Source organism: Oncorhynchus tshawytscha, linkage group LG34 (genome assembly GCF_018296145.1).
Source record: "Oncorhynchus tshawytscha isolate Ot180627B linkage group LG34, Otsh_v2.0, whole genome shotgun sequence".
NCBI classification, from domain to species: Eukaryota; Metazoa; Chordata; class Actinopteri; order Salmoniformes; family Salmonidae; genus Oncorhynchus; species Oncorhynchus tshawytscha.
Genome location: NC_056462.1, coordinates 7,202,605 through 7,458,857, shown reverse-complemented (window position 1 = coordinate 7,458,857; position 256,253 = coordinate 7,202,605). Strand labels below are relative to the sequence as shown.

General features: G+C 43.2%; 7 protein-coding genes and 1 long non-coding RNA gene across 26 annotated transcripts; 3 read left to right on the top strand and 5 right to left on the bottom strand.

The window, feature by feature from the left end:
- The first annotated feature begins 23,798 nt into the window (after positions 1-23,798).
- LOC112231554 (neuropeptide Y receptor type 2-like) lies at positions 23,799-33,212 on the top strand. The gene is made up of 2 exons (XM_024398254.2): positions 23,799-24,113; positions 31,595-33,212. Exon 2 carries the CDS (start codon positions 31,626-31,628, stop codon positions 32,724-32,726), a length of 1,101 nt encoding a protein of 366 aa, XP_024254022.1. The 5' UTR covers positions 23,799-24,113; positions 31,595-31,625; the 3' UTR covers positions 32,727-33,212.
- A 771-nt stretch (positions 33,213-33,983) lies between these two features.
- Positions 33,984-39,058, bottom strand: si:dkey-256e7.8 (coiled-coil domain-containing protein 110). Its single transcript, XM_024398253.2, has 4 exons — positions 38,915-39,058; positions 38,485-38,588; positions 36,730-38,230; positions 33,984-36,616 (listed from the first exon to the last, which is right to left on the bottom strand). The coding sequence occupies exons 3-4, from the start codon at positions 38,198-38,200 to the stop codon at positions 36,525-36,527; spliced, it is 1,563 nt and encodes a 520-aa protein (XP_024254021.1). The 5' UTR covers positions 38,201-38,230; positions 38,485-38,588; positions 38,915-39,058; the 3' UTR covers positions 33,984-36,524.
- A 1,351-nt stretch (positions 39,059-40,409) lies between these two features.
- On the bottom strand, positions 40,410-51,122 carry LOC112231592 (PDZ and LIM domain protein 3). Its single transcript, XM_042312016.1, has 7 exons — positions 50,914-51,122; positions 46,980-47,131; positions 46,224-46,308; positions 45,752-45,939; positions 43,785-43,912; positions 42,252-42,363; positions 40,410-40,800 (listed from the first exon to the last, which is right to left on the bottom strand). The coding sequence occupies exons 1-7, from the start codon at positions 51,004-51,006 to the stop codon at positions 40,611-40,613; spliced, it is 948 nt and encodes a 315-aa protein (XP_042167950.1). The 5' UTR covers positions 51,007-51,122; the 3' UTR covers positions 40,410-40,610.
- A 2,087-nt stretch (positions 51,123-53,209) lies between these two features.
- On the bottom strand, positions 53,210-158,660 carry sorbs2a (sorbin and SH3 domain containing 2a). Of its 19 annotated transcripts, none has more exons than XM_042312010.1 (27): positions 157,990-158,591; positions 140,896-141,025; positions 106,778-106,833; positions 102,073-102,162; positions 96,040-96,066; positions 95,771-95,892; positions 93,578-94,015; positions 92,591-92,720; positions 91,246-91,406; positions 90,027-90,093; positions 87,238-87,291; positions 86,723-86,933; positions 86,375-86,489; positions 77,196-77,279; positions 75,488-75,544; positions 73,678-73,730; positions 72,407-72,564; positions 71,608-71,649; positions 67,373-67,455; positions 65,503-65,600; positions 64,556-64,670; positions 64,050-64,178; positions 63,719-63,919; positions 60,265-60,819; positions 57,578-57,615; positions 57,010-57,116; positions 53,210-55,726 (listed from the first exon to the last, which is right to left on the bottom strand). In XM_042312010.1, the coding sequence occupies exons 3-27, from the start codon at positions 106,785-106,787 to the stop codon at positions 55,665-55,667; spliced, it is 3,207 nt and encodes a 1,068-aa protein (XP_042167944.1). In that variant the 5' UTR covers positions 106,788-106,833; positions 140,896-141,025; positions 157,990-158,591; the 3' UTR covers positions 53,210-55,664. The 19 variants fall into 19 exon arrangements, with proteins under 19 accessions (XP_042167944.1, XP_042167946.1, XP_042167945.1 ...); XM_042312012.1 differs by having other exon boundaries at positions 65,503-65,549; positions 157,990-158,590; XM_042312011.1 differs by lacking the exon at positions 71,608-71,649 and having other exon boundaries at positions 157,990-158,589.
- Positions 158,661-185,064: 26,404 nt separating this feature from the next.
- LOC112231552 lies at positions 185,065-192,442 on the bottom strand. The gene is made up of 3 exons (XR_002950490.1): positions 192,248-192,442; positions 186,148-186,326; positions 185,065-185,870 (listed from the first exon to the last, which is right to left on the bottom strand). It is a non-coding gene; the product is annotated as an uncharacterized LOC112231552 (long non-coding RNA).
- An 8,506-nt stretch (positions 192,443-200,948) lies between these two features.
- On the top strand, positions 200,949-208,073 carry tlr3 (toll-like receptor 3). Its single transcript, XM_024398587.2, has 5 exons — positions 200,949-201,225; positions 201,583-202,078; positions 202,372-202,569; positions 203,108-204,960; positions 206,003-208,073. Exons 2-5 carry the CDS (start codon positions 201,617-201,619, stop codon positions 206,229-206,231), a joined length of 2,742 nt encoding a protein of 913 aa, XP_024254355.1. The 5' UTR covers positions 200,949-201,225; positions 201,583-201,616; the 3' UTR covers positions 206,232-208,073.
- A 2,820-nt stretch (positions 208,074-210,893) lies between these two features.
- LOC112231806 (cytochrome P450 4V2) lies at positions 210,894-220,831 on the top strand. Its single transcript, XM_042312115.1, has 11 exons — positions 210,894-211,138; positions 214,932-215,044; positions 215,786-215,871; positions 216,254-216,444; positions 216,606-216,675; positions 216,986-217,112; positions 217,377-217,550; positions 217,640-217,742; positions 219,485-219,619; positions 219,923-220,102; positions 220,460-220,831. The coding sequence occupies exons 1-11, from the start codon at positions 210,946-210,948 to the stop codon at positions 220,627-220,629; spliced, it is 1,542 nt and encodes a 513-aa protein (XP_042168049.1). The 5' UTR covers positions 210,894-210,945; the 3' UTR covers positions 220,630-220,831.
- A 3,153-nt stretch (positions 220,832-223,984) lies between these two features.
- On the bottom strand, positions 223,985-248,898 carry LOC112231805 (NACHT, LRR and PYD domains-containing protein 3-like). The gene is given in 15 exon segments (XM_042311851.1): positions 223,985-224,616; positions 225,737-225,783; positions 225,898-226,071; positions 226,238-226,411; positions 237,677-237,850; positions 237,967-238,140; positions 238,286-238,447; positions 238,647-239,892; positions 239,895-240,416; positions 240,595-240,811; positions 241,246-241,669; positions 243,320-243,433; positions 244,513-244,662; positions 247,859-247,898; positions 248,413-248,898. Coding segments are annotated over 13 exon segments (4,077 nt in total). The 5' UTR covers positions 244,635-244,662; positions 247,859-247,898; positions 248,413-248,898; the 3' UTR covers positions 223,985-224,089.
- Positions 248,899-256,253: the final 7,355 nt, after the last annotated feature.

The following is a 256,253-nucleotide window of genomic DNA, read 5'->3' as shown; positions in this document are numbered from 1 at the left end:
CTGTCCTGCGCCTGACTCATCTACACCAGCCACACACAGACGCATTACAAAAGAAGAGTAAACATCCTACACATCTGGTATATACATCTGGTATATACATATACATCTGTGTATAACAGTTTATAAATGGACAGCAATATTATTATTATTTTTTAAATTGTTGTTCCTGATAAAGGCATTGTTTTGATAGTATATAATGGACATCATGGCCTTGATGCTCAAAATTATACAGACAATAATGTCATTGTGACAGGATGGACAAGGTGCAATTTTTTGACACTGTTAATACCATACTCTGACAGGGTGAATGTACTGACCTATGCCTTTCAACTCAATTCATATGCCTACTCTTCCTTGTGCAACTTTTCAATTAGCCTATTGTATTTGTCTTTAATACTATATTGTGCTAATTTACTCCTCCTGTTGTTGCCCTTACCTACACTCCCAGTAGATAGCACTGTAAGTAACATTGCCATGCTTCTGAATGAAATGCATTATTTTGGGATACATGGAGAGTTAAGTCTATGGGGATTCTCAGGCTCTGAATATAGAAGTCCCAGAAATATCCTCAGTTGTGCTCAATTCTTGTCCAGTATTGTTTGTGGTGGTTTCAGCATGGTTCAAGCATGGTTGGAAGTGTCCCTACTACTGTAGCGATAAGAAGCAGTGTTTTCTCAGTCGGCGATATCCTTTCCATCCAATTCAGTCTCCCACTGGCCTATTTAGAACTAATAACAAACCATTAAATAATTCACTGTAAAAATGTAATTTCAGAAGTAATCTGATGCCAACAGTGCTGGCATTTCTTTTCCTAATATGGCATATTGGACGGTAAATTGAACTAATGACTGCAGCAAACATAACGTGCATGTAAACATTCAATTTTAAGGATGATTAAACATACAATTATGAAAGTATTTGCGGAATCGGAGGAGACAAAACATTGAGATTGCATTACATGGGTTTGTGGGTAAATTTCTTCTGCTGTTACCGAGGACACTAGACATTCACGCTTAACTGTGTAATACATGCATTGTTAAGACAGTACTGGGACACACCATGTGCCCAGAAACATTCATTTAAAGGAGCATTTAACCAACAAATATATTCATCATATATTTCAAATTTAAAACGCTTTCTATTCAGTCCACCTGAATGTTCTCAAATTCAAATGATTTTGCACATACAAGCCCCATAGCTATACTAACAGTGGGCCTGTGATTACTTCCTGCCAAAACACCATTTTGATGACCCACCATTCGGTGAGCTCTGCAACATGTATGTGCAAAATAATGACGTGTAAGAACATAATAATGGTGAACTGATGAGAAATATCTAGAACATTTGGGAAACACACCATTTTAAAGATGCAATATAAAGAAATTGCTCCACCATTGCCTGCTTGCTAAAATACTAATAGTTTGCCTAATTTCAGTTTGTACCATCTAAACCACAGTTTTATTTTCAATAACCAAAAAGATTGTATTTTCAGCTGTTTGAAGCTGGTGTAAAAAAACTAAAGTAAAAGATGCTAAAACTAAAGAATGGGAAGCATAGAATTCGGGAACAGATCTACAGCGTCTTAGACTTGCTTTCAATTAGAATGACAGATCTATAACTCACATTTCTATGTGAATTTGTTCAGGTCGCCCAAAACGTTACATATTGCAGCTTTAAATTTCAGATATTTTAAGTCAAATGCTCCTTTAACACTTCCTCTCAAAGATAGAAAAATGACATGAATCATCAACGAAAAAGTGTCTTTCCTTTTACCTCACTGGGAATAGCAATACTGTCTTGTTTTTACAGTGCTCAATCATCGAGGTATAATGAAAGAAAAAATGCAGGTGGCTGGTAGTTGACTCTCGGTGGTAGTTGGGTGGCCACCTCACCAAGTTCTCATTGAAGAAGCCAATGTAATTTCATTTCTGTGGAAGATTCTGGCCACATGTAATGGACCCAAATCTCTCTCCCTTATTCCCCTGTCTCTCCCCCATATTCTCTCCCCATCTCTTGCTTCAGTCTTTCACGCTCCCTCCCTCTCACTCACCCTGTATTACAACCCAGGCAGATGTACACTGACTGCAAAGTAGAACATTGCATTTGGAATAATCAACCTTCTTTCCCAGTGGGTCTGTGTGGGACAAACAGTGAGGGGTGATATAGCCTACTGGTAGTAGTGCGCAACCGAGTGGTCTCGTGGTTCAATAACCAAGCAGCTCATTCAATATGTGGATCATCTGGGGAATTTTTCATGACAGCTGGATCCAGAGTTCTGAGTTAGTCTGTTGTTATTTTTAACCATGAATCCTACAGGTACAGTTGAAGTCGGAAGTTCACATACACTTAGGTTGGAGTCATTAAAACTCGTTTTTCAACCACTCCACAAATTTCTTGTTAACAAACTATAGTTTTGGAAAAGTCGCTTAGTACATCTACTTTGTGCATGACACAAGTAATTCTTCCAACAATTGTTTACAGACAGATTATTTCACTTATAATTTAATGTATCACAATTCCAGTGGGCCAGAAGTTTACATACACTAAGTTGACTGTGCCTTTAAACAGCTTGGAAAATTCCAAAAAAATGATGTCATGGCTTTAGAAACTTCTGATGGGCTAACTGACATAATTTGAGTCAATTAGAGGTGTACCTGTGGATGTATTTCAAGGCCTATGTTCAAACTCGGTGCCTCTTTGCTTGACATCATGGGAAAATCAAAAGAAATCAGCCAAGAACTCAGAAAAAAAATTGCAGACCTTCACAAGTCTGGTTCATACATGGGAGCAATTTTCAAACGCATGTTGGTACCACGTTAATCTGTACAAACAATAGTACGCAAGTAAAATAACACCATGGGACCACGCAGTTGTCATATCGCTCAGGAGGGAGACACGTTCTGTTTCCTAGAGATGAACGTACTTTGGTGTGAAAAGTGCAAATCAATCCCAGAACAGCAGTAACGGACCTTGTGAAGATGGAGGAAACAGGTACAAAAGTATCTATATCCACAGTAAAACGAGTCCTATATCGACATAACCTGAAAGGCCGCTCAGAAAGAAAGAAGTCACTGCTCCAAAACCGCCATAAAAAAGCCAGACTAAGGTTTGCAACTGCACATGGGGACAAAGATTGTGCTTTTTGGAGAAATGTCCTCTGGTCTGATGAAACAAAAATATAACTGTTTGACCATAATGACCATCATTATGTTTGGAGGAAAAAGGGGGAGGCTTGCAAGCCGAAGGACACCATCCCAACTGTGAAACACGGGGGTGGCAGCATCATGTTGTGGGGGTGCTCTGCTGCAGGAGGGACTTGTGCGCTTCACAAAATAGATGGCATCACGAGGCAGGAAAATTATGTGGATATATTGAAGCAACATCTCAAGACATCAGTCAGGAAGTTAAAACTTGGCAAGCATACTTCCAAAGTTGTGGCAAAATGGCTTAAGGACAACAAAGTCAAGGTATTGGAGTGACCATCACAAAGCCCTGACCTCAATTCTATCGAGAATTTGTGGGCAGAACTGAAAAAGCGTGTGCGAGCAAGGAGGCCTACAAACCTGACTCAGTTACACCAGCTATGTCAGAAGGAATGGGCCAAGATTTACCCAACTTATTGTGGGAAGCTTGTGGAAGGCTACCCGAAACGTTTGACCCAAGTTAAACAATTTAACGGCAATGCTACCAAATACTAATTGAGTGTATGTAAACTTCTGACCCACTGGGAATGTGATAAAAGCTTAAATAAATCATTCTCTCTACTATTATTCTGACATTTCACATTCTTAAAATAAAGTGGTGATCCTAACTGACCTAAAACAGGGATTTTATTTTGAGGATTAAATGTCAGGAATTGTGAAACTAAGTTAAAACAACTTAGCCAAATATATATGTAAACTTCCGACTTCAACTGTAACTGCCAAAATAAAAGAAACACTTACATAAAGTGTCTTAAGAGGGCATTGGGCCACCACAAGTCAGAACAGCTTCAATTCGCCTTGGCATAGAGGATTGATGTGACACCTTTCTTGCCTGAGAACTTCCATCATATGGTGTTTTGTTGATGGTGGTTGAAAACCCTTAACAGACGGCTATGGTTTACATGATTTTCATGCTCATCAAAGCCATTCAGTCACCACTCACTCATGGACGGGGGAATTGTCATCCTATGGGAGCATAGCCACGGTAGCCAAAATAATGGCCTGCCCCAGCATTTTTTATACATGACCCTAAGCATGATGGGATGTTAATTGCTTAATTAACTCAGTAAGCACGTGTGTGGAAGCACCTGCTTTCAATATACTTTGTATCCTTCATCTACTCAAGTGTTTCCCTTCCCCATGGCAGTCAATTGTGATGCCAGTATTATACGCAACATCGTTCAATTCTCCCTTGGATAAGAGAAGCGAGGCTAATTCAATCTACCTTCTAATTAGTTTGTTGTGAAATCGGTTTCATTCCTTAAAGCTGGACTCCGTAGAGGTTCAAACAACAAACAATCTTTTTTTCCCCCTCATTGCACATCACTGCATGACACTGTACTACTATTATTCATTTTCTTTGTATGATGCGGGATGCTCATTTCCTCAAAACAAAAACAATAGCAAATGCGCCTCGGGCGGCCGGCGGCCAAGGTCTTACCGTATCAATCTGAGTTTGTTGAAGGTCTTCAAAAGTAACCTCCCTGCAGTGTGAACGAGGGGGATTTTTGTTAGATCCTGCTATTTTGATTGGTTGGATTAAGTGTGATATCCCCATCAAATATCTCATCTATTTAAGCCGTCACGTTTCAGAACTCCAGGTGCAATTCAGGACACACAAATCGATTCTCTTTGGCAAAGGAAAACCTAGTTATCACAGTGCAAATGCCTGCTATTTACATTTGGCTGCTAGGCCAGTAAAAGGGTATGCATGACATAACCGCATCTCCATATCAGCTACAAGCCTACAATATATTGTGATTTATAATTTGGTATAATACCATCACGTTATAAACGTCTCCTCCTCCCCTAGGTCCAGAAAATCGAGCAGACTTTCCTGCTTCCTATGGTCTTATTTACCCTACCGAGCAGACTGTTAAAGAGCACCGCGGTGCTGATAAAACCTGCCAGATGTATGCCCCCCCCCGCCCCCACAGACCTTTGGTGGAGGCAGCCAGGTAGAGAGCACCGATAATAAGATATCATTACCTCCCCACATCAAGGCACGAATCCGGGAGAGAGGCACACATACTATTGATTTAGTGGTTCTGTGGATTGCGCCTACACTTTACTGGAACCATTTGGAGCGAGGGCAGTGCGGAAACAACCTCTTGAGTTGGAGTGGAAATCCTGGGGCCTTGCCACGAGCACACTACCCTTCTTGTTATGTAACCTAGATACTGTGTGTCTTCCATTCATTAGAGCCACTGTGGGGAGAGTGGAGGCTGGAGTCTCTTCTGGAATACAAGGCTTTGAAACTGTTTCCTGTTCTTGTTTGTCTTCTTCTTCAATGGTCATTGGGCACGATGAGATTCTTCTGTTTCTCTTATCTGACTGCAAACTCTATGGCAGCTTTAAGGAAGAAAGCTAGGTTATATTTAAGAGTTGATTCTTGGGAGCTGTCCTCAAGCAGCCTTCTGAACCATTACAGATGAATTTAGGTGTCAGGCCCCATGCTGTGTATCCGGGTGAGGACCGAGGAGAAGGTAATGAAAGGAATCCTATCACGGTATCACTCCTAATTAAATAGACGCTATTGTGGAAAGGTGATTTCTGTTCCGTATCACAGTTGCGTGTTGTGCTGTCGACCATATGCCTCTGGTGATCTCAATGCTCTTGGCACATCATTTTAAACCAAACCCAAAGCCAAGGTAAGATTAAGTTTAAAACACACTGACCTGCTTTGAACTGTCTATCTGGCCAATGACATTCTAATAAATGTCTGTCAGAGATGTTATATTCACCTAAAATCATACACAAGACAGTATGGCTTCCATCTAACATGGACGAGTACATGATAAACACCCATCTGGCAACAATGGAGTCAAACATCTGTTTGTAAAAGTCAACATTTTACAAGCAGGAATGTGGTTAAAATATGCAAAGTAGTCAGGTCGCAGGTCGCCTAATGCAAAGCTGCTAGTAAATTAAACGTGAAAATTGATTTGAAGTGCAAACATTTTCTTCGCATTAGGCTAAAAAGGATGTCCCATGAAAAAAAATACACATAGATACATAGCTCAAATGTATGTAATGCCTGACAATATTCCAGAAATAAATGGCTATGACATTTAGACTGCAGGGTGGCCAATGGTTCCTTGTTCGGCTTCTTAAATGACAATTTATGTATTGTTCAATGGAGACACGTTTTTTTTTGCCATCAAGCCAAATATTTGGCAATGATATAATTGAAATTGTGATGGTGAGTAAAAACCCTAACCTTTAAGATTCTGTCATGAAGAGCACATGTTCAACTTGACAAAAGAATCACAAGAAGTTAAGAAACTAAATGACAATAGTAAGTGCCTCTCTTCAGCTTAATTAAATAGAAAACAAATCGAGATCGGGAACTAGGACGGTTATCATTTATTTGAGTTTGTATCGATTTAAACCAGAACTATACATCGTACAACACTCCACAATATGTCAAAGTGTAGATCTAGGTCTTGTGCTTCCAATGAGGGGTTAGCGGTGTTATAGTGCGTTGTGGGAAGTTAAAATTTAACACATCTGAGAAAAATCCACTCAAACGGCTCTTTGAGCTGGTGACAATAAAATAACTAGGGCTTTACAATGACGGTAAAACCTTGGGAGTATTTTGGGGGGTTAGTGGGGTTAAAAGTCACAGAGGGTGTATGGAGGGACATTCATATTGTCTTTATTCATGTTGAAAATCAGATTTATTGAATTCACCATGTGGTATATATTAAAGGGCACTTAAATGACATGTAACAGGTTTTTAAAAATGCAATATTGGTGCACAACTTCTACTTAACATACCAAAGGGATGCAAAAGACACTAACGGTACACTGAACGGTGACTGAACTAGCCTGGTCCTATGTCGCTAGTGCTATTAGTGCGTTGTTTTTATATCATTGCATTTGAAATGTGTGTGACTGTCCTTGTCTGTCAGTGTAAAAGAGTTTTTTTTACTTGTCATGTTTTTGTGCGTTTTGGGTGACCTCAGGAAGAGTTGCGGCTGCTTCTGCAATGGGGATCCAAATAAATGAACAAATAAGCAAATAAATAGCATATTGAGGAGGGCACCTGGCCCTGCGCCAGCCAGCGTGGGATACATCCTGCTCCCACTCCCTTCCATCTGTACCGCATTCAGGAAATCCATCAAGCCCAACGAGCCCCTTCCTGCTTCCCCTCATGACACACACACACACAGTCTTGTATAACTAACCTTGACACACAATTCAGTCCCATTCAAAATCCTATTTTCCCTAACCCCTAAACTTAACCCTAACTCCTAACCCAACACTATTTCTAACCATAAGGGCATATTTCAAGGTTTTACTGCTAACCTACAAAGCATTACATGGGCTTGCCGTACATACCTACACGTACGCTACGGTCACAAGACGCAGGCCTCCTAACTGTCCCTAGAATTTCTAGCTGGAGGCAGGGCTTTCTCCTATAGAGCTCCATTTTTATGGAATGATCTGCCTACCCATGAGAGAGATGCAGACTTGGTCTCAACCTTTAAGTCTTTATTGAAGACTCATCTCTTCAGTAGGTCCTATGATTGAGTGTAGTCTGTCCCAGGAGTGTGAAGGTGAACGGAAAAGCACTGGAGCAACGAACCGCCCTTGCTGTCTCTGCCTGGCCGGTTCCCCTCTCTCCACTGGGATTCTCTGCCTCTAACCCTATTACAGGAGCTGAGTCACTGGCTTACTGATGCACTTCCATGCAGTCCCTAGGAGGGATGCGTCACTGACGTGGTCTTCCTGTCTGGATTGGCGCCCCCACAGCCCCCCATACTCGGCCTTGTCTCAGGATGGTAAGTTGGTGGCTCCCTCCCTCCCTCCCTCCCTCCCCCTCCCTCCCTCCCTCCCTCCCTCCCTCCCTCCCTCCCTCCCTCCCTCCCTCCCTCCCTCCCTCCCTCCCTCCCTCCCTCTCTCTCTCTCTCTCTCCTCTCTCTCTCTCTCCCTCCCTCCCTCCCTCCCTCCCTCCCTCCCTCCCCCTCCCTCCCTCCCTCCCTCCCTCTCTCTCTCTCTCTCTCTCTCCTCTCCCTCCCTCCTCCCTCTCTCTCTCTCTCTCTCCCTCCCTCCCTCCCTCCCTCTCTCTCTCTCTCTCTCCCTCTCTCCCTCTCTCTCTCCCTCTCTCTCTCCCTCTCCCTCCCCCCCTCTCTCTCTCTCTCTCTCTCCCTCTTTCTCTCCCTCTCTCTCTCTCTCTCCCTCCCTCCCTCCCCCTGAGCCCTAGGACCATGCCTCAGGACTACCTGGCCTGATGACTCCTTGCTGTCCCCAGTCCACCTGGCCGTTTCAACTTTTCTGCCTGCAGCTATGGAACCCTGACCTGTTCACCGGATGTGCTACCTGTCCTAGACCTGCTGTTTTCAACTCTCTAGAGACAGCAGGAGCGGTAGAGATACTCTGAATGATCGGCTATGAAAAGCCAACTGACATTTACTCCTGAGGTGCTGACCTGTTGCACCCTCGACAACCACTGTGATTATTATTATTATTTGACCCTGCTGGTCATCTATGAACATTTGAACATCATGGCCATGTTCTGTTATAATCTCCACCTGGCACAGCCAGAAGAGGACTGGCCACCCCTCATAGCCTGGTTCCTCTCTAGGTTTCTCCCTAGGTGTTTTTTTCTAGCCATTGTGCTTCTACACCTGCATTGCTTGCTGTTTGGGGTTTTAGGCTGGGTTTCTGTACAGCACTTTGCGATATCAGCTGAAGTAAAAAGGGCTTTATAAATATAATTGATTTGATTGTCTTGGCTGTGTGCTTAGGGTTGTTGTCCTGTTGGAAGGTGAACCTTCGCCCCAGTCTGAGTTCCTGAGTGCTCTGGACCATGTTTTCATCAAGGATCTCTCTGTACTTTGCTCCTTTAATCTTTTCCTCGATCCTGATTAGTCTCCAAGTCCCTGCCTCTGAAAAACATCCCCACAGCATGATGCTGCCACCACCATGCTTCATACCCACCGCATTCAGGCCAAAGGGTTCAATCATGTTTTCATCAGACCAGAGAATCTTGTTTCTCATGGTCTGAGAGTTCTTTAGGTGCAGGCTGTCATGTCCCTTTTAACGAGGAGTGGCTTCCGTCTGGTCACTTAACCATAAAGGACTGATTGGTGGAGTGCTGCAGAGATGGTTGTCCTTCTGGAATGTTTTCCCATCTCCAGAGCTGAACTCTGGAGCTCTGTCAGAGTGGCCATCGGGTTCTTGGTCACCTCCCTGACCAAGGCCCTTCTCCCCCAGTTTGCTTAGTTTGGCCAGGCAGACAGCTCTAGGAAGAGTCTAGATGGTTCCAAACTTCTTCCATTATAGAATGATGGAGGCCACTCTTTTCTTGGGGACCTTCAATGCTGCAGACATGTTTTGGTACCCTACCCCAGATCTTTGCCTTGACACAATCCTGTCTCGGAGCTCAACGGACAATTCCTTCAACCTCATGGCTTGATTTTTGCTCTCACATTCACTGTCAACTGTGGGACTTTATATTGACAGGTCGGCGGCTTTCCAAGTCATGTCCAATCAATTAAATTTTCCACAGGTGGATTCCAATCAAGTTGTGGAAACATCTCAAGGATCGTCAATGGAAACAGGATGCACCTGAACTAAATTACGAGTCTCATAGCAAAGGCTTTGAATACTTATATAAATAAGGTATTTGTGATGATTTTTAATACATTAGCAAATATTTACAAAAAACTGTTTTTGCTTTGTCATTATGGGGTATTGTGTGTAGATTAATCAGGATGCATTTTTTTTATTTAATCCGTTTTAGAATAAGGCTGTATACTTTCTGAACGCACTGGGTATGACCAAAATATATTTTTTTCTATTTTCACAACCACAATTATCTGCACAGTTGCTGGCGTTGAGGAGAAGGGCCTAGGTTTTGATGAATAAACAAGTTGTGAGTGTGTTGGGGCTTGTCCCCTCACTGGCCAATCAGAACGTGCTACATGGCTAAATATATTGTTGCTTCAATTTGAGTATTTTCGGTCTTTTATGTATTGCCTTGGAATCAACTCCAATTCCAATGTTAGTCCGTTATAGTTTGTTAAGCAGCTTACAGAAACAAAATAACAAAATGTAGACCTGTCCTATCTTCGCTAAATATGTTAACTTGAACCTGTTTGCAGACCACATTGTTCGAAGTAATTGCATAGCTTCAATAGCATTCACACTGATGTTTGGGCTAGGCCTACTGTAAATTACATTATGGATGAGCATGGACATGCCAAACGTTGTCAATATGCAAAGGTTACATTCACCAAAAAGAGAGCAAATAATTCGAATAAAATTTGAAACAAAATTAAACAACTTGTTTTATATAGGCTATGACTAAAAACACTTACATCATAATTGCTTTCTGTGGGCATATAATATTAAAACAACGCAGACTATGGAAGGTTTTATGCACATCCAAACTTTTCACAATAGCTGGACAAAGATCCAATATAAAGAGAAAGAGATAATGTCCACTCACCCTTATACTGCTCCCAAATATAATATTCCATGTACATATTGGAACCATCTAACAGATTGCATTCGAGCCTCTCCAGAAGTGGATATGCATGCATGCCACAGACGTTCTCACAATAAACAAGGACAGTGAATCATTCTAATAAGTTTGGTTTTGATGGGTTCGGATTTCTAAACTTGAAATATTGTTAATTATCAGTTCTACTAGAGACATGAGGAATGCCATAGTCTGGTTTATACACCAGAAGTAATGGGCATCTGTAGGAGGAAAGTATGTCGTGGGGTCAATGAAGGTTGGATAGGACCCAGGGGGCTTTGGAATGTACTGTGTAGAGGAGAGGCAATCACATGATTGCAGCCACTGATAATGGTGGAGAGATGGGGTTTAGTGAGGAAGGGGGCCGAGGTCAGGTCAGGTCACGTTAACCTTTATAGGGCAGGCATTCCGCTAGTAGAACCCCTCGACAACATTCTGCTGAAAAGGCAGCGTGCGAAATTCAAAAATATTTTTTTGAAATATGTACCTTTCACACATTAACAAGTCCAATACAGCAAATGAAAGATAAACATCTTGTTAATCTACCCATCGTGGATGGGATAGATTCATATCGATAAATATAAATAAATAAATATAAATAATCCTCATTCAAGTTTCTAAAGACAGTTGACATCTTGTGGAAGCCGTAGGAAGTGCAACTTTATCCATATCCCACTGCGTATTCGGTCGGCCAAGCTTTGAAAAACTACAAACCTCAGATGTCCCACTTCCTGGTGGGTTTTTCTCAGGTTTTCGCCTGCCATATGAGTTCTATTATACTCACAGACATCATTCAAACAGTTTTAGAAACTTCAGAGTGTATTCTAACCAATATGAATAATAATATGCATATATTAGCATCTGAGACAGAGTAGGAGGCAGTTCACTCTGGGCACGCTATTCATCCAAAAGTGAAAATGCTGCCCCCTATCCCAAAAGAGTTATTAAGGGAGAAGGAACAGTTTATTGCATGCATCACTGAATTTCCTGCCTAGTGACAACGTCATGTTTAGAGAGAAGGAGGAGATTCCAGCCCAAATTGGGGTATATATACTACCACTGGAGGAACCATGTCTTTGTCTTATGCAGCTGTATTGACCCAATGGGTGAGTAAACTTGGTTTAAGCTTTACTAATCGTCCGGGAAATCTTAGAACCTTCATTTACAAACTAACAGTTTTGATACAATTCAATGAAAGACAAGCCATCAGTTCCATTTTTTTCATAAACAATAAATACATGTAAAATGTAATGATGTCCTAAAATCCGCAGCATATAAAAAGACAACGCATTGCTGTTGAACCAGCCTTCGTTGTAGCAGATTATGAAATGTAAAAATAACTTCTAAATAAGAGGTTCACCGGTATTCACAGAGGTTCTCATCTCTCATTTCATGGTGTGCATGGACACGTCACCTACATCAGGGAGGGGGTTTTACACGCCTCCAAAGGATGGCTAAAATAATGTGGGCATGCCTACAATACACAGATAAAAAGCTCACTGATTTACTCCCCTCAAACTTGATATTTGAATAAAGCTTTGGTGATTAAGATGTATTTCTCAGCGGTCTCACAAGCCAAAAAACTTTATCGTCGGTCTTGAATAGCCTACTTGATTACGTTGGGCAGGACGAAAAGAAAACAGCCTTCATTGAGCGGATGGGAGGCTATGCTTCGTTTTAAATCAAATAAAACAAAATAGGAAAAAATCATTTGTGTTTTTTATGTTTCTAAGTACGAAGTATACAGGCACCAAATCGCATTTTGTTCCATGAGCATATGGGCAGTGTGGGTCACGGCTGGATAGGCTGTGTTTCCACTGTCAAAATGAATTCCATTACCAACCGCATTTAGAAATTGTGTTCCCCATTTATTTATCATTAGTCCCACATTAATAAACCATTTACTAAACATTAGTCAAATACTTTGGCAATTCCTAATCAAAAGTGAGTGCTATTTTTCCTTCATAAATGTTTTGCGTTACCAGTGTAATTTCTCACATAAAGATGGGCATGCCATTGGTAGACATTCCTGCTGTACCTGGTAAAAGAACAAACACACAACACAGGATGTTTAAGGAAATGTATATATGTGTGAATAACTACCTTACTAAAATATACAACTGGTGAGTTAAGGGTTTGTAAATGCCTTTAAAATAAAGTGTTACACTAGAGGGTTGTTGGGCCCAGCACAGAAAGTGTGGTCCCCTGGTACTGCAGCAGTCAAGTGTAGTGGACGTAGGGAGAAAACACAGACACACAGAGAGAGAAAGAGTGATAGAGAGAGTGAGACACATTTTGTTTATATTTTGGCTCTACATTATATATGACCTATATGTAATACTAATGAACCATTATGTATGACAGCCAGACACTTATATTTGCAATATAAGTAGTTTGGCTTTCATGAGCCAATGGTCATCTATTAGGTATTCATTCAGTAGTCTTTCTTCTTTATCTAATTAATGTGCTTATTCATTCACAACTAGGATGTAGCTGGGCCCAGCACAGGCAGTGTGGTCCCCTGGTCTTCGGGTGCCAGTGATGTGGAAAGGATGCTAGGCTTAGCAGACACCGCTCAGAGGTGAATGCATAGGAGGTAGGAAGAAGAGACACAGATGTACTGCCAGTTCCTTAATATGTTGGCTCTAAACAGTGGGGCAAAAAAGTATTTAGTCAGCCACCAATTGTGCAAGTTCTCCCACTTAAAAAGACGAGAGAGGCCTGTAATTTTCATCATAGGTACACTTCAACTATGACAGACCAAATGAGAAGAAAAAAATCCAGAAAATTTCATTGTAGGATTTTTAATGAATTTAGTTGCAAATTATGGTGGAAAATAAGTATTTGGTCACCTACAAACAAGCAAGATTTCTGGCTCTCACAGACCTGTAACTTCTTCTTTAAGAGGCTCCTCTGTCCTCCACTCGTTACCTGTATTAATGGCACCTGTTTGAACTTGTTATCAGTATAAAAGACACCTGTCCACAACCTCAAACAGTCAAACTCCAAACTCCACTATGGCCAAGACCAAAGAGCTGTCAAAGGAAACCAGAAACAAAATTGTAGACCTGCACCAGGCTGGGAAGAGTGAATCTGCAATAGGTAAGCAGCTTGGTTTGAAGAAATCAACTTGCTCCCACAGTGGAGTGACCTTTGGAGGGAGCTGAAAGTCCGTATTGCCCAGCGACAGCCCCGAAACCTGAAGGATCTGGAGAAGGTCTGTATGGAGGAGTGGGCCAAAATCCCTGCTGCAGTGTGTGCAAACCTGGTCAAGAACTACAGGAAACATATGATCTCTGTAATTAAAAACAGAGGTTTCTGTACCAAATATTAAGTTCTGCTTTTCTGATATATCAAATACTTATGTCATGCAATAAAATGCAAATTAATTACTTAAAAATCAATGTGATTTTCTGGATTTTTGTTTTAGATTCCGTCTCTCACAGTTGAAGTGTACCTATGATAAAAAATTACAGACCTCTACATGCTTTTTAAGTAGGAAAACCTGCAAAATCGGCAGTGTATCAAATACTTGTTCTCCCCACTGTATTCATTTTGAACAGTCTGTGCGGGGTAAGATAAGATCTTCATCACGGTTGTAGTCCTTGCTTTTGGTATGCTTTTTTTGACAAAATATATTGTAGCAGCAGGAGCCTATTGGAAAGACTTGGAGGTGTGGCTTGTTGGGGCTTTTTGGCCTCCCATGAGATGGATTCTTTTGTGTTATGTTGTGGTCTGTGATACGTATTTTAAATCATAAATGTTTCCCTATGGGTTCTTTGTTTGGTTGATTTGCGTGGTTAAGCATTATTAGGTGAGCTTGTTCAAAGAGCGGGAATCTGCAAGACTTTGAGCAGGTAATACCAGTTAGTGTTGACGGTTTAATCTGAAGTATATCAAGACGCAGTATTCACAAAGCCCTTAGCGAAGCTTTTGAAGCTTTGGTTCCCCCACTACAGAGGCTTCTAGTTGTAACTTCACCTCCCTGAACAGCATTAATACAAACTCCTAGTTTCCTCCATGACTGCCATTTAAGAGCGTTCACATTAAAACATTGAAGATGGAGTGCTAATTCAGACAGTTTCTAAAAAATAAAATTTAGAACCCCTATACTACTGTAGGCTACCTGATTTAAGCCTGTCACACTCTTCATTCACTAGGCATTTCACACACTTCATTCCCTAGGAATTTTACACACTTCATTCACTAGGAATTTCACACACTTCATTCACTAGGAATTTTACACACTTCATTCCCTAGGAATACCACACACTTCATTCACTAGGAATTTCACACACTTCATTCCCTAGGAATTTCACACACTTCATTCACAAGGAATTTCACATACTTCATTCACTAGGAATGTCACACACTTCATTCACTAGGAATGTCACACACTTCATTCACTAGGAATGTCACACACTTCATTCACTAGGAATGTCACACACTTCATTCACTAGGAATTTCACACACTTCATTCCCTAGGAATTTCACACACTTCATTCACAAGGAATTTCACATACTTCATTCACTAGGAATGTCACACACTTCATTCACTAGGAATGTCACACACTTCATTCACTAGGAATGTCACACACTTCATTCCCTAGGAATTTCACTCACTTCATTCCCTAGGAATTTCACACACTTCATTTACTAGGAATGTCACACACTTCATTCACAAGGGATTTCACACACTTCATTCACAAGGAATTTCACACACTTCCTTCACAAGGAATTTCACACACTTCCTCCACTAGGAATTTCACACACTTCCTTCACAAGGAATTTCACACACTTCCTTCACTAGCAATTTCACACACTTCATTCACTAGGAATGTCACACACTTCATTCACTAGGAATGTCACACACTTCATTCACTAGGAATGTCACACACTTCCTTCACAAGGAATTTCACTCACTTCATTCACAAGGAATTTCACACACTTCATTCACTAGGAATGTCACACACTTCATTCACAAGGAATTTCACACTTCATTCACTAGGAATTTCACACACTTCATTCACAAGGAATTTCACACTTCATTCACTAGGAATTTCACTCACTTCATTCACTAGGAATTTCACACTTCATTCACTAGGAATTTCACTCACTTCATTCACTAGGAATTTCACACACTTCATTCACTAGGAATTTAATATTTCATTCACTAGGAATTTAATACATGTAGGACACCCCGATGTTTTGAAATTCGGGACATGTTTTAAATTATATTGGGGGCACAATTTCAATAATCTGTGGGATCCCATCAGTTGTAAAACCTAACGATTCAATACATCCAAACATCCTTGACATTCTTCACTGTCCTTGATATACGCATTCCATAAATACCCAACTGTTTAAGGTGAAGTCGATGTGAACGCCCACATCTGGCGAATCAGATATTCGAACTCTCTCAAGTGCCTTGTGATGTGAAAGGTAATGCAACCATAAATCGTGTTATGCAGCTCTGGATGAGTCATAAAATGTCTACCTTGGTGATCTTCTACGGAGGCCATCTTTCTAACTGACAATTTACCTGCCCAATTTACCTGCTCTTAAAAGGAAACCGAGCGTGGTGGATTGCCTACATTTCACCTTGACGCAGACAACCAGAAAGTGGCACAAAAGGTGAGAGATTTGTCGCGGCAACCTTAGTTATAATCTGATTCCCGCCCTCGTGTTCCCTGCAGTCCCGCATGATGGACTGGTCCGACTGCCTGAAATCCTTTCAAATGAAGGCAGTGCAGCTTTGTGCCGTGGCTTTATTAAAAGCGACGGGTAAACGCTGCACGGCCGCAGTGGCAGTAATTGTAATGCAGTTTGTGCCTGAGATAAGGTCGGCCAGACAGCGCATAGCCCATTAGCCCCGGCCATGAGAAACCATGTGTATGGTAACACCAGGCTAAACTGATTATACACAACCTGGAAACACGGTAGAGTCGCTAGCGATGGACCCCGTTCATCATGTTATGGATGCAAATTTGCCAGTTATTTTTCCCCTGATGAAGATGATGGAACTTCTATCGTCGGGATGACTCAATTTAGATTCACAGAGTAGAGCCTTGGAAATTGGAGGTGATGGAACTAAAGTGGATTAACACGACGTAAACCTCAAAAACCTGCCTAAATGTCCACACTGCTGTATGAAAAGGCAACACCTTGAATTGTTCATTACGCTTGAGCTCAGAAAACTGTCAATCGATATCGCTTGAGAGGTCTCGGCCAAAGTTGTCATCAGAGAACAGCTGTCAAACTGACATGAAGTGTTGGTGGTATTGTGTAAGATCCTATCATGTTTGCCCCAAGAGCATTAGGTGTACCTGCTGATGTCATAGGCCTCTTGAGCAATCTCTAGAAGAAAAACCCAACGCATTGGAAATGCAATGAAAGCCGTCAGAGCAATGTGTAACACATAAAACACAACATCCATCTTGAACTGTAGCGACCTTCACCATTCATAGCAGTTAGTCTGACGGATGAGAATAAAAATGAATACTGCCCTGTACATCTTATTGTTCAGGCCGTGTGTCACATCTGTTCATTTAGATAGACTATAGGCCTTCTGAGAATCGATTTAACTGTTTTACTGTACATCCCTTGTGCTTACGTCCTGTTCTCTTACATTTGAGCCCATTGATACCAATCCATTTTTCCCCCATTCATTTTCTTGACACAAATTACAATCTATATCGTCATACTGCTGCCTACGAGGACAATATATTATAGAACTCGCGGAAGATAACAGGCTAAACCAGGCTGACTTGCAATCTGCTAAAATTGTACCGGCAGTTCTCAGTGAGTCCAGTGGAGCTTTAACCTGGTTCCAGATCTGTTTGTGCTCGAGTTGGCATCAAAGCACAAACAGACTGACACGGGAGGGGATACAACCTTTTCCCCATTCCACTTGTTCACCAAACATTAGCGTGGAGACCATAATTGAAAGCTTCATTAATGACAGTGGACAGAGGGAGGCGGCGTTATAAATAACAGGTGATATTACAGAATTGTGATATTTAATGGACTAGGTGATGATTAAGAGCCCCTGACACCAGGGCTACCGCGGTGTTAGGAATATTGATGCTTGGTAGTGCTTAGACAAATGATGAATTTAGTGCCAGGAAGGCAGCCTCAAATGCCATTGAGGGCATTTACTGCAGCTATGCTTCAGCCATGGATGGAACTTAATTACCGTCTAGATGGGAGGCAAATCAATAATGGATTTCTATTCTGTGTCCGAGGGACAGACATGGTATATTGTGGTATATTGCTGATGGATGGCTAATGGCTATACCTCCAAGAAGTAAGATGACACACAGACACTTGAACAATGATGTTGTTTCACCTGCTTTTCAGGCCTATGATTAAGAAATATTGGGCATAGCTAAGTTCTATAAGTTATTTTTCACATCTACAGGACGCTAGCTCTCCAGGGACAGGGTTGGAGAGCCCTGGATTAGTCAGATTTACAAAATTGTGGCTAAATCACATGGAAACATAGTTGCTGAAACTTGTTTGTAGCCAGTGGCTAGCAGGTTTGCAGCATCTGCCTGGCTGGCCTGCCCTAAATGGGCAGAAGAGCACTCCTTGTAGAGACTGTGGCCATATCTGTAATCTGAGAGGTGCTTTAGAATCCCATTTACATTACAATACATTGCAATATGTTTAGGGGGATTTCACACCCTCTTCCGGCTACGACTTGTAAGCCTTTTGGGATTCCTTCGATTTAAAATGAGAAAATGGGGCTTCTTGCTCGCGAGTTGACGTTCACTTTAAAACAAGGTCAACAACCATGTGCATTTGTTTGAGTGGTTTGCAAGCCAGTCAGAGGATTTGCCAAAGCCTATGGGCTCTAATGCATGTTATAATTGCCTTGGGAAGTGCTGAAGCTCTTGAAAAAATAAGGAAAGTTCTAAGTATGCCCCATGTATTCATAATTTCACGGTTTGTTTCATTATTTAACCATCTGCGTATTAGCACCAAGGGCTTTGGCTATAAGGAGGCTGGCAGACACTAAGTTAATTTGAGAGGCCACGTGAGGTCTTGAACCATAATGGTGGCAACGGAATTAGAGGCGCAATTACCTGCGGCACGGTCTGATATGGATCAACTCCATGGTTTCCCTTCGTTAGATAAACTCTCATTGTCTTCCTGATTATTGCATTTCCTGTCAGTAGTCTACAAAGGAATCGTGCAGACTCAGCAGTGGCTTTCACATCAGTACCGGTCCATAGAGGCACATTTAGAGCAGAATGGGAAATTAGAAAAATGGGAAACTGTAAAGTGGCTTTCAGTGTGAAATAAAACCGAGACAGCCATGGAAACAGAGAATATTCTATATTATTTGACTTTTGAAACTTTACATACTTCTACTATATTGTAGGCTATTTAGATTACAAATGCCTAATGTGAACTTTAAGATCTTAAATTGCAGGGCTTGCAAACTATCCCAGATTACAAAGGGAAACCCAGCTGCGAGCTGCTCAGTTACACAAGCCTACTAGATGTGAGCTGCTACATCCGTAACAAAAAGTTATACATTGAGAGCATTTTGACTGGCTAAATCACTGATTGGTATTCTTGGCATCCATTCACAAAGCACTACAGAGGGTAGTGCGTACAGCCCAGTACATTACTGGGGCCAAGCTCCCTGTCATCCAGGACCTCTATACCAGGAGGTGTCAGAGGAAGGCCCTAAAAATTGTCAAAGACTTCAGCCAACCAAGTTATAGACTGTTCTCTCTGCTACCGCACGGCAAGCGGTACGGATACACCAAGTCTAGAACCAACAGGACCATGAACAGCTTCTACCCCCAAGCCTAAAAAACTGCTGAATAGCTACCCGGACTATCTGCATTGACCCCTTTTGCACAAATGTTTTAACTGATCACATACACTGCTGCTACTGTTGACTCTCTGTCACTTTATTCCCAATTATATGTACATACAGTGCATTCGGAAAGTATTTAGACCCCTTGGCTTTTTCCACATTTTGTTAGGGGTCTGAATACTTTCTTAAGGCACTGTATCTACCTCAATTACCTCATCCCCCTGCACATCAGCTCTGTACCCATTGTACATCACCATAGTCATTGTGTATATAGTATTACTTGTATTATTACATGTTTTACTTTTCTATTATTTCTCTTTTTTCTTTCTCTCTGCATTGTTGGGAAGGGCCGGTAAGTAAGTATTTCCCTGTTAGTCCACACCTGTTACTGGCAAAGCATGTGACGAATACAATTTGATTTGAATTAGATGAAGGTTTGCATCAACACAGCCCCTAGGTGCTTAAAAAAAGGAAATCATATATGCTTGCTGCATGCTGATAACTTGCAACAGGTAGTTTACCTCAGGCATATATTTTGGATGATATTAGCCATGACATTGTCATACTAAGAGCCTGAGTTTCAGGCACCTCACGTCATCGGACGAAACAGTAAAACGATCAGTAATCTGCCCTCACATCTGGAGAGCTACTGGGTGTGCAGGCTTTTGATCAAGCATTGCTCAAAAACATCAGCGAGTTTATCAAGGTCCGGTTGAGCAGCTCATTACTAAAATGTGGTTTGTTAGAGGGGGACTGGAATAAAAACCTGCACGCCCATTAACTCTCCTGGAGGATGGTTGATTATCCTTGATGTAAAACATTGTAACATTACAATCAAATACGTTTCATGCCTTTTGAAATAATTTGGCTCATTCAATATATCAAAGATCAAATGGCTATGGCAGGCTACAATCATTTTTATTCAGCTGAAGCAAGCACACACCTTTTCCCGAAGCCACTCCTGCATTGTCTTGGCTGTGTGCTTAGGGTCGTTGTCCTGTTGGAAGGTGGACCTTCACCCCAGTCTCATGTCGTGAGCACTCTAGTACAGGTTTTCATCAAGGATCTCTCTGTACTTTGCTCCGTTCATCTGCCTCGATCCTGACTAGTCCCTGCCGCTGAAAAACATCCCCACAGCGTAATGCTGCCACCACACTTCACCGTAGGGATGGTCCCAGGTTTCCTCCAGACGTGATGATTGGCATTCAAGCCAAAGAGTTCAATCTTGGTTTCATCAAACCAGAGAATCTTGTTTCTCATGGTCTGAGAGTCTTTAGGTACCTTTTGGCAAACTCCAAGCGGGCTGTCACATGCTTTTTACTGAGGAGTGGCTTCTGTCTGGCCACTCTACCATAAAGGTCTGATTGGTGGAGTGCTGCAGAGATGGTTGTCCTTCTGGAAGTTTCTCCCTTATCCACAAAGGAACTCTAGAGCTCTGTCAGAGTGACCATCAGATTCTTGGTCACCTCCCTGACCAAGGCCCTTCTAACCCGATTGCTCAGTTTGGCCAGATGGCCAACTCTAGGGACAAACTTGGTGGTTCCAAACTTCTTCCATTTAATAATAACTGTGTTCTTGGGGACCTTCAATGCTGCAGTCATTTTTTGGTACCCTTCCCCAGATCTGTGCCAAAACACAATCCTGTCTCTGAGCTCTACACACAATTCCTTCGACCTCGTGGTCGTAAAGTGACATTTAATTTATTTTTATATACATACAGTTGAAATCAGAAGTTAACATACACCTTAGCCAAATACATTATAGCTTTAACTTCCTGACTGATGTCTTGAGATGCTGCTTCAATATGTCCACATAATTTTCCTCCCACATGATGCCATCTATTTTGTGAAATGCATCAGTCCCTCCTGCAGCAAAGCACCCCCACAACATGATGCTGCCACCCCGTGCTTCACGGTTGGGATGGTTTTCTTCGGCTTGCAAGCCTCCCCTTATTCCTCAAAACATAACGACGGTCATTATGGCCAAACAGTTCTATTTTTGACCAGACCAGAGGACATTTCTCCAAAAAGTAAAATCTTTGTCCCCATGTGCAGTTGCAAACCGTAGTCTGGCTTTTTATGGCGGTTTTGGAGCAGTGGCTTCTTCCTTGCTGAGCGGCCTCTCAGGTTGTCGATAGTACCATGGTACAATAGTATGATGACTACATGGTGCCATGGTGTTTATACTTGCGTACTATTGTTTGTACAGATTAACATGGTACCTTCAGGCATTTGGAAATTGCTCCCAAGGATGAACCAGACTTGTGGAGGTCTACAATTTTGTTTTCTGAGGTCTTGGCTGATTTCTTTTGATTTCCCCATGATGTCAATCAAAGAGGCACTGAGTTTGAAGGTAGGCATTGAAATACATCCACAGGTACACCTCCAATTGACTCAAATGATGTCAAATGGCTTATCAGAAGCTTCTAAAGCCATAACATCATATTCTGGAATTTTCCTAGCTTTTTAAAGGCACAGTCAACTTAGTATATGTAAACGTCTGACCCACTGGAATTGTGATACAGTGAAATAATCTGTATGTAAACAATTGTTGGAAAAACGACTTGTGTCATGCACAAAGTAGATGTCCTAACCAACTTGCCAAAACTATAGTTTGTTCACAATAAATTTGTGGAATTGTTGAAAAACGAGTTTTAATGACTCCAACCTAAGTGTATGTAAACTTCTGACTTCAACTGTATGTACATGTGCAGCAATTTCTAGAAACCTGTTAACGCTTCATCATTATGGGGTATTGTGTGTAGATTGCTGAGGATTTTTATTTATTTAATACATTTTAGAATAAGGCTGTAACTTAACAAAGTGTGGGAAAAGTCAAGGGGTCTGAATACTTTCCGAAGGCACTGTACAAAACAAGTTTTGAAGGCCCATATTCCACAAGAAATGCTACATCTAATATTTTCCCTAAAATGAATGTTCACCGCGATTGAACCGAAACCCAACTAATACAATGGCGAAGTGAATACTTCGTTTTGTCAAAATTAATCGTTTAAATAAATCGTTAAAAAATAGGTAAACAGTTAACTAGAATGTACAATATATCGTTTGAATTAGCTACTTAATCTGTTCTCTCATATTTTATAGGCTAGTCCTACCTGCTGCTACAAAGTCCGACTCGCTCAGTAGTCTGGCACTATGCACGTGATGCGCTCAAATAGATGCACTAGTGTTATTCTGATCCTGGCTGATATGTTGATTTTTATTTGATTGATTAAATATTTTAAAACTGTGCCTAAATAAATTACATTAAGAGAAATGATTGAATTCATTCCCATTACGTTTCCAAAACTTTTCAGATTTGAACATTTTCCAAAAACTTTTCCAGGCCTGGAAACCACCATTTTTATATTCCATGACTTTTCCAGGATTTTCATGATGTAAGAACCCTGCATCAGACAGAGCTGGGCTCCTGGCTCATACCCAGAATGCAATCAATGTTCACACCTACATGGGCGCACAGGCGAGATTAATGGAAACCCCCCCACCCTCATGTTTATATCTGTCATGCCTCCCTGTCATTAATGCGCTTCATATAATCTCCTCCTTCTCTGTCTCCCTCTTGAAACTGGCCACAGAATATGCGCGCCTTCAAAGGAGTCCACCGCGTGCGCAGTGAGCTCGTCTTGTTGCGCGCATACCTCTGTAGAAAAAAAAGCCATGCAATTTTACCAAAATATATCTCCAGTCAGTTAGTTAGCGGCTTGTTGTGTAGTTTCCTAAATATGTTTCCTAAATATGTACAATACAATAAAAATGTATTTTAAATCACAGACATGGGGTGATTTAAAAAATGCTGCAACTTCAAAAAGTCAATTATGTAATGTTCAATTAATGTTAAAAGACTGATAAATTGCTCATAACCTATCAAAATAACTGTAAATGGTATTATTGCAAGTACAACCAAATTCCCATGTGGTCTATATTAAATGGTACTTAATTTTAATAGAATATAAATTCAATATTAGAACACAATTTCTACATAAAATATCAAAGGGACGTAAAATGGACTGATTTCGTGGAATGACCCAGGCAGTTAACCCCAGGCATATCTGTTGGTGTCTTGTTTGTTTGAACTAGAAATGGATCCGAAATAATTTATAAGGCGTAGACTTTCTCCCTTGAGGCAATGTTTATTTCTGTCAGGGTAAAACGCCCCCTCGTCATTTAGCGCGCTTCATCATCTCCCCCTCCCCCTGGCGCACACTCTCGAAGCTGGCCACACATAATATGCGCTCCTTTCAAGACAGGAGTCCACAGCGTGCGCAGTGCGCTTGTCTTGTTGAGCACATACCTCGTAGAAAAAAAGCCGTGGAGTTTTGCCAATATATATCACCGTTCAGTTAGTCAGTTGCTTGTTGTCTAGATTCCTAGATATGTCTACTACTTGATGTGCGATACAATAAAATGGCTTGATACCTAGGACATGTGGTGATAAAAAAAACATGCTGCAACTTGAATATAGGGTATTATTTCATGTTAACTTGAAAATACTAATGCGCTGCTGAGAATCTTGACAAAAAGGGTTATCATCGGAAGTATAACGAATGCGTCTGTTACAGATCAAGGTGAGTCGGTTATTCTATAGCAGTTACTTGCCAACGGGAAAATATGCTGATCATTTGTTTAGTTAAGAATTTATCGAATGTATTGCCTATTTAATCCTGTGTTTTTTTGTAGGCTACAACTGTAATCTTGATATCAGCATCCCCAAGATGTAATCCAAGATACACAAACGAACATTTCTGAATACAATTTTTTCTTCTTCTAGAAATCAGTATCATGAAAGATTTCTTATGTCATATTTTCTAACCTTCTATAGGTTGTAGACAAATGCAATTCATTTAGGAACGCCAAAAATGTCTATGACGTGAGAAATACATTTCTGATAATAATTTGAAGAAAAATCGTATAGAATGCACTAAGGTATTGTGAATGATTTCCAAAGTAGACAGTATATTTCTTGGTGTATCACACAGGATGCCAGTTAATCAACTCTTATCATCGCTCTTCATTATGATCCAGTTGCCACAGGAAGCAATAGGAATTGTTGGTATGAGTTCCAAGTCATGTTATCATGAATTGCCAAAGTTTGTCAGCCAAGAAGTATTAATGCAGGACTGTTTGAAATCCCAAGTTCACTCCTAAAAATACTGCATTTAGAAAAGCAGCTAGACATATACAGTTTGAGAGCAAAATTAAATTGACTGATTTTAATTTAAACAGGCAGGTCAGGAGATCCTAAGAATAGGTCATAAGAACAAATTCTTATTTACAGACACTAGGACATGCTGCTCATTAATACCCCTTACACTCTGGAAATTGGCCTATAGGGACAACATGTAAATGTTTCTAACAAAATAACTATAAAAAGTATATACATGACCAAGGTAGCAATTGAAAGATAACACTTTGGGAGATTATGGCGAAGTTATCAGACCAAAAGGTGAGGTCACAACAGCTCACCTGACACAAGACTGAATCCAAACATTACACTTTTGATTTTATGTGCATTTAACATTTACTGCACTTTTCACAGCATTTGTCAATAGCAAAATCTGAAAGTACTCTGGATACATTCAGTAACATAATAAGAACATCCAGTGCATTTTTTTGGAGCGCAAGATAAGAAAAAACTATTACAAGGGTTAGAGTGAGAACTGGTGTCTCCAAGAGGACACACACCACTCCAAACTGTGCACAGTACTTCGTTTTTTGAGTACTCCTAGCTTTGCCATTGAGGAACTGAAGCAAGCACACTAGTAGTTTTTGGTTTGGAACACAGACCCATGTCCCCACCATCAGGTGTGGCATCATTTGAAAGCTTGTCCTTCACAATACGACAAACACAGGCTCTTTCTCTTCAGGACAACCCCCGGGTATTACGCATTTCATCCTTGTAACTGTGGATCGAACATAGCTATCAGAAATCTTTGCTACTGTAAATGACATGAGTTTTCAAATATGGAAATGTGAACTGCACATATGGACTCATGGGTGTGGTTTGCATGTGTGACATCATGGGAATTGATTATAATCCTTAAAGTCTCATCTTTCAGAACACATCGACTCCTCTCAATTAACAGCATTTCCCTCACTCAGACGATAACAAATGTGCAAAAGTAGCCCAGGGACGGGGAATCTTCCCCCCTTTGCTGCTATAACAGCCTCCATTCTTCTGGGAAGGCTTTCCACTAGATGCTGAAACATTGCTGCGGAGACTTGTTTCCATTCAGCTACAAGAGTATTCGTGAAGTCGGGCACTGATGTTGGGCGATTAGGCCTGGCTCGCAGTCTGCGTTCCAATTTATCCCAAAGGTGTATGATGTGGTTGAGATCAGGGCTCTATGCAGGCCAGTCAACTTCTTCCACACCGATCTCAACAAACCATTTCTGTATGGACCTCGCTTTGTGCACAGGGGCATTGCAAAGCCAAGGCTAGCTTTTTCAAGCAGAAAATTGTTTCCTGCAACACAAACTCAAAAAAGTTCTGGGACACTGTAAAGACCTTGGAGAATAAGAACACCTCCTCCCAGCTGCCCACTGCACTGAGGATAGGAAACTGTCACCACCGATAAATCCACTATAATTGAACATTTCAATAAGCATTTTTCTACGGCTGGCCATGCTTTCCACCTGGCTACTCCTACCCCGGTCAACTGCACTGTACCCCCCACAGCAACTCGCCCAAGCCTTCCCCATTTCTTCTTCTCCCAAATCCAGTGAGCTGATGTTCGGAAAGAGCTGCAAAATCTGGACCCTTTCTTTTTAAAATTATCTGCCGAAATTGTTGCAACCCCTATTACTAGCCTGTTCAACCTCTCGTTCGTGTCATCTGAGATTCCCAAAGATTGGAATCCCCCTCTTCAAAGGGGGGGGGGGGCACTCTAGATCCAAACTGCTACAGACCTATATCTATCCTACCTTGCCTTTCTGAGGTCTTCAAAAGCAAAGTTAACAAACAGATTACCGACCATTTCGAATCCCACCGCACCTTCTCCGCTATGCAATCTGTTTTCAGAGCTGGTCATGGGTGCACCTCAGCCACGCTCAAGGTCCTAAATGATATCTTAACCGCCATCAATAAGAAACAATACTGTGCAGCCGTATTCATTGATCTGGCCAAGGCTTTCGACTCTGTCAATCACCACATCCTCATCGGCAGACTCGATAGCCTTGGTTTCTCAAATGATTGCCTCGCCTGGTTCACCAACTACTTTCCTGATAGAGTTCAGTGTGTCAAATTGGAGGGTCTGTTGTACGGGCCTCTGGCAGTCTCTATAGGGGTGCCACAGGGTTCAATTCTTGGGCCGACTCTCTTCTCTGTATACATCAATGATGTCGCTCTTGCTGCTGGTGAGTCTCTGATCCACCTCTACGCAGACGACACCATTCTGTATACTTCTGGCCCTTCTTTGGACACGGTGTTAACAACCCTCCAGACGAGCTTCAATGCCATACAACTCTCCTTCCGTGGCCTCCAACTGCTCTTAAATACAAGTCAAACTAAATGCATGCTCTTCAACGGATCGCTGCCTGCACCTGCCCGCCCGCCCAGCATCACTACTCTGGACGGTTCTGACTTAGAATATATGGACAACTACAAATACCTAGGTGTCTGGTTAGATTGTAAACTCTCCTTCCAGACTCACATCAAACATCTCCAATCCAAAGTTAAATCTAGAATTGGCTTCCTATTTCGCAACAAAGCATCCTTCACTCATGCTGCCCAACATACCCTCGTAAAACTGACCATCCTACCGATCCTCGACGATGTCATTTAGAAAATATCCTCCAATACCATACATTACCATACAATAAATTGGATGCAGTCTATCACAGTGCCATCCGTTTTGTCACCAAAGCCCCATATACTTCCCACCACTGCGACCTGAACGCTCTCGTTGGCTGGCCCTTGCTTCATACTCATCGCCACTGGCTCCAGGTCATCTACAAGACCCTGCTAGGTGAAGTCCCCCCTTATTTCAGCTTGCTGGTCACCATAGCAGCACCCACCTGTAGCACACGCTCCAGCAGGTATATCTCTCTGGTCACCCCCAAAACCAATTCTTCCTTTGGCCGCCTCTCCTTCCAGTTCTCTGCTGCCAATGACTGGAACGAACTAGAAAAATCTCTGAAACTGGAGACACTTATCTCCCTCACTAGCTTTAAGCACCAGCTGTCAGAGCAGCTCACAGATTACTGCACCTGTATATAGCCCATCTACAATTTAGCCCAAACAACTACCTCTTTCCCTACTGTATTTATTTATTTTGCTCCTTTGCACCCCATTATTTATTTCTCTAGTTTGCACATTCTTCCACTGCAAATTAACCATTCCAGTGTTTTACTTGCTATATTGTATTTACTTCGCCACCATGGCCTTTTTTTTGCCTTTACCTCCCTTATCTCACCTCATTTGCTCACATCGTATATAGACTTATTTTTCTACTGTATTATTGACTGTATGTTTGTTTTACTCCATGTGTAACTCTGTGTTGTTGTATGTGTCGAACTGCTTTGCTTTATCTTGGCCAGGTCGCAATTGTAAATGAGAACTTGATCTCAACTTGCCTACCTGGTTAAATAAAGGTGAAATAAAATTAAAATAAAATAGTCAAGGCTGAAACAGGAAAGGGCCTTCCCCAAACTGTTGCCACAAAGCTGGAAGCACAGAATCGTCGAGAATGTCACTGTATGATGTAGTGTTAAGATTTCCCTTCACTGGAACTAAGGGGCCTAGCACAAAGCATGAAAAACAGCCACAGACAATTATTCCTGCTCCACCGAACTTTACAGTTGGCACTATGCATTGGGGCAGGTAGTGTTCTCCTGGCATCCGCCAAAACCAGATTAGTCCGTCAGACTGACTGATGGTGACGCATGATTCATCACTCCAGAGAACACGTTTCCACTGCTACAAAGTCCAATGGCGGCGAGCTTTATACCACTCCAGACGACTATTGGCATTGCGAATGGTGATCTTAGGCTTGTGTGCGGCTGCTCCCGATGAACAATTATTGTGCTAGCGTTGCTTCCAGAGGCAGTTTGGAACTCGATAGTGAGTGTTGTAACCGTGGACTGACGATTTTTACACGCTTCAGCATTCGGCGGTCCCATTCTGTGAGCTTGTGTTGTCGCCAACCACTTTGTGGCTGAGCCGTTGCTGGTCCTAGAGACGTTTCCACTTCACAATAACAGCACTTACAGTTGATCGGGGTAGGTCTAGCAGGGCAGATATTGTTGCAAACTGAAAGCTGGCATCCTATGACGGTGCCCGTTGAAAGTCACTGAGCTCTTCAGTAAGGCCATTCTACTGCCAATGTTTGTCTATGGAGATTGCAAAGCAGTTTGCTTGATTTTATACACGTCAGCAATGGGTGTGGCTGAAATAGCCGAATCTCATAATTGGAAGGGGTGTCCACATGTTTTTGTGTGTGTGTAATATATATATATATACACACACACACACTGCTCCAAAATATAAAGGGAACACTTAAACAACACAATGTAACTCTATAACTTCTGTAAAATCAAACTGTCCACTTAGGAAGCAACACTGATTTCACATGCTGTTGTGCAAATGGAATAGACAACAGGTGGAAATTATAGGCAATTAGCAAGACACCCCCAATAAAGGAGTGGTTCTGCAGGTGGTAACCACAGACCACTTCTCAGTTCCTATGCTTCCTGGCTGATGTTTTGGTCACTTTTGAATGCTGGCGGTGCTTTCACTCTAGTGGTAGCATGAGACGGAGTCTACAACCCACGCTGTGGAGAACGTTCTGCTGCCTGCAACATCCTCCAGCATGACCGGTTTGGCGGTGGGTCAGTCATGGTGTGGGGTGGCATTTCTTTGGGGGGCCGCACAGCCCTCCATGTGCTCGCCAGAGGTAGCCTGACTGCCATTAGGTACCGAGGTGAGATCCTCAGACCCCTTGTGAGACCATATGCTGGTGCGGTTGGCCCTGGGTTCCTCCTAATGCAAGATAATGCTAGACCTCATGTGGCTGGAGTGTGTCAGCAGTTTCTGCAAGAGGAAGGCATTGATGCTATGGACTGTCCCACCCGTTCCCCAGACCTGAATCCAATTGAGCACATCTGGGACATTATGTCTCGCTCCATCCACCAACGCCACGTTGCACCACAGACTGTCCAGGAGTTGGCGGATGCTTTAGTCCAGGTCTGGGAGGAGATCCCTCAGGAGACCATCCGCCACCTCATCAGGAGCATGCCCAGGCGTTGTAGGGAGGCCATACAGGCACGTGGAGGCCACACACACTAATGAGCCTAATTTTGACTTGTTTTAAGGACATTACATCAAAGTTGGATCAGCCTGTAGTGTGGTTTTCCACTTTAATTTTGAGTGTCACTCCAAATCCAGACCTCCATGGGTTGATAAATTTGATTTCCATTGATAATTTTTGTGTGATTTTGTTGTCAGCACATTCAACTATGTAAAGAAAAAAGTATTTAATAAGAATATTTCATTCATTCAGATCTAGGATGTGTTATTTTAGTGTTCCCTTTATTTTTTGGAGCAGTGTATATATATATATATATACACACTGTATTTAATATATATATATATATATATATATATATATATATATATATATATATATATATACATACACACACACACACTAATATATATATATACTGTTTTTAATATATATATATATATATATACATACATATATATATACATACATATATATATATATATATATATATATATATATATATATATATATATATATATTAGTGTATTTAAACCTATAGTGGTAAGTAAGATGACCCTTGGTTATTTGATCATCAAAGGGCAACAGTATGATACAGGATGAGAAATCCCCTGCAGCAATGTAGGTAATCGCATAGCTGATTTATAGCTATATCGCCTACACTCACATGACTGTGTTTTGTTGACAGTGTTAAGGCCTGTACAAAGCTAGGTAAAACAAATAAAAAAAATAAGTGTTTCAGTTCTCATGCCCCTTCCACTTGGAACAAGCTATAAAAAGGATATGAAATTGCAGGATCTTTGCAGGATAAACTCTTTGAATGAGTTTAAAGCTAAGGTAAAAACTATGGTGGACAGTTGGGGGGCTATCAATGTTTTCACCCCTAAATGCACCACACCTTCCCAAACCATCTTTCATGCTCAATGTGTAACTTCATTATTTTTTAAATGTAGTCATTTGTGTTTTGTTGTAAATGTATCTGACATTTTGTCAGATATTACTGCTATTTCTTCCAGCTGTCTCTTGTAGAATAGATATTTAATCTTACCTGGTCAAATATAAAATCTATAAATAAATACAGTACTGAGACTAACAGGTTGTGTCAGGTGATCCTTAATACAATGTGCTGTGAAACAACTGAAAGAGAACACAAGTCATATTTTATTCAGTGGCTTGGGGGTGAGAGGAAAACTAGAAAAAGGTTGTTGGCATGATATTTATTTATATGCTGCAAAATTCAACTAGTCTAAATTTGCGAAATTCAACTAGTCTCCGGAGTTCAAAGAGTCACTGTGATAGGGCGACCTCATGTTTTTGCCCTGCCCTCGATGTTGCAGGAGATCTTGTATGCACACCCCCATTCAAAAGTTTGAGGTCACTTAGAAATGTCCTTGTTTTTAAAAGCATTTTTTTCATCCATTAAAATAACATCAAATTGATCAGAGATACAGTGTAGACATTGTTAATGTTGTAAATGACTATTGGATTTCTTATGGAATATCTACGTAGGCGTACAGAGGCCATTTAGTGGACAAAAAATGTGCCTTTCTTTCAAAAACAAGGAAACTTCTAAGTGACGCCAAACTTTTGAACGGTAGTGTATATGTCACACCCAAGACTATGACTCACACTTGATGCTAGTGGCTTATACAATGGGCTTTAAGCCCAACAATTACATCATTCTCTGCAGTCTAAAATATGAGCAGGCAAGGAGCTTTTCAAATGTTTTGTAACCCAAGACTATGTTCATAGATGTAAACAAGTTTATGTCCTCTGTCAAAATGATCTCCCTCCTCTTATTGCAGAATTTGTGAGGCCCGGAGGGGAACGATACCAATGGATAATGTAAGTCAAGTAAGCATAACTCCAATGGAGGACTGTGCGAATTCTTCTAGACTTGCTGGTGAATTCTCAAACTGCTACAACACCTTTCCAGACCTGGAGGACAGCACCAAGCTGGTGGGAGTGCAAGTGATCCTCATCCTGGCTTACAGCACCATCATACTGTTCGGAGTCATCGGAAACTCCCTGGTGATATACGTGGTGTACAAGTTCAAAACTCTGCACACCGTCACCAATTTTTTCATTGTGAACCTGGCTGTGGCCGATCTGCTGGTGAATACTCTATGTCTGCCATTTACTTTGATCAACACTCTCCATGGAGAGTGGAGGTTTGGCCAGGCCTTGTGCTTCATACTGCCCTTCTCCCAAGGCATGTCCGTGCACGTTTCCACCATCACGCTCAACATCATCGCCCTGGACCGCCACCGGAGCATCGTCTACCACCTGGAGACCAAGATGTCCAAGGAAATGTGTGCCGCCGTCATCGTCATGACGTGGGCCATAAGCGCGGTCCTGGCCAGCCCGCTCGCCGTCTTCCGGGAGTACGGGACGTTTGACCTTTCGCCCGAGCAGTCCATTCAGGTTTGCACAGAAAAGTGGCCAGGGAGCGGCATGGACGGGACCATCTATAGTATCTCCATGCTCCTGCTCCAGTACTGCCTGCCGCTGGCCATCAACTCCTTCGCCTACATCCGAATCTGGAGTAAGCTGAAGAACCACGTGAGTCCGACAGGGAGGAACAACCGCCACCAGCGCAAGAGGAAGACCACTAAGATGCTGGTGATCGTGGTGGTGGTGTTTGCAGTGAGCTGGCTGCCTCTCCACGCCTTCCAGCTGGCCATTGACATTGACAACAGTGTCTTGGACATGAAAGACTTCAAGCTGCTTTTCACCATGTTCCACATCGTGGCCATGTGCTCGACCTTTGTCAACCCCATCCTCTATGGGTGGATGAACAACAACTACCGGACTGCGTTTCTGTCCGTGTGTAAGTGCAGCCAACCTGTCAATTCTGGGTCGAGGAGCATCATGAGCAGAAAGACACTGAGGGAAAAGGACATGAGCGATACAGATTTCCAAGCGACTAAAGTCTGAATTCATAATACAAACTGAAATGTGAAATTGCTGTTCTGTGCAACCTACTGTAAGGGTGAATTATGGGTAAAACATTCTGCTTTTTTTTCTTACATTAGTTTATTGTCAAAAGGTTCAGTGAAGAACCAAGTGTGTTCAAAATGTGTAAATGATTTCATGCAAGTGCCAAATGCATTGCTGAATTGTGCCATTGATAATCAAGAGCTTATGAAACGGCTGTTTAAAACTTGCTGCTTCTTACAACGGGCTACTTAGGCCACATGCAAATGTTGATATTTAAATATAGATTGTGGGACAAAAAATGTTGACATTGCCTTCGTGAATGCTACCATAGTAAACCATGTGGATCATGCTTTTTCTTTAGAAATGGATTCCGAGGCCTTGTTTTGATAGATGTGCTTTAATTAAAAGCTGAGGTGGAAAACAACACATTAGTTCAGAACGCAGGTTGTAATTTATTGACACCTAATAGCTGCAAATTCAGCATGTAATGATAGAAACTGACTCATCCATTTAATCAAGCTGCGTGTCAGTGCTGACATTTCCAAATTCAAATCAAATCACATTGTATTTGTCACATGTGCCGAATACAACAGGTGTAGACCTTACTGTGAAATGCTTACTTTACAAGCCATTAACCAACAATGCAGTTCTAGAAATAGAGTTAGAAAATATTCACTAAATAAACAAAGTTAAAAAAACCACAATAATATTACATAACAATAGCAGTGTAAAAACAAGGGGGGTCAAAGTAAATAGTCCGGTGGCCATTTGATTAATTGTTCAGCAGTCTTATTGCTTGGGGGTAGAAGCTGTTAAAGAGCCTTTTGGACCTAGACTCTGCGCTCCGGTACCGCTTGCTGTGCGGTATCAGAGAGAACAGCCTATGTGACTAGAGTCTTTGACAATTTTCCATGCATGGTGGATTTTGGATAGATGGACCTAACTAGAGCTATGGCTACTGTAGAGCATGTTATGTACACTTAGTGTACAAAACTTTAGGAACACCTGCTCTTTCCATGACAGACTGACCAGGTGAATCCAGGTGAAAGCTACAGTATAATCCCTCATTGATGTCACTTGTTAAATCCACTTCAAATCAGTGTGGATGAAGGGGAAGAGAGAGGTTAAAAAAGGATTTTTAAGCCTTGGGACAATTGAGAGATGGATTGTGTATGTGTGCCATTCAGAGGATGAATTGGAGTCAACATGGGCCAGCATCCCTGTGGAATGCTTTCGACACCCTGTAGAGTCCATGCCCCGACAAATTGAGACTGTTCTAAGGGCAAAAGGGGGTGCAACGTAATACTAGGATGTTCCTAATGTTTTGTACACTCTGTATATTGCAACTCTGGCACAATTATATATACGCTATATTATTAGACAGTCCACGACAGATCCGGAACCCCTCCCTCGCCTTTGGTTGCAGCAAACAGTCTCATTACCGCTAGAGTATGTCCTCACTATATTTCTGGATCATTTAAGAGGCTGTCCTTTCTTCCTGTTTCTTAGCCCATCACTGCGGTTGTGTGGCGGGGATTGGTTCAATGCCTCTGTTTTTAGTAACTCATTCATGGACCATTCAGCACGTAAGCCAATAATGGTTTATCAGGCTGTCGAAAGTTATTGACCTGCGGCTTACAGAGAGCGGAGCCCGTGGGGGGGGGGCTAGACCGGGCTGCCCCCGGTCTAAATCAAGTCTGAAGGACATGAGCAATGTGGTTTAAAACGCATGTCATTTTCCCTTTGATACTGTCTGTGTTCACTACGGAATCACATTAGGATGCAAGCAGTGGCTTTCCATCCATCTAGCATTTTGAAGTCAAAGTCTATGAATCCATTGACAGAATGGGAGTTATAGGCTCGTATGAGTATTTGTGAAACAGAATCAATATCAAATGCCCATATAATATTTTCTTACGACAGATAGACATTAAAGAATTATTTAATGACTCACATGCTGACTGTAGCATGAAATGACTGCAGCAGTTACATCAGTGAGGTATCAGTGAGAGAATGTCATGAGGTCAAAAATATGTTTCCCGGGACACATAACAAAAAAGTATTGATTCTGTCAAACGATGGAGTTTTTACTTTGTGAAATTACTCAATAGACTAAAGTTGCTCAGGATAAGTGGCCTGATGACAATGCAATACATCTTTCTTTCTGCCAGACAAATGGGTATCGGACAAGTCAGAAAGTAAAACATGTTTTCGGGGGGAGACAAAGAAATATGTATTGATTCTGTCAAAGAATGGGGTTCTTTCTTCCTGAAATGACTAAATAGACTAAAGTTGGCAGGAGTAGCTAAGCATAAGTGGCCTGATGACAACAATGCAACACAACAACTCTTACTGCCAGACAGATGGGTAACGGACAAGAATGAAAGCCTCAAGACACGCTGAGATGTGAGTCATATAGTCCCACAAAAGCCATCCAATGATTAGCATGGCTAGCGGGGTATACAGAATCCTAATGTGCTCATCTGCCATAAGGAGTCAAAAGGGGTCACACCTTATTAGGATAATACAGATAGTCCATCTGTAGAATCTCTGCAGATCGTTATACTATCTGTTGATAAGCAACTGCTTGCCACGGTAAGGGTTGTTTCGGTTAGTGTAAGGGTTACGGTTAGGGTTAGTAGATAGTCTATAGAGCATCTACAGATGGATTATCCAAATGAAGTGTTAACTCAAAATGGTGGGTTTCCATCTGACTTATTGGGTCTTTGGGTGCAAAATAGCAAACACTATAATACTAGGCCTGCCTATAAACAAGGGAATCAAATATAACACCTCACCAACTGGATTGTAATGCCCAGTGGATGTTGATTAGACATGTTAGAATGAATGATGCATACAGCAGACTACATACTACCAACATAAACTGTGATGACCCCTTTTGGTTAAACCTTTTGGCTGTTGAGGTCTAATAGATCCTAATAGAGAGGTGTCTCATGAATGATACAACAGCTCCCCCTACTGTCCAAAAATATCCAGACCTTCTCCAAATGAAACTACATGGGGCATGTGATGACAAATAGGGCCGGGATGATTTTTAAAATTTAACTCGGCAAGTCAGTTAAGAACAAATTCTTATTTACAATGACTGCCTACCCCGGTCAAACCCAGACGACGCTGGGCCAATTGTGCACCGCCCTACGGGACTCCCAATCACGGCCGGATGTGATTCGGCCTGGATTTGAACCAGGGACTGTAGTGACGCCTCTTGCACCGAGATGCAGTGCCTTTGACCGCTATCACAATATTTTTTCCCCATGACAGAAATGAAAACACGAAGCAGACCAAACTCTTTGGTCCTTTAAAAAATGTTATATATAACAGGTTTATGTGCTATAGCTTGGAAAATAAATACATGTGACTCTGGATGACAACATAATGTTTGTTTCCAACATCAAAGCGGTTTTCCTAAAGAAGTGAAATCCACTTCATGTTTTGTTTCCTTGCAACATTACTAACGAGTATGGTAATACTGGCATCGTCCCAAGCCTTGATATGCCAGTTATCTACAGTAGCTCCAATTCTCAAGTAAATAACATCAGAAATGATAACACTGACAAAATCATTTGAAAAGCATAATATAATCAGGGAATTCAAATCTATACAGTGCATATGGTACATGACTGTGACGGGCATATTGTTGGTAAAGTGGTGCAGAGCGCTCTACGGTAAGCTACAGTATGTTTGACTCCTCCGGACTCCTCTGTCACACAGGTCGTGGTACGGGAGGTAGAGGTCAACACCCAGTCTGCCTGGCTGACTGATCCAGCTACAGCCTCATTCATTCTGATTGATGATGTTTTTGTACCTCTGGGCTCTCTGCTCCTCCTCCTCGAAACGCTTCCTTATATGGTCAATTGCCTCTCCGCCTACACAGTCCAAAGAAAAAGAAAGAAAGTCATTCAAATTATGAGCTCCAGGACGACTAGTGGTGATGTCTCTACTTTTAAAATGTTCATCTTCTGTTAGCTTTTAACCTTACCTACAGGCCAATCCAGCATTTCTCTGGTAATAGGGCTACTGTTCAGAGGCTGCCTTGGACTCTCTTGCTGCCTGGCTCCATCATCAATCACCTCTTGTGACCCTGCTAATATCCTGGCAGTGGTGACGGGGCTCCTCTCTCTCAGCTGCAGCGAGATGCTACTGCTGAGATCAATGTACTCCTGGTGGAGCTGCCGCACCTCCAGCGTTAGCAGGTCTTTCTCCTGCTGCACCGTGAGCAGGCAGCTTTCTAATATGGCCTGCAATTCCCTCAGCTGCTTGGCTCCGCCCTCTGCCTCCTCACCCCTCTTGACGCTCTGCTTGAGGTTCTCTCGAAGTGTCTTGTTCTCCTCTTTGAGATGGGCCACGGAGCCCGACAGGGCATTGCGCTCTTTCCCCACACTGTCTAGGATGCGTTCGGCCAGGTGTTTGTTGCCCGACGAGGCCAGAGGGCTGCCGTCCCTAGTCGTGCTCCCCTCAAGGGAGCTTCTACACCTGGCCCCTAGCCGATGGAGTTCGGCCCAGCTCATATCCAGCTCGTTCGTGAGCCGGCTGACCTCCCTTGCCAGCGAGGCCATTCGGTCTTCCAACTGCCCCTTCTCCTGGGTGAGCTGGGTGCAGCGATCGTTGGCCCTCTCCAGTTGAACCCACACCCGGTTGTCACCATCCCCTTCTTTGGGCTCCCGAGCCAGGCTGGGATCCCTGGATCTCTCTCTTGCCTGGCTCTCGGCCTCAAGAGCGTTGACAAGTCTGCGGTTCTCTGCGGCCTGCTGCTTGTTGCACTTATCCAGGGTTTTATTCAAGGCTTTGAGGTCCTCGTACTTTGGAAGGATCCTCTTGAGCTCGCAGACGCACTCCTTGCAGTAGTCCTCCGTCTTCCGCAGCTTCCTCCGCAAGTCCTGTTTCTCCTTCTCCAAGTAAACGCACCTGTCCTCCAAGGATAGGCTCTCCATTTTGAGCATCGCTCTCATCCTAGTCTCCTCTATCTTGGATGGTGCATCTTGCCTCTGACTTTCTGGGTATGTTTTGGCAATCTTGAAAGTGACAGTGTGAGTATTGAGTTTGGAGGTGGGACTGTGATCACCAGCCATTTCCTGTGAATTGTTGCCACTTGTTGAGCTTAAGACATTGTGATTGGCCAAAGATGGGCAGTCTTCCGCCTTGTTTTCTCTTATCTTCTTGTTGAGGCTCAGGTTGTCCTCCCCCAGTGACACCAGAGCGTTTTTCAGTCTGTCCACCGTATTCTCCAAATCGACTATCATCTCAGATTTATAGTTTGTCACGAGAGCCCGGTCTCCTGAGCCACTGCGTCTTGGGGAGCAGGCAGAGTCGAACGCCGTCGGTGAATGCCTGTAGGATGCTCTACGCGTCTCTGATTCATTTGTTTCTTTCATCAATGAAACATTGTTCAACTTTTCTGAAGATATCCCTGATTTGCTGTTACAATTATGAAGAGGCCGTGTTATCTCCATGTGCTGTGAAACCAGTGTGCGCCACTCAACCTGAAATGAGTGCAAGGAATGAGTGAGGTCAATAATACAATTTTATCGTGGGTTTTAATGCAGATTTGTACATAGATATTCAGCAGCCAATTAGCCTACTCTCCAACAAGTAGACTTAGCATATGGAACACTTGACGTATTTCATAATGAAAGCCTAGGCTATATTCTTTGTAACTATCATCAAACAACGTCATAACATAAAAATGCCTAGCTTAAATGCAGGACATGGTATGTCTTCATTATTAACATTCAACCTTGTTGCCTTCTCTTGGAGACAGAGGGGCCTCAGGTGTGCAGGAGCCTTCTCAAGCTGCTGATGCTCTCTGGGGTGATGGCTAGATGACAACACGTTTGGTCCCTGAACAGGAATGGGGCTAATATTAGTCATTGACAGTAACCTAAAACATGAATGAGCAGGGATTACATGCCATTTAATTTAGGATAGTTTAGCTAATGTTCCAGCTAGACCTCTCATGTTAAGACTCAAGGCTATCAACATTAATGGGTTAAAAAGCCAGCTACAAGGTGACTGTAGCTAGCTAACGTAGCTAAAGTTAGCTAACTAAATAACTCACTTAGCTAGCTACTGTAGCTAGTCAAAGACAGGCGTTGTTTGCTAGGTAATTAGTTATAGTAAAACGTTATAGTAAAACGTCGTCAAAAAGTAAACAAATAATAACTTACCCTCTGCAGAAACTCTGTTTGCTTGAACATGACACGTTCAAACTACTAATTAATAATCGTAGCTCATTAGTTAAGACTTGCTAAACTTCGTGCTCCCCAATAAATCATAGCGTAGTGTTACCATGGTAACCAGCGTTCTGGTTCCAATCAGAGTGCGGATAGAATTGGAGGGAAATTAGAATTCCGATTAACATGGTAACATTACGCAATGATTTACTAGGGAGCACGAAGTTTAGCATCAAGTTATTTCACACCCCTCAATTTTGGGGGGGTTTGTGAGCCTTTTGAGACTGAACCTTTTGCAATTTTAACAAGTCATGTCTAATCTATACATATGCTTAGTCTCTTCTTAAGAAATATCTGTATGCTTCAAATGAGATATTGTTCTATCGTAGGCCTATTATAGGCCTGTTTACAACGTTTCATGGATAACTGGGCTGTTGTATCTTGTGCCAACACTTCTCACCCTTATGCCATGTTGTTTTACAGACTCATGCCAAGGTACCCTTTTACGGTTATAGCCAACGGGATCAACTTACCTGTGATCTCACCCTGTCAAATGTCTGTGATGTTTTGCCCCATCTAGAAAAAAAGGGACGTGACACTTGAGCCCATCGAAATGTGTGGGAACTGAAAAGTGACCTACAAAAGTCACACAAGACACAGTATTCAGAGAAAGAAAATGTATCCGTGTCTGATTCACTGGGCCGATGGTACATTATTTAGCTGGGGTCTTTGGGTTATTATTGGAGCCAGGGCCGGTTTTATAGGCCTCTCACAACTGGTGGAGGGATACAGGCTACATCACTGTCGACTTACCTCATAACACCTCTCTTAGTTAACTTTTTTGAAAAGAGCACGCAAAACAAAATGTCATTGACTGTTATTGTGACTTAAGATATGTTAGTCCTGGATGTGTACATTTTCAGACTACTACTTCATATCCATTCATTTCTTCACCCACACAGCTGTTGGGATGGCTACTGAACACTAGGGGAAAGTATAGTCTCTTCGGGATAAAGGTTGAAATAATGCAAGCTAGCGACATTAATTAGGTTCACTTCAGTGACACGACTCCTCACATTCTCATAATGATCCGCTCATGCACATAGTAGGTGTATGACAAGCTCAACCAACAGAAGACATGTAACTTAATTTTTTTTTTTTTTTTAATTCGTTTTGGTCTAATCACAGTTGTCCGTCCTCGCGTTCATCCCTTTCAGCTGTCTCCCAAACACTTGCTGACCTTACAACACATTCACTGGGGCTCACCGTCTGGCTGGACGCCAAATCCCAGATCGTAAACAGTCAGTACCCTTTATGCCCACCGTGACACCCCGTGAGGAAGCGCAACTGACCTGGGGAAGGTGACACATTCACAGCCCCCCTTGAGGGGCTCTCAGTGCCCTCTGTGCCACTGTGACGTGCCAGCACTTCATCTAGTGTGTCTGCCTGTCAGTCAGACAGAAAGAACATATGAGGCATTTCCACAACATGGAGTCAAAACCCCCTTTATTTGAAGGAAGAGAGTAGTATACATGTAAGTGTATTCACAAACAAATGCACTCTCAGGATTTGTGCAAAACAGAGCATACAGACAATTGAGAACACAGACACAAACAGTTACAATCAAAAGGTGCCTCACTGGCAGACAGAGTTTTTAGGCTGGTGCGTGGGTGTGTGCGTGAGAAGGGTCCTATGCTGAGGGGAAAGTGGTGATAAGGTCATGGCCCTCCGGGGGTCTTGTCCGGGCACGAGCGTGGGTCTCGCAGTACAGTTGGCCCTCCACGAAGAAGTAGCCCTTCTGTTTAAGGTTGACGTCACAGTCGGTGCACACGAAGCAGCCAGGGTGACGGAACTTGTCCCTCGCTTTCACCACTGTGCCCCTATAGGAGAACAACAGAGTTAACAACAGGAGCAGGCTGAAGTTACCGCTGAAGCTGACCCCCTCCCTCCCCCAAGTTTGCTGGATGTTCTTTGGGTGCTTGACCATCCATGATACACACGGGAAACTGTTGAGTGAAAATCCCAGCAGCGTTGCAGTTCTTGACACACTCAAACCGGTGCACCTGGCACCTACTACCATACCCCGTTCAAAGGCACCTAAATCTGTTGTCTTGCCCATTCACCCTCTGAATGGCAAACATTCAGAATCCATGTCTCAATTGTTTCAAGGCTTAAAAATCTTTCTTTAATCTGTCTCCTCCCCTTCGTCTACACCGATTGAAGTGAATTTAACAAGTGACATCAATGAGGGATTATAGCTTTCACCTGGATTCACCTGGTCAGCCTGTCACAGAAAGAGCAGGTGTTCTCAGTGTACATTGTTGTCAGCTACGTTGCTTCTCACCTGATAACATGTTTTCTCATACATATTTCTCATATGCCAGTCTTTAGTCTAAAGATCTGGTAGAAACATGTTAGAAATATTCAAAAGTATAACCTCAAATTCCAACTTCCCCTTTAAAGGCCCAGTGCAGTTAAAATGTGATTTTTCTGTGTTTTACATACATTTCTATACTAAGAGATTGGAACAATACTGTCAAATTGTGTGAACATTATGATATTGCCCTTTCAATGTAAGAGCTGTTTAAAAAAAGACTGCCTGACATTTTCAGCCTGTTTCAGTGGGATGGAGTTTTGGCTGGGTTTTTCCAAACCTCTCTGCCAATAACAGCTAGTTCTCAGTTTGCCCCTCCCAATCAGACCACTCCCAGACAGTCCTAACAAAATGATTGCTTGAGAAATTCTTTACTAATAGTTTATTATGACTATTTCAATCGATAACAAATCACAGTAAGGTACTTAATTGTTGCCCAGAAATGTTTTGATAACGAGCTGAAAAACAGCCTGCAATGGACCTTCAAGAGGCGACTAGTTTCTGGCAGAACTTTTTAGGTGTAACTCTTCTGGCCTGGGTAGCAGTTTGTTTCTGCTATATCATTAAACTCCTTGCCACTCTTTGTCTGACCAAACACAGATGGTTAACCCAACTAAGCAAACTCTCTGTAGAAGAAAGATACTGTTTGGTAACACAGGAGGTTGATGGCACCTTAATTGGAGAGGACTGGCTCGTGGTAACGGCCGGAGCGGATTTGGTGGAATGGTATCAAAGACATCAAACGTTCCGACCGTTATTACGAGCCATCCTCCCCTCAGCAGCCTCCTGTCCTTGGCAATGACACAGAATAAAAGGAGTGTAATGTTATCTCCAAACAGGTTCTGGATTTTCAGGCTGTAGCTCTTCTTTTAATAAGTACTGAAAGAAATGGGTGCAACTCAATACCAACTTTTTATATGACATTCTCAGAGCAGCTTTGTCTCGCGAAGTACTCACACAATGCCGTTTCCACACTTGTCACACATGGGCAGTTTCTGCAGGTTTCCTGTGGGCGGCGGTGGCTTAGTCATGGGCGCTCTCACTGTCCTCGTCACCATGGGGCGAGTGCCTGGACAACACATGGGACACACACTATTGGTACCCTATTCCCTATATAGTGCACTACTTCGAGCAGGTCAATACATAGGGAATAGGTTACCACTTGTGACAAAGAATACAAGTCACAAACTAATTATACAAATTAGGAGCATACTGTACATGGAGTATATTCAATTATTTTAATATTGAAATACAAAAGGGAGCCGAGCATTAGAGACATATATGATGTCACAAATATGATGACACCATAGCACAGTATATTGATGATGACACCTTAGCACAGTATATTGATGATGACACCTTAGCACAGTATATTGATGATGACACCATAGCACAGTATATTGATGATGTCACCATAGCACAGTATATTGATGATGACACCATAGCACAGTATATTGATGATGACACCTTAGCACAGTATATTGATGATGACACCATAGCACAGTATATTGATGATGACACCTTAGCACAGTATATTGATGATGACACCTTAGCACAGAATTTGAGAGACATACGTTTTTTGTGCGTATGGAAAGTGTCTGGGATCTTTTATTTCAGCTCATGAAACATGGGACCAACACCTTACACCTTGCGTTTATATTTTTGTTCATAGGCCTTATATAGCACATTTTTAAAACCCAAAGCAACACAAGTAAAGCAACACAAGTAAAGATATCAAGCCTGGGTCATCAGTACCACTCAAGCTGACCATGTTAGCCTGCTGAACCAAAGCCTAGACATGTAATCTGTTCCCCTACTAATTCATTTGTATATAGAGTTTACTCCTTATATACCCACTTTCCAAGATCAGAACAAAGTGCATTCTATACGAGCTCCTTCTGCTTTGCCTTATAAAATTAATGGACAACAAAATACTAATTTCAAATCATATCTTCCATTTGGTTGTGGCTCTTTCCAATAGTTTTTTCTTGGGGTCAAAATGTATGCCATGTTGATAGCTAGAGGTTTTAATTCAACTATAGGTCCTGAAGTGTGTGAGTGGGAGAGATGGGTGTTTCATTGTGGTATGGGTGTTTCATTATGGTATGGGTGTTTCATTATGGTATGGGTGTTTCATTATGGTATGGGTGTTTCATTATGGTATGGGTGTTTCATTGTGGTATGGGTGTTTCATTATGGTATGGGTGTTTCATTATGGTATGGGCGTTTCATTATGGTATGGGCGTTTCATCAGTCACACTGATGACGGCTTCAACACCAACAGGTTAGTCCTTGATATGTCTCATTAAGAAATAATACATTATTTTATGCAACCGTGAAGCTCTTCTTGAGTGCGGGACTGCAGCATTATAGCCTGGAATCGACACTGAATGATGATATCATTACCCACCCATACCATAATGAAACACCCATACCATAATGAAACACCCATACCATAATGAAAGAGAAGATACTTAGTGGAGAACTGACCGTCGCTGTCGACGAAGTCCTGCAGGGCCTTGAAGGAACCGGATTGCCGGGGCTCCTGGGGCTCCTCCTGGTCTTTCAGGAGCATGCGGTACACATCAGACTCCTCGATGGAGCTCAGCGTCTTGCTACTACAGAGACGGAAACACACACACACACGAGCAAAAATACAGACAGAGGTGAGTATTAATAACAGATGCGGCACACACTCAAACACACACACAAATATCCCACATTTTGTGGAGATGAAAAAAAGGGGGAAACCTAGTCAGTTGTACAACGGAATGCATTGAACTGAAATGTGTCTTCCACTTTTAACCCAACCCGTCTGAATCAGAGAGGTGCAAGGGGGCTGCCTTAATTGACATCGACTGCACCTATTCCATCCGAGATCTGCGGCTACCATGGAAAGCACTGTTCATCGAGCCCAGCAGACACCAGTGTAGTCATAACAACACTATCCTCCATGTCAGATTTAACATCAGAGTCGTAATTGAGGCCTGGGGGTCCGGACCCCCCCAGCTCCAGGTTTAGGGACGGGCTGTAAGTCACGGAGGGAAATGATGCCTGCCAGCTGGGGCACTCTCACTACAGGGCCCTGAGGCTTTTGGCTATCGTAGGCCGCATCAGGCAAAAGGAGGCTCGCCAGACATTACAGAGACCAGACCTGGGGTCAAATACTACTTAAAATAATTTCCAAATACATTATCAGTGCTTTATTGAGCTTGCCTGGCTTAATGGACCAATAAAGTAGTCCCAAAATGGCAAAACCCTACCCATGTGGTACTCCAGGCAGGCTAGAGCAAGCTCTCAAAGTATTTGAAATATTTCAAATAGTATTTGAACCCAGGTCCGACAGAGACACACATAACACAGGCAACCAGCAGACATCCGTAAAAGGAAGTGAAGAGAGGGAAAAACAGAGCGGAAGAATGGACGGGAGGAGAATGGAGAGAGGAGGTTAGAGGTGATGAAGCGTGAGTGTGCAGACGCCTTTCGTATACACAACTCTTTTTATAGTCACCGTCCATACCCAGAACACCAAGTCATCTAATCAGAGTTTTCTGAAACAGATCAACAGGCCTATGATACTAAACATGGATTGAATATGCTATATTTAAGCAATAAGGCACCTCAGGGATTTGTGGTATATGGCCAATATACCACGGCCAGGGCTGTTCTTAAGAATGACGCAACGCAAACCCCGAGGTGCCTTATTGTTACTATAAACTGGGGGGGATAGCCTCAATTCATCGGGCATGGACTCTACAAGGTGTTCAAAGCGTTCCACAGGGATGCTGGCCCATGTTGACACCAATGCTTCCCACAGTTGTGTCAAGTTGGCCAGATGTCCTTTGGATGGTGGACCTTTTTTTTTTTTTACACATACACTATCGTTCAAAAGTTTGGGGTCACTTAGAAATGTCCTTGTTTTTGAAAGAAAAGCACATTTTTTTGTCCATTAAAATAACATCAAATTGATCAGAAATACAGTGTAGATTTTGTTAATGTTGTAAATGACTATTATAGCTGGAAATGGCTGATTCTTAATGGAATATCTACATAGGCGTACAGAGGCCCATTATCAGCAACCATCACTTATGTGTTCCAATGGCACGTTGTGTTAGCTAATCCCAGTTTATCATTTTAAAGGCTAATTGATCATTAGACAACACTTTCGCAATTATGTTAGCACAGCTGAAAACTGTTGTGTTGATTAAAGTCAAAGGGGTCTGAATACTTTCCGAATGCACTGTATGTGTTTCGGAATAGCGCTAGCTACAGTAACCAAACTCTGGCAGAAACAAACGAACAGAGGCTTTCATAGAAGACGACAGCGGAAGCTTATATAGCTTACTGATATCACCATGACGACAGATTGAAAGCAAGCAAGCAGGAAGGCAGGCAGACAGACACCCAACCACCCATCAACCCACCGACTATCTCACCCACCCAGCCAGCCAACTCACCCCTCTGGCTTGTCCTGGACCAGGCCCCTCATCTGTCCGTGCATGGCGTCCTGGATGTTGCCTGAGGAGTAGAGGCCTATGGGGGTGTTGTAGGCTGTGCTCACCACCTGACGATGGTCGTCGATGTTAGCGGCAGCTATAAAGGGCTGGGCCTTGCGATTGTGACCCGTACCAATGGGTTTGAACTCCTGAAAGGAGAGCGAGAGCGAGAGAGAGAGAGAGAGAGAGAGAGAGAGAGAGAGAGAGAGAGAGAGAGAGAGAGAGAGAGAGAGAGAGAGAGAGATAAAAAGACAAGGAGGCCTTATGTGATGTTGTCTGACTTTGTTTTCTAGTTGGAAATGTGTAATTACACACACAAACACCAACAGGCGTAGACACAAATATATATAGACAACTAAAACAAACAAATACATACAAGCTATACAGGTACACACACATATACTCACGCACACACAGTCTTTCTCTCTCTCACCTGCTGCTCAGCCTCCAAGTTGATTTTAAACGGGTTGGCTTTCCCATCTTCCGTGACTTGAGGCGACCATAGCCTGGTTTCTGGTCTGGGAACAAGAATCGGGTCACAATCAAACAAGAGCTCACGGTCAACTCCCTCGGGCCGCAGGTGAAAGGATTCTGACCACAGTCAAAACACCAGTTTACATGGCGGCTGGGCCACGGTGCGCTGAGCACTCATAAATCAAACCCAACTTTATAGACTTCCTGTGTGTGAACAGTATAAAAGTGTGTGTGTGTGTATGAGAGAGTATTTGTGTGAGTATGTGCGTGGGCGTGTACATGTGTGTCTGTATTAGAGAGTGGGTGTGTGTAGCTCCTTTCTTGGCGTTGGTGGGTATGAAATCAAAGAACAGGAATGCGAGAGCTCGTCTTTTGCCAGCTCTGGAACATTCTACATAAGACGGAACGTTCTACGTGTGTGTTAAAAGATATCTTGGGGATTCATCAAGTAAGTTCTGTAGTTAGTCCAACATGAATGTGTGTTTGACTAGCTATGTGTGTCATAGGATACACCGAACCAGTGACAGTTTGTTTACTTCATTGGTAGTCACTTGTGTCAGTGATGTTTGTACACCTGTCTCAATTGAATGGTGTGTGCTTTTATGTGAGAGGCGTGTGTGTTTTGGCGTACGTGTATGTATGTGTGTGTATGTGTTTATGTGAGATGACTAATATCCATGTGTGCATTCCTGTGTGTGCATGTGAGTAGTGTGACCTCTGGACGGTGAGGACGAGCTGGTAGATGGCGTCTTTGATCTTGTTCTGAGCCTCACAGTGCATCATGTCCTCCGCCAGGACGCCCTCGATGGCCAGGATGACATCACCAGGACACAGGTTGGCCACCGCCGCCTTACTGCCCGGAGTGATCTGCCCAGAGAGAGAGAGAACGAGAGTGGTGACACATAAGATTGATCATTATCAATTCCATTATCACAAATATTTATAATATAACAGTTGCTGTTATTATAATGGTTGCTGTTATTATAATGGTTGCTGTTATTATAATGGTTGCTGTTATTAGTGTTGTCTTCGTTTACTTTTGTGAAGTAAGCCAATGTCTTCACTTTTCCTACTTAGAAAGTGAACTGAACTGAGAGAATGAGGGAGAGGGAGATGGAAAGAAAGAAAGAAAGAAAGAAGGAAAGAAGGAAAGAAGGAAAGAAGGAAAGAAGGAAAGAAAGAAGGAAAGAAAGAAAGGAGAGAGCTTGAAGTGAGAACCCTGGCTGCTGCCAAGGTATGGTTTTACGATGCTCTCCCGTATGTAACTCTGTATGACTTATAAAACCCGATCATTCAGACGGAGAGAGAGATGGAGACAGAGAGAGGAGAGGGAGAGAGAGATGGAGACAGAGAGAGGAGAGGGAGAGAGAGATCAGTAAGGAGCAGGTGCATGCTGCTGTTAAGAATCTACTAATAGCCAGGCAGAAATGTGTGCCATATTTGTCTGGTTCCGTAGTCACACAAACAACATGGGGATATCCTTCTTACCTCACCACACAAGCATGCCATCTCCATCTCACCCCCTTCCTCCCTTGTCCCCTCCCTCCCTCATCTCTCTCCCTATTTCTGTCTCACACTCCACCTCTCTTATTCTCTAACACTCCCTTCTTCTCCCTCCATCTTGCACTCTTTCTTCATCATAATCAAATGGCACTTCAAAAGGCATGTGCTGTCCTATGTATACATAATGAATGAACACAAGTTAGGTTGGTCTGCTGTATATCAGTGCCACCTCGTCATCTGTCTGTAGTTAGGTTGGTGTGCTGTATATCAGTGCCACATCATCATCGGTCTGTAGTTAGGTTGGTCTGCTGTATATCAGCACCACCTCATCATCTGTCTGTAGTTAGGTTGGCCTGCTCTATATCAGCACCACCTCATCATCTATGTGACTGACTGTAGTTGAACAAATCTCTTTGGGCCTAATTGTTACGTTAGGTTAACTGTAGGCCCACTTCTAGTGAGGTAGACCACTTTTAACCACTTCTGGTCGATAGAACCTCTAATAAAAGCATAGATTTGCATGATTCTATTTCCTCCTAACACACCTTTGCATATAGATTGGGAGAAGGTTGTTCATGAAATGACCATATGGCAATGTTTTGACGACCCAATTTTGTTGATAGGGTTGCTGCATTTTGTGCACAACAACCCACAACAATATGCTCTGTATGTTCATACAAATGAAAAGCAATATCAAAACTCCAACTCAAAAGTAGATTTTGTTGCAGAGTTTGCAGTTTGTTTTAGGAGCCTGTCTACTTGACAGTGTCCTGGCCTCCAAAGTACACTGTCGAAACCTCTCTGTGTATAAAGTCAGGAGGTAAACCTCTCTCTCTGTATAAAGTGCCTTGCCCTCGCTGGTATTTGAGCTCGTGCTCCCTCTCTCTCTCTCGTGCGCTCTCTCGCTCTTAACTCATAGGCCTAGAAATAACCCAGGATGAACATTTGAAACTTTGGCTTTTTCCAAATCAACCATCTGCATCTCCCTGTGATGTGCATCCTTTTTACTACTCTCCTATCCATTCCAACAGTCAGTCACAAATCGCTCCCTAACCCTTATATGGCGGAAGCTCCTCCACTACACTGGAACCTACCCCCCTCTTCAGATCAGCAAACATTGAAGGGTTAGCGCCAGAAGTTTCCTGCATGGATGGACACTTGGGTTGTGTTCAGGAGGGAGAAAGCAACGATTTGAAACAGGGAGCTACTACCATGACTCATTTCAATTTTGCTATGCTGTACACACACTACTGAACACTAGCCCAAAGTTTCTTCCCTACTCAGCTTCCGGTCCCAGCCAAAAATGCACGGCCGCAGCCAATTTAAACACCACTCGTCTGTGTCCGTCTAATTTAAAACGCCACTTGTCGTCCGTCCTGGAGATTGTTGTTTTGAAGAAGGGGAGGTTTTTTGACCCAAAATGGCCCGGGAAGACGAGGTTGAGACAAGGTCGAAGGTCAGGGTTCAAGCTCTGCGAGGGAGCGGAAATGTGGCAGGGGCTAAATCTCAGTACAAGTGAGCAGCCCTTCGAAGGAGAGCTGATAAAACCACGTAGAGAGGTTTAATTAAAAAGCTTTGATCAACGGCTGCTCTGTGAGAGGTTGGGAGTAAAGTGATGCGAGCGTGTCTAGTGGGTGGATTGTGAAGGGACACGTGACACACGGACAGGGTCAAGGGTATGTGAGGAGATTGAAATCAATCAGCGGGAGGGGGGAAAAGTGACTGAAACTGACTCAGACTGTACTTCATCCCCCTGATGGTCAAGGTTACGCTTGGGGATCGGGTAATCTGACCCTAGATCTGTAGTTAGGGGCATCATCTACCTGCAGTGCCTTTGAAACGTTGTTTGATAATAAACACTTGTCTGACATCATGGCAGAGACCCCAGTGTTTGTCCCTCCCTCCCTCCTCTCCTTCAGCTTGCGGTTCTCTGCTCACACAACAGGTGTGTAGTGGCCCCCAAGGGTCGGTGATTCACAGACCTCCCCAGTAACTTTTAGCCTCCGTCCCTGGTGTCAGCCCTAAACTTAGACACACGCCAGGGATTACTGATACTCCTATGGTTACACACGCGCACACACATACACAAACACACACACCGTGCCAACGTTAAAAACTCCAACGTATACGCACGCACAGAGACAAACAGACACACATACAAACAAACACACAATGCTAACACAAACACGTGACGATGCTGCTGACCACACACACACACACAGTTTAATGTCTTGACTTGAGCTAAATGGAGGGCGTTCTCTGAATAACTCAACCTAGATGCCAGGAGACTGCTCTTTGATCACCAGCTCATAATCCATTCCCAGCCGTCTGTGTTCATTCAGCTGCTGTGTGTGTGTGTGTCAGTAGATGATGCAAACAGCTATTTCAAACTAAGCTGCAGATATTTACTGGAACGCGGGTGTGTGCGTGTACGCGCGCGCGTGTGTGTGTGTGTCAGAGAGAGGATGCTCCCCCAGCCTTCCACCCCATGGAAAGACCCCTGCTGTATCACGCTTTAACACACACATCCCCAGAACACACATTCACAATCCAATGATCTTTCCCTGTAAGTATCTGGGCTGTTCTATGTTAGGGAACGACCGTGTCCAAATTGCTTCCTATTCCCTCTATAGTGCACTACTTTTTTTTCTTCTTTTTTTTTTTACCAGATTCCTATGGGCCTTAGTCACTATATAGGGAATATGTTTTCATTTGGGATGCAGCCTTTTTGGCAATATTACTGCATAGTCAGTCAGGTTTAATACACTGAGCTCTTCCATGCTGTTTCTCATCCTAGCGCAGCTACTTAACTGAGACAAGAGGGTAAAGGGAAGGTGAGCCAAGAATGCTGGCAGTGAGAGAGAGAAAGGGGCGAGGGGGGAGAGAGACACACACACACCATAGAGAGAGCGGATCAACATAACCCTCTACACACAGAACACAATGGTGGAACGCTTGAGTACTGTATATCTGACTGTGTGCGTTCACTGTAGGACACACACACACCTCCCTACGACTGCCTCCTCACCCACACAAACACCTAGCACCAGGCCCGGTCAAAGATGCTCGAGCACACAACACATACTGTAAACACACAATCACCCACCCATTGTCAGTCTGAAAGTATCAGGTACACATGCTCTTACCCTGGAGATGGTGAGGGGCTGGTTGAAGTCCTTGCCCCCGGTCAGTCGGAAGCCCCACGGGGCCGGTCCGTTCAGGACAACATCCAGTGGCATGTCCCCCTCTCTGTCCCTTGTCCCTGTAGCTGGAAGTACACTGGTGTGTGTGTGTGTGTTTGTGTCCCAAACACAGCAGGGTTCTCATAAACAGAGCAGTGGGACAACTTAGTCATGTACCCTTTTATACTAGCAGAGGGGTGGGGGGGAAACCCCACCCCCTGAGTGAAGTCATTGGCCCGACTCAGGACCAGAGGCAGCTCTCCCTCGCTCTCTGTTCTTTTTCTCTTTTGGCTGGCAACTCTTTCTCCTGTTTTCCTTTACTTCTGTTTGGACTCGCTCTCTCTCTCTCTCTCTCCCCCTCTCTTTCCACCTCCTTCTCGGACATAGTAGCCCTTTCGCTGTGTCTGAACATGATACTCGTTACACTCATCCAACTCATGTAGCGTCATTCTTCTCCAGCAGTGTCTCGTCCTCTTGCTCCACCTGTATGCCTATGAACATCCAGAGGAAGAGCAGCGATAGGCCAGTGTCTGTGAGCAGGCGGCCCACTTGTCTCTCCTTGTCCCTGGGTTGCCTTGGAGCCCGAACCCCCTCCACACTCTGGCTCTCCAGCTGCTCCTGCCCTTATTTGGTCTGCCGGCGCAGCTCCTTGCTCAGGCCCTGGAGGTCCCCCAGGCGCAGCAGCATTCCAGGCCCTATTGATCTGGAGCGGCACTTCGCTCTCTTCATTTAATTCGAGATCTCTCGTTCTTCTTCTGTATGTCTGATCTGGACACGAACCAATCTCCACTCTGTTCTGAACGTTTCGCTTTCTCTATTTTTCTTTCTCTCGCTCACGCCTAGCTGAAACCGTTACAAAAACATCTAATGCAACTAACTCATCCGTCAAAAACACAAGCAGTTCTTATGTGTATATGTGCATAACAACGTTAACGCACAGTAAGCAAGACAGCCTAATCTATTCAAGTTGTCAGCCCTCTGTGCATTAAGTCTGTTTCCATAATGTCTACGGGGATGAAGAAAGCCAACGAAAACAATGGATGGCCAATTATGTTGACATTAAAAGTTGTTTGTTCTCCCCTGTGTCGATCTCCTGAAACGGCTAACATACACCTCCTTCAAGACCGATCAGTCCGGGTTTGTTTGTACAGTTGCCATGGGGACAGGTTTAGGGAGGAGCTGACTCCTACACAAATAAAGGATGTCTGGGATGGTGTGTGGATGTAGAAGGAGCGTACGCACACACACACGTCTCCAAATACGTACCTACTTCACATAGAACAATTCAAATCGTCTTGATCCAACAATACAGTCCAATACATATTGGGCAGAGTGAACTTTAACCTTTCAGTTTACCAATAGAAAAGACGTATACCCAAACGCTACAGCTCAGTTTAAACAGAAGGCTCTGATGGAGACGATTTATGCCGAAACATAAGCTTTTTGTTTGTTAGTCCAATCAATAAATCTATCAGATTTACCCAGCAACAAAGGGCTCCTTCGTCTTTATTCTGATAGCCACCAGTTGAAGTATCCCGGGCAAATTATGTTTTTTTGGATAAATAGTTTAATTACATACAGTATCAAATGTACAGTAATTCCTACGTTGACAACAGCACTAGTTATAACTACCGTAATAACCATGTTTTTGTCACACCAGTGAGAAAAGTTTGCCTGCTTTCAGACTTTCCAAAGAGAGAAATATTGAAATGATCAGGCAGAATTTATTACGAATACAGTCCCCAAAAATCGTAAATGAAAGCAGAAAGACTTGTAATAAGAATGTCATTGGAATGCATCCACTTGAGTTTACATTTGGACAAAGCTAAGAATCTGCACTTCTAGGCCCCCTTTCAGATTCAATATAAACAACTCCAATGGGAGCCGGGGATCCTCCATGTCTTCAGTCCAAATCCTTTAAAGTCCCCCGAAAGTGGTAGCAAAGGCAGACTATAACTATTTTAAACGTTAGTCTATCCTTAAGTTGTGGGTAAAGTACATTCCCTTATACTCAATTTTGTTCTCCAGAGCAGTTATCCCTGTTAACACTACAAGGTACCACTTTACATTAAGGTACCCTTCATAAAAGAGAACCTTAAAGTAGTGTAACCCACTACAAAAGTGTTCTGTTTTTGCATAAATGTTATTTTTGCACCATAGGGATAATGGCGGCATGGCTGTTTGAGGCAAATGAGGTGGATGAAGGAAGAGGTGGTGTGAAAAAAATGACAAGCAGAAAGAAAGGCAACTCAAACTGACGGTGGGTGAGAAAAATAAGAGTTTATAAAGCAGTGGATCGGTGTCGTCGATTTACAGCTCCATACAAAAGACGTACAAAAAAAAAAAAAAACGGCAACAGACACGCAGTGCTCTCACATGCCAGGGTCGTGTTCATTGGGGATAGCAACGGGAAACGTTTGCAACAGAACATGAAAATGTGCATTTCTTATTGGACATGTCCAGGGAGTCCGTTTTCTTTTGGTGCATAAATGAACACGACCCAGGGAAGAGTGAATGAAAAGGGGAAAAATAAACTAGAACAAAACCAACCAGAAACCAAAAAATAAAGTAATTACATATTAAGGTGCTTAAACAATTGTTCTGCGGGCAGTGTCCTTCCTATATGAATACATACTCATTTACACACGAAAAAGGCAAAAACAAAATGTCATAAATCATATTCATGGAACACAAAAAGTATGCCTAACCAATGTTATTCAAATACATTGTTATAAAAGCTATTGCAGTGACACTCTCTCTAATCGTTTCATTCATCCCGGACAGTAAAAAAGGTCGCCGTCAGAATTACCTATATAGAGAAAAAACTACTCCAGGAACTTAACTGTATAATTCAATCAAATTCATTTACACCGCTTATCTGATTATATTAGAGTGAAGTAAAACATCCCATTTGGACAAAAGGCAACGAATGTGGCAACATTCCTAATACGGTATTCAACAGCAATCGTAAAAAGAAAACCTCGTCATCGAATAAAATAAACACCATTTCAAAAAAGGAGGGTTGTTTTATTGTTGAGACCTGAACGTTTGTTGTATATTGACAAATGTAAAATGTCAGACTTGACTGGGAACAAAAATTGGCCTATCGTCTCGTTATCTTAGACATGACAAGGGGATTTGCTGCGGTTGAAATTAGCCAAAAGTACACGTTAACTTTAGGCCACTTCAACTAAAAGAAAGTACACAAAGTAAGCTGAGAAACTGATGCTGCTCCATCCATTCCATGAGTTATATCTATGGACGGAGACGTCTAAATGACGTTTCATCAATATTCAATACTTTATCCCCATTATAAACATCTACACATACAGAAAAAAGTGGGGAAAACGAGTTGCTTTTGCATATGTATCAAACTCACAAAGCCCTATGGACAATCCAATCTAGCATTCACTAGTAAAATCCGTAGTGTAACGCAGACATGTTAACATGAGAGAGAAAGGATAAAACGCCAAGTCAACCAATCAATAAAATCACAGATCTAGAAATATTACTTCCATCAAAAGTACAAAATGTACTGTACTTGTTCAAGCAGAAGGGTTCAAAGGGAAATAGCAACGATTGCCACTTCCACATTTGAAATAACTCATCCATATAAGAGTTTGCAAACACTAAAATTGAAAAACTGGAATTGACTGTAGACCCAAAGCGGGCAGATATCCAGAACCTTCCGGTGCGAATAAAAGGCTCTGGATATACATATATGCATTCAATATTAATGCATTTGCCTCCAAACATGTCATACCCTATCCTGTGGTATCCACCAACACTTTTGGGTATCATGGATTACACAGCATCATCATTTTCACTGGGGAAAACAGGTGTGTTCCTGTGTTGGGGTATGAACATGTAACATCGGATGAAGATTTTTGTACTGATAACGCTGTGGTTGCTTCGTGTTGCTTATTGAAAGTCGGTGTGGATAAGAGCATTTGCCAAATGACTAAACATTGAAAATGTGTTGCAATGTCCTATGGCAATACTGCTCTGAAAATACCATGCCCTCCTATTACAGATAATACGCTTAGGGGGGTCTCTGTACTCATTTAACACTGAGGAAAAAGGGAAAAGAAACATGGCTGACATGATGATGTCAAGGCAATCCTGAGTGGCAGTTTACTTGGCATCTTTAACTCGCTCTTTACCACATTTGACCTCTCTGAATGTTACACAATCAACTTATCAATGCAAGTTATTACATTACTGGGTCAAAATAGATCTAATGAATCAAATAACAGCAGATGTCAACACTAAAAAAGGTGGCCATCTTGTTTGGCTACCCTTCCTTCAGTATCTGAGGTGACAGGAATACAAAAGTATGGATCTTCTTCAACCTCTACTCCATCATTTAGAAAATAACCGTTTAGTTAGTGGAATAGTCTCCTGTAGAGTTGGCTAGTTAGAGCTAAAACAAAATACTTGCTGTGACGTCACACACGCTTGGGAAAGGCTTCTTGGATGTCCCGACAGTGGGGGCGTGTTGTTCCGGGGTGAGGCTTCCCCTAGGTACAGATCTAGGGTCAGCTCCACCTCCCCCAATCCTAACCATAACCATTGGTGGGGAAAGTGCAAAACTGACCCAAATCAGTGTCTAGGAGCAACTTCATTTTACTCCGGGTTGGTTGTGTCCAATATGGGTTGTGCTAGAGATGGAAGGGTCCAAGTAAGGAGGGTGCGGGGGTGGACGGGATTCATCATTATAGTTTCTTGACGTAGTTTCCTGGGAAGGTTCCAAACTGCTTGCTCCGTCGAGAAGTCCCTTTGCAAAAACACAAAAAACAGAGATGACATTCTCCACTGTATGTGGACACTCAACGGTGACACAACGAAATGTCGTTGTAGGTCGTAAATGTAAAAGAGACCGTGTTTAATGAAGGCTAATAATAATAATCAACAATCGAATGTGTCCGTTTACACAGCTCACTAGAAGTGATTCAGTGGTTCTTATACGCAGAGAGAACTAGCCAGATAATTGCTGTATTAAATACCGTATTCAAATATTGCAAAAAAACACAACTGATTCCGTGCACCTTTAAAATAGATTCAAAGTTTAGTTTTTCAGCAGCTGTGCCTGTCTAGATGGCAGCATTCCTACCACACTGCAATGTACGTACTCAATATCCAGATCAGGAAACTAATGATCTCGTCCAGCTAAACATCCCATTGCAACATGGCTGAATGTTTAGGAAGGAAGGAAATACAAGGACCTAGAAGAGGGGGTGGAAATGTATTCTCAGTGCCACCAGTCTTTAGTGGATAATACTGCCGTTTGGTATCCAGCTGAGCTGTCAAAATGGATTAAGTGGACATTTCAGAGTGGGAGAGGAAGTCCCTGTTCTGAAACAACTCCTAGCCTCTAGGCACTCCCCCTAGCTCCTAAGCACTCCCCCTAGCTCCTAGGCATTTGTAAATCTGAGAGGACTGAATAGATTAAAGTGGCAGAAATTCCAGCTTGCCTATCAGAGGGCAAAGTGGGATTATAACCACATTTCTTATCCTTATCAAAGTCTTTTAGATGTACGCCCTAAGTGCCTACAGGCTAGGGGTTGTTTCAGGATGGGGCTGAAGTGTGTTGTACTCAGGGCACAGGCAGTAGAACTAAAGGTAGTAGATCGCACAAGGAACTCGAGCACCACCAACTGGTGAGAGTGGGGTACAAGTTGAACATAAATGCCATTACAGTATCCACTGCTGCAAATCTACTAACTGCAGGGCTCTCCAACCCTGTTCCTACCGTCTTGTAAGTTTCACTCCAACCCAAATCAAGCACACCGGATTCTAATAATCAGCTGGTTGATGAGATGAATCAGGTTAGTTACAATTGGGGTTGGAGCAAAAACCTACAGGAGGATAGCTCTCCAGGAACAGGATTGGAGAACCCTCTACTACAGCCTACCAGAGCGCTGCACCTGTCGAACCTCCTTAACAATGAAACTATTTCCGATCTTTTGTCATAACTGGATAGAGAACAGCTTAGCTTTTCAACAATCAAGTACGGTGATTCTGTGAGGAAAGGTTGACGCCTTTATTCTCCTCTCTTACCGACAAACCAGCCGTCGTCACACTTCTCCATGACGTCCACGACGTCCCCCTCCTTCAGCTCCAGCTCATCCTCGTTACGGGGCAGATAGTTGTACAGGGCCTGGAACCTGGAACCAGGGATGTGTGAGAAACATGGCCCACGCCGCTATGGCTTTGTGATGAGATCATTATTAATGGTGGATGTTGATGTAGGCAGGTAGCCTAGCGGCTAAGAGCATTGGGCCAGTAACCGAAAGGTTGCTGGTTCGAATCCCAGAGCGGACTAGGTGAAAGATCTGCCGCGTTGCCCTTGAGCAAGGCACTTAGCCCTAATTGCTCTGAAACAGTGAAAATAACTTGAACATGTATGTTGATGATAATGCTGATTGTAAAAGTATTTAGGAGGTTATGCTGACAGATAATGTCAGACTCCAAATGAAATGCATGTAAATGTAGGACATCTGTGATGATATTGCTGATTACTAGAACAGATGGGGCCACAACCATGGAATTATAACCCACATAGCTATAATAAGCTTATTATTGTTGTGTCAATGATGACGATGATTGAGATTCTACTGTTACTTACGGGTCTCCGCCACCATGGAGCAAATCCTGCACAAACCTCTGAGGGAGAGACACACAGAGAGAGAGAGAGAGAGACAGAGAGAGAGATAAGTAGTTTGACAAACAGTTGATATGGTGATATAAATCCACTGCTTTGAGAGTTACACTTATCCGAATTCAATACACCCCCAAATCCACTAACAAAAACACACCAAATCTCAAAGCTCAATCCCCTACAAAGAAAAAAAATGCAAACAATATCATGCACTGAAATCCAGGGGTAACTAACAGGGTATTATTAGAGAACAAGAATTACGTTCCCCACAATGCACAGCTGCTAGTGTCACGCCCCTACCCTTTGACCTCTAACAGGTGACATACAGGACCTTTCTGGTCGTGACGGGGCTACGGGAGGGTTTACCATCGACTGCGAGGAGGTCGTGCTTAAAAGGAGGCTGAGAACCAGAAATGCGACACAACAACAAGACAGACGGCCGTCAGCCTCCATTTTCAGAAAGAACAAGAGCAGCCATTTTGACCACAGAGAATCACTGGTATTTTCCCAAAGGACACCCTATTCCCTATATAATGCACAATTAGTTTTACAAAGTTAAAGGTTAGTGCATTATATAGGGAATACATTGTAATTAGATACAAAAACACTTCAGTTGCAAACTCCTGAGCACTCATGCTGTATGCAAGGGCTGTCTTCCCATGTATACAAAGGCATACAGTTGAAGTCGTAAGTTTACATACACCTTAGCCAAATGCATTTAAACTCAGTGATTCACAATTCCTGAAATTGAATCATAGTAAAAAAGCCCCGTCTTAGGTCAGTATAGGATCACCACTTTATTTTAAGAATGTGAAATGGCAGAATAATATTTGAGAGAATTACTTATTTCAGCTGTGATGAAAGAAATACAAATCCCAGTGGGTCAGAAGTTTACATACACTCAATTAGTATTTGGTAGCATTGCCTTTAAAATTGTTTAACTTGGGTCAAACATTTCAGGTAGCCTTCCACAAGCTTCCCACAATAAGTTGGGTAAATTTTGGCTCATTACTCCTGACAGGGCTGGTGTAACGGAGTCAGGTTTGCCCTACCTCCTTGCTCGCACACGCTTTTTCAGTTCTGCCCACAAATTTTCTATGGGATTGAGGTCAGGGCTTTGTGATGGCCACTCCAATACCTTGACTTTGACTTACCTTGACTCCAAACATAACAATGGTCATTATGGTCAAACAGTTATATTTTTGTTTCATCAGACCAGAGGACATTTCTCCATTGTCCCCATGTGCAGTTGCAAACTGTAGTCTGGCTTTTTTATGGCGGTTTTGGAGCAGTGGCTTCTTCCTTGCTGAGAGGCCTTTCTGGTTATGTCGATATAGGATTTGTTTTTACTGAGGATATAGATACTTTTGTACCTATTTCCTCCAGCATCTTCACAAGGTCCTTTGCTGTTGTTCTGGGATTGATATGCACTTTTTGCACCAAAGTGCGTTCATCTCTAGGAGACTGAATGTGTCTCCTTCCTGAGCGGTGTGACGGCTGCGTGGTCCCATGGTGTTTATACTTGCATACAATTGTTTGTACAGATGAACATGGTACCGTCATGGGTAACGCTGCTTCGAGGGTGGCGGTTGTCGTTGTGTTCCTGGTTCGAGCCCAGGGAGGAGCGAGGAGACGTACGGAAGCTATACTGTTACACTGGCAATACTAAAGTGCCTATAAGAACATCCAATAGTCAAAGGTATATAAAATACAAATGGTAAAGAGAGAAATAGTCCTATAATAACTACAACCTAAAACTTCTTACCTGGGAATATTGAAGACTCATGTTAAAAGGAGCCACCAGCTTTCATATATTCTCATGTTCTGAGCAAGGAACTTACACGTTAGCTTTTTTACATGGCACATATTGCACTTTTACTTTCTTCTCCAACACTTTGTTTTTGCATTATTTAAACCAAATTGAACATGTTTCATTATTTATTTGAGGCTAAATTGATTTTTATTGATGTATTATATTAAGTTAAAATAAGTGTTCATTCAGTATTGTTGTAATTGTCATTATTAGAAATACAAATACAAAAATACATGTAAAAAAATACAAAAATTGGCCGATTAATTGGTATCGGCTTTTTTTGTCCTCCAATAATCGGTATCGGTATCGAAAAATCATAATCGGTCGACCTCTAATTATAAGTGAAATAATCTGTCTGTAAACAATTGTTGGAAAAATTACTTGTGTCATGCACAAAGTAGATGTCCTGACAGACTTTCCAAAACTATAGTTTGTTAACAAGAAATTTATGGAGTGGTTGAAAATCGAGTTTTAATGACTCCAACCTAAGTGTATGTAAACGTCCGACATCAACTGTACATAGTTTATACTGTATAGGTGATTTATACACCTCTTATAGGCTACACACAATACATCTAAAAGAAGCTAGCCTGGGTACACACACTGGTGCTCTCTCATTAACACTGGCAGACTGAGCATATGGGCATCTGCAACCAGGCGTCCAACATGCTGCTAATTCACGCATTGTCATCACACAGCCGCACAACACACTTCACTGGTCCAACAGGTGATTAATACAGATTAATTAGGGCACAACACACACAGTCCGTCAGGGTTAATTTTAGTTAGCTTTTCTTATAATTTTGCATAACGCAATAAGAGCACCTGCAGTGTCTTTTACCTTGATCTTAGGAGACCTAGGTTCTGGAAAGGGTACAAGTGGAGGGGAGAGAGGGAGAGGAGGAGAAGAGGGTGGAGGGGAGGATGGGAGCGAGTGTTGTGTGTCAGGGATGGGGGAGGTTGGAGAAGAGGGTTGGAGAGGAGGAGGGGAGACCAGGGCTTGACGTGAGGCCAAAAGGGAGGAAGAGGGAGGGGTGGGGGGAGGAAGAGTAGAGGATGGGCGGGAGGTAGGGAGGGGTGAGGTCGTGAGAGGCGGAGAGGTGAGAAGGGGAGAAGAGGGTGAAGGAGAAGAGAGGAAGGAGGTAGAGATGAGGGAAGTGGGGGGAGGAGAGCAGGGTGGCACAATCTGTTGCGAGGAGGAGAGGGGAATTGGGGGAGGAAGATGGGACAGTGGAGAGGAAGAAGGCATAGCCAGGGCTTCAGCTGGTTGTGAGGCAGAGTAAAAAGCGGGGGATGGTGAGGAGGGAGGAGAGACAGGGGGAGGGAGGAGGGTGATGGGTTCCAACTGTGCCGGGTTGCACAAAGTGCTGTGACAGCGGGACGGATAGACATCAGCCTGGGAAGGGAAGGAAAATGTGACACCAATCACACCCAGCGTCAAACCTCGAGCTGAATCAACATTCCAAAATGTAGGTTCAGTATCGAAGCATTACTCTGCATAATCAAGTAAAACGAGCCAGAAAAGGCATGATGTGAAACTACGGGGGTTAGGGTCAATTCCATTTCAATTCATGACTGAAAAGCCTCCATATATCCAAATGTACCAAAGCCCTGGTTAATCTTGCATTTTTCATTATAATAAGTATATCTTAGTTTATTATCAAACTCTGTAAAACTGTTTGGAATTGGCTCGGGTTAGGTGTTAGCAAGCATGTGTGTATGCTTCAACTGAGTCTGAAACCTGGTCCACACATCATGCGCTACCTCTGTTTTCAGCCCCTCTCTGTGGACAGTTACAGTACCACAGTCTACATCAATGTTCCTTTCTTCTTCCTTCTCTTCTTCCCCTCCTATAGCTTCCTCCTCTTCCTCAATGTACAATGTCATCGGCCTCTGAGACCCTGCCGTCCACCTATTCACCCTTTTTGATTGGCTGTCCTGCGTGATGGACAGGGGCTGCGTAGTCACAGGCCTATGAAACTCCGCCTCTAGCCTAACCCTGCTCTGTGATTCGTTGGTCAGTGCCACGGCCGGCCTGAGAACCCCCCCCCCATCTTCGTCACACATGGGCTGATCCAGGATCATAGACAACAACTGATCATAGGGATCTTCCACTTGCTGCTGAAGAGGGGGGGGTTCCGTTTCTAGTTCTAAGGATCCTGGCGGAACACTTGGCCTGTACCACAGCAACAAATCCGCGGGCGTGTCCCCCGGCTCGGGTTCAGTGCAGAAGAACCCCCCTCTGCCTGCTAGGGACAGTGGTTTGTTCTGTTCACTGTCTCTTAGGCCCCTCTCTTCGAGGTATCCCAGGAAGTCGGGCACGGGGGAGGCGGAGGGAGAGGAGGAGTCAGGAGGAGGGGGTGGAGAGAAAGGAGGGGCTGAGGGGGAGGAGTCTAAGTCAAACAGCCACTGCTTGACAGCCGGGCGGTAGGAGGCGAGACAACTGGATGCATTTCGTGGCGGAGGGGTGAGCCCTCGTTTGGGTGGTGCGGGAGGGGTGGCCCGCCGTTCTTGATCTTCCAGGAAAGGGAGGAGGATTGGGGGAAGGGGGCGGCGTGGGTGGTATGGGAGTATCGGAGGAGGGGGGCTGAGGGTGAGGGAGAGCCACTCGCTGGTGACGGCCTGCAGACAGAGGGTCTTCACGGGAGGAGGAGGGGTGTGGGGGAGGGGGCGTGGAGCGAGGAGGATGGTGGTGATGGAGGGAAGGGGGTGGGAGTGCTGTTGAATGGCTCCGGAGGGAGAGAGAAAGAGAGAGGAGGGGGGGATAAAAAAAGCAGAGACTTACACACCAGGAGTGGAGAGGTGTGAGGGAATGAGGGAAAGAGGAGATGCACACAAACCCATCCACACTCATTCTCCCCTGCCATCCAAACCCAACAGTACCCTCTCTCCATCTCATTTCATTCTCTCGCACGAACACACAGACACTTACTTCACCAGGCTCAAATGTTCTAAATGCATCTGGGTCCAGTTGTGTGAAGCCTCTCCGTTAAAGGGATAGTACAGAGATTTGACATATTTTGTTTCCTCCCTCTCAAAGCAGTCTATGGACAAGGAGAGACTGTCTTCCACGCTCAAAACCTCTACTAGCATTGAAATGCTATCTCTCTGCGTGGACAGGACTTCCTCTTTAAGCCATAGCATGTCGACAGCCACTTGAGACAGCATGGTACACATGTAGGTTTCTTAAAGGGGAGGTAGTAGGATCCCTAAGGCATTTACAGCACTTAGGAAAAGCTTTACACAACGTCCAGAAAGAGGAAACTGTGCAAGTGAAAAGACTTGAGTTTTAGGCTGGATATCTTTAAAGCACTGTGACAACTGCTGATGTAAAAATATATATTTATATATATTTTTTATTTGGGGGGTTGATTGATTAAGGGTGGGTTCACCAACATGGTTTAAATTCACCTAGGATTAGAGCTAATCTAGGCTTTGTTCAGAGAACGTGTTGCACCACTTCATTTTTAATCTGGATCAGTAAATCTATCATTAAAAGGTTTTAAACTATGATTAGTGACGTGTTACACCAATATACAAGGTATTTTGTGAGTTGAAAACGAAGTAGCTAGCCACAAATGAGGCCACAAAGTTGCTGTTCCCTGATAAAATAAACAATGTAACGTTAGAACTGCTGTAGCTCCATCACTGAAGAAAGGTTCTCACGGGTTGGCTGATTTGAAATAAAATCTGTTATTTGCCAGTACTAGACAGAAAACTAATTTGTTAGCTACTGCAGCTAGCCAGTTTATGAACCAAGCTAGCTAGCGTACAATATCATGTGTATTATTGTCATTACTTAACGTTATTTAGCATTTTATTATTTGCCCGCTAGTCACCTGATCATGGCACGTCAAAGAAGTTCACATTTCTCCTCTTATGAAAAAAAACCTCTTGTCGGAGCTGATGGAGGAATTTAGTAACGTAGGATAAAAAGACTAGACAACACCACTGTCAAAAAGAAGGAAGACACCTGGGCCATTTTAATCTAGGTTTAAAGTGAAAACTACATTTAGATTAGAGGAAGGATTTCATTCACCTAGGATTCATTTAAAAACTAGGTTTAAAATGTGGTGTAACAAGATGAATAGATAAACCTTGATTTAACCCAGATAATCCACGTTGGTGCAACTCACCCTAAGACTTAACGGTAGTTTCAGTGAAATGACATTATACACAGCGGGGAAACTTGCTGCTCACTGACATAAAAAACAACAGACTGTCACTATTGGATAATCCAGTTTGGACTAAGTCTTGTGTGGACTAATACAATATTCTTCTTCTTCTGTCCCTACCTTGGTGGGCGTGGAGCCCTGTGTCCTGTTGCTGGGGTAGCCCTGTGGGTCTGGCTGGTGGGAGGGGGCGGGGCTCTTGGAGGGTGAGCGTTTGACGATGTCTATGTAGGCCACAGGGAAGATGCCCTGCTTGGTGGTGTCTGGGATGTTCCCCTCGTACCAGTTCTGGTCCACCTGTCTCAGCAAGACTACCCTCTCACCCTGCAGATTATATACACAGACAGGCAGACACACACACACGGAAATGAAGACACGTCAGTGAACAGACATGCGCATTGACTCATTCACACCAACACACACGCACAAATTCGTGCACACACACACACCTTACCTTGCGGAGGGACAGCTCCACGTTTGTGTCAGCGTTGAAATTGTAACGGGCCACCCCCTCCCCGATCTCTCTGACGTGTGCTGGTGGAGGAGGCCTAATCGGCTGCTGCTTATCTGGCAACGGCATCTTCTGTGTGAGTGTGTGGAGAGAGTGGGGAGAGTATAGGTCCAAGATGTAATCAATTAAACTACACACAAAGCTGGGTGGTGACAACACACACACACACACCGAGACATTCACACAACATAAACATTATCTGAAAAACACACACACACACACACACGGCAGGTAGCCTAGCTGTTAAGAGTGTTGGGCCAGTAACCGAAAGGTCACTGGTTCAAATCCCCTGGGACGGCAAGGCCGTTAACCCCCAACAACTCCTCTCCGGGGCGGATTCAGAGGGGTTGGATTAAATGCGGAAGACATTTCGGTTGAAAGCATTCAGTTGTGCAACTGACTAGGTATCCCCCTTTCCTTTCACCTCATACACACTCAATGTGCTCTACCTCTATGTAGGAGATGGGGAAGATACCCAGTCGTCCGCGGTGCTCCCCCTCGTACCAGTTGCTGTCAATCTGTCTGATGATGTTCACCGCGTCGCCCTTCTTGAACGTCAGCTCTCTGAAACAACGGTCACAAGATGCTTCTTATAACCCTCAAACACCTGTCTCTATGGGCCCGTTTCCCAGATGGAGCAGTCCTGAACTACAAAGGCACGCTCAATGGAGAATCTCTATTGAAATTGCTTTTCAGTCCAGGACTGGGCTTGGTCTGTGTTTGGAAAACCGGCTACCAATGACATGTATTGACTATATGTGGCCCATGCAGGGATCAAACACAAAACCCTGGTGTTGGCAGCACTGTGTTCAAAGGGTACAAACATTAAGTCCCTGGAATCATCCATGTGACATTGTTAACCAGCCAGGCACTAGTCTCAAGACCAGACTCTAGGCGGGTTAAGCCGGAACATTGGAACATTGTGGGAGGCAACCTCAATGTCTAGAGAGACTAGCCAAGCACCATTTCAGTATGAAGAGCAATGGGGGCAACAATCGTCCATGCACGCCTTTCAAGGTAGGGAAATGATTAAGCAGGCGGATGTGAAGGTAAGCAAGCCACTGCTTTTTAAACCATAGTATGGGAACAAAGCCATTTTCTACGTTCCCTAGTAAAAAAAAAACATGAGGAAGAGTCCTTGAAAACTGATTAATCTTTTTGATAAAACATCAAATCACAGTTTTCACCTGTAGACACTGGAATGGGCTGGAGATAATGAATGAGGTTATTGCCCATAACTGAGGTTAACCTTGGCCCCCTCAAAGAAAAGCGGGCTGTCTGTTTCAAGCATTGTGCATGCCCAGCCTACTTGCTTGCAAACCAGTGCAGCACATACCGAGGTCCCTGTATCTCCCCTCCACACACGCATTTCATTGCATTCAGTCACTTTACTCACTTAGCGGTCTGTGCCTTAAAGTCATATATAGCTCTGGCAGGCTGTTTCTGATGGAGGAGAGAGAAGAGAATGAGTTGGGTCATCTGCTTATGGGAGACCTATGAAGATGAGTGAGAGAGTGATGTATAAAGAGAGAGCGATAGATAAAGAGATATAAAGAGAGATAAAGAGCGAGAGATAAAGAGATATAAAGAGAGATATAAAGAGAGAGATAAAGAGCGAGAGATAGAGAGCGAGAGATATAAAGAGAGCGAGAGAGAGCAAGAGAGAGAGCGAGCGAGAGAGAGCAAGAGAGAGCGAGCGAGAGAGAGCAAGAGAGAGAGCGAGCGAGAGAGAGCAAGAGAGAGAGCGAGCGAGATAGAGAGAGCGCAAGAGAGCGCAAGAGAGCGCAAGAGAGCGCAAGAGAGCGCAAGAGAGCGAGAGAGAGCAAGAGAGAGAGCGAGCGAGAGAGAGCAAGAGAGAGAGCGAGCGAGAGAGAGCAAGAGAGAGAGCGAGCGAGAGAGAGCAAGAGAGAGAGCGAGCGAGAGAGAGCAAGAGAGAGAGCGAGCGAGAGAGAGCAAGAGAGAGAGCGAGCGAGAGAGAGCAAGAGAGAGAGCGAGCGAGAGAGAGCAAGAGAGAGAGCGAGCGAGAGAGAGCAAGAGAGAGAGCGCGCGAGATAGAGAGAGCGCAAGAGAGCGCAAGAGAGCGCAAGAGAGAGCAAGAGAGAGCAAGAGAGAGCAAGAGAGAGAGAGAGCAAGAGAGAGAGCAAGAGAGAGCGAGCGAGAGAGAGCAAGAGAGAGAGCAAGAGCGAGAGCAAGAGCGAGCAAGAGAGAGCAAGAGAGAGAGCGAGCGAGAGAGAGCAAGAGAGCGCAAGAGAGCGCAAGAGAGCGCAAGAGAGCGCAAGAGAGCGCAAGAGAGCGCAAGAGAGAGCAAGAGAGAGCAAGAGAGAGCAAGAGAGAGCAAGAGAGAGCAAGAGAGAGCAAGAGAGAGCAAGAGAGAGCAAGAGAGAGCAAAGAGAGAGCAAGAGAGAGCAAGCAAGAGAGCAAGAAGCAAGAGAGCAAAGAGAGCAGAGAGAGCAAGAGAGAGCAAGAGAGAGCGAGCAAGAGAGATAAAGAGAGAGAGCAAGAGAGAGCAAGAGAGAGAGCAAGAGAGAGCAAGAGAGAGCAAGAGAGAGAGCAAGAGAGATAAAGAGAGAGAGCAAGAGAGATAAAGAGAGAGAGCAAGAGAGATAAAGAGAGAGAGCAAGAGAGAGAGAGCAAGAGAGAGAGAGCAAGAGAGATAAAGAGCGAGATATGGAGAGAGATATATATACAGAGAGCGAGAGATATAAAGAGAGAGCGAGAGATATAAAGAGAGAGCGAGAGATATAAAGAGAGAGCGAGAGAGAGAGAAAGAAAGAGATAAAAAGAGAGATAGAGAAAGAGAGCAAGAAAGAGCAAGAGGGAGAGAGAGAAAGCGAGAGGTAAAGAGAGAGAGGGAGAGAGAGCGAGCGAGGTAAAGAGAAAGAGAGCAGCCATGTGTTACTAGATATGATACAATTATGTTGAAATGTAAAGCTTATCAGGACAGTGAAATTATTCTATTTGAATCAATCAAGTACTAGGTAGAGAAGAAAACCATTAGTACTTTGTAATAGCCTGCTAAAAATAAAATACATCTTCTAAATAGGAGTACCAGTGTTTCCCTTTGCATTGAATAGACGGGGTGTCTAGCTCTTTGGACCCCACCTAAAAGAATGTGGCTTCAATTGATTTCATTTGAAAATGTTGCGGATTTAATGCGCCCCGCCTGCAAAATAAGTCAACTATGGGAAACACTGGGATGTCCTGGTTTAGCTAGTATCATTCATCATCAAAGTTAGTCAGGAAAATCAAAGTTCTGGTTTGGCTACCTCTCTGTCCGGGGTGGCTCGTCTGGTCTGCCCCCCTCCCCCGTCGCTGGTGGTTGTGTTGTACCCCCTGGAGGCATCCTGCTCTGTGAGGGGGAACAGCACAGGGGTCAAGGGTTATCAGAAGGGTCAACAAAACAGTGTTGCCATGGCGATGGGACGACACGTGCACAGCGACGCCAGGAGGCATGTTCAGAAGGGCGAAACCGTTACAGCATGCTCAGATAGAAATGCATTGTGCAGAAACTGACATGATCGTCTTTTATGCAGAATATCATGTTGGCTTTATCTGTTACATTTCCCATGGGAGGATTCAGAAGGGTGAAATGTGCAGAACGTTGCAGGTGGAAATGCAATATAATAGAGCTGACACAATTGTCTATTCTCCATGATCAAAAGAGGAATGTCTGTTCTAGTCAATATATTCTGTGTCTTAGCGTTCTGTAGAGTTGCGCCTCCCTGAGTAAACCAAGTTGGTTTACGCAATGGGTGATGATGTCATTCAGGGTAGTGATGTCATCCAGGAAATGAGTGTCGGCAGGAAATGACCAAATAAAATTATAATAAATTAAAATGCATTTTATTTCCATTTCAGGGAAAACACATGGTTCGGATAGTGTAACACAGTATGAGTAAAAGGAAAAGCATGCCCACGTCACAAAACGAGAACAGAACATTTGAACAGAAGAGCACAGAAGGAGAAGTCATTCATACCAGCAAGCGCATAACAGTGAGCTCCAAAAGTATTGGGACAGTGACAATTGTTGTTGTTGTTTTGTCCCAATAATTTGAGCTCACCGTATTCCAAAAAAATAACAAATCCAATTGATAAACCGTCCATATGGGGATGTCTCATGGTCTGACAAACACCGCTGTAGCTCGGCCACCTTCCACTGCAGAAGGCCACCGTAGGAGGATGCGGTGGATGGAGACGCAGCCCGTGCAATATCGCTAGCTTAAGACGACGGATTTCGACTGGGATTCTTTTATTATGTTACTTAGATTGACGAACGGGTGACTTTTGAGACTCTTAAGGATTAAACTCATAGTCATTGTATCATTTCAAATGCAAAGTGTACACTTGCTGGAGTACAGAGCCAAAACAACAATGGTGTCACTGCCCCAACACTTTGAGCTCGCTGTACATTCCAAAAATATATTCATCCAATTGATAAACCATCCCTGACAAAATCATAAATGCAAGTGGTTCAACATAACAAGGTACGTACTAAAGGGGAGTGAAATAATACACCAAAAATAACTGGGAAACAAGCAGCAAAAAGAGAAATGCCGACAATAACACAACATGCATCTCAGTAAACAACACAATCCTTTAACCATATAAGGGAATGAAGAGGAAGCATGCGGTCCCTGGGTGTCTTGAGGATGAGCCAATAGGAACAGGGCTTCTTTAACCTCAGCTCTGTTCATTGGCCCGTTGCTGAAGCACAGTGACTGGTAGAAGGGGAGGTGGTCACAGGCAGGCAGTGCTGGGGAGAGTCGAGGAGGGAGATGATGGACTGAGGGCTGGTGTGTGTGCTTGTAGTACAAGTGTGTGTATATATAAATGTGTGTGCATGCTCCACCTGCGTTGCCTGGCTCCTCTCCAAAGTCGTTGTTATTGGAGGCATCTGTATGGAGACTGTAAGAGATACTTAGCGGCGACTGTAGCCGCGGTGACGAGCTGTACCCCGTGGGACTCCCGTCGGGGTACGAGGAGCTCGAGGAGGGACCCCCCTTCAGGCTCCCCCTCTGTCCCCGCAACGAGGAGCTCCTCTCGGGCACATCCGGGAGGATCTCAGCCAGTAGCCTCCGGAGGATGCTGTCGTCTGGTAGCCTAGCGCCGCTCCGGCCTCGCTCCGCTTGGATGTGTTCGTAGATATCCCTCAAGGCCGCATCCAAAGCTTCATAGACTGCTTCTTTAGACTTGGGCCTGGTACTTCGACCTCCACTACTCCTTCTCGAAGTGGGTGGAGAATCACCCTTTTTCCTTCGGAAAGGCACGGGACTGATGAGGAAGGCCAGTTTGGACATCCCCTGCTGGGTTTGGGCTGCTTGGGACGAGGGGGGTAGAGCATGGTGGTCCCCTCCGCTCCCTCCCCTTCCCCCATGTCTGGTTTGCTGTGTCTGGGGGGGTTTCTGCCGGAGCTCCTGGCGGGCCTGCTCCCGCTCGTGGCGCAGCATAGTGGTAAAGCGGGTGTTGGAGGCCGGGCAGCGTCCTTTACACGAGCTGATGAGGTGACGGTGCTGGTAGCCCTGACCCTGACCGAGAGACTGATGACTGGGGTTGTGGTGGCTGTGGCTGTGGTGGTGTCGAAGGTGGTGGTGGGAGGAGGGGCCGTAGAAGCTCTCGACTGACGAGGTGAGTGAGCAGTGGTCGAAGTCGCTCTCGCTGCAGAAGGAGGATCCTTCGACTTGGACAAAGTCACTGAGGTCCGAGGCGGCTGCATCCTGCTCTGACCCAGAGTACTCGGCCCCCGGGACAGTGGCGCGTCGATAAACGAGGGGATCGGGGAAATCGCGGTGGTGGGGGTCCAGAGCGAGGCGGGGCTGACCCTCGGGCGGGTTCCTTGCCCCCTGGTGAGCGTGATGGTGGTCAAAAGTGTGATGGGACGTCCCATTACCATTCCCATTGTTAATGTCTTCTTCTAGCAGAGACTCAATGGAGAAACGGCGTTTGGGGTACCCGGGTGTCTCCCTGCCCCCGCCGCCTCCTCCCCCGCTACTACTGGCGCGGGACGATGACCCGCCGGGCGTGGTTGTGCCAGATGGGACCTCGCTATCTCCCAAGTCGGGCATGGACTTGGACTTCTGGATGAGTTGCTCGTACGTGGAGATGCGCATTGGCACCGTATCGCGAGGGACCTCCAGGCCCCACGATGGCCCCCAGGGGGAGAGTTTTCGGGGGAAGAGGTGCGGCTGACGCTCCAGTTCCAGGATGCGGGCACGGACCGAGCGGATGACGTCAGAGGGTAGCAGCTGGGCGCGGTCGATGTGGTGCATCTTGCGGTAGAGCTTCAGGAAGCCTGGCGCGTCGTGGGCACGTCGCCGGTGCGGGCGAGGCAAGGAGCGAGTAGAGGACGATGCGGTTTGCCCCAATGGGTTGTCGAATACCAGTGACCCGGCGCTCTCCGAACGGGTAGCCTTGTGCCCGCCGGTGCCCACTGGGTGCCCGTCGTTGAGCAGGTTGTCACAGCTACGCGACTTCAGCTTTGCGGGCGAGGGCGGCGCGTCTTCTGTGCTGCTCCATGTTTCCGCGTCCTGCCGCCGGGTCTGCCAGCCGTTCTTGAAGCAGATGGCGCGCTTGAGGGGCGAGGAGGGCGAAGAGGCTCCCCCCGGGTTGGCATCGTCATCGTAGCGACGGTGGGCGAGGTTGGAGGGCATGGGGGAGAGAGGGGAGCGGAGGTACGGGCCCGGGGAAGAGCTCAAACGGGGGGAGTAGGTCATTTCGCACGTGTCCCCACCTTTCAGACGATCCCATAAACCAGAGCAGCGTGGTAGAGAGGAAAAGAGGAGGAGGATATTAACCACGCAGAGAGAGGAATACAGAGATAAAGAAATACAGAAGGAGAAATAGAGGCTATAACAGAACACTTGAACATACTGTAGCCTTTATCATGCAATGGTGGAGAGAGGGTGAGAACGAGAGTGAAGCTAAAATGGAGCACTTGAACATCAGTACCATTGTGTCAAACACAGAGGACAATGGTGGAGAGATTCACATTTACACATCTCTCATCCTTTTCACAATATACTATACACAGTGTACAAAACATTAAGAACACCTGCTCTTTCCATGACAGACTGACCAGGTGAAAACTATGATCACTTACTGATGTCACTCATTAAATCCACTTCAGGGTAGTGCTTTTGAAAGAGGTATGGTAGTAGGTGCCAGGAGCATCGGTTTGTTTCAAGAACTGCCACGCTGCTGGGTTTTTCACACTCAACAGTTTCCCTGTGTGTATCAAGAATGGTCCACCGCCCAAAGGACATTCAGTCAACTTGACACAACTGTGGGAAGCATTGGCGTCAACATGGGCCAGCATCCCTGTGGAACACTTTCAACACCTTGTAGAGTCCGTGCCCCCGACCATTTGAGGCTGTTCTAAGGACAAAAAGGGGGGCTGCAACTCAATGTTAGGAAGGTGTTCTTAAATGTTTTGTCAGTGTACATGCAACAGGGACAGATGTACAACTGACAAAGGCAGACAAAAGAAAAGATGACAAAACAGTACCGCTAATCTTTTCTGTGGTCACCCCACTATGAGAGAGGAAACCTGTGGACATAATGAGCGTAATTAGACAACACTACACAACAGACTTTGTTTCCCAATCCATTCCTGGGGGAATCCCAATGGGGTTTTTGCTCCAGCCCAGTACTAACACACCTCATTCGACTAATCAACAGCGTAGTTACATGTTGATTTGCCGATTTGTTCGGGACAAGTGTTAGCGCTCGCCTGGAATCCTAGCGGATTTGCTCTGTTGGTTATGTTAGCGCTGGGCTAGGACAAAAATGTGCAACCCCTGAATTGTAGTGAGAAACACTGAGTTAGAACGTTCCCATTAGCTCGTGGAACATGGCTGTTTGTTTACAGTGTCAACACAAGGCTATTTAGACTGGGTTGGATGCTCCTTGACCTGGAAGAGGCCCTCAGCATAGCGTGAGAAGAGGAAATTAGTCTCTCAGTGGGCTTGTGTACTGTCTGATTGCTGTCGGGTATAGAGTGGGGGAGCGCAGAGAATGTGTGTGTGTGTTTATGAACACTTGTACATCTGCAAGAGAGAGGTTGTTAAGATTGAGATTGTGTGCGTGTGTGTTTTTATGTGGGTTTGCGCGTTTGAGAATGCTTATACATTGGAAGAGAGAGAGGTTGATTGTGTGTGTGTGTGTGTGTGTGTTTATGGATTTTTCATTCATGGCCAGTTTCCTCAGGGTGCAGGCTCTATAGGGATCCAGTGTGTGTATATGCCTATGATTGTGTGAGTGTGCGTGTGTACATACGTCTCTCTGTTTGCATTGTGTGTGTGTACCTTTGACTCTGGAGGGGGAGGAGGGGGAGGAGCGGATGGCAGGTTTCCTCAGTGTGCTGCTGCCTTTGTAAGGGTCCGGTGGTTTTGGGGAGACCTGGTTCTTGCCCTGGTCACCTGACGGCTCCGACTTCCTCCTCTTCCTGTAGTCACTGGCAGCACTGGAACACAGAGTGATAGAACACACGGTTTTAAAGCCACCTTCCACAGTCTGTCACCTGTTCATCCATCATTTCTAAATCAGTCATTACTTTAAGGAAGTACGTTTTCAAATGATTCGAACAGGGCCTGTGTTTCAGCCCAACGACGGCCCCACCACTTGGTTTGGAACAGAATGAGATACATCGATGGGAAATGTATGCCAAATACTCTCACACTTAATTCACATTTCAATTCAAGGAAATATTACAGATTGTTCCTTTGACCCAGTTCATTTAATATCCTGGGTTAAAATTCCCTCTGGTATAATAGCGTTCACCGCCTTTTCGTGGTTCAACAAAGAGACCCTTAAGGAACAAAAGAAAGCAGTAATATAGAGCTTTAAAAGAACAAAGCTCATTTGTTGAACATTACCAACTCAGGAAAAAAAAAAACGTTATCATCGCCATCAATTCAATTCACACTAGGATGATGTAGCATGACCGCTATTGTTCCTTAAAAAACGCCCTAGACCTGCGCCAGAGTCCCGACTCCGGACTACACATGACCGCTGGGGACGAAAGAGTCGAACCCAGGGTCGGCCGACTGGCTGTGCCTTTCCTGTATGTAAACCTCTCCCAATCTAGTTCTTAACTGCCCCGTCAAAAAAAAAAAAATCAAGACTTCTAGTGTGGGTTAACCAGGCTACTAGACTTTCAACTATACTGAATACAATCCCAGTCAGCCTTCCATGAATAACATGGGTTATTCATGACATCCTCTTTTCGACCATCCCATTCACTCCGAGCAAATTGAACCGATTAAGCCTAGCATCTGTGAAAAGGGAATGGGAGGAGGAGGGAAGGAGAAGAGAAGGGCAGAATCAATAGGCTGAGTGGATAATGTATGCAGGGTTGGGGAGGAGGAGGGGGGGGTATGTGTGGAGAGTCACCGTCACACAGAGTTTGGGACACCGCGCCGCAACATGACATGGCCTACTGCTGGTGTGAAAGAAAGAGAGCGAGAGGGAGGAGGGGGAGAGAGCGAGAGGGAGGGAGGAGGGGGAGAGAGCGAGAGGGAGGGAGGAGGGGGAGAGAGCGATGCAGAGAATAAAAGAAAGAGAATTGAAGACTCACCTCGCCGGCCTCTCTGGAACCCGGTCAGCAGTGGGAGTGAAGTACAGCGACGTCTGAAAGAGGGCAGACAACAAAAGGGAGGGAGAGGAAGAGTGAGCACCGCACGAACAAAGACTGGTGGAGGTGGCGGCGGCGGGAGACACAATGCTCAGCTCGCACGCCGCCGCGCCTTCACGCTCAAAACGCTCCCCCGGCTTATGGCGTGACGGAGGTAGCTTCCACATGGCGTGTGTATGGAATCTCGAATGGGCCTACCGGTTGGCGCTGGGAGCTGCGACCGCTGACTCTGTTGATCTCTGACCGTGGTCTGTTTGAGGGGTTCGTTCAGGAGGGAGAAAGGGCATGAGTGAAGTGATGCACTATAAAGGGTAGCGTGAGGGAGGGGCTCTATCACGCTTTCCGTCTTGGAGATGAAGACGCGCCCCTGGAAGACCCAAAACGGACTCTTTGGATCATAGGATTGGCTCCATATGGTAACAAAGCATAAAGCACAGCCGTTTCTACCCTATGATACAGACCTGAGCCCTTTGCTGATCTAGGATCAGGTCCTCCTTGTCCATATCATCTTATTCTTTTTGATTCCAACAGGAAAACTGATCCTAGATCAGCAGATACATATTAAATCCCAAAGCTTACCTACTCAAAAATGAGCTTCACATCTGACATGATATACATGGGTTGATAGCAATTTATACAGTCCTGAGATTCACGTCAATAATAAGCTGCCAATAGATCAACTAGATAGACAGAGAGTGAGATAGCGAGAGCGAGATACATTGATAGACATAATTGATAAGAGCGAGATCATGATTAGAGCTAGATTCTTGTGTAACGGTCATCCATATTGGAAATACACAAGAGCAGTACTGTCTATGCTGTTATATTTAAGAAATAAGGCCAGAGCAGGTGTGCTACTTACTGTACATGGCCAATATACCACGGCTAGGGGCTGTGCTTCTGTACAACACAACGTGAAGTGCCTGGATACAGCCCTTCGCCGCGGTATATTGCCCCCCCCCCTTATAGCTATGATAAACCGGTTACAAATTTAACTAGAACTGCCAATCAGCATTTAGGCCTCGAACCACCCGGTTTACATCTAGTAATAACACACTGAATTGAGTCACTAGCAGAGAGGCCGTTGTAGATGCAGATACACTAAAGAGATGACTGACTGATAAATGACATAGGACTGATACGGATGCTGAAAGATGAGGCCATATGAAAAAGGTCCTGCTATGGTGTACTACACATGGCGACAACCGTCCCCAATCAGTCGTCTAGTTACACGGTTACATTCGGTACTGTGTAATTATGGTGTAGGTACACATTGTGCCTGTGTTGACGTACGGTAGCCTAATAAAATGCATAGTCACAGTACTTCTGGTAGTTTGCATCCAAATCACACAGAGTTTAGTAATAAAGCAATCTAAGACCACAATTGTTTAGCGAGGTTTGCGTTCAACTCTTGCCAGTCCGTTTGTACTCTCTTGCCAACTCCTTATGGAGTTGCCGTGTCTAGGGTTGCAAGATTCCGGGTCTCTTTCCCAAAATCCACTAGTTTCCAGAGATCCTGGTTAAAGGATTCCCGGATTTCCTGCTTATTCCCTCGATATTCCAGGAATCTTCCAACAAAAAATGTTGAATTTTTGGGAAAGTTACCAGGATTTTGCAACCTTAGTCATGCCTAACATGTTTGGCGTGACAAGGAGTTGGCAAAACAGCACAAAACTATCTGGAACCAGGCTATTCAGGCTAACTCCCACCCAATCCTCCCATTCCCACAATGCTCATGAATGCCAACGTTTACCTCCGTGAGTCGGCGAGGGCAGATGTCTGGATTATAATCCAGACGTTTTTTAGGAGGCTTGAGCCCCAAGCAGCGGTGAGGAGGAAGAGGAGGAGGAAGAGGAGGTGGTGAAGATGGAGTGGTGGTGGAGGAGGAGAGGAAGTGGCGTCATGGGGAGAAAAAACAACAAAAAACAAGAGGAAAGTAACATCTGTTAGAGCACACAGAGGAACTGAAGAGTTTGACGCGCTGCACACGCACACACACACACACACACACACATATTGCAGTAATGATTAAGCCAATTTGAACACACATCTAGTACATTATGTTAGCTCCAACACACACTCACTACTGCTAGGCACATCTACACACCCATCACCACAAAGCAACACACACACACACAGATTGTGGGAGCAAGCGGCAGAAAGCAGAACTAAGGACATAAGGCACTAGAGAGCAGTGATTCGGTTGTGGAGACGGACTAGCTAAAACATGACATTGGTGGAACCATCCGTCTCGAAACTAACCTCCAGCCACGTGCATTAAGCAACCTTTTCTATCTTTCTCAGAGTATGTTGTCTTGGGTTTATTCAAGTGGTGGGGTCAGGGTGCAACAGAAAGAATATTACAGCTAGAAATGTGATATATAAAATCGGATCATTCCTTATTCTGCATGACATCAGTGTCGTGTCTTTTCTAGACTGCATATTTCTAGCTGAACATTCGGAATAAGTCCATTTCCTCAACCTAACAACAGACCGACAAAACAGAGTGTTTCTCGCACTTCTCCCCCAAAGTGTGCACTTGTGCACTTCCTCTCGTGGATTTCAAAGGAATGGGACTGGTGCAAGGAATATGGTGGAAAACAGGAACTCAATCCAGCCCAAGTTTACACCAATCCAATACCTTTAATGCCTTAGGTTGCCTAAAGTTGAGGAGGAGTGAATGTCTAAACTGGCTAACAGAAACAAACGACACAAGCTGTAACATACACGAGGAGCATGAAGAACGGTGCAGAACGAGATGCTCTGACCAGATGCTGCGGATTCATTTTGTCGATTTTAATTAGCATGTTATTTCGATTGATTTCTGTTCTGCTCGGTTCTACCGGCTGCTCCACTAGCTTATCAACAGCGGTAAGCACAAACTGCAAAACTGGTGAAAAATAGGAAATTATACAATGTAGGAAGAGAGGTATCCCTTAGTAGGAGGATTTTTGTGGTAAAAGGACCAATCCATGTTAACGTGGGACTTTGTTTTGTTTTGCAGTGTTGAGCTTTCAACGTGTCGCGAGGCCAGCTGATAACAAGACAGCCACACTATACTAAACCAACTCACCAAGATGCAGAGACAGAAGAAGACCAGTCACAAGGAGCTACACAACAGGCGACCACCAGTGTGACCACCACAGCACCCAGCAGCATGCCAAAGCAACTACAACAGGAAGGGCCCCAGACTCCGCTCCTGGTGCGCATGCCTTTGTTCCAACTCAGCACTAACACACCGGATTCGACCAATCTCTGTCCAGACTGAAGACCGTTGACTCATTATGCGTTAGTGTCGGGTTGCGAAACAAAACAAACAGCCTTTCGTTGAATCAGGTGTGTTACTGCTGGGCTGGAAGAAAAGCCTGTACACCCACTAGCTCTCCAGTCCGAGAGTAGAGGGGAGTGGGGTGTACCTAAGGCTGGGGGTGCCTAGGTGGGAGTTACGGACCCTCACTTACCGGACGGCCGAACTCCAGCTCGGAAAAGAACTTATACCAAGGCTCGTTCTCTAAATCTATGTCATCTGGGTTTAGCTTATACGTCTGGAGAGAGCGGAGAGTGACAAAGAAAGAGGGAGGGAGAGAGAGGAGGAAGAGAAAGCACAGAGCGATATGGATCTCGTGGTTAGGATAGGGGTGTGCAGCGCACGGCTGCAGGGGTTGATGGGTAAAGAAGAGTGGGTCCAGATGGAGAGTTTAACACCAGGGCAAAGAGACAAAAACAGTGTTGTTACTGGGGCGCACACATCATTTTTGGGGGATAACTATGGCCCTCGTCATAGAAAGCATTGTTGTGCAATTCATTTTACCTAGCTACTTGTCACATTTCTCATTCAGATACTGGAAAAAGGGATAAAAAAGATGAATGGGTTGTAGGAGAACGGTAAAACTGAGCGATAACGATAGAACATTGGCTCATAAGGTGTCCTGAGGTGAAGAGACTAAACTGCATCACCATCTGTTGAACAGTCCTGTAGGATGAGTCTTTGCTGGCCTTTAGCTTGTGACGCCACAGTCATTCACTATAAAGTGCCAAAGCAGAGCAGAAAGTGTTGTGTAATGTGCAAACTAATCCAGCAGAGGGCAACATCTCCCTGTCATAAAGCCCTGTACAACTCTGGTTCATTTCAGCACACCTGGGCCACGTTCAAGTAGCCAAACACGATCAAACGTTGCAGATAGAAATTCCACGAACAGAGCCAACGCGATTCCTTATTCTACATGTCAGAGAGTCATGTTTGTTCTCCAAAGTACATTTCTATCTGGATGTTTCAAAACGTTAGGAACTGCCGAAACGCGCCCCACAGTTGAGCGCCAAACGGTCTTTCGAGGTTCGTTTGCTCTCGTTTGGTGGGTGTGACCTGATCAATATGGTCGTGACCATTTTGTAATTGTGCAGCACACCATCAGAAATCACCCTCTTGGCAATTACAATCACACCATTCAACTGAATGTTCAGATCAGCACCATATCCGCTGAATTAAACGTCCCACACCACTGCATCCTGCTGAACGTGGTCCTGAGTAAGTAAGTGAGGTAAAAAAGGAACATTGCTTTAACTGTCAATACACTGCTCAAAAAAATAAAGGGAACACTAAAATAACACATCCTAGATCTGAATGAATGAAATATTCTTATTAAATACTTTTTTCTTTACATAGTTGAATGTGTTGACAACGAAATCACACAAATTTATCAATGGAAATCAAATTTCTGGATTTGGAGTCACACTCAAAATTAAAGTGGAAAACCACACTACAGGCTGATCCAACTTTGATGTAATGTCCTTAAAACAAGTCAAAATTAGGCTCAGTAGTGTGTGTGGCCGCCACGTGCCTGTATGACCACCCAACAACGCCTGGGCATGCTCCTGATGAGGTGGCGGATTGTCTCCTGAGGGATCTCCTCCCAGACCTAGACTAAAGGATCCGCCAACTCCTGGACAGTCTGTGGTGCAACTGGCCATGGGTTCCTCCTAATGCAAGACAATGCTAGACCTCATGTGGCTGGAGTGTGTCAGCAGTTCCTCTTGCAGGAACTGCTGACACACTCCAGCCACATGAGGTCTAGCATTGTCTTGCATTAGGAGGAACCCATGGCCAACCGCACCAGCATATGGTCTCACAAGGGGTCTGAGGATCTCATCTCGGTACCTAATGGCAGTCAGTCTACCTCTGGCGAGCACATGGAGGGCTGTGCGGCCCCCCAAAGAAATGCCACCCCACACCATGACTGACCCACCGCCAAACCGGTCATGCTGGAGGATGTTGCAGGCAGCAGAACGTTCTCCACGGCGTCTCCAGACTCTGTCATGTGCTTAGTGTGAACCTGCTTTCATCTGTGAAGAGCACAGGGCACCAGTGGCGAATTTGCCAATCTTGGTGTTCTCTGGCAAATACCAAACGTCCTGCACGGTGTTGGGCTGTAAGCACAACCCTCACCTGTGGACGTCGGGCCCTCATACCACCCTCATGGAGTCTGTTTCTGACCGTTTGAGCAGACACATGCACATTTGTGGCCTGCTGGAGGTCATTTTGCAGGGCTCTGGCAGTGCTCCTCCTTGCACAAAGGCGGAGGTAGCGGTTCTGCTGCTGGGTTGTTGCCCTCCTAAGGCCTCCTCCACGTCTCCTGATGTACTGGCCTGTCTCCTGGTAGTGCCTCCATGCTCTGGACACTACGCTGACAGACACAGCAAACCTTCTTGCCACAGCTCGCATTGATGTGCCATCCTGGATGAGCTGCACTACCTGAGCCACTTGTGTGGGTTGTAGACTCCGTCTCATGCTACCACTAGAGTGAAAGCACCGCCAGCATTCAAAAGTGACCAAAACATCAGCCAGGAAACATAGGAACTGAGAAGTGGTCTGTGGTCACCACCTGCAAAACCACTTCTTTATTGGGGGTGTCTTGCTAATTGCCTATAATTTCAACCTGTTGTCTATTCCATTTGCACAACAGCATGTGAAATTTATTGTCAATCAGTGTTGCTTCCTAAGTGGACAGTTTGATTTCACAGAAGTGTGATTGACTTGGAGTTACATTGTGTTGTTTAAGTGTTCCCTTTATTTTTTGAGCAGTGTAGATTATTTTGCTGGATTCTTTCTTAGTCTCATTTAAACCTTCAACATTTACTCTGCCCAATACTCTGTACTATGAGCTTAATATTAAAAGTTCACTTTGACACCTGGAGCAAAACTCACCATAACTGAACATACAGGAACTCTCGCTCTCCCACCTCCTCTCCCAAAGGACTACAGAGTGCTAGAATGACTCCTACGCACCAGCCCTGGGGCTTATTCCTCAGTCACTTTCCATGAGGTTTACTGTGGAGCGGAGGAGTGATTCACTGCAGTGCCCGGCACACTGCAGACTGGCAGTGACATTTACCACCCGTGTCTACTGGGAAATGTAGTATATGAGCTGCTGGGGGGAAAGGCTTTTTGTATTGGACTTGCAAAACAGCTACTTCAGCTCAGGAAGAGGTGAATTGCACTGTGGAGGGGAGTGTACTCTCATTGCCATCTCTATGTCTAATTGGAGTACGTCTGACCTCCTTAGGCGGTCGATAAAATTAATAGGAAGGAGCTGAACGGGAGGCGCCTCTATGTGGGCCGTGCCCATAAAAAAGTAGAGCGCCTGACGTAGCTGAAGAAAAGGTTTATAGAGGTCAACCAACCACCCCCCTTCCCCTCTGGCTACTTCATGCCACAAGGCTGGCTCAGCTGAGCCCCAGCTCTCGCTGGGTGACCCATGTCCAGGAGCTATTTAAAGAGATACTTTGGGATTTTGGCAATGAGTCAGACGAACACGTGTGATACCATTTTTATGTCTCCGTGTCCAGTATGACGGAAGTTAAGAGGTAGTTTCGCGAGTCAATGGTAACTACCGTTAGCGCACTGACTGGAAGTCTATGGGTACAGTGTCTGCTAGCATGCTAGTAGCTACCCATAGACTTCCAGTCATTGCAGTGATCAGACTACAATCCAAGAAGTGGACCACAAGATGTTAATAATAGCCTTCTTTGTGGAAGGCCATATCCAGGAGGCGTAGATGTGTGTGAACTAGTTTCTCCATCAGCAGCGGAGAGACCCACACCGCGACCAGAAACACACACAAAGGTGATGTGACGAAGGCTAGAAACAGGGTTTAATCGTGGCTTTCTTTAAGAGAAACGGGGAGAGAGACAGCATAGTTGGGATGCATGAGGAAGCCTATAGCTCACCCTGCATTACAGACATCCCTGACTCATTGATATTCCCCACGCCTGCTCCTCTCCCTGTGCTCTACGTGGATTGATTCCCACATTAGGGTGTGCGTCAAATAGCTCCCTATTCCCTACACTATAGGGCAGTTGACCCTGACTTTGAATACCATCGCTATAGGGAATAGGGTGCCCTTTGAGAGGAAGCCATGTTGTTCTGGAGAACTTGTCTAAAGACATTGAAAAAGGTCCAATGCAACCATTTTTTTCTTAATATCAAATCATTTCTGGGTAAGAATGAAGTACGTTACTGTGATTGTTTTCAATTAAAATGATCAAAAATAAACAAAAATAGCTCCTGAGCAAAGAGCAATTTCTCAAGCAAGAATTTAGCTAGTTGTCTGGGAGTGTTCTGAGTGGGGAGGGGAAAACTGAACACTAGCTGTTATAGACAGAGGTTTGGAACTACCTTTCTTATTGGTTTATTAACTCATTTGTCACCAGGCAGGACAAAACTCCATCCCACCAAAACAGGCAGACATTTTCAGGCAGACATTTCAAACAGCTCTTACACTAAAAGAGCGTTATCATCATTTCCACAATTTTACAGTTTTATTCTATAGTGTGGAAATATATATAAAACATAGGAAAATCATGTATACGTTTGCAGAAACTAAACACGCTTTTAAGCTAAACAACGTCCTTAACTTCAGAAGAGTTCTCTTTCACCCCCCTCCTCCTTTACCTCCCTCTCTCTCTCCTAAACGATCACCCTCAAGTCCATGGAGCAGACAGACTAGCACGTGGATGGCCGACCCTCCTCCTGCAAGATGTCGCTCCAACAGGGTTGGAGCAAAACCCTGCATTGCGACAGGCTCTCCAGGAGGATGGTTGACCAGTCCAATACAGGTGATATAATACACAACTATCCCCTCACGTCACCTCTTGCCCTCAATTCCATGGAGCAAATAACCCCAGCCTCACCAATACAATGGGTAACACACAGATAGGAAGTGAAAAGAAGATTCCAACCTTTTGCCTTTGTGGTCCATTACATTTTGTTAAAAAGGTCACTGAAATGCTTTACAACGGGTTGGTCAAAACAAGCATTGTGATTGGTTGAGACGCATTCTAAGCCATACAAAAAAACAAAAACAGTTTAGCATTGGTAAGCATTTGACGCAAAAACGGGCATTTTGTTTTCTGTTCCATCTGAGAAATCCCTACGCATTCACTGTCCCATCAGCCCAGCCAGCCAATTCATTAACCTGATCTCCACTGTAAATGCATCTAGACATTATTTCCCCCTACTTCTAGCCCACACAATTGCTATAATTGGGCACAACACCACAACACAAAACCTCCGCTTCAGTTTTGACGCCCTCCGGAAGGTGATTGCGTGAAAAGGAAACCATTTAAAAAAGGAGTGAACACTGTCCGTTGAATACATTTAAATGGGTACACTTTATGGAAATCCAAATATAAGCTTGCTTCTAGGCCTACAGAGCATTGGGAAAGTATTCAGACCCCTTGACTTTTTCCACATTTTGTTACGTTACAACTTTATTCTAAAATGAATTAAATGGTTAGTTTTTCCCTAATCAATCTACACACAATACCCCGTAATGACAAATCAAATACATTTTATTTTATTTTAAACATGACATTTACATAACTATTCAGACTCTTTACTCGGGACGTTGTTGAAGCACCTTTGGCAGCAAATAAAGCCTCAAGTCTTCTTGGGTATGAGGCTACAAGCTTGGCACACCTGCCTTTGGGGAGTTTCTCCCATTCTCTGCAAATCCTCTCAAGCGCCGTCAGTTTGGATGGGGAGCGTCGTCGCTGCACAGCCATTTTCAGGTCTCTCCAGAGATGCTTGATTGGGTTCAAGTCCGGGCTCTGGTTGGGCAACTCAAGGACATTCAAGAGACTTGTCTCGAAGTCACTCCTGCGTTGTCTTGGCTGTGTGCTTAGGGTTGCTGTCCTGTTGGAAGGTGAACCTACGCCCAAGTCTGAGGTCCTGAGGGCTCTGGAGCAGGTTTTCCATCAAGGACCTCTGTACTTTGCTCCATTCATCTTTCCCTCAATCCTGATTAGTCACCGTAGGTATGGTGCCAGGTTTTCTCCAGACATGCTTGGCATTCAGGCCGAGTTCAATCTATGGTTCATCAGACCAGAGATTCTTGTTTATCATGGTCTGAGATTCCTTTAGGTGCCTTTTGGCAAACTCAAAAGGGGCTGTCATGTGCGGACAGATCTAGATAGAGTCTTTGTGGTTCAAAACTTCTCCCATTTAAGAATGATGGAGGCCACTGTGTTCTAGGGGACCTTCAATCCTGCAGTTATTTTTTGGTACCCTTCCCCAGATCTGTGCCTCGACACAATCTTGTCTCAGAGCTCTACGGACAATTCCTACGACCTCATGGCTTGGTTTTCAACTGTGGGAACGTATATGGACATGATTTGGAAAGGCACACACCTGTCCAATCAAATGCATATACCACAGGTGGACTTCAAGTTCTAGAAACATCTCAAGGATGATCAATAGAAACAGCAAAAAACTAAATAAATAATGACTTGTTTTTGCTTTGTTATCATGGGGTATTGTCTATAGATTGATGAGGGAAAAAAAGTAATTTTATCAATGTTAAAATACAGTGGCTTACGAAAGTATTCACCCCCCTTGGCATTTTTCCTATTTTCTTGCATTACAACCTAGAATTAAAATAGATCATTTGATTTAGACAACATGCCTACCACTGAGGATGCAACATTTTTCTATTGTGAAACAAACAAAACAAAAACAACAGAAAACTTGAGCGTGCATAACTATTCACCCCACAAAGTCAATACTTTGTAGAGCCACCTTTTACAGCAATTACATCTGCAAGTCTCTTGGGGTATGTCTCTATAAGCTTGGCACATCTTGCCACTGGGATTTTTGCCCATTCTTCAAGGCAAAACTGCTTCAGCACCTTCAAGTTGGATGGGTTCCGCTGGTGTACAACAATCTTTAAGTCATACCACAGATTCTCAATTAGATTGAGGTCTTTAAATGTTCCCTTAAACCACTCAAGTGTTGCTTTAGCAGTATGCTTAGGGTCATTGTCCTGCTGGAAGGTGAACTTCTGCCCCAGTCTCAAATCTCTGGAAGACAAACAGGTTTCCTTCAAGAAATTCCCTGTATTTAGCGCCATCATCATTCCTTCAATTCTGACCAGTTTCCCAATCCCTGCTGATGAAAACATCCCCACAGCATGATGCTGCTGCCACCACCATGCTTCACTGTGGGGATAGGGTTCTCGGGGGGATGAAAGGTGTTGGGTTTGCGCCAGACACAGCGCTTTCCTTGATGGCCAAAAAGCTACATTTTAGTCTCATCAAACCAGAGTACCATCTCCTATGTGTTTGGGGAGTCTCCCATATGCCTTTTGGAGAACACCAAACGTGTTTGCTTATTTTCATCTTTAAGCAATGGCCACTCTTCCGTAAAGCCCAGCTCTGTGGAGTGTACAGCTTAAAGTGGTCCTTTGGACAGATACTCCAATCTCCGCTGTGGAGCTTTGCAGATTAATGCCCTCCTTGCCTGGTCTGTGAGTTTGTGGGTGGCCCTCTTGGCAGGTTTGTTGTGGTGCCATATTCTTTACATTTTTTAATAATTGATTTAATGGTGCGCCGTGGGATGTTCAAAGTTTCGGATACTTTTTTATAACCCAACCCTGATCTGTACTCCTTTGGTCGTCATGGTGCCGCTTGCTTAGTGGTGTTGCAGGCTCTGAGACTTTCATTTTACTTCACCAATTTGGACTATTTTGTGTATGTCCACTACATGAAAAACAAATAAGAACCTATTTAAATTACAGGTTGTAATGCAACAAAATAAGAATAACGCCAAGGGGGATGAATACTTTTGCAAAGCACTGTAAGGCTGTAACAAAATGTGTAAAATGTCAAGGGGTCTGAATACTTTCCGGATGCACTGTATATACACTGCTCAAAAAAATAAAGGGAACACTAAAATAACACATCCTAGATCTGAATGAATGAAATATTCTTATTAAATACTTTTTTCTTTACATAGTTGAGTGTGCTGACAACAAAATAACACAAAAATCATCAATGGAAATCAAATTTATCAACCCATGGAGGTTTGGATTTGGAGTCACACTCAAAATTAAAAGTGGAATACCACACTACAGGCTGATCCAACTTTGATGTAATGTCAGTAGTGTGTAATGCTCAGTAGTGTGTGGCCTCCACGTGCCTGTATAACCTCCCTACCATGCCTGGGCATGCTCCTGATGAGGTGGCGGATGGTCTCCTGAGGGATCTCCTCCCAGACCTGGACTAAAGCATTCGCCAACTCCTGGACAGTCTGTGGTGCATGGAGCGAGACATGATGTCCCAGATGTGCTCAATTGGATTCAGGTCTGGGGAATAGGCGGGCCAGTCCATAGCATCAATGCCTTCCTCTTGCAGGAACTGCTGACACACTCCAGCCACATGAGGTCTAGCCTCATGTGATTGACTTGGGAGTTACATTGTGTTGTTGAAGTGTTCCCTTTATTTTTTTGAGCAGTGTACATAAAGGTGCATATAAAGCACATGGGACATTAATACATCTTAAATTAGTTTCATGACTAATTTCAGAATTGACATTATTACGAAACTTAAGTTCACTAACAGAACATCTATATTATTAACACTCAAAGGCCATTACCTTTCTAAAAATACACATTCAAGGATCAGTACCCCCTCAGGCTTAAAAATACCACTATTATATAATTGCTTTCCTACTCAACCTTAACAAGCATATCAGCCCAAAATAGCAGTCAGACAGTTCGACCACTTCAGGACACGTAATAGAAATGCCTTTATCCCCCTAATGGTTGAGGTACAGCACCTCTAAAGGCTTCTTCCTAGAGCATAGGTCAGGGGTCTCCAACTCTGTTCCTGTAGACAGAGCCTTGGTGTTTACAGGGTTTTGTTCCAACCCAGCTCCAAAAACACACCTCTTATTCACTCTGGATCTTAATATCTGGAATCGGGTGTATTCGTGCTGGGTAGGAACAAAAGCCTACACCTAGCTCTCCAGGACCGAGAGTTGGAGATCACTCGCTTATTAGGAAACAAGGACGCTGTAGATTAGAGGGTGATTACGGGGAGTTTTAAATGGCTTAGATAATGACAATGTAGGCCAGGGGTGTCAAACTAAATTCCTGAAGGGCTAAGTGTCAGCGGGTTTTCTCTCCTCCCTTGGATTAGTTAGGAACTCTCCTCACCTGGTTGTTGGGTTCATTTATGGCAGTCTAATTGGACACCAATTGAAAGGGAATAACAAAAACCAGGAAACACATGGCCCTCCGGGAATTGAGTTTGACACCCTGATGTAGGCTAATACAAAAAGTGACAAGACGTGCTTTTGGGCACTCACCGGCCTCTCCTGCTCCAGAATGGATGATTTCCCTGGCTCGTACTCGAATATACTCCTGGGTTCAGCGCGGTACTTTCTAGTGTCCACTTTCCTATCGGGAGGGCCCCACTGATTCCTGGTGAGAAAATAAATGAAAAACATCAGTGTGATCTTGGACCTAGTTTAAGATGAGACCTAGACCTAGGATCTAGGTCTAAGGTATCACCTACAGTGAGGGTCTCAAGTGACTAGGCCTAGGTAAGGACAAAGCCTATGTCTAGGCCTACATTGCAGACTAGGCCTAAGATGTAGACTAACAGGCCATTGGTCTAGGACCAAGTGAAAGAAAACCAGATCGCAGTGTCTTACATGGTGTCGGGAGAGTCTCGCTCCCGGTCGCTGTCTCTGGACCTCAGCTGTAGGAGGGAGGGCTTGGGCGGGGGTGGCGGTGGCACGGGGGAGGGCTCCCTGAAGGTCCCGGGGCCTCCATTGTCCGACGGGCTCTTGGCCAGGGGCCGGTACGTTTGTGTCCTGGGGGGAGGGTAGGCCACGGTGGGGTTGGAGGACTGACCATATGTGTCTATAGATAGATAGGAGAGAGAGATATAGATAGAAAGAGAAATATAGATAGAGATAGAAAGAGAGAGGAGAGAAGAGAGAAAATAGAGAAAGAGGTGGAGGAAGAATAGAGAGAGAGATATATGGTGGGGCGGAAAAAATAGAAAGAGAGCGATAGACAAAGAGTGGAAGGAAAGGAGAAGAAGGGGCTGGTAAACTAAGCATTCTTGTGAGTCAGGTGTTTTCATTGTCCTTGAACACAGGACAACGTGATGAACCAGCGGCATACATTTGAATCTTCAATAAGAGATCTTTGAGACGCTTACCACTGTCACCGCTGACAGTGTATGTGGCGTTGTACGAGTCGGCATAGTCGTCATCTGTAAAAACACGGAAGAAGGTGAGCAGAACACACACACCCTGCCGAGACCACCCTTTTCCCTGCCTCCATTTGTGCGCACACACACACAGATTCCCTACCTCCATTACTGCAGAAATATTCTGCCCATCTCAGGGAAAACATCAGTGGGCACACTAAGGCACCCTAGGTAGCTTATCAGCAGGGTGAATACTGAAGATCAAAGTATAAGGACCCAGGATAATGAAGGGCTGACTATTGACATTATCCTTTGAGAACTACAATATACTTTGTGTGTGTGTGTGTGTGTGTGTTGTTAAGAACAAATATGCCTTGTATTGACTATGTGATTTGGTGACGCACACACAACGGAGCAGCGATCGCGGCAGTGCATCTGTAGGTTTGATTAGACGCCGCTTCTCCCACTCAGTCCCTCCCTCTTCTTTCTCTTTCTATTGCCCTCCCTGTATCCGTCTCAGTCCCTCCCTCTTCTTTCTCTTTCTATTGCCCTCCCTGTATCCGTCTCAGTCCCTCCCTCTTCTTTCTCTTTCTATTGCCCTCCCTGTATCCGTCTCAGTCCCTCCCTCTTCTTTCTCTTTCTATTGCCCTCCCTGTATCCGTCTCAGTCCCTCCCTCTTCTTTCTCTTTCTATTGCCCTCCCTGTATCCGTCTCAGTCCCTCCCTCTTCTTTCTCTTTCTATTGCCCTCCCTGTATCCGTCTCAGTCCCTCCCTCTTCTTTCTCTTTCTATTGCCCTCCCTGTATCCGTCTCAGTCCCTCCCTCTTCTTTCTCTTTCTATTGCCCTCCCTGTATCCGTCTCAGTCTCTCCCTCTTCTTTCTCTTTCTATTGCCCTCCCTGTATCCGTCTCAGTCCCTCCCTCTTCTTTCTCTTTCTATTGCCCTCCCTGTATCCGTCTCAGTCCCTCCCTCTTCTTTCTCTTTCTATTGCCCTCCCTGTATCTGTCTCAGTCCCTCCCTCTTCTTTCTTTCTATTGCCCTCCCTGTATCCATCTCAGTCTCTCCCCCCTTCTCCCACTCAGTCCCTCCCTCTTCTTTCTTTCTATTGCCCTCCCTGTATCCGTCTCAGTCTCTCCCCTTCTTTCTCTTTCTATTGCCCTCCCTGTATCCATCTCAGTCAGTCCCTCCCTCTTCTTTCTCTTTCTATTGCCCTCCTGTATCTGTCTCAGTCCCTCCCTCCTTTCTCTTTCTATTGCCCTCCCTGTATCCATCTTCTCCCCCCTTCTCTCAGTCCCTCCCTCTTCTTTCTCTTTCTATTGCCCTCCCTGTATCTGTCTCAGTCCCTCCCTCTTCTTTCTTTCTATTGCCCTCCCTGTATCCGTCTCAGTCTCTCCCCCCTTCTACACTCTGTCTGTCTAATGAGTTCTGCCTCAACAAGGGCACATAGAGAAACCCACACACACAAACACAACACATGCATGTCCATCCACACACATATACACTACATGACCTAAAAGTATGTGGACACCTGCTGAACATCTCATTCCAAAATCATGGGCATTAATATGGAGTTGGGTCCCCCCTTTGCTGGTATAACAGCCTCCATTCTTCTGGGAAGGCTTTCCATTAGATGGAACATTGCTGCGGGGACTTGCTTCCATTCAGCCACAAGAGCATTAGTGAGGTCAGGCACTGACATTGGCCTGGCTTGCAGTCGGCGATCCAATTAATCCCAACGTATGTTTGATGGGGTTGAGGTCAGGGCTCTATGTGGGCCAGTCAAGTTCTTCCACACCAATCTCGACAACTCATTTCTGTATGGACCTCACTTTGTGCTCGGGGGCATTCTCATGCTGAAACAGGAAAGGGCCTTCCCCAAACATTTGCCACAAAGTTGGAAGTGCAGAATCGTCTAGAATGTCAGTGTATGCTGTAGCGTTAAGATTTCCCTTCACTGGAATTAAGGGGACTAGCCCAAACCATGAAAAACTGCCCACACCATTATTCCTCCTCCACCAAACTTTACAGTTGCCACTATTCATTGGGGCAGGTCCCGTTCTCCTGGCATCCCCCAAACCTAGAGTTGTCCGTCAGACTGCCAGATGGCGAAGCGTGATTCATCACTCCAGAGAACGCATTTCCACTGCTCCAATCGCAAGGAGCTTTACACCACTCCAGCCGACGCTTGGCATTGCGCATGGTGATCTTAGGCTGAAACCCATTTCATGAAGCTCACGACGAACAGTTCTTGTGCTGACGTTGCTTCCAGAAGCAGTTTGGAACTCGTAGAGAGTGTTGCAACGGAGGACAGACAATTTTTTACACCCTATGCGCTCCAACACTCAGCGGACCCGTTCTGTGAGCTTGTGTGGCCTACCACTTCGTGGCCGAGCTGTTGTTGCTCCTAGACGTTTCTACTTCACAATAACAGCACTTACAGTTGACCGGGGGATCTAGCAGGGCAGAAATTTGACAAACTGACTTGTTGGGAAATTGGCATCCTATGACGGTACCACGTTGAAAGTCACTGAGCTCTTCAGTAAGGCCATTCTACAGCCGATGTTTGTCTATGGAGATTGCATGGCTATGCGCTCGATTTTATACACCTGTCAGCAACGGGTGCAGCTGAAATAACCGAATCCACTAATTTGAAGGGATGTCCACATCCTTTTGTATATATAGTGCACACCCCCCACCTGTTGTATTAGACACATGGGACCAATAAAATGGGATTTGACCGTACACATTGCAATGGACACAGTGTACGGTCTCCTCCAGTCTACTGTACATCCACCCCACCTGCTTTGTGAACCATGTGGATCTGCTTGAACATGGTCTTGTACCAGTCCTTCGGCCTATCCACCGTCTGTGGGGAGAGAGAAAACAATCAGAAATCAATGTAGGCTACGGACAGACAGACAGATAGGCAGGCAGACAGACGGGCGGCCAGAGAGGCGGATCGATGGATAGATGGATGGATAGGACACGTGCAAAGAAAAGTCTGTGTGTTTCTGTTTGTCACGCACACACACTCCGACACACTCAGTCATCTGTCATCGGCTGACAGCGGAAGTTCATTTCTTGGCCAGTCGATAGCATTGACGCAACCGCGACCTGACTAGGCAGAAAAGTGTCTGTTTTGATTCCAGAGTGTGTGTGCGTATGTGTGTTTGACCAGACGTACCCAGATGGCCCAAGCCTGGCTACACCCCCGCTAATACCATGGTTACCAGCGAGGGGCCAGAAACATTTTCCGCACAGCGCATCTGTCTCTCTCTCTGCCTCTCTCCCCTTCTCCATGTGCTTCACAATAGAGCGAGGACTAGTGTCTGAAGTACTGTTATAGACGGCTGAGATACATACACACTTGGATACGGGCACACACACACACACACACACACACACACACACACACACACACAGAGAGAGAGACAGAGAGAGAGAGAGAAAAAGACTGCTCATTGCCCTGTAGTACAATAAAGAGGACTTTGACTAAGTCCCTAATTATAGCTAGCGGACATAAAAAGGTAGGGAGAGAGAAAGAGGGCGAGAGAGAGAGAAAGGGCTCTGAATAAGGGGTCTAAAGCTGCTGACATCTCAAAAGCATTCCTCCCACTGGGCCCTGCTCACATATCAGAAGCAGACAGGGATAGTCAGGGCCAGAGGTGCTCCACGTTCCCCAAGGAAAAACACAACGGTGAGTCATGAAACTCCACAACACACATTGAGTGCATCCCAAACGGCCCCCTGTTCCCTACATCGTGCACTACTTTTGGCCAAGCTACATGGGTGTCGTGTGGGACAAAGCCACCTTCAACGACCACCAGATATGGAATACAGGCTTACTGCTCTGTAGCGAAATTCATCCCACTTAAAATGAAACAGAGCTTTTAAGCCTTCTTAAAATGTGTTCTTAAAGTAGGTGTCCAAACAGTTTGTTTTGTTGCACTTGTCTTGTCGTCTGTATGCCTGCGTGTACATGCATGCGTGTGTGTGACTGCGTGGGTCCTCGCCTCACCGTGCGAATGGCGATTGGGATGCCCGTGTCATCCACGGGGCCGATGCCCTCGTAGTGGGGCGCCTTGATGACCGACACCCTCTTCTCTTCCTCTGAAAAGCGGGCGATGGGCACCGTGCTGCTCACGCTGGTGTGGCCCGACATCACCGACTCTGAACCTTCTTTATGGTGTGTGTGTGTGTAGTGTAGAGTAGTATGTGGAAGGGGAGAGAAGAGGAGGAAAAAAAGGGATGAATAGAGGGATGGAGGAAGGAAGAGAGGACAGTGAACTGACGTGAGTGATTTGGATGGGCTGGCCCAGAAAACACACAAACGTACACGCTCTCCTTACATTCTGCATTTCATACAGACGTACACACGCAGTCACACACACACACACACACACAAACTAAACAGCAGCCCCCTCACCACACACACACTCTTATCCACAATGTTGGTTAGCCAAGCACTTCAGAGTAGTGGGGAAACAAGTTTATTAGAGATATCCACTGAGTATACCAAACATTAAGAACAACTTCCTAATATTGAGTTGCACCCCCCCTCCCCCACCATTCTTGATACACACGGGGAAAATGTTGAGCATGAAAAACCCAAGTGTCTCAAGGCTTAAAAATCCTAGTTTAACCCGTCTCTTCCCCTTCATCTACGCTGATTGAAGTGTCATCAACAAGGGATCATAGCTTTCACCTGGTCAGTGTCATGGAAAGAGGTGTTCCTAATGCTTTGTACACTCAGTGTGTATACAGCGTATCCAGTATATCATAGTAAATGTAGGGCTGTGCAACGCTGATGCGAGTTATGAGCCGATAAGCATATTCCCACTGCCAGGTCCACTTTGTCAGCCATTCATTTTCCACTGTGCTCCCCTATCGATTAGGTCCCGTCTGCCTCTAATGGGTGTAAATACATCATATCCTGCAAACCTCAATAGTCCCATTACATCAACTAACTAGACAAGTGCATTAAAGAGCCATTATCTCTGGGCGGTAGTAATAGTGAGGGGATCAACATCGGAACAAAGTCAAAGTTTGGGTTTAGGTAAATCACCACAGTGTCGTGACTACGCGTACATTCACAGACATCAGAATACCGGTAATCAATTGGCTTACTTTGTGTGGAGGCGTACATTGTGGTTCAGGACCGTTCTTAGCGTAAGAGTTCCTGGTTATGTAGTGGTTGATTGAATTTTTTTTTTTGTCAAGCCTTATTCTGTGCTCATTATTTTTTTAAAAGGTAGACTCAGCAATATGGCATTGTGGTTCATAGCAGAACAAATGCCTGCTTGCACAAGACAAAAATTCTAAAATCAGCCCAGGCTGACACAGGTCGGGATACCCGCTCTCACCTGCGCTCCGACTCTGCATGTGAACCACCCCTGGGCTGAACGAGGCGGGGAGAGGGGGGTAGGCCGGGGGTGAGGAGGGTCTCTGGGGGTGGGGCGCACTTCCATTCATAGCCACTTGAATAGCTTGGCCCTGGAGGGGAGAGAGAGTGAGAGAAAAAGAGAGAGCGAGGGGAGATGAAGAGGGAGAGAAGACAGACAGAGACGGGACATCAGAACCAGAGGGTAAACGTTTATAGCTGTCAAAACTGATGAGACAGACACCCGCATGATGTTATCAGCTGGTTAAGAATCAAAGACTCGCTACTAAGAATCGATGAGTCTGTGATAAGAACAGGTTACCAGTAAGACTGAAATAACTATACGAGTAGATTTTAAGGGCCAAAGTGAAATAGGTCAATCTGATTGTTAGGAGAGGAGTGCAACAGACAGTATTGGAAAATCGTGCTGCATCAGAGAGAACATAAACAGGTTAGTTCAAAGGAAGTAGTCGAGTAGCTGGAAATCAACAAACATGGGCTTACTGCAATCAGGGATGTCCTTATTGGTTAGAAACGACACAGTGCAAACATAGAAGACTGTGTCACATCACTGTCACATTGAAAGACCAACAATCAAAACTCCCACAATGATTTAACAGACATAGGAAATAAGTTGTTGTGCCTAAGAGTTAATGGCAGTTGGACAAATCCTCACATCTTGGTACGTGAGAAACACACACAAAAGACACGTTACATAGGTGGGACCACGGCGCACAAAGACGTTGTTAGACTAAACCCTCAGAAGAGTGCGAAGGGAGATGTTATGACCGGGACAAGGGGGTAGGGCATACAAGAGCGCCTCACTCAAAGACGGGTGAGTGGATTAGTTGGAGGAGCTTGTAAACACTGGAATGTCTGGGTGGGTAACAGGTTTGGGGGTTGGGGGCTCAAGCTTCCTTGGTGTAGCCAGTAGTTAGCGACGTTGTGGGGGTGCGGGGGGGATAGTTACGTTAGTGGCAGCAGCGGCGGAGGTTAGCGGCGGCGCCTCGTCGTTGCCCGTGGTGGACGCGGAGGTCGACATGTGGCTGAGGGTGGGCGAGGGAGACACGCCGGGGGAGTCTAGGCTGCAGATCTGGAGCTCCTCCAGGAGGCCTGCCGTGGAGGATGAGTACTGGCTGAGCGCTGACACTGTCACTGGGGAGAGCGAGGGTGACATGCCCCCCATACATCCATCAGCACTAACCACGCTTACTCTAACCCCGCCGACTATGCCAATTTTTTGCATTCGGTCCCCCCCACCGCGCTCCAAGGTGGCGTATGGGGATGGGGCGTACGGGGTGGGCGACAGAGCTTTGAAGCCCGCCAGGTAGTCCAGTGAGTCGGCGCTTTGGTTGTAAGGTGAGCGCCGGGCTCTGTGGTCGGGGAAGCAGGGGTGAGAAGGCGAGCCCTGGTAGGATGGAAGGGGGTTATGGAGGAGGAAGAAAGGGAGGGTGAGAGAGTTTAAACTGATGCGGCTGTGCATGGTTGGGTGGTCCAAACAGGACAGGAAGTGACACTGTGTGACAGGAAACGATGTGGTGTTTTGTCACACTGCATTATAGTGGGCAGACTGTTGTTACCTTCACTGTGGGGTAAGAGATTGGATTAGTGCAATCAGATATCTGACACTGAACAAAACACACTGTGCTTCTAAATCTGGCCATCCCCCTGACAAATGCACAAACACACAATCCCAGTTAGTCTGGTTGGTTGGTTGTGCCTGACAAACCACAGTGGTGCAGTTGAAGAATAACTGACGGAGGTTGATTAGGAAACTGGAAGTCAGTTATAGTACCACCACATTCGCTGCAGACGGTAGAGGTGGAACTGGAGGGGGGGCCTTCACCTTCCTGCCCTCCCCATGGTCAGAAGCTGGGGCTGGGGCCTTGGGCTCCAGGGTAGGGGCCTTGGAGCCCGGTGGTTTGGGGTTCCGCGGGGCCATCTGGACGGAGAGGGAGTGTGCTGTGTGCTGGCTTTGGGGGCCGATGGATGAGTCTCTACGGGGGAAGGTTAGGGGGAGGAAGGGAGGTGGTGAGAGTCTCAGGCTGGGGGATGGGTTGGTGGGAGGGGGGATCAGGGATGGTGACGGGGGTGAGTCTGAGGGAGGACACCTTGCGCTCTGCAGCCTGAAGCTGGGTGGTGGTGGAGGAAGTAGCTGTGGAGGCTTTGACCTTGCTGGTGTCATTGGGGATGGGGTTGGCGAGGGGAGACTGAGGGTTTGTTTGTGGGGGCTGGGGGTTGGGTTCGGGTTCAGATTGGGGTGCAGAAGTGGTGGTAGTAGTCTGATGGTGGGAGTAAGAAGACCTGCTCTTGACTGTGTAAGACTCTTTGAGGACGACCTTCTCGTTGGAGAGGGCTAGCATCCCGGGTCCGAGGGTCTCGGCTAGGAGGGAGCTGTAGGAGGGGGGGATAGCACCTGTGGCGGGGGAGGGGTAGCTCTCTCTCCTAGGGGGCGGGAGGGGGACCTGATTGACAGCCTGCGCAGCCAATTCGAATCAGAGAAAACAGCAAACAAACACACATTGTTTACCAATGGAATGATTGAAATAAAGATCTGAGACAAGACAAAATCCAGGCCAAAGTAGAATACAAGAACAATACACCCTTGACCGGAATATATTCATTTTTTCCCTCTCTGTTGTAAACATTTTATGAGGTTGTGGTGCGATTTATTTTCCACTTTGACGCCAACATCATAAAAATGTGGCCTGGAATCAAATAAAGATCATTTTAGAAGATTGAAGAGATGTGTGGAGCCGACTGCTTCCTTGCTGCGTTTATCATCTTCCTCAAATGACGCATAAACACTGAACACACACTCCTCTGGAGAATGAAAGGAATCTTTGATTAGTCTCTTTACAGCCGCTGGGGAAAACAACTTACAACTTGAATCAACAGAAAAACTTCACAGGAAATTATCTGGAGGCACTGGTGGGGAAGGAATGAAGGAATAACACTGTAGGATTTATTCACATTATAAACTCCCTGATAAAGAATGATTCATACTGCTTTAATACTACGGATTCAACAATGGTAGCTTTGCCACCAAAATCAATCAGTGTGGTGTGAATACTCTGGTTAAAATGATTAAACACAGTAAAAATCTGTATAGGAATTCAACAAGGCACAGTATGTGTGTGTGTGCGCGCGTGTGTGTATTCACCTGTGTGGGGGACTTCTTGTCTTGCAGGTTGGGTCTGACGCTGCGGAAGCCCTTGGCGGCCAGGGAAGAAGTGACGTCGTCGCCGTTCCTCAGGCCGTCGGTGCTACGCGACCTCCAAGCATCTGGAACACACACACACGTGACAGGCCTTACATAACAACTAGACCCCTTGATGCCAACACACGGTGCATCCCTTTTCACAACGAACAGTCGAAGATAAGTTGGATATGAGAATTGTGTCAAGACGTACTACATTGAATGGTAGTTACCTGAATCTGACGAGTGAGAATCACTCCCTGTGAGGAGAAAATGAACACACATTAACATGTGACTTTTAGTATGCATGATCCTCAACAATATGCAGCAAAAGAGACATTCGAATGGTGGGTTCAGTAGTTTGAACACATATCCAAATGAATGCGACAGACTGCTGAAAGAGGGTGAGAGGAACATTTAGGGAAGGAAAAGGGGACAACTCAATGATACATAGAAGGGACACAGTTAATATAGAGTGCTGTCAGAGGCATGTCTGTTCTACACAATCGATTTCTATCAGAATGTTCCCCAAGGTTGTGTTCTACACAACCTATTCTCATCTCAACGTTGTGCCCTTCTGAACGCAGCCCTTACAAAAGCCAATGGAGCCAAGAGACAAAGCCAGGACATTATGACCCAGGGCACGCGAGAGAGATAGAAACCAGGGTCGTGCTCATTCAGCACCAAACGCAACACATCAGAGTGAAAGGGGGAGGTACCACCTGAACTTTCCCAATAAGAAATGCTTGTTTTCCGTTGCAAAACGTTTTGCCACGCTGTGCCCTATTGAACATGACCCTGTGTTACCGTCCACAGGGTGTTTCTCTGTGCATGCGTGTTTGTGTGTGCACGCCCCTGTGTGTGTGTGTGTGTGTTGCGAGAGTGTTTCTCTGTGCGCATGTTTGTGTGTGTATGTATGTGTGTGTGTGTGTGTGTGTGTGTGTGTGTGTGTGTGTGTGGCCGGAACGAGCGTTGAAAATTTCATGAGGTGCGGAGGGTGTTTTGATATCCCTGGCAAGGCTTAATAGCTTTCGCCCGCTGCACGCCATCACCCAGGGAATTCTGGGTATCCGGAGATATTTGGCGTTGACAGGATATGTCGTTAATAGCTGATGCCGCCGTGTGTGAAGCCGTTGTTGCCTTGCATTGTAATTTCGGGGGAAATGTCTTTCACTACGTTACCCATGAGCAACGTGGGGTCCATTACTTTTCACGGCAGGGAAATTAAAACGCTGAAGTGTCCTGTCATGTGGTTTCACCCCCTACGGAGCTCTAGCTGGGTTCCTAAAACGAACAGCCTGAGGCAGGCCGCACTTCAATATGTCATCTTGTTCTAAACAGCAGATTTGATGTAGAAGTTGTGCTTAAACACAGTCCTAGGATCAGATTATTGTACATCTCAATCCTGATTTTAGTCATAGGGGATGGCATAATATCTGATCCTGTATCAGTGACTAGTGCACCAGACTAGAGTTTGTCAAATAGGTTTGGCCAGAACATAATTAGCATATAATATTAGCACAGTTAATTGGCCTACACTACAAATTGTAGTGATAATAAATTCAGTGACAATAGCATAATAATTTTGCATCCTAAAAATCACCTTGGCTCTATTCAATGATAATTGTTGCCTATTTCTCTCTGCGTTGATTGGTGGGGAAAACAGCTCTACGTCGCCTACTGTACGATACACTACTCTCTTAACGTCAACATTTGTTCAGAACAATTTCCTTGACAGCAAGATACAATGTCGCTCTCAAAAAGTATTGAAAATGGAAGGGAGGAACGTACACTGGGATACGCATTAATATTACCATATTTTCCCAACGCCAAGCCAGTCTGTCTTATTTGCAATGAAAATGTTGCTGTTTGAAAAGAATTCAAATCGCAGACGTCATTATGAATCTAAGCATGGAACTTTCAAAGTGGCCTTCCTGCCCCACACAGAAGTCCAATGCAGAAACATTGACGCGAGCTGCACCCACGGCTTTTTTTGGCGGACACATTCTGTCACTTAAACCGGGTTAAATCTGCAGTGACAAGGAAGAGGATAAACAGTCGTGGACATGGACAAACTTGAGGCCTTTACTAAGAAGCTTGAGTTGTTGGATTTGGACTTGTCATCTGGAAGGATACTGCACTTCAGCACACTGCAGAAACGACAGGCAGAGGGACCCGGTGGCAGCATTGTCACAGAAGGGATGGAAGGTTTCACCAAGCAGCTGAGGGATCCCTTCTCCACCAGATTTGAAGACTAGAGCATGCCCGAGGATATCGTTGCATTTGTACGTGATCCTCTGATAGTGGAGAATTATCGTCTCTTGCTAAGAAATCCATACCCTCGCGAGATGAGGCCGCAATTCAAACTGAGCTGATTAAATTACAGACGTCGAGTCAAATCAAGGATGCGCTCAGGAGTGCTGAGATTTGGGGGGCATGCTCAGAGGAATACAGCACAAAAATACAGAAACTTACATTTTATGTGCTAACAATGTTTGCGTCACCTTACACCTGCAAGTCCCCATTTTCCTCCATGAACGCACAAGATTGTTTCTGAGGGGAAATTCAACTTTTCCCATTGAGTAAGTCACTTAGTAGCCTATATAAAACTGTACTTAGTAAATACTAACGTTATTGTGAGTGTTTATCCGGGGATATTTAAGTCTCAAGCGGACAGTATTTTATGTTTGTTCTGTCGCTACAGGAGCAGGCTATCCCGATAGACATTCAGACACAGACAGCATCTTTTTTTCCCTTTAAATTATTGTTTTGTATAGGATGCTACATTTTTGGTCAGTTGCCATTGTAAGTAGGCCTCTGGCTGAGGTAGGCCAAGTTATTTGATTTAGGCCTAGGCTCTGAAGAAATAGACTCCAATTATGCCCTCTGGTTGTTTGTGAATTATAAAGATTTTTGTTGAAATCAATTACTCAACTGGTGTAGTTCTTCTCCATCTGTTGCTGTGCAAAACTTGCATAACAACTTAGCTATATTTTCAGTACCAGGTGCTGTTCACCTCCTATTGATTGCGCTGGGGTTGCAGCTTTACGTTTCAGCATCACAAAATGGTCCGTTGCCTGCTTTATTAGTTGACTGTTCTTCATTCTCTCTCCTCATGAATGAAGTTAAATGTAACTATTGCATTATGTCGGTAGCATAAAAGATATTCAGAATTCATTTGTGGGGCCAAATAATATTGCTGGCAGGCAAGATTTGGCCCGCGTGCCGCCAGTTGGGGAACCGTGCTTTACACTGTACAATACAAGCAATATTTGTGTTTGATATCAGTCTATGAATTAATAAACACACAAAATCCCTGTCGGTATCTCACTAGATCCAAGTTCAGAGCAGAAATGGTAAGGGTGAGTCAGGGTTGCTATGGTTTCGAGCCACCACAGTACCATTTTTAGTGGTCACGCCCAACCGTGTACAGTGCACACATCCGCTGCAAAGCAGGTTGGGAATTCCCTCTTAACTCAAACAGAGCCCAGTCTTACCCAATCGCAGCAAAGCTCTGAGAAACTGACATGAGGAAAAGAGAGTGATATTGAGTGATAGCAGAGGAGAAAGGAGACGGAAAGGAGTGACAGATGGTGAGAAGGACGCTGGTCCCGGAGGATGACAAACGACGGTTTGTCACAGGGAGTCAGACAAGTGAAAGCAACAGGAAGTGAATGATGTCAAGGCGGTGGAAGGGATGAGGTGGAAGAAAAGACAACATTTGAACAAAGGGGCCATTTATGTCTTGATAGAACATGAAACCAAGGAATCTATTAAATAGAATGGCATCTTAATAAAATTAACAACTGTTACAGTAATTTACTCAATTACAGTGCATTCTGAAAGTATTCAGAAACCTCGACTTTTTCCACATTTTGTTATGTTACAGCCTTATTCTAAAATGTATTAAGTAGTTTTTGTCCTTCATCAATCTACACACAATAGCCCATAATGACAAAGCAAAAACATGTTTTTAGAAATGTTTGCAAATGTATTAAAAACTGAAATATCACCTTTTCTTATCTTGTAATTAAGTCTATGATTTGCATTTGCCAGCAGCTCTTTGCTGTGCTTCAAGCATCGAGCTGTTTATGACTTCAAGCCTATCAACTCCCGAGATTAGGCGGGAAATACTATAGTGCCTATAAGAACATACAATAGTCAAAGGTATATGAAATACAAATGGTAAAGAGAGAAATAGTCCTATAATAACTACAACCTAAAACTTCTTACCTGGGAATATTGAAGACTCATGTTAAAAGGAACCACCAGCTTTCATATGTTCTCATGTTCTGAGCAAGGAACTTAAACATTAGCTTTTTTGCATGGCACATATTGCACTTTTGCTTTTTTTTAACCTTTATTTTACTAGGCAAGTCAGTTAAGAACAAATTCTTATTTTCAATGACGGCCTAGGAACAGTGGGTTAACTGCCTGTTCAAGGGCAGAACGACAGATTTTGTACCTTGTCAGCTCAGGGATTTGAACTGGCAACCTTTCGGTTACTAGTCCAATGCTCTAACCACTAGGCTACACTTCTCCAACACTTTGTTTTTGCATTATTTAAACCAAATTGAACATGTTTCATTATTTATTTGAGACTAAATTGATTTTAGTGATGTATTATATTAAGTTAAAATAAAAGTGTTCATTCAGTGTTGTTGTAATTGTCATTATTACAAATACATATATATATATATATTATTAAAATCGGCCGATTAATCGGTACCAGCTTTTTTGGTAACAGTATGGCCGTTGAAAAATCATAAATCGGTCGACCTTTAATTTACATAAGTGTTTGGCAGCGATTACAGCCTCGACTTGTCTTTGGAATGACGCTACAAGCAGATCCTCTCAGGCTCTGTCAGGTTGGATGGGGAGTGTCGCTGCACAGCTATTTCCAGGTCTCTCCAGAGATGTTTGATCAGGTTCAAGTCCGGGCTCTGGCTCGGCAACTCGGCATTCATTCTTCGGGACAAGACTTGTCCCGAAGCCACTCCTGTGTTGTCTTGGCTGTGTGGTTAGGGTCGTTGTCCTGTTGGAAGGTGAACCATTGCCCCAGTCTGAGGTCCTGAGTTCTCTGCAACAGGTTTTCATCAAGGATCTCTGTACTTTGCTCCATTCTTTTTTCCCTCAATCCTGACTAGTCTCCCAGTCCCTGCCGCTGAAAAACATCTCCACAGCATGATGCTGCCACCACCATGCTTCACCATAGGGATGGTGCCAGGTTTCCTCTAGACATGGCACTTGGCATTCAGGCCAAAGAGCTCAATCTTGGTTTCATCCGACTAGAGAATCTTGTTTTCCATGGTCTGAGTCCTTTAGGTGCCTTTTGGCAAAGTCCAAGCAGGCTGTGATGTGCCTTTTACTGAGAAGTGGCTTCCGTCTGGCCACTCTACCATAACAGCCTGCTTGGTGGAGTGCTGCAGAGATGGTTGTCCTTCTGGACGGTACTCCCATCTCCACAGAGGAACTCTGGAGTTCTGTCCGAGTGACCATCGGGTTCTTGGTCACCTCCCTGACCAAGGCCCTTCTCCCCTGATTGCTCAGTTTGGCCGGGTGGACAGCTCTCTTTTTTCATTGAAGAATGGTAGAGGCCACTGTGTTCTTGGGGACCTTCAATGCTGCAGAAATGTTTTGGTACCCTTCCCCAGATCTGTGCCTCGACACAATCCTGTCTCGGAGCTCTAAGGACAATTCCATCGACCTCATGGCTTGGTTTTTGATCTGACATGGACTGTCAACTGTGGGACCGTATATACTGTAGACAGGTGTGTGCCTTTACAAATCATGTCCAATCAATTGAATTTACCACAGGTGGACTCCAATGAAGTTGTACAAACACCTCAAGGATAATCAATGGAAACAGAATGCACATAAGCTCAATTTCGAGTCTCATGGAAAAGGGTCTGAATACTTATGTAAATAAGTTTTGTTTTTATACATTTGCAAAAAATTCAAAAAATCTGTTTTCATTATGGTGTATTGTGTGTAGATTGATGAGAAAATGTATATAATTAATCAATTTTAGAATACGGCTGTAACGTAAGAAAATGTGGAAAAAGTCAAGGGGTCTGAATACTTTCCGAACGCACCGCACGTCTTATTTGCGTACAGTCAAAAGTTGCATTGCTCGACTTTGTTAGCATGGCCTTCACTTACCCCCTTCAACATCAGTGTGACTCAATGACACAGTAGTCTGTACAGGCCTGTGTATGTGTGTTTTGTTGGTGTGTGTGTGTGTGTGTGTGTGTGTGTGTGTGTACCTGTAGCCAGATTGGGGACGCTCTGGACCCGCTTCATGTGGGAGAGGGTGAGTAGCAAGGCAGTGCTGCTGCGAGCGCATCCTCCACTGTCTGGGAAAGCACAGCCAGCAGCCACGGCAGCAGAAGCAGCACACACACACATGCACGCACGCACACACACGCCAAAGCCCCCAGGAAAGAGGCAAAGCACATGCATTACAATGGCTCCATTCTCATAAGCAATGGGGACAGGAGAAGGATGACAGCTCATATCAAGATGGATGGAGGGAGTCGACTGTACTGACAAACATCATAGTAACCTATAGTTACCCCAGAACTGTAGACTCAGCAATATGACACAGTCATAGCAGAAAGTTGCCCCACTGGGTATGTTGTGGTTGGTCTGTCAGCAGGAAGTTGCCCACTGCGATGTCATATCGTTGACTACCTTTAAAACCGGCACGTTTGTCTGTTTGTGTCCACTCTCTTAGGTTGTCAATATCAAATCAAAGTTTGTCATGTGCGCCGAACACAACAGGTGTAGACCGTACAGTGATATGCTTACTTACAGGCTCTAACCAATGGTGCGCAAAAAAAGGTGTGTGTGTGTGTAAGTAAAGAAATAAAACAGTAAAAAGACATTTGAAAAAAAAGTGTAGCAAGGCTATATACAGACACCTGTTAGTTAGGCTTATTGAGGTATTATGTACATGTAGGTATCGTTAAAGTGACTATGCATATATGATGAACAGAGAGTAGCAGAAGCGTAAAAAGAGGGGTTGGTGGGACACAATGCAGATAGCCCGGTTAGCCAATGTGCGGGAGCACTGGTTGGTCGGGCCAATTTAGGTAGTATGTACATGAATGTATAGTTAAAGTGACTATGCATATAAGATAAACAGAGAATAGCAGCAGCGTAAAAGAGGGGTTGGGGGGGGGCAATGCAAATAGTCCGGGTAGGAGTCTTATGGCTTGGGGGAAAAAAACTGTTGAGAAGCCTTTTTGTCCTAGACTTGGCACTCCGGTACCGCTTGCCATGCGGTAGTAGAGAGAACAGTCTATGATTGGGGTGGCTGGGGTCTTTGACCATTTTTAGGGCCTTCCTCTGACACAGCCTGGTGTAGAGGTCCTGGATGGCAGGATGTACTGGGCCGTACGCACTACCCTCTGAAGTGGCTTGCGGTCGGAGGCCGAGCAGTTGCCGTACCAGGCAGTGATGCAACCGGTCAGGATGCTCTCGATTTACAGCTGTTGAACCTTTTGAGGATCTCAGGACCCATGCCAAATCATTTTAGTTTCCTGAGGGGGAATATGCTTTGTCGTGCCCTCTTCACGACTGTCTTGGTGTGTTTGAACCAATCTCGTTTGTTGTTGATGTGGACACCAAGGAATTTGAAGCTCTCAACCTGCTCCACTAGAGCCCCGTCGATGAGAATGGGGACGTGCTCGGTGCTCCTTTTCCTGTAGTCCACAATCCTTAGTCTTGGTTACGTTGAGGGATAAGTTGTTATTCTGGTACCACCTGGCCAGGTCTCTGACCTCCTCCCTATAGACTGTCTCGTCGTTGTCGGTGATCAGGACTACCACTGTTGTGTCGTCAGCAAATTTAATGATGGTGTTGGAGTCGTGCCTGGCCATGCAGTCATGGGTGAACAGGGACTACAGGAGGGGACTGAGCACGCACCCCTGGGGAGCTCCAGTGTTGAGGATCAGCGTGGCAGATGTGTTGCTACCTACCCTCACCACCTGGGGGCAGCCTGTCAGGAGGTCCCGGATCCAGTTGCAGAGGGAGGTGTTTAGTCCCAGGATCCTTAGCTAGGTGATGAGCTTTGAGGGTACTATGGTGTTGAACGCTGAGCTGTAGTCAATGAACAGCATTCTCACATAGGTGTTCCTTTTGTCCAGGTGGGAAAGGGCAGTGTGGAGTGCAATAGAGATTGTATCATCTGTGGATCTGTTTGGGCGGTATGCAAATTGGAGTGTGTCTAGGGTTTCTGGGATAATGGTGTTGATGTGAGCCATTACCAGCCTTTCAAAGCACTTCATGGCTACGATCGTGAGTGCTGTAGTCATTTAGGCAGGTTGCCTTTGTGTTCTTGGGCACAGGGACTATGGTGGTCTGCTTGAAGCATGTCGGTATTACAGACTCAATCAGGGACATGTTGAAAATGTCAGTGAAGACACCTGCCAGTTGGTCAGCACATGCCCGGAGCACACGTCCTGGTAATCAGTCTGGCCCTGCAGCCTTGTATATGTTGACCTGTTTAAAGGTCTTACTTACGTCGGCTACGGAGAGCGTGATCACACAGTCGTCCGGAACAGCTGAGGGTCTCATGCATGCCTCAGTGTTGCTTGCCTCGAAGCGAGCATAGAAGTGATTTAGCTCGTCTGGTAGGCTCGTATCACTGGGCAGCTCGCGGCTGTGCTTCCCTTTGTAGTCTGTAATAGTTTGCAAGCCCTGCCACATCTGACGAGCGTCGGAGCCGATGTAGTATGATTCAATCTTAGCCCTGTATTGACACTTTGCCTGTTTGATGGTTCATCGCAGGGCATAGAGGGATTCCTTGTAAGCTTCCGGGTTAGAGTCCCTCACCTTGAAAGCGGCAGCTCTACCCTTTAGCTCAATGTGAATGTTGCCTGTAATCAATGGCTTCTGGTTGGGGTATGTACGTACAGTCACTGTGGGGACGACGTCCTCAATGCACTTATTGATAAAGCCAGTGACTGATGTGGTGTATTCCTCAATGTTATCGGAAGAATCCCGGAACATGTTCCAGTCTGTGATAGCAAAGCAGTCCTGTAGTTTAGCATCTGCTTCATCTGACCATTTTTTATAGACCGAGTCACTGGTGCTTCCTGCTTTAATCTTTGCTTGTAAGCAGGAATCAGGAGGAGTTGTGGTCGAATTTACCAAATGGGGGGCGAGGGAGAGCTTTGTACGCGTCTCTGTGTGTGGAGTACAGGTGATCTAGAATTGTTTTGCCTCTGATTGCACGTTGGCGAATAATATTGACGGTAACGGCAGCTTTCCTAGTTGTCTTCTGCGGGTCTGGACGAGGCATCCGGCTCTTCGTCCTCTGCGTCGCTTCCTTTTGCGAATAATTGGGATGTCTGTCCTGTAGGGTGTTTGGAGAATATAATATCGTGTGAGTCCTGATTGTTGTTGTTGAAGAAGAAATCTTCTAATCCGAGGTGAGTGATCGCTGTCCTGATATCCAGAAGCGCTTTTCTTCCATAAGATAGTTGCAGAAACATTATGTACAAAATCATTTACAAATATTGCAGATAAAAAAAACACATAATAGCACAATTGGTTAGGAGACCGTAAAACGGCGGCCATCCCCCCCGCGCCATTTTTCACACCCGAATATTTCCGAATATTACCAAAACTATAAACAAGACTCTAGAACAATCATCGGCAAAAACCTATCTGAACCGATTTTGTGTTTGTTTACATTCTAGTTGATTCAGGCATGCAGTAAACACACAGCAATTAAAAAGTCCCCCTTCCTACTTCATATGAACTGTGACCTCAGCGCAGATTAACGTTCATGCTTGCTTGGTCATCGACGTAGGAGTAATGAAACGCTGTTCATTTCTCCAGGAGGGCACAGAATCCGTCCGCATGCAAAACGTTTCAGCACACCCTGCCATTACGAAGGTAAGGGAATCAAAAAGAAATCACCCCAACGGGGCAATGTTCCGTACGCAAACACCGTGGAATGTTCCGTGACTCAATAACCCGTGATGTAAACATTTACCAAAGCTGGAGCAAAACTCTGATTGCAATGTCATGGAAACTTAATGAGAGCATATGCCTGGTGGACTTTGATAAGAGCATTCTAGATTGTGCGGAGGATATTGGCACTTCGATAGATCTTGTGCTGTAAACAATTACCATAGCAGGAACAAATCAAGACTTTCATTGGCAGAGTAACAGAGGGCGTAGGAGTGTAATAACACTAAGTGAATGATTCGTCATCATAGCTACTGTAGTGAAATACTCTATACATTTTGGGATGCGGGCCAAGTTTAAGATGGAGCTTTGGAGGCCGATTTATGAATGAGAGGAATTACGTGGGTGTATAAGAAGACCATAAAGCAATGCAATATGTGTAATGCCTCTATGCCTCTACATTATAGAGCAGGGGAGGCCATCCCTTCTCCTATATAGCTTTTTTGTGTGTGTGTGTGTGGGGGGGGTTTGCTTCAACCCCATTGTAACAAGGTCCTGTGAGCAGCTGATTTGTTGGGTTTGTTACAGCAGGGTTGGAGCGAAACCCTACAGGAGAGTAGCTCTCCATTAAGAAAGTGTACTCCCTTGCTAAATAATGTTGAATTGATCAAGACCGGAATCGCCCGTCCTTCACAAGATGTCCACACCAACAGCTCGAAAAGCCTTCAAACAGATCATTTGTTATTTTCTGAAACAAGTGGAGGTCCTGTTGCGAACTTACTTCAATCTGAATCGTCAAATCAAATGAGTTGGTTGAAATAAAAAAAAACTATGAATTAAATGTTAAATTTTGCTTAGCTATGCAACTGCGGCAGCAAGCAATATTCAACAGCTGGCAAATGTTAAAAAAAAGTTTTTTAAAACATGGATATGGATGGTCAAAATGATTCAGATCAGACACAGCGGAATGCCTCGAGTTCAACATCCTAGTGTGTGTGTGTGTGTGTGTGTACATGTGTTGCGTAGTGTTTAAAGAGTCATATCACATACCTGTATTCATGTTGAAGAGGTCTCCTAACAGTTCTACCGTAGCTGGGTACACTTTCCTGGAATAAAGGAATCAGAGATAGAGGTTAGATTATTACCTACTGTAATGCCCTCAGAGAAACAGAAATCCTACTTCTCTTTCACATTACCTGGTGCAAGTCAGTTTGACATGCCATGTAAACTGCCAATGTGGATTTGTGAATAACAAATCAATTCCATCAGGAATAACTTGAGAATCTACTCAATCTAAAATCTTTAAGGGGGAGATTGTTATTACCAAAAGCAGTGCGGTTCTAAAAATAAACAATTTCCTCAAATAGTTCCAACATTCATTCCTTCCATTGGCGTTATGGCAGCAGTTTTAGTTCAGGCTCAATAGTGCTTGTAGTTTAAAATGAACATTAAATCTTGGTTCTTTGTGTTTGTCTTGACTTCTGAATCAGGTTGATTACTGCTTGGCTGGACACCAGTCCACTCAGTCATACCGTAGCTAGGGAAGCAGTATATTTCTGTGTGTTTGTGTGTATATGTACAGTGCCTTCAGAAAGTATTCACACACCCCATAATGTCAAAATGGAATTTAGAAATAAATGAAAAATTAAAAGCTGAAATGTCTTGAGTGAATAAGTATTCAACCCCTTTGTTATTGCAAGCCTAAATAAGATCAGGAGTAAAAATGTGCTTAAATTGCATAAATGAAGTTGCTTGGACTCATTCAGTGTTCAATAATAGTGGTTAACATTTTTTAATGATTACCCCATCTCTGTATTCACATATAGTTATCTGTAAGGTGCCTCAATCGAGTAGTTCATTTCAAAACACAAGATTAATCCACTGACCAGCGAGGTTTTTCAAGAAGGGCACTAATTGGTAGATGTGAAGAAAATAAATTAAAAAAGACAGAATATATTTTTGAGCACGGTGAAGTTATTAATTAGACTTTGGCTGGTGCATAAATACACCCAGTCACTACAAATATACAGGCGTTCTTCCTAACTCAGTTGCCAGAGAGGAAGAAAACTGCTCAGAGATTCACCATGAGGAAAATGTTGATTTTAAAACAGAGTTGAATGGCTGTGATAGGAGAAAACTGAAGATGGATCCCCAACATTACCAACCTAAATGACAAACTGAAAACAAGGAAGCCTGTCCAAAAACATGCATCCTGTTTGCAACAAGGCACTTAAGTAATACTGCTGCAAAAAATGTGGCAAAAAAACTATTTGTCCGGAATACATTTGGGGCAAATCCAACACAGCACATCACTGAGTACCACTCTCCATATTGTCAAGCATGGTGGTGGCTGCATCCCGTTATGCGTATGCTTGTTATCAGCAAGGACTAGGGAGTTTTTAAAAGATAAAAATGAAAGTAATACAGCTATAAGCAGAGGCAAAATCCTAGAGGAATACCTGGTTCAGCCTGCTGTTGAACAGACACGGAGACAAATTCCCCTTTCAGCAGGCCAATAACCTAAAAACACAAGGCCAAATCTATACGGGAGTTTGCTTACCAAAACTACATTTTGACTTAAAAATCGTCTAGAAAATCTGTCAAGACTTGAAAACGGTTGTCTAGCAATGATCAATAATCAATTTGACAATTTTTTTTAAATAACAAAAATGGGCTAATATTGTACAATCCAGGTGTGGAAAGCTCTTAGAGACTTACCCAGAAAGATCTACAGCTTTAAAATCGCTGCCAAATGTGCTTCTACAAAGTATTGACTCAGGGGTGTGAAAACTTACGTAAAAATGTGTCATTCTTTTTCAATAAATTGGAGAATATTTTTTTTTTGGTCATTATGGGTTTTTGTGGGTGTGAAAAACCGGTGTGAAAAAAAATCTTTTGAATTCAGGTTGTAACAACAAAATGTGGAATAAGTCAAGGGGTATGAATACTTTCTGAAGGCACAGTATGTGCATATGCGTTTCATTACTGAGGCTTTGGGCGTGACAGATCCAGCTAGTGTCAGCTCACAGGGGCTGTGGCGGCGATCATACGTGTCTGATATGTAGATGGCTGCAACACACGGGCGTGAATCCTGCTAATGACACTCGCATGTGTTCAGAGATTAGCCTGGGCTTTTGTTCCAAGATGTGTTCAAGCGCATGTCCCCATGTTTGAAAGGTAGAATCTGTACAATGATCTGCTCTTCAATGGCCATTTCAAATGATGTGAACCTTGACTCATAATGATAGGCTTGTACACCAATTGATTCTAGAAGAATAGAATTTGTAAATGCCTTATGACAAACACCTAATTCAGCTACTTAACTATTCACCCAGACCCACTATTAGTTTAAATGAGAACGTGTTAGTGCTGGGTTAGAACTAAAATGTGCAACCTGGAGGGTACCCCTAAACCGGAGTTGAAAAACACTGTACTATGAAACCATCACTCCGTTATTTATAGCCAACCATTTACAGTAAAGCATGGTTCACAAAGACGCTAAACAAAAGGCAATGCACAGTAATGTCTTAAATCATAAACGTTTTGTTTACAAATGCACAAGTTAGCAGTCGTGACATAGATGATTAGGTTAGCCACAGATAGATGTTACTAGGCAGAGGGCACAGAATTGGCAAGAGGAAAGCCGCTACGGAACCATTTAGTGCACTCAAAGTTTGCCAATCAAAATAAAGTGTTTTTTTCTCCCCGAGCTAAATTTGAGAAAAATCTTTATGTGCCAATAGAATATAGCCAAAATGACAACCCTCAACCATTTGGCACTCCAGTCAGGCGAGAGCAAATGTTCAAGCTCAAATTATTTGAAAGATCTAGGTCTGCATGCTGGTCCTTTTCATCAGTATGACAGTATTGTAACCTACTGTAGGTCTGCATGCTGGTCCTTTTCATCAGTATGACAGTATTGTAACCTACTGTAGGTCTGCATGCTGGTCCTTTTCATCAGTATGACAGTATTGTAACCTACTGTAGGTCTGCATGCTGGTCCTTTTCATCAGTATGACAGTATTGTAACCTACTGTAGGTCTGCATGCTGGTCCTTTTCATCAGTTTGACAGTATTCTAACCTAGGTCTGCACGCTGGTCCTTTTCATCAGTATGACAGTATTGTAACCTAGGTCTGCATGCTGGTCCTTTTCATCAGTTTGACAGTATTCTAACCTAGGTCTGCATGCTGGTCCAGTTCATCAGTTTGAAAGCTGAGAGGCTCAGTAAAGGTTTCCCCCCAAATGCTGATAATTGCCCTCTTATTAGCATGCTTATAGGGGTACGTTGTAAACAAACTCCTTTTGAAGTAAATGGTGATATGGCCTTGTGTGGTGACTCGAGTAATGGTTGGGGTCACATGCACACTCTTTACAGCAATGCCTCAAGACGGCTGTCAACACAGATCCTCCCCACCATAGCGCTGCTTCTTGAATCTAGTCTGCTTGAATAGAATGTGAGCCATAGAGTAATGTCATTGAGGCTGTAAACAGCAATTTTCTAGTAGATCACTATTTCAAACGGTTTACTTAAGCTAGGGCCACAGACCAGTCCAGTTGAGTTGGATCATCTCAGGAGGTCTGTGTGGCCTACCATACAAGCAATGGTGGTTTAGTTCAGATACAGGAAGATACGTTTTCAGGGGATTGCCTTGAAAAGTGGTAGCCATTATTTAAACATTAGGGCAATTACATGATAATGGAATAACGCTTTGACTCCGATTTTTCACTTTTAAATGTGTGCCAAACAAAAAACAAAAGGTGAACAAAATCATGTAAAACTCTATGCACAAGGACTAATTTGAACAATTTCCACTGAACATTCACGCAAAAGCACATTCACGGAAAGAACTATGCAGATGCAAAGTTTGGAAACTTTTGAAAAATACATGTAAAAATCTCCCTCAGTTCTTTGTGTGACCATGTTTTCCAAAAACTCATATATCTGCTCTGAAATAAGACTCAAAGATGTCAGCAGAAATAATGGTGTGTGTCAGCTATGACATGACACCTGGACTTTGAACACATCTTTTTTGGTTATTGAACTACAGTAAGTGAAGTGGATTTACATCTGGTAACGGAATTACATCATGGGTCCCTGATTTGTACAGAAATGCAAAATTATGAATTTTCCTCCTTTTGCATATTTGGGTATTATTCTACACATTGGCTAATGGTGTAATGAGCTCCGCTCTCAAACGAGACCACATTTGGTTGTGACTGCCCATACCATAACCCCACCTCCACCATGGGGCACTGTCAATACACTCAGTCTGCGGTTGTGAGGCCGGTTGGACGTACTGCCAAATTCTCTAAAACAACTTTAAAGGCGGCTTATGGTAGAGAATTGAACATTCAAGTCTCTGGCAACAGCTCTGGTGGACATTCCTGCTGTCAGAATGCCAATTGCACGATCCCTCAAAACTTGAGACATCGGTGGCATTGTGTTGTGATATAACTGCACATTTTAGAGTGGCTTTTTATTGTCCCCAGCACAAGTTGCACCTGTGTAATGGCCATGCTGTTTAATCAGCTTCTTGATATGCCATACCTGTGGTGGATGGATTATTTTGGCAAAGGAGAAATGCTCACTAACAGGGATGTAAACACATTTGTGTACTTTTATTTCACCTCATGACATGTTTATATTGACATGTTGCGTTTATAACACTTGACATGTTGCGTGTATATTTTTGTTCAGTGTAGTTGGCAGAGGTCTTTACTTCAGCATTAGTGTGTTTCTAATCCCTTTGAAATACTTTTTCCTGGCAGATGTTGTCAAAGACCCCTTTTCCATCTGGTTGACTAGAAATCAAAACCTTTGCTCATTCTAGGATGGAAAATGGTTGAAAATTGTATGTATATATGCATTCATTTCTCAAAAATATTGACTCGTAGCTTTCATTTGACACCCACTTTGACATGCTCCTATGAACTTCACATATTGGTTCTCATGGGTCCTTTACATGGAAATGCCCATTACCCACAATCCTTTCCTGGCAGCCAGTACAGTACATGGCAAACCACTTAGCCTCTATGCAGCATTGAAAATAGGCAAAAGGTGGCTAAAAATACAGCAGGTGAAAATGGACCCGGGAGGTTGAGAACATATTACAGCAGGAAGATGATGACTATACCAACACCCTGTCTGACTGACTGGCTGACTGGCTGACAGGGGAAGTGTTGCATTCTGGTTACGGCAGGAGCCAGGAGGACATCTCAATATACCAAAGATGGTCTCCACATCTGCACTGGCATTAAAGAGTTGAACAAGTGAAAGACACTTACAATAGCAGGCATCCTCCACACTGCCTTGACCTATCCTGTGTTTTCAGAACATCGCAGAGGATGAGGAGATGAGGGGAGGAAGTCACTTTCGAAAAAGGTTTATGTCCAGACACCGTTTGTTTGCTGCTCCCACAAGTGATGTTTAACTAAAAGCTACAGAAACAGCGTCTCCTCTGACATGGTTGTCATCGGGTAACCAAACCCACATGACACACAGGGAGGAAGCCATTTTTAGACTTTTTGAGATATGTGGGAAAGAGCCATCACCGGGTGACGACTCCTCCACACATCATGTCTACAAGTTAGTGACACACCACACCACACTTGTCACACGGAGGGGACTGGAAATAGAACAATCTTTTACATCCATAGGAAGACGTGAAATGACAGTAAATACTCTCACAGTTCAATATAAGCGTGTTAATATACAAAACCTCCAACTAACTTTCAGGTGTCTCAACTTACCCTAATTAACATATACAGTAGGATTAGGCTGTTCGTGGACAACACTTTAGACAGTTGACTACAAACGTATATTTTCGACATCTGATACAAAGTTGCTCTGCTAAAACCACAGCAGCTCAGAAATCCCCAAATGCACCATCATGGATGGATTAAAACAAAGGGTACTCTCAATAATCATTTAATGGCTGAAAAAGAGAACCTATCGATTTTGGTCCTTTTAGAACGCTAACAGATAAACAAGCTCACAGACGGACGATAAAGCCCATCCAACAACCGAGGCCACCTCTGCTTGAACAGCGAACTGGAAAATTAATTTCTCTCCGTTTTAAAGAATGTGCGAGAGAAGCACTTAGGACTCTATTGATTTTTTTTAAAAACACACGCCATATGTCTTGCCAACACAGCCAGTGTTGGTGGTGTTAGCCAAGGGGCTAGCACTGTGATGGGTTTCTATAGAGCGCCAATGATACTAGATGGTAAATGCTGCTATAAAATGGCTAGCTGTCTGTCCATTTAGAAATCTTACAGGGCCACACACACACACGGCCACACACACTGGGGTAAATCACGGCACCGGCGTCGTGGCTTGTCACCATCCAAACCAGGGCCAGATTAAAAGGATCATGTTTCCGGGGGACAGACCAGCGGCGACACAGCAGCTGTGGCCACCACGGCCCACAGGGGAAGTGTTATGGTGGGACACTGGATCCGAGCACACGTTCTCGTTCTCTCCCCCTCCCTCTCTGAATGTAAATAATGGTATTCAAACTTTTTCAGCTATAACACTTTTTTTTTAGAAACTTGTGTCCAAAAGGAAGACATTTTTGTCTAACCCTTAATTCACAACGCGAGTTGACTGAGAGAACAACTATAATTCACAACTTGTGTCCAATTGGAATCTGGGAATACGCAGGTACACCTAAAATGTCTTTCCACACCGAGCCCCATATCCACCTGCAATTCCACTGAGTCCCCTTTGGGGGGGCAGTGTCCTACACTTTGCCTACCCTACCTCTGACCCAGAACCAGCATGGAGCCATTCCAGTGTCGAAAGCTTTAATACCTATAAAACAAGTCACAGTCTTCGTATCAGACGGTCATGGGGACGGTTGTGACAGTGGCTGTAAATATTGAGGCCTGGCGCGTACCGCTGTGATTAATCGGCGAGTGCGGCAGCGCTGTTTACGAGGCATTAGCTGCCAGCACCTGATGAATCCCCAGACGAGCACATCACCACACATCAACGGAATCATTTATCGAACAGGAAACGAGTAAGCCGGATGGGAGGATAAAAAGAGGGAGAGAGAGGGATGTGGGATAACTGCTTGATGCTCTCACCAGAGCTCCTTATTGCATGGATACATACATACATGGATACATACATACATACATACATACATACATACATGGATACATACATACATACATGGATACATACATACATACATACATACATACATACATACATACATACATGGATACATACATACATACATGGATACATACATACATACATACATGGATACATACATACATACATGGATACATACATACATACATGGATACATACATACATACATGGATACATACATACATACATGGATACATACATACATACATGGATACATACATACATACATAGATACATACATACATACATACATACATGGATACATACATACATGGATACATACATACATACATGGATACATACATACATACATACATACATGGATACATACATACATACATGGATACATACATACATACATGGATACATACATACATGGATACATACATACATACATAGATACATACATACATACATGGATACATACATACATACATGGATACATACATACATACATGGATACATACATACATACATACATACATGGATACATACATACATACATGGATACATGGATACATACATACATACATACATACATGGATACATGGATACATGGATACATACATACATGGATACATACATACATGGATACATACATACATACATACATGGATACATACATACATACATACATGGATACATACATACATACATGGATACATACATACATACATGGATACATACATACATACATGGATACATACATACATGGATACATACATACATACATGGATACATACATACATACATGGATACATACATACATACATGGATACATACATACATACATGGATACATACATACATACATGGATACATACATACATACATGGATACATACATACATACATGGATACATACATACATACATGGATACATACATACATACATGGATACATACATACATACATACATGGATACATACATACATACATGGATACATACATGGATACATACATACATACATGGATACATACATACATACATGGATACATACATGGATACATACATACATACATACATACATACATACATACATACATACATACATACATACATACATACATACATACATACATACATACATGGATACATACATGGATACATACATGGATACATGGATACATACATGGATACATGGATACATACATGGATACATGGATACATACATGGATACATGGATACATGGATACATACATGGATACATGGATACATGGATACATGGATACATACATGGATACATACACGGATACATGGATACATACATACATACATGGATACATACATACATACATGGATACATACATACATACATGGATACATACATACATACATGGATACATACATACATACATGGATACATACATACATACATGGATACATACATACATACATGGATACATACATGGATACATACATACATACATACATACATACATACATACATACATACATACATACATACATGGATACATACATGGATACATGGATACATACATGGATACATGGATACATACATGGATACATGGATACATACATGGATACATGGATACATACATACATGGACACATGGATACATGGATACATGGATACATACATGGATACATACATACATACATGGATACATACATACATACATGGATACATACATACATACATGGATACATACATACATACATGGATACATACATACATACATGGATACATACATACATACATGGATACATACATATACATACATACATGGATACATACATACATATACATACATACATACATACATACATACATACATACATACATACATACATACATACATACATACATACATACATACATACATGGATACATACATGGATACATGGATACATACATGGATACATGGATACATACATGGACACATGGATACATGGATACATACATGGACACATGGATACATGGATACATACATGGATACATACATACATACATGGATACATACATACATACATGGATACATGGATACATACATACATACATACATACATGGATACATGGATACATACATACATACATACATACATACATACATACATACATACATACATACATGGATACATACATGGATACATACATACATACATGGATACATACATGGATACATGGATACATACATACATACATGGATACATACATACATGGATACATACATACATACATGGATACATACATACATACATGGATACATACATACATACATGGATACATACATACATACATACATACATACATACATACATGGATACATACATACATACATGGATACATACATACATACATACATACATGGATACATACATACATACATACATGGATACATACATACATACATACATACATACATGGATACATACATACATACATACATACATACATACATACATACATACATACATACATACATACATACATACATGGATACATACATACATACATACATACATGGATACATACATACATACATGGATACATACATACATACATGGATACATACATACATACATGGATACATACATACATACATGGATACATACATACATACATGGATACATACATACATACATGGATACATACATACATACATACATGGATACATACATACATACATGGATACATACATACATACATGGATACATACATACATACATGGATACATACATACATACATGGATACATACATACATACATGGATACATACATACATACATGGATACATACATGGATACATACATACATACATACATGGATACATACATGGATACATGGATACATGGATACATACATACATACATACATACATACATGGATACATACATGGATACATGGATACATACATGGATACATGGATACATACATGGATACATGGATACATGGATACATACATGGATACATACATGGATACATACATACATACATGGATACATACATACATACATGGATACATGGATACATACATACATGGATACATGGATACATACATACATACATACATACATACATGGATACATACATACATACATGGATACATGGATACATACATACATACATACATGGATACATACATACATACATACATACATACATACATACATGGATACATACATACATACATACATGGATACATACATACATACATACATACATGGATACATACATACATACATACATGGATACATACATACATACATACATGGATACATACATACATACATACATGGATACATACATACATACATACATGGATACATACATAGATACATACACGGATACATACATACATACATACATGGATACATACATACATACATACATGGATACATACATACATACATACATGGATACATACATACATACATACATGGATACATACATACATACATACATACATGGATACATACATACATACATGGATACATACATACATACATGGATACATACATACATACATGGATACATACATACATACATGGATACATACATACATACATGGATACATACATACATACATGGATACATACATACATACATGGATACATACATACATACATGGATACATACATACATACATGGATACATGGATACATACATGGATACATGGATACATACATGGATACATGGATACATACATGGATACATGGATACATACATGGATACATGGATACATACATGGATACATGGATACATACATGGATACATGGATACATACATACATACATGGATACATACATACATACATACATGGATACATACATACATACATACATGGATACATACATACATACATACATGGATACATACATACATACATGGATACATACATACATGGATACATACATACATACATGGATACATACATACATACATGGATACATACATACATACATACATACATACATACATGGATACATACATACATGGATACATACATGGATACATACATGGATACATACATGGATACATACATGGATACATGGATACATACATGGATACATACATGGATACATACATACATACATGGATACATACATACATACATGGATACATACATGGATACATACATGGATAGATGGATACATAAATGGATACATGGATACATACATGGATACATGGATACATACATGGATACATGGATACATACATGGATACATGGATACATACATGGATACATGGATACATACATGGATACATGGATACATACATGGATACATGGATACATACATACATACATGGATACATACATACATACATACATGGATACATACATACATACATACATGGATACATACATACATACATGGATACATACATACATACATGGATACATACATACATACATGGATACATACATGGATACATACATACATACATACATACATACATACATACATACATACATACATACATGGATACATACATGGATACATACATGGATACATGGATACATACATGGATACATGGATACATACATGGATACATGGATACATACATGGATACATGGATACATACATGGATACATACACGGATACATACATACATACATACATACATGGATACATACATACATACATGGATACATACATGGATACATACATACATACATGGATACATACATACATACATGGATACATACATACATACATACATGGATACATACATACATGGATACATACATACATGGATACATACATACATACATGGATACATACATACATGGATACATGGATACATACATGGATACATGGATACATGGATACATACATGGATACATGGATACATGGATACATACATGGATACATACACGGATACATACATACATACATACATACATGGATACATACATACATACATGGATACATACATGGATACATACATACATACATGGATACATACATACATACATACATACATACATGGATACATACATACATACATGGATACATACATACATGGATACATACATACATGGATACATACATACATGGATACATACATACATACATGGATACATACATACATACATGGATACATACATACATACATGGATACATACATACATACATACATACATACATACATACATACATACATACATACATACATGGATACATACATGGATACATACATGGATACATACATACATGGATACATACATGGATACATACATGGATACATACATGGATACATACATGGATACATACATACATACATACATGGATACATACATGGATACATACATGGATACATACATGGATACATACATGGATACATACATGGATACATACATGGATACATACATGGATACATACATGGATACATACATGGATACATACATACATGGATACATACATGGATACATACATGGATACATACATACATGGATACATACATACATGGATACATACATGGATACATACATGGATACATACATGGATACATACATGGATACATACATGGATACATACATGGATACATACATGGATACATACATGGATACATACATACATGGATACATACATACATACATACATACATACATGGATACATACATACATGGATACATACATGGATACATAGATACATACATGGATACATACATGGATACATACATGGATACATACATGGATACATACATGGATACATACATGGATACATACATGGATACATACATGGATACATACATGGATACATACATGGATACATACATGGATACATGGATACATACATGGATACATACATGGATACATACATACATGGATACATACATGGATACATACATGGATACATACATGGATACATACATGGATACATACATGGATACATACATGGATACATACATGGATACATACATGGATACATACATGGATACATGGGTACATACATGGATACATACATACATACATGGATACATGGATACATACATACATACATGGATACATGGATACATACATGGATACATACATGGATACATACATGGATACATGGATACATACATGGATACATACATGCATACATACAATGTCTGAACCATTACACTCGTAAAATGAGACTACCATGGTCGAATCGTGCCATTCTCTGCCACTGCAGTGACCACATAACTTTGCGTCACGTGAACAGATATGCTCAGCCTCAGTGTTGCATTTCGCCTGGTCATCACTATACAAATCTCTTCGCTTTGCGTCGACAACCAACCGAGCACCCACGCTGTTCTCCTGTGCACTTCTCATGACAAAAGGAAGACACTCCAGCACACCGCTGATCATTGATGACCCACAAACAATGTCTCTCAATGCGACATTTTGGGAACTTCTCAAAAGAAAACCCTCTGAGCTTCTCGGATGTCCAATGCATCACACCCCTTGGGAGGATTGGCGTACTCAGTCACACACATATGCGAACAAGTGGGGGGGTGGGGGGGATTTCCCTATACAAGATGTCTTCGTCCCAGGTGATGTGCGTTTGACTATGTAAGCTAGTAGGTCTTGGGCAAAAAACGTATACCTTTTGCAGACTCTTACTCAATTTCAAATGGACCCCTTTTACCCATAACCCTGAATGTTTTGGTCCGGTTTCCGAGACACAGATCAAGCCTAGTCCAAGAACAAACAAAATAACACATTCCAAATGGAATTTCCAGGACTAGACAATTTGTGCCAGCGAAACCACCCCATAGGCCTGGGGTCCCACTGGGTGCATGTTTAGTTTGTTGCCCTAGTCCTACACAGCTGATTCAAATAACCAACTCATCATCAAGCTTTGACTATTTCAACCAACTGTGGAGTGCTAGGGCAGACATGGGCAATTATTTTCCATGGAGGGCCACAATAGAATATATTTTTGCCATCACGGGCCAGAATAATATTACATGTGTATGACTGTGTTGACCGATATATCTACTGTAAATCACATCCAGATATGCTACTTATTTTACTTGCTTAACATGCACAGAAATAAACCACATCCATGTGCTCCTTTTGCTCAGTATTTTCATTATTAAACATGCAATGAACTACACGGAGGGAAAAGTACACAGTGCATTCAGCACCACGGACAGAACTCTTGTTAACGGGTATGCACAAAAACACTAGGAAGAGAGAGAGCTCAACATTACATTTCAACTCCTCAGTGTGAGGAGTGATGTCTCTGATGGGCATTGACTAGAGCAGTGAAGTCGGGTATAGTTTCGGAAGTCGCTAGGAGTAGGATTGCTGAGAGGTGAGAGTCAGTAAGAGATCTATGCCTTGACTTGTTATATTTCATCCCTGAAAATGTCTGTTGACCCAAAAAGTTCATCTTTGGAAAGTGTTGTTCATTAAGAGATGCATAGAACCTCAGTGATATTGTTTTGAATAGTTCTCCAATCACTGCATCAGAGTAAAGATCGATAAGCTCAAGTTGCAACTCAGCATTACAGAATGTCATTTTCCAACACTTTGAAATCCTCAAAATGATGAGAAAACTCCCCGTTCAAAGCACGCAGCAGTGATGTATACTTCTCCTGCTGGTCTACTGATAGGGAACAGACTAGTAGTGTCGGAAGCTGGGTGAGATTGTTGTCTTTTATTTGGCCGGTCAGGATGAGTCATTTTCATTTGAAGGCTTTGACAAGCCTGTACATCTGATGTACAAAAAGGCCCTTCCCTTGTAGTTTGGAATTCAGTTTATTCATGAGGGCCATGATATCCACGGTGAAGGCAAAATCTGCCAACCATTCTTTATCTTGCATTTGAGGGAAATCCACATATTTTCCATTCATTTGTAAAAACTCAGCAATCTCTGACTTCAGGTCCCACACCCTTTTAAGCACCTTCCCCAAACTCAGCCATCTCACGTTTGTGTGATAGAGTCGGGTCATGAAAATCTCCCCTGTCTCTTCCAACTGTGAGACAAACTGCCTGTGATTTAAATATTTTTCTGTTATGAAGTTTACCACTTTACTATCGCAAATTCATTATGTAATCTGAGCATAATTCTGCGGGCCTTATTGAAATCAGGTTGCGGGCAGCATACGGCCCCCGGGCCAGCCTTTGCATCAAAATTCCATTAAGAATGATTTCTTTGTCCTGGACTAGGCTTAATCTGTGCCTAGTCCGGGCGGGGGCAAAACAGTTTGGGAAACCTTGGTGTAGAGGATATATTGCATGGATCGGATAGTTGTCAGGCTAAGAGAGCAATGTGGAGCTATTAAAATGTTGCTTAGTAGCAATGTTCCCTCAAATTTTCTTCAGCACAGAGCAAATTTCACGTCTGCTGAACTCAAACCAACATTTGTGAAAATTCTGTGCAACTTTCTGTGCTCGCTTACTGTGAACACTGAGGCTGTACCGGCTTGAAGTTACAGTTTCAGACTGTGGTCAAGTAGGCTACTGTGGATGATAATGTAGGCTTACCAGAGAAAACACATCCCATAACATTGTCATGAAGCTGGCCTGGGGGTAGGTTTATGATAGTCATAAATACCTCTTCCACCCCTTTTTTCCCCTCTTTCTACCCTACTGATGTGACTATTGAAAATCCCTTGGTTAACGTCTGGGAACATCAGAAGGTGGGGGAAAATTAACCATATTTTGGTAATCCGACCAGTTGGACATATGCGTTGGTACTTAATGAATATGATGTCAGTTCGGTTGTCATCTGAGACATTCTCATCAATGATAGGATGACATAAACGGTACAGTGGAAAGTCTACACATTATAGTTATCAGATGGAATTGTTGTGCAATTTAAATGTTTGAATATAAAATTATTGGTGAAAAGATGAAATGTAATTTTAGCTTCCAAATGAGAGATTTGGGTTTTCATAAGATTAGGGCTCAGCTCAATCAGAGGCCCGCCCCTGTGAAGAGACATGGGTTATGAAACTATGAAAACACACCCTTCTCCCTCCACTATATAAGCCCTTGACAAAAATGTAACCTCCTGTTCCGAGGACGTGAGGACGATGGTCCATACCTTAAAAAGGACTAACATGTCAACTACAGAACTAAGCCAACCTCAGCGTGAGCTTTGGTTGTGAATGGTCTGAACTTTGAACTGTTATTCACTAAAGTGAGACATCCTAGCCGTTGAGCTAGCAACAGCAGCTGTAAACGTGGGCTAGGAAAGGACAGACAGAGTATCCCGTCTACCACACAACGACGACACTACAACGTATCCCGTTCACCATCAGAGACACTCTTCAAAGGACAAAAGGACTCTGTCGGGCAACACGGCCTTCCATCTACCACCAACCTATTGAAGCGCAGCTCAGAGTAAATATTTATTGCATTTTCCTTTTCCAAATGGGCGGTAATTTAGAATGCATAGGATATTGTATTTACGATAGAGTAGCTGCCTACGGCCCGATAGAGACATCGTTTCTCCCTTTGTTCTTCAGTCTTCCCACTCAAACCCAACCCCCTTTTCTTTGTGTAACCAGCTGTCATATCTGTTCCGCCCGCTAGGGATGTTTTCCTTTATGACATAATTTGTAATCAAGGTATGATTCATTCTGTGTATATGTAATTCTGTGTGATTAGTTAGGTATTTAGTAAATAAATAATTAAAGCCAATTTTGTATTGCTGATACAACTTGTTAGCCAGGGTTATTTCAGATGAGACTGAAATAAGGTGACGATTAATATTGACTGCTGTTGATGTAAAATATTACTAGGTCTTTCAGAGTTTATTCGGAAGATAACAGCTCTATAAGTATTATTTCGTGGTGCCCCGACTTTCTAGTTAATTACATTTACATGATTAGCTCAATCAGGTAATATTAATTACAGAGAAAGGATTTTATAGAAAAGCATGTCATATCACTTAATCTGGCATAGCCAAAGACACGACAACATGGAATAGCTGTTCATTCAGCCTACAGTAGCAGCCAATGTGGGCCTATATTCCTTGAGACTTTTGAAAAACAAAAATGCAGGGCTTGAAATTAACCTGTTAATCGACTTGTCCTTCAGACAAGGAGGTGACTGAAAATGTTGATGTGTAGCTTGATGCAAGAAACCACTTTACAAAATAAAATGCATTATTCCCATACCATAATTAGAGGATCAGACAAATTATGCTACCCTCTGTCTACTTAGCTTATTCAAGTCTGTCTTAAAATACACACTGCTCCTTTAAGACAAAAAAAAGCACTTTACCTGACTCGCTTTTCAAAGATGTCTAGAAATGTACACGTTTTGTGCTCTTGTAGGAAGAAAATCACTCCCCCATTGCAGACTATAAATGATCTATAACTCACATACTAGCAAAGGCTATGAACAAAATGTGCACACATGGCTTCAAGCAGCTTTCATATTGATCTCATAACAAGCGCATCTACTCATGACCGAGCATGCTGTAAACACAGTCCAGTTCAAAATAAATGGCACAGATCCATTATGGCAATGGTCTATTTGCATATAGGCCTACTGCAGCTCTGATTGTTTATGGCGCACCGGTCTGTGTCGAGGAGGGGCCTGAGTCATGCAATAGGATCCTACTCCATGCATTCTGAGGGAACTTTGCTTACGCCTCGATCACAACGACAGAGTCGATGCATTTTGGTACAGCAGAAGAACATTTCCAATGGAACGTTGCCTTGAAGCATTGCGTTGCAGAGGCAGTCGGAGTGTGATCTGTGTGGTGCATACGTTGGATTCATCAAAAGTATGAGTCAAACTGTCTGCGTAGAGAGGGCTTGACAGAAATGGTAGCAGAAGGTGAATGTTGAACTTTTGTTGCACACATACCCAGGTGATGCCGCGTACTATTTTGCACAATGGCGCTGTAGGTGTGATCACGGAGTTTAAAAGGTGTTTCATACTTCCAAAAGTGGATGTGAAACGATCCGTTAGAGATGGTAATTTAAGCCCTCCGAGTATTGTGAAATCACTCTAACCAGGTGGTTCCTTTCAGTCGGGTACCCATCAGACTCTTCCTTAAGGGATAAGAAATTATGCCTTTGCCATGAAGTCATTTGATTAATGGCATTAAAAAGGTAGATTAGCCATGAGTTTTATTGGTTTAGTCAGAGTCTAGTGGGGCACATTATCAGCCGATTGACAATGCACAGTTTAATTAAAAAAGGGACTATTTCAGTTTTTTAAATTGAGTTATATTTTGTAGCCTTAAGAAAACAGATGCTCTGAATCAGGATGGTGGTTTAAGTTATGGTTTATGATGTACTGAAGTTTATGGCAAAATGTTATATTTCTATAAAGATTCACAGCCCCAGTCCTAGGAACGTCAGTCTACCTTTATCGGAGGGCAATAAAAACACTAAACCTCATATCAAGGGACCTACTGTACACAGAGCCACTATCAAAACGTTGACAACAAAAATAATGTCCATAATAACTTCCAATTGTACTCCGGGGCAAACAATGGGACTGTAGTTCCTTCCGAAAGTTAAGATATAAAATGCTAGACTCCTACTCGCATAAATATATAGATTTCTTTACTTCTCTGGAGTTTTTGTTGGCTTGTTCTTGGGGAAAAACTCATAACTTTCAGAAGTCTATTGACATAGCAGCACTATGCGCTACTCCCATACTCCCGTGCCCTTTGAGGATAGAGTAAAATCTAATTTTGACGAAAATGTCTAGAGTAGGCTCATAAATCATATCCAGCTGACACTTGTGGTGCCACCGAGCATGTTATGAGTCTAACTTCGCTCTTTTTATACCACAGATATTTTGAATGACCTAAAAGGTGATTCAATCTGAGCCTGATGTAGAAGCTCTGTATGGATAAATAATGCATTTCCTTTATTTTCCCACATGGAGTTTCTCTCTCATACTTGAATTTCTTCAGTTCTCAGCTTTGCAATTTATTGAATCCTCCCCCAAGAGTTAAAATAAACTAAGCTAACTGCAAAATCTGTGGCTAATGCCGAGCAAAAAGCCTGGAGAGGAGGAACTCCAAATCTCCAAGAAGTACGATTCCCTTCTTCCTCGGTTTACAAGCCCTAAAAACATACATTGAGATTGCCTAGAGTCGTTATATTGTATTGAGTCACAGTGGTTTATCCGTAGCTTGTAATTTAGGTGTCGGTGGAGACCTCTGGAGAGTTGTGTATATAATTACTGAACAAAGATATAAAACCACAACATGCAACAATTCCAGCAATTTTACTGAGTTACAGTTCACTGAAGGAACTCAGTCAATTGAAAAAGTCATTAGGCGTAATCTACGGATTTCACATGACTGGGCAGGGGTGCAGCCTTGGGTGGGCTTGGGAGGGCATAGGCCCAACTACTTGGGAGCCAATCAGAATGAGTTTTTCCCCACAAAAGGGGGTGGCTCCTCAGTTTCATCAGCTGTCCAGGTGGCTGGTCTCAGACAATCCCACAGGTAAAGAAGCCAAATGTGGAGTTCCTGGCTGGCGTGGTCACACGTGGTCTGTGGTTGTGAGGCTGGTTTGACGTACTGCCAAATTCTTTAAAAACAACTTTAGAGGCAGCTTATGGTATAAAAAAATAACATTAAATTATCTGGCAACAGCTTTGGTGGACATTCCTGCTGTCAACATAGCAACTGCACGCTCCCTCAAAACTTGAGACATCTGTGGCACTGTGTTGTGTGACAAAACAGCACATTTTAGAGTGGCCTTTTGTCCCCAACACAAGTTGCACCTGTGTAATGATCATGCTGTTTAATTAGCTTCTTGATATGCCACACCTGACAGGTGGATGGATTATCTGGCAAAGGAGAAATGCTCACTAACAAGGATGTAAACAAATTTGTGCACACATTTTGAGAGATATGTTTTTGTGCACATGGGACACGTTTCAAACATTTTCCATGTTGTGTTAATATTTTTGTTCAGTATAGTTTCACTGGGTCTCCAGAGACACAGCCCAGAGCTAGCAATGTCTAAGCCACAGAAAGGCCCCCGGTTCGCCCCCACAAGACCCACGAGATTTATTAGTCTGTTGAATTAAAATAGTCTGTTGATGAAAATAGTCATGGCCTCTAAACCTTCAATCTGCATACTGGACCCTATTCCAACTAAACTACTGAAAAAGCTGCTTCCTATGCTTGGCCCTCCTATGTTGAACATAATAAACGGCTCCATATCCAACGGATGTGTACCAAACTCATTAAAAATAGGCAGTATAAAGCCTCTCTTGAAAAAGCCAAACCTTGACCCAGAAAAAAAGATTGGCTTATATCAAAATCTCCCATTCCTCTCAAACATTTTAGAAAAAGCATTTTAGAATGCAGAAAAATCTGTTGCGCAGCAACTCACTGCCTTCCTGAAGACTAACAATGTATACGAAACACTTCACTCTGGTTTTAGACCCCATCATAGCACTGAGACTACACTTGTGAAGGTGGCAAATTACCTTTTAATGGCGTCAGGTCAAGGCTCTTCATCTGTCCTCGTGCTCCTAGACCTAAGTGCTGCTTTTGATACCATTGATCACCACTTTCTTTTGGCGAGACTGGAAACCCAAATTGGTCTACAAGTTCTGGCCTGGTTTAGATCTTATCTGTCGGAAATATATTGGTTCTTCTCTGGATGGTTTGTCCTCTTACAAATCACCTGTAATTTTCGGTGTTCTTCAAGGTTCCGTTTTAGGACCTCTATTGTTTACACATATATAATATATAACCTCTTGGTGATGTCATACGGAAAAATAATGTTAACTTTCACTGCTATACGGACAATACACAGCTGTATATTTCAATGAAACACGATGCTGCCCCAAAATTGCCCTCCCTGGAAGCCTGTGTTTCAGACATAAGGAAGTAGATGGCGGCAAATGTTTTACTTTTAAAAACTCTGACAAAACAGAGATGCTAGTTCTAGGTCCCAAGAAACAAAGATCTTCTGTCGGATCTGACAATTAATCTTGATGGTTGCACAGTCGTCTCAAATAAAACTGCAAAGGACCTTGGCATTACTTTGGACCATGATCTCTTTTGATGAACATGTCCTTGAAACAGTCTTGATAGCTTTTTTCCATCTACGTAACATTGCAAAAATGTGAAACTTTCTGTCCAAAGATTATGCAGAAAAATGTATCCATGCTTTTGTAACTTCTAGGTTGGACCACTGCAATGCTCTAATTTCCGGCTACTCGGATAAAGCACAAAATAAACTTCAGTTAGTGCTAAACACGTCTGCTAGAATCTTAACTAGAACCAACACATTTGATATTACTCCAGTGCTAGCCTCCTGTTAAGGCTAGGGCTAATTTCAAGGTTTTACTGCCAACATACAAAACATTACATGGGCTTGCTCCTATCTATCTTTCCGATTTGGTCCTGCCGTACATACCTTATTCTACAGTCACAAGACACAGGCCTCCTTATTGTCCCTAGAATTTCTAAGCAAACAGCTGGAGGCAGGGCTTTCTCCCATAGAGCTCCATTTTTATGGAATGGTCTGCCTATCCAAATCAAATCAAATTTTATTGGTCACATACACATGGTTAGCAGATGTTAATGCGAGTGTAGTGAAATGCTTGTGCTTCTAGTTCAGACCATGCAGTAATATCTAACAAGTAATCTAACCTAACAATTTCATAACAACTACCTTATACACACACAAGTGTAAAGGAATGAATAAGAATATGCACATAAAAATATATGAATGAGTGATGACCGCAGACTCGGTCTTGACCTTTAAGTCTTTATTAAAGACTCATATCTTCAGTGGGTCCTATGATTGAGTGTAGTCTTGCCCAGGAGTGTGAACAGAAAGGCACTGGAGGGGCGAACCACCGTCTCTGCCTGGCCCGGTTCCCCTCTCTCCACTGGGATGCTCTGCCTCTAACCCTATTACGGTGGCTGAGGCACTGGCTTACTGGTGCTCTTCCATGCCAACCCTAGGAGGGGTGCATCACTTGAGTGGGTGGAGTCACTGATCTTCCTTTCCAGGTTGGCACCCCCCTTGGGTTCATGCCGTGGGGGAGATCTTTGTGGGCTATACTCGGCCTGGTCTCACGGTAGTAAGTTGGTGGTTGAAGATATCCCTCAAGTGGTGTGGGGGCTGTGCTTTGGCAAAGTAGGTGGGGTTATATCCTGCCTGGTTGGCCCTGTTCGGGGTATAGTCAGATGGGGCCATAGTGTCTCCCGACCCATCCTGTCTCAGCCTCCAGTAATTATGCTGCAAAAGTTTGTCACGTTTATTCAAAGTTTATTTGTCACGTGCGCCGAATACAACAGGTGTAGACCTTACAGTGAAATGCTTACTTACAGGCTCTAACCAATAGTGAAAAAAATGGTATTAGGTGAACAATAGGTAAGTAAAGAATTATTATTTTTTAAACAGTAAAAAATAAGTAGCGAGGCTACATACAGACACCTGTTAGTCAAGCTGATTGAGGTAGTATGTACATGTAGGTATGGTTAAAGTGACTATGCATACATGAACAGAGAGTAGCAGTAACGTAAAAGAGGGATTGGCGGGACAATGCAGATAGCCCAGTAAGCCAATGTGCGGGAGCACTGGTTCGTCGGGCCAATGGAGGAAGTATGTACATGAATGTATAGTTAAAGTGACTATGCATATATGATAAACAGAGAGTAGCAGCAGCGTAAAAGAGGGGTTGGGGGGGCACACAATGCAAATAGTCCGGGTAGCCATTTGGTTACCTGTTCAGGAGTCTTATGGCTTGTGGGTAAAAACTGTTGAGAAGCCTTTTTGTCCTAGACTGGCACTACGGTACTGCTTGCAGTCTATGACTGGGGTGGCTGGGGTCTTTGACAATTTTTAGGGCCTTCCTCTGACACCGCCTGGTGTAGAGGTCCTGGATGGCAGGCAGCTTAGCCCCAGTGATGTACTGGGCCGTACGCACTACCCTCTGTAGTGCCTTGCGGTTGGAGGCCGAGCAATTGCCGTAACCAGTCAAGATGCTCTCGATGTTGCAGCTGTAGAACCTTTTGAACCTTTTGAAGATCTCAGGACCCATGCCAAATCTTTTTAGTTTCCTGAGGGGGAATAGGCTTTGTCGTGCCCTCTTCACGGCGGTCTTGGTGTGTTTGGACCATTCTAGTCCGTCTTATCCGGTGTCCTGTGTGAGTTTAAGTATGCTCCCTCTAATTCTCTCTCTCTTGCCTTCTCTTCTCTCAGAGGACCTGAGCCCTAGGAGCATGTCTCAGGACTACCTGGCCTGATGACTCCTTGCTGTCCTCAGTCCACCTGGTCGTGCTGCTGCTCCAGTTTAAACTGTTCTGCCTGCGGCTATGGAACCCTGACCTGTTTACTGGACGTGCTAACTTGTCCCGCACCTGCGGTCTCTAACTCGGAATGCTCGGCTATGAAAAGCCAACTGACATTTACTCCTGACCTGTTGCACCCTGTACAACCACGGATTATTATTTGACCCTGCTGGTCATCTATGAACGTTTTAACATCTTGGCCATGTTCTGTTATAATCTCCACCTGGCACAACCAGAAGAGGACTGGCCACTCCTCAGAGCCTGGTTCCTCTCTAGGTTTCTTCCTAAGTTCCTGCCTTTCTAGGTTCTAGGGAGGTTTTCACTAGCCACCGTGCTTCTACATCTGCATTGCTTGCGGTTTGGGGTTTTAGGCTGGGTTTCTGTATAGCACTTTGTGACATTGGCTGATGTAAAAACGCCTTATAAATAAATTTGATTGATTGATTGATTGATTGAATGACCTCCAGGGATCACCAGTCACTTTCTGTCAGTGGATCGAACCACTCCTGACACGGAGGGGTGTTAAAATGCACTCAAGAGATTAGATAGTGACTTGTGTGAAGAGCGTCCTCCCACAGTTCTCCACTTTAGAGAGTCCTTGTCGGCGTGTGCTGATAACTGGGGAGAGAGGTGGTGACTATTAAAGCGTTCTCTTCCATCTGTGGCCATTTGAGGTGTTCCCTCTCCATCTCCCCCGATGACTTGGCACTTTTCCCGACCTGTCGGAGCTAGCGTTATAATAATGATGACCTCAACAAAACTTATTGGCCACAAATTTTTATTTGAGTAGGAGAGAAAGCGAGAGTGATCGCAGATGCTTTACATGGGTCCCTCAAATGCATTTAAGCGAGCTTGGCTGCAGCCTTTGAGGTAAATAACACAGAGCAGAAACTGAAGCTAAGCTTAGGGCCATCCGCTAGCATCACTCAGTGACAGTAAATATAGGGGAAGTCTATTGGAAACAGACTCAGATTGTGTCCCAAAAATGGCACCTATTGGCCCTGGTCAAAAGTACTGCACTAACGGCAAATAGGGTGCCATTTGGGACGCATCCTTATATACATCAAGGAAAATCTCGGCAGAGGCTGAGGGGGAAAAGCATTGCCAATATCTCCAATCTCTGCCTCTCCAAATACAGACTTTTCAAATCAAAGACCTAATCATACTAGAGGCGAGGGTTATGTCTCAAAAGGAACTGGTTGGTGTATTTTAGTGGAAAGGCCTGATGAAATAATGGATGCAAATGAGACATGCTATATGCCATCTGACGTTCGTGACCAAGGTAATACACTGCAGTTGCGCTCAGTGTAATTTTCATATAAAAAAGTCAAAAAAACAGAGGCATAATGTTTGCCATTGGAAAAAAGCCAGGTGCAGATGGTGGTTTCGATCTCTGTGTTCCTTGATACACATGCATGTACACACACATTCAAACATACAGCGTTTAAAAAGAGGATTGATTGTGCGTCTGGTTATGTTTTCAGGTTGGTTAGTGTACATGGAAGGTTCCTGTGTGTGTGTGTGTGTGTGTGTGTGTGGTGTGTGTGTGTGTGTAGGTGAATATATATATCAGTTCAGGTTAGTTGGTGAACATGGCCAGACTGTTTGAATTCGTACAGTATGCGTGAGTGTCTGTACGCGTTTGTGTGTACGCAGACACATGAGCGACTCGGACGGCCGCTGTTAGATAGCTGACTATGGTCTCCTCTACAAGGGGGCCATGACCCCACAGTGGCCACACACGCTAGCAAGAGGTCAGCAAATCCTAAGGGGGTGGGGGAAGGGCTATTTAAAGACGCACACCAAAAACGCAGCAGATAGCCTTTTTTGGGTCGAGTCTATTTTTAGGCACGCATAAGAATTACTTAAACTGTCTGTGAAAAATGTTTTTGGTTCTGGTGCTAATGGAGGTTGACTAAGTGCAATATCCGGAGGTAAATGTGAAATTAGTTCATTTTATTATTACCGGTAATTGAAGCCCCAGAGATAGTTTCAAAGTCCCAGTTAATGTACTGTGGGGTTGAGAATAAACCATAGCCTGGCAATTTGGTGAGGATCTCTACGACAGAGAATGAGAGATGGAGACCAGAAATGTAAAAGCAAAGGAATGTCCGTCAAATCCAAAGTAAATCTCAGTCACGACATGGTGAGTCGTGAGACTCAACCATAAAATTGTCCGATGCCGACGGGGCACCTCAACGCTACGGCCAAAAAAGGATAGAATCCACAATTACTCTCTTCCACAATTAACTGAATTGGGGCCAAGTTATTTTAGTGGTGTATTTTTGGTGGGAAATATGTGGGGAACTCAGGCTGGTGGCACAGGAAAAGAGGTGCTTGGGAAACAAAATAAGACCTTGAGAAGGCTAGTGTGCTTTTGGTGGAGACGGCCCATTTTATGGGTTGCTTGGGGTTTTAGCTGCCGGTATTTTGGTGCGTTACTTCAAAGCAGTGTTGTCAGAGAAAAATCGTGATTTGCATTCAGCCTTGAAATATAAATCAATAAACCCAAAACAATGAACAAAACAAAATACAAAAGCAAAGAGAAGGTAAAAAAGGTCCAATTGTGGTTTCAGATGTGGGTATTTTAGTGCGGCACTTCTAAGCGGTATTGTCCGAGCAAAAGCATGATTCCCATTAAGCTTTGAAATTTAAAAAAAAAAAAAATCAGATAAACCCAAAACAATAAACAAAACATCATACAAAAGCTCCTCTGCTGTACTGAACAATTCCTGAGAAGGAAATAGATGAAAATGTGGGTCGTAATCCAGGATTAGAACAGTTTATTCTGTTAACTGATCCAAGGTCAGTAAAACCCACTGTTGTCCACACAGTCAGCACGTTCTCTAAGAGCAACATCTGATCTAGAAATGTGTCAATTAAAATGTGCCCATCAGCTAGCGCCTGTCATTCAAATGGCTGCAAGTGGATTTCCTTCGTATAATATATCGGTCAGATACAATGCATTCTGAAAGTATTCAGACCCCTTGACTATTTCCACATTTTGCCTTATTCTAAAATGTATTAAATCGTTTTTTGCCGAAGCAAAAATAGGATTAGACATTTTTGTAAATTATTTAGAAATAGCACTAGAGTAGGTTTTCATCAAGGACCTCTCTATACTTTGCACCGTTCATCTTTCCTGTGATCCTGACTAGTCTCCCAGTCTCTGCCGCTGAAAAACATCTCCACAACATTATGCTGCCACCACCATGCTTCACCGTAGGGATGGTGCCAGATTTCCTCCAGGCATGACGCATGGCAATCAGGCTAAAGAGTTCAATCTTGGTTTCATCAGACCAGAGAATCTTGTTTCTCATGGTCTGAGCGTCCTTTAGGGTCACCTCCCTGACCAAGGCCCTTCTGGCCCGATTGCGAAGTTTGGCCGGTCAGCTAGCTCAAACTTTTTCCATTTAAGAATGATAGAGGCCACTGTGTTCTCGGGGACCTTCAATGCTGTTTAGGTACCCTTCCCCCATATCTGTGCCTCGACACAATCCTGTCTCGGAGCTCTACGGGCAATTCCTTCAACCTCATGGCTTAGTTTTTGCTCTGACGTGCTGTGTCAACTGTGGGACCTTACATAGACAGGTGTGCCTTTCTAAATCATGTCCAATCAATTGGATTTACGAGGTGGACTCCAATCAAGTTGCAGAAACATCAAGGATGATCAACGGAAACCATTTAGAGTATCATAGCAAAGGGTCTGAATACTTATGTAAATAAGGTATCTGTTTATGAATGCACTGTAAATCAGCTCTGACTTTTTATTTAGCCTTTTAAAATCAGGAAGTGCCGTTGTGATAAGGAATACCTTTTCCCAGAATTCTCAATATTTAGTAGCTTGTATTACTACACTGAACAAAAATAAAATGCAACATGCAACAATTTCAATGATTTTACTGAGTTAGTTCGTATAAGGAAATCAGTCAATTTAAATAAATGCATTAGGCCCTAATCTATGGAGTTCACCTAATACCTTTTTTGCACTATTGGTTAGAGCCTGTAAGTAAGCATTTCACTGTAAGGTCTACACCTGTTGTATTCAGCACATGTGACAAAAACTTTGATTTGACTGGGAATAAAGTAGTAGCGTGGATCAGAAAACCAGTCAGTATCTGGTGTGAACACAATTTGCCTTATGCAATGCGACACATCTCCTTTACATATAGTTGATTAGGCTTTTGATTGTGGCCTGTGCAATGTTGTCTCACTCCTCTTCAATGGCTCTGCAAAGTCGCTGGATATTGTCAGGAACTGGAACACGCTGTCGTACACATCAAACCAGAGCATACCACACATGCTCAATGGGTGCCATGTCTGGTGAGTAGTCAGGCCGGGGATATTTTCAGCTTCCAGGAATTGTGTACAGATCCTCACGACATGTGACCGTGCATTATCACGCTGAAACATGAGGTGATGAAGGAGGATGAACGGCACGACAATGGGTCTCAGCATCTCGTCATGGTGTCTCTGTGCATTCAATTTGGCATCGCTAAAATGCAATTGTGTTCCTTGTCCGTAGCTTATGCCTGCCCATACTATAACCCCACCAGCACCGGGCACTCTGTTACAACTACGTCAACAAGCCGCACAACCACACGACACCATGCATGGCGTCTGCCATCTGCTCGGTACAGTTGAAACCAGGATTCATCTGTGAAGAGCACTCTTCTCCAGCGTGCCAGTGGCCATCGAGCATTTGCCCACTGAAGTCAGTTACGACACCGAACTGGAGTCGGGTCACGACCCTGGTGTGGACGGTGAGCACACAGTTGATTTTCCCTGAGATGGTTTCTGACAGTTTGTGCAGAAATCCTTTGGTTGTTAAGACCCACAATTTGAAAATCCACAAACCTCTGCACAAAATGTGAGAGAAATAAGCTTTTTGTGCGTGTGGAAAATTTCTGGGATCTTTTATTTCAGCTCATGAAACCAACACTTTACATGTTAACGTTTATATTTTTGTTCAGTATACATAGTACATTTATGATAAGGCCTAGCCAAATAGGCAACTACTATTTATGTACTTAATCCTAAAGTAGTATTCACTAAACAGTATGTAGTATTACAATTCAGTCACATCCCCGGCCAAATAGACAACTGGAGTGTAGAAGACTTGAGAACACCTTTAGCCCACGCTTCTTTACTAAAAGGAGCTATAAGCTGCTTTGGGATAGTAAAATCTGCCCACGTGCCCTTGAGCAAGACACTTCACCCTTATTGCTCCTGTAAGTCACTCTGGATAAGAGCGTCTGCTAAATGACTAAAATGGAAATATCAAACTGCTTAGACCCCATATCACAATTGATCCCCAACAAGCCCTCGACTGGACTTAACAGTTTTAAATCAAATAATATCTCCCCGTTACATGGGATCTGTTTGTTCAACCTCTCCACTCATTAGCAGACCCCCTCTGTGTGAACGAATGAGCCCGGGGGAGGGGGAGGGGAGTGGAGGGGGAGACAATACGCTGACAGAGCCGGTGTTGTCCAGCAGGGTTGCATCACATCATTGCCATGGCGGCTAACCGCCAACGAGCAGTAGCCACTGCCCTGAGAGCGCTAATGTAAGCTAATGCAATTACGCAACACAAGGCCCTGCTCTGTGGCTGGGGGCAAAAGCAATTGGATATGACAACCTGCGGTGTTGCTTCTGTCCAGTGTGGGTCCGGGATTACACTGTGCTACTGGTATTGTTATAGAGCAGCAGTAGAAACTTCTGGAGGCACAGGATGATGATTAGAAGAGTGAGGAGAGAAAGACAGAAAAAGAGTGAGAAAGAAAATGGAAAACAGGGACAGAGGCAGAGGGAGCAAAGTGACAGTTCGAAAAAAAACATGACGACAGAACGAGAGATAGAAATAGAGACGGGGAGCAGAATAGGACTCGTTCAGGTCACCACTTCATCCCGTCAGGCAGAAACAGAGAAAGGGCATTAGCGTTAGCAATAGCGCTAGCTACGATTAGCATGGTAGCATTATGTAAGATGTACGGCAGAATGGTCCTCTAGCAGTGAACAATACCTCAAGAGTTGCCTCTGCGGTCTCCTCCACCCCACTGGACCATGGCCATAACGATTAACAATTAGCGCTAACGGGAAGTAATTGCAGTATAGAGATGGACTGCTATCCAAAACCAGATTGAACCGGTTCATCAGAAAAGTAAGGAATTATCATACAAGTAATTTGTATGCATTCAAAATGTGGTTCCCTACCAATGTGTGGATAGGGATAAACAAGTCAAGGTAGCCTGGAGTAAAAGGACTGCCCATAAATCTTGCTCAATTTGGCACTCTTTCTGATGTTCTGTCTGCCCGTCTCTGTCATTCTGTCTACCTGTGGTCCTGTCAGTTCCTCGGTCTGTCCCTCCATCGCTGTAGACCTGCAAAGTCTGCAGTCTGGCAGGACTCCCTCTCTCTGTGTGTGTGTGTGTGTGTGGACATGCTGGAGGAGCCTCGTCAGCGGTGGTATTTCAGCTCACATCTTTATTCTACTGAGGGACTGTCTGTCCACAGGCCATCATGTCCATATTGCATACCCTGATGAATAGACCTGGCAGACGTTGGCACCATGTGACCTCACAAACAAAACAGAAAAGAGTGGAGTCAGTGGACTGATAGTATTACGGAACCCCAATGTTGACCACTGTCTCGCGATCATATTTCACGTGTCAAGTGCCATGCTCAGTCCTATGGAGTCTCGTGGAATCATCTAATTGAATGCTGCAGAAATGGCAAAACAGTTCATTTCAGATACAATAGTCAACAATTCTCTGTCAACTATATTCAAAACCATACTTCTCATTTTCAACCCATCTTGGAATGTGACAGGGCCTTCGATCCCTCTGTGTGACACACAGCATGGGCTGACTGTCAAAGCAGTTTTGTTATCTGCCCTGCCAGATAGTGTCTTTATGGAAACTTTCTCAGTAAAACAGCAGGCATTCCTGACAGGCCAAGGTTGGTAAGTCAAATCAGTGAAAAGTCACTGCTAAGCATCTGAGAAGGGTCCTAAAACATCCCACTGCTGAGAAGGGTTCTAGGTTCTGAAGTCCTAGGAAGGCATAGGGCACAGAACTTGTCAACTCCATGCTTGGAGGGCTAAGCCCCAAACACTGCCGGTGTTCCTCATCTACGCTTTAAATCGCGACACGAATCAATCCATTGGCGAGCAACTAGGTCGAAAAGGAAACGGAAGCTCTGCAGGCCTGCGATTAAAAAGCCTTGGTGAGGGCTTCTATACCGTCTTTCCATCTCTGTGAAGCCGACCCGACATACATTTTAATAGGCCTGACATTTCCTATTCGCGGCTATAGGCGGTGTGGAGGAGACAGACGTTATGGGGGAGTTGGGAGCGAGAGCACCGTCTGTTAACTGTGTGTTTAGCCTTGGAAAGAAGACCTTTCGTGATGTGCGAAAAGCTAAATAGCCCCACAGGGGACCTGCAGAGTCTTTGGACAGCAGGCTAGAGAGCCTCGTTATTCTAAAACACTCCTATGCTAATGCTAACACTAATGACTTTGAAGTTGGAGGGAATGTGGTAGTAAGAGTGAAGCAGCTAGCCTAGCACTGAAGGAAAGAAGGATAGAGAGGATCATTATTCAGGCAGGCTCAATGCTAATGCTACATCACTAATGATAATAGCTAACTGCTAAATGTTTTGAAGGCGAAGGTGGAATGTGGAATGAGGGGTGAAGCAGCTGGCGCAAAGAGAATTGCTCTTCCAGTGCAGAGAATTGAGACACGTATGAATTCAAACTTTCTGGCTCAATGCTAATGGTTTTGAAGGTGAATGTGGCTATCTGCGGGAATGAACCAGTAGGGGTAATGTCATGCTAAGACAATTGCTCTTCAACTGCAAAGGGGGACAGCATTCCCTGCATCCTTGCAAAAGACAATTTCGCGGTACGGCTAATGAATTACCCCACTCAATGAATACATGGTGGATATAACATTGATATTCATTTAACCTACAATCAGGCTACTAGACAAGCATGATTAAAAAGAGAAGTAGACGTCAACACAACAAGATTGACTATCAGCTGTAGCTTATACAGTATTACCTCCCCATAGATGGACTGAATTCCCCAAGTGCCAGCGTGAACTGTGTGGAGTAGGATAAGGTGGTCTTTAAACAAGGGGCGAGTGGGTTATACTTACGTCCCTTAGACAGGCCCTTTGCCCTCCAGAGGGCTCTGAAGCAGAGAGAGAAGTCTATTTACATTCTAGTCATTTAGCAGACGCTCCTATCCAGAGCGACTTACAGGAGCAATTAGGGTTTAGCGCCTTGCTCTATCAGGAGGGGACTTTACAAGATCCGTGTCGGAGAGGGTAACACTAACCTCTGCGAGTTAAGATATTCCCGGACCAGGATGCTTTACTGTCGGATAGGCACTCTGTAATGATGCCGCATTTAACTTTGAGTTTCGAGTCGTTGTCCTTAGACACTGATCTAAGCTCAGCGTATCACCCCCAACCTTCGGAGGTGAGGGTGGAGTAGGGGATGGGGGGGGTAATGCAAAATTGTCTTCTGATCAGCTTCAAGGGGCAACTTCATAACACTCCGAAAGTTCCCCGCGAGATCGTAGAGCAAGTGGCTCAGAAAAGGTCACCGGTGCGAACAACGTTTATAGACTCAGAGGTTAAAGTATCTGGGAAAGGGGACAAAGTCAACGGCTTGACATGTAAAGAAAGTCAAAGACAAACTCTTGGTGTGTATAGTTGGACTGGAGAGCCCTTGTTTTGGTACCAGTCTCAATCTTGTGGGGTAGGACTGTGTACCAGAAAAATACTTTAAGTACCCTCCTGGTGTTTTGGGCTCTTGTTACAGACAATTATACTTCTATTTTCATCGCCGTCATCAAATAGCAACAGGCCTCAAGAGTTTCGCTGTGACACAACCCTGACACACTACTCGCCCAGCTAACGGTAAGCAATAGCAGACATTACATAGCACTGAAAATGAGTGTGTGTGTGTGTGTGTTATTGTCTGTGCAGGTCTGTGGGTGTCTTTGCTGACCTCCGTGTGTGTGTGTGTGTGTGTGTGTGAGCATGCAACTGTTTGTATGCGTGTGGTTGTCGTTATGCACGCGTGTTGGTGTAACTGTGCATACGTGTTTGCCGAGTTTCACTTTCTTACACGGCATTGTAACTCAAGAAGCTTGTTTTTCACTGCTTGCTGCAAAGCAATCTTTGTCTTTGTGTACGACAGGGCCTTTTAACAAATGACCCTAAACGGCATGGTATGAGGAAGATAAAAATAAAAAACAAGAGTTGCCAAACCAGACACATTTATCTTCAACATTTTTCAACCTAACCCGAAATCTGCTAATACTTCAACTGAGACCTCTTGCCGAATCAAGCCCTCATCTTCCTGAACTAAATTGAAATCCTTTTCCTGTAAATAAAACTGAACCACATTCCATCCATTAACGCCCTATCGATTGATCACTGTGGACACTGTGCGTACACAACCCTGTGAGGGGAAATCGTCAACCGAAAGTGTGGTGGTGGTGGTGGGGGGGGTAAAAATGTCCTTGTCCCATTCGCCAATGGGCATGCAACAAAGCGTCCCTGTGTGTGTGTGAGGTCAGGGGGAACAAGGGCCAAGGGAGCCGTGCTCTCTCTGCATGTGAGAGTGTGGACTCAAGGGGTGGGTGGGGTCAAGGTGGCATTCCACAACACCTTAGAGACTGGCCTAATGGACAGATAATTGTGGAGGGGAAAAAGAGCAGGATGAAAAAGTGAAATGGGTAGAATGAAGTAGGAGGGAGAGAGAGGGAGAGAAAAGGCAGGGGAGGGTTTGGGGAATTGGTTGGTTTCGGTTGTCTTTCAATATGGGTTCAAATTAGAGTTATGGAAACCTTCCGGATACTGCACAAAATTCAATCCATGTCACTCTCTCTCTCTCTGCCTCCATCTTCCCTCCGTTCTCCAGCTCTTTCATTATTTTAGCCATGTTGTATTTGCAATATGATGACACATCAGGGTTCAAGACAGACAAGTGGCACGGGACCAGCGATTCTGTGTAAACATGATGAGCATTGACAAGACTGCAGAGGCGAAAGCCCTAAAGGCCATACACCATTTTGACAGGCAGCCGACATGTTAAGAGTTGAAAATGCAAGCAACGTATTGTTTTTTGTGGCTGTATTGTAGACTATTTGAAGAGCCTGGTTTGGGTTAGATGTTCCCATGTTCCAAATGAAAGCAGAGTACGGTTTTTTGTCTGGCTTTTTCCTGAGGTTAGAGGTTCGGGAAGAAAAACCCTGGTTTTAATTGAAACCATTTTTGTCCTGTCCACTGTTGGGTTTGGCTATGGTGTAGTGCTGGGATGTAGTGGTACTGTTCTGTTCCAACAGACAATGAGTATCCGATCTAATCATATTACAAAAACATTTTTAAAGTGCAGATTCTCAATCAAAAACAAATGACTAAAATAAAATACTATAATGCCAAAAGCAAATAGACAGCAAAAAAAAAAAAATAGTAAAAAATAAATACTTGTGTATTATTAATATTCATAATTTTGGAGTGCCTGGTAAAATAACAGATAAATAAATAAAAAATAAAAAATTACTGCTGGACTATTCCATTCACTTTGCCCTCATTGTTGATCTTATGAAAACTTATGAATTGTTATCAAAATCATACATCCAGTCCACTGATACGCAAGTGCTCGACTCCCAATGGTTTGTGAGGCATGTCCGTTCAAACAAAGCCTACTCTGACTGACATTACACCTGCAAACACAGCAAAAAGTCATTACCTTTCACGTACAGACAGCTAGTGCAAGAGTGGCAAAAAGAAAAACCTTACCGTCATAAAAATCAAAAGCTGGGAGACTTATTCGGGAGAGACGGGCATCGGTGATCTCAATTCTTCACTCGTTCCGGAAAATTCTGCACTCCTCCTCAGGCTTTAAATCCAGAGCCTAGTCTGTCCGTTCCTGGGAAGCACCCAGATGCAACAGAGAGAAGAGGAAAACAGAGTTAGAGAGAGAGAGCGAGAGAGTTCCCTGTTTAGGTGAAGCAGTGATGAGAGAGGGCTATTTTGAGACACAGACATGCTGCAACTACAGGACTGGAAAGTTACCCCTAGAGTAGGTGGGTCAGAGTGTGTGGGAATGTGTATGGGGGGGTGGATAAAGTGACAGGATCTGCTTCTGCCTACATACATACAATACACGTAGCCATCACGCAGTTACAAACCCACAAGCTCACACACACACACACACACACACCTCCCCATCCCAGGCATGAGCTATGTCAGCGGGGCGGTAGCAGACAGGCATTCCTCTGTCAGGATAAGCAGCAGAGTCAAAATAAATGATGGATAGACTAGAAGGGGGACGGAATGGGCAGACTGCGCGGAGTGAGGTGTCAAATAGGTAATGCACACCCAACTCTCCCCAGCGTCGCTATTTGAACGATTATGTGTGTGCCATTAACTTATTGGGCGCCATGTAAAGTGGAGTTCCCACACAGAAATAATGTTGAGCAACAAGCCACATTTGATATAGCCCATGCAGGACACAAGCTTTTGCTCTCTGCTGTTGACGGTTTGATCATCTGTCAGAAAAGTTGGCCCGGATCAGTGTGATGATCCGCGAGCACATAAACATTAAGCACACACACACACACACCGTCCCCTCCACCCTATCCCGACCAGCTACTCGCAGGCAAGTGATGTAACTAGAGCTATATTCACCTTGCATTTAGAGGCTGGTCATCCCATAACGTAACACAGCTACTGGACAACTTCCACCTCTCTAAACGCAGCAGTAAACCAAACAGACACAAATAGATGCAGCAAGGGACATACACAACATAACATAAGCTTCATCCGCCTGGTCCCTGAGATGTTCATTAAGTTCCTTTAATGATCCCCTTTGGATGAGTCAAATTAAACTCACTGGTGGTCACTGATGAGGTAGCCAAGACTGATAAATTATTCAACATATTTAACAAAAGGAGTTAGTTATCGTGGACGAACCTCAATTCATTACTGCAATTTCTCTGGTGAACTTCACCGGCTCACACTCCAGTGCTCTCTCATGGGCTTCGCCCCAATATACTGTAATACATCATTACTTACTCATACTTCATTTCCTACTTTCCAATCAAAACAGATGGATGACAAGACTGGATAGGTTTTCAATTACATTTTTTCATCAAGATGAGTAATTTAAAAATCAGTGGCCATGAAGGAAATGAGATGAGGAAGCTTTCAAGGAAATAGTGGAATAAAGAGAGAGATTGATGTTTTACTTTTTACCATTTTGAGGCAGAGGCTTCCATAACAAACATGCCTACAGAAACTGCTGTGCCAACCACTCCCTTTTCTTGTGGATTTTGGGTGACTCCTACAATTGCCAACCACAAGAGCTACTTTGGCCATTTGGGGTGTAGCTTTGTGTGTTGTGAGGTCTGCGATGCATTTATGCTGTCTGCAGAAAGGCACAATGACGTACAGCACAGTGTCTATTATGGGGTTCCCACTGTGAACATGCTAAGGGAAATGGAGAGTTTCATGTTGTTGGAGAGATGAGGACAATGCTATCACTATCTGTGATGGGAGAGGAAAAAGAAGTTGTATTCCATCCACTGCTAGAACTTCCTCTTGCGTTCAAATGGCTCCAATGGTCTGCAAAGATTACTTCCGAACTTTACGTAACATCATGTATTATTGAGCTTTAAATATGGATGCCTCGCATGTGAATGTACCGTACAATATATAGACAAATATACTTTGTGTGAAATGAGTAGTCTAATTGTAAAGTTAAGGTCATGCAACCTGAATTGCAAGTCTTTATCATCCACATGCTTCGGGACACAGAAATCCAAGTTAATCGAATAGGTGTTGAAATGAGTCTGACGTTAACTAACTAATGTGATGCTAACTAACACCACATAGTTTCTAAACCCAGTAGCGCGAAATCGCAAAACTTCCGGGAACATTTGTGAAGCCAACCAAGCAGACCAGGGTTTGTGGTTTGAGAAGTCAATGTGAGAAGTGAACAATTCTTAAGTTGTTCATTTTCTCGAAATCTAAAAAAGGCACAACCTAGATTGGTGCCAATGTCTTAACTTCTTATGGCTGCAGGGGCAGTATTGAGTAGCTTGGATGAAAGGTGCCCAGCCTGCTCCTCAGTCCCAGTTGCTAATATATGCATATTATTATTAGTATTGGATAGAAAACACTCTGAAGTTTCTAAAACTGTTTGAATTATGTCTGTATAACAGAAATCATATGGCAGGCAAAAACCTGAGAAGAAATCCAAACAGGAAGTGAGAAATCTGAGGTTGGTCGATTTTCAACCCAGCTGCTATTGAATTCACAGTGGGATATGGATGAAGTTGCACTTCCCAGGGCTTCCACTAGATGTCAACTGTTTTTAGAAACTTGAATGAGGCTTCTACTGTGTTGTGGGGCTGAATGGGAGCTGAATGAGCCAGGTGTCTGGCAGAGAGCCAAGGGCTGGTCAAGCGCATTTCACATGATAGAAAATAAATACAATTTTCTGTCTTCGCTGAGTGCCGTCTCAGATTATTGAATGGTTTGCTTTTTCCGTAAAGTTTTTTAAAAATCTGACACAGCGGTTGCATTAAGGAGAGGTATATCTATAATTCCATGTGTATAACTTGTATTTTCATCTACATTTATGATGCAAAATCACTGGATGTTTTTGGAACTAGTGAACGTAACGTGCCAATGTAAACTCAGATTTTTTTATATAAATATGAACTTTATCAAACAAAACATACATGTATTGTGTAACATGAAGTCCTATGAGTGTCATCTGATGAAGATCATCAAAGGTTAGTGATTAATTTCCTCTCTATTTGTGACTCCTCTCTTTGGCTGGAAAAATGGCTGGGTTTTTCTGTGAGTTGGTGGTCACCTATTTGAAATTGGACACTGTGGTGGGATTAACAACAAGATTACCTTTAAAACGGTATAAGATACATGCATGTTTGAGGAATTTTAATTATGAGTTTTCTGTTGTTTTAAATTTGGCGCCCTGCACTTTCACTGGCTGTTGTCATATCATCCCGTTAACGGGATTGCAGCCCTAAGAAGTCGTACATGTTATTACTCCAACTTCGTGAAGTGGCAAACTGGCATGTTTTTATTCTCGTGAAGTTCGGCGCGAGACGACCGTTAGACCCGATGACGTGTTTCTGCACATGAGCTTAGCTAGCCAATGTCACACTGAGAAGCAATTACAGCCTGTCTTCATACTGCGCAGTCTTTGCTCATACTTTCAACTAGTTAGCTTGATGCTAACGGATACTAACAACAAGCTAACTCCTAGCAATAGAGCTAGCAACAAGTCAACCGCGAACTGTGCTAACAACAACAACCTGGTGCTAACTGATGCTAACAACAAACTAAGTCCTAGCAATAGAGCTACCGACAGTTGAGCCGCTACCGCTAGCTAGCTAGCTCAGTGCTAACAAGCAGGCCCAGAGAAACTCTCAACCACCTGCATGTCCAGCAACTATGCAGTGTGACAAAAAGGTAAATGGAGCATCGATTCAGCCAGCTGCCCGTCCTGGATCAACACAGTCCGAGTCCCTGTCACCCTGCCAATGATGAAGTGGTAACGCTCAAATCCCCTCTAAAAAAACCAAAGGCCACTATGGAAATAAGCAGCGCTGACGACATGATAACATGTCTCCTGCCACTGAAGTAGTCCCATTCTAAGCCTGGCACCTTGAGGACCCCAGCGATTGGGGTGTCAGCTGTCATGATTAAGCGGCAACTGGCAGCGCTAGCTGCGGTATCTCGACGAGCAGAGAATTGACATGTGCTAATGATGTAACTTATTCAGACAGATCATGGACCTAAAAGGAACGGTCTGAAATTCTGTTATTCTGAGGGCCAGAAAGAGAGCAATTTTCAGCCTGTTCCATTTCAGTTCTAGTCATGAAGAAAGATCAAATGGGACGTTTTCATCCAACCTGGTACTGACCAGTCTTACGGCATTTGAACACAAATTGGGCATTGTCGCTGATTGCTGTTCAGGTAGAGACTTCAGTAATACATGATTGTTAAAGGGAGAAACTACTGAACCAAATATGTTGCACCAACAGCTCTGGAATTATTACATTAAAGTACCAGAGACGAAAAGCTGGCGCACACACAAACCTATGAGCCAATCAGGACTAGACGGGGCACGTCAACATTGTCTCACCGGCCTGATTTCAACACCCAATCCATTATCAGCACCAATATGGGTCCAGCCATTCCCAGCTAAGTAAGTGACAGGTTATAAAAAGCAGAGAGGAGCAGGATAAACACACATTACAGTGGCACAATGTCTGCATCCCAAATTACACTTTTCCCTATAGAGTGTACTACTTTTGAACAGGGACCCTATAGGGCTCTGGTCAAAGTAATGCACTATCCCTGGAATAGAGCGCCATTTGGGGCACATATGAACTCAGTTTAGGGGTGGACCAAAAATATAAAAACGGGGACCAAGGCCTATATTTCATCCCACTAGCAAACAGCCCAGATAATAACCTTAAGCCCAGTGACTTATGTTTGGGTGGTTGGCTTCATACAAATACTCTATGGTTGGCTTAATGTATGTCACCTACGGATAACAAGGAACACTGTCCTGGTATGTTGTTTATATAAAACCTGTTATAATAGTCTATTTAAACTAGGCCTAAGTTAAATCATATAGAGAGCTACAGTATACAGGTAGCAGGTTGTGTGACCTTTGCCATGTAAAGGCTAGATGCAGCCCTATAAGATTAATGCCAAAATGGCCCCAAATAGAATTCAAAGTAGGCTGTGGCTAAAGTTAACATACCCTTCACATATAAAATAAACTGCATCCCACTGTTGAGCCTGAACCTTATCAAACATTTTGGGACGTGAAGTGTTGGGAGATCGATGTCATAACTGGGAACATTATTCTCCTATGATAGAGTGCCGTAAGAATGTTATGAACATTATGACACGAGTCATCAATCAACCCAGCTCAACCTCTCCCAGACTCCCTCACACCTCTGCCCTGGGACCCACTGACGGTCCCATTTCCTACCACCTCGCCCGGCAGCCAATCGGGCACCCATGCTCACTACTTCCCTCGCATTCTGCCCGGTAACGGGATCCAAACTGTTGACGGCGGCGCCCAGCCATTTTGGCTTAGGACGTGTCGACCCCAGGATTTACACATACTTGACTGGTGCAAGGTTTAGAGACAGGAGGGCTTTCTTTAGCGCTATACCTCTCATCAAACCGGAGAGACAGAAGCAAGGGAAGGAAAGAGAGAGGTGGTGTGTGTGTGTGTGTGTGTGTAGCCCTTACTTCCTCTACATACCCCAACGCCAGTTCCGCCATATCGGCATTTATTGCAGAGTTGTTGGCGCAAACTACTCTCACATTTGATGCACCGTCTGGTAGCGTATGTCATCGCCACAATAGAATACACAGAGAGAATGAGAGAGAGCGCGCGCGAGAGAGAGAAAAAGAGTGAAACGGATGTAGGATTGTCATTAATACTTTCCTCCTCCGTAATCCTTACCGCTCATTTTCACAGCTTATCCCGGGCCCACAGAAAGGTCACAGAGGAACAAGCCTTGGGCCAGGGCCAGAGGGGTACCACCACTGTGCCTTTTCAGAGAGTTTGACCTTTGACCACCATGAATCACTGCACACTTTTTCCACCGCTCGCAACAAACAGGACGTAAACAAACGAGACCCGGGAAGGGAGTGGCTGGTTTGACACTATAAAAACATAACGGTCTTATGAAGAAACGTAGGCTTCGTACATTTAACAACCACAGAAAGAACTCCTACATTTGAAAACACTGCAGGCTTAAGCTTTCAGTACTTTATGTTGATATCTACAATATTCTACAGCGCCCTAAAGCGTTACAGAGGATTTGCTTAACTCAGCGATAGCGGTTTCTAGAGAGAGGGGGGGGGTCAATTCAAACTAACTGTAACTTTGTTCCCCACTGAAGCACTTTAGAAAAAAGTACAATAGTCCTGCTGAAAATAGCTTGTTTGTGTGTCCTCTTTCACACAGAGAAGATCTGTTGGTGTTCCAGTGACATCGACCCCTCTTAATGCTGTGAAAATAACGCCTGGCTCCCAAATGCCACCCTAACCCCTATATAATGCACTACTTCCAACCATAGCTCTATGAACAGGGTGCCATTTGGGACACTCAACGTGTCATATCCCGCTGCCTAAGGGTAAAGGTCAATGGGGTCCTTTGTCACAAAGAACTCAGCCGTGGGACTTCCTTATCCAGGTCATTTCCATGTAAAGGACTCATGAGCACCAACATGTGAATTTCATAGGAGCATGTACAATTGGGTGCCGGATGAAAGCTAAGAGTCTATGAAGGCATATACACTGAGGCACATTGACTGACCAGGTGAATCCAGGTGAACGCTATAACCCCTTATTGGTGTCACCTGTTAAATCCACTTCAATCCGTGTAGATGAACTGGAGGAGACGGGTTAAAGAAGGATTTTTAAGCCTTGAGACAATTGAGACATGGATTGTGTATGTGTGCCATTCAGAGGGTGAATGGGCAAGACAAAATATTTAAGTGCCTTTGAACGGGGTATGGTCGTAGGGGCCAGGCACACCGGTTTGAGTGTGTTAAGAACTGCAACGCTCCTGGGTTTTTCACACTCAACAGTTCCCCGTAAGTATCAAGAATGGTCCACCACCCAAAGGACATCCAGCCAACTTGACAACTGTGGGAAGCATTGGAGTCAACATGGGTTAGCATCCCTGTGGAATGCTTTTGACACTGTGTAGAGTCCATGCCCTGACAAATTGAGAGTGTTCTGAGGGTCAAAAGGGATTGCAACTCAATATTAGGAAGAAGTGAATACTTTTTTTTTATAGCTACTGTTTACAGGCTTCCTGGGCCGTATACAACATTCCTCGCTGAGTTCCCTGAATTTTATATCACACCTTGTAGTCATGGCAGATAATATTGCAATTGTTGGTGACTTCAATATACACATGGAAAAGTCCACAGATCCACTCCAAAAGGATTTCGGAGCTATTATTGACTCAGTGGGTTTTGTCCAACATGTCTCTGGACTCATTGTCACAGTCTTACCCTGAATCTAGTTTTGTCCCGTGGAATAAATATTGTGCATCTAAATGTTTTTCCTCATAATCCTGGACTTTCGGACCACCATTTTATTACGTTTTCAAATCGCAACAAATAATCTGTTAAGACCCCAACAAAGGATCATCAAAAGCTGTCCTATAAATTCTCAGACAACCCAACGATTCCTAGATGCCCTTCCAGACTACCTCCACCTACCCAAGGATGTCGGAGTAAAAAGATAATTGAACCACCTAATTGGGGATCTTAATTTAACCTTGCGTAATACCCTAGATGCAGACACACCCCTAAAAACTAAAACATTTGTCACAAGAAATTTGCGCCCTGGTATACAGAAAATACCCGAGCCCTGAAGCAAGCTTCCAGAAAATTGGAAAAGAAATGGCGCTCCACCAAACTGGAAGTCTTTCGACTAGCTTGTAAAGACAGTAACATGCAATATCGAAGAGCCCTCACTGCAGCTCAATCATCCTATTTTTCCAAACTAATTGAGGAGAAAGAGACATCCAAAATGTATTTTTGATACTGTCGCAAAGCTAACTAAAAAACAGCATTGAACAAGAGAGGATAGCTTTCACTTCGGCAGTGATAAACGTCTTTGATGAAAAGATCATGATCATTAGAAAGCAAATTACGGACTCCACTTTGAATCTGCGTATTTCTCCAAAGCTCAGTTGTCCGGAGTCTGCTCAGAACTGCCAGGACCTAGGAAAAATGGAGACACTCAAGTTTTTAGATCCTGTATCTCTTGATACATTCATGAAAATAGTCATGGCCTCTAAACCGTCAAGCTGCATACTGGACCCTATTCCAACTAAACTACTGAAGGAGCTACTTCCTGTGCTTGGTCCTCCTATGTTGAACATAATAAATGGCTCCCTATACTAGAGGTCGACCGATTAATCGGAATGGCCGATTAATTAGGTCCTATTTCAAGTTTTCATAACAATCGGAAATCTGTATTTTTGGGCGCCGATTTTTTACCTATCAACTCCCGAGATGAGGCTGGTGTGACCGAAGTGAAATGGCTGGCTAGTTAGCTTGCGCTAACAGCGTTTCAAACGTCACTCGCTCTGAGCCTTGGGGTGGTTGTTTCCCTTGCTCTGCATGGGTAACGCTGCTTCGATGTGGTGGCTGTTGTAGTTGTGTTGCTGGTTCGAGCCCAGGGAGGAGCGAGGAGAGGGACGGAAGCTATACTGTTACACTGGCAATACTAAAGTGCCTATAAGAACATCCAATAGTCAAAGGGTAATGAAATACAAATGGTATAGAGGGAAATTGTCCTATAATAACTACAACCTAAAACTTCTTACCTAGGATTATTGAAGACTCATGTTAAAAGGAACCACCAGCTTTCATATGTTCTCATGTTCTGAGCAAGGAACTGAAATGTTGGCTTTCATATTGCACTTTTATGTTCTTCTCTAACACTTTGCTTTTGCATTATTTAAACCAAATTGAACATGTTTCAATATTTACTTGAGGCTAAATTGATTTTATTGATGTATTATATTAAGTTAAAATAAGTGTTAATTCAGTATTGTTGTAATTGTCATTATTACAGAAAATCTCTACATTGGCTTCCTGTTAAGGTTATGGCTGATTTTAAGGTTTTACTGCTAACCTGCCGTACGTACCTGCTACAGTCACAAGACGCAGGCCTCCTTACTGTCCCTAGAATTGCTAAGCAAACAGCTGGAGGCAGGGCAGGCTTTCTCCTATAGAGCTCCATTTTAATGGAATAATCTGCCTATCCATGAGAGCGATGCACTCGGACTTGACCTTTAAGTCTTTACTGAAGACTCATCTCTTCAGTAGGTCCGATAATTGAGTATAGTCTGGCCCAGGGGTGCAAAGGTGAACGGCAAGGCACTGAAGCAACAAACTGCCCTTGCTGTCTCTGCATGGCTGGCTCCCCTCTCTCCACTGGGATTCTCTGCCTCTGACCCTATTACGGGGGATAAGTCACTGGCTGTCTAGTGCCCTTTCATGCCGTGAATCACTTGAGTGGGTTGAGTCACAGACGTGATCTTCCTGTCCGGTTTTTCCACCCCTCAAGCTCATGCGGTGGAGATCTTAGCGGGCTATACTCGGCCTTGTCTCAGGGTAGTAAGTTGTGGTTGAAGATATCCCTCAAGTGGGTGGGGTTATATCCTGCCTGGTTGGCCCTGTCCACGGGTATCGTCGGACAGTGCCACAGTGTGCCCCCGACCCACCCGTTTCAGTATCTATGCTGCAATAGTCTATGTGCCGGAGGGATAGGGTCAGTCTGTTATATCTGGTGTCATTACCCTGTCTTATCTGGTGTCCTGTGCGAATTTAAGTATGCGCCCTCTAATTCTCTCTCCCCCTCCCCTCCAGAAGCACCTGAGCCCAAGGATCATGCCTCAGGACTACTTAGCCTGATGACTCCTTGCTGTTCCCACTCCATCTGGTTGTGCTGCTTCTCCAGTTGCAACTGTTCTGCCTGCGGCTAGGGAAACCTGACCTGTTCACCATACGTGCTACGTTGTTTCAACGCGCTCTCTACCGCACCTGCAGTCTCTACCTCTGAATGCTCGGCTATGAAAAGCCAACTGACATTTACTCCTCAGGTTCTGACCCGTTCCACGCTCTACAACCACTGATTATTATTTGAACCTGCTGGTCATCTTTGAACATCTTGAAGAACAATCTGGCCTTTTAATGGCCATGTACTCTTGTAGTCTCTACCCGGCACAGCCAGAAGAGGACTGGCCACCCGTCAGAACCTGGTTCCTCTCTAGGTTTCTTCCTAGGTTCCTGCTTTTCTATTAAGTTTTTCCTAGCCACTGTGCTTCTACATCTGCATTGCTGTTGTTTGGAGTTTTAGGCTGGATTTCTGTACAGCACTTTGTGACATAGGCTGATGTAAAAAGGGCTTTATAAATACATTTGATTGATTGATTGTATATACAGTCCCAATCAAACGTTTGGATACACTCATTCAAGATTTTTTCTTAATTGTACTATTTTCTACATTGTAGAATAAAAGTGAAGACATCAAATCTATGAAATAAAATATATGGAATCATGTAGTAACCCAAAAATATTTTTGATTATTCAATGTAGCCACCCTTTGCCTTGATGACAGCATTGCACACTCTTGGCATTCTCTCAACCAGCTCCACCTGGAATGCTTTTCAATTAACAGGTGTGCCTTGATAAAAAAAAGTTAATTTGTGGAATTTATTTCCTTCTTAATGCATTTCAGCCAATCAGTTGTGTTGTGACAAGGTAGGGGTGGTATACAGAAGATGGTCTTTTACCAAATAGGGTTAAGTCCATACTATGGCAAGAACAGCTCAAACATGCAAAGAACAATGACAGTCCATCATTACTTTTAGACATGATGGTCAGGCAATGTGGAAAATTAAGAAATTTTAAAGTTTATTCAAGTGCAGTCGCAAAAACCATGAAGCGCTATGATGAAACTGGTGCTCATGAGGACTGCCACAGGAAATAGTTACCTCTGCTGCAGAGGATATGTTAGAGTTACCAGCCTCAGAAATTGCAACCCAAATAAATGCTTCGGAGTTCAAGTAACAGACTCATCTCAACACCAACTGTCCAGAGGAGACTGCGTGAATCAGGCCTTCATGGTTGAATTGCTTCAAAGAAACCACTACTAAAAAGGACACCAATAAGAAGATTTTATTGAATTTCCAAAACATAATATACTTGCAGTAAAGCCGCTCAACAACTACATCACATCAATCATCCAACAGACTCCCATTTAGAGCGACACACAGAAGCATCCAAGGTCAACGCCCTAACCAAGGGCACATTGACAGATCTCCCACCAGGCCAAAAGACGTTAACCCTAACCTTCCAAGATCCCCCCCCCACAGTTCCCCAATAGCTGTCACTCAACCATCTGAGACCCCTCTCACAGTCCCCCCATGATGTAATACAATTCATTCCATTCCCCACCCCAAAGAACCCCACCCCCCAAAGCACTCCCCCAAAGTACAGATCCCTCTGTACTTTGTTTCGTTCCTGCTGAAAAACTTCCCCACTGCATGATGCTGCTAAAAAACAATCAATCTTAACATAATCAATAGTTAAACTAGTAATATCATCAACTATGTGTAGTTATCTAGCTTGTCCTGCGTTACATATAATCGATGCGGTGCCTGTTAATTTTTCATCGAATTTAACGAGCGCATTTGTGAAAAAAGCACTGTCGTTGCACAAATGTGTACCTAACCATAAACATCAATGCCTTTCTTAAAATCAACACACAAGTATATATTTTTAAACCTGCAATTTAGTTAATATTGCCTGCTAACATGAATTGTGTCACTTCTCTTACGTTCTGTGCAAGCAGAGTCGGGGTATATGCAGCAGTTTGGACTGCCTGGCTCGTTGCGAACTGTGTGAAGACCATTTCTTCCTAACAAAGACCGTAATTAATTTGCCAGAATTGTACATGATTATGACATAACATTGAAGGTTGTGCAATGTAACAGCAATATTTAGACTTAGGGATGCCACGTGTTAGATAAAATACGGAACGGTTCCGTATTTCACTGAAAGAATAAACGTTTATTCTTTCGAAATTATAGTTTCTGGATTTGACCATATTAATGACCTAAGGCTGGTATTTCCGTGTGTTCTTATATTATAATTAAGTCTATGATTTGATAGAGCAGTCTGACTGAGCCGTGGTAGGCAGCAGCAGGTTCGTAAGCATTCATTCAAACAGCACTTTCCTGCATTTGCCAGCAGCTCTTTGCTGTGCTTCAAGCATTCCGCTGTTTATGACTTCAAGCCTATCAACTCCCGAGATTAGGCTGGAAATACTATAGTGCAACCTAAAACTTCTTACCTGGGAATATTGAAGACTCATGTTAAGAAACACCAGCTTTCATATGTTCTCATGTTCTGAGCAAGGAACTTAAACGTTAGCTTTCTTACATGGCAAATATTGCACTTTTGCTTTCTTCTCCAACACTTTGTTTTTGCATTATTTAAATCAAATTGAACATGTTTCATTATTTATTTGAGACTAAATTGATGTATTATATTAAGATAAATAAAAGTGTTCATTCAGTATTGCTGTAATTGTCATTATTACAAATATATATATATATTTTTTTTTAAATCGGCAGATTAATTGGTATCGGCCTTTTTTGGTCCTCCAATAATCGGTATCGGTGTTGAAAAATCATAATCGGTCGACCTCTAGTCCTGGTGCATATTGTTTGTTAAACTTTTAAATTAACGTGGCCTCCGGAGTGCCGCAGTGGTCTACGGCACTGCATTGCTGTACTAGCTGTTCCACTATAGATTCTGTGTTCAAGTCCAGGCTCTGTAGCAGCCGACCGGGAGACCCATGGGGTGGGCGCACAATTGGCACAGCGTCGTCCGGGTTAGGGGAGGGTTTGACCAGCAGGGATGTCCTTGTCTCATCGCACACTAGCGACTCCTGTGGCGAGCCGGGCGCAGTGCACGCTGACATGGTCCTCTGACATATTGGTGTGTCTCGCTTCCGGGTTAAGTGGGCATTGTGTCAAGAAGCAGTGCGGCTTGGTTGGGTTGTGTTTCAGAGGACGCACGGCTCTCGAACTTGGTCTCTCTCGAATCCATACGAGAGTCGCAGCGATGAGACAATTGGATACCTCAAAATTGGGGAGAAAGGGGGGTAAAAAGCTGATTGGACGGATCCCTGCTTCCTCTGTCACGCCACCTCAATTCACATTTCTCAAATCCTAGCCTCCCATCTCCTAACGCAGTCAGTTATGATTCTTATAAGAAACGGCAGCCATTCTTCCTGGGGTCCACACAAAACACTAATGGAAAAGAACAGCAACACAAATTTAAACTAAGAACACTATGACTTAAGAACAATATGACTATTTAAAAACCAGACAAGATCTAGCCTTTTGTGACTGTAATCCCACTATAGTTAAATCAGGCTAAGGGCAAAAGGGCAACTGAGCCGCTTACTATGAGGGAAGCCCTGAAGTCCACGGCATGCAACCTTCAGTTTCACTTCTCCATCATTTCGAACAATTAACAATTACCGTGATATGCAGTCGTTTAACTTACTTCAGTTAAATTCACTGACTAAATCTCTGTAAAATAAGAGTGTCTGCTAAATGACTAAAATGTCCATTTAAACTGATAGCAAACACAGTAGATAGTTGGAAGGGCTACTAAGATGAACGTTTCTGTGGAAAACTGTCATGGGAAAACTACAGTATGTCTGAATAAAAGGTAATTGAGTTGCTGTATTGGAGACCAGCAAATATCCTCCACAGCACTTTAATCAAAAGGGTTCTGAGAAACAGGTCAGGCAAGCTTTTCAAAGACAAACCACTTGAGCCATGACATCAGCTCTTCTTCTAAAGCAGGAGAGAGAGAGAGAGAGAGAGAGAGACACACAAAGGAAGAGTGAATGGGCAAGAAAGGGACATAGAAAGGAAGAGAGTTGGAGAGAAGAGGTCATAAAATAGAGAGCAAGTGAAAGAGGGAGAGAGAGAATGTGCAACCCCTGTTCTGTACTTTTGGGAGAAACCGTATCGCATTCTCCAAATCCCAGATGGCCCGCCTAGATCCTGCACCACTCCCCTCAGTAACTCTAACTGGCAGGTAGCAGGTGCAGCCACATAGCTGTAGAGGCAGGACACTAACGCCATCCCTCCCTGGGAAATCAATCAAGTGAAAATGCGATGATTGTCTCATTAATGTATGGTTATATTTAAGCCATCCCTCCGGACTGTTTATTGGCTAGCTCGTCTTAGTGACATCCATTCAAAACGCCAAGTTGCCAACTGTTGATTCCCATTATGAGTTTCATTGGACTAGGATGGATTTCTCTCTTGTTTACACACAAACACACATTACAAAGTAGTTTCCAAATACACACGACTACTTCCAGAATTACACACAAACCCACACCCCAGACTCGCTCGCAGGTACCACGGTATGCGGTTCCCGTAGTGATAGCATTACACAGTATTCATTCAAAACAAAACACATCGGAACTGAAGAGGAAGAAGGTAAGGCATTAAAATGAGTGTGTGTGTGTGTACGTGCATGTGTGGGTCTAAATGACTAGACTGACAACAGGAAGTCACCACCGGCCTTTCACTTTTTCTCATTATGTCATCCCTTTATTTGTGGGTGGGACTGAGTTACAGTAAAAAAAAAAAAAGGGACTCAATCCTCTTAAACATTTCCTGTCAGATCGCTGGGCATGAGTGAGCTCACTGAGCTACTGTATGCCAGACACTGTAGTCTTTTTCACAGCCACCGTATCGTGTCTGACTTAAATAGCCTACATGACAGTTCAGCTGTTCTATGTGACAGAACTCATTTCACCAATTGAATAGGCCATGAAATGCCATCAACTTTCTTCAAAATAAAAAATTCTAATGTAAAACAAGTAATTTATTTTGTGCTACTGCATATAACAAATACAATTGATCAACTAATGTGATGCAAAACACCTTGAGGCACAGTGATGCTGAAACGTTGGTAAATACCCATTAAATTGCTGGGAGTTTATACATGGAGTGTGCGACTTAATTTTGATGGTTATGTTTTGCATAAACTGACATCATATACGACCACCTTCTGGCTGATAATTATTATAATTTTAAGACTAATCAATAATTGCCTACTATGGCAAATGTTAAGACTGATTGCCATTGTTGAAGGGCATAGCAGTGAGTGAAGGAAGTAAAACCCCAGTAATGCTGCAACAATTGGCCAGGGTAATCTTCTTAATGTGCACTAAGCCTTTTATGCCCATGCAGTGGGGATGGTGTAATAACGCGAGTCCATTCTGCTAGAGCCCAGTGAGTGAAGGGAGGTTAATGAGCATTTGAATCCAAAGAAAGGGATTTTCTTCAGTGAAAGTGAATGGGTGATAACAAATTAAAATCAATTGTATCACTGTATTAATTTTAAAATGTTCAAAGGAAGAGGGAAGAAGAGGGCATTATTTTGGTAAGTATGAAAACTGGAGAAAACATAACTTAATTTACTCAATGTCCAGTTTTCCAAATAGGCTATAAGCATTTCACTCAATATCTCCTACACAACTTACAAAGTAAACATGGATGGTGTTGATTGCTGGCTTGGCTAACGATCACCTAGTCCAGGGTTTCCCAAACTCAGGCCTGGGCACTCCAGCACCCTGGGTGCATGGATTGGTTTTTGCCCTAGCACTAATACCACCGATTCAAATAACCAACTCATCATCAAGCTTTGGCAACTTGGGGTTCAACAGGGGTTATTCTAATAGCTTTAAAGTTCTTTGAAGAACCTTAGGGTTCTTGGCACTGAAAATTGCCCCCAAAAGGTTCTTCCATGGGAGGTGGGATTCATCGAGGAACCTCCTTAGTTGGTGGGGGTTCTTGGGGGAAACTAACACACTAGAGGATATACCCATTATATTTGGGGCTCTGTGGGAGTTTCTCATATTTAGATTTTTTAATTCTGCTTTGCCACTAAAAAAAACACTGACAACTCAAATGTTATTGTTATGCGTAGTATTATTATTAAGGGGTAGTTAAAACATTTTTACCCAAAAAGGTTATTCGAGGAACCATTAAAAGGGGTTCACCCACAGTTTTAATTTGAAGAACCCCTAAAGGATACTCCAGGAACCTTTTCTTTTTAGAGTGTAGGGCAAAAATATAAACATTTACACCAAGGGGCAACATGGTCTCAGAGCATTTTGTAATATTCTGTATGCAAATCTGAGACCTTTCAATAGTATGATACCATACAAAAAGCATTATATGTATTAATTTGTGGATGTTCATCCCCCACCCCATTATGTTACGAAATATAATACAAATTGTATGTTACGAATTTGCAAACGTATGATATCTTCAGAACTCTAGCTAGGTGGCTAACGTTAGCTAGCTGGCTAACACTAGCTAGGCTAGGGTTAAGTTATGCGCTCACCCATCCAACATACTTTCAATTTTGCCTTAAGTAACCATATGTTTTATGTAACCATAACAAACGTAACATATTACACTAATTTAGGTGTGCCGGATTTACATTTACTATGTTACGTCTAGTCTATGAGACCAGGCTGCCAGCGGGTGCACCGGGACCGAGTTAGGGAAACACACAAGCAAGAACAGTGCAACAATGTAATTATTGTATTCAACAAGAAACCCACTTTTCTACTCACAACCCCCTGGGCCCGTCTCCACTAATGACAGTTTAACGATGGTCCTTGTCTAATTGTTATGTTAATTAACGTGGAAAAATATTGGCACATTAACTCGAGAGCATCCTTTCTTGTTCAAGAAGGTCACGCTAGACTGGGTTACCGTAAACCTTCTTATTCATTGCCAAGAACTGGCAACACCGGTCCATTGGAATGTGGTCAAACCCACTTACATCGAATTGAAGTCGAGTCGTGTTATCGAGAAGTTGACAAGGAGAAACTCGCCATAATAAAAGCTCCAATTTGTTGTTCAAATTATGTTTTATAAATATGCTACAATATAGAAAATGTGTTGGGATACGTAACAACAACTATTCCGCTATGGCAGAGGACATTTAGGCTAAGCATCCGCACTGTTGTTTTCGTGAATGCATTCCCAAATAAACAAAACCGCAAAACACGATGTTCCATTAATGTTGCCTTAATTTGAACATTGGCAACATTGTAGACTTTTCTCAGGATATTGGATAATGTTTTGTCTATGATATGAAACTATGTATACAACCTAGCTACAATATCAGATGTGCGTTAATTGCAGTAGCGGTAGCTTGCAGTGGCCGTTGCGACATTGCTTACCTCAAAGCGAACACGGAGACATCTGAAAGAAATTCGCTCCGCAACAAAATACTGTATCAACCTCGTCGACAGGAGCCTGCTTGGCCGGTATTAAAGTCCATACACATCTGAGATGAGACGGGAAAATGGACCGCGTATACGCTTTTGGCCAGCAGAATTACGAATGACACCGCACACCTGCCTCGACGTCCTCAATTGGCTCCGTCCAATTTCAATTTAGCAAACGGCGCATGGACGTTGCTACTACACCGTGCACGGGCAGGCAAAAGCAAGGCAACACCCTTTCTCCCGGGTCACTTGCTCTCATTCGGAGCTATGGAGATAGCGTTGCAGTAAAACTGTCCCTTTACTCCTGACAAAACGCCGTCTCACCACGACAACACCTCTTGACTGAAGAGAGGCTAGCTGAAGAGGAGGAGACGAGAGCTCACATTGTTCCCGCATGATCGGTGCGCGTAGCGACGCGGCTGGGTGCCGCCAATCTGACAGCCCAGGAACAGTTCGCGTTTATCAGATATCATCCAATGGCTCGAGCCTGCCTCCTTGTTTCCCAGGGAAAGGGCGGTTGTATGCGAGGATGATGCTGTGTTCTCCTCCACGTGTAAAATGGCCTAGTGCAGTAGCCTATGGTGCAGTTCATTGGTCCCTCCCGTAGTCATGGCAACGACCCAGGTTCAATTATGTGCTCTTCTGGGAGGATGGGGTGGAGATGAGCGATGTGCAGGTCACCTATAACAGAGCAAAATGTCATTCCCCTACCTCTGCATATAGTTTGCAAAAGACCTTCACATGTGCTTACAATGCAGTGGAGCCTTGTTGGAGCCTGTAGCCTATATGGCCTGTTTCTCTGCACTGCTAGTTAGGATGCACAATAAGCCTGCAGTGTATGATCCATTGTTAGGCAAATATATAACTTATCTTCTGTAGGTGCGCTATCAAGATTTGCATTTTATCAGGCATTGCAAACACACACCCATATCGTATCACCATAGCCATCAAAGTATACCAACAATATCACATGTTGTACACACAGTGAGTATTGAAAGCATGATATAGCCTAACACACACACACACACACACACACACACACACACACACACACACACCACTGAATTATTCAGATGAAGTGTAAGGGGGTTGCCCATGACCCATATAGATGTCCTCTGTGGTTCCAGGGGAAAGCACATTGCTTTGAGAGCAGGATTGACACATGCTGCATACACACAGTGGAAGCTTCACACTCACTACCATAACCTTGGTCACGGTCCAAATGTCTTTGAAAGCTATATGCTCTGAATTCAAATAGATACGATACTCCCTGTGAAACATTGGGCATAAGTTGTGTGAAGTGTTTCACAAAGTGAAATTGTACATTTCAGAAAACATTTTGTGGATACGAGTGTCTGTGACCAAATAGCTATCGAAGCCCAGGCTTCCCAACCAGCTCAAGAAGGTAAGATGACAACTTTATCCGTCACTATGCTCTGCCAGCCTTCGATACATCAGTCTGGGCCATTCAAGTGATAGAGATGACCTCAACTCCACAGTGATTATTATTTGACACTGGTGGTCATCTATGAACATTTGAAGAACGATCTTGCCTTAATGGCCATGTACTCTTATAATCTCCACCCGGCACAGCCAGAAAAGGACTGGCCACCGCCCAGAACCTGGTTCCTCTCTAGGTTTCTTCCTACACTGTAAAACTTTTCCCTGTAAATGTACAGCATTATACTGGCACCACAGTTGCCAGTTTAATATGGTAATTTTGCTTTACAGCAGTGATTCTGTAATAGTTTACAGTATTTTCCATAATATAAAGAAATATTACAGCATTCCTGCTGTAGATTTACAGCAAGGATGCTGTAATATGTTTTACAATGAGGAAAATCATGCTATAAACTATATTACAGCATCACTGCTGTAAAGCAAAATGACAGTATTAAACTGGCAACTGTGGTGCCAGTATAATACTGTACATTTACAGTGAAATACATACAGTAATATACAATTATTTGACAGTACTAAGCAGCATTGCAGGTTGTCTTTAGAAGACAGCTCGCTGAAATGTAATATTGTAAGACAAACAATACGTGTACAAATATATATTTATCCAATTTCATCACATGAATTGCACTTAAACCACAAAGAACAACATTTGGAAAGAGCAACATTACAACTCCAGATAGTAGGGGAGAGAGAGATAGTGATAAGAACATTGACAAATACTAGCAAATAATGTACTTCACCATACACAAACCAAGACATCCGAAGAGGTCATTCTTGAAAATACAGGATTATGTAAGAAAAAAGTAAAATCTAAACAGATCAATGAAAAATAGGAAAACAGTTGAACAGAAATTATTACAAAAAGCTATAACAAGAACTGCTTGCCTGCCTGTCTTTGAGAGAGAAATGAGAAAAAGAGATAGAGAAAGAAAGAGGCTGAGAGAGAAGGATGGATAGAGAGGAGCGAGCAGGGCTAGACTGGAGCCAGAGTAGCATGCTACCGCAAGCCAACACGGGATCCGGGATGGCACAAGCAGGTCATTTGCTGACCCAACCCGCATGGCAGGATTTCTGAGAGAATGAGAGCTGCAAACAAGTCTCAAATAAATCTCGGTGGCGTGCAGGTTATCACCCCAATCTTCGAAACTCTGATCCTCCTTAGAGAGAGAGATTGCTATTACTATCACTACTACTATCAATACTACTGCTATTACTACCACTATCAATACTACTACTACCACTACTATTACTACTACTAATATTACCATCACTACTATCAATATTATCACTACTACTGCTACTACTATCAATACTACTACTATTATCAATACTACCACTATTAATACTACTATCAATAATACTACTACTACTACTTCTACTACTATCACTACTACTACTACTACTTCTACTCGCTAGGTAAAAAGGCTATTACAACTGACAAATAAAGTTTGTGTTCATCAGGTGTGTGTGTTTGTGTACTTACATGTTGGAGTTTTTCCACTCAGACTCCGCCAGGTCTGCGAGAAAGCGTGTAACACGTGGCTCAATTGGCAACTGCTTCCTCGGAGCGACCTTTCCGGTCTTGCGGATCACTCCTGCTTTCACTGTGCATTTGGTTCCTTCAGGGTTTATTCGAACCAGGAACCTGTACAACCAAATATAGAATAGATTAAATCAGTTGAGGCATTGAAAAAAATAACAAAAATAAATATCATTGCAATGTAACTAAGAAATGCTGTAAATGTAAGTGTTGGATCAATGAATGTTCAATGCTTACCTCTGTATCAGCTCCAAGGTTGCAGAGGCTGACTCCTGGTATTCTATGTTAAAAACCTAGAAAGTGCTGAAGAGCACAGAGAAGGCAGCAGCAAAGTTAGACTCACTGTCCAAAACACAGACCACGTTCCCCTCGATCGAAACAATCCATTGAGGAAACCAATAGAGTATTTCCTGAAATACACAAAAGGAAGGTTGTTAGTGTATACTTACGAGACATCTCTAGTAGAGGTCGACCGATTATAATTTTTCAACGCTGATACTGATACCGATTATTGGAGGACCAAAAAAGCCGATACCGATTAAATCGGCCAATTTTTATTTTTTTATTTGTAATAATGACAATTACAACAACACTGAATGAACACATATTTTAACTTAATATCAATAAATAAATAAAAATCAATAAAAATCAATTTAGCCTCAAATAAATAATGAAACATGTTCAATTTGTTTTAAATAATGCAAAAACAAAGTGTTGGAGAAGTAAAAGTGCAATATGTGCCATGTAAAAAAGCTAACGTTTGAGTTCCTTGCTCAGAACATGAGAACATATGAAGGTTGGTGGTTCCTTTACACGAGACTTCAATATAAGAGGTTTAAGATTATAGTTAATATAGTATTTATAGGACTATTTCTCTCTGTACCATTTGTATTTCATATACCTTTGACTATTGGATGTTCTTATAGGCACTATAGTATTGCCAGTGTAACAGTATAGCTTCCGTCCCTCTCCTCGCCCCTACCTGGGCTCGAACCAGGAACACATCAACAACAGCCACACTCGAAGCAGTGTTACCCATCGCTCCACAAAAGCCGCTGCTCTTGCAGAGCAAGGGGAATAACTACTCCAAACGAGTCGCGTTTGAAACGTTATTAGCGCACACCCAGCTAACTAGCTAGCCATTTCACATCGGTTACACCAGCCATTAGGCTGATAGGCCTGAAGTCATAAACAGCGTTATGCATGCGAAGAGCTGCTGGCAAAACACACAAAAGTGCTGTTTGAATGAATGCTTACGAGCCTGCTGCTGCCTACCATCGCTCAGTCAGACTGCTCTATCAAATCATAGACTTAATTATAACATAATAACACGCAGAAATACGAGCCTTTGGTCATTAATATGGTTGAATCCGGAAACTATAATTTCGAAAACAAAACGTTTATTCTTTCAGTGAAATGCGGAACCGTTCGGTATTTTATCTAATGGGTGGCATCCCTAAGTCTAAATATTCTTGTTACATTGCACAACCTTCAATGTTATGTCATAATTACGTAAAATTCTGGCAAATTAGTTTGCAATGAGCCAGGCTGCCCAAACTGTTGCATTTACCCTGACTCTGCGTGCAATGAACGCAAGAGAAATGACTCAATTTCACCTGATTAATATTGCCTGCAACCTGGATTTCTTTTAGCTAAATATGCAGGTTTAAAAATATATACTTCTGTGTATTGATTTTAAGAAAGGCATTGGTGTTTATGGTTAGGTACAGTCGTCCAACGATTGTGCTTTTTTCGCAAATGTGCTTTTGTTTAATCATCCCCCAGCGTTGCATCGATTATATGCAAAGCAGGACACGCTAGATAAACGAGTAATATCATTAACCATGTGTAGTTATAACTAGTGATTATGATTGATTGATAAGATAAGTTTAATGCTAGCTAGCAACTTACCTTGGCTTCTACTGCATTCGCGTAACAGGCAGGCTCCTCGTGGCGTGCAATGAGAGGCAGGTGGTTAGAGCGTTGGACAAGTTAACTGTAAGGTTGCAAGATTGAATCCCCCGAGCTGACAAGGTGAAAAGCTGTCGTTCTGCCCCTGAACAAGGCAGTTAACCCATCGTTCCTAGGCCGTCACTGAAAATAAGAATGTGTTCTTAACTGACTTGCCTAGTTAAATAAAGATGTAATTTTTAAAAATCCGCGCCCAAAAATACAGATTTCCGATTGTTATGAAAACTTGAAATCGGCCCTGATTAATCGGCCATTCAGATTAATCGGTCGACCTCTAATCTCTAGATAGGTACCACAATATTATACACAGTTGAAGTCGAAAGTTTACATACACCTTAGCCAAATACATTTAAACTCAGTTTTCCCACAATTCCTGACACTTAATCCAGGTAAAAATTCCCTGTCTTAGGTCAGTTAGGATCACCACTTTATTTTAAGAATATGAAATGTCAGAATAATAGTAGAGAGAATGATTTATTTCAGCTTTTATTTCTTTCATCACATTCTCAGTGGGTCAGAAGTTGACATACACTAGATTAGTATTTGGTAGCATTGCCTTTAAATTGTTTAACTTGTGCAGGGATAGGTAACAGAAGGCTACCACACTAACTTGTATTTCAAACGTTACTGGTAGCCTTCCACAAGCTTCCCAAAATAAACTGGGTGAATTTTGGCCAATTCCTCCTGACAGTGCTGTTGTAACTGAGTCAGGTTTGTAGGCCTCCTTGCTCGCACATGCTTTTTCAGGTCTGTGCACACATTTTTTATAGGATTGAGGTCAGGGCTTTGTGATGGCCACTCCAATACCTTGACTTTGTTGTCCTTAAGCCATTTTGCCACAACTTTGGAAGTATGCTTGGCATCATTGTCCATTTGGAAGACCCATTTGCGACCAAGCTTTAACTTCCTGACTGATGTCTTGAGATGTTGCTTCAATATATCCACATAATTTTCCTTCCTATAATGATGCCATCAATTTTGTGAAGTGCACCAGTCCCTCCTGCAGCAAAGCACACCCACAAAATGATACTGCCACCCCCGTGTTTCACAGTTGGGATGGTGTTCTTCGGCTTGCAAGCCTACCCCTTTTTCCTCCAAACATAATGATGGTCATTATGGCCAAACAGTTATATTTTTGTTTCATCAGACCTGAGGACATTTCTCCAAAAAGTACGATCTTTGTCCCGATGTGCAGTTGCAAACCGTAGACTGGATTTTTTTATGGCGGTTTTGGAGCAGTGGCTTCTTCCTTGCTGAGTGCTCTTTCAGATTATGTCAATATAGGACTCGTTTTACTGTGGATATAGATACTTTTGTACCGGTTTCATCCAGCATCTTCACAAGGTCCTTTGCTGTTGTTCTGGGATAGATTGCACTTTTCGCACGAAAGTACGTTCATCTCTAGGAGACAGAACGCGTCTCCTTCCTGAGCGGTATGACGGCTGTGCGGTTTCATGGTGTTTATACTTGCGTACTATTGCTTCTACAGATGAACGTGGTACCTTCAGGCGTTTGGGAATTGCTCCCAAGGATGAACCAGACTTGTGGAGGTCTACGATGTTATTGCTGAGGTCTTGGCTGATTTATTTTGATTTTCCCATGATGTCAAGCAAAGAGGCACTGAGTTTGAAGGTAGGCTTTGAAATACATCCACAGGTACACCTCCAATTGACTCAAATGATGTCAATCAGCCTATCAGAAGCTTCTAAAGCCATGACATAATTTTCTGGAATTTTCAAGTTGTTTAAAGGCATAGTCAACTTAGTGTATGTAAACTTCTGACCCACTAGAATTATGATACAGTGAATTATAGGTGAAATAATCTGCCTGTAAACAATTGTTGGAAAAATTACTTGTGTCATGCACAAAGTAGATGTCCTAACCGACTTGCCAAAACTATAGTTTGTTAACAAGAAATGTGTGGAGTGGTTGAAAAAAAAAAGAGTTTAATTGACTCCTACCTAAGTGCATGTAAACTTCCGACTTCAACCGTACATATATAAAAAATATTCAAATCATGTGTAATAGTACAGTATAAACACCATTAATCATTTCAACTTTATAAGTATAAAAACACTATTCCTTACATCTGCCAAGAGGAACAGAGATGTGTCCTTCTCTTTGAAGTGGGTCATCAACAGAAGAATGGCAGCAGTGGCTGTTGGACCGTCATTGCCTTTTATGTAACCCGCCGATTTCATTCAGCAGAGGCACTGGAACACTCTCAACTTGGTCTTTTGTCTTTTAGAAAAGTTGACAATTCTCTTACCCTTGTTCAGGAGAGCTTGAGTCAGGTGACTGTCAATCACGAGTATTGAAGTGGTTGCAGAGCCATAACTTGGTGAAAAGGAAAGGCCACGGAAAGGCCACTGTTCCTGGAGGTCACTGATGCTTGAAGGACAAGTGTCCTATCCATTGTTACAAATCCTATCCATTCTTCATTTTCTTTAAAAAATAATAGAAAGCCTAAAAGTTGTTTTTCTATGTGCTGCACTCCATATCAGCACAAGAGAACAAACAAACAATTCACAGAAACATTTGTATTTTTTGTACTTTTTTATTGCATATGCCTCGCTCCCTCATAACATAAACCATTTATTTTGAGGGCAAACAAACTAACTATTTACAGAACCTTTTTTAATCTTGTGTGTGTACACTCTTAGAAAAAAAGGGGTTCCCGAAAGGGTTCTTTGGCTGTCCCCATAGGAGAACCCTTTTTGATTCCAGGTAGAACCCCTTTGGGTTCCATGTAGAACCCTCTGTGGAAAGGGTTCTCCACGGAACCCAGAAGAGTTCTACCTGGAACAAAAAGGGTTATACATGTGCCTGGAATCAAAAAGGGATCTTCAAAGGGTTCTCTTATGGGGACAGCCAAATAACCATTTTAGGTTCTAGACAGCACCTTTTTTCATAACAATGACATAAATATGTTACATTTATCAATCAAGATCACACCTCTTTGGTGTCAAATTGTATTTTATGTCCTCGGGCTGAACATATTCAAGGTCGTCAGTGTTCTCCACTCCAACATTTGCCCTCAGAGGCTCCAACAAAGATCTCACCATCTCAGTCTCCAACTCGGGGAATTGGTGTTTAATTGCATCTTGAAGACCCTCTATGCCTACACTGGTTTAAGGAGAACACACAGTGATGCAGGGACACAGAGAAACCTGACACTTTAGAAACTGATAGTGGGTGAGTAATTATTAGACAATCTTCATTAAACACACACATAATTCATCTGAATACCTGGTATAAAATGAACCCCGAGATCGACCAGTGACACAGACCGATACACTCCAACAATTAAATGAACCTGTGATTCTGTGACCAGAATCGGTGAGATCTTTCCAAATGTGTATCCGTCATCATTTTCTCCCATTTACAACAAGGCCTTTAGTGTACGTTTTTTTGACACCTCTGCACCTCTGCATTTTTGACACCTCTGCAGTGCTTTGCTTTGTGAACCCTTTTGACTGTACAGCTCCCTGAATGCCGTTGTTATATAATTGCTCCTCACATTAATTCATGACACCAACAACTTCAATGCTATGTGGAAACAATTGGCAGCTGCATAAGTAAGATTGGAGTAACTGGTGGCTCTCAGACAAGTTTTCTGGCACACTCCTTGAAGCAGGAGTGCTTGCTCTTAAACCTCGGTGTCCACAAACAAATGAGTCGCCCAAATTGCAGGATGAGGTCAGGTAGTGTAACAAGTAGTGATGCTTAGGTGCAAGGGCACTCTACCCCACAAGCAAAACTGTAGTTCGCCACGTTGTTTTTTTTGCATGAGTAATGAATGCTTTAATATTTAGGAAACAGAAATTGCAGGATTTACACCGGTACATTCCCAATACAGCTACTTCCAGCTACCAGCCAGCCTGCAATATCAAAATTACTGTCGGTCCCTCTCCTTGTTCAGGCGGCGTTCGGCGGTCAACGTCACAGGCTTTCTAGCCACCGTCGATCCACTTTTCATTTTCCATTTGTTCTGTCTTTGTCATCACACCTGGCTTCACTCACCAATCACTTGTTTATTATTTAACCCTCTGTTCCCCATGTTGTATTTGTGAGTGATTGTTATTTGTTACGTGGATAATTGTCAGGCATTGCACTTTTGTTTTAGACTGTGTTTTTGGCACTTGTATGTGTTATGTGCTGTCATTTGGTAACCGGTATTAAAGTGTGCCTGTTTATTATACTCCGCTCTCCTGCACTTGACTTCGCCTCCCATATACACGCATTACAATTACACTACCCCCCAGCCACCAAATTGCATGGACACTCGAAGAGAGCTATCAAGCTATACGCTACCCTGCAACTCATGCAACCACACTATCTAAAACATTTTTTTTATAGACTACAAGGCTAAATAAAATATCAGTCTGTGCCTGATGTTTCAGAAATCATTCATTTAAGTTGCCTAATTAATGGTTGGATAAGGATCACTTCTCAAAGATTAGCAAAACCACATGGGAAAATGGAACGACCATCGCCCTAAATAATGCTAACAAGCTAACCCCACAATCTGAAGAAAACGAAAATAAAAGATAACATGAATACCCTGCAGGGTAAAATATCAGTCTGTGCCTGTTGTTTCTGAATTAATTAATTTAATGGACTAATAAGGGCAACAAAAGCATAGAGGGAATATTCCAGTACACTTTTGCTAAATCACACTATTCAGTCTCGGGGTTCAAGTTAACGTTAACCAGAGATATTTAGAGAAAGGTGTCCAATGGAGTTCCTCTTCTCTGAACTATAGCTAACGTTAGCAAGCACAATTCCCATTTCATCTGAGAGCTTCCATTCCTCTCATCGTAACTGCAGAATCACCCATCACCCAAAAAGTATACATCCCAATGCAACATGTCCGTCCGTGCCTGCTGACAAACTGAAGGCGTATTGGACATAGCTAAACTCTCGCTCCGAACTGTATTTTTGTCCGGTGAAGCCTACGACCACTTTGCCACTAATACCATAGCGTTAGCACCATGTGTTACGTTCCCCAGATTATGTGTTGTAGTTTGTGTATTTGCATGTGTTTATTTCAGGAAATGGCTTCCTGAAATCCCTCAAGCAGCTGATTGGTCGACTCCAGGGCTAATTGGAGAGCTGACTCCGCCCCCTCGTCAAGACACAGCTGTCTCCAATTACCCATTCCTTCAGAAGCTATATAAAAGCCAGTGTTCTGTTCAGGAGATCTTTGTTTTGTAGAGGATTTTGCTGGAGGTAGATTTGTTAGAGAGATTTGCTGGGAGGTCATTGTAGAGATTTTGCTAGAGGTTGATTTTGCTGGGAGTTCATTGCTGAGAGTTGGTATGTTTTGTGAGTTTGTTGCTCAGATAGAACTTATTTGATGTCCTTTGTCTCTTAGTTTGTTTGTGAAATTGTTTAATATTCTGTTTCATTTGTTCCCGAAGGGGAAGGCACCAAGGGAGTGCTTAGGCAAGAGGCCCGTAGCATATTCGCTGTCTAGGCACACTAGGTAAGACCTGGGCGGACCACCCCTTGTATTTTGGTTAGGGCACCAGGTGGTGCTAAATTAGGTAAGTAGTGGGTAGGCAGGTAAGATAGGAGAGGGGGGGGGGCTTTGAGATTTACTTTCTTTGCTTTGGTTCCGTCCAGCCCCTTTTCCCCATATTACCGTATAAAGGAATAAAGTCCTTGTAAACGGTACCACATTCTGCTTGTTGTCATTTTTACTCGCACCTACAGTCCATACCTTTTTCGCTTCACAGAGTTTAGTTGTAGCAGGGTGTTGCGTTCCCTCTTCATAGAGGCGTGCATAACACCATGTCACCCATGTCATGCACCCACCGGTTAAGTAACCTATCCAAGGAAACACACATGGCTTTCTGCACGTTAATACTAAAATGATTTGCTCTATAGTTACAATATCACTGATTATTTTACCAGTAATAAAGATCAACGCAACAGACCGAGATGTCAACTTGGCTATACTGTTAGCTAACACAATCCAAACAAGCTAACGTTAGCTAGCTAGTTAGTAGCTTAGAGTTAACCTCTCTAGGGTACGTGTGACACTAGCATCCCATCTGGCCAACATCCAGTGAGGTTGCAGAGCGCCAAATTCAATAACAGAAATGCTCATTATAAAAATTCAGAAAACAAAACAGATTTGACATAGGTTTAAAGATTAACTTCTTGTTAAACCAACCACAGTGTCATATTTATAAAATGCTTTTCGGCGAAAGCATACCGTGCACAGAACATACCTAGCCCAGAACATAGCCCAGTTGACAAATTATTACAAACAGTAACCAGCCAAGCAGAAGCGTTACAAAACTCAGAAATAGAGATCAAATTAATCCCTTACCTTTGATGATTTTCATATGGTGGCAATCAGAAGACATTCATTTACTCAATAAATGTTCCTTTTGTTCGATGAAGTCTCTTTATATCCAAAAACCTCCGTTTTGTTAGCGCGTTTTCTTCAGTAATCCACAGGCTCAAACTCAGTCAAAACAATCAGACAACAAAATCCAAATTGTATCCGTAAAGTTCATAGAAACATGTCAAACGATGTTTATATTCAATCCTCAGGTAGTTTTTTCGCCTAAATTATCTATAATATTTCAACCGGACAATAACTTTGTCAATATAAAAGGTAAACCGTTAGTGTCCACTCGTTCAGACTGGTCTTACTCCCTCATAAGAATACAAGCCTGAAACGATTTCTACAGACTGTTGACATCAGACTCCTGACCCCTCCTGTCTCAGCCTCCAGTATTTATGCTGCAGTAGTTTGTGTCGGGGGGCTAGGGTCAGTTTGTTATACCTGGAGTACTTCTCCTGTCCTATTCGGTGTCCTGTGTGAATTTAAGTGTGCTCTTTCTAATTCTCTCTTTCTCTCTTTCTTTCTCTCTCTCGGAGGACCTGAGCCCTAGGACCATGCCCCAGGACTACCTGACATGATGACTCCTTGCTGTCCCCAGTCCACCTGGCCGTGCTGCTGCTCCAGTTTCAACTGTTCTGCCTTATTATTATTGGACCATGCTGGTCATTTATGAACATCTTGGCCATGTTCTGTTGTAATCTCCACCCGGCACAGCCAGAAGAGGACTGGCCACCCCACATAGCCTGGTTCCTCTCTAGGTTTCTTCCTAGGTTTTGGCCTTTCTAGGGAGTTTTTCCTAGCCACCGTGCTTCTACACCTGTATTGCTTGCTGTTTGGGGTTTTAGGCTGGGTTTCTGTATAGCACTTTGAGATATCAGCTGATGTACGAAGGGCTATATAAATACATTTGATTTGATTTGATTAGTGGAAGGCATAGGAACTGCAAATGGAGTCCCAAGTCAATGGATACTGTAATGGCATTGAATAGAAAACTACAAAACCAACAAATTTCTCAGGTTTTCGCCTGCTAAATCAGTTCTGTTATACTCACAGACACTATTTTAACAGTTTTGGAAATCTACCAGTTATATCTTCTGGGCCCGAGTAGCAGGCCGTTGAATTTGGGCATGCTTTTCATCCAAAATTCCGAATGCTGCCCCCTAACCTAGAGAAAACATGCAGTAGGTATACAGAAGTATATGGAATTAGTACATACCTAGCAGCTTCTCAAAAATATGTTGGCGACTTTTCCACGAACATACAAAATAAAATAGCTTGAGTAGAACAGAAAGCCTATTTTCTCATTACTCTACCCTCACAGACCGTTTGGCACGGAGCATCGCATTAGTGGAAATCAAGTCTGTTCTCAGGGCAGGCCTGTTTGTATATAGGTGCGAGTCGCGTTGGGGACATTGTTAGCATTTTAGCTTTCCCTAACCATTCCCTAATTATGCTAACCTGCTGCGTTAATTCTCGTAACCTGCTAAGAAAAGCAACTTCTGCTAGTCAAAACCGACAGACCTGCCCTGAGAACAGTATTGGTTTCAAAGATGAGATGACAGCTCTCTTTCTCTCACACACACTTACCACAGAAGTTTGGCGCCGCCAACTACAGCAGTGTTCGAGTACTACTGTAAAGAAATACAGTAAGATAGTTATTTTTACAGGAGGCTTACAATGACAGTTAAACAGTATTTTTCAGCATTTTACCCATAATGCAGTGTTATCTACAGCATGAATGCTGTAAAACACATGTAAGGTATTTTACTGTGCATTCTACAGTGTTTTACTGTTGAAATTACAGAAAAGTCTTCCAGTGTAGGTTCCTGCCTTTCTAGGGAGTTTTTCATGCCACTGTGATTCTACATCTGCATTGCTTGCTCTTTGGGGTTTTAGGCTGGGTTTTCTGTTCAGCACTTTCTGACAAATGCTGATGTAAAAAGGGCTTTATAAATACATTTCATTGATTGATTGGATTGAACAGATAAGGAATCATTTAGCCTCAGTGCCCAGGGCTATTCTTTACATTCTCTGCTTCATTACCAGTTCTATAGCAGACGCTAGACCGCTGGTGTTTTGCTACACTTGCCCAGACAGTTGTAAACCCATAACGGGTGTCGTAGTGGAATAACATGAGTAAGAACAAACTGAGTTTACGTGGAGTACTAATGCATCTTAAATACCACTGGGACAGAAATGAATGAGACTAGCGGAAATGGAGCACACACACACACACACACACACACACACTTGCACGCACACACGACCAGAGGAACCCATATCGCTTATGAATTCTTAAAATGTTTTTCCAGTGCAGGTTGTTATGAACAGTCTAGTGGGCATATCAGTGGGGGACGACCTCATAAGGAAGTGAAGACATAAGAAATGCCCCTGAAAGAAAAACATTAGTTGGAAGACAGGAAAGTGGCCTTGTATTTCCAGCCGAGGCGCTTATCCTACAGTAGTCATGTTGACTGATTGATTGAATTTATATGATAATGAAAAGTAGTAGGCTGCTCCAGCCAGAGATAACATTACATATATTAAACACTATCAAGGATAAAATCACAACAAAGCTTGAAGGCTTATTTCCATTGTGGTCGTTTGAATGGAGTTGGTAGAAGTTGCCCCAACCACTGATCTAGATGTTATCACCCCCCTGATGGTTACGGTTAGGATTGGGGTTCAGGGTAACTGATCCTAGATCTGTGGTTAAGGGCACATTGTATATGAAGCGTTTTGAAGCTTCCATCCAGCTTGGTGTTCCCCGCCCCTCTCTCTACACAAGGATGGCCAAATATAACCTTTCGTTGATAGATGACCTTTGAGGGGTGGCAACAACATCAAAGAGTGTGTGTGTGCACGCAGGCGTGTGTGTGTGTGTGTGTGGTCTGTTTAATTTCTGCTACCATCTTGAAACAATATACTCATACTGCAAAAAAAACAACCTACTGTTGTCAAGTGGAGCCCTTATTTTAGGGGGGGGGGGTGTTATCCGCAGGGCATAGTGGGCCCTTAAATAGCACCCTTATCCCGTCGACTCCAGGGGGACAAACATGGGACAGGCCCCTCGCTGGGTCTGGAGAGAGAGGGTGACGCTACGGTGGCGTCTAGTATGCAGGGACCCGCCGGTGACAGGGACACAGGAAGATATACTTAGGGGTGGCGGCTGGGGCCATTCCAATACACTGGCGGACTGGTGGTTCATGGAAAAAGCCAGCTAGTTTCATGGAGGTCGGGGTTGTCTGTTGGGTCTCTTGGCTTGATTTGCTTTCAGCTCATACCCAGTCAGGATTGGAACTAGGCCTCACTGAACCAAGGATTTAGAAACTGTCAAATGCATCTTTCTTTTCTTTCATGGGAATAATCACTGATAAGACATGACTGGATAGGTAAATACTTCCTATCTGACCCCAGAAGTTGTCCAATCATCTCAGCCCAGTAGTCACTTCAACGTGGGGAGGAAAGAAGGAAATGTGTATTTTCGAATTATTGGAACAAGGCCTGAGAGTCTAAGAATTAAATGTTTAGAAATAAACCCTTGGTTCTTGGGCATTCACAGACAACCTGCCTTCAAGGTGTCTGTGAATGTAGGAGCTAATAGCTGAAGGTTGATTCATAAACAGAATTCAGTCTGGCATAACTAAGGTGTGACCTCTTTTGGCACCGCCCATCCCACCTCTCAAGTAGATGTGGCGTAGCGGTCTAAGGCACTGCATCTCAGTGCTAGAGGCATCACTACAGACCCTGGTTCGATACCAGGCTGTATCACAACCGGTGATTGGGAGTACCATAGAGAAATGCACAGTTGGCCCAGCGTCGTCCGGGTTAGGGTTTGGCCGTGGTAGGCTGTCATTGTAAATAAGAATTTGTTACCAGACTTGCCTAGTTAAAAAAAAAAGGTCAAATGTATATATATTTTTTTAAACAACCGCAGTGAAAAGGGGGGCTCCCTGCCCCCATGTCTCTCTTTAATTTTAAGGATCTCACGTCCGAGGGTTAAACATAGCGCCATGCCTCGTCAATGGCCGTTCACACAGCCCACAATAAAAGAGCTAGAAAGGTCGACTCGACACTCCATAGGACAAAATAACTTCTTTATCTGAGATTTTCCTCTCACATGGCTTTCCCTTCTGTTGGCTTCCAGAGGGGTACACATACCAAACATCCGATATTGTCTTTATCGGTGGCCTGGTGAGCGTTAAGGGCACTGCCCTGTGGTGCTGAATGGATGGTTGGCAGGTATGCAAAGAGGGCACAGGCAGGGACATTGTTGGGGCATTACACTATGTTGCCACTTCCACTGTAAATTCCAGACAGACTTGTCTTTGATGATATTGCTTTGAGGGCTGGCCACGTCAAGTGCCTGACCAGAAATGTGATAGACCAAGGTTGCTGACGCAGGTCCTTTTAGGGTATTGTAATACAAATAATTAATGTACCCGATTTAGTATGACTCATTTGTAACACAGTTGATCCGGGTCTAGGTAAATCTAATATCTCCTGAATCGTCATGGAGTTGGTTGACCGTGCTACGTTTTACCTTTAAATTCAGGACCTGTATTATACATCATCCCTGTCATCTAGACCCTTTTTATTTTCCTGTCAGACCCTAACCTCCCTCCTATACGCTTCATTACCTGGTCTTAGTCAGACCTCCATCACTATTAAGAGGCATTGACTCCTGCCAACATTTGATTAAAAACAATTAAAGCTGGCATCGATTTCCACCTCGCTCCGGAGGAGTGGATGGGATAGAGATGCTGATTCTGTCACCCACCCACCTCCCTTGACCAGCCTAGCACAGATTATGCCCGCTATTCCTTTCCCCAAGTTCCACCCCCCCACCTGCATTAATCCACACAGCGGGCACTGCCAGCTGAAAGTGCCATTCTTATTCATGGCACTGCATTTCACATTAGGCCAGCTGGCATTATGGTGTTATTTGATGCACGTCAGTGGGGGACAGACAGAGATAAATAATGAGACAGAGACAGACAGTGAGTGAAAGAGAGAGGGAGAGAGAGAGACACCCACAGTGAGAGAAAGAGGACGAGACAGAGACAGAGAGCGAGAGAGAGAGCGAGAGAGAGAGGTAAGATGGATGAATGCCTTTGAAATGTGTCGTAACCACCACTTGTCAGCCATAGAGGGAAATGCTTGTCAAGCCAAAAAACACCTGACTGTAGTATTGTCCTAAATCTCTGATGCAAACGACAACATCCTTTTCTCAAAAATAATTATATTTGTTCAAATAAATCCATTTAAGCAGCAACTGCATGACATCCACTGCAGTTGTTAACTAAAGTTAACTAAAGCATTTCTGAAATGCTTATGTACTTGTAACAAAGCTGCACCCCGCCTCTATTTTGGTAAAAAGCAAAAGGAATGGGCCTGGAGGAATGTAACCACTCCCAAATTCATAAACAGAGCTATGGATGCAAGGACTGACCATCCACGGTATAAAAATGGTTGTTTTAACCATGTTTTCAGCAACCAGATATCACAGTCTCATGTCAGAATTAGACGTTGATCCATGTTTCTCAAACGTCAAATTTTGAAGTTGTTCCAAATGTCAAATTGTATAAGATTAAGTTCAGGCATTAACTCTGAATGTTTAAGGTAATGGTTAAGGTTTGGAATAGGCTTAAAACAAAAATATCAAAAACTACTTTCTATTGCTGGACTTGAACTTGCAACCTTTGGGATCAGAGAAAGATGCTTAAATTTCCGTAGCAAAACCAAAACCTACTTGAAGGAAACAGCGGTCACTGTTGTCCCTAGTGGCCGGTATCCATGTTATCTACCAATGTCCTTAGTATGATCCGACATAAACTCAGCAAAAAAAGAAACGTCCTCTGTCAACTGCGTTTATTTTCAGCAAACTTAACGTGTAAATATTTGTATGAACATAACAAGATTCAACACCTGAGACATAAAATGAACAAGTTCCACAGACATGTGACTAACAGAAATGGAATAATGTGTCCCTGAACTAAGGGGGGTCAAAATCAAAAGTAACAGTCAGTATCTGGTGTGGCCACCATCTGCATTAAGTACTGCAGTGCATCTTCTTCTCATGGACTGCACCAGATTTACCAGTTCTTGCTGTGAAATGTTACCCCACTCTTCCACCAAGGCACCTGCAAGTTCCCAGACAATTCTGGGGGAATGGCCCTAGCCCTCACCCTCCGATCCAAAAGGTCCCAGACGTGCTCAATGGGCCATGGCAGAACACTGACATTCCTGTCTTGCAGGAAATCATGCACAGAACGAGCAGTACGGCTGGTGGCAATGTCATGTTGGAGGGTCCTGTCAGGATGTCTTCCCTGTAATGCACAGTGTTGAGATTGACTGCAATGACAACAAGCTCAGTCCGATGATGCTGTGACACACCGCCCCAGACCATGACGGACCCTCCACCTCCAAATCGATCCCGCTCCAGAGTATAGGCCTCGGTGTAGCGCTCATTCCTTCGACGATAAACGCGAATCCGACCATCACCCCTGGTGAGACAAAACCGCGACTCGTTATTGAAGAGCACTTTTTGCCAGTCCTATCTGGTCCAGCGACCATGGGTTTGTGCCCATAGGCGACGTTGTTGCCGGTGATGTCTGGTGAGGACCTGCCTTACAACAGGCCTACAAGCCCTCAGTCCAGCCTCTCTCAGCCTACTGCAGACAGTCTGAGCACTGATGGAGGGATTGTGCATTCCTGGTGTAACTCGGGCAGTTGTTGTTGCCACCCTGTACCTATCCCGCAGGTGTGATGTTAAGATGTAATAACACCTGCACAGGATCGGTACACGTGGTCTGCCACTGCGAGGACGATCAGCTGTCTGTCCTGTCTCCCTGTATTGCTGTCTTAGGTGTCTCACAGTACGGACATTGCAATTTATTGCCCAGGCCACATCTGCAGTCCCAATGCCTCCATGCAGCATGCCTAAGGCACATTCACACAGATGAGGGACCCTGGGCATCATTCTTTTGGTGTTTTTCAGAGTCAGTAGAAAGGCCTACCGTCTGTAAGCTGTTAGTGTCTTAACGACCATTCCATAGGTACATGTTCATTAATTGTTTATGGTTCATTGAACAAGCATGGGAAACAGTGTTTAAACCCTTTACAATGAAGATCTGTGAAGTTATTTGGATTTTTACAAATGACCTTTGAAAGACAGGGTCCTGAAAAAGGGAGGTTTCTTTTTTTGCTGAGTTTAGATGGACGTTGAATACTGACTTGTATCATGGGTGACCTGGCTGGTTTTCAGCCTATTTAGTATTTGTTTACAATTACATTCATTACAAACATTGGAGTAAAACAAGCTTATATTTTGGGTTCTGATGCGGAATGACAATTGAACTAAGCTCATGAGGCATTTATAAGTTATATTCTTCAAGAATCAATGGGTATACCATTCGTTTATAAGTCCAAAAATGGATGTAGCAACTATATTAACGCACACTGTATACTATCTATGATATGAAGAACTGAATGTAGTGAAGAACTGAATAACATCCTTCCTCACATCTCTCAACACCAGCTCCTATGATAGCAGTCACACAACCACAGGCTCTCCAGGCATCAAAGCCGGTTTATATAAAATACAGTGACTTCATCCTGTATCCAGCCACTGTGAAAAGGCTTGTCCAAGCAGTTCTCAGAACAGCCTTATCAGTAATACTGGGATGTGCTGAGAGGGCTAGAGAGGAGGGAATGACCGGTGTAACCAGACATCACACCTACTGGAAAGGCTGTAATACACAGAATGTGACACACACAGACAATCACAAAAGTGCCTGTGCGCACATACAGGTGTAGGATCTTAAGTTGAAGATCCTACATCTGTAAACAAATGAGTACATGAACAAATGTGCACCAGCGTGCACGCGCACACACATGCCCAAAGTCAGGCACGTGCACACACACACTGTGTAATTTTGTGATATTGTTAGATATTTCTTGTTAAATATTACTGCACTGTTGGTGTCATGGCCATCGTCGGAATGAGACCAAGGTGCAGCGTGGTGAGCGTACATTTTCCTTTTATTTGTTAAAATGTCACCAACAAAACAAGAAATAACAACAACAACACGACCGTGAAGCTTACAAGGGCTATAGTACCCCTAACGAAGATAACTTCCCATAATGACAAAAGGGAAAAAGGCTGTCTAAGTATGATTCCCAATCAGAGACAGCGATAGACAACTGTCCCTGATTGAGAACCATACCCGGCCAAAACATAGAAACACAAAAACATAGAAAACAGAACATAAAATGCCCACCCAAATCACACCCTGACCAAACCAAACAGAGACATAAAAAGGCTCTATAAGGTCAGGGCGTGACAGTTGAGCTAGAAACACAAGCATTTCGCTACACCCGCAATAACATCTGCTAAACACGTGTATTTGACCAATACAATTTGATTTGACTTGACACACACAAACACAAGGTGCCATATTGTCAACTTGGTGCTCACTTTCCCCGAAACCACAACTTCATAAAACGCGTTTAGTCTGACAGAATATCAAATGAAAAAGTGAACTCCCATTCCCACTGACAGGAAAGGTTGTACACTCGACCAATGACACCATTTCACCTTTGTCTCATTTGCATGGTAATTTAGCTGCAGCCACTGTTTTAGCAATGTATATCTGCCTCTCACACCTCTGCTCAGACACAGATGGCTGGCTCAGTGTGTGTGTGTGAGAGAGGGGAAGAGAGAGGGAGAGAAAAGGAGAGAGAGGGAAAGAGAGCGCGTGTGTGTGTGTGTGTGTGTGTGTAGCCAGGACCAGTAAGCGTCACACATCACAACCAGGATGCTTCCACGTCTGTCTCAACCACTGTCTTTCTCTGTCTGGACCTTTTTCTCTCAATCTCTTCCTATCTCTGATGGGAGATGGCATTTTGTCTGACAGCTATGCCAGCAACCTGCCAGTCACTCCCCAGTAAAACAACAAAAGAAGAAGAGGACCTGTCTGGTTTGCAAAATTGCGACGCAACTGAAAATGCCAAAGGCAAACCTTTGACTAATGATTAAATATTAGATTCATAGCTCACATTGTCTCCGTCCCTGGTGATATGCCTCCTACCATAACCCCCTACCTCATCACAGGAAATACCTAACTGTAGACTAGTATCTCCAATAACATACCACTCATCAGTAGTGTAGCGCAGTTTCGCGGGGGCCCCGCAAGGTTCGATCAAGGCCCCCCCCCCCCATCAAAGAAACTACATCAGGTCATTTTTTCAGTTAATATCCATCATTGTTTTTTATCGCGGTACTCCATTTTTTTTGTTTTTTTGTTTACTTGTCGGTCCTAGCCCCGAACTCAGGCCCTGTGTGTAGTTAACCGACTCTCTCTGCCCATTCATCGCCATTTTGCCTGTTGTTGTTGACTTAGCTGATCAGCTGTTGTTGTCTTACCTGTTGTTGTCTTAGCTAGCTCTCCCAATCAACACCTGTGATTGTGTTATGCCTCGCGTTATGTCTCTCTCAAAGGTCAATATGCCTTGTAAAAACTGTTGTTTAGGATAGTTATCATTGTTTTAGTTTACAGTGGAGCCCCTAGTCCCACTCTACATGCCTCAGATTCCTCCTTTGTCCCACCCCCCACACATGCGGTGACCTCACCCAGTATAACCAGCACGTCCAGAGATGCAACCTCTCTTATCATCACTCAGTGCCTGGGCTTACATCCACTGTACCCGCACCCCACCATACCCCTGTCTGCACATTATGCCCTGAATTTATTCTACCACGCCCAGAAATCTGCTCCTTTTATTCTCTGTCCCCAACGCACTAGACGACCGGTTTTGATAGCCTTTAGCTGTACCCTCATCCTATTCCTCCTCTGTTCCTCGGTTGATGTGGAGGTTAACCCAGGCCCTGCGTGCCCCCAGGCACTATCATTTGTTGACTTCTGTAAAACAAAAAAAGCCTTGGTTTCATGCATGTCAACATCAGAAGCCTCCTCCCTAAGTTTGTTTTACTCCGCCGACCCCGATGTCCTTGCTGTGTCTGAATCCTGACTTAGGAAGGCCACCAAAAATTCTGAGATTTCCATACCCAACTACAACATTTTCCGTCAAGATAGAACTACCAAAGGGGGTGGAGTTGCAATCTACTACAGAGATAGTTTGCAAAGTTCTGTCATACTTTCCAGGTCTATGTCCAAACAGTTCGAGCTTCTAATTAAAAAAATTAATCTCTCCAGAAATAAGTCTCTCACTGTTGCCGCCTGTTATAGATCCCCCTCAGCTTCCAGCTGTGCCCTGGACACCATACAGTATCAATGATGTCGCTCTTGCTCTGGGTGATTTCCTGATCCACCTCTATGCAGACGACACCATTCTGTATACATCTGGCCCTTCTTTGGACACTATAACTAACCTCCAAACGAGCTTCAATGCCATACAACACAACTTCCCTGACCTCCAACTGCTCTTAAACGCTAGTAAAACCAAATGCATGTTTTTCAACCGTTCACTGCCCGTACCCGCCCAACCGACTAGCATCACTGCTCTAGTCGGCTGGCCCTCGCTACATATTCGTCGCCAGACCCACTGGCTCCAGGTCATATTTGCTAGGTAAAGTTCCGCTTCATCTCAGCTCACTGGTGACGATAAAAACACCCACCCATAGCACGCACTCCAGCAGGTATATCTCACTGGTCACCCACAAAGCCTTTCCTTCCAGTTCTCTGCTGCCAGTGACTGGAACGAATTACAAAAATCGCTGAAGCTGGAGACTTATATTTCCCTCACTAACTTTAAACATCAGCTATCTGAGCAGCAAACCGATTGCTGCAGCTGTACATAGTCCATCTGCAAATAGCCCACCCAATCTACCTACCTCATCCCCATATTGTTTTTATTTACTTTTCTGCTCTTTTGCACACCAGTATCTCTACTTGCACATCATCATCTGCTCATTTATCTCTCCAGTGTTAATCTGCTAAATTGTAATTACTTCGCTACTATGGCCTATTTATTGCCTTACCTCCTCATGCCATTTGCACACACTAAAAATACTTTCTTTTTTTCTATTGTGTTATTGACTGTACGCTTGTTTATTCCATGTGTAACTCTGTGTTGTTGTTTGTGCCGCACTGCTTTGCTTTATCTTGGCCAGGTCGCAGTTGTAAATGAGAACTTGTTCTCAACTAGCCTACCTGGTTAAATCAAGGTGAAATAAAATGTAAAAAAATAAAAAATGGCAGATTTTTTCATTTGAAACATTTTTTTGGAGAGTTTGAAATTGGGATCCTTCTTCTCCGGACAAGGACTTTTCCAGGCATAGAGCCGACATGGAAATGAATAATATTGAAAGTATTTTGAGGGGGTGTGCCACACATACTTAACAAGTTCACAACCCACCTAATACTTTTCGCCTTTTCCCTAGGTGCGTAGGATACACTTTATTAAGTAACATCCTCCTTCACATTTTCCCATGTGCTTTATTCGGCATGGAACGGAAGAAAACGGAAAAGAAAAACAAACAGAGGGACTACCTGGACTTGTCCAATTAGAGACTCAGACTGTCTTCTGTTGCAAAATGTTTTATGAAATATTTGCCCTCGACACAGGAATTTACACCAACATCCCTGTTAGTGTAGTTTAGTCACACATCCAATTCTCAGCAAGGTCTCTTCAGTCTGATTGCTGGCTGGCTCGATAAGTGGGGGTTGGTTGAGAGGATGGGGTATACAGTGGCTTCGGAAAGTATTCAGACCCCTTGACTTTTTCCACATATATATATTTGGGGAGTTTCTCCCATTCTTCTCTGCAGATCCTCTCAAGCGCTGTCAGGTTGGATGGGGAGCGTCACTGCACAGCTATTTTCAGGTCTCTCCATAGACGTTCGATCGTGTTCAAGTCCGGGCCCAGAGCCCGGACTTGAACACGATCGAAGCCAGAGGTGTGCTTAGGTTCGTTGTCCGGTTGGAAGGTGAACCTTTGCTCCAGGCTGAGGTCCTGAGCGCTCTGGAGTAGGTTTTCCATCAAGGATCTCTCTGTACTTTGCGCCGTTCATCTTTCCCTCAATCCTGACTCGTCTCCCAGTCCCTGCTGCTGAAAAACATCCCCACAGCATGATACTGCCACCACCATGCTTCATTGTAGGGATGGTGCCAGGTTTCCTCCAGATGTGACGCTTGGCATTTAGGCCAAAGAGTTCAATCTTGGTTTCATCAGACCAGAGAATCTTGTTTGTCATGGTCTGATAGTCCTTTAGGTGCCTTTTGGCAAACTTCAAGCGGGCCGTCATCTGCCTTTTACTGAGGAGTGGCTTCTGTCTGGCCACTCTACCATAAAGGACTGATTGGTGGAGTGCTGTAGAGATGGTTGTCCTTCTGGAAGGTTCTCTCTTCTCCACAGAGGAACTCTAAAGCTCTGTCAGAGTGACCATTGGGTTCTTGGTCACCTCCCTGACCAAGGCCCTTCTCCCCTGATTGCTCAGTTTGGCCGGGAGGCCAGCTCTAGGAAGAGTCTTGGTGGTTCCAAACTTCTTCCATTTAAGAATGATGGAGGTAACTGTGTTCTTGGGGACCTTCAATGCTGCAGAAATGTTTTGGTACCCTTCTCCAGATCTGTGCCTCGACACAATCCTGTTTGGAGCTCTACGGACAATTCCTTTTACCTCATGGTTTGGTTTTTGCTCGGACATGCACTGCCAACTGTGGGACCTTATATAGACAGGTATGTGCCTTTCCAAATCATGTCCAATCAATTGAATTTACCACAGGTGGACTCCAATTAAGTTGTAGAAACATCTCAAGGATGATCAATGGAAACAGGATGCACATGAGCTCAATGTCAAGTCTGAATGCAAAGGGTCTGAATACTTATTTAGAGAAGGTATATCTGTTTTTTATTGCTAACGGTGTATTGTGTGTAGATTGCTGAGGATTTTCATGTATTTCATCAATTTTAGAATAAGACTGTAGCAAAATAACATGTGGAAAACGTGAAAGGGTCTGAATACTTTCCGAGGTTACTGTAGCTCGACGATGATGCAAGGTCTGATATGTGATACCAAAAGAACAGGTGTCTTTTATCATGTTGTTGAAGGTATGGGGGGAAAATAAGATGAGAGAGAGCGAGAGAGAAAGAAAGAAAGACAAAGAAAGAAAGAAAGAAAGAAAGAAAGAAAGAAAGAAAGAAAGAAAGAAAGGAGAGAGCGTTCGTGTGTGAGAGATATAAAGTATCAACGAGAGAGACAGAGAGATATCAATGAGCGTGGCTGGTTCAGTAATGTATCAGTTTGGCTCCCATGGCTGTTGGTTTACGTCTTGTGTCTTCCTCACTTTCACCTCTTAGTGGGAACACAAGCATGCACACACACAAGCATGCACACACACAAGCACGCACGCGCACATACAGACACACACACACACACACACCGTGCCTGTGATAAATACGTGGATGCCTGCTGTTGAATTTGGGATGGACAGCATGCCAGCAGTGCCAGGGAAGGACAGAATAGGGTGGCACAGATAGACCCAGAGGGCATTGGCAAGGGGCACAAAACAAGCACAGGTTGGTGAGGGTACAACCTCAACAGCTGACGTTGCTGGCTAACTGCCTGGGGTTAGTGCTGTGCGTTGGTGCTTTAGTGAATCCAGTTTGATCCTGAGTGACTGTAAGATCGGTCATGCTCTGTTGAGCAGACTGCCTGAAGGATGTGATGTCGAAGATCGGAATAGAATATTATTCTCTCTCCCTCTCTCTCTCTCATTACCGGCTGTAGTCGAAGGCATTTCTATGGAAAATCAGCTTTAGCGATCGGCTTGATTTTCCTCTGGTCTGTAATTAAGTAATGGCTCATTTAATCCTATCAAGCCAAGGCTGCCACGGAGAGAGCAGCTCTATTCAGTTAGAGCCAGAGGTACGCTAGGGATCAAGCCAGGCACAGGCCATACAGTGGTCTTGTTACCAGGGGGAATTCTACATGGCTACACTTACTTTTGGGTATTTTGAAACTTTATTGAGACATCAATAGAATGGGGATACAGGCAGGTTGGAGAAACAGTAGGAAGGGTGGACGCTGGGATTTAGGGCCTGAAGTGTTACCACAGCTCTGCGCGGCAATGTCACTTTAAACCCTGATCTCTACCACTGACTGTTTAGCTTTGCAGGTGGATGAAGGTGATGAACAATGCAATTTAGTTTGCACTAAAGCACTTCAGGTCTGGTAATGCCTGGCTTTGGGGAATTAAAATGTACTCTAATAACCGGCACGCGTTAAAGAATTTAAAATGACCCGGAGGCTTAACCTTAGGTCAACTGGAAAAAGGGGGGATTGAGAGCAGAAACAAGAGAAGTGGTGAGAAAAATAGAGAGTGGAGGGGGAGGTCAAGAGAGGGAGAGTGGAGAGAGAGAGAAAAGAAAGACGCTGGGTTAAGGGAGGGAAAGAGAGAGCGAGAGAGGAAGATAAAAAAATATATGTGAGAAGAGACAGGTGGTCAAAAGGTCAAAGAGGGAGGGAGAAAAATACAAATATGATAGACCGAAGAGGAGAGATGAAGAGGTATGAAATGAAATACAACTGGTTAAAACACCCTCTGCAGACCCACCACAACCAATGTCTTCTGTGAGATTTTTGGGTACATTTGAGTCTTACAGCATACATTTTTAGGATGGAATTTCAAACATTCCTTTCTCCTCTCCTTTTTCTCCTTCTTTGGTATCAACATTCCCTCACTTCAGAAGAAAAAAAATCGACATCTGGAGATCAGTATTTGACCACATGACACAGGAAAGTAGGCACACCACGACCGAAAAGGGCTGGATTCCCTGAAGAGGAATGAAAAGGAAGAAAAATGTTAAGAATGATGGATTTCTTCTCAGAACACATTCCAAACGGAATGAGCCGGAATCTGTTGGGAGGAACCCGATTTGACCGTTTTGTAAATTCCAGCACCTCAGTTAAAAGGACTAAGACATTCAGAAAAGCTAACTGTTCTGACCCCACAGACTGATAAGAGAGAATAAATATCTCTCCTCTTTTGCCTCCTCCGCTGAACGAATACCCCTCCTCTTTTCAGAACGTTTTTATCCAACAAGCTTTGATATAGCTTGATAGAATGTAATGGAGGTGGCATGATTCATCAATCTGAGACCTGAATAATTGTGTTAAATACCAGAGCTAATGCCTAGGCTTTAGCGCTCAGCAGGGTAACACTCATGTGGTATGCAGGAGACCTGGGTTTGAACCCACACTCTTAGAACAAATGTGTTAAAAAAAACAACAGATGTTGTGCTGTTTCTTAACACATCCTTGTGTCTAGTTGGAGATGATGCCATGTTGTGCTAATTTTCCAACACAGTGATCATGTTAAAAGTAACACAGCATGTGTTGTCCCTAACTAGACACAGGCCAAAAGGCACAGACGTCAGTTCTATGTTTAGTTTTGATTTACATTTGGTTGAATTGAATATAAAAAGTCACTATGTCATTGAATTTAGGTTAAAAGTTAGGTGAAAAAAAATGCTAAATGCCCTGTACGTTGATTACTTTTATCAGATCCAATCAGTTTTCCACGTTGATTCAACATCATCGCTAGATTTTTTTGTGTGTTGAAATTACGTGGAAACAATGTTGATTCAACCAGTTTTTGCCCAGTGGGAGGGGTGTGTCAAAATAATTTTAATTTTTTTTTTTTTTTACACATTGTGTTATATTCCACTGTAAAACAATAGCCATTTATTCAATTAAAGTTAGACTCAGTGAAATGACGTTGCCATGAGCAGCATTGCAGATATTGAGATGAGTGAGTCACACACAGTATCGGCCCACGTGCACAAGTTTTCTTGACAGTGTTCACAGCGTGGACGCCAGGGAACCAAAACAGCAGGGAAGTTGAGCCTCGCGCTTCAACTCTCTTAGTTGTTGTGGAAATTTACCCACTATGCTGTTTACTTTCTGCATCTATGTCATGAGTACACATTTACTACAGTGTTCCCCATACGGAATCTGACAGGAAACACATTTTGTGCACACAAAATATCCTTCTTGAAACATCTCAAACAATATATTTATTAGATTTTTAGCCAGTCAGATATGCTGTCCAGAGAAACCAACTCAGACAATTGTGTACCTGAGATATAGAAGAATGAACTGTAGTTGGATAGGATATGATTTGTTGCAAACCCAGTATAGCTTGAAGTTTGTCAATGGCGCAGGTTCTCATCCTCCAGGGGGGGTGGCGACATTGTCGTCAGTGTTGCCAATTTAGCAACGTTGTCACTATATTTAGCGAGTCTTCAGACCCCTCCAGCGGCTTTTACTGGTAAAACAGGCTAGCGACAAATTCAGCTACTTTTCAGGCTGCCTTTAGGGAGTTTTGTCACTGAGGTTTTGATAGAATTTCGAGACTTTCCCCACTTAATTCTGCCATAAACGAGAGTGGGAGAAGTTCACAGCAACGGCGCACCCACAAGCAGCTCTGTTCCTTCGCATGTGGCTAGCTAACTACCAAGCTGGATATGTCCCAGTACCTTTAGACAAGAATGAAAGTCAAGTTATTAAAATACATTTACTGGGACACCTCAGAAATGTACACTTATTGAGATAATTAACCAAGCTTTGTGTCAGCCTCACATTTATGAGAGTATATCGGTGTTGGTCGAACAGTCCAACCAAGCTAACTAACTTGACTAAACTAGCAAACAAGGAAACAGGATCGAACCCGTCTTAGACACAGAGTTTGTATGAATCAGGGCTAAAACGTTAGCAATTAAATGTTCACCTCATTGAGATAAAGATAACGTTTACCTTGTTTCGTATTCCTCCTGCTGGCTGGCTCACTCCATGCTGTCAGTTGAACTTTTCATAGTGTGCTGCTTGTGGGCCACAGTGAGGGGGCCTGGCACAGATGCACAAAGTCGGATTCGGGATGTGATTGTGTTGTGTGGTTTCAGCTTTTAACACATTAATATCTGAAATAGCAGAAACTGGCACAAAATGTGTCTGAGTAAATGAAATTGTGCTGTTCAACAACATATATTTTGCAAGAGTCATGCTGGACAGATTTTCACAACAGAAGGCCAGGTCAGTGGAACAATCTGTCAAGTTTTGGCCATGTCTGCAGAAACACACTCAGGAAGACAACCATGCTCTCGTGTGTTCAGAATAAGCAACTGCATGCCATTTTGTTTTTCAGTGAGTGACGAAGTCCACAGTTCGTGAACCCAGAGAGCAAGATGACATGTACTCTGTGCCAACCATGAGTCAGAAGTGTTGTTCTGCGTCACAACTCTTATATAACCTCACAGAGGAAATGTGTGTGTTGACTATGGTGTATTTCAAAATACCCTGGTATACGGTATTTACAGTATACTGCCCAAGCCTAGCTTGGGACACAAAGATTGTCAAAACCATGGTAGTTAAACTGTAGCTTCCATTTCCAATTGCCTACTCTATTTGACTTGTAAAAACAAAACATTTCAGCAGTAGACATACATCATCATTTATATATTAACTGTCAAATGTGTAGTGTTTCAACTTAAAAATAATATTTATTTTCACTGAGATAAAAGGTTAAGTTAAGTCAACTCGGGGAATCAAGGTGGGTTGACAGAAGTAGGTAACAACATCTGTGTTACATGGTAATGTACATGACCACCACCACCACTCACTATCACCACCACCACCACATCCACTCACTACCACCACCACTCACTACCACCACCACCACCAATCACTATCACCACCACCACCACCACCACTCACTATCACCACCACCACCACATCCACTCACTACCACCACAACCACCAATCACTATCACCACCACCACCACCACTCACTATCACCACCACCACCACATCCACTCACTACCACCACCACCACCACATCCACTCACTACCACCACCACCACCAGCACTCACTATCACCACCACCACATCCACTCACTACCACCACCACCACCACTCACTATCACCACCACTATCACCACCACCACTCACTATCAACACCAACACCACATCAACGTACTACCACCACCACTCACTATAACCACCAGCACCACATCCACTCACTATCACCACCACTCACTATCACCACCACTACCAACATCACATCCACTCACGACCACCACCACCACCACCACTCACTATCACCACCCACCACATCCACTCACTACCACCACCACCACCACTCACTATCACCACCACCACTCACTATCAACACCAACACCACATCCACTCACGATCACCACCATTCACTATCACCACCACCACCACCACTCACCATCAACACCAACACCACATCCACTCACTACCACCACCACCACCACATCCACGTACTACCACCACCACTCACTATAACCACCAGCACCACATCCACTCACTATCACCACCACTCACTATCACCACCACTACCAACATCACATCCACTTACAATCACCACCACCACCACTCACTATCACAACCACCACATCCACTCACTACCACCACCACCACCACTCACTACCACCCACTACCACCACCACTCACTATCACCACCACCACCACATCCACTCACTACCACCACTCACTACCACCACCACTCACTATCACCACCACCACATCCACTCACTACCACCACCACTCACTACCACCACCATCACTCACTATTACCACCACCACCACTCACTATCACCACCACCACTCACTACCACCACCACCACCACTCACTATCACCACCACTATCACCACCACCACTCACTATCAACACCAACACCACACCCACTCACTACCACCACCAACACCACCACTCACTATCACCACCACCACCACATCCACGTACTACCACCACCACTCACTATAACCACCAACACCACATCCACTCACTATCACCACCACTCACTATCACCACCACCACCACTCTCTATCACCACCAACACCACATCCACTCACTATCACCACCACCAACACTCACTACCACCCACTACCACCACCACTCACTATCACCACCACCACCACATCCACTCACTACCACCACTCACTATCACCACCACCACCACATCCACTCACTACCACCACTCACTACCACCACCACTCACTATCACCACCACCACATCCACTCACTACCACCACCACTCACTACCACCACCATCACTCACTATTACCACCACCACCACTCACTATCACCACCACCACTCACTACCACCACCACCACCACTCACTATCACCACCACTATCACCACCACCACTCACTATCAACACCAACACCACACCCACTCACTACCACCACCAACACCACCACTCACTATCACCACCACCACCACATCCACGTACTACCACCACCACTCACTATAACCACCAACACCACATCCACTCACTATCACCACCACTCACTATCACCACCACCACCACCACTCTCTATCACCACCAACACCACATCCACTCACTATCACCACCACCACCACCACCACCACATCCACTCACTATCAACACCAACACTACCACCAGAAGTCAGTATCACTACCACCAGTCAGTATCACTACCACCACTCACTTTCACCACCAAGCCCTCCTCTATCTGCCCAACAGACACATCTCCCACGGCTGCAGCCAAGAGAGCCTAGGCTATGCACAGTGTGTGTGTATGTGTGTGCGTGAGTGTGTGTGTGTGTGGTGTGTGTGAGGAAATACAGAAACATGCACACACAATCACATGCACTTACTCACAAGCACACAAGCACACATGCACACACACATCTGTCAGAGCTCAGGGTTGGAGAGCCTGTGAGAGTGTGGAAAGGAGATTTTTGCTGGGGGCTTGCACATTTTGACTTAGAGAGTGTTCCTTAGTCACACATACACCTACACACACATATGCACCCTAGCCTCACTGTGCATGTGATTTAGAGCAATGATCAATCAAATCAACTGGCCTTTTATCGTTTGATTTGCATCAAACTGCCATTTAAAAGGCCCTGCACACAGACTGACATTGAAGTTGTCTGCTCTCGGGCCTAATAGATCAACACTACTGATCCCAGTTCAGTATTAATGTCATTACATTACAGTACAGAGCAAAACACAGTGATGTAGATCCACGGTACTGATCCCAGTTCAGTATTGATGTCATGTAGCACCGATAGCAGATTGATTTGTCAACCATGGTGGACCTCTCAATTCATTACATTATTACCTGCAATGCACTACAGAGGGGAGATCCTAGTACTGTAGATCTACACTGCTGATCCCAGTTTAGTGTTGATGTCATCTTATTACATTACAGTGCAGTGCAGAGGGGAGATCCTAGTACTGTAGATCTACACTGCTGATCCCAGTTCAGTGTTGATGTCATCTTATTACATTACAGTGCAGTGCAGAGGGGAGAGCCTAGAGTAGCCACGCTGCTGATCCCAGTTCAGTTATTGATGTTCTGTCACCCCCCAGGGCATTAGATTGAGAAGAGACCTGACTCAGCACCCGGACAGAGATGGACTGACCATAGGGAAAGTCTGGCAAATGCCAGAGGGGCGGGTCCACATATAGCCCAGCAGGTCTGTCTTAAGTTTGAGTTTTCATGCAGAAATAACATTATTTGGCTAATAATGGAGCCTCAAGGGAAAACAAAATGGGAAAGTGTGGGGCCCTCAAGAAAAAATATTGTGCCAGTGTGTTAGAAATGCCAGCGCCTATTTCTGGTCCCAGTCTGTCCCTGTCTACGAGCCAACAATGAGAAACACACACCATCAGCTATTGTTCAAAATCACTATGCCACTGACCTCATTGATAATAACAGCGCCTGCTGGCTACTGTATATGCAGTAGGGGCTCTTTGATTAGGGTTGGTAGCGGATTGGCGGGAAACGATAATGAAGATGCAATACTTTAACTTTGAATTGTTTTAATCAAATGAGTCACAACTACACAGTATAAGAAATGGATGAACATGATTTCAGATTTTTTAATATTGAAAGTCACCATATAAGCAATAAAAAGTTTAAATATTTGTATATGGCTATAATCCATTTTCCAGCATGTAATGCCCTTGTTGAGCCCTTGTCACTATGACTAATGGCTATGTCATGCAGTATGGCTCTGAGCACACCATGTTTTTGTGTTTGGATGATTCCAAAATGGCCGCATACTTCCTATATAGTGCACAAATTTTGAACATGGCCCATAGTGCACTGCTTTTGACCTGGTCAAAGGTAATGCATTACATAGAGACTAGGGTGTAATTTGACTTTCTGATCCAGTACTACCCAGACAGTGTCCCCAATGGCACCCTATTCCTTAATAGTGCACTACTTTGGACCTTTTTTGACCTCATATGTAGGGAATAGGATGCAATTGGGAACGCAAGCCCAGTGTGTTCTGGATCCCACCACTGCCACCTGCCTGTGTCTGATCTCTAAACATAATCTGACAGCAAATGAGGAGGGGGAGCTGTACTGCAGAGATTTTCCTTTTTTTACAAGGAGAGATAATGTAGTACTGCTGCCTTCTCCCTCCCCCTATCCCACTCCCTTTTTCTCTCACTCTGTCTCTGTTCTGTTTCTTTCGCTAGCCCTCTCTCTTTTCCTCCCCTCTCCTGCTTCACCTCTCCCTCTCTCCCCCTTCCCCTTCCTAGCTCTCTCTTGCTCTCCCCCTCTTTCTATCGCACTAAGCTCTACCCTCTGTCTCTACATTTTTTATGTACCCCCTCTCTATTTCTCTCTGTCTCTAAACTCTCCACACCCCTCTGTCTCTATCATCTACTCTCTATTTCTCACGTTACTACCCTCTCTCTTTCCTCTCCTCTCCTGCTTGCTCTCTCTTCTTCTCCCTCTCCCCCTTCCACTCTCTACCCTCCTGGGGTTTGGGAAATCTGTTGAAGGCTCGATCCTAGATCTGTTGAGGGCTCTATTTACCTCAGCTGTTCTGCTCAGTAGGAACCCTTGTTGCAACTGTCAGTTCAATTACCATGTTTACATAGACAATATACTCTATGCTAACATTATGTGACTTCCCATAAGAAGATAAGAGCACATGTGTCTTTTTGATTGTTATTTAACTACATTTGCTTATCCGATGTAATGTTCCGAATCCAATTGCAAAGATATTTTTCAGACACAGGTGTAGTATCTTAATTTGAGCCAGTTTGCTACAGCAGGAAAATAATCTTGCAGCAACAAGAAATGTGAATTATTATGTGGATTACAATTCATGGACATTTTTGTCAAGTCTGAAATCGTTGTGGTAATTACAAACTTCAGAAGCCTTTTTAAACCTCAAATACACTGCAAGTTTTAAAGTTCTCCGGCAACAGGGCGATCAAATTAATGACTACATCTGTAAGGTCCTCAGGAGTCAAATGAACGGAAACAAACAATAACAACGGTACTTGAAACTATCGTATAGTCCAATTGAAATAACTATTGAACTGCAGGAAATCTTGCAGACTGTGCCTTTAAACTCAGGCAATGCACCATACAGTACATGTTATAAAGTGTAAGGTTGACCACAATGCAATTAGGGAAACACCACTGAAATCAATAGCCAATCACATCGGCCCTGGTCGGAAGAGGAAACATGCAGACACATGTAAACATATAGATCAAACTGACTTACTACACAGAAACACAACCATATCACAGACACAGTGACACACACTGAGCACAAGACCAAGTGTGTGAAAACACAAGAGAAGCAGAAGGTAAAACGTTTGCGTGGTGTTCCAGCACCCAGGAGATGCAGTCGGCAACTGACCGAGTGGGGATTTGAACCAGGTTGGGGAGGTCAGGAGCGTGACACACACACACACACACACACACACACTCGTTCAATGATGGATCCACCACCCCCTCAGTTATCCCTTCTGCATGAGTGCACTCAAACATGCACAGACACACTTGCACGCACAAACACAAACACACACACGCATGCACACACACTAACCTCTCTTGCAGTAGATAGAACACATTGTGCCTGTCAGTAAGTACTACGATTGGGTGTACTCCTTTCCCACAAGCCCCTGCTCACTGGCTCCAGTGCAAGTCGTTTCACTCCTGTGGGGATATCTGATCCGCATTGGAATCCTGTCAGTTTCCCTCTCTCTCTATCTCCCTCGCTCTACTCTTTTTTCCCCCTCACTGTCAGTTTCTCTCTGTCTTTCTAACTCCCCCTCTCCACTGTCTCCTTTTCTGCTCTCCTTTCTCCGTCTCCGTCTCCCTATCTTTCTAGGCATCTGCCTCCCTCTCTCCTCTTTGTCTCCCTATCTGCCTCTCTCTCTTCCTCTCTGGTCTCCCTTTCAGTATCTCTCTCTCTATCTACCTCTAAATCCTCACTCTCTTTTCCTCATATCTCTCTATCGCTGCAACTATCTTGCAGTTATAGAAACCTGTCTCAGGAGGGCTAGTATTTAAACAGCCAACCTCAGTTTTCAATAGCTGGGCCCCACTACTGCACCCTGTCTACAAGGGACTATCCTGTATCCACAGACACTGACCCAGGGTATGAGACGCTATGGGCCCTGGTCAAAAGTAGTGCACTATATAGGGAATAGGGTATCATTTAGGATGCAGCCATAGAGCGGCTCACTATAGATGGGCAATCCATCTTATTGCGGCTGTGGATGCTGCTGAGGGGAGGACGACTCTGTCACACCCTGATCTGTTTCACCTGTTCTTGTGATTGTCTCCACCCCCTCCAGGTGTCGCTTATTTTCCCCGGTGTATTTATCCCTGTGTTTCCTGTCTCTCTGTGCCAGTTCGTCTTGTGTGTTCCAAGTCAACCAGCGGTTTTCCCGTTCTCCTGCTTTTTGCTTTCTCCTTTTTCTTGTCCTCCCGGACTTGACTTCTGGACTTTGTACACGCCTGCCTGCCTTGACCACGAGCCTGTCTGCCACTTTGTACCTCCTGGACTCTGATCTGGTTTTGACCTTTTTGCCTGTCCACAACCATTCTCTTGCCTACCCCTTTGGATTAATAAACATTGTAAGACTCCAACCATCTGCCTCCTGTGTCTGCATTTGGGTCTCGCCTTGTGCCTTGATAGGCTCATAATAATGGCTGGAATGGAGTGTTGGGACTGGAATGGAGTGAATAGAATGGTATCAAACACACAAAAAAAACATGTTTGTTACAATTCCATTTTCTCCACTCCAGCCTCTACGAGCCGTCCTCCCCTCAGCAGCCTCCACTATATTGCGGCTCATGTGGATAGTGTACGTGAGAGTGTTTGAAATTGTCACGCCTGCTCCCGCTCTTCTCCCCCCTGGCGCTCGAGGGCACCAGGCTGCCCTGCATTACACACTCCTGCCACCGTCATTACACACACCTGCCTTCCCTCGTCACGCGCATCAGCGATATTGGACTCACCTGGACTCAATCACCTGTTTTATTACCTCCCCTGTATGTGTCAGTTCCCCGTTGCTGCATTGATTGTCGTCTGTCTTTGTGCTTCCCGGTTCTGACGCTGTTCCTGTCCTGTTGCATGTCCGTTCCAAATTAAATGTTAAACTCCCGCCACCTGCTTCTCTTCTGCAGCGTCGTTCCTTACAGAGACATGCAAATGAAACATTTGGAATGACATGAATTTTCCAACACATGTTGCTGTAATAACATTCTATTCACATTACACATCATGGAGGCAAATGTTCATTGTACCGGAATCCTAGAAGGGTTCAAGAGGCGCACGTTTACCACGGTTCTTAATAACCTTGAACCAATAAAATACTGTATTTACCCCAAGACCTGAAAATATTCAGTATGTGTAAGTATGACAGTTAGAAATAAAAAAGACCAATAGAGGAACATCTGCATTGATCTATGGTCCAATTATGTTCCGCTTTTCAGCCACTCACAGCACGGTTCATGCCATTTCAACTCAGTCACGGCAGGAAGTACTGCAACCAGAATTGAAATAAAATTAAATGATTCTACGAGGATGAGAATTAACTTCCTGAATGAACTGAATTGAAATGGAATTGAGCCAAACCCTGGTAGACTACAGTATACACCAGTACAGGCTACTACTCCTAAACCTCCAAGATATGTCCATCAGGTTGGATATGACTCCTTCAAATCACACAAAACATCCGTAAGAGAACCAACAGTGTGCTTGTGTTGATGCTTCCTGCTAGCCTGTACACCAATTTAGGCTACTACTTCTAATAACACAACCAAAATCCCTACAGGGGAACCAACATAGTTTGTGTGATTATGTTTATGCTTCTCCTTCACAGTAACATGACTCAAAGGTTTCTGAAAGAGAGAGCGAGAGAGTGTTTTGACAAAAGGTCACGGTAGGGTCACAGCTCTGAGTGAAAGGTCTCATGGGAGAGATGGAATGAAAGGGGGGATCATAAAGAGAGCGGGAACAAAAGCAGGTTCAGCTCTCCTGAGACAGATGGGCAAATCATGTAGCAAACAAGTGTTGCTGTACACATGAATAAGTGCGGGAACTTAGAAGCTGTTTCGGAAGGCACTTGAAGGGAGGTGTTCCTCTCCTAGAAATTTCGAAAGGAATTATTTGTACAATAAATGAATTGTCAATAGCATTTCTCAAACTCAACTGAAATCTATAATGGTCACGTGAAATAGTGATTATAATCTTGTACTATTGTTGGTTGTGCGGGTACGGAGGGTAATGCAATGTCGAAGGAAGAACAAAACGCCAACTACATGACTTGTTCATGTTTCATGAGTAAAGCGGATTGCAGTAGTGCATACAGTACTAATACGTATGGTGGATAACACTAGTGCTCCTGGTTTCAGCATACACACTAATAACAGACATACTGGAGGAGAAAGTTGAGCTATACACAACTAATAAGTCAAGGAACCACTGACTGTGAATGAACAGGGATTTCTGAATCCCACTGCAATGCTGTTTATCTCAATGAAACGTTCACAAACAAGCTACTGTTCGGCTCCTCCGTATCTTTTTAATTAGGTACCTTGCCAGAATCTAATAACCACATTGCGATCAGTAAACAAATCCAGAAACTCTGATCAAGTGCAATCCTGGGACTTGGGGCTAATTGGGCTTTTGCTTACAACAGCACTAACCTCACCCGTCGATCCAATGTGCTTTAAAATTACGACGCTCGGGTGTGTATTATAAAAACAAAGATTCATTTTGGGTTCAGATAAGTATCGACAGAGAATGACTATGTGGTTATCGTCATTTATTAGTGTTTCCAGAGCTCTCTAAGCCTCATAGAGACCCCTTGTCTCTATAACAAGTAATTACATTGAATCTGTTTAAAATGCAGTTTTAGTCGGGCAAAAACTTGAGTCCTTTTGTTCCGTACCTTATCCTAAAATGTATTACAGTAAGTGTATGGTAAAACTACCATAAACATAATGTAAATTTCCAATCATATTTAGCCAATAATGTGTAAAAAGTGTATTATGTGAACTGCGAGACTTAAATTGTTAATTGGTAGCTTTCCACACACTTGGGATACATTTCCATTACAATCTAGGATGCTTTTAATCTCAATGGCATCAGTCATCCTTTTATATCAATGAGGACGATATTGCTGAAATAAAACACAAATAGCAGTTCACAACTGTATGTCCAAAGCTATGGCTAGTCACATAATATGTTGTGTGTGTCTCCCCACCGGAGACCGGAGTTCAATCCCCATGTGTACCCTTCTGACTTTACCTCCCCTACTACACTTCTTACCTGTCTCAATAAGGTATACAAATACAACATGATACACGCTCTATAGCACCAGGCTAGCATATTGAACATCCTCTCCTCCTACACTTCTTACCTGTCTCAATAAGGTATACAAATACAACATGATAGACGCTCTACAGCACCAGGCTAGCATATTGAACATCCTCTGTCACTCGGTAGCACAGTAATCCATTTGACGGGAGAGATTCATATGGCCGAAGGATTGATCAGTGATCAGCCCTGCAGAAGAGCTGGAGTGGAAAGACTGCAGACTGACAGCACAGTTGATTTTCCCCCCCATTTACTTCCAGCAGCCACTGAGATCAATAGAGACAGAGAGAGATAGAAATGGCAGAGTAAAGAGAGAGGAGGGAGGAGAGAGAGAGAGACAGATTGAGAGAGAAAAAAGAAGGCCATTAGATGTAAGACTTTCTGAGGAAATTATACTCGTAGACACAATCAGAGCAGGCAAACGGATCCCTTCACCTTTGCCATCATTCCCGCTGGACAGGATCAACTCATTCTCCAAATTACCAAAGATTCAAAGTGAGTCATAATGAACTTCATCCTCATCATTACAGACTTCATATTCTGAATATCATCAAAGGAAAGTGATAATCAGTTCAAGTTTGAGCAAATTGAGCCCCATAGTTTCCTCATCCTCTTATCTATTCTCAGGAACTGTAAAGCGCGCTCTGTCAATTAGTTATCTCCGCACAGTTCCTGTCACCGCAGCTCTCTTCCTGCTGTTGTTGCCAGGTAACGACACAACTGCGAAACAGAGGGCTGTAATTTCACACGGGAAGCTCCCAGACAGCTCTGCAATTAACATCTTTCAAAGTAATTTAGTGCCAGACTGGAACTGTTCCGATATGCACACTTAAAGGGGAAATCTGAATTTCATACAATAACAAAGTGCCATAACTGACGGATGGGGCAGGATAAATGTAAGTTCTCTCAAATTAATACACAAAGATATGGACACAAGGACTGACCATCCATGAGATCCCAATTATACTTTGAACCATGTTTTGAAGCTTTACAATTGCATTGTTTACAAACAGTACAGTTAAACAGGCTTACATTTTGGCAGTGGTGGGAAAAGGTACCATACTTTTGTGAATAGGCATACTTGAGTAAAAGTAAGTATATCTTAATAGAAAATGACTCAAGTCAAAGTGAAAGTCTCCCAGTAAAATCCTATTTGAGTAAAAAAGTCTAAAAGTATTTGGTTTTAAATATACTTAAGTATAAAAAGTAAATGTAATTGCTAAAATATAGTTAAGTATCAAAAGTAAAATTAAAAATAATTTTGAATTCCTTATATTAGGCAAACCATTTCTTTATTTAAAAAAAAGTTACGGCTAGCCAGGGGGACGCTCCAACACTTAGACATCATTTACAAAGGAAGCATGTGTTAAGTGAGTCTGCCAGATCAGAGGCAGTAAGGAAGACCAGGAATGTTCTATTGATAAGTGTGTGAATTAGATCACTTTCTTGTCCTGCCAAGCATTCATAACATAACGAGTACTTTTGGGTGTCAGGGAAAATGTATGAAGTAGAAAGTACATACATTTTCTTTAGGAATGTAGTGAAGTAAAAGTAGTCAAAAATATAAATAGTAAAGTACAGATACCCCCAAAAAACTACTTAAGTAGTACTTTAAAATATTTTTACTTAAGTACTTTACACCACTGCGCTTTGGGTTCAAATGCGGTAGGCAGTTTAACTAAGACCATGAGATATTTGTAAGTTATATTCCTCAAGAATCAGTGGGTGTATATCCAAAAGTTGATGTTTCAATCAAGTTATCGTATGGTAGATATGGTAGGTATGGATCCTTTCCCTATTTGGCTTGTTTCTGAGGCAACGATGCGATGAGTAAATAAGTCAATCAATACAGTCTAGAATCTATAGATCTACGACTCTGTGGCAATGGTTTTCAACACGGTTTCCACATTTTTGTTCCAGACTAGCACTGTTAGAGCCGACATATTTGTATTACAGACAGAACATACAGAGCGACATGTATGTATTTGTAAATATATGAAAGTATGTGAAAATATATATTAGGTAGGTACCTTTACGATCTATATTTACCTGATTGAGATATATTCCTTTGGCATTAGTGTACCTTAGTTTTTGGCACCCCCTCTTGCCCATTCATTGTACTGTGGTAAGTGTGTTAGTGATAGGATAAAGGTAGGAAGTTGGGCCTTCGTGGGCGAAGGTACTGTAGTCCTAGCTAGACTCGGGAGCAGTATAGTCTTTTGACCATACATAGATAGATAAATACAAATAAACCATATTATTGATTTTCACTTCAAGTAAGCTATGCTTTAAGTTGATTGGAGAATCATTTTGTGTTATATATAAGAAGAATTAACCTTTTTTTTGTTGTTGCACCATATCCCTGGATCTCATTGAATGTTTTGCCGTTTGGCTTTTGGGAACTTATTATGTGGACTGTATGCGTCCGAAACAGCCACGCTTCAGGCTTGGACAGTGGCTATGGTCAATTGGTAAGGAAGCCACTACAAGTACTAACACTCCTAACATACCTGATTCAAAAAGTCAGGGGCTTGATGATTAGTTGAACCAGGTGTGTTTGTGCTGGACGATAACAAAAATGTACATTTGAGAGTTGAATGCCAATGTTTCAGAATGGATGGGGCTGAAAACCACTTGCCTATAGAATCTTGGTGATTACAGCCAATTGAGTAAACCTGTGCTGAGAAGTGGATAGCATAGTTGACTCCCCTATCAATCACTAGATTTGACACAAACCTGTGGGATTTCCTAGAGACGGAGGAATGGATTAGCTCGAGGAGTGAGATTGTTTTGTCGACACAATACCTCTGATTCAGATGGTAATAAAAAAACATGGGGTTCTGTAAATTCACAATGTGGTCTACTTTCACTTCCTGGTCAGCAATAGAGAAAGAAATCCAGAACGTTTGGTAGCCAAATGAACCCCTCAAATGTAATTTTGTGTAAATTCAACTGAAATAATTTTATTCATATTAGTCAGTGTGAATGGGGATGCGAAATTACCACAGAGAAGTTAGAAATTACTCTTTGTCTTACTCTACTCTTCAAAGGGATAAACTGCTATTTTAGGGATTGAGAGGGAAATCCCGATACACAAAGAATGGACCAAAAAGGGAAGTGAAAATAGACTTAAGGAAATGGTAGATTGTTGTAATGGAACAGTTTATCATGTTTACACAATTCATTTGAAGTTCTCTATTTAAGTAGATATTTTTGTTGGTATCTGTACTTTACTATTTATAAACTACTTTTACTACATTCGTAAAGAAAATAATGTACTTTTTACTCCATACATTTTCCCTGACACCCAAAAGTACTTGTTACATTTTGAATGCTTAGCAGGACAGGAAGAGAACATCACTGGTCATCCCTACTGCCTCTGATCTGGCGGACTCACTAAACACACATACTTAGTTTGTTTATGATGTCTGAGTGTTGGTGTGCCTCTGTAAATTAAAACAACAAGAAAAGGGTGTTGTCTGGTTTGCTTAATGTAAGGAATTTGAAATTATTTTTACTTTTCATATTTAAATATATTTCAAACCAAATAATTTTAGACTTTCACTAAAAAATTGTTTTACTGAGTGACTTTGACTTGAGTCATTTTCTATTACGCAACCTACTTATTTTATTCATTTACACATTTTCCAAATAACTTTTTGCTTGATCACTATCGCCATCTCCTGGACAACAGCCAGTATGGTTAGAAATGGTCTGGATTCATTCCAGCAACCTTTCAGATACAACAGGCCTGATGCTCTAACCACTAGGCTACCTGCCGACCCTGTTTAGTGAGCTTTGCAGTTATCACAAGGCTGAACAAGTCATTGACATTAAGTTCATCAAATATTATTAAAAGTGCAGTCTGCAATTGGTCAATTTTTGGACTTAGAATTAATAATAGCCATTATATTTTGGGTTCAGTTGAACTAAGGTTATTTGGCATTTATATATTATATTCTTCAATAATCAATTTTTCATTAGTTTAAAAGTAAACAAATTGATGCACCAATCACAGACTATAGCTTTAATTTATGTATATACAGTGGGGAGAACAAGTATTTGATATACTGCCGATTGGAGAAGGTCTCAAGGTCCTGGAGTGGCCTAGCCAGTCTCCAGACCTGAACCCAATAGAAAATCTTTGGAGGGAGCTGAAAGTCCGTATTGCCCAGCGACAGCCCCGAAACCTGAAGGATCTGGAGAAGGTCTGTATGGAGGAGTGGGCCAAAATCCCTGTTGCAGTGTGTGCAAACCTGGTCAAGAACTACAGGAAACGTATGATCTCTGTAATTGCAAACAAAGGTTTCTGTACCAAATATTAAGTTCTGCTTTTCTGATGTATCAAATGCTTATGTCATGCAATAAAATGCTAATTAATTACTTAAAAATCATACAATGTGATTTTCTGGATATTTGTTTTAGATTCCGTCTCTCACAGTTGAAGTGTACCTATGATAAAAAATTACAGACCTCTACATGCTTTGTAAGTAGGGAAACCTGCAAAATCGGCAGTGTATCAAATACTTGTTCTCCCCACTGTATATATATATTTTTTAATCGAAAGGCAAAAAGCTAGGCTTAGTGGGGGAAGTCTGTGAAAGTAGCCCCTAGACAGTTCAATTACACAAGACTATTGTGTAATTGGATGGGCAATGAAAGCGACGCAAATGTTTCACTATAGGCTTACTTCAAGTATCCTAACAGTGAGCAAAAAAAATACACATTTATGGAAAATTATCTTCTAAACATAATTCATATTTTCTATGACTGATAACTGCATGTCTATTAAAGTACATTAACATAACCTACACAGACCCGGACATGAACCAGAAACTTTCAAAGGTGATGCCTTTAAAAGGTTTGCACAGTTGTTTGGGTCATCTTTCCAATGCCATCCCGCCAACACCGAAAGTGGCCGCCAAAGATCCAAATGTACCCACAAACTTTGACTCCTTGCCAGTTTCGTTTTTGAAGAAATTGAAAATTGTCTGTGGGCCAGCACGTGGTCTGACGGAACAACGCACTGCTACAGATATGCGGATCCGTGTCATTTCACTTCCACAACACTCTGCAGCTGTTCATGTCTCAAAGCCTTCTATGCTTCCTCGGGTTTACTGTGTATATAACTGCAACTTTTACGTTCAAAATGACTGACGAGCAACACTCTCCGTCTCAATAAACGACATCTGGTATGTTCAGTTTTCTTCTTTCAAATGTTAGAATCGAAATAGGTTTCTGTAGCCAATGTGTAGCTTATTTTGCTCTGCAGAGTTTTGCAGCAGTTGTCAGTTTAACTGTTTCAATTTATCAAAATGTAGATTGTGATTATCTTGTGTGCAATATGACACAATGGTTCTGTGCAACTGTATACTATATGGGAGAAGCTATGTTTGTTTTCTCTCTCTCTCGCTGATGACTCATGATAAATCACCATATAAAAATACGTTGCCAAACCTGTTCACAAATATGAATTGACAAATAATTTAACTCTTTATATAGCTCTGCTTACTATATACTTACTATATACCTATCCATTTCTTTTGCAGTTTTTATGAAACGCTGTTAAAACCATCTGAAGCCATGAATTGGCCAGATATAATCCTCATTCTATTGGCTGTCAATCTGGGTGACATCATCACTGGCCCTACCCTATGCCACGCCTCTCAAAAGCGTCAGAAATCCGAATGCCAGGTGCGAAACGGCTGGGCGGACTGCAGCCACCTCCGCCTCAAGGAGATCCCCCCGAACCTGCCCTGGAATATCACCGGCCTGGATGTCTCCCACAACAGGCTGGTGGAGCTACCCCCAGCATCGCTGGCCACTTACCCTGGGCTTGTGCACCTGGACGTGGGCTTCAACAGCCTCACCAAGCTGGAGGACAGCCTGTGTCTGACCCTGGGCCTGCTGAGGACACTGACCGTACAGCACAACGAGGTACATTGGCTGAAGGAGAAGGACCTGAGCAACTGCACCAATCTGACAGAGCTTAACCTGGCTGGCAACAGGTTGAAGCTACACGGAGACCCCTTTGCTGCCTTACAGGTAGGGATCTGCCTGGTGTCATGGTGAAGACAAGGATGGCAGGGGTTGTGGATGTGTTGATAATGATGATATACAGTACTAGATGATGATACAGATGAGAGAGCGGGGGATGCTCTTGACTCTTCAGGACAATATTTTGGGACCATTTTGTTTCTTTCATTTACCATCCAATGAATTGAATTTGGGTTATTCTCTTTCAAGCCTAAACCATAGGCAAATTATGATTTGATTGCAGTTGCCTCAGTTACATTTTCTCTCAAACCCTCTTAGAATATCTTTCCATTTTTCACCAGAGTCTGACACTGCTGGACGTGTCCAAAAATGACCTGAAGACAGCCAACTTGGGTACCCGCCTTCAGCTTCCAAGCCTGGTGACTCTCATCTTGTCTAGCAACAGCATATCAACCTTCAAAAAGGATGACTTCTATTTTCTCAGTAATTCCTCATCCCTACGAGTCCTCCACCTGTCGAATCTAACAACTCTAGCAAAGGTACAAAAGATCCTGTGAAATGGGAAATAAAAGGATGTTAATGCTTTCAGCTGCTGACACTAGGAATAAGCACCATGCTCAACCAATCACACCTTTTGTTTATGTTGTCAAGATCCCTTCAGTGTTTCCTCTCTTATTTTCTAGGCGTAGTGCAAAGCCACCAAATTAACATCTAGGGCATTTTGAACCAACATTTTCATATTAAACTAATTGATGCCAAATTAGGCAAAAGAGGAACAGAGCAAGGCAGGGTCCGGACAAATACAATGATAGTGAAAACGGGATCACTCAACGCCGCACATGAAAGATTGTAATAATGCGACAGCTCACTTGCCACAATTCAACATTTATTCCACGTTGGTTCAACGTAATTTAGTTGAAATTACATGGAAACAACATTGATTGAACCAGTTTGTGCCCAATGGGATGCTATAAATAAGTAGGAAGTAGTAGGTTCAAGGTCTTTTGACAACGTATCTACAGTCTATGGCAGCATCTTGTGCAGCAACTAATCAGTGTTTTTTTTCCCCCCTTGCAGTTTGAGCCTGATTGCTTGAAGCCCATTGCAAGCATATATGAGTTAGTCATGAATGGGAGCAAACTTGGCCCTTCACTCACGTCTAAACTCTGCACAGAGCTTTCTGGGACAGCGATCCGCAGCCTCTCCCTCCAGAAGACACAGCTAGTTACACTAGACAACACCACCTTCAAAGGCCTGGGGAAGACCCACCTCACTACTTTGGATCTATCTCACAACAGCATAGCTAAGATCGGGGATGGTTCTTTCCAGTGGCTGTCCATGCTGGAAGTTCTTTCTCTGGAGCAGAACAACCTCAAGCGCCTGACTAAGAACACTTTCAACGGGCTGAGGTATCTGACACGGCTCAACCTGAATATGGCGCTGGTGAAGAGTCGCACTTCTTCTTACCCTATTATCGACGACTTCTCCTTCCAGCCACTAGGGGCACTGGAGAGCCTGAGCATGGAGAAAACTGCCTTTCGAAACATCTCAGTGCTCACCTTTGCGGGTTTGATGAGTCTCCGCCAACTCTACCTGAGTGGGACCAGCTGCATGTCGCTCAAAATCATCACCAACCAGACCTTTGTGTCCCTCGCAGGTTCACCACTTCTTATGCTAAAGCTTACAAGCACAGCAATCTCCCGTCTAGACCCTGGAGCCTTCTCCAGCCTGGGCAATCTCACCACCCTTCTGCTGGGCAACAACTCCATCTCCCAGACCCTGACGGGGAAAGAGTTCCAGGGTTTGGGCCAGCTACAGGAGATCTACCTCTCTAACGGCAACCAGAAGCTCATCCTCAGCCCTATGTCGTTCGTCCATGTGCCCGCTCTCAGGACTCTGATGCTGGGGAGAGCTCTGACCAGCACCCTGTATATGAATACCTCTCCGTTCAAGCCTCTGTCCAACCTCACCATCCTGGACCTCAGCAACAACAACATCGCCAACATAAAAATTGATCTTCTTGATGGACTAGAGAATCTGAAGGTGCTGAAGTTTCAGCACAACAACTTGGCCCGGCTGTGGAAGAGTGCTAACCCGGGTGGGCCGGTGCTGTTTCTTAGGGGGCTCCGCAGCCTTGTTGCCCTGGAGATGGACTTCAACGGTCTGGATGAGATCCCCGATGAGGCCCTTCATGGATTAACCAACCTTCAAGAGCTCAGCCTCAGTGGGAACATCCTGAACCAACTCAGGGACTCAGTCTTCAACGACTTGAGGTCGCTCCGGGTGCTTCGGCTCCAGAAGAACCTAATCACGTCGGTGAGGAAGGAAGTGTTTGGGACGGCTTTGGCCAACCTCAGCCAGCTGGTCATGGAGAAGAACCCGTTCGACTGCACCTGCGAGAGCATCCTGTGGTTTGTGGCGTGGCTGAACGGAACAAACGCCAGTGTGCCAGGCCTCAGGGATGAGTATGTGTGCAACACGCCGCAAGCCTACTACAACCGCTCGATCATGGAGTTTGACAGGCTCTCCTGCCTGGACATGACACCATTCCAGGCGCTCTACGTGCTCACCAGCACTGCGGTCCTGACTTTAATGGTGACCTCACTCCTAGTGCGCTTCCAGGGTTGGAGGATTCAGTTCTACTGGAACGTTCTGATCAACCGTACGCTCGGATTGAGCGATGCCAGTTCCGGGGAGGGGAGAGAGTTCAACTACGACGCGTACGTCATTCATGCTGCAAAGGATAAAACCTGGGTGGAACGAAGCTTGCTCCCTCTAGAGGCCGAACAGGGGTATACATTTTATCTGCAGGATCGAGATGCAGTGCCAGGTGATTCGCAACTGGAGTCCATTGTGGAGAATATGAGAAGGTCCAGGAAAATACTATTTGTGGTCACCGAAACTCTTCTCGAAGACTCCATGTGTCGACAGTAAGTAGAATGAACATATTTTTATGTTTTTAAGTAGAATGATGTATTTTTTTCCGAACATTCATGTTACATAAACGTTGGTAGAGCATGTGTGGTCACTGGTCATGGAAAAGGGAACATTGGTAAGGACAGTGGTTGGAAAATCTGCAGGGATATTTATTTCAGGAAATGAAAGTAAATCATGTTAACGTTTTAATGTGTTATTATAGTAATAATACCATGATTTTTCTGTTTTAAAATGTAACTGAACAAGTTTTACTCAAACAGGGGAAGTGGAGACTGTGTGAAGTGGGTAAGAGAGTTTGGGCAATTCTGGAAGAAGATATGAAACCCAAACAAGCAGTAAAAAAAACATTTTACACAGAGAATTCTCTTAGCGTCTGGATAACCATTTCTTCATTGAAAAAAACCCCCAATCAGTTCAATAATTCGAAAGATTCTATTAATGTGTAAACTATGTAAGTACACCCACAACTCAAGTCGCTGTGGATATGAGCGTCTGCTAAATTACATAAATGTAAAATGCAATTATTCTGAACTCATTACCTTTTTTTTTTGGCTATGGACCATAATGCTCAAAGAATGTCTAAGTGAAGAATGTATATTTAAAGTATCACCACAGCACTGATCCAAGGCAGGTGTTTCTGTCTAAACCCTTGAAGTGTTGAGGTAATTGGCTTAATCTGTGTTCTTGAAAGTTGCTCTAACAGTACAGTATAAACCAGTGTTAAATGTTGCCATTCATTGATTTGTTTCATAAAAAAAAAAATCTTTGTATTTTATTCTAGCACTTCATGTTTCACCCTTTTGATTGATTTGATTGCAAGTCTCTCTGGATAAGTGTTACATGTATATGACTGAGATCTGAAATGTAATTCCTGTTATGCTTCGGTACTTTGAGCCTCTTATTTGCCCGCTCTGACAAATGCCCTCTTCTGTCTCTCTGCGTTTCTCCCCTTTCTTCTCCCTGGAAACCACTTCCTCCCATTTCCTTTCACTCTCCTCCCCTCACCTCCCACCATTCTCTCCCTTTCCCCCCCAGGTTCATGGCCCACCACGCCCTGCACCAGGTGATCGAGGACAGCCGGGACTCGGTGGTGCTGGTCTTCCTGGAGGATGTGCAGGACTACAGGCTGTCCCGCTGTCTGCTCCTGCGCAGGGGCATGCTTCGTCCACATTGCCTCCTCAACTGGCCCCTGCAGAGGGAAAGGGTGCCCGCCTTCCACCAGAGGCTCCGCATCGCCCTGGGCACCACCAACCGAGTGCAGTAACTTTCTCCATGCCATTATGCTTAGAAGTGTACTGACAATTTTACTTCAGCCAAATCAAATATATTGGTTGCGTACTCATTTTCCAGATGTTATCACAGGTTCAGCGAAATGCTTATGTTTCTAGCTCCAACAGTGCAGTAATATCTAGCAATACAAACATATCCCCAAAATGTAAAGAAAGAAATGTCAGAGTTTGGAATATGAATATTTACTGTATGCATTTGATGGTGTGTATGGACACTATATGAATAGAAAAGGTGTGCACGGCAGTAGTTCAATTGGATAAGCCTTGACTAGAATACAGTATATACTGTACATATGAAGTGTGTCAAACAGGATGTAACATTATTATAGCAACCAGTGTTCAATGACTCTAAGGTGCAGGGTAGAGTACCAGGTGGTAGCCTGCTAGTAACAGTGACTAAAGTTCAGAGCGGGATACTGGGCGGAGGCCGGCTAGTGGTGACTGTTTAACAGTCTGAAGGCCTGGAGATAGAAGCTGTTTTATCAGTCTCTCGGTTTTGATGCACCTGTACCGTCTCTGCCTTCTAGACTGTAGCGGGTGAACAGGCCGTGGCTCGGGTGGCTGAGGTCCTCGATGATCTTCTTGGCCTTCCTGTGACACCGGGTGCTGTAGATGTCCTGTAGGGCAGGCAGTGTGCCCTCCAGGACATCTGACCGCACCACCCTCTGGAGAGCCCTGCGGTATTATTACGTTTATGTAATACTTGGCTATATTTCTTAAATAATGACAGTGGGTGCAAGGTTGTGGAAAGTGTGTAAAACTGTTGCTCTCATTGTAAAGTTAGCGGTGTGCACGACTGTAGCTTTCATTCAGTGGCTAAGATTTTAAGGAAGTGTACTTGAAAGTACAATACTGTAGGTTTCAAACAATGGTCGAGGATACAAGGAAGTGTACACTGGAAAGTGTGCAATATTGCAAGTCTCATTTAACCGCTGAATGAGAAAGTAAGTGTACTTAATGGGCTAAGTGGCACAGTTTCTGTAGCCGAGTGACATGCAAAAGGTGAAATCTAAGCAAGCCTAAATATCTTAGAATATTGAGGGATTGATAAGAAAAATATATTTTCAAGTAGAAGATGTGTTTTTTCTTACCAAGCTAAATGATTGATAAGAAAAATATATATTTTTTCTTAGCAAGCTAAATTATCTAACGTCAATTAGCTTGGTAAGAAAAAAACACATCACCAATTGTAAGTGAATTATCAGTCAATTGAAACCATGATTGGTTTCATCTGGGTCCATCTGTGCAGAGAGCTGCCGCTGATCGTTGACTGATCTACAAATCATAATGAGTAGTTATTTACAAGGTGATTTGCAGATCACTGACAGAGTAGATCATTGACTTAACAAAATGCTTTAAAATGTGGTTTCATGGTCAATTACAGTAGGGTTATTTTACAGCATTACTTTAGTATTGCTAGCAGGAGTATTACAACTACACTGTAAAATAACCCACTATTGCACTCATTAACCATGTAATGTTCTCTTCCTAACCAAAATGTCAGATGAACTTAGAACTTTAACAAACCTACATATTCTTGTTTTTCCACTGTGGGAACTGCTTTAATTAGGTAATTTCAGGTTAGGGGTTTGGGACAACTCTATATTAAATATTTGTTTCAGCACTTTTGTACACTTACTTGAAAGTTACAATTTTGTTTAATAGAGTATGGTTCAACCAAAATCTCTTTGTATTTGTCTCATGAGACGTAGTGTTGATTTGAGTGAACTGCAAGTATATTTGAACAAACTCTGGGATTTTTTCATCTGTATGCTATTCAGCATGTCTTTAAAGTTTTCAGTAAAGTTGGATTCTGACATTCGTATTATTAGTCTTCTTTACTTCCAAACTGAAATCCTCTGCCCTCAAGTGGTCGAGAAAAAGCTAGGTTTTTAAATGTGACATTCTCGTTTTATTTTTTATTTTTGAGGAATAACTTAAAAAAGCATTTCAAAAAACTAGCCAGCTTCTGGCCTTGTCCTTAAAACGGACTTCTAACCAATGGCACAGGAACTATGGGACCCTGAAAGTAAGGGTCACTTAAAACATTCCTTAACTTAATTTTTTTTAAAGGAGAGGAATAACTCAACGTTGCTAATTTTAAAGGAGGCTTACTTCAAGGGTTTGTGGATTAAGAAAGGGAGGAAAAAGGGATAAACACTGTCCTTTCTCACACGTGTTGGATTTATATTAGCAACAACCTCATTCGCAGGCTAATTGCTACCGAGATACAGCTGGTAGATTAACCTTCTCCCCTGGTTCAATTGATAATGAACACTCCCACTGGGCACAAACATAATTTTAAAATCTAGTTTTGATTTACAATTGGTTGAGTTGTAAACGTCAAATCAACAAAAACCATTCACCAGGTCATTGGATTTAGGTTCAAAGTTGGGTGGGGAAAAAAAGAAATCCAAGCAGTTTTCCACATCGATTCAACATCATTACAAGAGATTTTTGGGGTCAAAATGACGTGGAAACAACATTGATTCAGCCAGTTTTTGACCAGTGGGTTATTAGTTACACAATCATATTTTCATTCATAAGCAGCCAGTAATTCATCAGTTCTGTATTATACTCTACATGATATTACCCTATTTGTATATGCTTGGGGGGACACATTGGACTATGCTTATTTATTCGGACCTCTTTTAGCCCACCAAGGGCTAGTCTTGCCACCAAGGGCCAGTCTTGCCAGAGTCCTTTATGTGTGTCAGAAATGTTTGGAAATAGTATAGAGCAGGGGTCATCAACTCTTACCCCACGAGATCCGGAGCCTGATGCTTTTCTGTTCTACCTAATAATTAATTATGCACACCTGGTGTCCCAGGTCTAAATCAGTCCCTGATTAGAAGGGAAAAATAAAAAAATCCAGTAAAACTGGCATTCCAGGTCCAGAGTTGAGTTGTTGGGGTATAGAGTATGGAAATGTACTATTGATTTAAAAAAAAAAAACATCCTAAGAATGAAATGTTCCCTTGTGCGATATCACAAAGTCCTTCCAAGAGGTCTGGACCTTAAGACCTTAGAGGCCCAAATGACACTTACGCTGCCGGGTTGCTAGTTCAAGCCCAGACCTCCCTCCTTAGATTGCAAAGTATCCAAGGCCTTCATTGGAAGTCCAACACCCACCCGATTTGTTTTGGGGATTGCAAGTGGGCCCCTTTTCCCGATTTGATACTTTTTCAAGCTTCAATCACAGCTCTTCCCCCTTCATTCGCTACAAAAGTAACACCCCTTTTTTAAGGGCATCTCACTGTGGCTTGCCGAGGGGGCCTGCATCCTAAGCAAGTTGACTGTATTAGTAGCCTGCTATTGTGGCTCACTTCAGGGGTACTCGTAGGGGTAGCCTACTCGATTTCTGACCAACCACTGACCAAGGAGCATTACAAGGTCAGTGGTTGGATATCTTTCCATAATTACACGGAACCTTTTGTCTGCTATTGCGAAAGAATGAGACTCTGAAGCAAATGTACATTTATGAGTCAATATTGGACCACCACCTAACTAAGCAAGATGACTGTGGATATCGGTGCTGATTGGTTCGATCGTTTTGGCCTTACTCCTGACCATATTGACCGGCGTCTTCACCTGGCAGTTCCTCAGCAGCTGTCTGCACAGATGGACCCAGATGAAACCAATACCAGGGATAAGTCCAAGCTACCTGTTTCTGGGCAGTACTCTGTCATTTAAAGGTAATGCGAGAGGTAAGGTGTATATCTTTTTTTTCTATATAAGAATAATGAGAATTTTGAAGAGGGTGTGCTTTTTATCAATTCAGCACTGGGAAACTTCTAACCATGAAGACTTTTAAATTATGCCATCCATAATATCTTTAGGAAATACATTTGTAGCATTAAAGAAAAATAAATAAACTGATTCAAAAGATATGTGAATACAATATCCAATTTGAATGGTGAATCACGTTAATCTGTTTGTCCCAAATGTCCTAGAAATTAGGCTGTCCTCATTAACACAATATATTGTCTGCATGGTTGCTGTATGGAGATTCGTTGCACGGCAACTTCTTCAGACCTGGTGTGACTCCTAAATATTTTGGAGCCCCCCCCACACACTTTAAAGATGCAATCTGCCATTCATACAACAACAACAGTGGTCAAGCTGCCACTGTTTTGGTAAAAAGCTAATTGGGCTGGAAAATGTAACCACTTAAATTTATAGACATAGCTATGGATTCAAGGACTGACCATCCATGATATAAAAATGATAGTTTTAACCATGTTTTGGTTTATAACTGGCTGTGACTAAAATGTTGCTGTGTTATGATAGGGAGTTATCATCTGAGTGTGTGTGTGTGTGTGTGTGTGTGTGTGTGTGTGTGCGCATGAAACAAATGTGTGTGTGTGTGCACCTGTCTGTGTCTGCATGTTTACATTTTAGTCCTTTAGCAGAACAACTTACAATAAATAGCTGGTGCATACATTTTCATACTTTTTTTTGTCCTGTGTACTACATGTGGGTGCATGACAGTACAAAATACTATCTCTTGATGAACATCCAGGTTTACCTCTTACCCCTTCCCTACTGGTTAATCATTCATAACTAGAGGCCGGGATATCAGGGAAAAGTGGGGAACAGGTCAGGATTAAAGTCCACCTGATATGAAATGTAGCCAGCAGGTCTCAGACATTCATTTGGAGGTTGTTAAAGGCCACGTACTACCCAGAGATGGCGATAGTTTTGGGGGCTTACACGTTGGGGCTGCTGGGGGTGAGCCTCTTCGTTTCAATGCTGACCTACGCCACCTACCAGCTACTCAGCAGTTACCTGTATAAATGGAGGGAGATGAAGCCCATACCAGAGATTGAAGGCACATACCCCCTCATAGGGAACGCACTGCAGTTCAAATCCAACGCCGGAGGTGAGAGAGGAGAGGTTATGAGGAGAGGGGGGGAAAGGAGTCGAGAAGGGTATTTTGAAGAGGGGTTGCTTTTATTAGTTTAACATTTGGGTTCTAACCATGATGACAAATGATGCCAGCCTTTCCATAATAACTTGAAGAAGTACTTCTTAACACGAGAGAAAATAAATCCATTGATTCAAAATATTTGTGAATCAAATATCCCATTTGAACGGTGAATCATGTTAATCTGTCCTAGAAATGAGACTTGTTATAAACCCAATATATTGTCTGCATTGTTGCTGTACTGAGTGAGACTCGTGTAAATGTGACAGTCTTCACAATCCATGCGGCGCATCACAACAACAATGATCACGCTACACATTAGCAACTTCTGTGGTTTATCTACTTCCGTTCCTGATACCGCACGGCAAAGCAATGCACAAAAGTTGGAAAAACTCCAATGCATACAACACTGCACTGCCAGGCACTGCATCCTAGTCTGGCAGATAAATCGCAATTGTGCGAATTTGCCTCCCATTGGAATGAATGGACTTCTGCCAGAACAGATACAGTTTGGCACCAGGCTTGTAAGCCTCATTCACATTATACCTGAGCAGTCCATTGCGTTGCGCTGGATGTCATTCATTTCAATGGGGACCGTCCGCAATGGAGTGGTAGCACAATGTTGCTGCTGTGATATCTCAGCACCCCTTTGCTTTGAAGGCTCTGTTGCGAAACGGATTCTGCATACGATTATTTTTTTTCCCCAACTTTGTGTCATCTTTAGCGCAGCCAGAGTCTGTCAATAGAACAGGAAATTACCAAACCACAGAAGATGAAAATGTGTGGCTTTCGGTGATGGCTTTATGGGATAGCTAGCAACTTGTAAACAATTACCCACTCCTATAAGTGAATACTATCAATTACCCACTCCTATAAGTGAATACTATTTTAATAGTAATGTTAAATACTGTTAACCAATTATATTACATGACTGCCTCTCACTTAAGTTTACTGTGATGGTACTGACGTTTGTTTTTGATCATTATTAGGTGGCAGTTGCTAGCTACAGTATCATCAACATAGCCTTGCTTTTCGCTAGCTAGCTAATCTGTACGCTCGCGTGACTTGCTAGAAGTTAGAGAAACAAGTTGAGAAAAAGTAACTTGACAAAACATGTTTTATTATCACCTGAAACAATATGTTTATCCTGTCTTGAATGAAAAGGTCATATTTTGCAATCTCCCAAAATAAATGCGATCTCTGACGAGAGACTAGCCTCCGTCTTGCGTTGTGAAACCCTATGCTCTCCGTCCAGTAACAGGACAAGATTGCGTGAAAATGAAGTATGGAGTAATGAGATGTATACGGGGCATTAGACCTTGTGACTGTGCATTACATTAGAGGGCCCAACTTTACGGGCAAGGAATGGGCGACCAACTATTAAAGCTATGGTTTGAAAAGCTACTATTAAATAGCTACTATTTAAAGCTATGTTTTTTCTTCTTCTATAACTTCATAAAGAGGAAGCATCGATCTAGATTCTAGAGAATTATAAATGTGCAGGTCAGCATTGTAAGCAACATCTAAAATGATTCTTTCCAAGTGAAACATCACAAATGTATTCAATATTTGTCAGTATGTGTGTTTGTTTGCATATTTAAGTGTTTCTGTGTGCATGACAAAAATAGTATCCCTTAATAAACATCCATGTTTACCTCCTCCCCCCTCGCTATTGGTTAATCATTCATCATAACTAGCAGCCGGAATGACAGGGACATTTGGGGAACAGGTCAGGATTAAAGTCCACCTGACATTAGGTGAAGCCAGCAGGTTTCAGACATCCAGTGAGGATGTTTAGGCCACGTACTACCCAGAGATGGTGATCGTTTTGGGGGCTTACAATTTGGAACTGCTGGGGGTGAGCCTCTGCAATGCTGACCTATGTCACCTACCAGCTACTCAGCAGTTACCTGTATAAATGGAGGGAGATGAAGTCCATACCAGAGATTGAAGGCACATACCCCCTCATAGGGATCGCACTGCAGTTCAACGCCGGAATTGAGCAAGGAGAGGAGACGTGGGAAGAGAGGACCGAGGAGAAGGGAAGAGAGACGAGAGGACTAGTTTAGGGAGGGGAGCTTCGAACACTCACTCAATCATTCAGTCATTCATTGCTCTCCCAATCTACCTACATACAGTTGAAGTCGGAAGTTTACATACACCTTAGCCAAATACATTTAAACTCAGTTTTTCATCATTCCTGACATTTAATCCAGGTAAAAATTCCCTGTTTTAGGTCAGTTAAGATCACCACTTGTAAAATGTCAGAATAATAGTAGAGAGAATGATTTATTTCAACTTTTATTTCTTTCATCACATTCCCAGTGGGTCAGAAGTTTACATACACCCAATTAGTATTTGGTAGCATTGCCTTTTAAATTGTTTAACTTGGGTCAAACGTTTCGGGTAGCCTTCCACAAGCTTCCCACAATAACTTGGGTGAATTTTGGCCCATTCCTCCTGACAGAGATTGTGTAACTGAGTCAGGTTTGTGGGCCTCCTTGCTCACACACATTTTTTTCAGTTCTGCCCACATATTTTCTATTGGATTGAGGTCAGGGCTTTGTGATGGCCACTCCAATACCTTGACTTTGTTGTCCTTAAGCCATTTTGCCACAACTTTGGAAGTATGCTTGGGATCATTGTCCATTTGGAAGACCCATTTGCGACGAGGCTTTAACTTCCTGACTGATGTCTTGAGATGTTGTTTCAATATATCCACATAATTTTCTTTCCTCATGATGCCATCTATTTTGTGAAGTGCACCAGTCCCTCCTGCAGCAAAGAACCCCCACAACATGATGCTGCCATTCCCATGCTTCACAGTTGAGATGGTGTTCTTTGGCTTGCAAGTCTTCCCCCTTTTTCCTCCAAACATAACGATGGTCATTCTGGCCAAACGGTTTTATTTTTGTTTCATCAGACCTGAGGACATCTCTCCAAAATGTATGATCTTTGTCCCCATGTGCAGTTGCAAACCGTAGTCTGGCTTTTTTATGGTGGTTTGGGAGCAGTGGCTTCTTCCTTGCTGAGTGGCCTTTCAGGTTATGTCGATATTGGACTCGTTTTACTGTGGATATAGATACTTTTGTACCTGTTTCCTCCAGCATCTTCACAAGATACTTTGCTGTTGTTCTGGGAATGATTTGCACTTTTCGCACCAAAGTACATTCATCTCTAGGAGACGTCTTCTTCCTGATCGGTATGACAGCTGCGTGGTCCAATGGTGTTTACACTTGATGAACCAGACTTGTGGAGCTCTACATTTTAAATTTTTTATTCCCATGATGCCAAGCAAAGAGGCACTGAGTTTGAAGGTAGGCTTTGAAATACATCCACAGGTACACCTCCAATTGATTCAAATGATGTCAATTAGCCTATCAGAACCTTCTAAAGCCATGACATCATTTTCTGGAATTTTCCAAGCTGTTTTAAGGCACAGTCAACTTAGTGTATGTAAACTTCTGACTCACTGGAATTGTGATACAGTGAATTAAAAGACAAATATTCTGTCTGTAAACAATTGTTGGAAAAATTTATTGTGTCATGCACAAAGTAGATGTCCTAACCGACTTGCCAAAACTATAGTTTGTTAACAAGAAATTTGTGGAGTGGTTGAAAAACGATTTTTAATGACTCCAACCTAAGTGTATGTAAACTTCCGACTTCAACTGTATGTATCTACTATTACCTCAGTCAGAAGCATGAACTAGTGAATGACTTCAGAGTTATCTTTCTTTGGTTTCAGACTTCTTCCGTCAAATCATTGGCTACACAGAGCAGTTCAGGGACTCCCCACTGTTGAAGATTTGGATCGGACCAGTACCCTTCCTCGTTCTGTTCCATGCAGAAACCATTGAGGTAGGCTATTAAATCAAAGAATTGACTTGAATCAACTTGATGCATAACACCTGAATGTTTTACAAAATGTTTAAATATGGTGATGACACATACAAGTTGGTGTCACACTTGTTTTGAAACCTTAACATTTCTGTCTACTGAACACTACATCGTTTCACTCCGGAGATGGAAATCTACTCTCCATAAATAAGTTAGTAATTACACCACATACAGGTAGCCTGACAACCGATATATGGTTACTGCTATCATATATCAAAACCCATTCTGGCCTGCTGTTTTGGGTTTAAGCGTACCAATGCAAACACAGACTGTATTGAATACTAAATCAAAATCAACGTATGTCGTCACATGCGCCGAATACAACAGGTGTAGACCTTACAATGAAATGCTTACTTACAAGCCCTTAACCAACAATGCAGTTTTAAGAAAATACCCCCCAAGAAGTAAGAGAGAAGAATAACAAATAATTACTGATCAGCAGTAATAAACAATAGCGTGGCTATACTAGAGGAAGAGTTGAATTTTCCATAAAAACATAATTTAATATCTCTAAAGCAAAAATAATTAACTTTAACAATTATTTGTATGTACTTGTTTTTTTTGTATTTGTTGTTAACTGTCTGATGATGCCATGCCAATGATCAACATTCCCTCAGAGAAATACATCCGGCCAACCATATTCTATTCTATTTTCTGTTTGATTGTCTATTTGATTCTATTTGATTCTATTCGATTCTGTAGACGGTCCTTAACAACCCTGTTCATATGGACAAGGCCTATGCTTACAAGTTCCTGCACCCTTGGCTCGGCACTGGTCTACTAACCAGGTGGGTGTTTCAAAACAGATCGCATTTGAGAAAGATCAAATGTATATATGCATTTGAGACGACAGAAAATATGTATTATAACGCAAGATAGGAACATGGAATTCTTAGATAAGCCTTTGACAAGTCTTGGGAAAACACTTCCTTATTTTATGACAAAGAACAATACATTCTGAGAACCGTCAATACTTTCCAGTCAACACATTCCCTCCATATTTTCTGAACTCCATCGTTTGTCTCTCTCACACGGTCTCTCTCTGTGTCACTTGTTCTGCATCTCCCTCCCTTTATTTGTCTGTCTCACTCTTTCTTTGTCACCCTCCCTCTCTTTCTCTCTCTGTCCCCCTCACCCCTCTGTCTCTCTCTTCCTCTATTCCCCCCCCAGCACGGGGAACAAGTGGCGGCGGCGGCGGAAGTTACTCACCCCCACCTTCCACTTCTCCATCCTGACGGAGTTCCTGGAGGTGATGAACGAGCAGGCCGAGGTGCTGGTGGAGAAGCTGGACAAGGAGGCAGGCAAGGGCCCCTTCAACTGCTTCAACCACGTCACCCTCTGTGCTCTCGACATCATCTGTGGTGAGTCCGGGTCTGGATGTGGGGTGGTTCTAGCGGGTCCAAAGGCTCAGTGGGTTAAAAAGATTTCACATTCTTGTGGCCATTTCAAATCATCTAAAAAGATATATCAAAATTGCTACCAATCTTGCAATAAATATCTCTGCATATGATTTTCCTTTCAGAGACTGCAATGGGGAAGAAAATCTACGCTCAGAGTAACTATGACTCAGAGTATGTCCGATGTGTGTACAAGTGAGTCCTCGTCCTGAATGCAACAGACAGACGTTGTCATGCCCGGTTTTGTTTTGGAGTAGAGGGCATTGACAGCCAACCATTGCTCCCTGTCCCTGCATATCTCTCTCTCTCTCTCCTTCTGTCTGCACTGTTGGTAGTTGGTTGCAAGTAGTAGCCATCTTGTACCACACATGTTATACTCTGTAAGTGCTACAAATAAACAGACGTTTGGGGATAATATTAATTGCAGAAAATGTAATAGAGTGGAATCAAATTGTATCAAATGAACATTATTTACTCTACCTTGCATCCCTCCTACTGTCCCCAGGATGAGTGACATCATCACACGGCGACAGAGGATGCCGTGGTTCTGGCCTGACTTTTTTTACAACTACTTTGGCGAGGGCTGGGAGCACAACAGTTGCCTCAAGGTCCTCCACTCCTTCACCTCCAATGTGAGTCATCAGCCAATCAAAAAGGGGCTTTTGACTATTTAGCTGCACCCAGGGAAAAATGCTGTCATCCATCAGACCCCATTCATCCAGCCAAAGGCCTGTTCAGAAGGATGACCATTACAGAATGTTCAGATAGAAATGTATTGTGTAGAACATCAATGATTGTCTATACGATAGAATAAGAAGTCCTGTCAGCTCTATTCATTACATTTCTATCTGCAATGTTCAGAAACACGTCAAATGTTTTCACTGAAAACACCCCAGGTCATCTACGAGAGGGCGGAATACATCGCCTACATCGAGTCGGACAGCGAATCGGACCAGGGAATGAGGAAGAGGCGGGCCTTCCTGGACATGTTGCTGAAGACCACGGACGAGGAGGGCAACAAGCTCACCCACCAGGACATCCAGGAGGAAGTGGACACCTTCATGTTCAGGGTCAGAGGTCAAAACCACTATCACATGCTCCATGTAGAATGTGTTCCAGATTTATCATTAGTGTTGTTTTTATTGTCCCCGTCTTACAGGGTCATGACACTACAGCCGCAGCCATGAATTGGGCCATTCACCTGCTGGGCTCCCATCCAGAGGTTCAGAGGAAAGTTCAACAAGAGCTTCAGGAGGTGTTTGGTAATCCAACCCTCTTTTTAACCCTTTATTTTTTTTCAACCCTTTACTGCCTGCTGTTGCCGTATGGCAACATATCATTTCTCTTCACCCCTTGCTTCCCTGAATTAAAAAATACAATCACCATTGCTTTTTACAGAAGAGGGGGGGGTGTAGTAAAATAGCCAATTATGTGCTTTGGTAGTCACATGACATGCACCCACATGGGGCTTCCTTTCCCTGGCACATACATGCCATTCACATTATTCTCATAAAACAATCATTTTTACATTTCCCCTGCAATTAAAAATGTTAGTTAAGAGGTGATATTAAACATTAAATACAATTTTCCTAGAATTTGTTATCGGGAAATTGACCAAATGCATTTGTTGGCAAACGGCAACACTGGGCGATAGTGGAACTGCAATTCAGGTGAGAGGGGCCAAGCAAAACACAGTGAAATCATCATTTTCTGTATTTTTTGGGTAATAATATAATATTTTTGCTATATTTGTGTGTATAAAACAATTCTGTTAAATTTCAATAACATTAGAATAATTTTATTTACTTAAAAATAAATATGTCCAGAGTATATTATTTTTTACAAGAACAAAATAAATATGATACTGTGAGGGAATAAAAACAATCAAATTATAATTCAAACACCTCATTTACATAAGAAAATAAAAAAATTGTATGGTATCAATATTTTTTTTAGGGTAAAAAAAATATAGATATTTTTACCGTTGTCGCACAGTGTTGCCATACGGCAAAACATCCTAAAATGACACTTAAAAAAACACTCCTAAATAATATTTTACATTTGCTTATTTGGGGCCATTTTAAGTTAAAAAAACAACAACAGAATCCAACATTTTCTTGCATGGTTCTATCATAATGGATATGCAGTTGAGTCAAACGCATTCCACGGAGGGCCTAGTTTCTGCGGGTTTTAGTTTTTTTCCTTTCAGTTAAGCCATAGACAGCCAGGTACAGTATGGGGAGTTCCTCATCAATCAAGTACAAGGCGGAGTGAAAACCCCACAGCCACTCGGCCCACAGTGGAATGAGTTTTATTGCACTTGATTTAGACAATGGTGACTGGTAAGTGGGAGAGACAGTCAGAATGAGAAGACGCTGGGATTGAACCCTGATCTCGGAGAAGTATTTAGAGAAGCTGGACGCATTACTGCTAGACCATAGGTTCTGCAGGAAGTACTTGGTAATTCTAATCCCATAGTCTCCCGTCACTATACTCGCTTCTCTTATCGCATGACATCACTTTTGGTTCTTATCCGCCTTGACTCCCGTTCAAATCCTTCTCTCACAGGTCAAAGCGAGTTCAAGCACAGTGGGAAAGTGTGGAAAGTCTCACCAAAGCAAAATGTATTTAATGAACTGAATTAGGTTCTGTGGCATATCAAAATTGGCGGTTGTATACAGTAATAGCCTGATTTGTGAAGCGATTTTGGAATGTCTTCCACCCCTGCCATGGCAGACCTGGCATCCAAACGAGCATTCCAATATTACCATGACGAGTATCTCTTTGACAGTAGATGCAGGTTCGGTGTAGTTACCATGATCGACGACAGAAGAACATAATATCCATTCCTCTACCTCCATTCGTAGCTGTGTCCGATTGCCCCATCACCGCAGAACATTCATAATACGGTGCAACATCCATTTTTTGGGTCCCCCCCCATTCATAGCTATGTCCGATTGCCCCATCACCACGGAACATATATAATAGCCCCCCCCGTGCTCAGGTGTGTCCGACCGGCCAATAAACACAGAGGATCTGAAGAAGCTGCACTACCTGGAGTGTGTCATCAAAGAGTCCCTGCGCCTGTTCCCCTCTGTCCCCTTCTTCGCCCGCAGCATCTGTGAAGACTGCCACATCAGTGAGTGACACATTCTTAACCATTAATGTTTATTTCAGTCTGTCATTCATTTTCTAACTGATTTACATTTACAGGATTTAGCCATACACTACTTTTAATTCATACTAATTAATGTATATATTCACAATGGGTGGCCATGTGCCATGTGGAAGATGAACCTACACCCTGGTTTATCCAGCGCCTTTCCATTTCAGTCATCTTGTTTAGTTCTTTTTTTTGTGGTTGTGTTAATTAGTTAATTTATTCACGTGTACATTTTGTGGACCTAATAACCTAACTTGTTTCACATTTTTGCGCCTGTAGATGGTTTCAAGGTTCCCAAAGGTGCCAATGCCATCATCATGCCCTACTCCCTTCACCGCGACCCGCGCTACTTCCCCCAGCCTGAAGAGTTCCGCCCGGAACGCTTCATGCCGGAAAACTGCGTTGGGAGACATCCTTATGCCTTCATCCCCTTCTCTGCTGGACTCCGCAACTGCATCGGTGAGAACAGGAAACATTTAAGACATTCAACTAAATAGTGCTTCTAGTACAAACATTTTAGAACATTTTGAGAATCAACGACATAAGATTTGTCACGTTGTTGTAGAACATCACTCGTATTTATCAATCTCAGGCTATCTTTTACCAGCTTGGAACATAGACTTTTTACGACAGTGGGCCTCTAAACGTGTCCGATGAGTTTGTCATCCTCACATGCTCTCGCTACTTTAATAATGGTTACAGATTAAGGTTGAAGACGATAAGGCATTTGAAATGGTGAAAACAAAATGGACGATTAAAAGTGTGTCCGATGAAAGATGTCATCCTCACATGCTTTGGTTACATCCCTACCCTCAGGTCAGCGATTTGCCGTGATGGAGGAGAAGGTGATCCTGGCGTCCATCTTGCGCTACTTCAACGTGGAGGCGTGTCAGAAGCGCGAGGACCTCCGTCCACTAGGGGAGCTCATACTGCGCCCCGAGAAAGGCATCTGGATCAAACTTGAGAAGAGGAAGCAGCAGCACTAGATAATCTAGGGAAATGTTTGAATACTTTTAAAACAGACCATTCCTTCCTCCCTCGGGAGTAATCGCTGATCTAACACTAATTGATAGGTATAAGTAAATAGTTATAGCACAATACTGTAGGTTAACTATCCAGGCAGGAAGGAAGGAAACATTCTTAAAGTATTTAAACAGGGCCGAATAAAACCCTTACCCCATAGGCTTACATTGCATTCGTGTTCTCTCTGTATTACAGGAAAATCAGAAACTTGAGACTGCAAAACTCGCAGAAAGTTCTTGTAATCGTCATAAACAGGTTTCTGATATCCAAAATTGTTTTGAGATTCCAGGTGAAAAATACGAGTGGAAAACTAGGGGAACATTTATTGTCCCAACACTGACTTCAGATTTAATTTAATTTATGGAGGCTGGTGGGAGGAGCTATAGGAGGACGGGCTCATTGTAAGGGCTGGAATGGAATACATGGAGCAGAGTCAAAAGGTGGTTTCCATAGTTTTGTGTTTGATACCGTCCCATTTAATCTACTCCAGCCATTACAACGAGCCCTTCCTCCTATAGCTCCTCCCACCAGCCTTCACTGCTTCTGAGGTACAGACCATAGTAACACATAATTATACTACCAAGAATATATATCCTATATATATATCCTTATCCTATCCGATAACACTTTACCACAACCTTCATTTATAAGGCATGTGTTATTAACTTGAACATGTGTTGCTACTTGGGGGTTTGAATTATAACCTTGCCGAACTATGCCACCTTTTAATATCATAATGCCAGGTCCTCGACGCTAAAGTCAGGGAAGGAGCATGGTAATGAACAGGCCCGATATCGTACAAAATCGGTTTTTGATCTTTTTCACAAAAGAAAGGATAAACAACGTTTTCTTGCAAACATGAATGAGTCTGGGTAGACAAGCATAGCCTTGGGAAGAATGTTTTGAGTTGAACTCCCCTATAAATCGCATTATAAAATGCATGGAATGATTTATTATAATGGGAATAAAACAACTCAAGGGGGGGGGGGAGAGCAGAGTTTTTTTGGGGGGAGGATTTCCACAAAAAAATCAGCTAGAGAGAAAAAAAAAGCAATTCTATGTAATTTACATGATAAAAAATCTTGACTGTAATGAGTGGCTACTCTGACAGAGCAATAAAAACAACCTGGACCTGAATGCAAACCAATAGCCCAGGCCAATGGACAAACATACAGATTGTACAACATTAACAGGAATATATACACTGAGTGCACAAAACATTAGGAACACCTTCCTAATATAGTGGCACCAGCTTTCACCTTCTGCATGGCACGTACACAATCCATGTCTCAATTGTCTCAAGGCTTAGGCATCCTTCTATAACCGGTCTTCTCCACTTCGTCTACTCTGGTTGAAGAGGATTTAACAAGTGACATCAATAAGGGATCATAGCTTCCACCTGGATTCATCTGGTCAGTCTATTCCATGGAAAGAGCAGGTGTTACTTTGTTTTGTACACATAGTGTATATATATATATATATATTTACACACAAACATACACACACACACAACCGGTCAAAAGCTTTAGAACACCTACTCAAGGTTTTTCTTTATTTTTTACATTGTAGAATAATAGTTAAGACTATGAAATAACACGCATGGAATCATGTAGTAACCAAAAAAGTTTAAACAAATCCAAAAATATGATATATTTGAGATTCTTCAAAGTAGCCACCCTGGTGCATTCGGAAAGTATTCAGACCCCTTTCACTTTTCCCACTTTGTTACTATACAGCCTTATTCTAAAATGGATTAAATAAAACATTTTCCTCATCAATCTACACACACTACCCCATAAAGACAAGGTATTGCTATGAGACTGTCCAGCCCAAACCATGAAAAACAGCTCCAGACCATTATTCCTCCTCCACCAAACTGTACAGTTGGTACTATGCATTAGGGCAGGTAGCGTTTTCCTGGCATCCACCAAACCCAGATTCATCCATCGGACTGCCAGATGGTGAAGTGTGATTTATCACTCCAGAGAAGGCATTTCCACTGATCCAGAGTCCAATGGCGGCGAGCTTTACAGCACACCAGCCGATGCTTGGCATTGCGCATGGTGATCTTAGGCTTGTGTACGCGGCTGTTCGGCAATGGAACCCATTCCATGAAGTTCCCAACGAACAGTTCTTGTGATGACATTGCTTCCAGAGGCAGTTTGGATCTTGGTAGTGAGTGCTGCAACCGAGGACAGACCATTTTTACGTGCTAGGCACTTCATCACTCAGCGGTCCTATTCTGTGAGCTTGTGTGGCCTACCACCTTATGCCTGCGCCATTGTTGCTCCTCGACATTTTGCCTTCAAAATAACAGCACTTACAGTTGACCTGGACAACTCAAGCAGTGCAGAAATTTGACGAACTGACTCGTTTGGCATCCTATGACGGTGCCATGTTGAACGTCACTGAGCTCTTCAGTAAGGCCATTCTACTGCCAATGTTTGTCTATGAAGATTGCATAGCTGTGCATGATTGTATACACCTGTCAGCAACGGGTGTGGCTAAAATAACCAAATCACAAAATTTGAAGGGGTGTCCACATACCTTTGTGTGTGTGTGTATGTGTGCCTGAGAGTATTAGCTTTCAGTGATGGGGTCATAATGTTTTGTAGCTTAAACCGTTAAGTTAGATCCACATTTAGGAATAAAAAAATAAAAACCATATTTTGTGACTACAGGAGGTTACTCAGGTAACCCCGGTTCTATGAACAAAGTGCAATTTTATAGTCAGGCGACCCCCGAGTTTGGGAAACACTGCAATAGCTTATCTCAAGATAAACAGTGCTGTTCCTTCAGAAATAGCTCAAAAGCTGTTTTGTAGCTTCTACAGACAGATTAGTCTTCTATATTTTTTTGTCGCTAATTGTATTTAAAAATGTGTTTAAGGCAAACTGACAGCCGCAACCAACCATAGAATTACAATCCATAGATGGCAGTTCCTATTGACAACATGACCACAACGTCATTTTTTTATGTGACCTTTATTTAACTAGGCAAGTCAGTTAAGAACAAATTCTTATTTACAATTGACCACCTAGGAACAGTGGGTTAACTGCCTTGTTCAGGGGAAGAAGGACAGATTTGTACCTTGTCAGCTCAGGGATTTGATCTAGCAACATTTCGGTTACTGGCCCAACACTCTAACCACTAGGCTACCTGCCGCCCCATAACAAGCTGTTCTACATTTGCTGCATGTGCTGCAGCCTTCCTGACAGGAAGTGCTTCCGATAAAATCCACAGCTAACTTTCTAGATGCTATTAATTCTCCGATTTTTGCTCTCTGGTTTAGTATTTTTCACGAGTTTTATTGGTCTGTTCAGACAGGAGTAAATATAATTTGGGGGAAAATATTTGTATTTATACACTGTATATTTTTGGAAAATGATTGACATTTTTCAGGGATAGCTGCAGCACCCCTACTTATGTAGACAAGGAAGAGTGTGGGTATATCCAAAACCCAGGATAGAGGGGTTCAGTGAATGTGGTGTAGAATGTGTGAAGGTGTTTCTGTTTACCAAAGGACACACTATAGAAGGACAAAGTACCAGCTGGCCAGTCAAGATACACACCAACTCTGTGCAAAACAGGACCACGGAAGAATGTGATATTGCCTCCCGCATTGTAAAAGTAATAGTAACCTTCACCAGCGCAGTTCAAACTCCAGGACTTGGTATTTTGTCCAATCCAACTGTCAGACCCCCATCCCATTCGACTCATTCCTTTGTAAGTCACTCCAATGTCAGGCTCTCCACAATCCCACATCACCTCCCAGTAATATCGAGATCCAGATAGGCCTTCTCTGCAGAGAACTTGGGGATGCCATTGAAATCTGTCTGGATGGTCTTCGTAATGCTGCTCCTTGTCCACCCGTGTCACCTTCCTGTTCTCCTCAGAGAGTAACAGGTGTGCGTTTGCTGTGTTTGGGTCCATGGTGAGCTGACAGGCATCTGTAGACAATGGGGACACGTGATCATATTTATTATCTCCAGCACCATACCAGTGTCGACGTAAGTGAAACGAGTCATTTTCTATGTTCTGTCGTCAAACTAAGTGAATTACTCTCAATGATGTAATCAGAAGTATAAAAAAAATATATATTTTTTTTTGCAGTAACACGGAGAGCAGGCAAACACCCTCCTACTGGCTGGAAACTTTGTATAGTTTTTGACAATCAGTTTTTTTTTTATTACCCCCGATGACCTCGAGCTATTTTTTACTACAGGGTTTGAGGTAAATCCAGAACCAGAGTTCTTTGAGGTTCTACTGCATGTATAACACTGGTATGGTTAAAAGGGCAATCTGCAGTTGCTACATACATCTTTGGACTTTTAAGTTAGCGATAAACACCGAGTATACAAAACTTTAGGAACACCTGCTCTTTCCACGACAGACTGACCAGGGGAATCCAGCTGAAAGCTATGATCCCTTATTGATGTCACCTGTTAAATCCACTTCAATCCGTGTAGATGAAGGGGAGGAGACAGGTTAAAGAAGGATTTTTAAGCCTTGAGACATGGATTGTGTATGTTGGCCAACTCAATATTAGGAAAGTGTTCCTAATGTTTGGTATACTCAGTGTATATTATATATCCATTGATTCTTGAAGAATATAACTAATAAATGACTCGTGAGCTTAGTTCAATGGTCGTACCCCATCAGAACCCAAAATATAAGCTTGTTTTACTCCAATGTTTGTGAACAAACACTGTATAGCCTCAAAACATGGTTAAAACTGTAACTTTGATCTCATTGACTGTCAGTCCTTGCACCCACGGCTCTATGAATTTGAAAGTGGTTCAATTTCTCCAGCCCCATCCCTCAGCTGTTTACCAAAAACAATGGAGGAGTAACCACCTTGCTGTCGTTTGAACTGCACATTGCCCCTTCAATTAAGATCTCTTACACTGGTAAGACATACTGAATGTGATATAAAAAAAATAGGTCAATTGTTTGTTCAACGCCGAAAAAACGAAATCGTATATAATGTTATTTTGTACGTGGAAGTATGCATTAGTTACTACATCTGTAGTTCTGAAGATGCAGTTGATTACAATTGAAGGGACTTACATTTTCTCAGCCCGGATACCAGCCTGCTCTCTGCACCGTGATCCACACTGTAGTAAAAACAGTAACACAGTGATTACGTAACAAGAAACACACACACGTACTCGTGATACAAAAGCTCCTCACACTACCAGGTCTTACTGTCTGCATAATTGTTTTCTTACTTCAGCTTCATCAGTTTGCATGTGGGATCCCCTTTACCAGCTGAAAGCAGTCCCCCTGCAGAGTCTCCTGGGTGATTGTAGCTCAGGTCCAGCTCTCTCAGGTGGGAGGGGTTTGACCTCAGAGCAGAAGCCAGAGCAGCACAGCCCTCCCCTGTGACTTCACAGCCAGACAGTCTACAGAGGGACAGACACAACAGCTGTCTAGGTTGGTGTAATGATCTACCACGTGGCATCTACAGTACACGTTTGTCCATGACACAAACAAAACCAGACTTTGACAGACAATAATGACAACAGAAATAATTCACAACATTGTTCTTCTTTAAACAGCTGTACTTACCCTAGGGTCTGCAGTTCACAGTTTGGATCCGCCAGGCCATCAGAAAGCAGTGTAACTCCTGAGTCCTGCAGGTCGTTGTCTCTCAGCTCCAGTTGTTTCAGTCGTGAGTTGGGTGCACTCAGGACTGAGGCCAGATATGAACAGCAACCCTCTGTCAGACCACACTGACTTAGGCTGCAGCATGGGTTCACAAGAGTATGTTGAGGATGGATTCATGATAATTACAGATAAACACACACACACACGTTGCATTCGGAATGTATTCAGACCCCTTCCCTTTATCCACATTGTGTTACATTAACAGCCTTATTCTACAATGGATTAAATAAAAACTTTCCTCAATCTACACACAATACCCCATAATGACAAAGCAAAAACTGTTTTGTTTTTAGAAATGTTTGCAAATGTATCAAAAACATGAACACTTTATTTCCATAAGTATTCAGACCCTTTGCTATTGGAAATTGAAATTCAGCTCAGGTGCATCCTGTTTCCATTGATCATCCGTGTGTTGTTTCTATGATTGGAGTCCACCGGTGGTAAATTCAATTAAATGGACATGATTTGGAAAGGCACATACCTGTCTATATAAGGTCCCACAGTTGACAGTGCATATCAGAACAAAAAACCAAGCCACAAGGTCGAAGGAATTGTCCGTAGAGCTCAGAGACAGTATTGTGTCAAGGAACAGATCTGGGGAAGGGTACCAAAACATTTCTGCAGCATTGAAGGTCCCCAAGAACACAATGGCCTCCATTATTCTTAAATAGAAGAAGTTTGGAACCACCAAGACTTTTTCTAGAGATGGCCCCCGGGCCAAACTGAGCAATCGGGGGAGAAGGGCCTTGGTCAGGGAGGTGACCAAGAACCCGATGGTCACTCTGACAGAGCGCCAGAGTTCCTCTGTGGAGATGGGAAAACCTTCCAGAAGGACAACCATCTCTCAGCACTTCAGGCCTTTATGGTAGAGTGGCCAGACAGAAGCCACTCCTCAGTAAAAGGCACATGACAGTCCGCTTGGAGTTTGCCAAAAGGTACCTAAAGGATTCTCAGACCATCAGAAACAAAATGCTCTGGTCTGATGAAACCAAGATTGAACTCTTTGGCCTGAATGCCAAGCGTCACGTCTGGAGGAAACCTGGCACCACCCTACGGTGAAGCATGGAGGCAGCATCATGCTGTGGGGATGTTTTTCAGCGGCAGGGACTGGGAGACTAGTCAGGATTGAGGGAAAGATGAACAGAGCAAAGTACAGAGAGATCCTTGATGAAGTCCTGAGCGCTCTGGAGCAGCTTTTCAGACTAGGGCAAAGGTTCACCTTCCAACAGAACAATGAACCTAAGCACACAGCCAAGACAACGCAGGAGTGGCTTCGGGACAAGTCTCTGAATGTCTTTGAGTGGCCCAGCCAGAGCCCAATCTTACATCTCTGGAGAGACCTGGAAATAGCTGTGCAGTGACACTCCACATCCAACCTGACAGAGCCTGAGAGGACCTGGAGAGAAGAATGGGAGAAACTCCCCAAATACAGGTGTGCCAAGCTTGTCGTGTCGTACCAAAGTCTCGAGGCTGTAATCACTGCCAAAGGTGCCTCAACAAAGTACTGAGTAAAGGGTCTGAATATTTAGTTTTTTATGTAATACATTTGCAAAAATGTCTAAAATCCTGTTTTTGCTTTGTCATTATGGGGTGTTGTGTGTAGATTGATGAGGGGGAAAAATCTATTTAATCCATTTTAGAATAAGGCTGTAACATAATAAAATGTGGAAAAAGGGAAAGGGTCTGAATACATTCTGACTGCACCGTGTGTGTGTGTGTGTGTGTGTGTGTGTGTGTAATATATATATATATATATATATATATATATATATATATAGACAAAAGAAAGAGCAAAAGAAACACGCTTGGACTGCATGATATGGGCAGAAAATGTAACTGCGATTTGATTTGCGATATAGAATACATCGTTACACTTCTGCACATTTTTTTCAATCATAGAAATGTATATTAAGAAGCAGTTTTTTAAAGCAGCATCGTTCTTGTTTGGAGCAATCGGTTGACTGCATTTGAATTAACAGAACAGCATGCAAACTTATATCTAAAAGTGGGGAGGAGTCTTTATGCGAGAGGGAGAGAGAGATGGCAAACAGAGTAAACTATAAAAATGGACGTTACATGCAGCTGTTTCAAAATATTGCGATATGGATATTGCACATGTCAATATTGCAATTTTGATGTGAATTATATTAATTGCGCAGCCCTAACTAGTGTTGTCATGATACCAGAATTCTGGCTTTGATTACCGATACCAGGTCTAGTATCACCACAATTCCATGGCAAAAAAAGAAGGCACATTAGCCAAAGTCATAGAATGGCACTTGACAGATAAACAGATAAACTACTGCTCTGTTCAATCGTTGGGCATCTTTTGAGTCCAATATCATTACATTTGAAAATGTTTACATCAACATTTGTTAGAGACAGCCCTGCGTGCATTAACGAATCGATCATCCAATCAATTTGACTTTGGTAAAAAACAATCTAATTACATAACAACAAAATGGTGATAATTTATTTAAATGGTAAACCTCTATTGATAAACTGGGTAAATCAAGATGTAGCCTAGACCTATTCACAATGCAGGTGAATGCATATTCAATAGGAGTGTGTGCATGCATTGAGTTATTGAGCTTGCTTTGGCTGATAGCATGGGGCTACAGATGACAAACAATCTGTTTCCGTTCCATTTGGGACGAGGCAAAACATGCCCTATTCTCTCTCACACACACACACACACACACACACACACACACACACACACACAGAGAGAGAGTCCGCTGAGGCAATAGATCATATTTGGGAGAGAAGTGCGATGAAGTAAATTAATAAACTTTTTGTGGCAATCACCTTTGTAATCAGCATATGTAGCTTTATCGATTATCAAAAACAAAGTACTGGGGGGGACAAAATGGCGCCGTAGAGAGAACACGGTGTTTCAGCGAGCTCTCGTGGCATTCGTAAATTTAAATTCTTACATTAATCTCCTAGCTTGAAAAAGTGGCAGAATTGGCTAAATAAGTTACCATATAATGAGTCTTGACGACTATTTCGCAAAAATATCCGACAACATGCCCAATAGAACTACTAAGAAGTCGACCAAAACCACCACCCCTGTGGATGTGCATGAGGAGCTAGCTAACGTTAGCGAAGCTAACACCATTGCGGATCCAGGCACAATGGACCTGATGATTCAAAAGATGACTGATAACATTACTAAAGTGATCGATGCTAAGATAAGAACGGTCTTGGAAGCAATAGTAGGCCATTCAGGTGAAATACAGAGGGTTGTGAAACGTGTTGTGGAGGCGGAAGGAAGAATTGCTGCAGTGGAAACGTCAACTACATCTATGGACGCTAAGATAAAAGCACTTGAGAAACAGGTGCGCGAAATGGCAGAGCACATTGACGACTTGGATAATCGAGGATGCAGATGCAATATTCGTGTTGTGGGACTCCCGGAAAATTCTGAAGGGACACGTTTAGTAAAATTCTTTGAGGAATGGATCCCTGGCTACCTACAAATGGACACTAAGGCTGGTCGTGTGAAGCTGGACAGAGCCCATCGCTCTCAAGCACCGATACCCGGTCCCAATCAGCGCCCACGGCCGGTGGTTATAAAGTTCCACAACTTCACCGACAAGCAGCGCGTGCGTCGTGGATGCGGCTAGAAACATCGGCTCTGATGGTAGTCAACATAAAGGTCCAAAGGTCTCATTCTTCAATGATTATTCCACAGCGGTTGTGCGTTTGATGAAGCGAAGGCTCGACTCAGGAGAATGAAGATGGACTACGCACTGTTGTACCCGGCCACATTGAAGATTATGGTCAACGGATCACCTAAAAAGCTCTACACACCTGAAGAGGCTGCTGCGTTTATTGACTCTCTCGGGTAAATAACTTTAAGCTGCACCTCCACAGCATTGAATAACTTTGTTTATTTTTGGTTGAATCTGATCATGAAACAGTGGTGTGAGTCCTCATGTACTCCGGCTCAGTAATATTCGTATCTTTATTATTTTTCTTGCTAAAGTAATAGCCGCTATAGCTCAGACTGAGATATGTGTGAATCCATATCGGTGCCCAGGCTTGGTTTTAGGTGGAAGAGCCTCAATCTTCTTCTGTTGATTTTCTTTTCCATACATATAAATGATGAGGCTATTGAGCGGCAATGCGGACTTAAGAGTCTACATTGGAGAGTTGAAATCCCCTGCATGTTAGCTAGTGGGAAAACCCCCTTTTGGATCTTTACATGTTTAATTTTTGGGTTTAGTATAGTTCGAGTTCAGGGTTCATATTGTTTGTTTATGCTCAGTGAGATAGAGGAGAGTTCAACACATGGAAAAAGGTACCACCACACTTTTACAGTAGGATCCAGTCTGGATATTGAATGGTCAAGATACAATGGCAGGTAATAGACTGCGTGTATGTACATGGAACATTAGAGGGAGCCATAACCCCATTAAAAGGAAGAAAGTACGGTCTTTTTTGAAAAAAGAAAATATTGATATTGCCCTGTTGCAAGAAACTCATTTGGATGATAAGGAGCACCTGAAATTACAACAAGGGGGGTTTGGTCAAGTGTTTTTCTCATCATTTACATCCAGAAGTAGAGGTGTAGCAATTCTGGTGAAAAAGAACTTACCACTTAAGGTCTTGAATTGTGTGAAAGATACATTTGGTCGCTTTGTTATAATTAATGGTACTTTACAAGGGCAGAACATTTCCATAATGAATATTTACTTCCCCCCTGCCCACCCCTCTGATTTCCTCACTAAGGTATTTCTAGACTTTTCAGAATTAAACTCGGACACTGCAGTGGTTGGAGGAGATTTGAACTGCTTGTTGAACCCCCTTATTGATAAGTTTCCCAGTGGTATAGCTTCACTCTCTCCTCAAGCTAAGTCACTTAAAGCTATTTGTGATGATCTGGGGTATGTGGATGTCTGGAGAGCTTTTCATCCCTCCAACAGAGTTCACTTTTTTCTCTGGATGTCAGACTAGAATAGATTATTTTTTTATGCCCATGACGTCTTTGCAGTCTGTTTTATCCGCTAGGATAGGAAGCATAGTCATATCTGATCATGCTGAGGTGATCCTGGACATAAAACTCAACGGGGCATTCAATCGGTCAAGACATTGGAGGTTGAACACAACCATTCTTAAAGACCATACATTCACATCATATTTTATTACAGAGTTTAAAGCATTTTTCTCTATTAACTCTCAATCAACAGATAACCCCTCGCTCCTTTGGGAGACCTGTAAAGCGTATGCCAGGGGTCTGATTATGTCATACACAGCTACTAAGAGACGGAAAAAGCGGGAAAAGCAAAAAATGTTAGAGGTTGAATTAGGAACTAAAGAGGACTACATTAAAACTCCCACTCCTGCCCTATTAAAGGAAATATCAGTCATTAGATCAACGTTAGACTCTCTCCTAACACAGGACGCTGAAAAGAAAATGAGATTTGTCAGGCAAAAGCTATATGAACATGGCGATAAGCCAGGAAAGTACTTGGCATACCTAGCTAAAAAGAGGGCTGTCTCTCAGTCAATTGCTACTATTACTGATTCTGATGCTAATCATTTATATGAAAATAAATTGATAAGTGACTCATTTAAGAAATTTTATACAAACCTTTATGCCTCAGAACTGCCAAAGGATGCACCCAAATTAATGGAGAACTTCTTTTGTAAGATTGAGCTCCCTACTATCTCCAAAGAGCAGAGGTCCCTCCTTAATGCCCCTATTACCAAGGAAGAGATAATGTTCGCAATTAAGAATCTGCAAAATGGTAAGGCCCCAGGACCAGACGGATTTTGTAGTGAGTTCTATAAAGAGTTCCATGGCCTGATCCTTGAGCCATTGCGTGATATGTTTAACCACTCATTTTCAAATGACCAACTCCCTCAAACGCTGAGAGAAGCCAACATTTCACTTATTCTCAAAAAGGGAAAATGTCCAGAGTCTTGTTCCTCGTACAGACCAATTTCCCTTCTGAATGTGGATAGAAAATTATTTTCTAAAATTCTAGCCACAAGATTAGAGGACTCACTGCCACTAATTGTGAAAGGAGACCAAACTGGCTTCATTAGGGGCCGTAAGTCATGCAACAATGTCAGGTGGCTTCTTAATGTAATTCAAGCCTACCAACAAAGTGCTGTGGATGGTCTTGTGCTCTCCCTAGATGCTGAGAAAGCATTTGATCGTGTGGAGTGGTCTTACCTATTATTTGCTCTAAATAAATTTGGTCTGGGGGACAACTTTATACAATGGGTGAAAGTTTTGTGTGATGATCCTCAGGCTGCTATCCTTACTAATGGGCTAAGGTCAAATAGCTTCTCTATACACAGAGGTACCAGACAGGGCTGTCCTTTATCCCCCCTCCTCTTTGCACTCGTTATGGAACCACTGGCCGAGGCCATCAGGGTAACGCCTGCTATACAGGGGCTGCTCATTGGTGATGTTCACCATAAAATAAGCTTGTATGCTGATGATGTCCTGATATTCATCTCTAGTCCCGAGACTTCAATTACATCTCTTATTAATATTATTGAATTATTCAGCGAATTCTCAGGCTACAAGATTAACCTTACTAAGTCAGAGGCTATACCACTAGGTAGCCTACACTCTGTACCTAATACTTCTCCCCCCTTCCCTTTTAAATGGTCTCCCTCAGGTTTCATGTATCTGGGTATGTTTGTAACTCCTAAATTCCAGCTAATGTACAAAGCCAATTTTGTTCCCTTGTTTGATACAATAAGACAGGATCTGGAGCGCTGGAACTCTCTCCCGATTTCTTGGTTGGGTAGAATATCCCTCTTGAAAATGAACATTTTACCTAGACTACTTTACCCAATCCACATGATCCCAGTATTACTCTCCAATAAGGTAATAAAGGATGTAAATGGATGGCTAAGTTCCTTTATATGGAGTAAACGCAAGCCGAGACTTAAGATGGCAATATTGCAGCTGCCAAGTTCTATGGGCGGATTGGACCTGCCCAATATCAGGTTCTATCAATGGTGTGCCCACCTTTGTTATATTTCTGACTGGATCACAAATGATGACTCCTCTATTTGGTTAGACATTGAGACTTCTCTTTCAAAATACCCCTTACAAGATCTTTTATTTTTCAGAAGTTTCAAGTCTGTAGAAGATCACTGCAATAATCCCGTTACACTTAACACACTCAAAGTATGGAGGTCGGTTCTGCGCTTCCTGGGAAGGTCCAAACTAACCTCTGCTCTTACCCCAATTCTTAACAACACAGATTTCAGTCCAGGATTGCTGGATGCTGGTTTTAACTTATGGCTTAATAAGGGCATACACAGGCTAAATGACTTATTTACGGATAAGATTTTGTTGTCATTTGAGCAGATGGTCGAGAAATATCGACTTCCAAAGCAGGACTTTTTCCGCTTCCTACAAGTAAGACATTATATTCTGAAGAGCACCACCTTAATTGGTAACCCTGATGTGTCTGTCATCGAAATAATGCTTTTTTTCCCACAAAGGAAGTCTGTTTAATGATACTTTAAGGTCCTTTTCTGCTGTCAACACACAGAGGGTGAAACAAGTGTGGGAGAAAGAATTGTCTGTTACTATTGACGAAGAGATGTGGGAGGACATTTGGAGATATGCAAAAACAATATCTATATGTAACCGTACTAGAGCAATCCAATTAAGAATAATACACAGATTGCATATATCCCCAAATCGCAGACCTGCTTTTAGCCCCACTTCCTCTTCCCCTCAGTGTCTTAAATGCAAAACTGATACAGGTACCCTAACACATTGTTTATGGTCATGTACCAAAATACAAAGATACTGGTCTGGTGTTCTGCAAGAAATTGAAAAGATCCTAGGGGTTGATCTAGAATTGGACCCAGTTTCTTTACTGATAGGTCTCCCTAGAAGGCATGTTACTTCTGTGGGTAAAAGGAGGCTTTACAACATCCTTACCTTCGCAGCGAGGAAAAACATCCTTTTACAGTGGATTAGTGATAAGGTTCCTTCTATTAAAGATTGGCATAAGATACTATTTGAATGGGTGCCTCTGGAATATCTGACATGTACATTGCATTCTAAAACAGACCAGTTCTACAAAGTATGGGAACCTTATCTAAATTACCTAGAACCTGAGGTATCAGCTATTATGCTGCAAGGATTCTCTTAGAATGGCGGGGATCTATGTATTTCAGAATTACACTGTACGTTCCATGTGTGGAACCTAACCTCTTGGTTTAAACTGAGCTTTTTTTTGGTTTGATTTCTGTTTGTAAGTTTGTTTAAAATGTATGTATTGAGAGACGCAATGATGGTGATGGGGTGAGAGAAGCACCGAGCGGGAAGAGGAAAATGGTGTACGTATGTATGTGTGTGTGTGCGTGTGCGTATGTATGCGTATGTGTGTGTATATGCATGGGTATATGTATGTGTGTATATATATATATATATATGCACGTAGATATGTGTAAGTGGGTGCTGTTTTTCTTGTTTTTGTTCTGTGTGCTTTGTCTCTGTTGTTGTATCTCTTAATATGGGTGAAAATTGTGAAATTCCAATAAAAATACTGTTACAAAAAAAAAAAAAGTACTAAGGTAGTGAATTGATCTTATCGTCAGCTGTAAGCGAGCAAGGAAAGTTAGCCTACAAAAGCTGGAATCTACCAGTATCTCCTTGCATTGTAAAGTGTTCTAGTCTGTACTGTGTATGCACATTGTTTTGCAAACAGTAGTTAAGAGATGGGACCAAGTCACAATTTGCAAGTCCTAAGCGAGTCTCAAGTCTTAACCCTCGAGTCTCGAGTCAAGTCCCATGTAATAATGGTAAAGTCCCAAGTTCCACAGCTCAGGTCGAGTCAAGTCCCCAATTTTGGGTTTCGAGTCTTCAAGTCAATGGTTAACTGTTTTATGCCAATTTATTTCAAATTGCAATGCATCAGTGGGTTTTTAGACCCACATGTTTTACAAACTGGAACCATTTTTCCCCACTACCACATAGTCCTTGAAACCGAATGCAACCATTTTTCCCCACTACCACATAGTCCTTGAAACCGAATGCAACCATTTTTCCCCCACTACCACATAGTCCTTGAAACCAAATGCAACCATTTTTTCCCACTACCACATAGTCCTTGAAACCGAATGCAACCATTTTTTCCCCACTACCACATAGTCCTTGAAACCGAATGCAACCATTTTTTGGGACCGATGATGCCCTCGATGCAGAGGTACACACCACAGGTTCCAGAGTGGTGCAGCAAATTGTTTTCCCTGGAGCTTTTCCTATTCTGGTAACCTAATCATATATTCAGGACCCTATAGGGTATGACAGTGATTCATCAGTTGTAAAAACATTTTCTTCTCTCAATGGGCAATGATGGGAGTGGGACCAGAGATTTTCTAATCAGGTCACATGGTTTAAAAAAAATTATCTGCAAAAACCTCTGGCCCTAGGGACGATGTCAAACTGCAGCAACCTTGTACTTGTTCATATGAATTATATTTTAAAACTAGACTAACAGGGGTTTCCTTCACACAGACACGGAGACAACCATTGCAGTTGGACAATAGAACTAAGAAGGCCGAGCCTTTGCATATGTAATTAAAAAGTAACTCACACAGTCTATGTGATCAGTATTGTGTTTGATTAATTTCAGTTAACAATTTTGGATTGAAAAAGCCAAGGAGCTAACCCTAGCTAGCTAACCAGCCCAAGTTTAAATATAGACTAAACCAAATTTGATCTTGTTCACATTTTCTCCTAACACAGATAAATGGGCTATAAACAGGCTATAAACATAACATTCCCACTTCGTTTACCCTGGCCAGAGCGCAAGAAGGGACAGGGAGCTGTAGCTGCTGCAACATTTCTGTGAAGAGTTCTTTCTTGTGTCTGTGATGTGTTATCAAGTTTGCTAAATGAATACCGGAGGACAGTGGAGAGGGGCACACGCTTTGCGCTTTGCTAGAAGACTTGCTTTGTGTCCAGCCTGCAGGACCTGTGATTTCAGTGAATCTGATTGGTCAAGGCACAGAACAGAACGCACAGAACCTGCAGCACTCTGATATGAAGGTCAAACAGGCCTACATTGTCATTCAGCTGAAGTCCAAGTTAAGTCACGCATAATAGATGCTCAAGTCGAAGTCCAGTGGCAAATGTTTGCTCTTTTTACCAAGTGAAGTCTCAAGTTGCAAAATTTGCGACTCGAGTAGTATTTGAGTCCAAGTGACGTGATTCGAGTCCACATCTCTGGTGAAGAATAGTTTCAATGCCGTGTTGCATTATTCAAGTGTGTTTTCTGAGCAGCATGAATGGGGGGCTAACATGATGCAGCCCAGTGCTGGCTAAGTGGGGAGCTAACATGATGCAGCCCAGTGCTGGCTAAGTGGGGAGCTAACATGATGCAGCACAGTGCAGGCTAAGTGGGGAGCTAACATGATGCAGCACAGTGCTGGCTAAGTGGGGAGCTAACATGATGCAGCCCAGTGCTGGCTAAGTGGGGAGCTAACATGATGCAGCCCAGTGCTGGCTAAGTGGGGAGCTAACATGATGCAGCCCAGTGCTGGCTAAGTGGGGAGCTAACATGATGCAGCCCAGTGCAGGCTAAGTGGGGAGCTAACATGATGCAGCCCAGTGCAGGCTAAGTGGGGAGCTAACATGATGCAGCCCAGTGCTGGCTAAGTGGGGAGCTAACATGATGCAGCCCAGTGCAGGCTAAGTGGGGAGCTAACATGATGCAGCCCAGTGCAGGCTAAGTGGGGAGCTAACATGATGCAGCCCAGTGCTGGCTAAGTGGGGAGCTAACATGATGCAGCCCAGTGCAGGCTAAGTGGGGAGCTAACATGATGCAGCCCAGTGCAGGCTAAGTGGGGAGCTAACATGATGCAGCCCAGTGCTGGCTAAGTGGGGAGCTAACATGATGCAGCCCAGTGCTGGCTAAGTGGGGAGCTAACATGATGCAGCACAGTGCTGGTTAAGTGGGGAGCTAACATGATGCAGCCCAGTGCAGGCTAAGTGGGGAGCTAACATGATGCAGCCCAGTGCAGGCTAAGTGGGGAGCTAACATGATGCAACCCAGTGCTGGCTAAGTGGGGAGCTAACATGATGCAGCACAGTGCAGGCTAAGTGGGGAGCCAACTTGATGCAGCCCAGTGCTGGCTAAGTGGGGAGCTAACTTGATGCAGCCCAGTGCTGGCTAAGTGGGTAGCTAACATGATGCAGCCCAGTGCTGGCTAAGTGGGGAGCTAACATGATGCAGCACAATGCAGGTTAAGTGGGGTGCTAACATGATGCAGCACAGTGTGGTAAACTGTGCAACACTAGCCCTAACACACACACGTGCCTGCACACGTGCACACACACACACTTACCCTAGTTTCTGTAGTTTACAGTTTGGATCCACCAGACCATCAGAAAGCAGTGTAACTCCTGAGTCCTGCAGGTCGTTGTCTCTCAGCTCCAGTTGTTTCAGTTGTGAGTTGGGTGCACTCAGGACTGAGGCCAGATCTGAACAGCAACCCTCTGTCAGACCACACTGACTTAGGCTGGAGGGAGTAGAGGAACATTGTATAGCTAACACGATCTTACTCACACACACGCACACACAATAGTACATGAACATAAACAAACATGTGCATGCAGCGCGCACACACACACGTACCCTAGGGTCTGCAGTTTGCAGTTTGGATCCTTCAGTCCAGCACACAGCAGTGTAACTCCTGAGTCCTGCAGGTTGTTGTATCTCAGCTCCAGTTGTTTCAGTTGTGAGTTGGGTGCACTCAGGACTGAGGCCAGATATGAACAGCAACCCTCTGTCAGACCACATGGACCTAGACTGTAGTGGAAAGGAGGACACACTTGAACATTATACACACACACACACACACACACACACACACACACACACACACACACACACACACACACACACACACACACACACACACACACACACACACACACACACACAGGATGCTCACATAAGTGTCTGTATGTTGTGGAGTGGACTGAATAGCAGCTTCACTCCTCTGTCTCCCAGGTCATTGTAGCTGAGGTCTAGCTCTGTCAGGGGGCAGTTTGGTGTCCGCAGGGCTGAGGCCAGAGTCCAACAGGATAGATACGTGAGGTCACAGCCTGCCAGTCTAAAGAGATGTATTACACTTTTAGATATTCAAAACCTTAATAATAATAATATGACATGCATAAACACAATGAAAAAGGAGTCTCTTACTTCAAAAACAAATGCAATGTTTAGAGTAGCTCAGATGATGGTCAATCTACACCTATATTTTCTGAGTTTAATGTCGGGTGTCCGGCATCTCATTATACAACACAACTTACGATGCTTTCTTGCAGGTTTTCACTACCGGCAGCAACCTCAGACGACCTTCCACTGATGTGTTATATGTCTTCAGGTCAAACTCATCCAGCACCCCCTCTGACATCAGTAACACAAAGGCCAGGGCTGAACATTGGTGAGGTTGTAGCTTTGTTTCTGAAAGAGTTCCCGATCGCAGGGAGGTCTGGATCTCTTCAACTACAGAGTTATCCCCAAGTTCATTCAGACAGTGGAACAAGTTGATGATCCTTTCTGGTGAGGATTCCATCTTAATCTTGTCTGAAAGGTACTTGAATGTTTCCTCAATGCTCGGTGTTTGACCTCCTCTCCTTGTCAGAAGGCCTTTTAAGAGATTCTGATTGGACTCCAGTGAGAGGCCCAGAAGAAATCGAAGGAACAGGTCCAGGTGTCCATTCTTACTCTGCAAGGCTTTGTCCACTGCACTCATGTGTAAGTCAGACAACTTGTCACACTTGAATGATTCATTAAACACATTTTCAGACTTCCCCAGCCATGACTCTAAAGCATATACTGCTGCCAGAAACTCTTGAATGCTCAGATGCACAAAGCTGAAGACCTTGTCTTCGTATAGCCCACATTTGTCTTTAAACATTTCTGTACACAAGGCTGAGTACTCTGATGCCTCTGTGACATCGATGCCACACTCTGTCAGGTCTTCCTCATAGAAGATAAGGTTACCCTTCTGCAACTGTTGGAAAGCCAGCTTTCCTAGTTTCAGGATCATGCCTTTGTCTGACTGAGACAGTTTCTTAGGGTTTTTCTCTGTGGCTTTGTTGTACTTTTTGTTTTTCACACTGGTTTGGATGAGCAGGAAGTGGGTGTTCATCTGTGTCAGAGATTTGGGGACTTCGACATTCTTTGTTTCTTTTAGCATTGTTTCAAGGACAGTGGCTGATATCCAACAGAAGACTGGCATGTGGCACATGATGTAGAGGCTTTTTGATGTCTTCATCTGTGTGATGATTCTGCTGGCCAGGTCCTCATCACCGATTATCTTCCTGAAGTACTCCTCCTTCTGTGGGTCACTGAAACCTTTTACTTCGGTCACCTGGTGAACACACTCAAAGGGTATCTGATTGGCTGCTGCTGGTCGTGTGGTTATCCAGAGATGAGACGAGGGAAGCAGATTCCCTTTGATGAGGTTTGTCAGCAGCACATCCACTGAGGTTGGCTCTGTGATGTCATACAGGTCCTCATTGTTCTGGAAATTTAGAGGATGTCGACACAATCCAGACCGTCAAAAATGAAAAGAGTTTTGATTTCACCACACTGAATGCTGTCAATATCTTTTAGATCTGGGCAGTAGTATTGCAGAAGTTGCATCAGACTATATTGACCCTTTTTCAGGTTAAGGTCGCAGAAAGGAAGAGGAAATATGAAATTAATATCTTGATTTGCTTTTCCCTCTGCCCAGTCAAGGATGAACTTCTGCACAGAAACTGTTTTTCCAATGCCAGCGATTCCTTTGGTCAGCACAGTCCTGATAGGTTTTCTTTGTCCAGGTAACCTTTTGAAGATGTTGTTGCATTTGATTGCGGTCTTTTGTGTGGTTTGTTCCTTAGAAACCGCCTCCATATGTCTCACCTCATGTTCATTATTGACCTCTCCACTTCCACCTTCTGTGATGTAGAGCTCTGTGTAGATGTCATTTAAGAGAGTTTGCTTTCCATGGTGTCCAATTCCTTGAAATATTTGTTGAAACTTCTGCCCCAGTTTAGTTTTAATTTCTCTGGCTTTCCAAAGAGTTTTATCTAGGAAAAGAACATGATTGATATTAGTTACCACAAAACAAGATGATACAGTAGTTCAAAAGTGAAACTAGATTATCAAGACACTGCTCATTAGAAGTGATTTCGATAAATGGAGGTTGAAGTGTAAGAGATGGTGGTTGTAACCCCCTTTGATCCTTTGTCTGAAATGCAGTCTTACTTCTTATGTCTAGAAAGTTCAGTGTGATCTTCAAGGCACCCTCGGTTCCAAAACTCTCCAGCATCTTCTCAACCAAATCTCGAACATCTTCATTGTCCAGCTGGGTCTCAAAGCACTCTGGGTAACAATGGATCAGATGATTTTTTAAGAGATTCAAATCACTCATGTTTTTCAGTGACTGACCTAGTAGAGATGAAGTGTCCAACAACATGGGGATCTACGAAAAAGGCAGAAGAAAGCAATCTGGTGAAAAAGCTGTCAATATATAAACAAGACCGCAAGATAAGAGAAGGATTTAAAAGTTGTTCAGCCTACAAGGCTAGATCCCACTGGGCACAGACGTCAGTTCTACATCTAGTTTTGATTTACATTTGGTTGAGTTGTCAACTAACGTGAATTTAACAAAACACCTCAACATGTCATTGGATTTAGGTTCAAATTTGGGTGGGGAAAAAAAGCCGAAATGCTTCTACGTTGATGACTTTTCAAATCCAGTCAGTTTTCCACGTTGACTCAACGTCGGCACATTTATTTTTTGGGGTGTTCAAATGACGTGGAAACAACGTTGATTCAACATTTTTGCCCAGTGGGGGATGGTTATTCAATGTTGTGTTCCTCTAGCAAGAATAGATACAGAACATCATTTCTTACCTCTATGTAGCATTTTCTGTGGCCTCTGTGGTCCTCCACGGCACATACATTACAGACGAGTATCTGGTCGGTCTTACAGAAGACTTCCAGAGCTTTGTGGTGCAGCTGGCAGAGTTTCTGCTCCAGGTTTCCTGTCACCTCCACCAGGGTGTGTTTTCGCAGTGCTGCTACTATGTAATGCTGCCTTACGTGGCTCTCACAATAGGAGGCAGTGCAGTTCAGACAGGAACTCACAGCTTTGAGCTTTTTCTCAGTGCAGAGATCACAGGCCACGTCTCCAGGTCCAGCGTAGTGGTGATGTTGGAGAGGTTTAGGTGAGACCAAGACACTTATGCACTGCTTGCAGTAACTGTGTCCACCGGGGATGGATACTTGATCCTTTGGCCCTCTTTCACACAGGGCACACAGGTCTATTGTTAGCCCACTAAAGAGATGAGGAAGGGAGAACAGTTTATATGTCTTTCTCAACCTGCTTGTTCAATGCAAATGAACCACAAGGCATAAATGAGCCATACGTTGAGTGTTATTGCAATGCATTGTCATATTCACTTAATTTATGTCCTGACAAGTCATGAGATGCATGTTGCGGTTTACCTCTCAAAAATAGTGTTTTTATTAGGCATTTCTTACGACCATACAGTGCGTTGCAATAAACCGTTTTATTCAAGAACTATAGCAATAGTAAGTGTTCTGGACATTGTTCTATTATGCCTATAGTTATTTGATTTGTGAGCTTATGTCTTTCCATCCTTTTGTCATTTAGTGGGTGCTGGTTGAAAGTAGGTGGAAGAAACATTGAGTTGTCACTCTTCATTGATAACAGGCTGGGTGTAGGTGACTTTGCTCTCTTTCTGACTCTGGAGAAAGCCATGGAAACATTAACATGTGACGTATAGTTTCATCACCCATCCTCTATCCAAGCTTCATCAATTACCCATCCTCTACCCAAGCTTCATCAATTACCCATCCGCTATCCAAGCTTCATCAATTACCCATCCGCTATCCAAGCTTCATCAATTAACCATCCTCTATCCAAGCTTCATCAATTACCCATCCTCTACCCAAGCTTCATCAATTACCCATCCGCTATCCAAGCTTCATCAATTACCCATCCGCTATCCAAGCTTCATCAATTACCCATCCTCTATCCAAGCTTCATCAATTACCCATCGTCTACCCAAGCTTCATCAATTATCCATTGTCTACCCAAGCTTCATCAATTACCCATCCGCTATCCAAGCTTCATCAATTACCCATCCTCTACCCAAGCTTCATCAATTACCCATCGTCTACCCACGCTTCATCAATTACCCATCCTCTATCCAAGCTTCATCAATTACCCATCGTCTACCCAAGCTTCATCAATTAACCATCCGCTATCCAAGCTTCATCAATTACCCATCCTCTACCCAAGCTTCATCAATTACCCATCGTCTACCCAAGCTTCATCAATTATCCATTGTCTACCCAAGCTTCATCAATTACCCATCCGCTATCCAAGCTTCATCAATTACCCATCCTCTACCAAAGCTTCATCAATTACCCATTGTCTACCCACGCTTCATCAATTACCCATCCTCTATCCAAGCTTCATCAATTACCCATCGTCTACCCAAGCTTCATCAATTACCCATCCGCTATCCAAGCTTCATCAATTACCCATCCTCTACCCAAGCTTCATCAATTACCCATCGTCTACCCAAGCTTCATTAATTACCCATCGTCTACCCAAGCTTCATCAATTACCCATACTCTATCCAAGCTTCATCAATTACCCATCCGCTACCCAGGCTTCATCAATTACCCATCGTCTACCCAAGCTTCATCAATTACCCATTGTCTACCCAAGCTTCATCAATTACCCATCGTCTACCCAAGCTTCATCAATTACCCATCGTCTACCCAAGCTTCATCAATTACCCATCCTCTACCCAAGCTTTATCAATTACCCATCCTCTACCCAAGCTTCATCAATTACCCATCGTCTACCCAAGCTTCATCAATTACCCATTGTCTACCCAAGCTTCATCAATTACCCATTGTCTACTCAAGTGTAGCTTATATCTTATCATACCCTTTGTCAGCGGTTTGTGTTTCCTGGTTGAAAGTAGGTGGAAGAAACATTGAGTTGTCACTCTTCATTGATAACAGGCTGGGTGTAGGTGACTCTGCTCGGTGATGCTGGACACTAAACAAAACAGGGAAACAGATCACCTCAACAACTATGTTTCAACATTTGCATAACTGTAACTCAATGTATACATCTTTTGGACATTGGAGCAATCTTATTTGAGTCAGAAAAGGATGTTCATATGATAGGTAAGTTATACAAAACCTAGCAGAGAGCATATCCAAGTGACAACCTCTTAGTTAAATAATATAAACTATTGGAACAAGACTTAAAAATAACTGATATTGGCACAAGATGGAGGGAATGTTGGAACACAACTTACGAAATGAGTTAATGAAAATGTACGCTTAATCCCGTATATATTAACGTGTTGAATATATTAGACACATTTCACAAATTCTATAGCACAACGGCAACGTCATGTCTTAAGTGTAAAACTAACAATGACTCAATAATTCTTGCTTTCTGGGAATGCTATAAAGTTCAAAGGTTATCGGCCGAGTTAGAAAGTTGGCTGTCAGAAGTATTACAATGTAAATGTACTTTTAATCCGTCTGTCTGCATATTTTAAGCCATGTTATTTATATTTTTTGTATCTTTATTTAACTAGGCAAGTCAGTTAAGAACAAATTCTTATTTTCAATGACGGCCTAGGAACAGTGGGTTAACTGCCTTGTTCAAGGGCAGAACGACAGCTTTTTACCATGTCAGCTCAGCGATTCGATCTTGCAACCTTTCGGTTACTAATCCAACGCTCTAACCACTAGGCTACTTGCCGCCCCAAAATATGAGGGTGCAGTGAGCTACCCGATGGGTTGGAGGATCCTCTTCTCGTCAATCATCTTGAAAAAACGTATACTTAAATACCATCGTTAAGACAATGGAAAAATCACATGCTTCATTATCTAAATATTGAAAGTGTGGGTGACGGAGAGAAACAAACTGGTGCAATTTGAGGACTTGTGGCGGACAGTAATGCAGGTATTGAAGATAGGGGTGAGAACAGGTGGGTCTGGGCAGGTGTGACGTCGTTGATGTTCGTGTGCGTCTGTATGTTGTCTTTGTACGTGTAAGTATGTACGGTTTAAAAAAATATTACATAAAAGAACATTTATATTTCAGAATGAACGTTTTACCTCTCAGAGCTGATGTCTTGAGGGAGACTCATTTTAGAGGCAGCGGTCCCCTCCTCTCTCTCCCCAGAGAGACTCATTTTAGAGGCAGCGGTCCCCTCCCCTCTCTCCCCAGAGAGACTCATTTTAGAGGCAGTGGGTCACACCTACAGACTGAACAGATCAACGGGAAATACACTTATCAACCAACAATGAACAACAGTGCTTTCCATAAGCGCCGGCTGTTGGCCATACAGCCGATTAAGTTCTTTGCGATGGAAGTTTGATGGTGGTGGTGTATATCAATGTTAAACAGCATCAAAAATGTGCTCAAACTCAAGCAGGTATGTAAACGTGTGGTTGACAGTAGCATGCCGGATAAAACCGGACGGCAGTGAGCCAATGGAGTTCCAGAAATAGTTCATATTAAATAAATAAAGGACCACTTGAAGGGAATGCTCTCTTAATGAAGCAAAAGCACCTCCAGATGACACAAGATGGGAAGAAGGTGGATAGCCTGTCAGTGCTACTAAACATTGAGGGTCTGGTACTGCCAGGAAAAGTTAGGATTGGGTATATGAGTTACTATGTGCAAGCTTATGTTCAGAAACCACTGCGTTGCTATAATTGTGAAAGGTTTGGGCACGGTGTGCACAGGCAAAAGGAGATGTGTGGGGGAGAACATGCATATGAGGAATGTGGAGATGGGGTCCAGTTAAAGTGCTGTAACTTTGGGGGAGCCCATAGTGTGGCATATCAGAGTTGTGCAGTGATGAAAAGACAGGTGGAAGTGCAGCAGGTGAGAAGTGAGTGTAACATCTCGTATGCAGAAGCAGTGAAGGTAGTTCAGACAGAGACAAGCTGGGCACCTAGAACAGGTATTCCGGTCAACTGTCAGTGCTGTTATTGTGAAGTGGAAACACCTAGGGGCAACGAGCTCAGCCGCGAAGTAGTAGGCCCCACAAGCGGGACCGAACGGTACCGCCGAGTGCAGAACGGGACCGCTGAGTGCAGAACGGGACCGCTGAGTGCAGAACGGGACCGCTGAGTGCAGAACGGGACCGCTGAGTGCAGAACGGGACCGGACAGAACGGGACCGCTGAGTGCAGAACGGGACCGCTGAGTGCAGAACGGGACCGCTGAGTGCAGAACGGGACCGCCGAGTGCAGAACGGGAAGTGCAGAACGGGACCGCTGAGTGCAGAACGGGACCGCTGAGTGCAGAACGGGACCGCCGAGTGCAGAACGGGACCGCTGAGTGCTGAAGCATGTAAAAATCATCTGTCCTCGGTTGCAACACTCACTACCGAGTTCCAAACTGCCTCTGGAAGCAAGGTCAGCGCAAGAAGTATTAGTCGGGAGCTTGATGAAATGGGTTTCCATGGCCGAGCAGCAGCACACAAGTCTAAGATCACCATGTGCAATACCAAGCGTTAGCTGGAATGGTGTAAAGCTCACCGCCATTGGACTCTGGAGCAGTGGAAACGCCTTCTCTGGGGTGATGACTCACACTTCACCATCTGGCAGTCCGACGGACTAATCGGGGTTTGGCGGATGCCAGGAGAACACTACCTTACGGAATGCATAGTGCCAACTGTAAAGTTTGGTGGAGGAGGAATAATGGTCTGGGGCTGCTTTTCATGGTTTGGGCTAGGCCCCTTAATTCAAGTGAAGGGACATCTCTACGCTAGAGCATACAATGACATTCTAGACGATTCTGTGCTCTCAACTTTTTGGCAACAGTTTGGGGAAGGCCCTTTCCTGTTTCAGGACAACAATGCCCCTGTGCACTAAGCGAGGTCCTTACAGAAATGGTTTGTCAAGATCGGTGTTGAAGAACTTGACAGGCCTGCACAGAGCCCTGTCCACAACCCCATCGAACACCTTTGGGATGAATTGGAACGCCGACTGCGAACCAGGTAAAATTGCCCCACATCGGTTCCCGACCTCACTAATGCTCTTGTGGCTGAATAGAAGCAATTCCCCGCAGCAATGTTCCATCTAATGGAAAGCCTTCCCAGAAGAATGGAGGCTGTTATAGCAGCAAAAGGGGGACCAACTCCATATTAAGGCCCATGATTTTGGGATGAGATGTTCGACGAGCAGGTGTCCACACACTTTTGGTCATGTAGTGTACCTCAGCCCAGATCTACAATGCCACTGTCAGTGGGAATTCATTTAACATCCCTTGACTCTTGCCGTGTCAACAGACATCCCCCAAACCCCCGTGACTCTTGGAAAATGAGTGTACAACTGGTAAATAGTCCCTGATATTTCAGTCAGATGTCTAGCTAGCTAGTTACCTCAAGGACTCTGGCTATTAGCCAGGTAGCTAGCTATAACTAGGTGGCTAGAAGGATGACATTAGCAGCTAACGTTGAACAGAGCCTGACATCAGCAGGAGCAGTTGACTGAAATTAAGCTAGCTATAATCAAAAGATGGGCTACTATAAGTTCTCATAACAAAATACCTTTTCTTTATAGAGAATAGTGAGACAGACGGTGGTGAATCAGGCTGCAATGGAGGAGGCAAATAGATACACAGAGAGAGGAAGCATTGAAGCAAGCAGGGAGAGAGGTTAGTAGTATAGTGTGTACAGTGGTTCCCAAACCTAGGGTCCAGGACCCACATGGGTTCCCCTAAAATAAAAATAGGGTCCCCTGAGAGAATCTTTAATCTTATCAAGCACAGTAATAACTTGTTTCTCTTCAAATCAGTACAGAATACAACATTTTAGATTCAACTAGGGGCCTTTTACACTGTCAGAATTCACTTGCATGTCATTATGTGTTGGGACAGCCTGTGGGACCTAAAATTGAGTGAAATACAGTATAAAGACAATTTAATATTATGTACACTGAACAAAAATATAAATGCAACATCCAAAAATAGAGATTTTACTGAGTTGTAACTCATTCATATAAGGAAATCAGTCAACATCAGTCCTGACTTACCACACATGTACATAGTAAATAAGTAGTGAAACACGTATTATTAAGTACAACTTGTAAGGTAGTGATCTATAAATACCAATCCACAAATGTAAATCACAAATCCACAAATGTAAATCCCCTTTCACAAATGTAAATCACCATCCACAAATGCAATTCACTATCCACAAACAAACACCGTTTGATTTGTATTTGTAAATCGATATATTGCATTAGAATTGTTTTATAACTGCAGATATGCAGGTCATTTCCCAGGGCCGTAAGTAAAATGGCTTCCATAAAGATTTGCACATAGCAGAGATATGCGGATTGGTGATTTACATTTGTGGATTGGTACTTATTCGTACAGATCATGATACACGAATACAAAAAGCATGCTGTCAGTTCACAATACATTTGGCATGATATTGATCCCATACCTGCGCGCTCTTGCTGAATGCAGATGATGTTCCCCTGAAACTGGACAATGTGTACGGTGCGCATGTGAATATACTTCACGTGTTTTGCGATTGTGTAGGCTACTTTGTGCATGATTTCACTATTGTACTACATAATTGATCATTCATATACCTCCACTAAACGACTTTGATATACATCAGTGGGGATTAAGAAGTGAGTATACGCAAAAGCCCACTGAAAAAAGTGGGTATAAGGCGTATACCTGCTCATAGCATCCACTACACCACTGTCCCATTGTGTTTTACAAAAAGTGCACTCTCCTTACATCACTGACCGAGACACTCAAAATGTCGTCTCGAGACCGAGTACTACAACATTGTCTGTAACATACATATAGCTGAAAAGCAAAACTATTTTAATGAATGCAAACCTATAGGCCACAACAAGGCCAGACACTCTTAAAATCAGCTAAAAGTACAATATATTGGTCTACCACCACAGTAAGCTTTTATATGGGAATTATTTAACAACTATACACACCATTAAATCAAATACAAAAAACAACAACACTAACCTTAGAGGCCAACACCCACCCAGCAACATGTTCTCAGCCTGGTAGCTTAGCAGTCAGATCCGCTGTGTCATTCAACATTTTTACTTTCGATTTCAACAAAAAAGTATTTGTTGCAGAAACCCGAACCCGATTACACTACAATCAACCGATTAAAAGGTGGAAATCATCATACAAATCACATTATTCAAGTGGTGAATTTGCTACGCGTTACCTTTGAATTATGATTCAGAACCATACATTGTACTTAGTGTAGTTATTGTAGTTCTTCTATGTTATATTAGCGATCGCACAATTTAATTTGCATTCTGCCACCTACAGTGCAGGATGCAAACAAGATTCCCAAAAAAGGAACAAAACACCAAAACAACTACCAAACTATCAAAAAATAAATCAACTAAATCAAACAACTTTCATGTAAAAAAATAAAACAGATCTGATCCCTAAACATGCTCAATGGGAACGTGGGAGGACGGGTCTTCGAGCACCAGTACCCCTTGCAAGTAGGGTTGCCAACGGTGTAGGGTTGCAAAATGTATTATTCATAATACAAAAATCATCTTACATTGCTACATCAAACATGTCTAGCAAACCAAACACAGGTATTAACAATGCTCAAACATACAAAAAATATCAATAAAATACAATAAAGAAACAATTTAAGTGCAATTATACTCACTCTGAAAATATCTTATTATAATGATTCATGAAGCTGTTATTCTTGTTGTTATTCACTAGGGTTAGTGTTTTAATACGATAATTAAATTCAATCAGAAAAAAATTGTAATTTTGGTATAGATTTTTTGAATTTTTGTTTGTGTATAAAGTATTTGGCAACTAGAATAAAAACATAAACAATCATTTCAGTGCTTTTGTTATCATTGCAATAGTAACATTATATATTTTATGTTAAAATTATAGGCAGTGTTCAAAATGGTAAATAAGTACTTTGCAAGGTTTTCCCAAAATTCGGACACAAATTTACATTCAAAGAACAAGTGGGACAGATTCTCACCTTCTTTTTCACAGAAAACGCAGATATCATCAATAGCCACAAATTTGGACATCATAGAATTACATGGATATATCTTATGTAACATGTTGAAGTGCACTTCCTTAACTTTGTTTGGTATACAGTATTTGTAAGGTCTTAACCATGCATTTTTCCAGACAATGTCAGGAATAAGCATGTTCCAGAAAAACTTTCCTCTCGGTGTAAGTTGGTTTTGTGAATTAAGAATTTGTCTTATATATTTATTACAACAAGATTTCTCAAGTAAGCCCACGCCTTCGAGTTCTGGATAAACTTTGTGATCATTCCCAAAATTAAGATGACTTTTCATAAGTGTAGTTAGACCACTGGGAACAGCTTTGATCACAGAAATAAACTCTCTGAAAAGTATTGGAAACTCTTTCAATGTTATAAATTGTTCATATGTGAGAATATTACCCTTGTTGTCGAAAATATCAAGGACAAAGTCAATATTCCTCTCATGCCAGCTGGGGTAGAACAATGACTTATTCCTTACAGTTATGTCTGAATTATTCCACAAAAGAGCTTTATGAGGGGAAAAATTGTGCAGGAAACATATTTTCCTGGCCAGTAAAGCTTGTTGGTGAAACCTAACCAATTTAGCAGGTAATCTTTCAGGAATATAATTACATTTCAGTAAAAATTGAAGACCTTCCAATTTTTTAAACACATTATTTGGAATAAAATACCATATTGAATCAGTATCGAGCAAACATTTTTTTCAACCAGTTTATCTTGAAAGTGTTATTTATGTCAACGAAGTCCAACACTTCTAGACCGCCTTCAGCTCTTTAGTTAGAAAGGACATATTTTTTTAGATTGTGAGGCTTATTTTTCCAGATGAAGTCAAGAAAGGTCTTATTTATCTCTTTACAAGTAGCTGGATTTACACATAACGATAATGAGGGGTACACAAAACGAGACAGTCCCTCTGCCTTGGACAGAAGTACTCTCCCAAGTATAGAAAGATCTCTTTGTAGCCAATTATTAAATATATTTTTAGTTCTCTTAATTTTAGGAGAGAAATGCAAATGTTGTCTGACTAAGTGTTTTTTTGACAGATGTATTCCAAAATATTTAACACAGTCCTTTACAGCAATATTTTCAATTTCTTTATCAGAGTCAAATAAACATAACATTTCACATTTAGAAACATTCAGTTTTAATCCTGATGCAATAGAAAATGCAGTTATAGCATTAAGGGCATGTGCGACCTGGTCTTTGTCTCTTAAGAAAAGAGTAGTATCATCAGCCAGTTGGGAAATTTTGATTTCTTTGTTAAAAATGGTTAAGCCATACAAATTTGCATCATTCAGAATATCTAGAGATAGAAGTTCCACAACCAAAATGAATAAAAATGGCGAAATTGGGCATCCCTGTCGTACACTTCTGTTGATACTAAATCTTTTGGAAGTATTAAGGTTTAGTAGCACAGAACTATTTATATCTTTGTAAAACATGCAAATTACTTTAATAAAATGTTCACCAAATCCAAAAAGTTTGAGACCTAAAGAGAAATTAATGTTCAATTGTGTCAAAGGCTTTACAGAAGTCCAGAAATAGGACAACCGCGAGTCAATTGCATCTGAATAATCTATAAGGTCCAAGACTAAAGGAATGTTAGAGCTTATGTGACGGCCCTTCATAAATCCTGTTTGAGTCTCATTTATAATGGTATCTATTCCTTTCTTTAATCTTTTGGCATAAAGCAGAGCAATCAATTTGTAATCAGTATTTAATAAAGTAATTGGTCTCCAATTGTCAATGAGAAAAGGGTCTTTATCATGCTTCGGAATCAGTGAAATAAGGCCCTGTGTCACGCCCTGGTCTTAGTATTTTGTGTTTTCTTTATTATTTTGGTGAGGCCAGGGTGTGACATGGGTTTATTATGTGGTGTGTTTTGTCTTGGGGTTTTTGTAGGTATTGGGATTGTGGTATAGTGGGGTTGTCTAGAAAAGTCTATGGTTGCCTGGAGTGGTTCTCAATCAGAGGCAGGTGTTTATCGTTGTCTCTGATTGGGAACCATATTTAGGCAGCCATATTCTTTGAGTGTTTCGTGGGTGGTTGTTCCTGTCTTTGTGTTTGTTTGCACCAGATAGGCGCAGTCACTTTGGTTTTTCTTTTTTCCTTGTTTTGGAAGAGAACGAGCGCCATTCTCCTTGCGGAGATGGTGCTAAATACATCAACACGGTCGGTCCCTGGGATTGGGCTGGCCAACACGATTCGGTTTGCTTGGAAGGAAAAGGAGTTGGAGCCTTTAGAACGTGAAACTTTTGGAAGGATAATATTGATGGGGATTAAAGCTGACGGTGAAGGACGTGTTTTGTTTCCAAGGCAACTCGTTGGGGGGAGCATACGACGTGGCACTATATACAGAGGAGAAACACGATGATATCCTGAGAAGGGCAAGAGCAGTGGGAGGTGAGAGGCCGATGAGCCACTATGAAATAACAAGCCTGGCGAAGAACAACTTTAGGGTTGTAACTGTCAACATTTACAACCCATATGTTAAGGACGAAGAGGTGAGGGCCTTTCTGGGGAGATACATGGATAATGTCTCCTCAGCAAGGCACCTCAAAGACTCCCTTGGGTTTTGGAATGGGAGGAGAGGCTTCCAGGCCCTCCTCAGGGAGGACCCAAAGGGACATGGTGGCTACCTCCATCCTCCTGCTATGTTCTCCCTAGGGGCTGACAGGGGAACGTTGTTGCCCCCATTTTGCAGGCGCTGTATGGCCTACGGCCACATATTCGCCTCGTGCAGCACAAGAAAATGCAGATTTTGTGGATCTGAGGAACACGAGGCGAAGGATTGTGACAAGCCTAAGGCGTGCCACGGGTGTGGCTCGTCAGCACACCTGTGGCGGGGGTGCCCGGCTCGTCAGAGGTCATATGCGTCTGCGGCTGGTGGGGGAGCAGGAGCGGGGGATGGGGGGATGGGGGAAGAAGAGGAGGGGAAGGAAGCACGCCTCATGACCAGAGTACAGGTCCAGAGGGGAAGGCCGCAAGGAAGGAGGAGGAGCAAGAAGCGGCGGATGGAAGAGAGAAGGAAACGGAAGGCACGGGAGTAGGAGAACCAGGAAAAGCGGCGGAAGAAGGCAACCGAGTGGAGGAGCATGAGAGAGAAGAAAGCGAGGGAGGAGTGTTGGAGAAGGAGACGGTGGAAGAGCAAGTGGACTGGGGGGAAAGTGCCCTGGTGGAAGAGATGAGGGGTATGGTGGAGGAGCTGGCGGGGGGGGGGGTGGTATATCTCCACTGCCGCCATCACCAAAGAAGAGAATGAAGAGGAGGGTGCGATTGGCCGACAGTGAGAGGGAGGAATGGCCAAGAGAGTGATGGGGTGGGAGAAACCTCTGGGTTGCTGCTGGTTTCCCCAGGCCCTCAACTTCTGTTGGGTGGGGACACACCTAACAAGACTCAGGACTGGGTACAGGAGGAGGTGGGGAGTTTTTTGTTTGGGGACTCAGCCTCCCCGATTTTTTTCCAAACCAGCTGCAGCACTGGGGAGGGGGAGGAGTGTGGGGGTAGACCCAGGGTGCAGGGCACTCCGGAGCCAAACACTATTCCTGCATCCTGGGTTGGTGAGATGTCGGGAGTACGGATGGTGTTCTCACCGGTAGATATGGAGCAGGGGAGCATCGGGTGAGTCTCCTGTTTTTGTTTTTTTCTGTCTGGTTTTAGAATTTGAGTGTATTACATGTTTTTATTTCATGAGGTCTAATTTTACTTTTGTTAGTTTAAATGTAAGGGGTTTAAGGGATTTTGTTAAGAGGGCGGTTTTTAGTTATTTGGAGGGTGTGGGGTTTGATTTTAGTTTTTTTACAGGAGGTTCACCTGAGGGATGGAGGGGATGTTAGTAGGTTTAAGAGGGAGTGGGACAAGGGGGAGTCGGTTTGGTGTATTGGGGGGGGTGCACTCATCGGGGGTAGGGATTTTGTGTGGGCACAGGGAGGTAAAAGTGGAGGATTCTTTTGTGGTAATGCAGGGGAGGGTTATAGGGGTGGATGGCACGATAAGGGATTGTAAATTTATATTAGTGGTGGTGTATGGGCCACAGGTGGTGGCAGACAGGAGGGAGATGGTGGACTATCTGACGCCCCTGTGTGTCACAAATAGGAAATTAGGAATAGGGGGGGATAGCAGTGCAGGCGCCATCACCAGGCTAATGGCTTGCCATGGTCTGGTTGATGGTGGTCTGCACACTACTCCGAAAATGGCCGGTCCTACATGGCGCAACTCCAGGGGGGTTGAGCGGAGGCTCGACTATATTTTTGTACCCAGGTCTTTGGGTAAGTTGTCTGGGCGGCTGTTGCCTGTTTTCTTTTCGGATCACGACGGGGTGCTCCTGCAGGTGGGGTCGCCAGTCTGCCTCTTTGGTAGGGGGTACTGGAAGTTAGATCGGGATGTGCTGGAGGAGCAGGCTTTTGTTGACGGGTTTTATGGTTTCTTTTGAGGCTTGAAGGCCTCCGGTCCATGTGCAAGGGGTTTTAGAGTGGTGGGAATTAGTTAAGGTGAGGATTAGGGCTTTTATAATAGGGTATTGCAAGAGGAAAAAAAAGGGAGGAGAGGAGGGAGGTGGATCGTATCCAAAGGTTAATTGAACTCGAGTACGAGGCAGGCAACCTCGGCGGGTCGTTTGACTGGGAGAGATCCGCAACCCTAAAGGCGCAGCTCAGGGAGTTGCAGGAGCGGAAGGCTCGAGCTTTCCTGGAGCGTGCGCATAGTGGCTTTCTAGAACACAATGAGACTTGTTCTGATATGTTCTTTAAGTCGGTTAGGGCCAGACAGAGTAGGAAGTTAATGCATGGCGTTAGGGAAGAAAATGGTAGTATAGTTAGAAAACCAGAGGAAATGGTCAGGGTGACAACTGATCATTTCCAAGGTTTATTTAAGGAAAGGGAAATGGATGTAGAGCAGGGAAATGTGCTTTTAGAACACTTGTCCAGGCGGTTGCCGGAGGACATTAGAGAAGTGATGGAGGCCCAGATCTCACTAGAAGAGGTTGAGAGCGCTCTTAGGAGGATGGGAAAAGGGAAGGTGCCTGGGCTGGATGGGCTGCCGGCTGAGTTTTATCTCAAGTTTTGGGGTATACTTGGACCAGTGGTCCTCGAAGTCTTGAAGGCCATCCTTGAGACGGGGGTCCCGGGGGGATCAATGGCTGTTGGTGTGCTGTCACTTTTATATAAGAAGGGGGAAGTAACAGACCTTGGCAACTGGCGGCCGTTGACCATGCTGTGTGTAGATTACAAGCTACTTGCAAAGGTTTTAGCAGACCGGTTGCGCACAGCCCTTCCCTACGTCATCCATGAGGATCAGACGTGCGGGGTAGAGGGCCGCTCTATTAGATGGAACCTACAGTTAATCAGGGACTCCATCGCTTGGGTTGAAGATAGAGGACTGCCTTTAATGGTAGCAGCGCTAGATCAGGCTAAAGCCTTTGATCGCGTGAATAGATCCTTTTTATTCAGAGTGTTAGGTCGATTAGGATTTGGGGAGAAGTTCATCGGATGGATTCGTACATTATATGTTGGAGCGGGGTGCCGAGTTAGTGTAAATAGTCACTTGGGTGACGTTTTTGACCTCTCGTCTGGGGTCAGGCAGGGGTGCCCACTCCCGGCTCTCCTCTTCGTTCTGTGCATGGAGCCTCTGGGGGCTGCCATTAGGGCAGACACAGGGGTGGAAGGCTTGTTGATCCCTGGAAGTGGTGGGCTGCGTGTTAAGATGACGCAGTACGCCGACGACACTTCCTTGCTGCTGTGCAAGGACTCGTGCCTGACAAGGTCCCTTGCCATCTTTGGGGATTTCACCCGAGCATCGGGAGCGGTTCTGAACCATGCAAAGTCTTCCGTCAAGTTTTTCGGAAGATGGCGCGGTAGAACGGATGTGCCCGGGGGGTTCTCTCTCTGTGAGGGGGCCCTGAGGATTCTCGGGGTCTATTTTGAGACCTCCGGCTCAGCGACGCTAAACTGGAACATGCGTATCGCAGTGGTACAGTGGAAGCTAGCCATGTGGAAGGCTAGGTATGTCTTTTATGGGCAAAGTCCTGGTCCTAAAGGTGGATGTGTTGCCGTCTCTTTTGTATTTGGCGTACATCTACCCATTGCCGGCTTGTCTGAGGAGGCCTCTAGTGAGGCTTGTGTTTCAGTTCATGTGGAGTGGCAGGTGCGAGTGGGTCGCCAGGGCACGCATGCTCTGTCCCATCAGGGAGGGAGGTAGGGGGGTACCACATTTCCCCCTCAAGCTGGATGCAATTTTTGTTTCTTTCTTGTTAACGGAGCTTGCTCATCCAGTGATACACCCGTCCGGTTACCTCCTGCGGGTGTTCTTCTCGTATCAGGCGAGAAGCGTAATGGTGTGGTCTAACACGGGTCCTCGGGCGGAACAGCTGCCGTGGCACTTTGGTCATGCGGCCAAGTGGCTGCGTGCACACCCTGAGGTTGAAGTTGCCCGAGTAGGTTTAGATCACAGGCACCTGTACGAGGAGGTCTTAAAGGCAGGGAGTCTGCCGCCTGTAGTGGTTATCTCGGAAGTGGTCTGGGAGGGAGTGCAGGTGCGGGGTCTGGACAACAGGCTCAAGGACCTGAATTGGTTGAGCCTCCATAAGTGCTTGCCGGTACGTTCCATCATGTACCGGTATAATTTGGTGCAATCCCCAACCTGTCCAAGATCCTCTTGTGGCAGGGAGGAGACTGTGCACCATGTCTTTTGGGACTGTGCCTTTGCCGGGGTAGTATGGGCTAGGGCACGGGTGTTGTTAGGTTTGGTAAGGGGGGATTTTGTATTGACGTGGGCCAGGTTAGAGAGAGGTGTAGGG

Coding starts and splice junctions, on each gene's coding strand:
- LOC112231554 (XM_024398254.2), top strand. CDS start 31,626: ATGGATAATGTAAGTCAAGTAAGCATAACTCCAATGGAGGACTGTGCG.
- si:dkey-256e7.8 (XM_024398253.2), bottom strand. CDS start 38,200: ATGGAGATAACACGGCCTCTTCATAATTGTAACAGCAAATCAGGGATA. Junction 36,617..36,729: donor AATGCTGGATTGGCCTGTAG/GTAAGGTTAAAA, acceptor TGGACTGTGTAG/GCGGAGAGGCAATTGACCAT.
- LOC112231592 (XM_042312016.1), bottom strand. CDS start 51,006: ATGCCACTGGATGTTGTCCTGAACGGACCGGCCCCGTGGGGCTTCCGA. Junction 47,132..50,913: donor AGCCCCTCACCATCTCCAGG/GTAAGAGCATGT, acceptor CTCTCTGGGCAG/ATCACTCCGGGCAGTAAGGC. Junction 43,913..45,751: donor GTCCAGGACAAGCCAGAGGG/GTGAGTTGGCTG, acceptor CCGTCTCTGTAG/TAGCAAGACGCTGAGCTCCA.
- sorbs2a (XM_042311999.1), bottom strand. Junction 96,067..102,072: donor CGTCCCCAATCTGGCTACAG/GTACACACACAC, acceptor TTCTCCTCACAG/GGAGTGATTCTCACTCGTCA. Junction 92,721..93,577: donor CCGCCGCTGCTGCCACTAAC/GTAACTATCCCC, acceptor TCTCCCCTCCAG/GGCCAAGCTATTCAAGTGGC.
- tlr3 (XM_024398587.2), top strand. CDS start 201,617: ATGAATTGGCCAGATATAATCCTCATTCTATTGGCTGTCAATCTGGGT. Junction 202,079..202,371: donor ACCCCTTTGCTGCCTTACAG/GTAGGGATCTGC, acceptor ATTTTTCACCAG/AGTCTGACACTGCTGGACGT. Junction 204,961..206,002: donor GAAGACTCCATGTGTCGACA/GTAAGTAGAATG, acceptor TTTCCCCCCCAG/GTTCATGGCCCACCACGCCC.
- LOC112231806 (XM_042312115.1), top strand. CDS start 210,946: ATGGCGATAGTTTTGGGGGCTTACACGTTGGGGCTGCTGGGGGTGAGC. Junction 216,676..216,985: donor TATGTCCGATGTGTGTACAA/GTGAGTCCTCGT, acceptor TACTGTCCCCAG/GATGAGTGACATCATCACAC. Junction 217,113..217,376: donor TCCACTCCTTCACCTCCAAT/GTGAGTCATCAG, acceptor AAAACACCCCAG/GTCATCTACGAGAGGGCGGA.